A 288358-nucleotide genomic window follows, 5' to 3' on the forward strand; every position below is an offset into this window, starting at 1 on the left:
ATAAAGGGTGTTGGGAGGATCCTCCCAGGATGGGAGAAGCATGCTGAAAGTAGACTATAGTCCAAACATGATTGCCACTCATTGCCTCTTTTGCAAACAACAACATCCAAAAGGAGAGAGAGAACAAAAGGGAATGCCCTGCCACAGAGGCAGGGTGGGATGGGGGGAATGGGGGGTGGCAGGGATACTGGGATCCGTGGTGGTGGAAAATGGCACTGGTGGAGGGATGGGTATTTGATCATTGTATAATTGAAACCCAAGCACAAAAATTTTTAAGTCTACAACTGTATCTTATGGTGTTTCACTAATAAAAATGTTTTTAAAAAAGGGGAAAAAAACAAAGAAAAGAAAGTCAAGATGGTAGGAGTAGGAAATGGCCTCAGAGAAGGCCACGCCCACTTTGAGGCATCCACGCCCACTTTCTAGGAGACCACGCCCCCTACAGAGGTGGCCATGCCCCCAGCCAGTCCAGATGCTAGTTTTCAGACCTGTTGGAGAGGGGCGGCTACTGGTTGGGCTGGCGCTGGCTGTGGAAGTGGAGGCAGGTGCCCCAGGCCGGGTCCCTGCTGCGGCTCGTTTTCGGTGTCTCGATTTTGGGTGGGGGGGTTGCCAAGCGGGAGCAGACCGGTTGGGGAGGGGCGGCGACCAGTTGGGCTCTCTGATACTCTTTTTCTTACCTGCTTGCCAAGTTCCACTCCTCTTTCGGAAGGTAAACCTGCTTCTACATCGTTATTTCTTCACTTTTGCACTATGGATGGAATAGACTCCATTCAGAATATGACACAGTGTAAAGTTTATCTGCATGAGTTTAACAGATGATTAGGAAGATTTCAGGTAGTAAAATAGATCACTATTTCCATAGATTTTCATTATAGTGGAGCAGAGTAACAGGTTTGAGGCTAAAAAGAATTTTTTTGTCTTGGTTTGAAAAAAATCAGCATGTTGATATGTTTAATCAGCATGTTTAAGGTTTTGAAAAAATCAGCATGTTGATATGTTGACAAAAATGATTTAGTAGAGGGTCCAGAGAGATAGTTCAAAAGTTGTACTGTCTTACCTTTCATGCAGCCAACCCAAGTCTAATCCTTACTACTGCATGAAATCACCCAAGAACCACAAGAAATAGAGGAAGCAAGGTATAGTACATGAATATTAATGCTAGTACATCGTATTTTTCTGAAGAAAATTTTTAAAAAAATACTTAAGAATAAAGGAGTGTGAAGGTGGTAGCAGTTTGACAACGAAAACCTGAAAATAAAATAATAATCTAGAAAAGAGGTAGAATAAAAGTACTATTGCAATAAAGTACGATTATCTCAGATCATTAAGTAATCATTTAAATATACATATGATGATTGTGTGTATCACACAGAATTAACCGCTCAGATGGAAATGTAGAGAACAAAAAAAGCGTTGGACTTAAATTTATATCTACTAAGTATTGCTGTAGAGCAAGTAACAACAATACTGTTGCGTAAAACAATATTACTGTTGAGAGATTTGTGGTCCACTGGGTAGTCTTGTTGATCTGGGTCATACTGAGATGATAATGAGAAGGTTCACATGAGGCCTGCGTTCAGCTCTACTTCAGCTGGTGATTTGACTAGTTGTGGATGACCTTGCTCACATGTAAATTAATTCACTAAATATGGGCTAGAATGACTGAAGTGATTGGAATTCTGGCTCATTATCCAGCTGGATAGCCCAGCCTAATTAGATCAGTAGCAGGGTAAGTATCAAGTATTAAGACTTGCAAGAACTTGTAATACCTCAACGTTTCTCTTGATGCAGAATAAAATGTCACTTCCACTGCATGCTATCAAGCCAATTAACTCTAGATCAAGTTCAAGAAGTATAAATTTAGACTCTATTCCCTCATGGAGATGATTGTAAATAATATTACAATGGGCAATAAGGTTGTTTATTCATCATTAATTACTAAAGTTTAGACTCTAAGACCTCTAATCATTCTCTTTACCGGATAAAACTGTGTGGGTGGTCATGCGAGAGCGCCAGCTATCCTGAAGGAAACTTTGGAGGAAACCAGCTACTAGGTGGTTCGATTAGTCTTTTGCCCCTATAGCCAGGTCAGAAGACCGATTTGCAAAGCAAGACCGCTATGGACCTCCAAGACTTCACCTTGCCCATAGATTACCATCTTTTCACTTGGGGTGCCCCAGAGTGGGGAGGGCAAGAACCCTCCCCTTTCCAAGGGACCCAGCCCCAGCAGCCGACCTCCACTTCCCAACTACCGCCACACTCAAGGCTGCTTTCCGGACGCTTGGGTGGAGGCTCACGCAGGAGTGAAGTCCCAGGGAACCCAGGAAATGCGGAACTTTGTGACCTTGGACTCTGGACTCATACGACATTTCCTACCCATTTTCCATTATTACCACGCCATGTTTGATGGAGTTCATACAGCAGGCAACAAATCATAGAGAAATATATGTATATTATAGAGCCCAGCAAGCTACAGAGAGTATCCTACCTGTATGGCAGAGGCTGGCAAGCTCCCGTGGCGTATTCAAGATGCCAAAACCAGTAACTATAATAGGTCTCAGTCCCCTGACCCTGAAAAAGCCTCCAATCTTTGGGAAAGACAAGTAAGGAGAGGCTGATAAAATCTCAGGGCTGGGACGAATAGAGACGTTACTGGTGCCCACTCGAATAAATTGAGGAACAATGGGATGACAGTGACAGAATTACTAAAGTTGTGTTTTTTCATGCAAGTTAAAAGGTGAAAGTGGAATTAATGCATTAAGGGTACGTTAATAAAGCATTATTTATTTCCCAAAAATATTGGAAAGAAATTTTTTAAAACACCATAGTTATAGTGGGAAATCAAGAATGGAAGTATAAATAATTATATTGAAGGTACTGGTGGACTTAAAGGATTTTGAAGTTGAAAATTTGAGGACAAAAACTGGAAAAACAATAAAGACAGTAAGAAAGTGGGATACTTGTCACTGAAACAATTGAGAAGTGGAAATGGATGACTAAAGAAATGTGAGTTCTGCATAATGGAAGAGCAATTAAAGTAATTAGATGTTGGTATAGAATAATTTAAATTTAATAGTTCAAAGGACTAATGTGAGGACTTTGCATACTACAGTTACTGGTTTTATCCTTGGCTCCACATGGTCCCCTATTAGACTTATACTGCTGAGTGGCCCTTAGACTAAGCACTGCTTGGAAGCACCATCGCCCTTTCAAAAAAAAAAAAAAACTGAGAGTCAATGGAGCAAAATGGAAGAAAATGCAATTGCTCACCAAAATTTGATATCCTCTTCTATTAAATAGTATCAGAAAAATCTGAGGTCTTCTATAATCAAAAAATATGCCAGGAATGATATGAGATCTCCAGAAGTCAAATAGCAAAGCTAATATTGCTCAGGGAGGTTTAGTGTCAGAATTTTTGTTTGTTGGTTGATTGGTTGTACTACAGTGGATGCTTGTGTCCCTCAAGATTCATATGTTGAAGCCTTCTCTTCCAGAGTAGTGAAGTTAGTGTTGGGTCTCTAGGAGGTGATCAGGGTTATTAATCAGGTTAAGATAAGTACCCTGGAAGAAGAAAAAGGAAACAGAGCTCCATATCCCTGATACATGAAAACAGAGACAGAACTGGTGCCTGCAAGCTCAGAAAGCTTTCATCAGATTCCCACCAGGCTGACACCCTGTCCTTGTACCAAGATCTGGTCTGTGACGCTTACTATGGCAGCCTGAACCGGGGAAAGGAACAGGAAGGAGCAGCTCTATGAAAGATGTCCTTCATAGGATGCCGTCTGACTTACAAAAGGTCAAATATCAACCTTTTTGAAAAGGTTGATATTCTTCTCCCAGGAGAAATTATTTAAATATATTTGTGAACAGAGCTTTTCAAAGGTTAGTGGGCTTCAGAGAATCCTGGAATGTTTGTTAATCCACTAGGCAGTATTGCCAAGAACTTTTTTTTTAGTAGAAAGAAATATATAGTTTAGGGGTTAATTTTCCACACATATTTATGCATATGAATTATTTAACTAACAGCACTTACTTTTATTATTTACTATTATAATAATCACACTGGTATTAAAGAAAATATTTTTAACTTTATCTACATCTTAGCACACTACATGGTAATATTTACTAAACATTTTTTAATCTACTGCTAATAATCAATGGTATATTTTGCAGAAAAGCAAATTAAGTTAGGGTAAGCATTGATCAAGTGAAATAGAAAACAAATTGTTGGTCATGTCAGCTCCTCCCAACAACAAATTTATATTTTCAAAAAATTATTGTACTTCGTGTACCCTATATAAAGTTTTTAGTGAGATATTTTACGTTATCACATCAAATTTGGGAAGGGATTCTGATATGCATTTTACTCAGATCTCATCTCAATTTGAACTAACAAACATCAAATGCTCAATTGCAATAGTGGCTACTGGCTCCCTATTTTACACTGCAAGTTCATAGGATACTTAAGGGTATCTCTTGTCATTAGTGCTTCTGGTAGGCCCTGCAAAAGCATTAGATATTAAGTTGGTTAAGACTCTTGTCTTGCAAGCACCCAACCCAGGTTGGACCCCTTATACCATATATGTATAATTCCCTAAGCATCATCAAGGGTGTCCCCTGATCACAGAACCAGGACTAGCTCTTGAGCACAACTGGGTATGGCCCAAATGCCTGCCCTGAAGAAAAAAATAGTGTTTTTAATTATTGAGTCAGGCATGGGGGAAAAAAGATGAAAATTATAATAATTAGCACTCTGCCAAAAGAAGAAATGGATGAAAATAATAACAATAGAAAATATTTATAAACTGCTCAAAGGAAAAAATCCATAACCTAGAATTCTGTATTTATTCCATTCCATTTAAGGTACTTTCAGTTAAATAACATCTGCAGGAATTTGTTTCCAGAAGAATCACCCTATAAGAAATGCTAGCTCTATGGGGTCACAGCGATAGTACATTTGGGTAGGGAATTTTCCTTGCACGTGGCCAATCCAGGTTACATCTCTGCCATCCCATATGGTCCCCTGAGCACTGCCAGCAGTAATTCCTGAGCATCACTGGGCATAACCCAAAAGAAAAGAAACAAAATGATAGAAAAGAAGAAAAAACGATAGAAAAAAAGAAAAGTATAAAAAGGATAGGAAAAAAGAAAAGAAAAAAGAAATGCTAGTTCTTTAGACAAAATAACACACAGAGATGAGCATGTGGTTTAGAGCAATCGTACAGAGGTAGAGTGCTTGCCTACCATGCAGCTGATGGGGTTCTATCCCCAGCACCAATATGGACTCTAAACACTACCAGGAGTGATCCCTGAGTGCAAAGCCAGGAGTAAGCCCTAAGCACCATTAGATGTGGGCCAAAGCCCCCAAAAGAAAATAAAGAAGCATGTAATTACATAAGATTCAATAAATATATGTATTGCCCTATGTTATATAATAGTAAGTTTGTATATATGTATTGCATATGTACTACAGTATTACATATTTTTGAAAGTAATTTTAAAAGTGGTTTGGCGCATGCCTCAGGCAACTGCAAGCGAACGTCTGAACTCACAAAGCAGTACAGAGATGCGATAAAGGAAGACCTCAAAGAGAGCAGAGCAGCACTGCTGGCAGACGCGGCAGAAGGCGGGAAAAGCATTTGCAACCCCCGCTTGTCCTTAGCCAACTACAAGACCAAGATGACTGCCCACCGACGTCCTGATGAATCTATCACATCTTCCAGAAGGGCAATGGAGAAGATTATCCATGACTTTTACTCAGATCTCTTCAATAACCATATACACCTGCCCACATACCAAATTCCGCAGGATGGATATGCCGTTCCCAACATTCTCCCTTCCAAAATCCGACATGCCATTTTGTTGCTAAAGAGGCAAACAGCACCAGGCCCAGACAAGGTCAGACCCGAACACCTGAAGAACCTGACGTCATCAATACACTGGCTCAGCTCTTTACCTGTCTGAATGCAAGGTTCTGTCCCAATAGAAAACCAGCAGGACTGTACTACTGTACAAGAAGGTAGACATCCATGCCATTGGCAACTATCGCCTGATCTGCCTATTGTCTTGTCATCTACAAGCTGTTCACTCGAGTCATCCTGAGTAGAATTGGCAGAACACTAGATGAAGGACATCCATGCAAGCAAGCTGGGTTTCGAAAAGAATTCAGCACCATCGACCATATCCACATGATAACCAAGCTCATTGAGGTTTCCCGGGAGTTAAAGATGCCACTCTGTCTAACCTTCATTGATTTAAAGAAGGCCTTTGATTCTGTTGAGACGGAAGTAGTCATTGAAGATCTAGCCAATCAGGGCATTCATGCTCAATACATCGGGGTCCTCCGTGAGCTGTATTACAGATTCACTATCAGAATCTCACCATTCTGCAAAGAAGTGATCATCCATGTCAAGAGATGGGTTCAGCAGGGTGATACCATTTCACCGAAACTCTTCAGTACCACCCTCAAGAATGTCATGAGATGATCGGAATGGGAAGGAATGGGAGTGAAGATAGACGGTCGGCAACTACCCCACCTCCACTTTGCTGATGACATCGTTCTCATAACACCGAACATTAGCTGGTTGACTTTGACCATGAGTGTGGAAAGATCAGACTCCAGCTGAATCTCACGAAGACAATGTTTATGAGAAACTGTCTCATTCCTGACGCTCCATTCGCTCTCAATGGAACAACCATCTCCGAATGTTACGTGTACCTAGTTCGAGAAGTCAACATGACGAATGACCTGACACCTGAGTTGTGCAGGAGGAAGAGAGCGGCTTGGAACGCCTTCAAGAGCATCGAAGAAATAGCTAAGAGGACGAAGAACCTCCGGCTCTGGGCACATCTCTTTGATTCCACTGTTCTTCCTGCATTAACATACACCTCAGAGACCTAGGCCCTACGAAAACAGGATGAGAACGCTATTTGGGTCTCCCAAAGAGGAATCAAAAGAGCTATGCTTCGAGTATCACATTTCAATCAAGTGAGAGAAAGAATCCAGAGTTCTGACCTCTGTCCACGGTCAAGAAGTCAGGGACACTGTCTCATTTGCCAAGGCGTCGAAAATCAGATGGGCTGGACCATGGGTCCCGATGTGAAGTTCTTCAGCTGATCTTCTCGGTCCTATCTTGGCATTAAAATCACCCACGATGATCTTGTAGAAGGTGTGGTCTTCTTTATAGAACTTCTCCAGCTCCATGTAGAACTTCTCGATTTCTCTTTCATCATAATGAGATGTTGGTGCGTAGACAACGAAGATAGAAACTGCAGGCAGTGAGCCACATCTATTCAAATGTAAACATCTGATTCGGGTTGTTAGGCATTCAAATGAATCAATGCTCTTGGCCAAGTTTGTGTTGACAAGGACACCGACGCCTCTGACACCTCTTTTATCACATGTTCCGAGGAACAATTCTTCTCCAGTGTCGAAAACGGCATGGTGAGATTCGTGCCTTCTTGTCTCGGTCAGACCAATGATGTCGTACTTGATCATTCGCGCTTGTACCATCAGGTCCTTGACAGATGTATCTGATGCTAGCATACGTGCATTGAAAGTACAGACGATCATTTTTGTCTTCCTTCGTTGTGGCAGCCTAGTTCGGCCTTGAGATTTTGTCGGCCTCTCCTTTCTCATCCTTCTCAGTGCTGCCATTTCGGTGAAGCCTTCAGGGTCAGGTGAATGAGACCAGTTGTAGTTACTGGTTTTGGCATATCAAATACACAACAGATAGCTTGCCAGGCTCTTCTGTGCGGGCGGAATACTCTCGGTAGCTTGCCAGTCTTTCCGAGAGGGATAGAGGCTTTTGGGGCGACCTCTAATCACCCTTGTGGGTGTTACCATATTTGAACCCTATCAAATATGGTACAACAATTCCGGAAGATGGGTATTTGGTGTCTTATGATGTGTCGCGCGGCAGCTTTGAGGCCGCGCGGGTCCGGAAAGCGTCCTGGAGTGTGGCGACGGCTGGGTAGTGGAGGTAGGGCTGCCAGGGCTGTCGGGGGGCACCGCCGTCGCAGCGGGGGTGGCCTCGGGCCGGTGCGGGGGGGGGGGGGGGGCGCTGGGCGTGGTGGCCAGGGCCGGGCCGCAGCATCTTTGTGCGGGCAGTGGCGGCTGCGGCGGCGGCGGTGGCGCGGGAGGGAGGGGCCGTGCCATGAGCGACATCCGCCACTCGCTGCTGCAGCGCAATGTGCTGAGCGCGGCCAAGGAGGTGCTGTACCACCTGGACATCTTCTTCAGCAGCCAGCTGCAGAGCACACCGCTGCCGCTCATGGACAAGGGTCCTGTGGAGCTGCTCGAGGAGTTCGTGTTCCAGAGATTGAATTCGCTCCAGGAGCTCCAACTTCTTGAAATCATGGGCTGGACATGTAATGAGATTTGGAGATGATAGCTGGACTAGTGCCATTACCGACTGGATTCCACAGGACGTCAAAAGACCGCCTGGCCACCCACCTACAAGATGGTCAGACTTCTTCATCAAGACCCTAAATGATTGGTTTGAGGCTCTTCATGTTCCTAGAATGAACAGACGCCATTGGGCTACACTAGCACACAACAGGGACGAATGGAGATGTTACTGGTGCCTGCTCGAGCAAATCGATGATTAACAGAAAGTCAAGTGATCAAGTGACTTTAAAGCAAAGGGCTAGAGCAAGAGCACAATGGGTAGGGTGTTTGCCTTGCCCTTGGCTGACCCAGCTGACCTGAGTTCGATTTCTCCACCCCTCTCGGAGAGCCTAGCAAGCTACCCAGAGTATGTCGCCCACGCGGCAAAGCCCATGGCAAGCTACCCATGACGTATTTGATATGCCAAACATGGTAACAAGTCTCACAGAGTCCACTCGAGCAAATTGATGAACAATGGGAGGACAGTGACAGTGACAGTGATTTTAAAGCAAAAATGTTTGTACAGATGTGGAAGTAAATGGGTACTGAAAAATGAAAAAATAAAGAATAAAAAAACTGGAGCAATAGCACAGCGGTAGGGTGTTCGCCTTACAAGCGGCCAACATGGCCGACCCGAGTTCGATTCCTCCGCCCCTCTCGGAGAGCCCAGCAAGCTACCAAGAGTATTCGATATGCCAGACACAGTAACAACAAAGTCTCCAATGGAGACGTTACTGGGCCCACTCGAGGAAATCGACGATCAACGGGAGGGCCTTTACCTTTACCTTACCTTAAAAAAACTGGAGAATTTTTATTAGTTACAAAATAAACTATAATAAACTATTACCAGACACTAATACATGGATCTTTTTAAAAGTTAATTCACCAATAAACTATAAATACTAAATGCATAATACTAAAGACTACTTCCTCAATAACAATATTTCAAAATATATAAAGATAAAGTTATCAGAAATTAAATTATATACAATTAACATACAACAATATTTTAACAAAACTATAACAGTTAATAGTCAAAGTTTAAGAATCAGTATGGATATTGGATATAGGAGATTTGGAAATCACTTTCAAACAAGCTGGTTAAAATTACATTTATAGTATACTTCACTTAATATTTAATATTTACAACATTGAATAAAATTTCCTCAAAAGCAATTATTTTAATAAGATTTATTCAAAAATAAGATGAAGTATGCAAGTAGATAGGAGTCTCTGGTAATTTGCTCTTGAGAAGTGATAAAACCAAGATGGGATTTAAAGATGTTACACTGTTACTAGCCTACAGTAGCCAAAAATCATCATGGCACTAGACCCACTTTGTGGACACATGAACTGATGCCCAATAAGACAACAACTGACTCGAGGGCTTGCTCAGGAGAAATCTGGACACTCACAGAAGAGGAGATACTTCAGCAGAAACAAAAAAGCTGTACTAGGGACATGAAAGAAGCCACCCCAAGTTTAAAACTATTTCACTATAGCAATATTCTAATTAACTCTTATGGCTACAAAAATTCCAGACCAAGACAATTTGAAGAATGTTAATATATAACATCATCCTAAAAGCTGTTCAAGGTTCTTATTCCACTGGAAAAACCTAAATTCCCTCTTGCTACCTTTATAATCTCTGAATAAAATTATTTTTACTTTATTAATTGTCTTTTCTGTAATTCTTTTTTCTGAAGGATATCAATGTTTTTGGAAAATCCGGGTGGAATTTAAGACTAACTTTTCTTTTCTTCAAAGTGCCATTCCTCAGAGCTGTAGACCAATGGAACAGGGTTGAATATGCTGACATCTCCCCCCAAGCATATGATCATCTAATCTTCAATAAGGGGGCAGGAAAAGTGAAGTGGAGCAAGGAAAGCCTCTTTAATAAATTGTGCTGGCAAAACTGGACGGCTACATTCAAAAAACTGGGCTCAGATCTCTGCCTAACGCCATGTACAAAAGAAAGATCAAAACGGATTAAAGACCTCAACATCAGACCAGAAACCATAAGGTACATTGAAGACAAAGTTGGCAAAACCCTCCATGACATTAAACCTAATGGTATCTTCAAAGATGTCACGCCACGGGCCAAGCAAGTGAAAACAGAGATAGATAAATGGGACTATCTTAAACAAAGAAGTTTCTGCACGTCAAAAGAAACAGTGACCAAAATACAAAGACAGTCTACAGAATGGGAGAGGATATTCACTGAATACACATCCAACAAGGGGTTGATATCAAAGATATACAAAGTAGTGGTTGAACTCCACAAGAAGAAAACATCCAACCCCATAAAAAAAAATGGGGCGACGAAATGAACAGAAACTTTCTCAAACTTTCTCAAATCCGAATGGCTGAAAGGCACATGAGAAAATGCTCTACATCGTTTATCATCAGGGAGATGCAGATCAAAACAACAATGAGATATCATCTCACACCACAGAGACTGGCCCACATCCAAAAGAACAAAAGCAACTGGTGCTGGCATGGATGTGGCAAGAAAAGGACCCTCCTTCACTGCTGGTGGGAATGCCGACTGGTTCAGCCCTTCTGGAAAACAGTATGGACACAATTCTCAAAAAATTAGAAATCGAGCTCCCATTTGACCCAGCAATACCACTCTTGGGAATATATCCTAGAGAGGCAAAAAAAGTATAGCCGAAGTGACATCTGTACTTGTTTGTTCATTGCAGCACTCTTTATAATAGCCAGAATCTGGAAAAAACCTGAGTGCCCAAGAACAGATGACTGGTTAAAGAAACTTTGGTACATCTACACAATGGAGTACTATGTAGCTGTTAGAAAAGGTGAAGTCATGAAATTTACATACAAGTGGTACTACATGGAAAGTATCATGCTAAGCGAAATTAGTCAGAAAGAGCGGGATAGACACAGAAAGATTGCATTCATCTGGGAAACATAAAGTAACAAAATAGGAGGCTAACACCCAAGAGTGGCTGAGATTAGTACCAGGAGTTTTGCTCCATGGCTTGGAGGCTAGCCACACATTCTAGGGGAAAGAGGAGCTCAGATAGAGAAAGGAGCACCAAATAAAGGGTGTTTGGAGGATCCTCCCAGGATGGGAGAAGCATGCTGAAAGTAGACTATAGACCAAACATAATTGCCATTCAATGCCTCTTTTGCAAACCACAGGACCCAAAAGGAGAGAGAGCACAAAAGGGAATACCCTGCCACAGAGGCAGGGTGGGATGGGGGGGGGTGTTGGTGGGTGGGAGGGATACTAGGATTCGTGATGGTGGAAAATGGGCACTGGTGGAGGGATGGGTGTTTGATCATTGTATAATTGAAACCCAAGCACAAAAATTTGTAAATCTACAGCTGTACTTCATGGTGTTTCACTAATAAAAATTAAAAAACAAACAAACAAACAAAAAAACAAAGTGCTATTCCTCACTTCAGCCTGAGTTCCAGTTCCTTGGCTCACTGTAAAACGGGGTAACAAGTGTCATTTCTCACAGACAGCACAATTAGTGGGACACAGGTGTGGTTTGTCAACCACAATGACCACCATATAAAGGTGGCGAGACAATCCACAGTGTCTCAGTGTGGATTGAGCAGGTGTATAGAGCCCATTCTCATCAGTCCAAAATTCCTAGACACTTCCCTGGGTTATTGGGGTGGGTAGATTTGAAGAGGAAACCTCAGTTTGCCCATTTCCCATTTTAGCTGACTTAAATCTACTTTTTAGGCATTACTACAAACTCCCGGACTCTCTCCCTGGTACTAAGCAGTTTATACTTTCTAAGACCATAAATTCTACCCCAGCTCTTGTGCTCACAGGAAACCAAGAAATCATGGATAATATCCAGGGAGAGAGTCAGGAGATAACCTCAAAGGCTCTAAATACATATAAGGAGCTAGTCTTGACAACACTGGCTCTAAATTAAGAAAACATCTCTGGGAAACAAATAAGTAACACGAAGATCCAGTTTTCTTATTAAAACACACACACACACACACACACACACACACACACACAAAACAAGCCATACTTAACTAAGTCGTATACTAAACTACTCCCATGCTGGGAGTTTCTCTCTTCTGCTTACTTTCCAAGGAACTTTTCTTTTCCCTCACTCTGAGTATTTTTATTACTCAATATTTTTATTCATTAAAATAATGAAGAACCTGGGAACTGTGGACAAACACTAGAGACTCACCCTCACTACTGCTTCAAGAGGGAAGCATTAGACACCGGAGGCTGTCACTTCTCTTCTCCCTAGGTCACAGAAGTTACCAGCAACAACAAAAAAAGAAAAAGAAATCAGACTGGAGTGAGTGTTCATGTCCAGATCCATGTGCATTTTACTGAGTCCTGGGTTTACAATTCCTCAATAACCTTCGGAAAACCTCTTCCTTAGTTCTGCAGGATGGAGGAAAAGCATATTTCCACTGGAAGGCGCAAGACTTAGTGAGTCCTCAAGTTCACTGAATAACAGGTATGGGAATGTTGCTTCTAGCTTCTCAACTTCACTTAAATAGGGTTTCAAATAATAACACTGCAATGACATCTTACTAAATAAAAAACAAAATATGAAATCCACAAATGTCAAAATGAGCTTGCCACCACAGAGAGGATTCTTTCCTGCTCCAGAGCAGTAAACCCACAGACAATCCTCTTTAAACTGGAGAGTTAAAAGGCTTAATTTAAATATTCAACCCTGCAGGCAAAGAGGACCTGCTATTAGGAGGGCTGATAAGGGTTAGTTCTCCTTACTTTGCTCAAAGGTGGAGCCCAGCTTCTGCAACTGAAAGAGAAAGATTATCTGGAGGCCTGGGAGATAATGCCAATAGTATAGGGTTTGGTGCACATGGATGGCAAGTGCCAGACCGCAAGTCAGCTTCTGGCATCATCCATGATGTCCTCAACATTGCAGGCATTTTCTTGAGGGCCCCAACCACCACTTGGGAGACCTCTCAAAATTAAATGAGTCCTCAGTAAACTTGGTACAGTGGAAGTGGCCTTAGGAAGGAAGTTCCAGTTAACCTAATTAAATTCAATTGGTAATTGTAAATCTACTTGAGTTGTAGCCAGTCTAACAGAAAATAGAAATGGCTAGGGGAAAGTATAAAGAATACTTAAAAGATCTAGTAACCATAAAGTACAGAAAAGTCAAAAGGGACTGTGAACAGGAAGCACCAGCCTGGAGACTGGAGAGACAGACCACAGAATTTAGTAACAAATAGGCCATCAAGAGTAATGACATCAAGTGACCCTGGGTACATGGACACTGAGGGACAAAATCATCCAGGAACAAACCAGGCCTGCTTATGCAGTGCACTGAGGAACAAGACCAGCAAGGGACCAGTGCGAGGTTTGGGCACAGAACATTGAGGACTCAACACTGCCTTCTATTAAATAACTATAACTTCATGAGCACCTGGAATTTCCCATGCAAATTTTATATCCAGTACTCAGGACCCATTCAGGACCTACCCACCTCACTATATCAAGCTCACCATCATAGTTAAATAATAAATATCAAAATTTATGAAATAAAGCTGTAGATACTTTCAGAAAAAAATGTTTTGAGTAATTAGACTAAAATAAATATTCAAAAACCTATTTAGCACAAATTGCAAGTTTAGAAGTTTAATAAAAGGACTGAGCACAAAATTTGTAGGACTGCACGGAAGGATTCTATCACGGGGGCCCAAAGGTGGGCTCCAGTCTAACTCTTGGCAGATTTATCTGAGAAGATTCAAAGTGACAAAGCAAGTGAGCAGCAGGCCAAGAGAGCCCCAGAGCAGATGACTCTGCTTCATGGTCCACAGCCTTCAGAATACAAGGAGCATCAGACTGACTGTCAGGACTTGGTTTAATAGAGTGACTTTCCTCCTTTAACAAAAGGCAATTGCCTCCCAATCAAGAAATTAGCAGGTCTAGAGACCTGTGCTTTTGCAGAACCACCACAGCAAGAGACTGAAAGGACTGAATTTGCTGAAGAACTCTTTTACTTATTTATTTTTTAAAAATATATAGATAGGCTCGAGTGGACCCAGTAACATCTCCATTTGTTTGAGACTTGTTGTTACTGTATTTAGCATATCAAATCCGTCACTAACTTTATGGAGCTTGCCAGGCTCCATATTTACTTTATTTACCATATTTATGGAGCTTGCCAGGCTTTGCCATGGGCTGGAGCGATAGAACAGTGGTTAGGGCATTTGCCTTGCACATGGCCGTCCCAGGTTCGATTCCTCCACCCCTCTTGGAAAGCCTGGCAAGCTACCATGGCATGTTCAACATGTCAAACACAGTAACAACAAGTCTCACAAAAGAGACGTTACTGGGCCCGCTCAAGCAAATCGATGAACAACAGGAGGACAGTGCTACAGTGCTATAGATAGGCAGTTTCACTGCATAGTTTCTGAAATTTATGCAAGGAGATAACCCCATAACCCTTGTGTAAACTCTTGCTAGTCTGATAGCCAAATGGCAGAAAAATTAAATTAGTATTGAGTGCCTGAGGTATTCATTGGCAAATATTTTTTACTTGAACTCTATTTTGGAGATGGCAAGTTTTTACCTGCTTATAATCTCACCTTTGGAACTTCTTCAGAAGTTTCACAGTTAGAGTTGATTTGCCTGATTATCTCATAGAACCAGTCACTTAATCCTGAGAATAGGTTAATTCCAGTAAAGAGTGATGTCTAGAGCCAGAACAATAGCTCAATGGACTAAAGCATATGTTTTGTATGTAAGGGGTTCAGGTTTGATCCCTGGCTTTATATGGTCCCCTGACCACTGCCAGGAGTTACTGCCAAGCTCTCAGAGTTGGAAGTATCCCCTGAAAACTGCAGGGTATAGCTTCCAAACAAACAAAATAATAATATTTAAAAATTGTAAATAGTGATGTCTAAATCCTTGGTGTAAACTAAGTGACAGTTCTACAGTGGTGTTTTTTAAGGAAATATGAAGGGCTGGAGAGATAGTACAGCAGATAGGGCACTTACTTTGAACACAACCAACCCAGTTTCAATCCCTGGCATCTCTATGGTCTCCTGAGCAACATCAGAAGTAATTTCTGAGCACAGAGCCTGGAGTAACCCTTGAGCATTTCCATGTATAGCCCCCAAAATAAATAAAATAAAAGGAAAAGAAAATATTAAAATGGAAGTAACCCAAAAATCCAATCAGGATGTAACCCCCGAGCATTGGTGGGTGTGCCCCCACTTCCCCCAAAAAACTTCTTTATATGATAAATTATTCTGCTGGTTAGTGTTTTTAGTGTTCCATTCTTTGGTATTTGAAAAAGGTTGGTCTTAGTTTTTAATCACTGCAAATCAACTTGAAAAACTGTAAATGTTAGTTCAGAAAGTCATAGCCAGATATTAGAAAAATCCAGGATTCATTCCCATTTACAAGAAGAAGGGAAAAATTTAAAAAATTACGAAGAGTTCTGGTAATTAATTGCCACAAAAAAAAAGGCTTGTCACTGAAACACATTTTTCATTCCACCTACACAACTTTTTACTAAATAGTGGCAAATTACTATCTCTGATAAAATTGGCCAGTTAATTTGCAAGTGTGCCACACATAATTATTTAGATTTTTTCATCTGCTCTGCTAGAATTTTTCATTAAGGAGTTTTATATTGAGCTCAAGAACCTTTCAGAGTTTAGGAGCTCTGTCGGGTATTCTCCTTTTTCAGGGATCAATCAACATTTAATTAGTGTTGTCCAGGCAGGCAGTGGGTCCTCTTCTGTATGCAGTCCTTAAGCTGTAATGTGGGTAGATGTTAGGAGATCTTAACAGTATAGTAGGAATTAATTAACTTGCTAGAACAAAATGGGTTTTCCTAAGAAGAGTGTGCCACACCCTCCAAATATGGACTTCAAGTAATTCTGTTTTCACTTTCTTAACCCCGAAAAGTACTTCTATTTTGGGGGTGAACAAGAAAACGAATTTTTTTAAGCCATTTCCCCTTTTAGATCAGACTCTATCCTATAGGACAGTGCGTTTGACCAATTAGAGTAAATTACTTTGGGGCTCTTAAACTTTCCAACATCAAAGTTAGACAGAGGTGATGGTCTGCTTCAGGTCTATCTGGGCAGTCAGGGAAATTTATACTAGGTATTAAGAAATTAGATCCAAAAAACTGAAGGAATAAGACTAATGTAGAGCAATGGAGACTAAAGCTAGGCTTATGTAATAAAGATCCAGGATTTTTTAAAGCATTTTTTACAATTCATATAATTCTGTTAACACCTATATTTGGGTTTTAACTCCTCAATGTTTGAGGCTTTTAAAATATGGTAGCTTGTGCTGGAAAGATAGCACAGCACCTGTGTTGGTGCAAGCCTCAAATGAAGAGAGAGAGAGAGAGAGAGAGAGAGTTAGAGTTCAGGGTATGATAGTAAATTTATTAGAGACTCAGCGCTAAGGACCCCCAAGTTAAAAGAGAAAGTGATTTGGAGTCCATTTGCTGTTAGGATCTTTCTTTCATCCTCTAAAAGTGGGCTACAATCTCCGCACATCCTTATCAGTGAAACAGGGGATACAGAGCAAAAGAAAAATAATCAGTATATCTTTCCCACATGGTATGGTCTTCAGGCACCCAGAAGATAAAGTCAGTGTCAATATAGCCTGCCCATTTGATGTGGCCTTCACATATCGCCTTTTGTACACTCCCATCAGTCCGGCAGGCTCAGTGAGCCCCCATAAATCTGGTGGGCTGGTGGGTCCTTAACTCAGTTGATTTGGAGTCATAAAAGGAAAGCTCCTGACTTCTTTTCTTTAACCTATGGGTCAGTTTCAGTTTCCCAGTCCCCATTACATTTTCTTAGTTCTCATTACAGTTTCATAATCCTCATTACAATCTGGTTCTTATATGTCATTATACAGGTAAGGAGCTTGCCTTGCACCAACCAACCGAAGTTTGATCCATAACATTACATATGGTTCCCAGAGTCTCTCCAGGGGACATCCCTGAGCACATAGCCAAGAATAAGGCCTGAGAACTGGTGGGTGTGTGCCAAAAACACACACACACACAAAACCTGATGGATTTTTCGGTCCTGCCAAGAGCTATGTTTGTCATCTTTCAGTACACTGAAACCCTGCAATCAAGGCACAAGATTTTTTTGCTTTGGTCAGGAAAGTGGGTTGAAGGTGGGGGCAAACCCTGATGGTACTCAGGGCTTTCTCCTGGCTCTGAGCTCATGAATAACTCTTGCCAAAACTTGGAGAACTGTATATGGAGTGCCAAGATTGAATCGGGTCAACTGCGTGCAAAGTAAGCACTTTACTCATGATCTGTCACTCCCACTACTTATGGATTCAGATATTCTGGCTTTGAGGGTCACTCTTAGTTTCTAAAGCAGTATAGTCTCTGGGGCTGGAGTGACAGTACAGCGGGTAGGACGTTTGCCTTGCATGCGGCCGATCTGGGTTCTATTCCCAGCATCCCATATAGTCCCCCAAGCACCGCCAGGAGTAATTCCTGAGTACAAAAGCCAGGAGTAGCCCCTGTGCATCTCCAGGTGTGACCCAAAAACAGCAACAACAAAATAAAGCAGTATATTCTCTATTACTCCAGTCAAGGCTTAATAAATATAAACCATTTACATATTATCTGTTATAAATAAACAGGGTTTCTTCCTGGATTTGTGTGAACAAATACACTGCCATGAAATATGAGAATGCTTACTAAGGTTCTTTCTGGAGTTCTCAGGAAGAGAGAAACAAAAATTTCCATTTTATTCAGAATAAAATGCAATTTTACAGGTTACTACAGATCACAAAACTCTCCTGCAGTTTTAGGAGTCCAGTTTTTCCATAAACTATACAAGTTTTATCCTGAGTTCCTTGACAAAGCTGTGCTCTGAAGTATTTTTCAAGGGCTTCTTTTGTAAATTTCTCAGTATGAAAAGTATTAAAACAATTTTATAAACTGCAAAATATTTTACATGATGATAACTAAAGATTTGATTATATAATGACTGAAATGAAAGCTTCTTCAATTTTGTAGCATGCAATTTTATAGAGAAAAAAACAGAATTGATGAGAATTTCTTCAACATTCAGGAATCCCACAAAATTTTAGAATGCCTTTATAATTGTTTACGCTTATCTTAAGAAAGGTCTAGCATGTCTTCATATGAGGCAAAACCTCTATGAAACTTCAGCATATTATTGGAGCTAATCATATACATTTTTTTTCCACAAAGGAAGGGAAAAATTATTAGGGTATGTCTTAGAAGTTCTTCTAAGACTTCACAGATACTATTTTTATTTTAACCAGTTAATAGTTTGTTAGGTACCTCATGGTGTTTCATTAATAGAAATTTTTAAAAAATAGTTTGTTGGGTTGGAGCTATAGCATAGCGGGTAGGGCATTTGCCTTACACGAGGCTGACCCGAGTGTGATTCCTCCACCCCTCTTGGAGAGCCCGGCAAGAGCATCTCGCCTGCATGGCAAAGCCTGGCAAGCTACCAGTGACAAGTTGCAATGCAATAAGCAAAGGGTCTTTTTTGGCTAGCTTGGCTAGCTGGAGCTAGGGCCCCCACCAGGCTCACCAACACAGTGGCAGCCTTTGTGGAACGATTGGACCCCAGTCTCGAAAGCGAGGGGCTTTTATAACATAACATTATATAACAGGAACTTTCTGCGGACTACCCTCTTGCCGCAGTCTGAGGGGATTTCCACTACTTGTAATTAGCTGATTGGTTATAAGTTGGAGTTACATAGGGTTGCATAAAAGTTACATAAGGGTTATATAGTAGGGGCTTTCCTGCTTGAATCTGATTGATAACCCTTAGTTGACCTCACCATGGCTATTTCACTTCAGGGAAATCAGGATTCAATTCCAGGTATTTGTGCTCAATTCCAGGAATTCTGGAACTGAAACCTAGGCCTAGCTTCTTTGGCTTCTTTATGAGCCTGTCATAGCTCTGCCTTTGCTTGTCTATCTCTCAAAGACCTGGATATAGAACCAACACAGAATATGTTAACGTATTTTAATCACGAATCACGAATCACGACCATCCTGTTATTCGTCGATTGCCTCGAGCAGGCCCCAGTAACGTCTCCTTCATCCTAGCCCTGAGATTTTTAAGAAAGTGCTATATTCAAGGCTCTTTAGGAGAATGAGACCCATCATTGTTACTGGTATTTGGCATATTGGGTACGCCACGGGGAGTTTGCCAGACTCTGCCGTGTGGGCAGGTTACATTCGGTAGCCTGCCAGTTTGTCCAAAGTAGGAATGAGATAATAAGATGTCATAATAAGACATCTTAACGTATTTTAATATATAAAATTACTTATGTAAAATAATTTTCATATTAAAATTTTACAGAATATGTGAAAGTATTTACTTTTTACTGCAGCACTGTTGTAGCACTGTTTTTATGTAGCACTGTTGTAGCACTGTTGTCCCATTGTTCATCTATTTGTTTAAGCAGGCACCAGTAACTTCTCCATTGTGAGACTTGTTACCGTTTTTGGCATATCTAATACGCTACAGGTAGCTTGCCAGGCTCTGCCTTGTGGGCGGGATACTCTCAGTAGCTTGACAGGCTCTCTGAGAGGGACCAGAGGAATTGAACCCGAGTTGGCCGTGTGCAAGGCAAATGCCCTTCCCACTGTGCTATCACTCCTAGGCATATTTTTTTAAACAGTTTATAACTCATGTTTTATAATCTAATGTTTCTATATCTCATACACCCCTTGTTGTAGAACCTGGCACCCATGTATATCCCATGTTCCATAGTCAAGTGTCCTTATCTTCGGGATACCCCGTGTTCCTTATTTCCCTATGAATTAATTAGAGATAATTATTACTAATATTAAATATTATTATTACTAATATTAAATTTAATCATTCCATTCTAATAAAATAATAAGTCAAATATATTAAAATATAATAGATGTAAATAATTAGTAGTTAACAGAATTACTTTTTTTTTTTTTTGCTTTTTCTGGGTCACACCCGGCTATGCTCAGGGGTTACTCCTGGTTTTGCACTCAGGAATTACTCCTGGCGGTGCTCAGGGGACCATATGGGATGCTGGGAATCGAACCTGGGTCGACCACATGCAAGGCAAACACCCTACCCGCTGTGCTATCATTCCAGCCCCCAGAATTACTTTTATAAAAGACTAGAAGCTCACTTGATTATGCATGGTTTATCGATAATTAATTGTGTCAACTGTTTATTGACAGCTGATGTAATATTTAATTATTTTAAATAATATTGGACAATGACTCCCTAATCTCTGGTCCTATTTTGATTTCCCATTATCTTATATACTCTTTGTGTGAAAGTATGACCCCTATTCTTACTTTCATATACATGTTGGAATATATATCTATATCTTTATATATATATAATAGCTTTAAAAAGTAGCACCATTCATTAGAAGTTACTTTTGGTGAGAGGAATAGTAATAAGTTATAGTGAGAAAGAATTTTCTCTCTCTTTACTCTTTCTACTATTTCACAACACTCATGTATCATGCACAATTTACTTAGGCTAAAAAAAGTTCAAATAGAAACATGAAATAGAGCTATTAAGAAGCATAAATGACTGACTTCTTATCACACAGATCTCAATTCTTTAAGGAGTGGGGAATTTGGGCTACAGGAGGCAGTGCTCAGAGCTTACTACTGACTCTTTGCTCTTGACTCACTCCTGGCAGTGTTCAGAGAACTAACTAAGGTCCACAGCATGCAAGTCAATCACCTAACCCCTATGTATATTATCTTTGTAGTTCCCAAAGAGTATTGTTTTACTTACTTTTTTGTTAAGAAAATTGAGATCACTATTTAATATTCTCAATACAATACCTGACATAAGAAGGAAACTGAATAATGTTTGCTGTTTATTTACTTACTGACAAGTCTTATGTAAATGATGTGTGTGTGTGTGTGTCATCTTCTTTATCTATTCATTAGTTGATGGGCACTTAGGTTGTTTCCAGTTCTTGGTTTTTGTAAATACTGCTACAATAAACACAAAAATGCATATATATATTTTCAGATGAGTGGTTTTGTACTTCCTGGGTAAATACCAAGAGACTAGCTCAGTATTGCTTTAAAGTAGTTTATGAGGTAAATCCATGGTTCCCAGATGAAGGGACTCTAGAAACCAAGATTTGGAAAAAAGTTAAGAAAAATGTCTATAGGGCATCTAAGGAAGGGACTAAGATCCCCATGGAATTCTGGATTAAATGGGAGATTGTTAATTCTATTCTCCTATTTTGGAAAAGCACGGTTGAGGAGGAGGAGGATATTAGGGATGGTATGGCCTCAGCTTCTCCTGTACCTAAGTCTCAAAAAGGTTTTCATGGTAAAAATATTTCTGAGACTGGTGAATATAGCTCCACTTCTAGTGCATCAGATGAAAGTGATGCGGATTATGAGTCTGCTGGCACTTACTCGGATTATGAGTCCAAGAGTGACTCAATGAAACGGCCTCAAGACCACTCGGAAGTGCTCCCAATCGCCCAGTCCAGGCTGAGAAGAAGCAGCATCTATCTTATCGCAGGTTAAGAATGGATTCTCTCAGTCATTTCAAAAAGGCCTGTGCCTCATACAGGCCTACATCTTCGTACTGTAGGAAGTATCTTATAGAGGGGAGTTAAAAGGCTTACTGGATACCTCAAGATTTTCACGTGGTTGCTAAGATGTGCTTAAGCTGTTCTCAGTACATGCAGTGGAGGATGTGGTTCAGTGATGAGGTCAAGGCAAAGCTTCAAGGCCTAGGCCATGCTGGACAAAAATTTTCAGGAATTAAATTCACTTATGAGATGTTACTAGGTGAAGGGAAATGGAGCAACCCAAAAAGGCAAGTCACCTTCTCATGCTCTTTTTGCTCATGTCCATGATGCAGCCCTGCGTGTGTGGGAGAAGATTGATGCAGATGCAGAATTTAAGGGAAGTTTCATTAAGATTGCCCAGGGGCCTCCAGAACCTTATGTAGACTTCATAGGAAGGTTGATAGAAGCCACTGAAATGCAGGGTAAGGGTAAGGAAACTCAGAAGCAGTTGACTAAACAACTGGTCTTTGAAAATGCTAATGAGGATTGCCAGGCCATTCTGTGCCCTATCAAAGAGAAGGAAGATATAAATGGGGTATTTAAAAGCATGCAGGAATGTTGGTTATGTTAAACATAAGATGCAGATGAAGGCTTTTGACGCCTATACTGTACAGAGACAAGCTCAGAAAAGATGTTTTAATTGTGAAAAACCAGGCCACTTTCATAAGGACTGCAGGGCACATCCCAAATGTGCAACTGTGAGAGCACCTCCTGGGCCCTGTCCAAGGTATAAGAAGGGAAACCACTGGGTCAGAGACTGCGGAGACATACTTGCACCTCCTGGGTCCTGTCCCAGGTGTAAGAGGGGAAATCATTGGGCCAGAGGTTGTCACTTCAATTTTGATGCAGCTGTTGACCCCAATTTGAAAAACCTGCAAGGGTGCCAGCCCCAGGCCCCGCACTATCAGGGGATGTTCCCAGCTGCAGCCCCTCTCCCCAGTGTGGAGTTTCAGAGCTCCAATCAGTATAATCACTGCAGCTGGTGATGGCAAGAAGCGCAGCCTTGGATATTTCCTGCCCTGATACAGTTACTATACCCCCTGCCCAGTGTTGCTATAAAATAAATTCTGGTATAAAGGAACCAATTCCACAAGGCACTGTAGGTCTACTCTTAGGGAGAAGCAGTTTGACTTTTAAAGAGAACATTGCAACTTTAAGCCCACCACCTCTCCGTGTTTAGTGGATATATGGCATATTAAGTCAAAGACAAAAAAAGGAGGTATTTTCTCACTTGAATGTAGCAGGGAAACTCATCATTCTCGTCATTCATAGGAAAAGGCTATGCTTTTGTTTCAACATATGATAACCTCACTGAGAAACTTTGGGTCCCATTATTTCTCATCAGAAGTCAAATTCATCCACCTAATTTGGATCTCAGACTGTCTGAGTCTCATAACCCTTCAAATTCCAGACCCAAGTCATCGCCAAACTGATTTCAGTTGGAAGTCACAAGGGAAAGAAGAGGAGCCAGCGTCAGAGGACCTGCAGCAATGCCTCCTTTAACATATTTTGAGTTCACATTAAGGCATTCCTTATGATGTAGGCAGGTGGACACGAAAGGCCCCCTCCCAAGGCAATGGCAAAGGCCAGCCCTGCAGAAAATAGGAAAACAGGAACTAAGGCCTAATAAGACCCTCACCTGGCTCCAGCAACAGACCCAAGGAAGCTCCTACAGGAACAAAAGGCCAGGAAAGGAATTTCAAAGATCATCACCATTGCCAACTGCCCTGGTAACTTCCTTAGCAACGAACTTTGACCCAGGAGGCCCCACATGGGGGCAGGTTGGAGAAGCCCTATAAAGGCCACCTTGAACAAAGGAGGGGTGTGCATATGCTGCCTGACCCCATGTGCTGCTTGTGCCCACGTGCGGAGCACATTTGGTGCCCGAGCACATGTGTCACTCGAGCACATGTGTCGCCCGCATATCCCCTCTTGAGACGTGTACTTTCATGCTTTCATGTCTAATGCTAGGATGTGTGTAGGGGCTCTCTCCGCCCTTGGAAAAGCCTGTGTTCTGTCTTGAGTACGTTACTCTCTCACTCTCACCCCCTCCGCACCTTAAAATTCCTCAAAATAAAATCTATTTATTTCACTGCCTGTCTACTCCTGAAATTCCTTTCTGCAAGCAAGACAAGAACCCAGTAACCCTGGGTCCCGTGTGGCAGAGACTGTTTCTCATAAACTGGGGAGAAAGTGATCGTCTTTCTCCTCCCCACTTCACGTAAGTCACCCATGGGACACACTGACATCACTTATACCTCTCTTTTACAGGTTGTGGATTGGACAATTCCAGGCCATATTTTGAATTAACAATTCTTTACTCTTACACTTTCCTTGGTATTCACAGGTTCCTGAAAGAAAAAGGAATGACTTGACAGGAACATCTTTTCATTTCTCTCTAGGATATCCATTTGTATTGGAGCTTCCCTCTGTCTTTCTCTCCACCGACAGGCACGGAGACCAAACCCCAATAGTCAAAACCTCCGATCACTTGATCACTTGATCACCTGACATCCCGTTACTCATCGCTTTGCTTGAGCAAGTGCCAGTAATGTCTCCATTTGTCCCTGTCACATGCCAGTGTAGCCCAATGACATCTGCTCGATCTAGGAACACAAAGAGCCTCAAACAGATCGTTCAGGGTCTTGACGAAGAAATCTGACCATAGGTGGGCAGCCACATGATCTTTTGACGCCCCGTGGAAGTGGAATCCAGTCAGTAATGGCTCTAGTCCAGCGGTTGTCTCCAAATAGCATTACGTGTCCAGCCCATGTGATCTTTGAAGATTTGGCGAACGAGACAGCGTCCCTGATTCTTGATCATCAACAGAGGTCAGAACTCTGGATTCTTTCTCTCATTTGAGTAAATGTGATACTCTAAGCATAGCTCTTTCGATTCCTCTTTGGGAGACCCGAATAGTGTTCTCATTCTGTTTTCGTAGGACTCAGGTCTCTGAGGCATATGTTAACGCAGGAAGAACAGTGAAATCGAAGAGAAGTTCTTGGATCCGGAGGTTCTTGGTCCTCTTAGCTATTTCTTTGATGCTCTTGAAGGCGTTCCAAGCTGCTCTCTTCCTTCTGCGCAACTCAGGTGCCAGGTCATTCATCATGTTGACTTCTCGAACTAGGTACACATAACTTGCATTCAGATATGTTCATTCCGTTGAGAGCAAATGGAATATCAAGAATGAGACTGTTTCTCATAAACATTGTCTTTGTGAGATTCATCTGTAGCACGACCTTTCCACACTCACAGTCAAAGTCGGCCAGCATTTGTGCTGCTTGGTTAATGTTTGGTGTTATGAGAATGATTACATCAGCGAAGCGGAGGTGGTGTAGTTGCCAACCGTCTATCTTCACTCCCATTCCTTCCTATTCCAGTCGTTGCGTGACATTCTCGAGGGTGGCATTGAAGAGTTTCGGTGAAACATGCTGAACCCCTCTCTTGACATGAATGATCACTTCCTTGTAGAATGGTGAGATACTGGTAGTGAATCCGTAATACAGCTCACGGAGGATCCTGATGTATTGAGTTTGAACACCCTGTTAGGCTAGGGCTTCGATGACCACTTCCGTCTCAACAGAATCAAAGGCCTTCTTTAAATCAATGAAGGTTAGAGAGAGTGGCATCTTGAACTCTGAGAAACCTCAATAAGCTTGGTAATTGTGTGGATATGGCCGATGATGCTGAATTCTTTTCGGAACCCGGCTTGCTCGCATGGTTGTCCTTCATCTAGTGTTCTGCCAATCCTATTCAGGATGATTCAAGTGAACATCTTGTAGATGACAGACAACAGGCAGATCTGGTGAGAGTTGCCAATGTCGTGGATGTCTCCCTTCTTGTACAGTAGTACAGTCCTGCTGGTTTTCCACTGTGACGGAACCTTGCATTCAGACAGGTAGTGTGTGAAGAGCCGAGCCAGTGTATTGATGAGTACTGACGTCAGGTTCTTCAGGTGTTCGGGTCTGACCTTGTCTGGGCCTGGTGCTGTTTGCCTCTTTAGCGACAAAATGGCGTGTCGGATTTCGGAAAGACAAATGTTGGGAACGACATATCCATCCTGCGGAATTTGGTATGTGGGCAGGTGGACGTGGCTATTGAAGAGATCCGAGTAGAAGTCATCGATAATCTTCTCCATTGCCCTTCTGGAAGATGTGATAGATCCATCAGGATGTCGGAGAGCATTCATCTTGGTCTTGTAGTTGGCAAAGGACAGGCGGACGTTGCGAATGCTTTTCCAGGCTTCTGCCACATCTGCCAGCACTGCTACTCTTCTCTGTTTGAGGTCTTCCTTTATCGCTTCTCTGCACTGCTTTGCAAGCTCAGACGTTTGCTGCCAGTTGCCTGAGGCTTGTGCCAAGCCACATTGGCAAATGATCTTGAGAGTTTTCGAAGACAGGCGTCTTTTTGTGGTTATCTCTCTGCATTCCTCGCACAATCATGGAGGTGCTGAACCAGTCGATTGTGTTCCTCATCAATGTTGTTAACGACGGCATCTTCCCATGTTGTCGCAATAGTGCCAAAGAGCTCCCAGTTGGTGGTCGTTCTGGGAGTTCTCTTCTTAAACTTTGCATTCTTTTCTCCCCGCTCCGTGAAATAGAATTTTGCAGGAAAGAGACAGTGGTCCAATCCCATTTGGAATTTTGGGACAACAGCGACATTGGTCAGGCAAAACTGTTGACTGGATATGATGTAGTCAATTTTGTTGTGGAACCATCCACCGGGGGACTCCCATGTTCAGCGTTTAGATTCAGCCTTCTGGAACTGTGATTTACCATGGATGGTCTTAGTCAACATGATGAACTCAGGCAGTCTCTCACCCTGTTTGTTCCATTCTAGGCCATGGGTCCCATTGTCGAGTTCTTTGGCTGATCTTCTAGGTCCTATCTTGGCATTAAAATCACCAACAATGATCTTGTAGAAGGTGTAGTCTTTTTTTTAGAACTTCTGCAGCTCCATGTAGAACTTCTCAATTTCTCATTCATCATAATTGGGTGTTCGTGCGTAGACAAGAAAGATAGAAACTGCAGGCATTGAGACACATCTATTCAAGTGTAATTGTCCAGTTTGAGTTGTTAGGCATTCGAATGAATCAATGCTTATGGCCAAGTTCGTGTTGACAAGGACACTGACACCACTGACACCTCTTTTGTTGTATGTTCCAGGGAGCAGTTCTTCTATGTCTTTCTCTCTACCCACAGGCACGGAGCCCAAACCCCAATGGTCAAAGCCTGTGATAACGTTAAACAAGTGTTTTTCTCAAACATAAGCTAGGTGGCACATCTATGACTGATGATGAACCTGACCAGAGAATGGCTGCATTTCTCTGCTGAAGTACTCCTGCCAGAAGTTTTTATGCTCCTGTCCCAGTGCTCTCAGACTGATCCAGTGCTTCCAGAAATTTATTGTACTCCTAAGAGCTCATTGCTGCAACCACTACTGATGCTGTTACAGGAACAACTCTTCAGTTTTGATCCAGACACTTCGTTTCTTCAGAATGGGACTAAACGACTCTCATCATTGGTGACTCTTATCACCTCTGAACAGTGCAGGAAAATTGGACGCTTACTACAAGCACTGTTCTGGGTCCAGTGTTTGACTGAAATCTTACTACAATTAAGACTCTATTGTGATTTGGAATTGTTCCTCTGTTTCAAATTTTGTGTTTTTGTAAAAAGAAAAAGGGGGAGATGTAGGATAACTTTGCTTTGTCCTTTCTCCCTTGCCACAAGGAGCTTAGGTTTATCGGATCACACCCATCCCAGTACTCCCCAGTCACTCCCATTCTTTTGTTTATTTGTAACTACTTCTCTATGCTCTCTTCCCTAAACAGTTAATCAGCTTATTCCCCTAATCAGATTCTGTTAACTTGTAAAGTTAGATCTTTCTAGGACATTGAACTTGTATTATAAGTTAATATTGCCTTTTCCTCTCCTTATTTCTTTTGAATAGTTTACTTTAAGGCTATACTCCTTTTGTATAGAAACAAGAAGACAATATTATGGTTTTGTAATTTGGGATTTAATTGCCTTTGAATATTATTCATTCCTGGGCATCTGCTTTCTCAACTTAAGCCTCAGTTGCCCTCACTTCCTAGCGACCCCACAGGCAGGATCCCAACGAGGGACTGGATGGAACCAGGGCAAGTGGTAAGCTATGTGCTACCCTGGCATCGAGATGGGCCTGGCCAAAGTGCCACAATTCTTAACTATAAATTAAGAGTTTGATCATAGACAAATGCTGTCATGATCCAAAAGTAACAATGAGACTAGGACTCTGCTAGGGATAGGAAGGACTAATCTGGCCTGAGCACTGTAGTCTGAGTTCAGGATGACCCCAGGAGAGCTGCTCTACAATCCTCAATGGTATCTCTTACTGTGTCCATACAAAAATATCTAGTATTAAGATGTTGATAGTTATTGGACTGAGGAAAGGAAGAAAAACATCTTAGGAGGTATTTTGCCTGGGACAGTCAGGAAGGGCTTTAAAAAGAATACCTTTTAGTTGGGCCCTCAGGAAGGGCTTTCTTATGTTGATTTTGCTACCTGACTGGGTGCAGTGTCAGCTCAGAGTGCAGGGGAGTTGGGAGATACAAGATGCAGGGAGAGACAAGAGAGCTGGAGAGTGAGAGAGAGAGAGCAGGGTGGCAAGATGGACTGCGAAGAGACTAGCAAGGGGGACAGAGGGAGAAGAATGTAGAAGAATACAGGAGCAGGCACGTGGAGAGAGAAAGCCCAGGCTGTGAGATGGAGTGTGGAGAGATGAGCAGGAGAGACAGGAGGAGACGGGAATGAGGTGCTGTGTGAGACTAGGATGGGAGGCTCAGAGTGACTAGGGCAGGCGTGTGGGGAGAATGGAATAAACGGCATCTGATCCATCAACCGGCTTGGCCCTCGTTTTTTTTTTTTTTTTAATTTTTTTTTTGCTCGAGCGGGCCCAGTAACGTCTCCATTGGAGACTTTGTTGTTACTGTGTCTGGCATATCGAATACTCTCGGTAGCTTGCCGGGCTCTCCGAGAGGGGCGGAGGAATCGAACTCGGGTCGGCCATGTTGGCCGCGTGCAAGGCAGACGCCCTACCCGCTGTGGGCTGGAGCGATAGCACAGCGGTAGGGCGTTTGCCTTGCATGCAGCCAACATGGCCGATCCGAGTTCGATTCCTCCGCCCCTCTCGGAGAGCCTGGCAAGCTACCGAGAGTATCTCGCCTGCACGGCAGAGCTTGGCAAGCTCCCCGTGATGGATTCGATATGCCAAACACAGTAACAACAAAGTCTCCAATGGAGACGTTACTGGGCCCGCTCGAGCAAATCGATGAATAACGGGAGGACCGTGACCGTGACCGTGAATTTTTTTTTTATTAGTGAAACACCATGAGGTACAGTTGTAGATTTACAATTTTTTGTGCTTGGGTTTGATTATACAATGATCAGATACCCATCCCTCCATCAGTGCCCATTTTCCACCACCATGGATAATATCCCCCCCACCCCCATCCCCCCATCCCCCCCCTCCCTCTGTGGCAGGGCAATCCCCTGTGTTCTCTCTCTCCTTTTGGGTGTTGTGGTCTGCAAAAGAGGCATTGAGTGGCAAACATGTTCAGTCCATAGTCCACTTTCGACATGCATCTCCCCTCCTGGGAGGATCCTCCAAACACCCTTTATTTGGTGTTCCCTTCTCTATCTGAGCTGCCCTTTCCTCTAGAATGCCCGACTGGCCACTAAGCTATGGAGTAATCCTCCTGGTGCTGATCTCAGCTATTCTTGGGTATTAATCTCATATTTTGTTACTTTATATCCCCCAGATGAATGCAATCTTTCTATGTCTATCCCTCTCTTTCTGACTCATTTTGCTTAGCATGATACTTTCCATGTTGTACCACTTGTATGTAAATTTCATGACTTCATCTTTTCTAACAGCTACATAGTACTCCATTGTGTAGATGTACCAAAGTTTCTTTAACCAGTCATCTGTTCTTGGGCATTCAGGTTTCTTCCAGTTTCTGGCTATTGTAAAGAGTGCTGCAATGATCAAACAAGTGCAGATGTCACTTCGACTATACATTTTTGCCTCTCTGGGATATATTCCCAGGAGTGGTATTGCTGGGTCCTGGGGCAGCGGGCTAGCGGAAGAGCGGCTGAGGGCCTCCCCCACTAGCCACCCCTTGGAGTTTTTTACAGACAGTGATTTAGTTTATGCTTTTGCATATGAATATCCTGTTTTCCCAGCAATTAATATTGAAGAGACTTTTCTTGTTTCACTGTAGTTTCCTGGTTCTTTTTCATATGTTAATTGCCTATATATGTGTCATTTTATTTCTGGCTTCTCAATTCTGTTCCATTAATGTGTGTACCCAATTTTGTGCCAATATCATGCTTTTTTTAGCTTTAAATGTAGTTATTTGCCAGGCTGCATCAACAAAATACCACACACCGGGTATTTAAAAGAGAAATTTTCTTCTCCTGGTTCTGGAGACATAGTTATTTTAATTTAATAATATCTCTAAAGGCCCTATTTCTAAATAAAGTCATATTCTAGAGTGCTTCATCAAAATATGTATGTTGTGGAGATGTAACTCAGTCCATAATAAATGCCAAATCAGATTTAATTTTCAAATTCTGGGCTTTGTGAAAGAAAAATATTGGTTAAAAAGTTTTTCAGAAAAGTTGGCTCAAAGTAAACAGAAAGTATATTTCTGATAGAATTTCTACATTTAGCAATTAAAATATAGCATGTCAATAAAATTTTGAGTTTGCAAAAAAAACAAAGAATACTTTTTTTATACTTTTAGTATCAGTAAAATTCATGGACAATTTAATATATTAAAATTAATTTATGGGGCTAAAGCCATAGCACAGCGGGTAGGACATTTGCCTTGCACAAGGCCGACCCGGGTTCGATTTCCAGCATCCCATATGGTCCCCCAAGCACTGCCAGGAGTAATTCCTGAGTGCATGAGCCAGGAGTAACCCCTGTGCATCGCCAGACCCCCCCAAAAAATTAATTTGACATTGCTTATTTTATTTGGCAATGGTAATCTCCAAGAAAGTAAGACAAAAAATGAGATAAAAGACTATTTAGTGAGTCTTAGAGAAAGGTCAATACTCTGTTACGCTTTAAGGTTAAATCTCCCATCTTGTAAACAACAGAAGCCTCCATGTAATCTCCGGAACCCAAAGTAGATATGATAGGGTCTTAGTTTTCCACTTTGAATTCTTAGGGATGGCAGATATTCAGAGTCTTGTGACAATATGGGGCCACCACTAAAATAGGAATAGTGGGTCACATCTAGATAGAGGGTCTAAATCACCTGACCTTTTCTCACCTTAACATATATACACTCCTTTTGGGTGATTTTAAAGCCAAAATTTTCCAATGAAGTTTTTCTTATTAACCTCAAGGAAAGCTCAGAGTTTGGCTGAGTGTTTGGGGTCAAAACTAAGTCTTTTGTTTGCTTGCTTGCTTGTTTGTTTGGGTTCATGCAAGGCAAGTGCCCAACCAGTGTACTATCTTTCCAGGCCCCAGTGTAAGCATTTTTGTTGATATTTTTGTTTGAGAGCCACAGAAGCCACACATGGCGATATCAGCTCAGGGTTGCTCCTGGCTCTGCACTCAAAGAATCACTCCTAGTGAGCTTGGAGAACCATATGCAGAACTAGGATCAAACCTGGGTAGACTAGGAAAACCTCCTATCCACTGGATTATCTCTCCAGCCCCAAATCTCAGCATTTTTTATGATGATACTTTATAGTGGTTTCAGAGTTTATGGAGCAAAGCTTTTTGCTGACAATGTGACCTGTGTGACTAAACAGTAAAGATGGCCTATCTGAGAAAAGCACTTTTATGGACGCCATTAAGCAAGGATTGGAAGTTTCTACCCAGACCTGCTGACACATGTGCCCTTCTGCAAAGGCTAATTTAGAACACCCATACCCACAGAAGATGGTCAAGGCAAAGGGAAATATAATGAAGTGCCTCTTAATCAAGAAAAACTTGTAACAAGCAGAGTTTACTCTGAGTTTATCCACATCCTATTTCCAATTTAACAACAGGTCTAACACTCCCCATAGTCTACAGTAAGTCTTCACAATTTCATCAGTGGATTCTGAGAAACTATGACTTTAAATGAAAGGACATATGGTGCAACCATCTCCTCAAAATGTGGGTTTGATCAGGATTCATTTCCTCATCAACATTATTATGAAACAGTCTTGAATGAAATATTATTCAAGAACCTGCTAAACTGCTAAAGCTGATTATTAGCAGCTACAATTAAAATCTAACATTTGTCACTGTCACTGTCCTCCCGTTGTTCATTGATTTGCTCCAGTGGGCCCAGTAACGTCTCCATTGGAGACTGTTGTTACTGTGTTTGGCATATCGAATACATCACGGATATTTCTTGCTTGCCAGGCTCTGCCGTGCGGGCGAGATACTCTCGGTAGCTTGCCGGGCTCTCTGAGAGGAGCAGAGGAATCGAACTCGGGCCAGCCATGTTGGCTGTGCAAGGCAAATGCCCTACCGCTGTGCTACTGCCCCAGCCCAAAATCTAACATTTATCCGAATTAAATTTCAATCAACTACTACATTATTTGAGATATTTTTAATTGAAATTATACAATTTGCTTGTTCCTCTTTCTCAAAGATGAAATAATTGCACATTTTAAATCGTTGATTTTTCCTTCAGAAATACCACATAAATTCCCATTGACCATTACATCCTACTTCCTGCCATCAAAAAAATACATACACAAAAATAAAACAGCAAAATTTCGAAACAGGCTTTTCTTCTTGTGACAAGAACAGAAACAGAGAATTAATAATGATGTAGTACATTTTTAAAAGAAACGTAAAGATTTTAAGATTCTAAAGGGAACTAAATGAGAAAAAAAACTTAATGCAGAACTACTGCCACCTTTGGGCCACTGCCCAGTATTACAAATCAGTTTTGGATTTTATTCAACTAAATCGCCAGTATTAAGGTACTACATAGATGGAATTTTGGGCAGTTTATATTTCTGATTTCTCAGTTTTTAAAATTTCTAAATAATCTTTATGATTTACCATTAAACACGTTGTCAGAGCTATGTCAGAAGTCATGTAGATTATCTTAGAAAAGAGCATTTTGAGCATTCTAGTGTTTACCTTTAAGTATTTAGTAAACTTCATTTTATACTGGTGAAAGTACATTAGAAGTTGAAAACTGCTAAATAATCTTTATGATTTACCATCAAACACATTGTCAGAGCTATGTCAGAAGTCATATAGATTATTTTAGAAAAGAGCATTTTGAGCATTCTAGTGTTTACCTTTAAGTATTTAGTAAACTTCATTTTATACTGGTGAGAGAAAGAAAACGACCATTTCCCTTTCTCCCACAAATAAGAGTTTGATAAATAAAATCTTTTTTGTTTGTTTTTGTTTTTGTGCTCAGGGGCTACTCTCAATTCTGTGCTGAGGGCTTAGTTTCCAGGGTATTCGGGGGACCATGCAGTGGTAGGCACTGAACCTGAGCCTCTGACATTTATGAGTTCGTCTCATCACTATCACTATTTCACGCAAATAAAAATTTAAGTGAAAGTCATGTCTTGTTAACATTTCTAAATGATAATATTATCTTTAGAAAATATAGAGGTTAGTTTTAATGATGAAATTTAATTCTAGAAAGTTAATATTAAACATCATAAGTTCTCATTTTGGAGAACTTCTAAATTATTTTATAATTCTTAGTTACAAGAAAAAAATCACGGCCAGAACAATAGTACAGCTGGTTGGGCATCTGCATTGCACTCAGCCAGCCTGGATTTGATCCCTGGCACCCCAAATGGTCCATGAGTCCACCAGGAGTGATTCCTGAGCAGAGAGCCAGGAGTAAGCAATGAACGATCTCAATGAATGTGCTCAAAGAGTGAGTACCACTGAGTGTATCCCAGAACAGACAAACAAAAAAAGTACAAAAAAGAAGAAGAAAAAAAAATCACTACATAGGGAAACTCAAAATAATCATAAACTTAACAGCTTGGTATTAATCTCAGTCACAAGTATATAGAAGTACTGAAATTTAAAAATGAGCCAAATTTCATGTTACCTTGGGATATAATGATGATAAATATTATGTCTAACACTACATTGATTAGAGTTAAATTTTATTCATGACTATTAGTTTGCTTATATTGCTTTAGCAGAGTTAACACAGACTGAAAGTTCATATAACAGAAAAATTATTTCCTGACAATTCTGGAGGGTGGGAGTCCAAGTGCAAAGTGACAGTGAATTTGATTTCTGTGAAGCTTCTCTTCTTTGCTTGCAGATGGCATGTTCTCCCAATGTCCTCACATTGCCTTTCCTCTATGCACAAGCATCTCTAAGATCTTCTGAATGACAACTGTCATGTGGGTTAAGGATCCCACTCTTGTAACCTCATTTAACCATATTTTCTTCCTGAAATGCCTTATCCAAATAAATGCCTTATCCAAATAAAGTCGCATAGGACACTTGGAGGTTCAACAAATAAATTGGAGAGGGAAATAACTCAGTACAGAACACTGACATGTTTAATGTATTGCCCAAAGAAGTAGAAATCAGATGGTATCTGAGTAGTACATTAAACTTCTAGTTGATGCTAGAAGAACAATGGCATTTTTTCAGTACATATGGTTAAAAAATAACAACAACAACAAAACAAAAATTATGGCAGGGAATTAGCATATTTATTTTATTTTATTTATGTAGGTCCACGGTCCACGGTCCTCCCATTGTTCATCGATTTGCTTGAGGGGACCCAGTAACGTCTCCATTGTGAGACTTGTTAATGTGTTTGGCATATCGAATACGTCACGGGTAGCTTGCCAGGCTCTGCCATGCGGGCGAGATACTCTCGGTAGCTTGCCGGGCTCTCCAAGAGGGGCTATTTATTCAGCCACTGATTAGCTGATTGAATTGGGCATGAACTCCACTTTACTTTTTCATAGTTTTATTTATTTATTTATTTATTTATTTATTTTTCTTCTTATATTTATTTGGGGCCCCTTGGAGGGGAGCCGGTTGAGCTTTCCTCCCCGCCCTGACTAGGGACCCGGCAGCCGAAGACCTCCAGGAGCAGCCACCACCATGCCGAGACCACTCTCCGCACACCTGAAGGTACCAGCAGAGGAACAAAGGCAAGCGGGTCCCGGGGCTAAGATCTCCAAGCCTACTCAGATCGGGGCTGAGCATCCTCCACCCAGATCCTCCGAATTCCAGTAGGCAGGGGTCACACCCACCAACTGGCCCCCTGGCGCCGTGTAATCCCATCAACGGCCAAGACTCAGAGACTATAAAAACCAGTTCCCGGAACATTTTATTATGACATCTTATTATCTCATTTCTACTTTGGACAAACTGGCAGGCTACCGAATGTAACCTGCCCACACGGCAGAGTCTGGCAAACTCCCTGTGGCGTACCCAATATGCCAAATGCCAGTAACAATGATGGGTCTCATTCTCCTAAAGAGCCTTGAATATAGCATTTTCTTAAAAATCTCAGGGCTAGGATGAAGGAGATGTTACTGGGGCCTGCTGGAGGCAATCGACGAATAACAGAATGGTCGTGATTCGTGATATTTATTTATTGAGTCACTATGGGAGAAGTTACTAAGCTTTCAGGTTTAAGTCTCAGTCATACAATGATCAAACACCTCTCCCTTCACCAGAACTCATTTTTCCCCACCAAGAACCCCAATATACCCCCCACCCCTCCGAATGCCTTCGAGGCAGATAATTTCCACTTAACTCTTCTCTACATTGATCACATTCATCACTTCGACAAAAGAGCATCTTTATTTTAAAATAAACTTTAATGAATGTGTTTAAGGTCGAGCACGTAGAGAATGGAGGAAGAGTAAAGAACCATTCCTAGTTCTTAGAAGAGCAAAAGTGAGGGCTTGAGGCTACGTCCTAGAACAGTGAGCAGTCAGTAAAGAAGTATGATCTTCCAAGATAATGAAATTGGATGATTTCTAAATCCTTCCATAAAGTGTAATTGTTATAGGCTTTCTAGAAAAGGGGCACTTTGCGTGGACAGGAAGACTAAAAGAAATAGTTGCTATTCAACAATAGATGTAACTACTGTTGAGTGTATATCAGGAGAAATGACTAGAATTTCCTAGTCATTCCAACTCCACTGCTAGTGCTCAGGACCAGTTATAGATTAAGGTTTTGTTTTTCTCTTTAAGAAATGCCCCAGGTACCCATAATCACAACCACCAAGGCCCTGTCCACGGTTCAGCAACATTCAAAATATCTTAGAAGGGAAAGCTTACCAGAAATTAAATAAATAAAATTTGAAAAAATCCTTTTATACTCCTCCCTGGAGCTAGGAATGGGTTTGATCTTTCTTTTACATTACTTGGAAGTCCCTAAAGTGCCTAGCCTCAAAATGAAACAAAATTTCCTTTATGAAGACTTATGGCTTGCAATGTGCCTGCAGTCTATCTGGAAGTTTGACCTGGCAGGCATTCTACACAGTGGGCAAAGAAGAATGATCAGTTCAATGCCATGCTCTGCCAGAAGCTCATGAAAGGAAAGCAGGTACAAGGTATAAAAATTTGTCCTATTTTCTTGATTCACAGACATTAAAGATAGGGTTGCAGGGACCAGAGAGATAGTATAGTGGGCAGGACACTTGCCTTACATTAGGCCTACCCAGTTTTGATCCAAGGCATCCCACGTAATCCTCTGAGCTCTCCAGAAGTGATTCCTGAGTACAGAGGAAGGAGAAAACTCTGAGCACTGCCACTCATGGTCCACAAACCATATATATATACTTTTTATATATTTAAACAATGGTGTGTATGTACATACATACAACTGTATATAAAAATATGTTGTACAGTATTATATAGTCTTGGCCTCTTAACAATGAATGCTTAGTCTTCTTGAGAGTTCTTCCTGTTCTTAGTACGCACAGTTTGGGGAGCCTTTTGGAGTTATTATGGAGAAATAACTTCATTTATTAAATAAATTTATTTATTAAAATAAATCCAATAGGTATAATAAGTATCCAGTCAAATTCAGGTATTTATTGCACTAAATTATTCCCAATTGGTATGTTAGCCTCCTAAGGGTTAGTGTGTTAGTATTTTTAAGAGTTAAGTATAATTCTCAATTAATTATATTTTCATTATGTCACTATTAATTTTTTCCTATTGAACAAAGTGTTCCTTTAAACTTAGAAAAGAAGAAAAAATAATGGATATACGCATACATATATTCTCTTTTTAGTGAGATTTGTATTTCTTTTATATAATGTTAAAGATCTCAAAGTCCTATTCACTCATATACAGATGGCCTCAGAGAATTAAATATTCGCAGCATGAATTATGTATAACGAGTTCACATTTCTCATGTACATCTAAAACCATACTACTTATATCAGCACTTGAGACTTGAGAAAACTCAAGACATTTTCTTCCTCTACAGACCTTAAAAGCTTCTAATTCCGTAAGTTCTTCCTACTGTATGAAGTTCGTGGTGCCTTTCTGCAGTAAAATTGCTTACAATACAAAAATAAAAGTAGCAAAAGATTTAATATTATTTAAAGCCATTTGGCCCTACGGTTCGGCACTATGGCTAGGAAAATGTGTTTCATTTAAACACACTTCAGGGAATGAAAGTTTGGCGGATCTCTAAATTTACCACTTAGGGATCAAGAAAAAAAAATCTAACAATTTTAATCCAAACGCTGGTTAGAGACCACGTGGGCAAATATACATCTCACTAGACCAGGAGGAGGGATCCTCGTGGCTAAAATCCCCCCAAATCTTACAAAATTTCTCACGCAGGAGTAAGAAAGAGTAGGGTCCCACGGGAAAATCTGGTTTCTGGTGGCCCCTTGAAAACGAAGGGGTGGCCCGGTAGATTTCGCAGAAGGGCCAACGCGAGGGTGCCCGCAACCCCGGAGGCTCCGCTGCAGTTCCCGGGAGCCGGAGCCCGGCGCGGCGGGGCGGCGCGGCCAGGGGGCGGCGCTCGCGGGCGCGGGGCCTCGGGGGCGGCCTCAGCCCCGCCCCGCCCCGCCCCGCCCCGTCCCGCCCGTCTGGTCCGGTCCGTTCCCTCCCGCCGCCGCGTCCCGGCCGCGCTGCCCGCACACCCTCCGGCGCCGCTGCAGCCATGGCTCAGCCCTTCTCCCTGGCCGCCTGCGATGTGGTGGGCTTCGACCTGGACCACACGCTGTGTCGCTACAACCTGCCCGAGAGCGCCCCGGTGAGTGGCGCGCGGCGTGCCGCCTCGGCGCATGGCGGCGGGGCTCCCTGGGCTTCCTGCGGCCGCGCCCCGCCTGCGCGCACGGCTCGCGGAAGTGTGCAGCCCCCCACCCCCACCCCGCTCCCCACCCGGGCCTCGGGGAACCGGCCCAGTGAGGCCAGACAAGTTTGAGAGCAAAACAAAACAAAAACAAAAACAAAAACTCAGCAAAGCGGGGGCGAAGGAGGGATGAACCGTGCAAGATCGAGGTGGGGTTTCACCGTATCTAGGGCATAGAGGCAGGACCGGGTTGGGGGGAGGGGGGAACCGGGGGCGACCGTGTCCTTCTGCAGATCGTGGCCTTGGAACTTCGCTGGAAGTCGTTCCGAACCTCAGCCGCGCGCCTCTCGGCCCTCTCTGCTGGGATGTGCGTTGTGGGTGTTTTTTCCTTCGCTGCAGTTTTCCTTTAGCGCGTGCGTGCGAACACCCACCCGGGCGCGTTTTAACAATGCGGTCCCGGGGAGAAATTGGGTGGTGTTTCCGCAAGGAGCCGAAACGTTTAAAAAGATCCAGGGTTAGCCTTTTACTAAGTGGAGCTGGAGTGTATGCCTGCGGCGCACCTACTCAATGCCGATTGCACCTGGAATCAGCCCTGGATTGACAGCCGCGGCCCGCGAAGTTTGTGTCCTTGCCGCGCCAAATTTGAAAAGTGGGAGGCACGGAACAGTGATTCCACACCGGCCTTCCCTGCGCCCTCCCCCCCCCACCCCCCAGCAAGTCAGCTGTACTTTTCTCACCCGTGCCCTTGGTTTCACAGCCAGCCATAGGAATTTTAGTCTTTTAGTCAAAGGATTATAAGCAGAAAAAACTGCCTTGGAAACAGTGGCCAAAGCGAGGGGTCCACAGCCAAACTCTCAATGTCCCTCCTTGGCTGTCCATCTCTGTGGCTTTGGACACATCCCTCGCCTGTGCCTAGTCTCAAAACAGACCCTGGATTCTCTATGCATGAAAGAGTGTGTGTGTGTGTGTGTGTGTGTGTGTGTGTGTGTGTAGGGGGGAGGGTACTATTCCTGTGTCCCTGCTATTTAACCCTTTTGCTGTACTTGCTTCCTTGTCATTCAGAGTTCAGAAGACTTTTCTTCTTAATACTTTGGTCACCAGGGCCACACACCACAAGGCAAGTAAGTGCTCTACTTACTGCCCATCTACATCCCTGGTCCTCAAAGCCAGTTTTGTGTTTGTTTATGCCTCAGTTCAGAGCATGAGTATCCAGATGACCAGGATCCTTTACTGCAGCCTCAAATATATGTGATGTCTTAGAGTTTGAAAACAGTAAGCAAGTGCGGTTTGGATCCTCTTTGGTTCAGAAATCTTTTCCCAAGCACCAGAAGTGTGCTGAGCCCCTAAGAGAGTTGTGGATACTGAAATAATACTCAGATCTTCCAGTGACCTTGTAATGCATGCCCCAAGGTGCTGGAAAGTTAGTCCAGTGCCCTGAGGAGAGTGCAGGTGCTTAGCTATTCTCTGTCACAATAACTCCTCATCTTTCAGTTCTCTTCTTCCCAAGAATTTCCTTGGAAAGCTGTTCCCCGTGCCCTGAATTTTTTGTTTCTGCCCTTTACCCACTTCCAGTGTGCCTTAAAACCCTTAATTTTTTTTTATAGCATGGTATAAGAATGGTATTAGAATGGTATTAGAATTTTCTTTTATTGGAGAATTTCCTTCAGCCAAAAGCTATGATTGTTTAACATCTTATCTCCAACACTTGATGGTCCGGTCTGTGTGCTGAGCTGAATCCCTCAGTATGTGCCGGCTTCGGTAAATAATTGTGGTATGCCTAAATCAATAATAGGTGTTTTGATAACTGAATGCGGCACTCAGGGCCACCAGTCTAATAAGCATTTTCTTGTATAAATTGCTTTGATCGATCCAGCAACCTTAGGAGGTATGTGCTATTCTCACAATTGCAGTGCAGCAATATTGACACTCAGGTACAAAAATGATTGTTTGCCCAAGGTCACTGTATACGCAGTGCTATGTAGGTGGGTTTCACACCCCTTTCCCACATCTCCTCTACTATGCCCAGGGAGAGGCTGGGAGTGCAGGACACTTGAGCTAAGTTCCAGAGTAGGAATTCCATCTGGCAGCTGAGGAGACCGAGAGACCCGTTGGATGTACAAGAGCTGTAACCAAGGCTGGGACCTTGAGATGAGCAATAGCACAGGGCACTGCTGGGTGTTCAGCAGATGAAGAGCTGCAGGAGAAGCACTGGTGCCTGCATAGTGACTCCGAGTGTGTCTTCTATACTCAATGCACAAAACTGATACCTGAGTATACTTAATAGGTATGTTCAGTTTTGTGCACACATGAGTAAGGGTTCTCCGCTTCTGTGGGTTCAGGAAGGACATCTTCCAAGCAATGACCACGGCCCTCTTCTAGGGCTGCAGACGCAAAACTGGGCTTGCAGAAATCTCTGACACCAGGCAGTTAACTTCCCAATGCAAGTAGGCTGTGGCGCCTTGGCTGCTGGGAGAATGTGATTCTTCTGAAGTTCCTGGCATGCTCAGGTCCCACCAGAGCTTGCCCAAGGCAGACTGAGGCTCAGTCTTGCTGGATGGACACTGGTAAGAAACACCTGTGGGACATTTCTCTCAGTTTTTATAAGTCAGTTCATTTCCCAACACAAGAGGATTGTAGGGTTGCCCAGTTTTAGCAAGGAAAACTACAGAGCACCTAGTTATATTTAAACTTCAAATAACAAAAGTAGTTTTGATGTGTTATGTCCCAAACAGGGCTTGGGATTTACTTACACCCAAAAGGGTTGTTCTTTATCTGGAAGTAGAGTTTAGCTAGATATTATTTCTATTTTTTTCTGAAGTGGGAGGCAAACCTAATTTCTGCTTTCCCTGTGGACTACAGAGCACTTATTTGCAAACACTTTGGGGTGCATTTTGATCAGCTGTGTTAGACTGAGGAAGTCACTGGCAGCAAAGGCTGAGAGAAGAAGGAGGCTGAGCACGGAGGCCCTGTACTGAGACAACTTCTGAGGTGATTCAACATGATCTCAGGAAAAGCACTGGGAACTGAGGCCTTAGGACTAGAGCAGGAGTTTCAGAAGCATCGGCTTCCCTGCTCAGTCTCTGTGCCCTGTCGTCTTTGCTGTTTGCTCAATGACCCCATCCTCTCCTGTTATAGAAACCTCTCCTGTAGGTAAGGAACACTGCAGTGCTGGCTGTCTCTCTTGGCAGGCTCCTTTCTTTTCTGGAAGGGAAATTACCTCAGTGAAATCACTTTGCCAAGCGGGGCATGATCCTCACAGTTCTGGACTGTGTGAACTCTGCCTGGCCCAGAGGTAGTTTCATGGGATATAATAACCATTGATGTTTGAAACTGGGCTGGAGTGATAGCACAGCGGTAGGGCGTTTGCCTTGTACGCAGCCAACATGGCCGACCCGAGTTCGATTCCTCTGCCCCTCTCAGAGAGCCCGGCAAGCTACTGAGAGTATCTCGCCCGCACGGCAGAACCTGGCAAGCTACCCGTGATGTATTCGATATGCCAAACACAGTAACAACAAAGTCTCCAATGGAGACGTTACTGGGCCCGCTCGAGCAAATCGATGAACAACAGGAGGACAGTGACAGTGACAGTTTGAAACTGATCATTCAGGATTTCTTTATACCTCAAAAATGCTTTTCCTTTTTTGAAGTCACACAGTTGATGATGATAGCAAGTGGTGCTTAAATTGACTTTACTTCTACGCCAGGCTTGGCTCTAAATTCTTTTTTTTTTTTTTTTTGCTTTTTGGGTCACACCCGGCGATGCACATGGCTTACTCCTGGCTCTGCACTCAGGAATTACCCCTGAGGTTGCTTAGGGGACCATATGGGATGCTGGGAATCGAACCCGGGTTGGCTGCGTGCAAGGCAAACGCCCTACCTGCTGCGCTATTGCTCCAGCTCCTCAGCTCTAAATTCTTTAGATCTGTTTTTCCCAGTCTACTGGTTCCTTTGAGGCAAGACAATGTTGTGTATTTTTTATTGTCCATAGTTCCTGGTATCTGAATGACTTTATACATTTTTAATTCAATTTTGTTTTTTTTAAATGATGAAATATAGGTCAGTGGTTTTCAGTCAATACTGTGCTTTGTAGTTGCCTGATCTAAGCCCCATCCTGTCTTCTAGGCTTGAAATTTCCAGATGGTTCTGAAGCACCACCAGGTTTTAAAAATTGTTGATAATGTATAGTGTTATGTAATGTATATCCATAATTAATGACCTCACATCACATTGCAAGAAAGTATGTGAATAATGGTTTTATTTAGCTTTATGACTGGGAGCATCACTGAGTGACAAGGCCACTTTGCTTTCTTGCACAGTCACCTCCAGACACTCACACCCAAACCCACAATGACAGCCTTGTGCAGGCCGCTGGGTTTTTAGATCTAGGTTGCCTCTCCCTTCTCTTCACCCACTTCACTGCTGCACCTTTCAGTTTCCATGTAAACCTCACAGAAGACCTTGGGGATCTCCTCCGATGCATTTGCTATGTCTCTGCCTGTCATGGGTTAACATCTGTAAAGGGTTCGGTTGCGCATGGAATTCTCTTGGATATGCTCAGACCATTGTTCTGCTTCAAGGTTAAGTGCTACTGAGACCAGCCTCACAACACTCCCCTGCAGAACAATGGGTAGGAGCAATAATGGCCTTCATCTTTTGATTAACGGCATGTTTAGTATGTAGCTTTGTTTCAGGACTGGACTACAGTGCCTGAAGGAGTAGCTCAATGACTTAGAAGTCCTGCCATGCAAGCTTTGGGCCACAGCTTCAGTCCCTGGTACCACCCGCTGCACCAGGAGGGAGTGCAGCGGCCTGGCTGTGTAGTTTGGTCGTCCTGCTCTCCGACAACCAAGAGAAGTCCCTTGCTGCTTTGCAGCTCAGTGTGTGTGTGTGTGTGTGTGTGTGTGTGTGCATGTACAAGCTTGCCAACAAGGGTGTGACCTGAGACAAGCAGTGCTACTAAAGAAAAGATGTTCCCTAGCAGGACCAGGAAGTGTGGCTCCCGGTGAGCATGTGAATAAATAGCAAATACCACAACTGAAAAGGAGCGGTCCTTAAGGAAGCCCTGGCTGAGCACTGCAGCCCACATGGGGCACCACTGCCACGCATGTGTGTGACCCCAGATCTCTGCAATAGCTGCAGCAAGATGAGCAAAGGGCCAGGATCTGGGGATTAAAAAAATACTACTAATAAAAATGAAACAAATAAACAAAACTACCAAACAGCTGTGTCGGCTCTTCACAAAATAGATCTCTCCTTAAAGCATCAGGATTCTCTGGTCATTGAGGTATCAGATCAGTCATTTATCAGCAGATTCTTTATATTCTTTGTTCTTGGTTTTTCTTATGGCAGTAAAATAGGATATTTCTGTGTCTGGAACTATGGAAGCGCCATGATTTCTCCTTTAGATGAACTACCTGGTCCCCATGTTGATTTCCTTTTAAGGTTCTCTTGATGACTAACTTTTTTTTTCTTCTTCCCTTTATTTGCAGCTCATTTATAATAGCTTTGCTCAGTTCTTAGTCAAGGAGAAAGGATATGACAAGGAACTGCTCACTGTCACTCCAGAGGATTGGGATTTCTGGTAGGTTTAACTTCTTTCTGATTCTTAATTGTTGTTGATAATATATTAATACTTCCTCTTCTATAGAGGCAGCACAGAAATGTGAAGTTGAACGAAAGGACAAAATGCTTTTTTTTTTTTTAATGAATTAAAGTTCTGTATGGTTTAAGCTTTGACTTACTTGATTAAATTCTGAAATAAATCGAAGACATTTGCAACCAGTATGAATATTGTTGGGCTGTAGTGATAGCACAGTAGGTAGGGCGTTTGCCTTATACACAGCCAACATGGCTGGCCCGAGTTCGATCCCTCCACCCCTCTCGGAGAGCCTGGCAAGCTACCGAGAGTATCTCGCCCACATGGCAAAGCCTGGCAAGCTTCCCATGGCATATCCGATATGCCAAACACAGTAACAAGTCTCAAAATGGAAACGTTGCTGGGCCCGCTCGAGAAAATCGATGAACAACGGGAGGACAGTGACAGTGACAGTGATGAATATTGTTAGTGTGGTTTAAGTTTGTGCTTATTAAGAGTTACAAAGGTCATTAAGAACTGTTTCTAATGTTAACATCTTTTTTTTTTAAGTTTGCTTTATTGCCTTTTAAACAAAGAGCTGGAAGAGAAGAGGGGGGATGTGTTTAGATGTAGATGAACTCTTGGTTTCCTTCATTTGGATAGGCCGTTCTCCACCTGAGCTGCTTAGGGCTACTCTTCCTGAGTTAAGATTCTCAAGTGCCCAAGGCATCCTTTCTCTTTCTCCTCATACACACCAAAAACATAAAAACCCCAAAAACAAACACCAAAAACAAATAAAAATTCATTTAGTCACTTCTCTGGGGGGTTGGGAGGGTACACCTGATGATATTCAGGTGTTACTCCTGGCTCTGCACTTAGGAATTACTCCTGATAATTTTAGGGCACCAAATGGGTTGCCAGAAATCGAACCTGCGTCTACTGCATGTAAGGCAAGCGATCTACCCACTATACTGTTTCTCTGGTTCTTTAGTGAGCCACTTGAAAGTGTTCAGTTGACAATATTGATCCTAAAACATGTGAAAAGTATACGTAAATCTAGAGCAGTGATTTTTTTCCTCTCATAGATTTCTCCGTTTGGTTCATCCTTTTTGATTTAGTCATTTTGTAAAAAGAAGGAGCAGAAACATTTAAGCTATGAAAGTTCTCACTGGAATTTTTACTGTGGACCAAAGACTATAATGCTTCTAAAGTGCCCTCCAGTTTTTTGCTTAATTTTTTTGGTATTTGGTGACTGTTACATCGCCTTGCTTTTTTATTCATGATATTGAATCTATACCCACTTTTCTCCCCAAATCCCACAACTCTTACTACAAAGAGCCTAAACCTCGGTATTTGACTTTCTTTTAGTGATTTTTCAATAAATATGCCATACCCACAAGGCAATTTCTTATTCTCTCATCAAAATCAAGACACAGTCTAAAGAATGTAGGAGAAACAATGGTTAAGAACTTAGCTTGTAGAATATAAATACGTGTGTGTGTGTGTGTGTGTGTGTGTGTGTGTGTGTGTTTTATTTGATGGCAAGCGTTTGCTTATTTTAACAGAGACTTGTAGTGATTTTCATTTTCTTGTTCTCGGTGAGTTTGAAATTTCTTTTTTTAAACACTGGAGGATTTTACAAACCTAACAGGCTGTTCATTTGCCCACATAACAGTTTTCCTAATATTTTTGCTCTGTGAATATTTAATTTTAGAATTCCTAGATATTCTTATTCATTTGATCAGCATATGAATGGGGGGGTCTATTGTTAGCATTGTGACTTTTTCAAAATACGCATTATTTTCTGTTGCTTAGCTGCCTATGTGAACTGATCGGTATACAAACTTCTTTTCCAGTTGCAAGGGCTTGGCTTTGGACCTGGAAGATGGGAGCTTCATTAAACTTGCAGAAAATGGTACCGTGCTCAGGTAATAACACTTAGACATAAAGTTAAAACTTAGGCTTATACATATTTTAAATATTTTATTAGAGAACCACATTTATAAAGTTATTCATGGTTGGGTTTTAGGCATATAATGTTGTAACATCATCTCCCTTATCAGCTTGCCACCTTCATATTCACATTTTAAAATTTGGTTATTGTAGCATTCACTATTAGTAGTACACTTCCAGTGTCCTAAAAGTGTTTTCTTTGTACTTCTCATTTACCTCTCTCCCTGTGTCACAATAACCAATCTCTTGCCTGTCTCTAGTTTCTTGCCAAAGTGTCATAGTTAAAATCAGACAGCAGACAGTTACTTCAGATCGACTGTGTTTATTATGGATTTAATGCTCTTCCATGTGTTTTTATGACTAGCTACTTCTTTCCCCCCTGCCCCCTCCACTGAATAACATTCCATTGTTTGGGTGGACTAAAGTTTGTCTGTTAATCTACCAAAGATATTTTTGTTTTCTTCCAAGGTTATCCCTTATATATATTCTCTCTTTTGATAATTATTCTCCTTTTGCATGGGACAAACTCACTCTCCAGATCTCTTAAGGTGCCGCCAACTAGAACAGGATTGACCCTACTACTGATAATTACTCATTTGTATGTTTTTGGTAGGGAGCATAAAAAGTGCTGCTCAGGGATGTGGGGGCTACTGCTGGTGATACTTAGCTAACTGGGCCTGTGGTTCAGTGTTAAACCCAAGTACATGGTGTGGCTCAGGCACTGAGGTGCTGTGGACCAGTAGAGCCACGTGATGTGAATGATGCTTGGAGGCCTCTGCTGCCACGCCAATTTATGCTTAAGAAGCCTTGTGGTGCTGGGGATGGAATGCAGGTCATTTGTATCACAGTACTATCTCCTTGGCCCCTTTACTTACATGTTCTTTTTCCTCCTGAGAAACACAAGTAGATGTATGTCTTTATGTATAAATGCAGAATGCAGGTTTTTTTTTTCAATTTTTATACATTTTATTTTCATAAAGTAGTTCACAATGGGCTGGAACGATAGCACAGTGTGTAGGGCGTTTGCCTTGCATGCAGCCAACTTGGCCGACCCGAGTTGGATTCCTCCGTCCACCGAGAATATCTCCTCTGCACGCAATGCCTGGCAAGCTCCCCATGATATATTCAATATGCCAAACACAGTAACAACAAAGTCTCCAATGGAGACGTTACTGGGCCCGCTCGAGCAAATCGATGAACAACGGGAGGACAGTGACAGTGACAGTTCACAATGGTTCATTACAGATAATATTCAAACACCCATCCCACCAGCGAGCATCTTCCCACCAGAATAAGAGGGAAGTGTGTGAAGGTTGTTGTATTTCATTCTGGAGCCATTTAAGCCCATATATAAGAGAATGCAAGCAAGTATGTTAAACCCAAACAAATGTGTGCTACTTTAGGTACATCAGTGGGCCAGAGTATAAGAGGTGGTGCGACCACACTTGTGGCCATGCATTCTGGGAAATACTGCATTGCTCTCTTCTGGGAGTTTTATTTTATAATCTCTGGATCTTGGCCGTTGATTAGATTACATGGTGCCAGGGGCAGTTTGTGTGTGTGACTGCCAAGCTACTGGAAAACTGGGGAGCTGGGTGGAGGAGACCCAGTCCTGATCCGAGCAGGCTTGGAGATCTCAGCCACGGGTCCCGCATACCTGGGTTCCTCTGTTGGCTCCCTCATGGGTAAGGCTCGTCTGAGTGTGTGGAGAGTGGCTTTGAGCATGGCTGTGGCTGGGTTATGGAAGTTTTTGGCTGCCGGAGTTCTGCTTGGGTTGGGGAGGGAAACTCAACTGCTCCCCTCTGAGGTGCCCTGGTGAAGACAGCCTGGCACAGGGTCAGGAGGTTCTGCCTTCAGAATGCAGCTTTGATGATAACCTTTTAATATACTGTGACATTTTAATAATGGATTTAGTCATCTTCTGTCACGTGGAACATTCCACAGTATTGTTTTCTCTATTGTTATGTCTCTCAGGCCCCATTCCTATTGCTCTTCTCCACAGTCTGACCCCTCTTCCATCCAAGTTCTTTGCTAATTTGCATTATTTTTGGTATTTTTTATTATTTTCTGATGCCTGATTGTATCCACTGTGTGATTCCTTATTGATATTTCTCACTCGGGATTCTCCCATCTTTACATAGAGCATTTCAGCATGTTCATCTCTATATAAAAAGGAGCACAAGTGTGATTTGACTCTCACTTGCCCTCTTCTTTGATCTTTTCCTTTTTCATTCTGCTTTGCCACTGTGATATAACAAAAAAAAAGGAGGATGGTGAATTATAATTCCTTAATAAACTACATAATGTAAGTTGGTTGTCAGTGGGGTAAAATATATCTGTTTGAATTCATGTTCTTGTGTTTTTCAAGGACCTACACAGAAGGGGAATGACAGAATCATAGAATTTCCAGTTATATTTATTTCTTTTGCTCTTTGGGCTACACCTAGCAGTGCTTAGGGCTGACTCGCTGACTCCTGTCTTTGTGCTCAGAGATCACTCATTTATTTATTTTTGCTTTTTGGGTCACACCCAGCGATGTCAGGGATTATTCCTGGCTTTGCACTCAGGAATTGCTCCTATCGTGGCTCAGGGGACCACATGGATTGCTGGGAATTGCTCCTGTGGTGGCTCAGGGGACCATATGGGATGCTAGGAATTGAACCCGGGTCGACTGCGTGCAAGGCAAATTTCCTATCTGCTGTGCTATCGCTCCAACCTCCACAGGGATCACTCTTAGTCCGCTCGATGACTGTAAAAGTTGCTGGGGATGGTTGGCTATATGCAAGGCAAACACCCTCCCTGCTGTGTGATTGCTCCGGTCCCTTGGAATTCTAATTTTAAAGTTTTGAGCAATCTGCTTCTTTTCCCAATGACTTCATTGATTGACATTCCCACCCACAGGGTTCCCTTCTTTCTACAGCCTTTGCAACATTTGTTGTTTTCATCTTTTAGATAACAGCCATTTTCATAAGTATAAGGTGATGCTATTGTTTGAATTTGCATTTCCCTGGTAATAGGTGGTGCTGAGCTTGTTTTCATGTGCTTCTTGGCCATATATGTGCCTTCTTTGGAGAGGCATCAATTTCTTCTATTTTTGAATTTACTTTTTATTGTTAAATTTTGTGACTTCTCCATATGTTCTAGATATTAACCCCTTGTTGGGCAGATGGTATTCATGAATTTTCTCCTGTGAGTAAGATTTTTGGTTTTTTTTTTCTTTTTTTTTTTTACTGATAGTTTTATTTTACTGATAGTTTCTTTCACTGGCAGACTCTTTGAGTTGATGTAGCCCTGTTTTACTTTTTGCTTTTGTTTCCCTTGCCATAGGAGTGACTCTCCGACCATATCTCTATTACTGATGCCTGTGTTTTCTTGTATGTATTTTATGATTTGGGGTAATAGCAGCCTGTTAAGCCCAGAAAATAGCTTGTATTTTTTGTATTGCTATTCTGTGTTTTGCAACCTTTGTCTTGCTATTACTCATTGTGTATTTAACCATGTTGTCCTTAGGTGGGTACGTGGCTTCCCTGTCTTACGTCTCTTGCTGCCCCATTTCCTGGCTTCTAAATACCCCTCCACCCACAGGAATTTACCCCTCCTGTGGACCAGGAACATCTCTCTTTTCAACTCTACTGCTCTTTTTTCTCCCTCCTCTTTCTTTGGTAATGGCCAGATCACTTTTCCACCCAGTCCACATTATTTTATTCCAATTTTCCAGAGACCCTGGACCATAGGGCAGTCATCGTGGCATGTCTTGCTTCCATTGAGATATCTTCCAGGCCCTTTCTCGCCAGAAGAATAGCTGTGCCATTAGGATCATAGGTCCAAAGCAAGTACCACAATGTAGACCTTAGTGTGACCTGCTCCTAGTCAGTTATTCATAGTCAGTGAGCTGGAGGTAGAGCTAGAGCCACCTGAGGAACACCTCATAACATTCTAATTAAGGAATTCACCCATTGAAAACAAAAAAAATACAGAACATAAAACTTGGTTAGGTATAGCAGGACCACCAGTAGCACTGCCAGAGAAAGAGACATTCAGAGGAGTCACTGATGACTGAGTGTCCTTTCTCTTCAAACAGGGCAAGCAATGGCACAAAAATGATGACTGCAGAGTCCCTGGCAAAAGAATATGGCAAGAAGGAGTGGAAGCACTTCATGTCAGACACAGAGATGGCATGCCGCTCAGGTAAGTCTCGCACAGGGCAGTGGTGACTTCCTTAGTTTTGGTCCCTTTACCTGGAGCCTAAGGAAGATTCTTTTTCTCCTACAGGGCAGGGTGCACCAGGGAGCAGCTGCTATTTTCCCTTTCTATCTGATTTCTCCCGATACTTTGCTGTGTTTTATTGATTGTTTCGTTGATTGACTTTTTAACATGCATTTGCTCTTGAATCAAGAATATTAGATGTAAAACATTTCTTACTTCAAAAGTTTTCTTACTTACTAAAATCTTTGATTTTAGTATGTGAAGTCTTACATGCTCCTTTGTGGTTGTATGTGCTCATTCTTTAATTTTATTTCTCCGCCCCTTTTTTCTCCCAGGTTTCATGTCACGGTCCTCTTCTGTTTTTTAGAATTATCTGTCTTTTCTTGTTTTGGATTTTGGGCCACATCAAGCAGAGCTCAGGGCTTACCCCTGGTTCTGCAGTCAGAAATTACTCCTCCCAGTGTTCAGGGGACCATGTAGAATATCCAGTGTTGAACCTGGATTAGCTGCTTGCAAGGCAAGCACCTTACCTGCTGTACTATCGCTCTGACCTAGGATTGTCTTCCTTTCTGCCATTTCTAGAATCTTCTGTTTTGTCTCTTTAAATGCTCATACACATTTTTCCACTGTCTCTAATATGAAAAGATGTTTTTCAAAAATTATTTAAATATGGAGGGATGGGTGTTTGATCATTGTATAACTGAAACCCAAGCACAAAAATTTGTGAATCTGCAACTGTACCTAATGGTGTTTCACTAATAAAAATCTAAATAAAAAAAATAATACCTAAAAGTAAGAGAGAGTATCGGGAAAATTGTCTGCCACAGAGGCAGGGTGAGGACTGGGATTGGTGGGGGGGGGGGCAGGGGGGCAAATAATGGGGACATTGGTGGTGGAAAATTTGCACTGGTGGAGGGATGGGTCTTTGATCATTGTATGGCTGAATCTCAAACATAAAAACTTTGTAACTATCTCATGATGATTCAATAAAAAATTTAAAAAAATAAAAGTGGAAAATTAAAATAAAAAATTTATTTAAATATATATTAGAAGGTAGAGATGTAGCTCAGTGGTAGAACTCTTGCCTTGTATGCCTGAGACCCATGGTTCAGTCCCTGGTACCAAAAACAAAACAAGACAAATTGTGTACATATAGTAGGAGACTTGAACACTCCCTTTTTCTTCTTCTTTTTTTAATCATAATTATCAAGCTATAAGCTACCATAACAAGAAGATATTTTTATAGTGCCTCAATGGTGATGATGCCAGTAATTCATTAAAAACAGTTATATTGGGGCTGAAGAGCTAGTACAGCAGGTAGGGTGCTTTACTTGTATGCAACTGACACTGCTTCAATCCTTGGAATCCCATATGGCCTCTGAACACCCCAGGAGTAAAAATTTCTGAACTAGGAGTAACCCCTGAACACACTGCTGGGTGTGTCCCTAAAAATAAAGTAAGTAAAAGTAAAGGCCCTCCCGTTGATCATCGATTTGCTCGAGTGGGACCAGTAACGTCTCCACTGGAGACTTTGTTGTACTGTGTTTGGCATATCGAATATGTCATGGGGAGCTTGCTAGGCTCTGCCGTGCAGGCGAGATACTCTTGGTAGCTTGCCAGGATCTCTGAGAGGGGCGGAGGAATCGAACTTGGGTTGGCCATGTTGGCTGCGTGCAAGGCAAACACCCTACTGCTGTGCTATTGCTCCAGAGCCTAGAAATAAATTTTTTAAATGATGAGAATGTCACAGGGACTTCCCTAACGATGTTCACTAGTGACTCCCTCTATAGACTTCTTTCCAACCCTTACCTCTATCAGGGAAAGAACTAAGAAAGGATAGTCAAAGCCCTTTGGGCCTATTAATTATGAAGAAAAATAAGAAAGGAACTCACACTTCCTAAAACTCAAGTTTTACATTTGTCTGGGCTGGAGCGATAGCACAGCGGTAGTGCGTTTGCCTTACAAGCGGCCAACATGGCCAACCCGAGTTCGATTCCTCCGTCCCTCTCGGAGAGCCCGGCAAGCTACTGAGAGTATCTCGCCCACACGGCAGAGCCTGGCAAGCTACCCGTGATGTATTCAATATGCCAAACACAGTAACAACAAAGTCTCCAATAGAGACATTACTGGGCCCGCTTGAGCCCTAAAAATAATGGTTCTATAAATTTGGCCACAATTATCATAGTACACCAGTGTGAAAAATCCTTTGATTTTTTTTTTTTTTTTGGTCATTTCCACATAACACTGCAGAATCACAGAATTTTTGCATTTCAGGGCTCCCATTATTAAGACCACAAGTATCTTTGATTTTAACATGTGGAGTCTTACATGCTCAAAATCAATAGGACTTCGGGGACCAAAACATAGTATAACAGTTCGGGCACATGCCTGATCTGGGTTCAACTCCAGGGACTACACAATCCCTGGAGCATCACTGAGTGCAGCCCTGGAGTGCCCCCACCACCCCTCCAAGCAGTGCTGGACTAGCCCAGGTCTCCCTGACACCACAAGGCCAGAGCAGCACAGCATCCTCAAGCCTTTTCACTGAACCTCTGACCTGGTTGGCTGAGAATTAGCAGCACACCCCTGCCCCCAGCCCCTGGGACCCTGAGGCCTCCTGAGCACTGCTAGGAAGGCCCTCTACCCAGAATTAATAAAACCTTATGGGTTTTTCAACACTTCTTTTTCACTGCTCAATAGATCATCTAGGCAAAAACTCAACAAGGAAACAATGGCCTTGGAAAAATAAATGGAAGGCATAGGCCTATGTTTCATATATAGGGCTCTTCACCCTTCCGTTGTTGAGTAAATATCCTTCTTTGTGCACATGGAATATTCTCCAAATAGAACACATTCGACCACATCTCCTTAAAACAAGAAGATAGAAATCAAATCAGCAGTTCTTTCAGATCACAAGACTTTGAAAATGAAAACTAATCAGAAGCAGAAATGTGGTAAAAACTCAAAACCCTTGGATATTACACAGCTTAATACTGAACAGCTAGTGGTCAAAGAAGAAGTCTGAGAGGAAATCAAAAGATACTTAAAAACAAATGAGAATGAAGAAACATGAATTACTGTAGCATATGAGATTTGGCAAAAGCAATTTGAAGGGCCAGAGTGGTAGGGTATTTTCCTTGCACACAGCTGACCTGGGTTTGATCCCAGCATCCCATATGGTCCCTCAAGCACTGCCAGGAGTAATCTCTGAGCATCACTGGCTGTGACCCAAAAAGAAAAAAAAAAGCAGTTTGAAGAGTAAATTTTATAGCAGTGCAGTCATTAGAAAGCAAAAAAAGACCCACGTAAATTAAAACAGCACAGTTTAAGCAGCCAGAAAGAGACCAGCAAAAGGAACCCAAAGCAAGATAAAGGAAATAATAAAACTTAGAACAGAAATTAATAAAATGGAAACTAAAAAAATATTCAAAAGATCAGCAAAACAAGAGCCAATTCTTGGAAAGAATAAGCAAGATTGACAAACTATTAGCAAGACTCACAAGGAGAGAAAACTCAAGTAAACTAAATTAGAAATGAAAGGGGAGATATCACAATACATGATACTATAGAAATTCAAAGAATTATCAGAGATTACTTTGAAAATCTTTATGCCATGGAATTGGAGAACCTAGAAAAAAAAAAGGGTGATTTTCTGGACTTCTGTAGTCTCCCAAAGTTGAATCAAAATGTAATAGACCACCTAAACCAGTTACTTTCAAGGAAGTTGAAGTAGTAATCAAAAGTCTCCCCAAATATAAAAATCCAGACCCAAATAGGTTTACTAGTGATTTCTTCCAAACCTTTAAAGAAGACCTACCCCCAATCCCTTCTAGGCTACAAAAAGACTAGAAAAATCTCCTAGAAACAATAGACTTGTACAGTAAAGTGGCCACCTACAAAATTAATGTGCAGAAAGCCATGAATTTTTCATATACAAATAGTAGAGAAGTTTTTTAAAAATCTCATTCATACTTACAACTTAGAAAATCAGATCCTAGGAGTCAGCTTAACCAAAGAGGTGAAGTGCTTGTACAAAGATAAATCATTACTAAAAGAAATGAAATGATACAGAGACATGGAAACATGTCCTGTGTTCATGGGTTGAAGGGATTTAATATTGTCAAAATGACAGTGTTGACCAAAGTACTATACAGATTCAGTGCAGTCCCTATAAAAATGCCCGTTACAGTTTTTAAAGACTTACACATTGTTGAAATTTACGTGGAGTAATAAACCCTCTTCCTACTCCCTGCTACACAAATACTGAATATCCAAAGAAATCCTAGGCCAAAGAAGATTAAAGGCTTCTCTTTACCCAATTTTTAATTATACTTTAAGAGTAGTGAAAAATGTGTTGCTGAAGCAAAAACAGACTCTCAGACCAGTGGAATAGAATTGAATGTTCAGAGACAGATCCTCATGTATATGGACAGTTAATCTTTGACAATGGAGCAAAAATTATGGATTGAGCAAGAAAAGCCTCATCAACAAATGCTCTGCATCATTCATCATCAGGAAAATGCAAATCAAAACAATGAGATATCTAACAACTAGTGAGACTGGCACATGCGATGAATGGCATAACCAACCAGTTTTCCCATAGATGTGGGGAAAAAGGAGTCCTATTTCACTGCTGGTGAGAGTATCGACTAGCCCATTCTTTTTTTTTTAAATTTATTTATTTTGCTTTTATGAGCCACAGCCAGCAGTGCTCAGGGGTTCCTCCTGGCTCTGCAAATTACTCCTGTCAGTGCTCAGGGGACCATATGGGATGCCCGGGATTGAACTCGGATCCGACACATGCAAGGCAAACGTCCTACCTGCTGTACTATCTCTCCGGCCCCAGTCCATTTTTTTTGGAAAATAAAATAAACACATCTCAAAAAACTAAGAATTGAGCTTCCATATGAACCTAACCATTTCACTTATTGCATCAACCCGAAGGACCCAAAAATTATTTTCAGAAAAGACATCTACATTCCTTTGTTCGTTGCAGCACTGTTCACAATGGCCAGAATATGGAAACAACCAAGTGTTTCAAGACAGATGACTGAATAAAGAAATTTTGGTACATTACACAGTTCAGTACTAGTCAGCTATAGTAAAAACTGATATGCAGTTTGCTGCTGCATGGATGATTTAGAGAGCGTCATGTTGAGAGAAGTTAGGAGAGGACTAGAGATACTTACCTCATTCTAGCGTGGGGTATAAAGAAACAAATAATAAATACCCAAAGTTAACAGAAACTGAGAACTGGGCTTTAGAAGGAAGCTTATCACTGTAGAGAGGCTGGTGGGGAATAGGAAAATGGAAGAGAGGGATTCTGGTTCAGTGGTAGAAGCAAACTAGGGTGGAGGATGATGCTGGAATGTTTTATGAATGAAACCCTGTCATTAACAGTATTGTAAATCACAGTGCCTAAAACAAAATTTTAAAAAAATCACAGCAATTCGTTTCATATCTACATTTCCCTCCATACTACAGTTTTTCAGTACACCTCCTTGACTTTAGAAAATATAACCTGAAAGTACTTCAACTTATTTTGTTACTATTATATTTGTTGTTAACAATAATAGTTTGTTGTTAAGTTTGATGTCATTGAAGGGTGTTTCTTCTCCCCTCCCCCCTTTTTAATAGATGAAAATGTCAGGAAGAAAATGCTCTTGATAAAATAAGTGGACAGGAAAAACTGAGATCCTATTGAGGTTAGATAAAGAATGTTTTCAGACTTCTCAAGTCTAAATAGTGCAAGTGAAATGGGCAAATAGTCTTATACAGCTGACATAGAGAACTACTGTTGCCCCGCTTGGCAATTGTAAGTAAATACTTTTCCTCCCCCAGAAAAGCTTGACATAGTTCAATGTCTCACTCTTAACATCCCTAAAGTCTCTAGTTATTTAAGGTAAACTATTTCCAAACTGGGAAAAGATAATTCACTCAATTGTGTACTCACATCCTTGCCCACTAGAGGGCAGGCACTGTCTCCTGGAATCCATAGCTTTCCCTCTGTGCTTAATGTGCTCTTAAAATTTCTGAGAGGAGAAACCAATAGGAGAGAGAGAACAAAAGGGAAATATCCTGCCATGGAGGTGAGATGGGATGGGGGTGGGTGGTGGTGGGGGAATACTGGGATCATTGGGGGTGGAGAATGGGCACTGGTGGAAGGATGGGTACTCCATCATTGTATAACTGAAACCCACGCACAAAAACTTGTCATGTCCACAACTGTATCTCATAGTATTTCACTATTAAAAAAAAAATTCTGAGAGGAGTAAACCACCACTACTGTCTGGTGTGACCCCAAAACAGAATATGCCGGGGCAAACAGTACAGCTTGTACAGTGAGTAGGGCATTTGCCTTGCATGCAGCTGACTGGAGTTTGATCCCAGGTTCCCAAATGGTCCCTCAAGCCTCGCCAGGAGTGATTCTTGAGTGCAGAGCCTAGAGTAAGCGCAGATGTGGCTCCCAAATAAACAAAATCCCCTAAGGGCCATCAATAATCCAAGGCTTGGCAGAGATTCTCTAGGACCCTGTGCAAAGTTGGGATCCAGGGCATCCCAGAGGGTGTTGGGTGACCCCAGTGCCCACCCAAACAGAGCCCCAGCAGCCAAAAAGCTCCACACTCCACAATCACTGTCATGCTCCCGGCCAGACTCCCTTCTCAGGACGAGCCTCACTCAGGAACTAATCTGCTGAAAAACTCAGGTATGTGGGTGTTGTGACCTTCCCTCATTTCCCTATATTTCCAGAAGCCCCAGCAGTCAGGCACACACCCCATAGCTGCCACCCTGTTAAAACTTAACTCCATCTGTATCACCCCATTAGTAATTTCGGATTTCCTGGAGCAATATTCAAACATGATAAACCAGGAATAGCATACCAGGTTGGATGGGATATTATGTAAAAGGCAGCTTATCTCAGTTAACAAAATATAAACACAGAAGGCTGAACCTGTATCAACATTTTAGTAATCTCTTATACAAGGACTTATAGGCTCCATGATGAGGTATAACAATCTTCCCTCACATTCTTCTAAGGAAACTTCTTTTTTGATCATTCTGTTAGCAGATTATTGATAAAAAGCAATGTAAAATAGATTATTGAGGACCTGCTATGGGGGCACACTTAAGGGGTGATTGGGAAAATTGGAGACAATGGTGGAGGGAAGATGAAAATGATTGGTGTGATTGGTGTTGGAATATTAAATGTCTGTAACAAATCATCATGTAAGCCACAGTGTTCTTATAACATGTAAAGAGAAAATAAGAAAAAAAAGAAAAACAAAGTTCTGAGGATTGAGGGGGCTGGAGTACAGTGGATAGGGCATTTATTTACCTGGCACAGGGCCAAGTTGGGTTCAGTCCCAGGTATTCCATATTATCCCCTGAGTAGTGATCCCTGAGCACAGAGCCAGGAGTAACCTGAGCACTACTAGGTATATATAGATATGTATGGCCCAAAACCAAAATGAACAAAACAAAAAGTTTGGAGATGGGGAACTGGATAGATAGTATAGCAGCAGGCTAAGATTCAATCCCTGGCACTTCTTCTGGTTCCTCAACCCTTGCCAGACTTGATCCCTGTGAAGTAAGCCCTACACATTGCCAGGTATCGCCTCAAAACAAAACGAAAATTGAGAAGAAAAAAGTTCTTAGAATGATCTTGGAGTTACCTATTTTAGTTGTGTTGGTTATGGAAACATGTCCATTCTCTGTGTTCTTTGACCATATATATGACACATAAGAACGGTCTGTTTATGTAAAATAATGTGAGTTAATGTCTTTTTTAAATGTTTTATTAATGTAGAGAAATACTGAAGAGAAAAAATAGCCTGTGATTCCACAACCCAGGTACTTGAAAAAAATAATGTGAAGATAGTTAGAAAAGTTACACTGAATAGGAAAGGACATAAAATATGAAGTTATTATCTCCAATCCCTATCTTGAAGAATTTCCTTTACGCTTGCTTTTTACTCGTATTTTATTGTTGTAGTTAAACAACATATCTACAGTCATGTTAACATCCATGGACAGTTACCACCCACCCTTCCCATCACCAAAATTTTGAGGACCCTCCACCAATGCCGTGATGTTAAATGTTAAAAGACTTATTGACCCTGCCCAAGCTTATTTTTAAGTATAATAAAATGGAACCTGTGTTTTCTGTGCCTACTCTTTTTTAATTCATATTTCAGACTTTCTTACACTATCATTAAGATGTACCTTATCCTTTTTAAAATGCTGGTTTTTAAATGCCTGCATTGTGATTTTATGTGGTCTTTTTCAACTTTTTCACACATGCAGATAAGTACCTGCTGGGTTCACAGACCAATTGAGAAACACTGCGTACTTTGACAAAATAAATTGAGTGATGAACAGTTTTGTTATGTCTAGTGTTTGACCATTTTATTCAAGTCTGCAGTGACTTTTTTTAAATAGTTTTTTTTTTGCATCTTTGTAAACGTACACACTATCAATTACTCGAAGTACAATAAACTGCTTAAAGAATATGCAGGTTTAAAATTTTGATAAATATTAACACGACCTTTGTTTTCAGGAACTCCAGTTGACTTTTTTGGTGTGCAGTTTTCTCCTATAATATGTTTTCATCCTCAGCATTAAATGAGTTGTAAGGTACATTCCCTCCCAGTATGTTTAGGGAGAAATTGCAATGATGAAGATAGACTCTTAAAAACAACTGACTTAAACCATTTTCAAGGAATTGACCTCACATCAATATGGTATTTCTTACCAGTTGATTTCCAGGGAGCAAGTCCTTTTGTTATCCCCTTATGCCTTTGGCAAATCATGCAGAAGCAAATTTGGTATCATAAACATCACAAGGGGTTTGAAGCCAGATAGTGTTGGATCTTATTGAGTCTGCTACTTGCATGATAAAGTAATTGGCAAATTTTCAAGCCACACTTCTGTCGACTTTCTCCTTTTTAAATGAAGATAATTGTACTTGGGTTTACTTGATATTAATTACTTGGTAATACCAGTATATGATACATGGGTATGGGGAGGAAAGTGAGTACTTAGGTTAATATCATATTAACTTATGTTTATGTTAATTATTCTCTTTTCCTTCTTCATTCACATGGCTTTGTTATATTATCTCTGAGTATGGTATGTAAGTTGTTGGAGAATAGTTTTGTTGTGTGCCAAACTTTATAATCATAAATAACACTTGTTTTTTGTTTTTTAAATAACACTTGGTCTTGATTCAGAGGTTTGTTCTGTAGAACTGAAGTCACTCCATTCACAGTGAGCTGTTTGCTCTCTTAGGAGTTGGAGGATCAGAGTTTACATTCCTGGAACTTAGGTCTTGGCATATGCATTGATCCAGTCAAGTCAAGTTGAACAAGTCTTGTTTTGATACAGTGTTCATTTGGTGACTGTCAGACTCTTACATTATGGGTGGGGAGGCAGGAGTGACTCTAGCCTTTCTACTTAGAACCTTTAGTTGTTTATTTGATTCAACCAAAACTGATGATCAGTAGTTGAACTCCTGAACTGAATTGCACCTGAAAATAGACTCCACCTACTGATTTTGTTTGCTTCCTATTTGTATTGAGTTATTTAGCAAGAGTTTCGCTAAAGCAAAATGGGTACTCCTGATCTGATAGGAAGAAAGAGGATACTGCAGAGGGGGAGAGATGGCAGGGGTGGTGGGGTGGGGTGGGAAGAAGAACTGCATTCTACTGGGACTTTTGAGGTAAATACTTCAGAGTTAACTAATTCAGGTTACAGCAAATTGGGCCATTTTTTTTGTGCTTGATGGTGCTTGCACAGCTGTGATGAGAATCAAACAAGGTCCAAGAGGGTGTGACATTGTCAAAAGTATCTGCCCAGAAACAGCAGATTGCTTATGACACCTATACTAAGGCAGGCCCCAAGTTTAATTCTTCCCTAGAGCCAGTTAGAGAAATCAAATCCCTCACTTCTCTGAGATGAGATCCCAAAGTGTAACTCTCCTATATTCCTGAGCCTTTCAAAGATAAACATACTATGATCTCATATGCTATGTCACTGTCACTGTCCCTGTCCTCCGGTTGTTCATCGATTTGCTCGAGCGGACCCAGTAACGTCTCCATTGGAGACTTTGTTGTTACTATGCTTGGCATATCGAATACATCACGGATAGCTTGCCAGGCTCTGCCGTGCGGGCGAGATACTCTCGGTAGCTTGCCGGGCTCTCCTAGAGAGGCGGAGGAATCGAACTTGGGTTGGCCATGTTGGTTGCGTGCAAGGCAAACGCCCTACTGCTGTGCTATCACTCCAGCCCCATATGCTATGATTTTTTAAAATTCCTTTTATCACTCAGGTTGTCACATTGAGCTGAAATTTGTCTGACAGTTCATAAAATTGTGGAAAAATGTATTGTGGTCCTGTGGGTGGAAAACCATCACAGAAAGAGAAAGGCACAATTGCATTGAGCTCTTTCTGTTGGGTTGCTTTAAAATTCAGGGACATTGTTAACATAAATTGTGGCATTTTCATAATCCATTTTATATTTGAAGCATAATCTCTTACTTTACATTTTTCAAGTAATTTATTGTTCTTAAAAAACCAGGGTATCATGTTTTAACTTTTTAATAGTGGCGTTGTAGCTTAAATCTTTAAAAGATGATACTGCTTCAGCCAAGTTTCTGTGTAGAACTATAGCACTGTAGCACTGTTGTCCCATTGTTCATTGATTTGCTCGAGCGGGCACCAGTAATGCCTCAAAGTTTCTGTGTGTACCACATAATTAAAATGTTAACTTGCACTACCTTAATATTTTTTTCAGGAAAATATTATTTTTATGATAACTACTTTGATCTACCAGGAGCACTTCTATGTGCCAGAGTTGTGGACACTTTAACAGAGGTGAGTGAGGACACATCTTTTAGAAATTGTGATATGTATTTAGTCATAAATCAGAGGGCTTGATTATATATTTTTAGTTGAGTGTTGATTTTTATATGGTGCTTACTACTGGCTCTATGCCCAGGGATAGCTCCTATTGGTGCTCAGGGGACCATCTGGGGTGTGGGGCATCAAACCTGGATCCACCACATGCAAAGTAAGGGCCTTACCCTTGTTACTGTCTATTAGTTTTCTCTTCATAGTTTCAGAGACAGAAAGTTGGAATTTAATAAAATATTTTTACTGAAGAAGAAAATTGGAATTTGGTAAAATATTTTTAGAAAATAAATGGTCATGGTCATTTTATGCAGGACAATAAAACTACTATCTAGTAAGGGGTGCAAAAGCATAGAAGAAAATACTTAATCACTTAATCACTTAACTTCCCGGAAGTTAGTCGTCGATTTGCTCGAGCGGGCGCCAGTAACATCTCCATTTGTCCCTGTCGCGTGCTAGTGTAGCCCAATGGTATCTCTTCGCTCCGGGAACATGAAGGGCCTCAATCGTTCATGATCGTTCATGATCTTGACGAAGAAGTCTGACCATCTGGTAGGTGGGCGGCCACGCGGTCTCTTGACATCCCGTGGAATCCAGTCAGTAACAGCTCTAGTCCAACGGTCGTCTTTAAATCTCATTACGTGACCAGCCCATCTGATTTTCGACACCTTGGCAAAGGAGACAGCGTCCCTGATCCTTGATCGTCGACGGATGTCAGAACTCCGGATTCTTTCTCTCATTTGAGTGAAACGTGATATTCCAAGCATAGCTCTTTCTAGTCTTCTTTGGGAGACCTGAATAGCATTCTCATCTTGTTTGCTTAGGGCCCAGGTCTCTGAGGCATATGTTAATGCAGGAAGAACAGTGGAATCAAAGAGATGTGCCTGGAGCCGGAGGTTCTTCGTCCTCTTAGCTATTTCTTTGACGTTCTTGAAGGCGTTCCAAGCCGCTCTCTTCCTCCTGCGCAGCTCGGGTGCCAGGTCATTTGTCATGTTGACCTCTCGACCTAGGTACACATAGCTGTTGCATTCGGATATGGTCGTTCCATTGAGAGCGAATGGGGCGTCAGGAACAAGGCTGTTTCTCATAAACGTTGTCTTCGTAAGATTCAGCTGTAGTCCTACCTTTCCACACTCACGGTCAAAGTCGGCCAGCATTTGTGCCGCTTGGCTGATGTTTGGTGTTTTTTTTTAATAGAAGAAAATACACAATTTAGATTTGGAAAAAAATAGATTCATGGTTTTATTAGGAAAATAAAATAAAAAGTAAAGATAATTAGGATAGTTCTATGTATAATTAGAAATGAGATGGCTGCTTTAAGTTCATCATTTTGTGCTTAAATTTAATGCAGTCATACCTTTGTATACAGTGATTGAGATTGATTATCAATTGAGATTGATTTCTGATAATCAGTTTATACTTAGAACTATAAAAATGAACCAGTTCTATGTCAGAATCATTTTTGTATTTGTTGTATTTTTAAATCCTGATGATCATATTAATAAATAACATAAGTTATAGTTTATATTTAATCAGAACTACAATGGTGTGAAAAAATATTGAGCAGTAATGATTTTTTTGTGTCAGTTTTTATTAACATTAGAGTCATTTTCTTATTAATAATGCATTCAAGTAGATGTTTCCATCTTTAAATGTTTCCAAGGTACAATTACATTGAGCTCTTTCTGTTGGGTTGCTAACAATTTGGAAATTTGGAATTTTTTAAATCTCTCCTGTAGACTTATTGCTGCTTCATGATGGAAATGTAGGTGAATGTGTCCTGAATTTTAAATAGTCCTCTTTGGGGGCTTTTGAAACCCTTAAAAAAATTCACTCTTTTAACAATGTTGATGCTGTAGTGTATAACATGACATATTCTATTATCTTGGAAGCAACAACCTTGTAAATTTACTCTTGTGTTTAAAATAGTCTGTTATTTTTAGACATTGTGAAAATTTTATTTTCATTTGGGGTATCTGAATTACATTATATTTAGTTGTAATAGTTTTATCTTTGTAATAGTTATCTTCACAGAGATTTTCTAAAATCATGGTTGAAAGAATGAAAGTTTATTAGTCTTGGGTTTCTAAATCACAAGTCCTTATTTTATAATACGCTGATATGTAGCTTTTTCTCAGCTGTTTTCTATTTTGCTTAAAAAGAATATTAGTGGATTTGTTATATTTGAAATTTTTCTTTTAGCACAACAATGGTCAAAAAACATTTGATTTTTGGAAGGACATAGTTGCGGCTATACAACACAATTATAAAATGTCAGCATTTAAGGGTGAGTAATATGAAGACAGATTTTTAGTAAATGTTTATTAAATGCTTTGTATTTAATAAATTACTTAGAAGATATGTTTTTCTATTTCTTAATGAGGATTTAATCTGATCTTAAATTGTGCTATAATGTATAAAGAGCTTGAATTTGGAAGGTTCTTTTATTTTAGACTTTTCATTACCCTAATGGGTAGTGTTCCTATCAGGGTTATTTTCTACATGCCTGCCAATCAGATCATTCATTGTGTTTTCCAGAAATTTCCAACTTTGCCATTTCCTGTTTTAGGAATTAGACTTGGTGACACCTGTAATCATTAGTGTAGTAGTTACAGGCAGGTAGGAGAAGTGAAAATTCCATTCTTGGTGTTTAAATATAGGACTGACTGGTCCAGGATGGAGACATAACCTTCGCCCCAGGCTAGGATATGACAGTTCTGCCCATAGATTTGCTTGGGTTAAGCACAAATTATTTCTAAGAAGCAAAGATACCACTGTAGTATGTGTGCCCTAGGGACTTGAACCAGATTATTCTTGATTGTTAGTTGCTCAAGAGCAGTGTTTCTTCTTTTAGAAAAATACTGCCATTTGATTTACATTAAAAAAAAACTTGCCTTTTAATGTAATTTAAGTCATAAAAGTAATTCTAAATATTATGATTAAAAAACATATCAGAACAGCACTCAGTTACTGTAATATTTGCTCAAACTTTGTTTCTCTGCCACCTGCTTTTGTTGAAGAGAATCATTGTTTCCTGGTGTGTATCTCCCTCTTCTGTGTCCAGTCTCCAGGCCTGGCTCAGAGTCCCATGTGCTTCCGAGCGGAGTCTTTGCATAATCTACACTGAGTCCTCAGGTGTGTGAAAATTCCTCTCTGAGAGACCATCCCTGATAACTGTAAAATCTATGCACCACATTAATTGCTTTACTTTTTACTTACCTTTAAAATGAAAATCACTAGAAGAATAATTGAGTATAACAAGTAGCTGCTGTTGAATAAATTTAGCATGAAACTCTGTTTATTGATGGTATTACATTGTAAATAAGTAGATAAAACATTTCGTGCTTTAATAAGTGAGGCATTGCTTAAAAGTTTTAAACAGTATTATAAAAAAATACAGTACAGAGCATAAATAAATAATGTCCTTTCCTTTCTAGTCAGATATTAAAAACATTAGTGTTAGTCATAATTTCACTGTAATAGAAGGCACAATATTCCACTGTATTATTAACCCACAAATCCATATTACTTAAGTTAGCAAGGAATTAAGGAAAACCCGGTTACGTTTGTGTTGAATGAAAGGCAGGCATCTAGTTCCGAATCGTAAAGGGTATTTAGAAAGTTAAACCGCAGTCACAGGAAGTTGTGAAAAGATTCATGACTAAAGCACCTTATTTCAGATTAATATTAATTTAACAGATAAATTTTAATGTATCATTTTGATTCTTCTGAAAGCTGTAAAAAGTTGTTAGGTGCCTGTATTTTTGAGCAGACTTTGATGAAAGGTCAGGATCATATAGGCCTTGAGGTTAATGCGGTATCAGAAATATCTTTGGTTCTTCTGTGTCTTTCAAATTTGAATGTTCAAATATTTATGTTCTTTCATGATATATGATACCTCCTGAGTATTTCCTAGAATCTTGCCTCAGTTGTTAGAGTGAGGCTTATTTTAAATGGATAGTGCCAAGTTTCTGATAGCAAATTTAGCAATTTAAAACATCACATTCCAGTGTTTTTAAATATTATTTTATATTAGCTGGACTTTCATGGTGAAGCTCACATGTATTTATTTACTTATTTACTTTTGCCTTTTGAACCACACCGGGCCGTGCTCAGGGGCCCCTGCGGTAGCAGGGTTTAAACTCGGGCTTCCTGTCTGTATGCAGAGTCTCCTGTTAGCCTGTTGAGCCTCTCCTGGTGAAACCCGTAAAGACTGATGGTATTTACAAAAATTTTAAAGAATCTTTGGATTGCTTTGGGAAATTTAAGGGGGATTTCATGTATTTATCACTGATGCACACTTTTTGGTGGTGATGTGGGGAGCGAGGGATTTGTTGGCTTAAGCCTATAGTTTAGAAAACTTCAGTATTGAAGCATTTTCTTCAGCCTACGTTCATATGCATTTTGTGGGGTGGATGGGGTCAGGGGAAGCCTTTTCAAGCAGATTTCTATTAGCTCATTGAGACCACACTCACAGTGGCGCCACCAAGAATCCTAAGAAAGTGGAGTCTGCATACTTGGAAGAGTGGAGGCTGTTAGGGGCAATGTGGGGCATCTGGACCCACACCTGGTCCTTTTCCTTGAGCTCCAGGATGGTACTCCCTGAAGACTGATCCATATAGCCTTTGGTGGACTCAATATAGGAGTACATTACTGGTTGGTTGTTCTTATACAGAGCCACCCAAACTTGGATCCCTTTCACATGCATGTGGTAGGAGAAATAGTATATACCCGGTATCTTGCAGTTGAAAATCCCAGTTCTTGGGTCATAATGCTGCTGCTTGTTATACATAATTTTATCGAACGCAATGGGTGTACCTCTTAGTGGGTAAGTTTCGGCAAGAACAGCAGCGAAAGCTGACACTGGCATGCCTGCTGCGCCCTGGTTAGTGCTGCCAAAAGACATGCCAGAATAATAGGGCTCTTCTCTTGTCTTTGTAGAGCCAGGCTGGTCTCCCCTTGTAATACTATACACTCTAGCCTGGGCTGCAGGACCTGGGGGCCCCGGTGGCCCTGGGGGTCCTCGCTGTCCCGGATAGCCTCTGGGGCCTTGAGGCCCTGGTGGCCCAGTGGGTCCTTTGAGGCCCTTAGTTGTCATGCTAGCCGGCCCAGGAGGACCTGGAGCTCCTCTGTCCCCTTTAGTTCCGGGAACCCCTGGAATCCCTGGCGGCCCAATGGGGCCTGTGATGCCAGGTACCCCATGGGCACCTCTTGGACCAGCCTCACCTTTAGATCCAGGCACTCCCTTAGCTCCCGCTGGACCCGCGGGGCCGGGCATACCAGGAGGTCCTCTAACTCCAGGTTCACCTTTGGGGCCTGGTAACCCTGGGTTGCCCTTAGAACCACTGAAGCCTCGTTCTCCTGGTGACCCTGGTTTTCCTTGTAGCCCAGGGGACCCTTTTTCTCCCCTGGCCCCAGGGGGTCCCACAGGCCCTACAGGCCCTGGCTCACCTTTGGGACCTGGCATCCCTGGCTCTCCTGGGCTGCCTTTTGGTCCCTGGGGACCCATATTCCCAGAGCTTCCAGGTGGACCCGGGTCTCCAGGACGTCCTGCTGAACCCTGTTCGCCTTTGGTACCTGGCTCTCCTTGCAGGCCAGGAGGTCCTCTTTGTCCCTTCAGGCCTGGCAATCCCGTTTTCCCAAAGCCTGGAGGCCCTGGGGGGCCAGTCAGTCCTGGAGCCCCAGGGAGACCCTTCGTTCCTGGAATCCCAGGCCGGCCTGGGGCTCCAGTGGCTCCTGGCTTTCCCGCACCTTCTGGTCCCCGACTCCCAGGAGGGCCTGGAGGACCTGGTGGGCCAGCCGGCCCCTTTTCTCCGGGGGAGCCTTGACTACCTTTGATGCCTGGCTGCCCTGGGAACCCATTTTCCCCTCTTTTACCCACTCCAGGGGGACCGGGGGGCCCCATGGGACCCTGAGGGCCCGGAAGGCCCCTCTCCCCTGGGCGTCCAGGAACTCCATAGCCCCTGTCACCTTTCCGGCCGTTTGTACCAGGGGTTCCTGGCACTCCAGTTTCTCCTGGAAAGCCCCGAGGACCAGGGGCTCCCGTTGGGCCCGGTTGTCCAGGTTTCCCTGGAGTGGAAATTCCAGTGGGACCAGGGAGTCCTGGTGGGCCTGGTGGCCCCCGCGGGCCTGGTAAGCCGGCCGGGCCAGTGTCTCCTTTCGCCCCATTTGGCCCTCTGTCCCCTGGCTTTCCGGGGAGGCCTGGTGAACCTGGCTTCCCTGTGGCCGACTGTCCCGGTGGTCCCGGCATTCCTGGTTCTCCTTGAGGTCCGGGACTTCCATAACCTGGTTTTCCTGGTGGTCCAGTTGGACCTTGGTACCCTCGAGGTCCAGGGGGGCCTGGTGGGCCAGGAACACCTGGCTCTCTTCTTCCTGAAACACCTAAAAGACACGACCAGTACACCGAGAAGAGGTTAGTAATGTTCAGGATAATTGTTGCTTCTACCTGTTTCAGTTCAGTGTTACATCAGTTAGTTCTTATCGGCAGCCTATCAATGATAGACTGTCTTTTATGTTGTTCTAAAAACCACGAAGCCTATGGTGATCATATTTCCACTATAATCCTTGGGGGGAGGGGGGAGGAGTTGAAGAATTCATATAAAGTTTCCCAAACTTACTTGTCTTACTGCTTCTTAAAAAAAAAATCACTTACTATTCTCCGTGGAAATCTACCTTCAAGTCAACAAACAGAAAATGACTACCCTACCTCAAAACTAAACCTGCAAACTACACCTCCCCGGCTAATATCCTCTGTAGGAGTTGTATTGCGAAGTGGTATTTCCTCCTGGGAAACACTGATCTGGAATGAGAGTAACCGAGGTGAAAGCATACTTATTTTGGTAAAGTCATCTATCTTAGAAAGGGCAGGGATGATGTTTGATAGAAAAGGAAAAATAAGACAAGGGCAAGATAAGTGGGGAAAAGTTTTAAGAACTGCAACAGTTTTGTTTCACAAAAGCTAAAGTGATATAACAAGAGTTCAGTTGATTCTGATTTGCATCTGTCATGCTTCTACTCACTATAGTATGAAATAGGCAATTGGACCACAAGTGTGGGAAAAGTTCAGGGTGCATCCTTTAAGAGGTCAGTCACAGAAAGAATAAAACAAATATATTTGCAATAAGTACTTTAAATAAGAGATGTAGAAGAATGATTTTAATCTTTCAGTGGCAACAGTCTTGCCATCATTAGGCTATTCCATTAGGGAAATATTGATATATAAAGAATCATAAGTGTCCACGTAAAATATTTAGTGTCATAGAATTTGTTTTCTTCTTTGGGGGGGAGCTGTGGAATCAACACCCAGTGATGTTCAAAAACTATTCCTGGTTCTGTTCTCCATCATGACCCCTGGTGGCGTTTGAGGACCTTATGTAGTATCAGTTACTGACTTAGGGGTCAGCTGCATGCAAGACAAGTTACATAAACCTGTACTATCTCTTTGACCCTATCAAAAATAGTTATATATTTGGCATTTTGGGTCACACCAGGTGATGCTCAGGGGTTACGCATGGCTCCGCACTCAGTAATTACCCTGGTGGTTCTCAGGGAACCATATGGGATGCCAGGGATTGAACCTGGGTCAGCTTTGTACAAAGCAGAGAGATGTCCTACCCACTGAACTAACACTTTAGCTCCCCATCAAAATTTTTAATTGGTAGCAAATACTGTATTGATTTTCTATATTTAAAGAATTTATATTAAAATTATTATTATTTGCTTTTTGGATCACACCCGGCAATGCACATGGGTTACTCCTAGCTCTGCACTTAGGAATCACTCCTGGCAGTGCTCAGGGGACCATATGGGATGCTGGGAATCGAACCCAGGTCGGCTGCATGCAAGGCAAACGCCCTACCTGCTGTGCTATTGCTCCAGCCCCTAAAATTATTTTTGCTTAATGAAATTTCAGAAACAGAATGCTTGTTATAGCAGTTAGATTATTAAGCTGGAAGGTAGTTGAGAGTGATGGTAGATTTAATAGATGTCAGAGTAGATGAATAGTCAAAACCATGAAAATGACTTATGGCTCTCACTTTTAAGTTACAGTTTTTGACACAAAAATTATTAATTTGTTTACATTAAATCTTTAATGACTTAAAATCAAAATAAAGATTAAATTTAGTTAATAAGAAATTACTTAAAATTGCATTTGAAAACATTTTTGTGGGTTGAATGCTGACTACTAATTAGCTTTTGGTACATTGTTGTATTAAAAATATCTTTCAATGGCTTGTATGTAGCTGACCCATGTTCAATCCCTGACATCCCACCTGACATCCCATATGGTCCCCTGTGCACCGCCAGGAGTGATTCCTGAGTGCAGAGCCAGGAGTAACCAAACAAAACAAAACAAAAATTTATATTAAATAACTCAATAATTAGGCAGAAATAATTACTAATATTATTTTTGGGGGGAGTGCTGATTCTGATCTTTGGAAAACATTGGTGACAGGTGCAAAATATAAATACAGAATAGAATATGTAGCTTAAATAAGCTGAGATAGGAAAATGATTTCAGATCTGATTATTGTTATATTTTTTAACAGTAATATTTTATTTTTATCATCTTTTAATGGAGTTTACCCATAGATTTTAGAAAATGTTATTGGGAAAAAAACCTACACAACATCACTTTATGAAATATTTTTGTTGTAAATATATCTTCTTGGTTGACTTTAGTATTAGTACAGATGTGATACAGCTGCATGTATCACATATATAAATGAATTGATATATTACAGTGGATGAATAAAAGGCTTAATAATTTGAAAATAACTTTTTTTTAAAAAGCATGCTGTGTAAGATGGAAGTTGCTTCAAAATTTAATGAAAAATGTCATGTCCATACTGAAAAACATTGTCTTGGACTTGTTGCATATCTAACTATTAATATAGAAAAGAGAATGGTCTTAATTAAAGTCAATTTGAAATGACTTGTTAATTTGAATGGGCTGTGAATCCTATTTGAATGTAGAATTCTAGTGGCAGCTGTCTCTTTTACTTACAGTGTTATCCTAATGGATAAACTCTCAGTGCAAGAAAGTGTGTGCCAAGAATGTGACTTATGTTTGTAACCTTGAGTGACTGTTTCTGTGTCTTGATAGAGTGGCTCCATCCCCAGGGTAAAAGGATTACCCAATAGAGAAGTTATCCTGAATGTCCACAAACTGCAGTAGTGGTTGCATGTCAGCATGTGTTTTCCAATTACAAGCCCATCATCTGTGGAATCCTTTTCATCATCGTTTAGGATTTAGGGCCAACTGCTCTTTTTAAGCTGTGTTTTACTGATATGCTTAATACTGATAAATAATAGGTATTATTTAGGAACTCTCTGTATTTCAGTTATCAACTCAGTTTTACTTATATATGGTTCACTGTCCTCCTACTGTTCATCAATTTTCTTGAGCGGGCCCAGTAACTTTGTTGTTACTGTGTTTAGCATATTGAATACATCACGGGGGAGCTTGCCAGACTTTGCCATGCCGGCGAGATATACTCGGTAGCTTGCCGGGCTCTCAGAGAGGGGTAGAGGAATCGAACGCGGGTCGGCCATGTTGGCCACTTGCAAGGCAAACGCCCTACCCACTGTGCTATTTACCCCAGCCCTTTATATATGGTTATGGGTTTATATTTACATGCCAGTGGTGGATATTACTGTATTTGTTTTCCTCTTACAGAAGTAGAGGCTAAGGTGAATTTAGTAGTTAAGATATACTCCTTAAGATTTGTTATCAAGATATGTTCATTTATTCTACAAAATACAAAGATGACATAGCACTTTTTTTTCTGTTTTTTTTTTTTTTGGGGGGGGGTGCACACCCAAGCAGTACTTCGGTCTTACTCCAGGCTCTGTGCTCAGAGATCGCTCCTGGCTTTATGCTCAGAGATTACTCCTGTTGGTGCTCAGGGGACCATATGTGGTGCAGGGGATCCAACCTGGATAGACTATTTGCAAAGCAAGTACTCTCCTGCTTGCTATACTATCTTCCCGGCTCCAAGACAGACAAAATATTCTTAGTCTTATAAAAGCAGTGCATTCACAGCTTCCTTAAGCTCTTGCATAAACTAAGAAAATCTGAACTTGTGATCACAGAGTATAACCTAGTACTACTTTTTCATAGCATTTTAAATTATATTTGTAGTTTCAAGTAAATAGCAGGTTTCTTTATGTTTGTTCTTTCACAGCTTTTCTTCTTTTCATAATTCAGTTGTATTTGAGACATTCAAGAGTAGCCACTGTGTACCTGTGCATTTGTTTTTTTAGCATGTAGCCACCTTTTATTAAATATTTTGGAAGGATTTTTCTCAAAATGGGCTGGACTGACAGCAGGTAGGGCGTTTGCCTTGCATGCAGCCGACCCAGGTTTGATTCCTCCACCCCTCTCGGAGAGCCTGGCAAGCTACCGAGAGTATCCCACCTGCACAGCAGAGCCTGGCAAGCTCCCCGTAGGGTATTCAATATGCCAAAAACAGTAACAACAAGTCTCACAATGAAAATATTACTGGTGCCTGCTTGAGCAAAGGTAAAGGTAAAGGTAAAGGCCCTCCCGTTGATCATCGATTTGCTCGAGCGGGCCCAGTAACGTCTCTATTGGAGACTTTGTTGTTACTGTGCCTGGCATATCGAATACTCTCGGTAGCTTGCCGGGCTCTCCGAGAGGGGCGGAGGAATCGAACTTGGGTCGGCCATGTTGGCCGCTTGTAAGGCGAACGCCCTACCCGCTGTGCTATCGCTCCAGCCAGCTGCTTGAGCAAATCGATGAAAAATAGTAGGACAGTGCTACAGTGCTTTCTCAAAATGGTTGTCTCCAAAAGCGTAGTTTTTAGATCTTACAGAAATATCCTTAGCTTTATTTATAGGATAAAAATTTATAACTCCAGTGGGAAAAAATTTTGGAAAAGAAAGTTGAATCTTCTAGTGAGTGCAGTGTATTCATTTTGTACCAAATATTATTGAATGGAATTTGTGAATTTCAACCTGAATAGTTGCCCTTTTTGAAAGGTGTTAATGCTTTACTTGTTATCTCATTACTCTACGCAGTAGGAAGTTAAACTTATTTAAAACTGCACTACTAAATAGTTCTACAGTAGGAGTATGAGGAAGTGTAATAGAAGTTACAGTGATGGTAACAGTAAATCACTAGTCTTCAAGCACTTTACATATAGCAATTTGTTTAAGCTCTGTAGCAGTCCTTTGAGGTAACTGCTCCTTATTTTACAAAAGAAGAAAAGATGTAATTGTATGAAGGTGATTGTAGTAAGCTGGTAGTTAAGTCTGTGTATTTAGCAACTAAACCAGAGCAACTACAAAAATAAGAGAAATTCTATTTCATTTGCCTCTTAAGTTTATTTGTAGATCATTTGATTTTATTTTATAAGTAAGGCTCAATTTCATATGTATTTGTAGGGCAGCTGAATCATTTATAAAAATTTTTTACATTTTAGGGGCTGGAGTTATAGCACAGCAGGTAGGGCATTTGCCTTGCATGCCGCCAACCTGGATTCAATTGCCAGCAACCCATATGGTCCTCTGAGCACCACCAGGAGTAATTTCTGAGTGTAGAGCCAGGAGTAACTCCTGAGCATTGACGGGTATGACCCCAAAAGAAATATATATATATGTATATATATATATATATATATATATATTCAGATACATAAACCTGCTGTTGTACCATTTGCAGTTATTTTTAGTTAAAAATTTGATGCATTTGATTGAATTAATATGTTTAGATTATGGAGGTTATTTATACACAAACATAACTTGGGGGGAAATTTCTATGTTAAAGTTCTTAATATTCTTCTGGGGTACCTTCTCTCCTATGCTGATAGTTTAGAGGACATTAATATTCTTCCATTAAATCTTTTGATAAGTTATTTTGTTGTAAAAAATTGGAGTAATATAGAATTTTGAAAACAATCCAACGTCAGTGTTAAAAACATTTTGTTAAAAGAGATCATTGAGATTTTGGAAAGCAGTAACCAAGTAGTTAATAGACCAAAATGTGCATTATTTACCTTTACTCTTTATGGCATAGGGAATGAAGAACTGTGTTCCGGTGTTGGGCAGTGGGCCTTTTATGCCTGTAGGTGTTTGGTATTGCTGGCCATGAAATCTTCCGTGTACCAAGTTCAAGTACATTAGCAGCAAAAGGGCTGCTTGTGGCAACATGTTCTCCGTTGGATTCTGAAAAACAGAAAAGAACCATTTTATAGTTACTTGCCTTTTAAAATCTTATTCTATACATTTTGATGAATTCCACAAATTAATGTCGTAAGTTTTTAGTTATATGAATGTCTTGTTTTAGGAAATCACATTAAATATCAAATATTTATGAAGTGATTTTTTTTTAAGTGTTGGGGCTGGAAATACAGCAACTAGGGTGCTTGCCTTGACCCAACTTTGTTCCCAGGAATCCCATACTGTCCCCTGAGCACCACCAGGAGTGCTTCCTGAGTGCAGAGCTAAGAGTAACCTCTGAGCCCTGCTGGATGTATCCCCCAAACAAACAAATTTTTAAAAAGTATGATGGATGCCTTTGATGTGCATATTAAATGATGGGAAATATTTGACAGTATACATAGTCTCAGAATATGCACCATTAAGTTTAGAACATATTTTTAGAAACATGGTTTTATTAATCATCTTTCGTGTAGACTGATAAAGATTAAACTTTTTAGTGAAAAGCCTTTCTTTATATAGTAGCATTTGTTATATTAACTGTTGCCTTATATTTAAAATAATGGCTGAGTGACCATTCTGGTGCACCTTTTCACAAATTAAACAACAATACTTCTGAATGACACAGTATTGTAAATATTGGGGATTATTCATTGAATAATCATTAAACAGTTATTTCATAAATAACTGTTGTTAAAACTGCTTGAAAGAAATGGAGGCATTTTTGCTCCTTAAATCATTTACAATAAGCTAATTTTAATCACAAAAAGACACAATTTATTGAAGCTTGTTTCCTAATAAGTTAACATGGCAATCTGCCAATCATAGTCTTACCTCTAGCCAGGGAGTTCCTGGTGGTGCTTTCTTGGCAGCTTTCTGAGCCTTCCTTTGCCTAGGTGAATGATGCAGAAGGTGCCCTGTCCAAAGTTGTCCTGCAATATTTATACTGTTTGTCCTTGGCTACAGGAGGTTGTTCTGAGTTAAGCTCCACCCCTCAGAGGTGGAAAACACTAATTATAATGAAAAGTTCTATTGGGCAGTCAAAATCAGGTTGGGTTCTCATTTTCCTTTTTTTTTTCCAATTAAAAATTTAACTATTTGTCTTCAAAATATATTAATAATTTCAATATGAAACATTTTGTGATTTTATTTTAGAAATTTTTTTACAAATATTTATATTTGTACATGATGGTGGATTATGTATGTAATTTTGATGTAAAATATTTGGTAGTATATAAAAAAGGGAAGAAATCTTTTGGAAGGGATGTAGATTTAAACCGTCATCTGAATTCTTATTCCCACATACAGCCATCACAGTAACCACAAATGTTCATAAATTTTTATAATAACCTTCCTTATATTTAGGCTTGAGAAAATGATGAAAAATGTGAAAAATATGATATGCTGCTATGTATTTGAGGATTTTATTGTTAGTCTTTAGTTAATAAATTTAAAATATGGTAGTATATGATCATTTTAAATTTTTACGCATCAAATAGCTTAAATTTTTCACACAGGCAAGACATCTGTAGATCTAATAGTAGCATTAGCAATACAGTTATCTTGAAGGATGTAGAGTTTTTTTTTTAGTACTATATTCTGTATTCAATAAACAGCTTTTTTTTTTTTTTGCTTTTTGGGTCACACCCAGCGATGCTCAGGGGTTACTCCTGGCTCATACACTCAGGAATCACTCCTGGCGGTGCTTGGGGGGACCATATGGGATGTTGGGAATCGAACCTGTGTCGACCATGTTGGCTGCGTGCAAGGCAAACGCGCTACCCGCTGTGCTATTGCTCCAGCCCCAACAGCTTTCATTTTTATTACTTAATCTTGAATTTTGAAATTGCAAGAGATAGCAAAAGTCTTTAACTTGATAATATTTATTTATACATATTTATACACATATATATTAAGTATATATGCGTGTATATGTATATTTAAATAAGGTTATATATTTATTTCAGGAGAAAAAAATTAATTTGATTCCACCTTTTTATAAATATCGACTTACCTTGGAATTTCCTTCAGAAATCTTGAATCAATCCAGTTTATAAACACTTTTCTCCAGAGATTAAAGTAGGCATTATCATTGTCATTTTCAGTGGTTGATATTTTTCTAAATGCAATTAGGAGATTCTCGAAATCACCTTTTAGGTTTGTTCCTCAAGCCCAGGTTCTCCGTTGAACATACATCTCACTTGCCTCTCTGTCTCTTGGCTTGCTTTCTCTGACCCCTATTCTCTCTTGAACACGTATCTTTCTTACTTATCTCTTATCTATGTGGTCTTGCTCCTTCAGTCCCATGCTCTCCTGGAATATTTCTTCCTATGTCTCTGCTTGCTCTTTCAAGCCTGTGTTCTCTCTTAAACATATATTTCTTTCCTTCTCCCTCACTCACATCTTTTTAAGTAATTTTTGTTCATAAAAATCTATCTTGCTTCACACACACACACACACACACACACACAATTTTTAGGATCCAAAAGACAGGAGTTAGAGAGTCCACAGTTTATATCTTCTTTCACCACTTTGATCTAAATGAAAGTTATATATATGAATGGTCATGGTCACGGTCCTCCCGTTGTTCATCGATTTGCTCGAGCGGGCCCAGTAACGTCTCCATCATGAGACTTGTTACTGTGTTTGGCATATCGAATATGTCATGGTAGCTTGCCAGGCTCTGCCGTGCGGGCGAGATACTCTCGGAGGGGTGGAGGAATCGAACTCGGGTCGACCATGTTGGCCGCTTGTAAGGCAAACACCCTACTGCTGTGCTATCGCTCCAGCCCTATATATGTGAACAAAGTATTAAATTCTCTTAAATAGGCATAGATACATCTTTTTCTAACATCTGTGAAACAAAAGTAATAGGAATTCATAATTGAACAATAGTTGAAATAATTTCATGTTTAACCAGTGGATGAGATATGAATCTATTCTTTTTCTTTTTCCTTCTCACATCCACACATAATTTTATGTATTTTAAATAAAGTCTTACATAACAGTCTGTACAAATATAATTGTTCTCATTTCTCTGCCTCTCTTTCTCTTAACTCTCATTTTCAAATCTTTTGTTGGTTGTTATATTTTAAAATTGACATTATCACATATCTGTATAATACTCAAACACATGAAGTATGGTTTTTATATCTGTTTATATTAACAGTCATTATGAATATATTATTAATTATTTAGAAGTTATGAAGTAACAATTATAATATGGAATCTGCTACATTTGTAATACTATGAAAGATCAGTGGGAAATGCCTGTCTTTCATCTTGTGGTTCATTCGGATCAGATTTTGAAAAAGTAGGTAAAGTAAAATGGATGCTCTTGAATCTGGAATAATAGGTATTGTTTTGAAAGGAGTAATTAGAAATATTATGTATTCTAAATAAAAATATATTCCAGTATTTTCTGTGCATATATATAGTTCCACACTGCACATACCTATATGTTTGTTTATATTTGCTAAATCTCACTAATGTGAATGTCAGAAGATAATTCCTCAGCTTTTCATTTTGTGCTCCTGTGTAAGCGATTTGTTCATCTGTTGCTGTTCCATCTGTTTTCAGAGCTTTTCATCACAATCTTGCAGTCTGTTTTATCATCTATATGGTGAAAAGTTTCAACTGCGTCTTAAAGCTCCTACCTTTAAAACTATTCTTGTGCCTAAGGTATTCTATACTCCTTGGTTAGGCAGTGAACTTGGCTCCTCTTGTGCTTTCTAAAGACAAAATCCATACCAGATGGTTGTAAATAAAAATATGTGGGTATTAGTCATTTTGCTTTTCCCCAGTAACTTTGAAAACGTCGTAGTGTCTGAATAAGCCTTGGGCGTCCAGCCCTTTTTGCAAATACTGTATCTATTTCAGCACAGGGAATCTGACTACTGTTTGCTTTGTTAGTCACACAAGAAGCACTGTCTTCTCCAAAACAGATTGTAGAATAAGAGTATTTGCTAGCCACACCCACCCAATTGTGTATTTAAAGCTATTTTTATTCTCTAAGAGTTCATTTGTAGCTTTGAAAGAGACTACTCTGACTTTATGATGAAAACCCATTTCACCTAAAATGGAAAACCTTGCTCTTTAAACTTAAGTAACTTAATGATTTTTTAATATCAAACAGGTATGATGGGTTTTGTACATTCAGTATTTAGCTGGTGTTTAGGCTTAGCCTGTTCATTTTTACTTCATTCATTTACAAATATTCAATCAGGCACAGAGATAAAAACGTAACACCCTCCTTTCAAAGTGTTTGAGCAGTCATTATCAGCCTTCTTCCTCTCCTTTTTCCACAGTACTAAAGAATGTGGCACAGTTTATTCATCTCGTCATTCTTCTTTAAGATAGTTACAGTTCAGAAACTATTTTGAAAGCTCATTAAGTGATCATGTGAACTCCTAAGTGAAATGTCTTAGTCTGGGCTTGCTCTCTCCGACCTGTGTTCTCTCTTGAATACATATCTTGCTTGCTTGTCTCTATGTCTCTTATCTGTATGGACTTGTTCTTCAAGTCTGTATTCTCCTTTGTGTGTATATACACACACACACACACACACACACACACACACACACACATATATGTCTATGTCTTTTTGCTTGCCTGCTGGCTGGCTTGCTCTTTTAAGCCCACGTTCTCTCCCTTAAACACATATTTTTTCAATTTTTCTCCCCTCACATCTTTCTAATTAAATTTTGTTCGATAGAAATAATCTTGTCCTAAAAAAAAAGTCTTGCCTCAATGTTTGTTGTTTTTTTTTTTTTTTGCTTTTCGGGTCACACCCAGCTATGCACAGGAGTTACTCCTGGTTCATGCACTCAGGAATTACTCCTGGTGGTGCTCGGGGGACCCTATGGGATGCTGGGAATCGAACCTAGATCGGCTGCGTACAAGGCAAACACCCTACCCGCTGTGCTATTGCTCCAGCCCCAGCCTCAATGTTTTATTTCTAGATTGTTAACGTTAGCTATATAATTTTTTAGTTTATATAAAGGTTTTAACTTTTACTTTTTAAAGTTTACTGACACAAATAGAGAAATTATAATGAATTCTTCTGTAATTATTATCCAGATTCAACTAACCTAATTCACTGCTAATTTCTTTACCATTCATTACCAATATTTTATACCAATTTAATATATGTTAATTTTATGGATATTTAAGTATATTATATTTATTATTTCTAAATAACCTTAGCACTGTGGCACTGTCCTCCTGTTGTTCATCTATTTGCTCGAGCGGGCCCAGTAATGTCTCCATTATGAGAGTTGTTGTTACTGTGTTTGGCATATTGAATACATCATGGGGAGCTTGCCAGGCTTTGCCGTGCGGGCAAGATACTCTCAGTAGCTTGCCGGGCTCTCCAAGAGGGGCGGAGGAATCGAACTCGGATTGGCCGTGTCAGCCACGTGCAAGGCAAACGCCCTACCACTGTGTAGTCATGCCTAAATAACCTTATTAAATACAAAATTCTTCATGTTCAAAATCTTTGACTATCTTGTCTATATACATATGTATTTGTATGTGTAAATATATATGTATAATGGTAAATGGTAAAGGCCCTCCCGTTGTTCGTCAATTTGCTCGAGCGGGCCCAGTAACGTCTCCATTGGAGACTTTGTTGTTACTGTGTCTGGCATATCGAATACGTCACGGGGAGCTTGCCAGGCTCCGCTGTGCAGGCGAGATACTCTCGGTAGCTTGCCGGGCTCTCCGAGAGGGGCGGAGGAATCGAACTCGGGTCGGCCATGTTGGCTGCGTGCAAGGCAAACGCCCTACCGCTGTGCTATCGCTCCAGGATATATAGTTTATATATATGCAGATATTCTTTTTTGTTGTTGTTGTTTTTTGGGTCACACCCGGCAATGCACAGGGTTTACTCCTGGCTCTGCGCTCAGGAATTACCCATGGTGGTGCTCAGGGGGACCATATGGGATGCTGGGAATTGAACCTGGGTTGGCCGCATTGATTGATTGATTTATGTTTGTTCAAATTAAGTTCAGGACTTTTCCCAAATAGAAATGTTCATGTTTGTTAAGTCTGTGATACATGCCTTTTATTTCCCTTTTGCAGTTTATTTTAAAAAAAAAGTAGTTTCCCATATTATTTACTTTGTATTTTGTTATTGAAAATGCTTTCCTATTATTTATATTTCTTTTAAATTGATTGTTAAATCTAGTGACTTGATCTGATTCAGCTTTGAGATCCATCATATACACACACAAAGTTTCCTTGGCAAGAACACTATAAACCATTTTTAATTTTTTTTGAGAGAATGTAACTAGGAATTGTTCCCTTATAATGTTGGTATGTTTCAGCCAGGATGCCTTTCATTTCTGATTATCTCTTTGAAATGTCACTAAGTATTGATCATTACCCAGATAAACAGTTACTCCTTTGTTTATCAGTTAAATGGCTATTAGAAAATCTTATCTGATGTTAGGTTATCTCAAAGTATACTTATGTGTAGAAAAAGCAGAATCCTAGCCTTTACCTGTATTTAACATAATAAGCTTATTTCCTAGCACCTTCTAAAACTAGTTCAGCCCAGTGGGTGTTTAAATATTGTTATAAACTCGTGAGTTGAATGTTTTATATAATTGATGGCAGTTATTGCTAATTGCTCAGATTTTTGCTATGGGAGCAAAAACAGTGATAGCAAAGACATCTGATACCATCATAGTAGTTTTGATAACTTATTTTGAAAACTGTTTTGTATTTTCTTCGTACTATTTCCAGGTAGCCATGGTTTCTCTTGTGGGAAGTCCAGGAAAGAGACCAGTCCAGGGTTTGCATTCTTGGAGTCTACATTGCTCCTGGTTTGGTCATTGTTTCTATTTTTTGAAAGAACATATCCAGGAATTTTTTTCCGTATAATGTTAACAAAGAAGACACAATTTTGTGTACATCCAGTTACATTGAGGGCAAAAGAGTGTTTACTTAATAGTCTCCTAGTTGTACCTATAACTCTTTAGTCCAGTACTAAAAAATCCCAGTCTTGTGACAATAATGCATTTATTTACAAAACCCACACTTTCCAAAAATAACATATACCAACATTCACACCACCATAGTGAAAAGTTTTGTTTGCATACCCAGTACAGCTATATAGTCAAATTGTTGTACTTTAGAGTCACTTGAAATATCTCACTTGTATGTAGTAATTTTACCTATTCACCTGAGTGAATTCACTCAGGTGAATAGGTAAAATTTCATTTTGTGGAAGTAATTCACTTAGATTTATTTTTTAATTTAATTTTTAAATTTTAGAGTACTTTAAAAATTTTTTAAATTTCAAAATGTTTGCTTCCCGTGGTGTACTGATAAGTGATGGGGAAGGTGTGTTTATTGATACCTAAGATATAAATGCACCCACTGTGCAATACATCTGAACATTTACCAAGAGCCAGCATACACCAGTTGTAATACTTGATGCAAATTTCCTAAGTTAAATCTATAAGCAGAAAATATTTAGAGAAGTCTGGCTTCTGTTACTGACCTTGTCCCATTGTGAATTGTAAACATATTTATTATCATCTTCAAATTTCTAGTAGATTTGAAGTATATACTTGAAATCATAATGTATATACTTTACTGTTCTTCCTTTTATGTAATAGTTAATCTTGACGATTACTTAGTACTATCTAAAGATGGTCCACTACCCTTTTTATAGCTGCATAGCACTCTATTATGCTTACACTATAGTTTTTTAACTTTCTATTCACTGACCTTCTGTATTCCTCTTTTGATAATGCAAGTGCATATGTAGTTGACAACTATGTGTGTATATCTATTTTACCTGAATATCTTTGAGATTTTTATAAATGAAATTTGTAGGCCAAATGGAAAATGCATATGTAGTTTTGTTACAAACCATTAAATTTCACTTTTAAAAGGTATCCTTTTGCATTTCCATTAGCAAATTAGAGTGCTGTTTGCCTAGACTCCTCATCAGAATTTATGCTTTAGCTTTTATTGAACTTTTCGACTTTGCTCATTTTTAAAGGTAAAAATGAGAATTTGGTCTACAGGTAATTTCCACTCACTGTTACTAAACAATTGGTTGAGTATCTTTTCAAGTCATTTACACCTTATGCCTTGGCTATTTTTCCAATAATATGTTCCCTATATCTAGAAATATAAACCTCTTTTAAAATATGCGATTTATAATATTTCCCAGTTTGTCATTAGTCTTTTTTATTTGCAGGGTTTTTTGGTTTACATGTAAGACTTTCTTCTGAGATATTTAAATTTGGGTTCAAAATGTCATTCATTTATAGACTTAGAGCTGTAAGGGGCATTAAGGTCATTTAGATCAGTCATTTTGTTCTTTATGTGAGGAAACTAGTTTCTCTGTTATGAATGTCTCATTCCCTAGTGTTTAATTGAGTTAAATTTCTGAAGTGAAGAACTGTTAAGTGAGAGGGTCCATTGAAGGTAAACGCCAACAATTAAGCTAATGTGTTAGTCTCCTTACCCAAAGAGGATACTGATTTTCCTGTTCCTCTAATCCTTCATTCTTTTAGCAGTGGAAATGGGAAATACGCCCAGAAGTCTTGTTCGGGCACTTGGGGACCCACCTCCACCTAAATGTAGCTTTCGACTTGTTCCTCCTGAAAGGGTTTTAGAAGAACATTCATGGGGCAGTTATAGAGTTCAGAAGCTAAAAGTGATCTGTTTGTGCAAATAGTCCATGTGGTTTCGTGGTTAGATACCTGCTGAGGGCTTGAAAGGAGAAATTCATGCATAAAAACAGGTGTTTATGAAAACCCCTGAAACTTGAGGCCAGGTCAAGAAAAACTGAGAGTCATTTAATAAAGTCTGAAGGAAGGCTTTATATTCTATCTTCTATTACACATAAACTGCTACATTACTTAAAGAACTCTCAGTTTTGTGGCCCAAATGCTATTGACATCATCTTCTTTCCATATTAGTTGGCTAAGTTAAAAATATAGTACTTCTTGAACCCTTGACCCTAGAGTTTTAAGGATCCTGGACATCTAGCAGATTCTTGGCCACTCAGACATCTTCCTACTTTGTTTACAAATTCAATTTTAACATTTAAAATTGTAGAAATTAGATTGACAGTTAATAGAAGTTGGAGACATGAGATGGAAAGTTAGTTGGGAGGGGTATCATGAGGTGACACTTTCATTTTAATTTCTTGGCTCGTCTTATCATCATGGTTAGAACATCCCTGTAATCACTGTCTACTTGTATAGTAGATGTACCTAAAAGCATGTGTGATTCTCTTGGGGTACAGAATATTTACAGATAGGAATACAGATCAATGGGAAATCTACCTTTGAGACTGATGGTCATGCAGCTGTTTAATTTACTCATATTAACAATTAAAAATGAATTCCGTAATTTCCATTTAAGTAACTCTAGGCTTTAGTCTACTTAGTGTTTGGTCGGACTTAGCCCTCTGTTCCTTGACCAGCAAACCTCTACCCCTTATTATGTGTTGTAGCAGGTTAATCGGAAGCAGAATGCCATTTCTCATTCCTTCTTGCCCACTTGGCTTTCTTGTACATTGGTTTCCTTCGAAGATTGATGATTTGCTTTTCTCTCTCTCTCACTCTCTCTCTCTATATATAATATGCTATTTCAATGATTTTCTTCTATTGACCTTTTAAGTGCTAGATTGTACTAATTAGTTTTAGTCACTTATGAGTCAAGTAGCCTGCCACTTCTGATATCAGTAGATATGCAATATCCCTATCTAGGTCTTTTTTATTTGAAGTTGAAATAATGGATATATAAACTGGTAGAACAGTGGCATAGAATGCTCAGTACATACAATGATGGTGAAGACCATGCTGAAGTCAAAGAAATAACAAATTCTAAGCATAGTTTTAAAATTTTGCTAAACTTTTTGGGGCTGAAGCGATAATACAGTGGGTAGGGTGTTTGCCTTGCACATGGCCAACCTGGGTTCAATTCCCAGCATTCCATATGGTCCCCTGAGCACTGCCAGGAGTAATTCCTGAGTGCAAAGCCAGGAGTAACCATTGCTGGGTATGACTCAAAAAGAAAAAAGAAAAGAAAAAAAAACTTGCTAAATGTCTTTCTAGTTTCTCTTGTGTTCTAGTAGCTAGAAGAAGCTGCTTCCCAGCTACTCATAGTCTTAGCCCTGTAAGTGATGATCACTGTCATCATCACTGTCATCCTGTTGTTTGACTTGAGCGGACACCAGTAACGTCTCTATTTGTCCCAGTCCTGAGGTTTTAGCAGCCTCTCCTTACTCGTCTTTCCCACCGATTGGAGGCTCTTATAGGATCAGGCAAATGAGACCTGTTATCGTTACTGCTTTGGGCATATCGAATATGCCACAGGTAGCTTGCCAGGCTCTGCCCGGGCAGGCAGGACACTCTTCAGTAGCTTGCCAGGCTCTCCGAGAGGACTGTGTGTGTGTGTGTGTGTGTGTGTGTGTGTGTGTGTGTGTGTGTGTGTATTTCTATGATTTGTTGCCTAGTGTCTGAACGCCATCAAATATGGTATGGTAATTATGGAGAATAGGTAGGAACTGTCTGGAGCGTGGCGGCAGTTGGGTAGTTGGAGGTCGGCTGCCGGGGCTAGGTCCCTTGAGGTGGGGAAGGCTCTCACCCGCCCCACTGTGGTGCGCCCTGAATGAAAACAGCCTGGAGCAGAGTGCAAGTTAAGTAATGATATACCAAACATAAGCACTTCACGATCTTTGCTTAGATTTCATTAGAACCCAGAATTTTTAGGTTATGATATAAAATCCATCTTCCAGATCACGAACTGACATTTTCTCTCAACACACTTTATATTTATTTCTGAATGTAACTCAAGAACTCTTGGTTATTTTTCATTAAACTTCTACTCTGTCTGGGAGCAAGCAGAGCCTCATAAGTCATTACTAAGTGAAGTAGTTAAACGATGTATGCTGGAGCGCAGACTTCAGTATTTAATGGGTGTGGGCATTTTATTTACCACTTTGGGCACCCAGGAACAGGACTTTTGACACAGAGCTGGTTTGGATCTGTGTGATTTGCCTGAAATAGTTTAATTCTTGCAGAGATCTTGTTATCACCAACATCTTCCCAATAAAATTTTCATCAATGAGAGTAACTGTGGCTATCAAGTTTAGTGACTGTGTTCCTTAAGGTTAGAATTTCAGAGGGTTTTAACTTTCAAAAATGGTGTTTCTCAAAGCACTCATGATCTTGATTTCTAGTTAAGGGAAGAGAGAAAATAGGTGAGGAGAGAGAAAAAAGAAGAGGTGCTAGGCTCTTGGGAGTTGATAATATATTGGAAACCTAAGCTGTGCAGTTTTAGAACAGTGAATAACTTCCTAAAGAAATGATTTCTGTGTTTCACTTTCCAAGTTTCCTTACCCACCAATATCTTATTTGCTTGTTTACATATTGATTCATTCACCTTACCAATTATAGAAAACACATATACCCAAAATAGACCATCAACGGCATTTATTAATTTTTTTTCTGCTCAAACTATCTGTTGACATCTCCCCTGAATGCGAATATATACATTGAAAGGGAGGAAAATGTTATTTGGAAAAAGAATAGTTTAGAACATTTGAGTTTTTAAGATGAGAAATTAGAATATCACCTTTAGCTTTACTAAAAAGAAATTAATGTTAGGGCTGACAGACACTAATCATATAAGAACAAGAAACTGATATTTTAATTTTGTATACAGCCACTACCCTTTACATTTAAAAGATGTAAATTCATCTTTCACATTTCTACATGTATGCTCTAGATAGTAATTATAGATCTTTGGTTGTGGCTGTTACTTAGCAAAGTTGTTTTGGCAGAATTACCTTTTTCCCCATTTAAGTCTTCAGTAATATGTCATTCCATTACTTCAAGAGTGATTCAACATATGTACTAGAAGTATTTTGCACAGATTTTAACTGAATATTTATTCTGACTTCATGATCATTCTTTTGCGGGGGTGGAGGGGGGAATGCCTCACTCTTCCTTATTTTGTTGTTGTGAATGTTATTGCAGTGATTGAGGCTCTTCCTTCTACACACACACACATGCATTTGGCCATGGTACTTGCACATTTAGTTGAACTTGCTCTGAGGGGTATGTGTATTCAGCCCGTAGTGCTTGCATGCTTGGCTCCAGTGCTCACTAAGAGGGTTTGCATCCCTTTCATTGTGCAGTCACACTTACTCACCAAGGTTGGCATTCAGTAGTGTCCTGATCTAGTACTTTCTGGTTATAGTGCTGCAGAGGTGGGGGTGGGAAACAGGCAGGGGGCCAGTGTCTCTGCATTTCTCACATGCGCTTGCCAGGGATGCGTTTCCTGACCTGAGTCCTAAAACATCTTTTACTTATGGTAGTTGCTGGGGATTGCTCCACTTCGTTGTGGTGCTTACATAGATAGTCCTGACTGTGATGTAGCTGGAAATTACTTATAGCACTAGGGATTACTGACAGCAAAGCTAACCAGAAACCCAACAGGACTATCTCAGTCTTTCTCTGTGCATGTGGTGGCAGTGTGGATTAAATTCATAACCTTATACTTGCATGGCAGACATTTTCTGACACTGAGCCCTTCCTTTGGTGCCCTGAAAATACTTTTTTTTTTAAACCTGTCTTCAAATTGACATTGGCGTGTATATCATCCCTGGGCATGATTTAGCAAATTTTTGGTAGTCCTTTGGGACCGTGCAATGTCAGGGATCCATAGTAGGGCAAAGCACAAAGATAGCCTGTGAGATATCTCTCCAACCCAATAAGTACTTTTTATTTACTAAGCCAAGTATCATTTATAAAATGTTTTATGTACAGTGCAGATAAATCTGTATGGAAAATCAGGTGTCATTCAAAGTTGGGAAGCCTATCAGAAAATTTCCAACTGAACTGCAAAAATATTTTAAGCTCTTATTATTTTCGTTTTTGTTGTAGCCCCATGAATTAGGGACTGTTGTTTGCTCCATTTAGGCACAAAGAATTGAGCTACAAAGAGGTTAAACATCCTAACAGTGTGCAAATATTTCCCAAAGGTTTATGCAGGACCCAGTATAATTCTGAGTATAGCACTATTCTAATTTGGAATAACTCTGTTTGCTGTAGTTTGCCAAGTTTGGTAAAAATTTGATCCCAGTACATTTAGTTTCCAAATTACCTCGTCAAAGGAAGCGGTTTTCATTGTTTACTTTTGAAAGAGCCATGCTAATCTAATTCTAAGATGGGTAAGTTTGGAATTTGCTACTTAAAGACGTTAATTAAAAGCAACTATTGCTAATGTTATTAGTTTTGTTTTTATACCAAAGAAGTATCTAATAGCACATTATGATCTTTTATCATGGTTAAAAATTAGGGAGCCATTCTCAATGTGTTGAAAATTTCAAACTATTGTTGTTTACTATTTAAGTTATTCTTAACTTACCTAATTTATTACTGATTTATCTAATACTATTTGTTACTGATATTTTTTAATAACAATGGATTAATCATAATACACACTGTTGGTTATGATAGAAAGACAGCCCACTTTAGAATCCCAACTGTAAATCCTAAATGTAGAGTTCCATGTTTTCAAGCCCTTTTTATTGACATATCATTAGTTTGCTATTAATGGTAGAATTTCAGGAGTCTGGCTTACCACTTGCATATGTGATGAGATTTCCCATACCCACTAACAAAGTTCTGTGCCATCCCATCACAGACCCTTCTACTCATTCCTCCCAGTCCCCCTGTCCCGCCTCTCTGTTACATTTTCACTGAGTCTGGGACTTAGTTTAGACGGTAGAATTAAACTTCGGGCCTCACCTATTCAAGGCATGTGCTCCACCTCTTTGAATTATATCTCCAGTCGCAGGAAACGTTATTTTTAAGATGCCAAGTATAACATAAACACAGGTGGTCTTCATTCCACTGTTTGCAAATTGAAGCCCTGTGGAATTTCCTCTCAAATTTCCTGACAACTGTTGCTTATCTTTTAATAGTCAGTGTAATATCTAATATATAAGTGTAAATTTTGAATGTAAATTTCAAAAAAAACTATCACAGAGAATTCAAGCATTACTGAATCTTGGTGCTAGAAACTTTATAAGACATTTTAATGTTTAAACATGATTACCATGTTTTTTAAAGTAGTATTTTGCCTCCAAAGGTAGGTAAGTTCAGTATTGTATATGTAGAAATATGTTATATGGGTATGAAAAACTATATATTCCTACATCATTTTGACATAACTCTTGGGCTCAGAATTTTATTGTTTATTTTTCATATTTCATTGTAATTTCTGAGTAGCACTGATGGAGTGGCAGCAGATTCTGTACTTGGTTTTGGAAAGAACGTCATTCATTTTCATATACCGGTTGGCCTTGTTTCAAATTTCATTTTCATAAGAAAGTTTATAAAAGCTTTTTTATTTGTATGGAATTTTATACTTAACACAGTTTTAAAATGCTAGCATGTTGTCTTTTATAACAACTCTGTGCTTTGACTAAATACAGATAATTTGGATATTTTCCTTATTGCCTCTGGTACTATTTTTGGTTTGATTTCCTTGTACAGCTTGATTCTTTGGATTGGTGTATGCTTGTTTCTAATTGGCATTTAATTTTGCAACCAGTAGGATTTATAGAATAACCAGAGTGTTTTGATTGTATGCAACTAGTAATACTATAGCTCGATCATGATTACGATCATTCTGTTGTTCGTCGAATGCCTCGAGCAGGCACCAGTAATGTCTCCTTCGTCCTAGCCCTGAGATTTTAAAAAGTGTCATATTCAAGGCTTTTTCAGGGCTAGGAGAATGAGACCCATCATTGTTACTGGTATTTGGCCTAATGGGTACAGCACGGGGAGTTTGCTAGACTCTGCCGTGTGGGAGGTTACATTCGGTAGCCTGCCAGGTTGTCCAAAGTAAGAATGAGATAATAAGATGTCCGGGAGCTGGGTTTTATAGTCTCTGGGTCTTGGCCGTTGATGGGGTTACACGGTGCAGGGGGCCAGTTGGTGGGTGTGACCCCGGCCTACTCGAAGATGGAGAATCTGGGTGGAGGATGCTCAGCCCTGATCCGAGCTGCTGCTTTTGGATGATACAGTTATTGTGTTTTTTAAAATACTGTTTAAAATCTGACTCAGTAATACTAAGAAATAGTTGTATTTGAAACCATCTGTATTTGGACTTTTTTTTTCACCCTTTATAATGATACAGTAAATTCCTATGCATTTTAATCTTATATATACAGTATAACAACACTGCCTTCATTTGACTCATGGTTGAAAAAAAAAAGGACTGAAAAACTAAATTTGTCTCATTTTAAGGTCTGGTTTTTCAGTTTAAAAGTGCATATATAAGCTATGTTTACAAACTTTGGTTCGTGAAATATTTCTTCCATGCAAGGAAAGTAGGGAAAAGAAATTATATTTTAAGATACATTATAAATATCACTTCTTCCTTATCAAGAGCAGTTTGTATAAAAACTGTCTCTGGGAACCTCCCAAGTGGTGCTGAGAGTACCTGCGGACCACTCCCAGAGATACTCAGCCATCAAGGCTGACTGGCACTTCAGTGCTCGGGCTTGAACGTGTATTACTGTTTGGACCCCACAATAGTGGGTACCACAGGGACCATCCTAGCAGTGATCGGATATATTCAGGGCTATACCCAGAGATGCTCAGCAGGCCGAGCATTGGGCTGCCAAGCATTGAACTGGGGTCTTTTAGAGTATCTTCCTGGCTGCTAAATCACTTTTTAATAACTGTGTTATTATTGTCTTACTTAGCTCTGAATCTATTTTGTTTTTAGATCAAACTTGGATTTATTGGGCAATTTCTGTATATCTGGTACTTTGCTTTGCTCATTTGACCCATCAAACCTTTTAATAGATTTTAACAATAGATAATATCACTCTTTGTTTTAAAAAAACTATAAGAGCTTTGAGAATTCATGTGGGCTTAATAAATCAGTAGGAGGTAGAGTGGAGCATTTGAACACCAATTCTACTTTACTATCATTAGGGAAATGAAAATCAAAGCAACAATGAGATATCACTTTGTACCAGTGAGATTGGCACACAGACATCAAAAAGAACAAAAACAGTCAGTGTTTAGTGGGAAAATGTGGCAAAGGAATCCTTATCCACTGCTGGTGCAAATGTTAACTGGTTTAAACCTCTTGAAAAATAATATGGACATTTCTCATAAAACTGAGAATTGAGATTCCACGTGCCAAATCAATTCCACTCCTTGGCATCTACCCCAAGGGACTAGTAACTATTTAGAAAAGACATTGTGAAAAATGAAAAGACTTTTTTTCCCCACCAGTATCAATTGCAGTTTATTCCAGTCTCCTCTCCATTCTCCTCTGATTCCCTTTCTGTTTCTCTCTGGATCCCTCAGCCCACTCTTACAGCCTAGTTTATATAGAAATCATGTAGGGTGGGGATACAAAGGTAGGGTTGAACTTTAACAAATCAACAAAGAGAGGTAAGGGCACTCCTCCAGGAAATTACTCAAGGACAAAAGTCTCATCTAAAGAGATTACCCCAGATTACTAGATCTGTTCAAGGGCGGGATTCCATCCAGGATGTGGTGCTTTCTTCTTTCCCCAGCTAGAAATCCACTTAAATAGTTGTAGTAAATTTACTTCTAATATTTCTAGCAATGTCATTCTGTATGATCACAGTAAGAGATATATCAAGCTTAAAGTTTGTTTCTTTCTGAGGACATCTCACTATATATTCCAAACCACAGTCCTCAGGCCAGGTTAGTCTTCCTAACCCCAAGAGGATCCTTATCCAGTCACCTCTTTTGGGTCCTAACAGAGTTTGTTCATGACCATGTTTTTGACTTATAGCTGAGTATTGTGGTACTTTGGCCTGGCCCATTTCGATGCCAGGGTTGCTCACAGTTTACCCTGGGTCCATTCAGTCCCTCATCAGGACCCTGCTTTTGGGGTGCTAGGAACTAAGGGCAACTGAGGCTTAAGTTGAGGAAGCAGATGTCTAGGAGTAAATATTATTTCGGAATCAATTAACTCCCAAGTTACAAAAGTATAATATTAACTGTCATCCTGTGTTCATATAAAAGGGGCATTGCTTTAAAATAAATTATGCAAAAGATGGGGAAAAGAAATATTTAACTTACAAGTTCAGCATCCTTAGAAGGATTTGACCTTACAAGTTAACAGAATCTGATTGGGGAAAAGGTGATTAACTGGTTGGGGAGGGGAGCATAGGGAACTGTTTACAGATAAACACAGAGGAATGGAAGTGACTCAGGAGCACTGTGATAGGTGTAACTCGATAAACCTAAGCTCCCTGTGGCAAGGGAGAAAGGGCAAACCAGTGTTATTTTATATCTCTCCCTTTTCTGTTTACAAAACACAGAAATTTGAAATGGGAAGAGGAACAATTCCAATCACAAAAGTTGTATTTGTCTACTATTCACAGTAGCCAAAATTTGGGAACAACCCAAGTATTCAAGAACAGAAAAATGAATAAGGGAACTATGGGTATATATGCTCAATGAAAAGTTACTGTTATAAGAAAAGACAGAATCATACAACCTTCCACTCTGTGGATGGAACTAAAGGTTGTTGGTCAGCCAGAGAACAGATACAGAAAAATACCTCTTATGTGGGATATAAAGAAGCATAGGAAAATAATCAAATGGCTGATAGCAACAGAATCTGTGATTTGGTTTCAGAACTGAGGTTATCATGGGGGAGAGTGGGGTGAGGGCTGTGGGGAATTCTGAGACCTGGTGGAGGGAAACAGGCACTTTGTTGAGGGGTGTGGTATTGGAACATTGTATTCATAAAACACTATCATTGACAGTAATTTAAATCGTGGTGACTAAAATAAAATTTAAAAACCACAAATGCTGCATTGGTTTTTTCCACAAAGGCATGCAATTAGATATCTTTAAATACCTTTTTTTAATATAATTTCCCATGATTATCATTAAATCAATAAGTGTATATCAAGATATATCCCTTTAAAATTTGGCTGAATTGCAAATGAAGCAAGTCCATATTATTTGGCTGATGTACTTTCTCAGGTAGAAATTCTGCTTCTTGTACTTCTGACTACATCGTGCTGATACCCCTTTTCTGGAAAACAGCTTTGCTTTCCACAGGTTTCAAGAACAAGGAATACTTAACATTCGAAAAACTTTGATATATACATACATATGTATCACAGTATCACATGTTTTATTGTTCTGCATGAAAAAAATACCATCAGTGAATATAGACATATCTACTATCCAGCAAGAAACCTTTAATGCTATGTTTAAAGATCATGTGTACACTTCCCTGGCTTCATTCCCTCTGTGTTCCTTTCAGGTACCTGCTGACTTGTTTCTTTTTTTCCCCTTCATAGAAAGTTTACCCTCCCTCACTCCACCTTCCAAAACATACATATCCCTCAATTTTTTGTTGCTCTGTTATTTTCTATTACTTGTCTGTTCTATTGCTTGTTAATAGTCTTCCTAGGCTACCCCAGATGTCAACTTTCTCTGTTTACCAGCTCTACAATGTACTTTCTTGTTCTCAAGGTCTTTGTTTCATTTATATCACTTTCTTCACACCTGTGTCACTCAGTACACGAAAATCAAGAAAATGCCCCCCAAACATCTTGATTAACTATATTTTATTTATGCTTTATGGTTAAAAATTGGGTAGATAAGGACATTAAACATTGTGACTTAAAAGACTATGTATAGTTTGTTTTGTCAATTCCTGTACAGAGGATTTTGTTATTTTGAAAATATTTAAAATATCAAAAGGCCTGATACTTCACTCAGTAAGTTTGCTGTTGGCATATAATATTTGATGGTGCTTTTACAAATATAAACAATAGAGTCCTCCATTTCTCACCTTTTTATATGTTTTGTCACAATGAGTTATTTCTGTTAGATATATTTTCCTATGAAAAATGCCAGAAATCATAACCTTATTAGCTTAGTTATAAAGCCTGGGACTTTTTTATTGTTGTAGACTTAACATCTTACTATACTTCATATTTGTATGTTTGATACATATTTTAAGGTGAGTTACAGTTTTATTGATGCTTAGAAAATAGGTATGTTAGAATTACAGTACGAGACTGGAGAGATACTGCAAGAGATAAGGTGTTTGGCTTGGCTGACCCTGGTTTGATCCACAGCATTGCATATAGTCCATGAGAACCATCAGGAATAATCCCTAAGCAGAGAGATAGAAATAAGTCTGAGCACCACTTAATGTGCCTACCTCCCTATTGCAGTATATTAGTTCATATTTTAATTAAATCAAGAAAGATTATTGTTAAAAGTTGTTAAATTTTGTAGTAGTATTTGTTATATGTTTTCTTTAATGGATTTTAACCTATGAAATTTAAAGATATTTGTAACTATGTAAATGCAGATATGAATCAGATGTCTTAAACATTTTTATCAGGGTTTTATTAATCTTTTAATAAACTTGAGGTCATCAGATGTCTTAAACATTTTTATCAGGGTTTTATTAATAAATCTTTTAATAAACTTGAGGTCAGGATATAACTCAGTGGTGGAGTACATTTTTATCTGGGCACAACTTTGAGGAAAAAGATTAGGAGCTGGCTTATTATTTCTTATATGGAGCGATAGCACAGCGGGTAGGGCGTTCGCCTTACACGCGGCCAACATGGCCGACCCGAGTTCGATTCCTCCGCCCCTCTCGGAGAGCCCGGCAAGCTACCGAGAGTATTCGATATGCCAGACACAGTAACAACAAAGTCTCCAATGGAGACGTTACTGGGCCCGCTCGAGCAAATCGACGATCAACGGGAGGGCCTTTACCTTTACCTTTACCTTCATTGCCAAATTAATATGGTCATTGTACTTTATAATAAGGATACCCAGAACTCATAACTCATATATCATTGCTACTGGCTATTCCACATACAGATACAACTAATAAATATATTATTCAACTTGCTTTTTTATACTTTTCTATATTGTTTTATGTTTTCAATTTAGAACTCAAACTTTTAGACATTTAAGTTAATCTTGGATAAGCTAATTATTTGGTATGTTTGTAATATGATTATAGTGTGTATACCAGACTTTGGGGCAACTGTATTTTAGACTGTAATACAAATCTTTAAGATGTCTAAGTGTAAAGGCAGGAAATAACTGGACTGTGGGTGCAGTACCATTTGTCCCTGATGACTTTTAGCTAAATTATCTCTGAGACACAAATATGCATGACAGAAGAATGAGATCTCTGTTTGGAATGTACTTTAAAAGGTTACTTTTCATTTTTAATAAGGCATTAGACTGACAGCACTGACTGTTCTCTGCACAGTTTTGTTGAAGATTACTGGACTTATTTCAAACTGTGCCAATTGCCAGTTGGAGGATGAAGGAAAAGGATTCAACTAGGTATGATGTTGAAATGGTCTCAGAGTGAATAAATTAGTCAATCATAGGTTTGATTTTCAAACCAGGTTGGCACACGTAACATATTTCTTTAGTTTCAATGTACTATAAATTTTTCACTAAAGAATATTGGCATTAAAACTAATTAGAAAATCAGTAAGTTAGATGTACCAGGAAATTTAATGTATGTTTCAAAATCATTGGATGATTGGTTACTTATATGGTACTTGACTCATGGTTAGTCATTTGGGAAAAAAATGTTTTGCTCTATCTTATACCATAAACCAAGATAAATTCTACAGAGATTAAGATCTATCTGACCATCAAAAAATAAACAAGACCAGAGAGACAGTAATAATACCAAAAGAAACTGCTCAAATATTCATTAATAACTACTATCTACATTTTCTTATAGTTGTAATGAAATATTAAGTTATCATTAAAATTATGAGAGCTCCTTGTTAGAGACTGATATAAGGACCTTCAGAATGTATTTAATAAAAAAAATATATGAGAATGTGTGGCAATAAATAATTACATAAAATATACAGTAAACAAAATCTATCATATAAGATCTCTTACTCTTTGTAAGATAGACAAGAAACTACTAAAGATGGTTGACTTGATAAGGAAATCAAGTGAGTTAGGGAGGAGGGAGACTATTCATTATACACTGCTTTTTCCCTTTTGAATAGTGCAATTTGTATAAATAATGTACTCCAAAATACTTCTTATCTTTTAGAAAACCCATAGCAAAAGATGAACAAAGAGAAAAGAATGTAGCATTTGTTTTCATTGCAGTTTACTATATATGCCATCTAAAACTTTCCTCCTTTGAACATTTGAATAATGTCCTTTGAATAGCATTTGAATAGTGTTAGAAAACTGTAATCCTAAGGTTTAGCTAATATATGAGACCAGTTGTAGTTACTGTAGTTAATATATTATTTGCTAATCAACTGAATCTTGCTTTACCATAATTTTGGATATCATTTTTCATTGCTCTCTAAATATGAACATGTTAATTATTGGTATTGTGGTGAACAAAATTTATGTGCTAATTTTTTCAGCACAATTTTTGGCCACACCCAGCACTTCTTAGGACTTGCTCCTGCTCTGTGCCTCAGGTATTGCTCCTGGTAGAACTCAGGGAAGCATATGTGTTGCCAGGGATGGAACCTGGGTTGGCCACATACACCACAAGTGTCCTGCCCACTTTACAGTCACTTCAGTCCTCAGCACATCTTTATTTATTTATTTTGCAAGGAATGATCAAAGGTCAGGGCATTCTTAAAGGAAAATAAACATCTGAAATTTGAGAAATCTGCTTTTTTTCTCTTTGTGAAAATAAAGCTGATGAACCAAACTTTTTAAATACTCATATGTTTAAATGTGCAGACTTTTTAAAACTCACACTGTGATTAACTCATGGGTAGGCATTTCTGTAAGTGAATCAAAATGAAAGCATAACAGGGAAAATAAATATTTTCAACAAATATACATTACAGAAACTGACTTGTAAATTGTAATTTTCTATAAGAAGTCAGAGATTTATTTTTATTTGTTTTGTTTTGAACTGCAGAGGGCCAGGGGAGAGGAGTGCGGGGAGTTCCCAGGGTTGTTCCTGAGCTCGGGCCAGCAGGCAGATCAGTACTAGGGACTGATATGGGCTACCTGGGGCCTGCTGTTCCCCTGGGATTCCCAAACCACCCAATTGGTGCTGGCATGGAGGCCTCTAAGACCTCATGCTGTGATGCCCCTGGACCTCATGGTGCCAGGGATCAGTCCTAGGTCAGGGGCATGCCAGGCTTCCCCTCTAACCATTTGTATTCTCTTCTGGCCCCATCATTTGTTTTCAGTCACTAAAGTATTCTATGTATATGTAAATGATAGTTATCAACCATGCTTCTTAAATTTTCCTAAACATTTACATTATTAGCCTATTTCACATGTTTTGTAAATTTTCCTCTTGTTATGTAAAACAAGTACATAACCCATGGGTAAACTCAAGTGGAGAGTAAACCAACTAAGTTCTCAAAATATATTTTCCCTGGCAGGACATTTGGGGGTAATTACTCAGTAGGTGAATAATTTGAGGTGTAGATGATATTATTAGCAGATTGAACACAATTTAAATTACTCAGTCACTTCTAAAATGTTAAATTGAGAACTTTTTCATAGTTAATAACTTGTTTAGCTGTTTTTATCACTGCAGAATTTAAGGAGTATACTTTTTCCCACAGTGAATGAAAGACTATCAACTAGTGTCTTTCTTTACTAGACTCACTGCATTTTTAGGATTATAATCCTCTAAATTATTTCCTTGCCAGTAGTAACAGAACGCTGACTTACTCAATGACTTGTAGGATTAATAAATTGAATCTGAGATGGAGCTTTCTGTAGTGATTATTTTAATAGTGAAGTCTGTACTGTGGTTGCTTTTAACAAAGATAAGCCAAAAGATATCTGTCAGAAGCAGTCTCTAGACTTGAAATTAGAACAATAGTTGTTTTGCAAAAGAGTTTCAATGCCTAATACAGGCATTGAATTAGCAAGGAGAGAGTTGACGTAATGTTGGTATACCAGTCTTTTTAAAAATTTGGGGAAAAGCTTTGAATCTTGAATGAATCTCTGTATAAAATACATAGTGAAAAAATTCTTGGATTGGAGGACTTACAGATTCATGGAAGTCTTTTTGACCATGAGGAAGTTGAGAGGTAATTTAAGTTTTACAGAGTCCAGTATCCTCTCTCATGGTTAGGTGCAGTTGAATGTTTGGGGGCAGCCTTTTTTGAGAATTGCTTCCAAATTACTGTTGAAAGATAAAACAGTGTATGGGTTACAGAATGAAACTTAAAGCATAAGAGCAAAGAAAAGTATTTCTTAGACCTTATTACTTTGGTCTATTATAAGAGCAACAAGAGACTTGCTAGGGTTAAAAGGATTATTTTCTTAAGAATAAAGTAATTGGATATATATTTTTATGAGATTACTCTGGCTGGACGATAGCACAGCGAGTAGGGCGTTTGCCTTGCACTCGGCGGACCAGGCCGACCAGAGTTCAATTCCTCTGCCTTTGCCTTTTATTCCTTCGCCCCTCTCAGAGATCCCGGCAAGCAACCGAGAGTATCTCGAAGCACCTGGCAAGCTACTTGTTACATATTTGATAAGCCAAACACAGTAACAACAAGTGTCACAATGTTATTGGGCCTGCTCCAACAAATGGATGAACAATGGGAGGACAGTGACAGTGACTCTGGTTATTGTATACAGAACTTTGGGAGTCCATGCCAAGTGGGAGATAAGATTTTATGCAGTCTAAGGTGGCATAACTCTTTGGATATGATTATTTAAATACTTAATATTTAGAAATAAAGGCATTAATCTATAGTGTTTAAAATTTATATCTTATGTTGATTGCCATTGATACTGCCATACATTCTTGTCATTTAATAAAGTAAATATTGGGAAGTTGAAGAGTCTTGAAATACCTATGATAAATATCAAGTGTGACTGTGGGGATATCATTTAATATTAAGCGTAACAGTTCACTTTAACATTGCATAAATTGAGCTAGGTGCAATAGTTTGTAAGTTTCCTACGTAGAGACAACTTAGGATTTTGTGTGATATTTTGATAAGTAGGTTGAAAAACACTTGACTTAACATTTCAAAATGTTACTGTTTATCATTGAAATCTTAACATTTCTCTATTTTGTTCATAAATTTATTCAGCTATTAGAATTGGCTTCTGTTAATTGCAGCCCTTTTTTTTTTTCTTCTCATGTCCCTTTTTCTATTGTATGGTGCTTTCACCTCCTAGACTACTGACTTCCATTATATGTGTTAATCACTCTCTCTCCCCGCTAACCTACATCAAAACTTCTTAAACTTTTCATCTCTGGCCACCCCTTTCACCCAAGAAATACACTGGAAAGTGCTGCCAGAATACCTTAAGTTCATTACATGGTTAATTTTGAATTAAAGTTTGGTTTTTGCCAATTCATACTCCTTTTACTGTTGCCAAATTTTTCACAACTCTCACATTGAATTACTGAACCGAGTATGGGGTCACAACCCAAAGCTAAAAAAGTTGCAAGCTACATTGTTCAGACTTTCATCAGAGTTTATATATCTGCCAGTGTACCATATTAGCCATATATTTAATCTTATATTGTAGCACTGTAGCACTGTCCTCCATTGTTCATTGAATTGCTCCAGCGGGCACAGTAATGTCTCCATTGTGAGACTTGTTGTTACTGTGTTTGGCATATCAAACACGTCATGGGGAGCTTGCCAGGCTTTGCCGTGCAGTGCAGGCGAGATACTCTTGGTAGCTTGCTGGGCTCTCCGAGAGGAGTGAAGGAATCAAACCTGGGTCAGCCAGGTCAGCTGTGTGCAATGCAAACGCCCTACCGCTGTGCCAATTGAAAACTTCCCAATCTGATATTAGTCATATAATATTTATTATCAGCCATATAATACTTAGTCTTATTCAAATATTAAAAAAACATTTTTCACTATACATATTTTCTTGGCTAATTTTTTTTTTTAGGAAACAATTCATAGGAAGAAAAGTACAAAATGTCTTCAACTTAAATTGTTTTTTATATAGGCCTTCCAAATTATTAAACAAGTGAAAGGTACCTGTAGGTTAACATTTTGTTCCATTTACTTGAGTAATTCACTTATTCACTTGAAATATACTGAGTATTTACATCATGTTCCTTATTTAAATTTATTATTGACTTATTAAATTTTAATAATTTATGCTTGGTCTCTTGATATGCTCTTAAGATTTACGTCTATCAAGTAAACTAAATGTGAGTATTGAAAAATTTAGAATCAGGTATAAAGATATTATGTTAACAAACATTCTTTTTTATTCCTATTTTTTCATTTCTGTTGGGAATAAAGCCTGTCTTAGATTTTCTATAATAAATAACTGCATAGACAAGTACAATAAATAAAACTTCATTTTAGAGGTGAAGAAAAGAACAGTAACAACAAAGTAATTTGCCATAGCCTATGAATAATAACAGCTTTCTTGATTGTTGAGACATTCATAAACTGATAATTTTGGCCCTTCAAGTATTCTTTTGTTTCTAAAGTACTGAAACATTTATTTTGGCTACTGAAACTTTGTAAGGACATGTTATTTGGGGAGTGATTTGCTGAAAATGTCAGTTTATTTTGCTAAGCTACTTCTTTGAAATATACAGAATTACAGTGACCTAGTTGATTTTGTACACCATTCCTTATCCCTTTAGAAGCAGAAATGGAAATTTTGGAAGAGATGGAGTCTGTAAGGTCTTTATTTCATAGTCCACTATAAAAGAAAGCTCTGTCTTCATTTTTATTATACTTTCTGAAATATATAGGGTAAATTAGTTTTAAGGGTTAGGATTTGAAATGGAAATGTATGGTTGGGACATACAAGAGCTATGTATTTGAATCTTTTCCCTTTATTAATAATGATTTAAACAACTTTCAGGTTACACAGCAATTGACTAGTTAATTTGCTTTAGTACTTAACTTTCATCTTAGCCCCCTTATTCTTCACCAGTGACATAGATCCCTTTACTTATTTCATAAATACTAGAGGAAATATTAGATGACAACTTTTCCAACAGCTCTTTCTTCTCGTTTTTATTTCATGCACTGTCGTGATGACCCACCTCTCACTGTGTTAGAGAAAGACGTGCTTACTCTCCAGGGCAATCCAACTCCTGTGCACTGGACTCATCTCTGTCACCAACATGGATCTTTCATCCAACATTTACTTTCTGTTCCATCTTCATCATACACTTACTTAGGGAAGCCTATTTCTATTATACTGTATAAGAATTTTTTTAAAGGAGAGGAGCCATACTTCTTAAATAATTGATCTATGCTTTTATCCCTAATACATCCCTAATACAATTGACACTATTCTGTTGTTTTTGAAGAGTTTAGCAGGAAGCTCCTACTTGCTGAAAGCTTTGTGGTGTATTTCTAGACTCCCAAACTATTTTTTTTTAATTTTATTGAATCACCGTGAGATAGTTACAAGCTTTCATGTTTGGGTTAGAATCACACAATGACCAAACACCCATCCTTCCACCAGTGCACATTCCCTACCACTAGTATCCCCGGTATACTCCCCCTTTCCCACCCCTCCCCTCCCTCCATGGCAGACATTATTTCCCTTAACCTGTCTCTGCTTTTGGACATTATGGTTTGCAATTCGGACACTGCGAGGTTATCATGTTTGGTCCTTTATCTACTTTCTGCACACATCTCCCATACTGACCAATTCCTCCAGCCATCATTTTCTTAGTGATACTTTCTCTATTCTAGCTGCCTTGTCCTCTTTGCTCATGAGGCAGGCTTCCAGCTATCCATCCTGTGTACCTACTATCCTTAGGTGTCAGTCTCGTGTTATGTTGTTTTATACTCCACAAATGAGTGCAGTCCTTCTATGTATGACCCTCTCTTTCTGACTCATTTCACTTAGCTTGATACTCTCCATGTCTATCCATTTATAAGCAAAGTTCATGATTTCATCTCTCCTAAGAGCTGCATAGTATTCTATTCACATATTCTAAATGTATAAATGTATAAATCATTCTTACTGAATGTATAGATCATTCTTTCTCAAAAACCTCTCCTGAGGCTAGAGTGATGGTACAGTGGGATGGGTGTTTGCCTTAAACACAGCTGACCTGGGTTCAATCCAAGCATCCCATATGAGCCCCCAAGCATCTCAGGAGGAATTACTGAGCACAGAGCCAGGAGTAACCCCTGAGCATTGGAGTGTGTGTGTGTGTGTGTGTGTGTGTGTGTGTGTGCGCGCACGCGCGCGTGTATGTGTGTATGTGCGCGGGGTGCCCGGAATAGGGGAAACCTCTCGTTAATTTTCTCACTGTTTGGTGATTTTTTTCTCTATCAGCACTTGACTTTCTTTTTCCTATCCCTTTACCTTTTCTTCTACTTTGCTTATCCTGCCATTATTGTTGTCTGTTTATTGTTTATTTTGGGCTCATACCCAGTAATACACAGAACTCCTAGTTGTATGCTATGGAATCACTCTTGGCAGTGCTGGGAATTTAACTCAGGTCAGTCCCATATAAGGCAAATGCCTTAATCCCCATACTACTATCTCTCCAGTCCTAATGTGATTCTTACTGGTCTCATGTTTCATCCTTTTGGTACTGCTGGCTATCTGGCAATCATACTCATTGTTTCACTGTTGCTTTACATTATATCTACCTCATTTGGTCTCTACCGAAGAGCTCATGCCTCTTCTCACCTAAATCCTTATTTCCAACAACTGTTGACAGTTTTAGGGAGTTAGATGGGCTGGAGCGATAGCACAGTGGGTAGGGCGTTCACCTTACAAGCGGCCAACATGGCCGACCCGAGTTCGATTCCTCCGCCCCTCTCGGAGAGCCCGGCAAGCTACCGAGAGTATTCGATATGCCAGACACAGTAACAACAAAGTCTCCAATGGAGACGTTACTGGGCCCGCTCGAGCAGATATAAGGATGCCTTTATTGTTCCTTTTATTAAGGACGATATGGCTAGACTAAACTCAAAAGTCTCAAAGGGAGTACAAAAATTAGAGGTTTACAAATACAAGCAGAAAGTACAATCAGTTGCAACTTATATTCCATTTGATTGGGTTAATAGGAATGAAAAATGACTTTCAAGATGAAAGTTTATGGGTCATTAATTAAAAAGATGTGGAGTGTAAGAAATGACCAGGACTTTAAAAAATGATGATTGTATCTTTGCGCATAGAACTACAAGAGTCTTTACAGTTGGATTTTTTTTTTGTATGATCGTGATGTTTCAGAGAGAAGTTTGGTATGAACTTGGTAGAACTCTTCTTGGGGGAAAAGACACAACCATTAAGTACCACAGAGAGGAAAGAGAAAGAGCAGTGTCGTAGCTTGTCCCGAACATTGTATTTACATTTTCTACCCTTTCTCCAGCTATTTATCTACATCTCCAAAAGAGGAGGAATGTCATAGATTTTCCTGAACATTGTTCCACATTCCCCACCCTTTGTGCAGCTATTTCTCTACACCTCCAAACATATGTATGGTTTTAACCATGGCGGATCATTTCAGTTCTCTTTTGTCTTAATTCATATTGATCAGTCTGAATCCTCACTTCTCATCTGCTAAATTTCCTTTTTAGCTTCTAATGTTGATTTCAAATAACACCTGCAAGAAGCCATTGGCAGGTTTAACATTTCTGTCTGCTCCCATAGTGCACTTAATACTTAATGATTTCTTTGTGACTTACACATATAGCCCATTTCCACTAATCTGTTACTCTTATAGTCATAAGATTTATATTGGTAAGTTCAGAGCCAGATCTACTTATTTGTCAAGATAATAGGATTTTGGTAGAGTTTCGTAATTAGAAGACTCATTAAAGAACAATAAAAGTATCTTAAAAATTAATGTTTGGCCATGTTAATATTTAAACATGACTTTTTAAAGGTCAGCAAGCAAAGAAAATGATTCTGAGTTATTGACCAAACTGTTCGAATTCACCAGAGGATGGAAACAGTAAATTTAAACAACAGATAATCTTTCATACTACTAATCCTAATTTTGTAGCATAAAATATGGAAAAGTGATTGCTGTATACTTTCCCATACATAGCTGAACTACATTGCATCTGGAAAAAAACTAAAATCCCAATCACTTGAGTAGCCTAGCATACAACATTTAACATAAGATCTGCTAAATAAATATATTTTTACTTATGCAGTTATGCATATGTATTTAATCTTTGAAGAATCAAAGTATATGGTTGCATCAGTCTGAATTAAATCGCTTTTTGAGGTGCTGACACTTAGTACAAGGATTAAGGACCTTACCTTGCATGTACTGACCCCAGTTCAATCCCACAGCACCTGGTCCCTCAACCTTTGTCAGGTGCAGCCCTGGAGGCCTCGATGAACACCACTGGGACACCCTCCCTCCCAAAACAAATGTCACTTTTTGAAAAATGTGTAAAAACTATAGGACCAGAAAGAGTACAGCAGGTACTCTTGTACTTGCCTTGTTTTTGACATAACTATGTTCAGTCCCAGCACAGCATGTGGAACCCCCAGCCCCTCCAGGACTGTTCTCTATTACAGAGCCAGGAGCAAACCCTGAGTATCGCTGGATATGGTCGAAAATCAAACAAAATAATGTACAAAAATTATAACCTTGTATGAGTTAATATAATAATTTTAGATTTCTTCTATAATTTGATTTTAGTTTATAGTTAAACTTAGATTACATTTTGGTAATTCATGTCCAAAAAAAGGACAGTATATTTTCAACATTTTATTCTTTTTTGTGATATCCACAAACATTGGTCCTGTTTGTTTTATGAACTCCTTAGGGTGACTGTAGCTCTGTTTTTAGGATTATAGCCTTTCATGATATAGTATTTTCTCTTCTTTAAACACAGTTTTCTGTAATATCTGTTCAATCAGGTTTCAGAATGAATAAAAAGATAATATGCTACTTCTTCATTGAAATTTTAAATTGTAAGGCATCAGTTTTTCAATTCAGTATTACCTTAAGTAAAATGTGGTACTAAGTACTGCTGTGATTGGTTAGATTTAATGACTATGTTAAATTGAACTACATAAAATTGTCATTTTTGTTTCTCAGAAAAAATAATATTGGGCTGGTTAGAGGGCTGGTGACAGGCTGGCCAAGTTAATGCCTAGTGTGTGAAGCCTCTTAATTTTAATCCCAGGCACCACAAGAAAAGCTCCCATTTTTAAAAAAGCAAGTATCAGCAAATTCATGTTGTTTTATCTAATAACTTTCTTATTTTTGTAATTTTTATTAATACATCTTATACAAATGACTTGAATAATTCCTGTCTTTTGTATTCTATTAAGCCGTGATAAGCTAAACACCTGACCTTGAAAGAATGTCTCTTTACCATCTCTGTGAGATTTGTGGAAGATAACTGCATAGATATGTAGTGTGGTAACATGACTCTCAAGGGAACAGTGGTTTTATTACATGACAGAAAATTTTTTAAGCATAATTTTAGTAAAAATTGCATGCATTGTGCTTAGGAAATGCAGAGTATATCTTTAAAAACAGGATATGTACATTAGTCCAAAGGGACTATTTCTGAGCTTATTTTGTTTATGTGCTAGCTGAATTGATTCACCAAAAAGATGTCAAAATTTGGAGCTCAAGTGAACATTAACTTGTATGTATTCTTGCCCTTTGCAATAGTGTTAATATTACAATCTTCTGATTTTAGTTGAGCTTACATAGTGAGTTTCACATTTAAATAAAATTGTGTTAAGTCAAAAGAGTTGGGAAAAAATAATAAAATAAAATGTTGGGAAATGCGTTTAATATTTAATAATACATTTAATATTTGAATGAAACAGTAAATTATCTGCAGTGATGTCTTTTGGCTAATTGAAGACATGCTGCTTCTGAGGACTTGATCTCTTTTCCTGTGTCCCAATACCAACAATGTCCTGAGAGAAAGCATGATTAGGGCTTGTTTTCTTTTCTGAATTCACACAATTTCACCCAAGCAAGTCATACTCCTTGCTACAGGTGATCATGCTGGTGTTTTGGAATTTTTATGTCAATCTTATTTTAAGTCTTCCAGTAAAAGGTTGATTAAAAAAAAAAAACACAAAACTTTGTATTTGCTTTAAAAAAAATGCTAAAACAGTGAGCTAGTGTTATAGCAGTTTGAAAGTACACTCACTGTTCATGGAGCTTCTTGTGTAAGCTTACAAATTAACTTAATTATAAAAGGGAGAGGTTCTTCCTGAGAAATATTGTGTGTTTGATGTTGGAATCGAATAATTCCTAATTTGTTCTCTTTTATTTCATTCGTCAAATCAGAAACAAAGCAATATTTTACTAGATATGCCTCAGGATGAATAATTAGGAACTCCCTCTTTGCAGGGACATCTTAAAATGTTTCTTAATTTTGTTGTATTATCCAAGGGAAATATAATGTATAAGGGAAAGCAATGAAATATCTTTTAAATAAAGCATGATACCCTTTATGAGCTAAAAATGAAACCATCAGAGTTTTTTTCCATAAATGCACATTGTGGTTTTTTTTTTTATCTGTTTTACTACCTTACATGTTTGTTTTATCATCTGTATATGGAGATTTGAAATGTAACTGTTGGAATAGAACTTGGTTTTGACAGGAAGTTTGATACAGACTTTTTATGTGACCAATTGAATGCAGTATGGCAATAAAATATTTCTTCATTTGGATTAGTTAAGCTTGCAAATAGTACCTATAAACATTGATATGCCAATATGACTATATGTATGAAAACATGTAGTCATTGTGGTTATACATTATACTGTTTCCTAACTTCTCCAAAGTATCCAGGGATCTAGGATAATCTGTGAAAGATAAATCTTTTTAATGATGATGATAAGTTCATTTAACACTTTATAGTAGTAATTTTTATTTCATAATTCTTGTCACTCAGCAGAAATACCTTATATGAAAAGAAGTAGCAACTTTCTCTCTAGTATAACTAAAAGGTCATTATAAGTCGACATTTACACAAGACCTTATTTTGAGATTAAATAATAAGATACTAAAATCCAGTTTAATAAGTTTGAACATTTCCTTTAAATATAAGGCTAAAGTGAAAATTTTAATGATTTTTGGTCAAAATTATAAAGCTATTTATCTGTCAATATGCTACATATTAATAAAAGAACATAGAAATATGATTTCCACTAAAACATTGGCTACAAAAGCAAAAAAAAACCTTTTTTTTAAAGGAGACATGTATCTATCATTAAAAGAACAAATTATAGTATATACACAGAAAGAGAGAGCTGAGTTAAGGAAACTACAATGGTTTCTAGTACTTTTTTTTTTTCTCCAAGTGAGATACATAACATGTGTTTCATAGAAGAAATGGTACAGTCACTTGGACCAGTTTCATTCATACCTTTTACTTCCTGTGAAGTAAATATCATGATAACATGAAAGTAAATATCATGATAACAATACAATTTTCACATAAAAATGTTGTGTTATGTTAGGTTTGTGATTATGTTAGTCCAATAATGCCTGTTCATTATGAAAAAGTCTTTCTCCATCTTTTTGAGAGAGAAGCAAAGATTGGTATTACCCATGGTCTCTTCCTGTTTTAAACCTTCCTTTTCTGTAGTGTTTCCCCACTTTTCCAATTTCTTTCATTTTCTGACAAGATTAATGACTCTAATTTTACTCTTTTTTTTGGGCTGCTGTTGTTAGATTGGAGATCTCATTTAACTAGGTATTTTGTATTTTTTAATACTTTGGAATTGAAATTTATTATTTTGATAATGTATATATGATTTGGAATCAAAATGTAATTGGCCATTATTATATGGTCTCTGCTTCTCAGTCCTGTGTTTTAAGGATTACCACGCTCTGTTGTATAGAGTGAAAAGAATGGGTCAGAAAGGAACCACCAGGCTGAAGAAGGGTGAGGGGTGGATGAGAGTCAAGGATTTCTGTTGGCAGTGGTAATTTAAATTTGTGTTGAAAGACTATCAAGTAGTAAAGAAATCAGGAGAAATGACCCTGAAAAATTCCTAGCACACTTTCACAGTCTCTGCCCTTAAAATCCAGTGTATCTTGAATTATAATTGGCATTTGAAAATCAGATAAAAGTTATCTGTAGATATAAAGAAAAAATCAAATTAGAATAACTGAGCTTCGTGTCCTTGAGCCAATTTACCCCACCCAACCCTCACAACACAACTCTTGTCCTGATGCCTTTCTCTTGGGGTTCCAGGTTGTGCAGCTTTTACCCATGGTCCAAGAAGGAGCCCACCTTTCTTCATACAGTTGGTTCATTTCTGTTTTGTTTTGATCTCTTTTCTTTCTTTGTGTATTTATCATTCTACCAATTAAGACAAGGGATGGAGGAAATAAATCTTGGGCTTCATTAAACTTATTATTTGTATAGGGAGTAGGGAGAGCAAAATGAAGTGAACTTTTCCTTATACATGGCATTTGGCCATTTTTCGTGTGTGTGTGAGAGAGAGAGAGAGAGAGAGGAAGAGAGAGAGAGAGAGAGGGAGAGAGTATGTTTGATTCAAGAATGAGGATCTTTCCCCCTCCCCACGCCGTCTCTTGAATTAATTTTAGTACTTTATAGCTCTGAAAAATGTTCAACTCGGTGAGACCAGACTGATGGCTAATGAGTCTTTTAAGGGAAGACAACCAAGTAACTTACAGGCTTCCACACACATTCGGGCCTCCGAATATTGCATTCTTGGACGGTTGTGTAGTGGGAAATGAACTATAAGAACAGATTCAGAAAGCTGAAACTGTTGAAAAACCTCCTTCCAAAAATTACTATTGAAATCTTAAAACTATGGAGATTTTTAAATTTTAAAATATTAGCACAAATTATTGAAGAGATTTGAGTCCAAAGAGAAATAAGATTTTATGAAATCCCATTTTTTTAAAAGTTACTTTTTTTCAATAGATCAGAGGTAAAAAAGCATATAAAACCACAAGAGATGATTTCACCCAGTCTTAAATTTGGGCTCAGTTTTTAAACAAAACAATACACAGGTAAGGTGAATTACAATGTGGAAGTAGTAAAAATGAGTGGATTGATTAAGTACTTGTTCAGAGGCCTTTGAGAAAAATCATACTGATAATTAAGTCAGGCAACTGATCAGACTCATCATGAGACTGCTCCTGAAACCCCCGAGTTCCTTAATTTGTAAGCATCTTAACTACTAGCAGCATTACACAAAAACAAAATGCTTTACAAGTTTAACATGAGTGTTTAGGGAAAATTAATAGAAAACATGTATTTTAGTTCAGTCTTTTTTGTAATTTCCTATCTTTTCTTCCCATCTATTTAACACTCATTTTTTAAACAGAAAAGACATTTCAGGTTGTCGACTTGAGTTGACAAGAAGATAGTTCTTTTGACAGTTTCGTAGTTGTCAGCTAGAGTGCAACTTTCTAACACAACTTTCTCGTTTCAATAGCAATGAGTACAATTGCTCTGCTGCACCTTTTTATATATTAACTAACAATACTGATTGTTATTGTTAGGTGATGCTTAAATATTACAAGAGCGAATGCAGATCTGGGACTACTTTAAAGATGATTTCTTATGTAAAGCTACATGAAATTTCATACCCAGCTTTCCTCTTACTTCTGTGCATCTTCATCCTTCTTCTGCATTGTCCACTTTTAACTCTCTTCAGATACATCAAAGTAATATTGAATTTTTTAATACTTTCTTTTTTTTGTTTACCCTTGCTTAGCAAAGACAAAAAGTTACAACTGTAGCAGTCTTAGGATTCAAAAATTTATATATTCTATGAATACATTTTATCTCCTGAAAATTCACTTAAATGCTAAAACTTTTTAAAAATGTTTTTAGTTTTCATGCCCTATTTTTTATTTTATCAAATTACTGGTCATATAAAGTTATTTATTATTAGACATTTGCATTTCTCCTACCTGGTCTTTGCTTGAAGTTTCCCTAAGTGCTTGTTGCTGCCTGTTCTTTTGAAGTCATTACTTTGTCATCCTGGTGTGTTCTCCGGTTGTAAACAGAAGTTCATAGATGCGTCGGTAGTGATTCCAAGAAGGATAAAAGCAGTTCACGACTTCCAGAGGCCTTTTGGGGTCGTTTTGAACTTTATACTTTTTACACAAAGCTCTGCTGAATCATATTCTGGCTACCAATGATGATAGCCTGCCTTCTGGTTCCTTTCCAGAAGAGAATAAATTTCTGTTGTTTTCCATAATTCAGTGACTTTCTGAGATGTGGATGGGGACTGGGGGATTTTTATCTCTGGATCACGTATTTATGCAAGTTGGAACAGCACCTTGGCATAAGGACATATATATATATATATATGTATATATATATGTCAAAAAGCAAATCTTCAGTAGTCTTAATTGATAAACATATATGCGTTTTGTGAGGATGATTAGTTTGTCTCTGTTAAAAACCAGCAGTGTTAGAGAGTAATATATAAGACTGACTTCTTTCATCATTCTTTTTGGACTCAGTGATTTTTTTACCATAAAATTTAAAATATACCACTTTTTGTAGTGAACTGAGTTTTATTATCTTGATCCTTTTCTTAAAAGAATTAGCTGTTGAGTCTCCTCAAAAGTCAGGGATGCATAACTTTTCTTTACAAAGAGAATAGAGATTTCTTAGCAATTCATCTGTCCTCTACCCTTTGCTCATACTTTTTTCTCCTTAATTATCTAGATTTGACAGTTTGCACATGATTATTCACTTTTTTTAATGCCTATTCTTTTGTTCTTTATTTTTCCAAGTCAAAATGCTCTGTGAATTAATTACACAGTCCTAATTGTTTAAGACTCTTTTCCGCTATCACAATTGTGTGATCTGTAATGGTTTTCTTTACACATATAAATCAGCAGTTTAGTGAACCTATTTATCTATGTTCTGTAGCTGCAATCTGTTTTCTCCCCCCTACCTCACCCCTCGCTATTTTTTTTCCCCTTTTCGCTGTGCTAGGAATCAAACCCAGGATCTCACACACCCAAGTGTGTATATTTGCACTAGACACAATTCTGGCTAGCCTGTATTTTCCTTATATGTCTGGAGTATCAGAAACAACAATGTGAGGGTGGTAAATGGGGAAAAAAAATACGTTATACCCAGTCCATAGCATATTAGGAAAATAGTTCAGTTATCTAATCCATGGGAACTTTTGCATTTCACGCTTTTTGTTTTGTATTTGGTTGTTTCTTAAATATATATTAAAGGTTAAATGATTCCCTGAAGTAGTAGCACAGCGGGTAGGGCGTTCGCCTTACAAGCGGCCAACATGGCCGACCCGAGTTCGATTCCTCCGCCCCTCTCGGAGAGCCCGGCAAGCTACCGAGAGTATTCGATATGCCAGACACAGTAACAACAAAGTCTCCAATGGACACGTTACTGGGCCCGCTCGAGCAAATCGACGATCAACGGGAGGGCATTTACCTTTACCTTTACCTTTATGATGCGGAAATAGTCTTTTCCTGTTTTTGTGAATCTTGTTTGCAGCTCTTATTTTGGGAAGCCTTATTTAAAGCTGTATGTATGCTTCACATGTGAGAGCATTATAGAGATGGTTCAGAATTATTTATTTTCCTTAGGAAAATTAAGTTCCTCTCCATACTATTCAGAGTATTCAAACTGCTTTGGATCATCTGTTATGCACTTTTTGTCACCCATGATTTGCTATGGGAAACAAAATGCGTCAAATGCAAAAGAGATATGCTTTGTACTTTAAATAGAATAATAGTCAGGGGCAATAAAAATGAAACAATTTTCAAGGACAGTAAAATTTGGACATGAATTTTACTGAATTTCTTTGATGAAATTCAAGTCGTATAAATTAATGAGTGTTTTTTTGTTTTGGTTTTCTTAGCCCTTCTATATCTTCTATACATTTCTAAAATTACTTTTATAAGTACTATTTGCCCTCAGTAGCTAGGAAAGAAGAGCTTTCTTAAAATGACAATACCTGTACCATTGCTGTGCAGTTATATGGCATAGCCCCAAGTTGTAATAAATAAACATGATTTCTCTTTTGGTTCAAATGAAGTATAAAATTATTTCCCTGTGTTTTGGGATTTCTGAAAATGTTTTTATTTCAACTTTATTCCTGAAGGATATTTTCTCTAGAGTTAAAAGTTAGGTTAGTATTTATTTTCTACAGTAACATTTAGTTTGCTTTGTTTTATAATGAGTAAACAGTTGTTCTTTAAGAGGTAAGTTTTGTTCTGAATACTCTGAAAACAAAACTCTTGTTTTGCTTTTTAGCCTTTTGTTATAATGTACTTTCTGTTCTCCCTCAGTTTTCTTTTGATATAACTCACCTCATTTTTCTCTGTCTATTTTGCTTTTACACCAAAATCTTGTTTTTGTTTGGCTTGTTTTTGGGGTCTCACCCTGTGATGCTCAAGGATTACTCCCAGCTTTGCACTCAGAAATCACTCCTGGTGAGGCTCAGGGAACCATATTGGTTGGTGGGGATTGAGTCCTATTGTCTTTGTACAGTGCTAACATCTTACCACACTGCATGATATCTCCAGCCCCTAATCCAAGCTCTAAATTGTAGTTACTGTATTTTTCAGATCTGGAATTCCATTTATTTCCTTTTGTATTTTCCAGTTTCCTAGCAAAATCTTGATTTTTATTAGGCAGCCCCTTCATTTACTATCAGTGGTTTTTTTTTTTTAAACTAAGTCGATATTATCATGCCATAGTATTCCTTTGGATCTGATTCAGTTATCTTTTTCCCTCTTGTTATTTTTTAAATTGTTGTTTGTTTTCATCTTTTACTGTCTCTTTGTGTATCTGAACTTTCTTTGTGTATATCCACTATTATATTTTTCAGCAGTTTTAGAAACCATTGCGGGCAAGACTAACTTTCTATACAGAGAACTTACCTTTACTTCTGGCAAGCATCCAGGGTGCTGGCAATACTGGTTTGTTTTTAATTCCTTTTTTGTTCATTTTTTAAGATTGGAGGGATTTGAAATTGTGTTCCATGCCACTGAGGACTGTAGGAAGTCTGATTCACTCTCTCATGTCTCTAGTGTAGCCCTTTGGGTCATCATGTGAATGTGGAAAATTTATTAGCCTCCACTTTACCTTAGCAAGCACAGGACTCTATTTTTGTTCCCCACAATTCTGATGTATTTTCCTTAAGAACTCTTGGAACTGGCATTACCACTCACCTCAGGAAGCCACATTTCATTTCAAATTCCTAAAACTTCAGGATTTCTGTCTTTCTCATCTTTGACCCTTTGAATCTTCATTGACTATTTTTTTTCTTTACCATTTTTATTGAAATACCATCATTTACAATTTTGTTAATTATATTTTTTATGCACATGTTATTCCAATACCCCACCACCTGAGTGCCCACTTCCCCCCACCAATGTCCCAAGGACCCCTTCCGTCCATCCCCACATTCAAGGTGGATTCAGTATTTTGACAGAATCTCAAGTTTTGATGCCTTTGACCATTTGTTTTGATTGTGAATGTAATGGCATGCATATATATATAGCACTGTTCTCCCGTTGTTCATCGAATTGCTCGAAGGGGCCCAGTAATATCTCCATTGTGAGACTTGTTTTTACTGTTTTTGGCATATAGAATACGTCACGGGGAGCTTGCCAGGCTTTGCTGTGGGGGCGAGATACTCTGGTAGCTTGTTGGGTTCTCCGAGAGGGGTGGAAGAATTGAACTCTGGTCAGCCGGGTCGGCCGCATGCAAGGCAAATGCCGTACCCACTGTGCTATCACTCCAGCCCTCTATCACTCTCTCTATATATCTCTCTCTATATATATAGAGAGAGAGATGTAAAGCTAAATTTCTGAAATTTCACAAAATTTTAAGTCATTAAGTTGATGATTTTTTCAAAAGGGTTTCTTTTTATAGTTATAAATTTTTCATCATATGAATAATTCTGTGCAAAAGTGTTTAAGATTTACATGAAGTAGATCTTACAATTGTACAACTTAGAGTTCTGAGAGAAGTTTTAAAAGTTTGAAGAAAAATCTATCAAGATCTATGAACATATAAAAGTGTTTTATCCTACAGAGATACTGTTGGTTTCATTTTAGAAAATATGGATAAAGTCTATATATCTGCATCGAGAAGTAAAAGAAAAAAATCTACAGATGTAAAAAAAATCACTTGAATAGGTATGGAAAGAACAATCAAAATAAATGAAGTATTAATTTATTATTTAAAAGCTATAAAACTCTTAGCTAACTAAGGAATAAACCGAGCTTAATTTAGCAGAGGACAATGAACCATACGCACCATGAATGAGTGCCATAGTCAAAGGCAAAGTGTTGAGAAGTTTGTTTTTTTATTTTTGGGTTATATTCAGCTCTGCTCAGGGGTCACTCCTGGCAGTACTGGGGAGACCATAAGTGGTACCAGGGATACGATACAGCCCAGCTTGGCCCAGTCAGTGGCCAGTATGCAAGGCTAGCGCCTTACCCACTGTACTGTCTCTCACCACAGAAGTTTGTTTTGAAAGAAGCTCCTTTAATGGTTCTTAGAAAACTGGTTTCAAGGTTTTGAATTTCTTAAGCTTTTGCTTATCCATGAAAGTTTGTCTCGTTTGTTCAGCTTTGATAATCTAGCTGTAAAGGATATTCTTGGTGAATTGTTCATTTCATTTAGCTTTATAGCAGTATTGTACCTTTCTTTTTTGACCCATAGAATCTCATCTGATAGATCTGCTGTGAATTTTATGGGATTTCCTTTGTATGTAAGTTCCTTCTTTGATCTTGCTGCTTTCAGTATTCTTGTCTCTGTCTTTGGATTTTGTCATTCTGACTATATTCTGGCCTGGACTTTTTCTGTTTGGTTTTATTTTATTGGGAATTTTTGGGTCTCTTGGAAATCTAAGATTTCTTTGACTAGCAGTTCACCAAATTTTTCTTTGTTCCTGAGGGACTCCAGTGATTCTTTCATTATTCCTCTTGAATTCATCCCTTACTTATCTACTGTACTGTTGATTTCTTTTCAGATTTTTTTTCCCATCATTTATTATTTCCCAGAGATTTCAGCATCTCATCTTGGTACTCACTAATCTTTTCCTCAGCTGCTGTCATTCTGCTGCTCAGATCTTCCATTAAGTTAATTTCACCCACCATACTCTTCAAATCTGTCACTTTTGATTGCAGTTTTCTCATTTCCACTCTAATGCTTTCTATACTCTGCTGACTATACTGCTGTTTTTTTGATATCATTATTATCATTGATATCATTGATATCATTACTCTTCAGATAGCATTCTTCAAGTTATTTTCAAAGAGTTTACAGAGCTGGTTGGTATTAGTAGTACTTCTGTGCTATTTTCAGTCATTGAGTTTGGTGGACTTCTTTGTGGGGCTTGCCTATTGTATTTGCTTTTCTTGGAAGACAAAGCTTTGTGTTTGCCCCACTGGGAGCTCTGAGGGATTAGGATTCAGAAGTGACAGGAGTGTATGTGTGTATGCAGTGTGAGGTGTGATAACTAGATCTATCAGTTCGTGGTATAAACTACAGTGAATAGAATTATGAACACAGGATGTGGACATGGGCCTCAAGGGTGTACTAAGAGATTCAATGATGAGGATGTGGGCCTGCTGAGATGGTGGAGTTCTTTGACTTTTTGATGCATCGGTGCCTTTTTAAGCACATATTTTCACAACTTTTATTCAATTTTTACTATTTTCTGGGTTTAAATTATGTAGGAGAGATAGCACAGCAGTAAGAGCATTTACCTTACACACAGCCGACCTGGGTTTGATTCCTCCGTCCCTCTCAGAGAGCCTGGCAAGCTACCGAGAGTATCCCGCCTGCACGGCAGAGCCTGGCAAGCTCCCTGTGGCGTATTTGATATACCAAACACAGTAACAAGTTTCACAATGGAGACATTACTGCTGCCCGCTCGAGCAAATTGATGAACAATGGGGCGACAGTGTTACAGTGCTACAGTCCTCCACTATAAGGAGCAGGAGATCATTAGAAAATAAAAAATAATTTTTTTTTGAAAACATGTTGTAGCTTCCAATTTAAAAATGATTTAATTATTTATTTACAGCCATTGCTTGTTAAATTTCTATTGTGTAAGTCCAGTGCACAACGCAGTGACCCAGAATGTAATGGTGAATATTTGTGGATTATATATAAAAGACTGATAGAGAGAAAACAATCTACATCTCACCCAGTGTTTTTTAGCTACTGTTCTTCTACCAGCATCAGAAGTTTTCTGAAATGTATTGCTCTGCCATGGTAGTTATTAACTGCTTTTTCACTTCTGAGTAGTGACAGGTACTGATCTTCAGGTATGTAAAAAGGTTGAAAACCTGTGCTATAAATAAGCTTTGGGTGGGTGGGTGAGCTATACATATTTTGCAGTGATCAAAAATGTGCAGATGTGCAGCACTCTTTAGATTTGGGGACATTCACTGTGCTTTCTAGGTGCTAGCATGCTTATTTTCATTAGGAAAATTTTTTCTTTATGGATTAAACATGAATAAAAAGTTCTTGTAAGTTCTGCTAAATGTTAAGATACTATTTGCTTTTCTTGAAGAAACAGCTTAAGAAATTTTTAGAGTTTCTGGTTAGAACATAGATAATAAATTCCATGTAGGGAAGGAAACCCTGCATGAGCAAGAAATTGTACAACTTTACAATTCCTTAGGCAGAAGATGAGCCAATGAGAAGGGCAGATAAGATAAAGAAGAAAGAAAAACAGAATAGGGAAGAATAGTGTACTGGAGCGAAGTGAAAAAAAAGTAGTTACCTACTGAGCTGTCAGGTAAGATGAGGAGACCTAGTTGGCCTTGAATTAGTCACAGCGAGGTCATAGGTGGCTATCCACAGTAGATTCCTTTTTTCTTCCTGATGAGGACTAATTTAAAAGGAAAATAGGAAGTGAGAAAGTAAATGATCAGAATAGACAACTTTTTATAGGTATTTCTGTAAAATGGAGAGAGAAAGGGAATGGAATGGTAGCCTAAAGAGAATATGGAATTAAAGGAATTGATCATATGGCCCTCTCCATTATTTAATGTGGGATCTAGTACAGAAGAAATTTATGGTATTTTCAGTAAATGTTTGATTGCATACTTATTTTATATGCCTGAATACTGGAGTCTCAAAGGACTGGAGAGACGATTAAAGCACATGCTTTGCATGCAGCTGCCCCATTTAATCCCTGACATACCTGGTCTTCTGAGTATTGTTAGGTGCAGCTCTGCAGGACTCCAAGAACCACTGGGGTGACCCCACGTAATCTGACACTTGGAAGGCCCATGGAGCACCATGTTCTCAGACCCAAGCATTGGACTGCCAGACCAGTTGGCTCAGAACCAAAAGGGGCCCCCAGGCCTCCTGACCACCATTTAGGAGGCTAGAGACAGTGACCCTCCCACTAATTTTTTCCCTCAGGTGAGGAGCAGTTAGAAATGGACAACATTTAAGCATGTCTGGTATATTGTTCCTTAGTTGCTCAGCTTCGTTGGAAGGTCTTACCCTTGCCACCCATTCACAGCACCATGTATTCCAGTCTCATTATAGGACAGAATCAACTTACTGTTCCAATTCAAAGTCCACCACACTAAAGACTTTTCCTGACTCTTGTCGTCACCCACTTAATTCTATAGGTGGTTCCCTCCATTTCTCCTCTGTGGCTTCTATTATTGCCCTCCCAGTCAAGTATTATCTGGTTTTGCTGGCTCACATTTCTCTGATTTATAATATGTAAAATATATACACATATATGTAGTAAATTAGATGTAAGATAATCTGTATTATTCACAAAGATAGTGAACACCTTTTTATTTTAACTTTGGTATAGTACTTAACCCACAGTATATGTTCAGTAAGCATATTACTGAACATGTTAATTAATGTGTGAACTGTTAATACAGTTGTTGCAACTGTTAAGATTTTGCATGTTTTACTATTTTGATCACTGTTTTCTTTGTTATCACATTCTTAAATTAAAAAACACACACTCAACCCCCCATTATTTTGTGAAGAGATTGAGACCATGAATTATAAGTACACATTGCCCCAAGAGACCAGTTATAATCACATTATTAGAAATTTGTGATATGCATTCTAAATCTAGCCATACTGTTAATTGTTGGTATTAAATATTATTATTATAAATAATTTCAGACCTGTATTTATAAAATAACTTGTTTAGATCAAAATGTCATGTATGACAAAAAGAGGTAGGCTGTGGAGTGTGTGTGAGGGGGGTGGTTAAAGAAGGGTTATGTGGGATAATTGGTGGCTGTGGAGAGATGGGTGTTGAAACATTGTATAACTGAAACCCTACCATGAAAGCTTTGTAACTGTATCTCACAGTGATTCAGTTAAAAAAATAATAATAATAAAATTTTTAAAGTGTCACCTAACAAAAACTAAATTTTGAAAGAGATATGTGGGAAAAGGCCATGACATGCTTCAGGAAGACAGAAAAACAACTTGCTCAACATTTAATTTGGCATAATTTTCTCTCAGTAATTTACTGTATTTCTTCTGCTTTTATCTTCTGCTTATTCTCCTTTTGTGTTTAAAGATAGTTCCAGAATTGTTTTTCTGCTTTTATGTCAACTGGCAAGAAAGGTAGGGCTGTATGACCAATCAGGGTACAGTGACGTTGCCTGTATTTCTAAGTCTTGCGTTTTGTTGTTGACAGTGTTCCTTGAGAGTTATGTTTAAGTCTAGCTCCAATCAATATTCAAGGAAATTCACGACGAAGGATGAGATTTGTTTTTCTTAAATTCTAAAAAATAATTGGCACCTTGAATTACAATATTGTTAATGATAGGGTTTCATGCATACTCTGTTCCTAAAAAACACTCTCCACTGGAGTGTCCTACCAGCCTAGTGGCACCATCCAACCATCCTAGTAATCTCAGTTCTGCAGACTTGTTCTCAGTCTCTGTTCTACTTGACTGTATGCTATTCTCTTATTTTATTTCTTTATACCCCACGTGTAAGAGAGGTCACTCTATATCTGTCCCTTTCCTTCTTTCATTGAGCATGATACTAAAGGATGAGTTTTCTGAGTTTTTGCTCAGTATTGGGGATTTTATGGATGGGTAATCAGCCAAGATGAATATTGAATATGTAATAGGAGAAGTACTATTGTGGAAAGATTGTGAGGAAGACAGTGATCTCAGTTCTTATTCTAATACTATCACTGTCATCCAAATTGTATGAATTTAAACAAGTGTTAAACTTCAAGTTTTTCTGTCATTAAGATAATTGAACTAGTTGAGCATTTCCTAACCTTTTGTAAGTTTGTAAACTCTTTCCAAGTAGTAATTTTAGTACCCTTAAAGAATTTCTTTTTCAGATCTTTTGGTTATTTTTGTATGGTATATAATGTCATTTTTGAAGTTAAAAAGATGGTTTTATATTAGCATAATAAAAATATATTTGTAAAACAAAAATATTTGTTGAGAAATCCAAGTGTTTATCTCTTTATGTGTTAATGAATCAAAAATGGTAAAAACTTTTCATGTCTGGATATTTGAAATTCTTGAATTTTTGACCTTCAGGAAAATCTCTCTTTGTTCCTGTGTGTTTTTTAAATGATGAGATAACAAAGAATGCTTCAGGATTTTATTTGCAAGAACTTTCTTTTCAAAAATGTTTCAATGCATGTGTAGATAGTCTGTTAAGATAGTATCATCTTTATGTTATTTCTTTCAACATTTTTTGGAGAAATACCAGAAATATCTTGATTTGTTACATAAACACTGACATAATTATTTGAGAGGAAAGCTGTAGAATCATGTTTTGTTCTTCAGTAATTTGTTAAAAGTTCAAAATTTATAGCCCTATGATTCATTTTCCTTTTGAGTGGTTATTTTGAATCAATTAAACATAATAACAAATAACTTAAAAATTCTAAGTGTCAAAACCACAGCCTATCACAATGTCCATGATGAAGATAAGTGATAACGATTATGTAACTATGTTGAACACTGCATATTACCACTCATTTCAATGATCTCAAAATTTTGTTTTAAAAGGATACAAATTGAAATTTGTAAAAGTCTCATTTTCAAAAAGGAAGATGGTGTATGTGATTTTTCAACAATATGAAAAAATACACTGATGTAAAGGGAGAGATATTCTGTGCATCCGCTTTAGAACAGTGCGCTTCATTCAGGTGAAGTGTTCTGTCCCACCAACTGGAACAGGAGAGATTTTTGAGGGCACATGTGCTCTTCAGAAACAAATGAAGGTAAAAGAACTCCCTTGTTCTCTTTATAAATTGAGTTATTCTCCTTCTCCTATGGTCATGTTATTGAGTGTCCACCACGACATAAAGAAGTCAGAATATTTCCATGAGATATTTATTGTCTAAAAATTTAACTAGGTTTGTTAGTAAGGTGCATATATTTGTGTGTACAGTTCGATGGGTTCTAATATATGTATACAGTTGCTACCCCAGTCAGCCTATAAAATATTACCCAAAAGTTTATTCATTTCCTTTGGAGTGACTCTTCCTTGCCGCCACCTTCCCACCATCAGAGGCCAGTGATACTTTCTGCCACTATAAATGCTCTAGGCTAAAGCATTTCCTTGTGTTATTCAAGCATTTTTTATCTGACTACCTTTATGAGTTTCTGTATGTATTTGCTTTTCAGCAGTTTGACTCTGATGTGCTAGATAATGAATATTTTTCTTGGGGTTCTCCAAATTTTTCTACTTCTTTTGATATAATTACGTTTTAAACATATTTTTGGTCATAAAAAAAAGAAAATTTTTGGTTATGATATAAAATACTCAGATATTTCTCCTGAGGGGAGATTTGGTATTTTAGCCATACCCATCAGTGCTTGGGGTGTATCCGTAGTTTTGTACTCAATAGTCACTTTTAGTGGTGCTCAGGGGACCACATGCAGTGCCAAGGACAACCACATGCAAGGCAAGAACCTTTATCCCTATATTATCTCTCCCACACCTCCAGAGGTTTCTCCTGCTACATCTCTTTTTTTAGGATACCAGTTACATGAATTTTAGATCATTCAACAATTTCTTAAAGTTTATGGGTGCGGTTTCTTCCTCTTCACCCCTTCTCCCTCTGTATTTTGTTGTTCTCTGTGATTTGGTTTGTTGTGTAAGTTCTTTTGACCTTTAAGTTCATTGATACTTCCTTAGATGATGTATTAGAAATGATGAAACCTCTGAAAGGATTCTTTATCTCTGAAATAGTCTTTTTAACTTTTGGTATTTGCCTAAGATTCTCTCCTGAAAAATTCCCATCTGTTTGTTCCTGTGATACCCCTTTTTAAACTTAAATACGTGTGATATTTTAAGTCCCTACCTCCCTATCTACCTGATAGTTCCAACATCTGGATCATCTCTGCATTTGGTTCTGTTGGTTGTTATGTGACTTAACAATGCGTTACTCGGAGCATTTTTGTTTGATTCATGTATGAGGTTTATAATTTTTTTAAAAATTAAATTCTAGATGTGCGAGCATTATTAGATTGAAGGCAACAGTACTTACATCTTGAAACAAACTTGCTTCTACTAATGGGTTATGAGTATGTGAGTTTGAACCAGTCTAATCAGGAACTGATCTGGATTTGGATTCTGATATCTTCAGTGTACCTCATGCCTCCCATTCCTTGGTCACTATGATACCAGTACTGAGTACATAGCACTGCTGTGCTCTGCCATCAGCATTCAGCTGTCCCAGCAAACCACCAGAGAGGGTGAATCTTCACACTCTTGCTCTTCTCTTAGCAGACGATTGCATTGCCCAGCTAGGCTTATGTTGGCTATCAAGATGGGAGAGGGCTAGTTCTCAGCTGTTCTGGCTCAGCATCATCCTAGAGGTTTATCAGCATTCCCTATCTCTGCCCCCTTTTCGTAGCCAAATGCCTTTTCTTTTTCTTGCAGGTCCTTTTAGGCAAGAGTTTCCTGGCTGTCTCCCAGAAATAGACTTCCACTTACTATTGGTGCATCATCTAAAGCAAAAAAACTGTCCTTTTGTCCAATATAGTTTTTTCTCCTACTACAGTTTTCCCTCTCCTGTTCCCTGGAATACTTGCTGCCCTTCTTCTAGCCATTTCAGTCTTTTGCTTCATTAGTTTAAAGGGGCTGAGAAGCCTGAGGTACCGCTTCCCATCTCCTATAGATCCCCATCTCCTGTAGATTCCCATCTCCTCCCTCCCTCCCCCCCCCCCCCCACACACACAACTGCTGATTAGCTGCTTGGAGTCTAGTCACAAGTTTCATGTTTTCCAATAAGCTTAAGACTTTCATTAAGTGAGAGAGAAGTCCAAGGAAGTTAGTCAGGCTTTTTGCCTCATCTATCTCTCATCCCCCATCATCTACTATATACTTGTACCACCAAAGGAAGTTGGGGAGTCCTATGTCTACCTTCCTGCTCCCCAGTGTGGCATGATGTCATTTACAATTTAATCCAGTCTTCTGACCAGCTTTTGGTATAACAGAACCTTTTTCTTTATTGCTTTGCTGCAGGTGAACTCATTCACATGATATATATATATATATATATATATATATATATATATATATATATGAACTAGTTCCAACCTCTTCTGAATTTTAAAATTCCAGGGTAGGACAGTAACTTTAGAGTTTTATCATTGCATTTGGCTCCCCTTTGATTCATTTGTTTTTATTTTATTTACTTTTTTAAAATTTTATTTATTTATTTTACTTTTTGAGTCACTCCCAGCGATGCTCAGAGGTTACTTCTGGCTCTGCACTCAGAAATTATTCCTGGCAGTGCTTGGGAGACCATATGAGATGCCAAGGATCAAACCCAGGTCAGCCGCATGCAAGGCAAATGCCTTACCTGCTGTACTACCACTCCTGCCCCAGGATCTCCTTTGATTTAAATCCGAAAAGTGAGACCACAGATGCATCAAAAGCCTATTCCATTTCTTACCTGGCCAACTGTCCTTTACCGGGGACTTCTAACTGAACACCTAATTCCAAATATGATGGACTCTTTCTCATTTCTTTGTGACTACAGCTCTTCGTTCGTTTTGAAGAAAGCCATGTGTGTTCTTACGGTCTATTTGGAGATCTGTTGTCCTTTTAGCCAGATCAGAATTCTCTATCCTTCATCCAGACCAGAAGCAGAACTTAATTGTTGATTTTCTGGTGTACCATATGGGACCTAGTTTTTCTATTTAACTTAAAGACTTATTTTTAGAGTTTGACATTTTCTAGAAAATGTATATAATCTGACGTAAAATTGATTTTCTTATTGAAATTTGATAGGAACTCTATAATGAATAAACACTGCACATTGTAGTGTTTTGAGAGGAGCAAGACTTTTACAGATGCAAGTAGTAAGCCTAGGAAAAGAATGGAATACAACTCCCTCTTATTATGGTTATCAATTTTCCTATAGTTCTGTATTTATGTATTTTACTAATGATCAGTATCTCTCATATATCATAGGAAATTAATTTATTATGCTGTTCTTATTAAGGAATGTTCTGCTAGTGGTATTATTGTTCTGTCAGCTGCTTAACTAAGCCCATCCTTACAGTTTAAGAAGTTAGAATTACTACTCAAAATTCCCAGGGCAAAGAGTGGGGAAAATTAAAAACCAAAAACAAACAAATAAAAGAAACAATGTGCAAAATAAACATAAAATTTCAACAGATCCCTCCACAAAAAAAAAAAGAGAAACGACCTATTATTTGGGAGTCCTAATTTTAACTGTAAAGTCATATATGAGGTAGTTTTCTTTTCTTTTCTTTTCTTTTCTTTTCTTTTCTTTTCTTTTCAGGATAGAACCTCTAGTCATCATTGTTTTTCTTAAACTTTGAAAGTTAATAAAACAAGAACTTTATTTTTATACTTCCATGAATATTTTTAAGAAATACTTATTTTACAAAGATTATATAAGATTTATTTTAGATGTATACTTAGCATTGTTATAATGCAGCCATCAGATAAAAATGAATTAAAATTCTTCCACCATTAACAATGAGGTAAATTTTACATTTTGCGAACAGATTCATCAAGGTGAATTTCTTAAGCACTTAATAATGTCTTTACAAATCTTAGTATCATTTTTTGGATATATTTATGCAAACATATAATTACCAGTGGGAAAAAGTTATTTTTTTGGTGGAAGAAAATACCAAAGAAATCATGATCACAATAATTCCTGTAACCAAGTTAAGACTTTTGATATACTTTAGATAGAATACATGCTAAACTGTATATTTTGCCACCAAATTTACAGTTTATCTATACAGAAGTGAAATTGTTAAACATTGAAAGTAATTAAAATAGTTATACCTTTGTGCCTGTTTTGACTTTAAATCAGAACATTAAGAAAAATTGTCTTTGATTTCAATTATGTAGTTTACACTATTTTGATACCTGAGGACCATTTGAGTAGTTTTGGATTAACACTGACACTGAAAAATCTTCAGGTTGCTTAATTCATTTATTTTGCTAATGGAAGTACTAAAGATAGTTACAGTAGCAAATACATATTAGCTCTTCAACATAGTAAATTTTTGGGAAGAGGAATTTAAAGAAATTGAAATGGAAAATTAAAGTGAAATCATTGTTTAGAAGAGAATAAGCTATAAGCTTTTTGGATCATTCACCTATTACTTAGAGATCTCTGAAAACACTAATAATATGTAATGGCATCATATTCTGCCCTATTTATTAAATAAAATTACTTCAAAGTGAAACTTATTACTTAACCCATGGGTCAAAGACTGAATGTTCATTCTTCCAATATTCTATGTGTTTGCCTTTATTCTTTGTCTTCTTAACATTTGACTCAGGTATTTTCTGGTTATGATGTTTATTCTCTATATAGCTCTATCTTATATGTATGTGTTTGGTGTAAGTAATTCAGGTACTTTGTCCATTAAGAAAAAAAAACTGAACATATGAACAAATAAATGAATGTTAGGTGACTTGAGGTGGGCTTAGGAAGATTAATGGTTTTCTTTGGTACTTGTGGATAAAATAAAGTTCAGAAGTTTAAACTAGCCATTCAGACTGTTTTTCTCTACTTTTGAAAAGACTCTTGGTTGTCAAACGACAGTAAATATTTATAGTGGCTATGGTAAAATGTTCTGAGGATGAAGAAAATGATTTTTAATAGAACTGTATTCTTAATTGGAGATGTATACAAAAATCCATTCATTCACAGAAGGTAAGGCAAATGAAGTAGGCAGGCTTCAGTTACGTAGTTAAATGCTAAGTTCTGAATATCATCCCTTAAAGAAAACAGATGATTATTTCTTTTGTGTTCTTCCATTGTATGTATGCAGATAACTTCCAAGATTTTTTTCTTTTCTCTATTAAATTACTAAGGCATTCTGGCTAGTTGAAACAAGGTTTTTAAATTGAGTTCAAGGGAGAAATAAAATGTGTATTGTTTCAATAGGAGCTGGAGCGATAGCACAGCAGGTAGGGTGTTTGCCTTGCACGTAGCCGACCTGGGTTCGATTCCTCCTTCCCTCTCAGAGAGCCCGGCAAGCTATCAAGAATATTCCGCCTGCATGACAGAGCCTGGCAAGCTCCCCGTGGCATATTCGATGTGCCAAAAAAAAAAAATAATAACAACTAGTCTCACTTCGTGTTTCTGGAGTGAGCAGACGCCCTTGGGCTACACTAGCATGAGACAGGGACTAATGTAGACATTACTGGTGCCCGCTCGAGCAAATCGATGAACAACGGGATGACAGTGCTACAGTGCTATTGTTTCAATGGTTTTAAGGCAATAGCAAAGTATTTTCAAAACAGGATTTAATGAAAATTGCATAGTTTTAGGTAAATAGGGGCAAATTATTTCATTTCTTACTCAATCCTGGGATTGTTTTTTTCCAGCCTTACCATGGATATCGTAGTATGTCTCAAAAATAGTAGCGGATGTTAAGTGAGATGAAGGGTATAGAGTGACCAGTATATAGTGGCTTGTTTTCTTCTCTTCTGTCACCTTTCCTGCAAAGGAAACTCAAACCCAAACTGAATCCAAACACTGTTTTAAAATTTCTTTGCATCCTTTTTTTTATCCTTTTATGATTATGAGAAATATATTCTTAAAAAATTAGTTATTTGCACATGATACAAGGGAATAAATAATTTCTATGGTTCTAATTTTGAAAGAAAAGGTCAATTGTTTTCTCAATAGATGTAAAGAGAAGTATGGATGGTTATTAAGATGAAAAATTATAAAGGTAAAGGAGAAAGTAGATGGGATAAAGGAATTAGTGACATTGTATCTTGAGAAAACAAACTAAGAAAACCCTCCATCATATTTAATTGCTTTTTTATCTTTTTTCCTTCTTATTTTGAATTTTTTTTTTTTTTGCATTTCTAAATATGTCACAAGAAATGAAAATGACAGTCGTTTTGGGGGGCAAATGTAAACAACTACTGAGGAAAACCTCTACCCTTTACAACTCTACTGTATTGGGCCTTGTATAAAATCAGACAGCATAGGCGTTAGACCGTGAAACTGCCAAAAATGAATTCTTGACAGCTGAACTGTCTGAATTATGTGGTATGTATAGCACTGTCCACTGTCCTCCCATTGTTCATCGATTTGCTCGAGCGGGCCCAGTAATGCCTCCATTGTGAGACTTGTTCTTACTGTGTTTGGCATATCGAATACCACACAGGTAGCTTGCCAGGCTTTGCTGTGTGTGTGAGATACTCTCAGTAGTTTGCCGGGCTCTCTGAGAGGGGTGGAGGAATCGAACCTTGGCTGACCAAGTCGGCCGCGTGCAAGGCAAATGCCTTACCCACTGTGCTATCGCTCCAGCCTGGAAAGAATCTTTCTGCTGAGGAGCCGGTGATTGACCTGATGGATTTCTGTAATCTGAAAAGGTGTCAGAGACCAACTCTAAACTCAGTGGTTCATTTGGATAGCATCTATGTGGAGCTTCCACATGTTCCACATTAGTATTTACTCCCATTTATAAAGAAACTGAGGCTCAGTGACTTTCCAGAATTTCACAATAAGTTACTGTTAGAACTCAGGCTAGGATCTGAGTCTCTTCTCAAGTTAAATTAATACAAGAGAGATCATTTTTTAAAAATTCAATGTGAGGGGTTGAAGAAATAGTACAACCGGTAGGACACTTGCCTTGCATGTGGCCAACCCAGATTTGAGCCTCCGCATCTCATATTGACCCCTAAGTACTGCTAGGAGTAATTCCTGAATGCAGAGCCAGGAATATTCCCTGAATATTGCTGATTGTGGCCCAAAAAATAAAAACAAGCAAAAATGCAGTGGGAGACCAGAGAGTTAATACAGCAGGAAAGGCTCTTGTTTTGCACATGGCTAACCTGGATTTGATCCTTACAACATTTATTATCCCCTATGGACTGCTGGATGTGCCCCCACCTCCCAAAAAGCAACATGTGTTTCTACCTATTTATCTTTATTTAATTTCTCAAAATCAGAATCTTTAAAAAGAAAATAGTTCCTAACCTTCTTTCTATAGTTTAGCATGAATTCATATTCTATCTCTGATGCAGTCTTCTGCATTAATTTCTTCCAGAAACAACCAGGAATAGTATTTGAGGTATTCCAAAAATGTTAAGCTGGCAGGAGCAGTAGAGATCTCCGCCTTGCATGTGCCTCCAACAGCCACAATTCTGGTTCAGTTCAGTTCTTTGCATGTGGCCCACCTGGAGCATCACCAAAAGTCACCCCTGAAAAGAAGTGGCCCTGAATACCAAGAGGTGTAGCCCCTTCAAAATATATATATATAACTGTTAAACATAAATAAGCCATAAAGCCTGCCGAACTTCTCTAGGGAAGAAACAGGTGAGAGGAGGTTCAAAAGAAAGAAGGATAAGGTTTTCAAGTGCAGGTGACTTTTGACTAAGAGATGCTTAAGTATTTATTGATAGACTTAGAGGGTTTATTTTTTTAGTAGTTTAATGTCATATGTTTACAGTATTGTTAATGTCTATGATTTTAGTGTTCACAGCTACCTTAACCTCACCATCAAATTGTCCATGACTCTATACCAGTATCCCCTGTTACTTCCAGGCAACTTCATATTTCCCTCATCCTTCTCCTCTCTTTGTACTTCCTGTTCTGTAAGTCATAACCAAAGATTTGTCACCATTTAATACTGTCCATTCCTTTCCTTTTGTCTCTATATTGCACTGATGAGTGAGACCATCCAATTTGTCCATCTCCTTCCTTTCACTTAACATAATACCCTCCATTTTCTTTTGCAGTGGACACTGCATTTCATCTTTTCTCACAGCTTCATATCATGCCATTGTGTATATGTATTACAACTTCTTGATCCGTTCATCTGTTATTGGACATTTGGGTTGTTTCCCTGTCCTGGCTATCATATTAAGTGCTGGAATAAAAATAGGTGTGCATGATCTTTGGTTTAGTGTTTTTGTGTTTGAGGTAGCTGCCAAGAAGTGGAATGAGTGGTAGATGTACAATTGATCAAATAGACTTAATAAGATGAAATAGACTTCAGCAGTCACCAACTCAAAGAATTTTGTGTATTTGACTAAATACACACTAAAACAATATTTTTAATTCATTGAGCATGATTTAGTACGGTAGAAAATAGTCCATCTAAATTTCCTATTGGAGTTTTTAGAAGAAAATCTTCCTATAAAAGTAATCTACAAAATTTTCTAAACATTTTTGCGTGATAATGTAGGTTATTAAGATTCTAGAACCAATATCTAAATTTGAGATGTTTCTCCTGATACCTAACTACTAAAATTCTTTGTATTGATATGTACAGTGTTTGTATATATTTATATTCCATGAACTGGCTGCCAGGTTCTTGTTAAATAATACCCTTATCAGCAAGGGAACAAGAAACGTGATCACAGATTAATTCAAATCAGTTTTGCTCTGTTTGTGTGTGTGTGTGTGTGTGTGTGTGTGTGTGTGTGTGTGTGTGTTGAGGGAAATGAAAGAAAGTGGGAAATATAAAGATGAGATGGAACTGAAAATGTATGAGGGATGGTCTGGAGAGATAGTACACTTGGGTAAGACACTTGCCTTGCACACAGCTGATACAGGTTTGAGCCCTGGCACTGCATATGGTCCCTCGGTACTTCCAGGTGCCTGAGCACAGAGCCAACTGCACACTGCTGGACTGCTGGGTGTGACCCATAAATATAAGATAGATCAAAGATAGATGAGGGTTTGGACTTAGGAAAAATTTTTAAGCTTCCTTTTGCTCCTCAGATTAAAATTTATGAGCATTAATATTATAGTAAGAATTTGTCATGTAGACTTTCAGTTCACTTAATTACTGTGTGTAATATTTAAGAGATGGATATGATTTGGTACTTAAGTGCATAATAATTGTTCCTTACAAACTCGAATTCCCTATTACTTTAAATTATAAGTAATTTTATAGTTGTGAGATAGTACACTTAATGTATTTAAACATGCAGTATGTTCTCAATAAATATCAGCTAACATTGCTGATTAAAAGAGAGTGTTCTCAGGGCTGGAGCCATAGCACAGCGGATAGGGTGTTTGCCTTGCATGTGACTAACCCAAGTTCCATTCCCAGCATCCCATATGGTCCCCCGAATACTGCCAGGAGTGATTCCTGAGTGCATGAGCCAGGAGTAACCCCTGTGCATCGCTAGGTGTGACCTAAAAAGCAAAAAAGAGAGAGAGAGAAAAAGTGTTCTCTTTTTTATGTATAATCACATATTCTTATGAGATAATCCCCTCATCAAAACTGGCACTAGAATATAAGTAAATAAAAATAAAAACTTAAAATAGATAATTCTTCTTGTTCAAGTCAGATTCTTTTCCCTGTTAATTTTTAAAGGTTTCTTTTAAAAAAATAAATAGGCACTGAAATTTACACTGCTGTTAGTGATAGGGGGTCAGTGCGTATGTTCCAACCCCACATTCTCCTCTGTTGCATCCACTCCTCTCTGCCATTATTGTCCCATTTCCCCCTCCCTTGTCCACTTTACCCTCCCCTACTCCTACCTCCATGTTGGTAAGTTCAGTTCAGTAAACTGATTGATTCACCAGTTCTGTTGCCTTGGGGATTTGTTATTTTCTTACTATCTCTTTACATCCCACATATGAGAGAGCTCATCCTATTTTGTTTGAAAAGCTCAAGTACCTGGGCTGAACAAAAGACCTTATACAATGAAAACTATAAAACCAGGTAAAAGACCTTATGATTGAAAACCAAAAATCACAACTAAGCAGAATTCTCTTTAAAAAGACATAAGAATTGGAAACACATCCCCTGTTCATGGATTGGGAGGATTGGTTTGTCAAAATCGCAGTTCTACCAAGGTGTTATACAGATTCAGCACAGTCCCTATGAAAATACCCATTCCATTTTTTTTAAGATCTGTTAACCAAATGTTGTTGAATTTATGTGAAGTAATAAAATCCCGTGAATAGCAAAGGCAGTCTAAGGAGAAAAAAAAGATAAAATGCTTCTCTTTTTTCAACTTTATACTATAAAGTAATAGCAATCAAGATAATGTGGTACTGGAATAAAGCTGAGAACCCAGAGACAGATCCTAAGGTATTGGACAGCTAATTTCTACATAGGAGCAAAGTCTATGATGTGGATATTTTTAACACGATATTTAACAAATGTTGTGTAAAGAGGGTTTAGGGTTTGATGTTTGGCCGTATCTGCTGGGCTTACTCCTAGCTCTGTGTTCAGAGATCACTCCTTACAGAGCTGGGGGACCATATGTGGTGCTGGGGATCAAACCTTGACTGGCTGTGTCTCAGATAAGCACCCTACTCACTGTACTATATTACTCTGGCCAGCCCCTAAACAGCTTATATTTTTAAGCCCCACCCCATCTCTTTCCTTTTGATAGAAACTCAGAAATCAAGTAGATTCTTAAACCAAGAACATCTTTCTGTATTATAAAAGTAACTGTGAAGTACAATTTTTAAAAATTGAGTTTTCAGGATTTGCTTTATTCTGTGTTGAGTGTAAAATCATCAGCAAGGAGTATCCCAAGCACTCTGTCCCAGAATATCTTCATGATGTTAAGCAGAAACACGCTTCTTTGTATTCATACTCTATCGAGGTGACCCTTGTTGAGGTTCAGCTTCCTCTGGTTTCATGCAGCAACTTCTCCAGACTTCATCCTTCTGAGCTGTCACGGGTTGCCCTTGATCTTTTAGAATCATTGCCCGTAGCTGATGTGTAAGATGTAGCTGATTTAATCAGGGTCTGATTGGCATGGCTGCCTCTTTCTTTTTTTTTTCTCCCATTGGTTTTCAGGCCACTCCTTATGGTGCTTAGTGCTTACTGTTGACTCTATACGCAGAGACTGCCTCATTCTGATAGACTTGAGGGACCATTGGCTGTTTGGGATTGAATCAGGGTCAGACTTGTGCAAGGCAAGTGCCATACTACACACTGTACTACCTTTCTGGCCTTGCTGCTCTCTTTCTATAGGAATGCTGCATTCTTGAAACTGAATGTAATGACCTTAATACACTAATGTATTACTTGAGAAAAAAAGTCTTTGACCTTTTTTAAAAGTTTTAATTCATTATTTTAGTATCCCTTTACGTAATGGCCTTTGAGTTTGTTTGTGTTTTTCTCCTAGTTCTTCCACTTTTTCCATTGTTTATTTACAAAAATCCTGCCCCATAGCATCTGGTAATAAATAAGGAGTGAACATAGTATGTCTCTTTTCATTGGAGTGCTGTAATTTATAAATTTATAACAAAGCCTCTAAATCAAAATGGCTTGCTTCTAAACAAAAGGCAGAAGAATACCATGTGGTAGATTGCTCTAGAAGCAAAGAGCACTGACCTTTGAAAAACAAAAACTGGGTTTCAGACCTGGAACTTGGAATTAATATACTGTTTATCGTTAGTCTCCAGTTTAAAATTTCTGTATTTATGAGAGCATGAAACAGGATGTACAAATAGTTTTTTCAAATGAAAATATAAGATATTTGTAATAACTTACTCATGTACATGGACTACTACTTCTCTTTACTAAAGGTCAGAGAAGAAAATGGCTATTCTTGTTTAAGTACTTATAAATAAAAGAGAATTTTCAAAAGTTTATTGTACTTCCCAACCTGCTATAATAAACCTTGAGTTATCCATTTTTATGTATTAGACACAATCATATAATTATGGTATAAAAGATTGAGGATTTGGTAATTAAAAATTTAACTCATTTAGACACTCAGAAAAATAGTTTTACAGTGATGTCATGGTCCATCCCCAAAGCACCAAAATGTATCTGATTTTGATCAATTCAGAAAAACTAAGAAAAGGAAATCATTTGACTTGATTCTAGTAACTCGCTCTTCAGAATTTCATAAAATGGATTGCTGGATATGTAGTACAGTAAGGCACTTATTCATGGAACCCTGTTTGGTGCCCCAAACCCCACCGGGAGTGATCCCTGAACACAGAGCCAGAAATGAACCTGAGCACCACTAGGTGTGACCCCCAAAACAAAAAGGAATAGAGAGGAGGGGAGTATACTTTCTAATACATTACTTATTTCTGATAGAAATACAATTATGTTTGCATCAAAGTACAATGAACACAGTATTTGCCTTTAACTTTTATAAATGGCATGCAAGTACAATGGTGCTCAGAAGTTAGAAGATTAAAGGGAACTGGAAAGTTGGTGGGAAAGAGGAATCAACTTATGCCTGTTTTATGTTGTGAGGAATTTAAAATGGATAGAAAAATAAGTGCTTGAAGTTTATTCTTTAAAGTGATCAGTAAAAAACTAAGACTAAATATAACTATATAATAAGAAGACTTTAAAGCAAGTATCTTAAAATTGTGGCCTTTGAGAGCAGTACCAAAAGGGGGCCTTTCATGATCCCAGAGGCTCAGAAACAAATCTTGGAAACCAGTGGTTTTTGTCAGAAATGCGTCTGGACCCCGCAGTAGGTGACTGTCCCCGGGTCACCCCAGGAGGGAAAGGGTGTTGTCCCTCCACCTGCTCCCCCTAGGCGTCTTGGTGGCTGCCATCCTCCACAGGCCATTGGGCAGTCAGATTTGGGCCCTCAATGATGAGACAAATGGGACCTCACAGGATAGGGGTGGAGCCAGCCCTCTCCTCCCCGTCCCAATGAGACCGCGAGTCGCCGCCCATGACCGGTCTTTCTGACTTCTTTTCAAGCTGCTTAACAGCCATGATCCCAGAGACTCAGGAACAAATCTTGGAACCCAGCAGGTTTTGGCAGAAATCCCTCCAGATTTAAGTGTTAAAGTTTCAAAATCATGCGGCCACTACTGCAGCCGTGCAACGTCATATGTTATTCATAACCAGTAATAGAAAACAAATTGTCTACTGTTGCCTTTTCAGCAGATTTGAATGTGGGGTAAGATCCCAAATAATAATGGTGGATCTGGTGTCAAAATATTGAATGTAATCAAAGTAGAGAGAGAGTAATGTGGAAATCATCTGCCCCACAGGTAGGGGGAGGGTGTGGGATGGGGGTATACTGGGGTTTTGGGGGGTGGAGAATGGGCACTGGTGAAGGTACAGGTGTTTCATTGTATGACTGAGACTTAAACCCGAAAGCTTTGTAACTGCTCTCACAGTGATTCAGTAAAGAAAATTGTAAGAAATGAAAAAAAAAAGTAAGGTGGAGTTCATGCCCAATTCAATTAGCTAATCAGTGGCTGAATAAATAGCAGTCACTGTCACTATAACTGTCCTCCCGTTGTTTGAGTGGGCCCAGTAACGTCTCCACTGTGACAATTGTTACTGTTTGACATATGAACTTTGTCACGGGTAGTTTGCCAGGCTTTGCTGTGCAGGCGAGATACTCTCGGTATCTTGCCAGGCTCTCCGAGAGGGGCAGACGAATCGAACTCAGATTGGCCATGTTGACTACTTTACAAGGCAAATGCTCTACCCGCTGTGCTATTGCTCCAGCCCAAATAGCAGTACTCCTACATAAAAAGGGGGGAGGGGCTTTATGGAGCCAGAGTCTATTATTTTTCATTATAAAGCCACTTTATACCAAAATATATAGCATTTCAAACATATAATGTAGTTTTATTTTTTTTTATTTTGGTCACCATGGTTTACAAGACTGTTAATGGTAGGTTTCATGCGTACAGTGTTCCAATCCCATACCCTTCACCAGTGTCTTTTTCCCTCCACCATTATTTTATGATCCCCTGTGAACCATCCTCCCCACTGTCTCCATTTCAAGCTTAGTTCTATAAACCAGTTCTCAGGCTCTGTTGCTTTAGGCCTTTTGTTATTTTTTTACAATGTTTCTTTAAATCCACAAATGAGAAGGATAGATAATTCTGTGTCTGTCTCTCTCCTTCTGGCTCACTTAGCTCAGCATGATTTACTCCATCCAGCTTATCCATGTAGAAATTGCATGATTTCTTTTATACCCATAGCCAAGTAGTATTTATTGTGTATCTACACACCATGATTTCTTTATCTAGTCATCTGTTCTTGGATACTTGGGTTGTTTCAATTTTAGCTGTGTCCATACTGCTGCAATGAACATAGGAACACAACTGTTTTTTTTTTTTCTGGCTAGTTTTGGAGCCCTTGGCATAAATGCCCAGAACCTTCCTTGAAGAACACATACACATAAGCACTGTCTGTCTGCACTGTCGTTCCATTGTTCATCAGTTTGCTCAAGTGGACACCAGTAATGTCTGCATTGTGAGACTTGTTACTGCTTTTGACATATCGAATGTGCCACGGGGAGCTTGCCAGGCTCTGTCATGAGGGCAGGATACTCTGGTAGTGTGGCAGGCTCTCCGGGAGAGGCGGAGGAATATATATACGGGCTGGAGCAATAGCACAGCAGGTAGGGCGTTTGCCTTGCACGCGGCCAGCCAGGCCAACCCAAGTTCGATTCCTCCGCCCCTCTCGAGGAGCCCGGCAAGCTACCGAGAGTATCTCGCCTGCACGGTAAAACCTGGCAAGCTACCCGTGATGTATTTGATATGCCAAACATAGTAATAAGTCTCACAATGTTACTGGACCCGCTTGAGCAAATTGATGAACAACAGGACGACAGTGGTAGTGGATGTAGATGTGGGGGGAAAGGAACCCTTATCCACTGTTTGGTGGGAATGTAGAGTGGATCAAACCTTTTGGAAAGCAATGTGGAAACTCCTCAAAAACCAGAATTTATCTCTCATATATAATGTATTTGATACAAATATTTTTTCAATTACTGATAGCAGAAAAGTCATTGATGGGTACTGTGGTTTGTCACTCCTATCCTCCAAACATACTGTAATTCCCTTTTTTTATAGTAAGTTTTAGGCCACACTTGGCAATGCTCAATAGTTGCACACTGGGCTCTGCACTTATGAATCACTCCTGGCCATGCTTTGGGGACCATATGTGATGCCAGGGATCTAACTAGATTGTCTGCATTCAAGGCAAGTGCCCTTCCAGCTGTACTATCTCTCCAGCCCCTATCCTGTAATTCTTAAATCCTGAAGTCGTCTACTTCACTGTCATTCCAGCTCAGCATCCCTTTAAGACATTTGATGCCCCTCTTCTTTCTGGTAGAATGAAATGCTTTTGTTTTCCAGTCTAAAGGTCAGTTAGGCTAGAAATTTATATCATTGAAAATTCTTAATTTCCTTGTTCATTGAAATGCTGATAATAAATTTATATAAACTATGTGTGCAATACCAGTATTCTGTTAATAAATGAAACAGTTTATCCACTGCTTAGAAAATGGATACCAGGATTTTGTTTAGTTAATCTATAATCATATGTGGATTATAGAAAGTCAATGTAAGAGAATAGACAGTATTGAACAATGACAAAACCTTAGCATTGGTTAGTTAGTTTTTGGGCCACTCTCCCGGTGCTCAGGGCTTATGTCTGACTCTGTGCTCAAGGATCACTCCTAATAGGGCTAAGAGGTCATATGGAGTGCTGGGGATCAAATCCAGGTCAGCCGCATGTAAGGTAAACACCTTACCTGCTGTATTATTGCTTTGGCCCAATACCAAAATTTTTATACCAAATTTTCAATATAAAAGCCATGAAAAAGCAGCTGGAACTACAGTATAGAAATTAAGGTGCTTGCTTTGCATACAGAAAACCTCAGTTGCATCCCTGGCACCACATATGGTCCTCTGAACACTGCCAGTTGCAGCCCAATCCTCTCTCCTTAAAATCATGCAGAAGAGATTATCAGCTATCATGAACATTGGAAATACTATGAAAGCACAATCTTGTTTCCTGTACGTTTGTTTTTTTCTAATTTATTTAAAATTTTGCCCTTTTATTTGTTTCAATTACAGGCACCTTCAGTGTACTTAATGAGTTTGAGCATAAACAAATCATAAACAGTGACCAAAATACTCATATACTATAATGATAAAGGTACTGGACTTAAAGATTCAATACAAGCTCTACTACTTTCTCTTGCCTGACAGAATTCTAAGCAAGTGTTTGTTCTTTATTGTTGCTGCCATTGACAAGCAATTGCTGTGTTTCAGACACAATTGTATATTGAGTTCTTTGGCAAACAGGTACTGTTGTTATCAGGAGTTCAGTAAATCGGCTCATCCCAAATTACACTGCCCCATCAGTTCTCCGTACTTTCTTATAGAGGCCATTGGCCCCAATATACACCTCACTTTCTTCAGAAATGTTCCTCATTGACTTGTTGAGAATGAGCAGGCTGTTTCTAAAGCTTCCAGGAGAGATTCTGTAAACAAAAAGATCCATTCTTCTGTCAAACTGCTGGGTGGTCAGTAACTACATCAACAAACAGGGATCAGTCACTCACTTCCTCTCCAAATTGAGGTCACTGAGCAGTGAATAGCCATTTCTGGGTAATAGCCATCGACTTAGTACAGTTCACAATTCATTGGTCAGTTTCCCAAGCCACCTTACTGTTCTGCACAACATGTTCCTGAGTCAGAGGACGGCGGACAGCGGGGCCAGCAAATGATGGCATTCATGGAGATACGTGTTCCCTTTTGAGACAGGGTGCAAGTATCTATGCTCTGATTGTGCCTGGCTTGACACAGGCAATTCATTTTAAAGAAATGAGTTTTATGAAAACATTTCTAGTTGGCCAATCCATTAAGAACCGGGGGAGTTGTTGATTACAAGCCATATTCTTTAATCAGAAATTTCTCTAATCAGCCAACTCATGAGGTCATAGTATCAAAGTCTTCCCAGATTCCTCATCTCTCATATCCAACGAGTGAAAAAACATTTAACAATAATAGAAATAGCATAAAATTAAATAAAGTTATTCTACTGGTTACTTCTTTGACTCTTGTCTATGACGGGGTGGTCATTTGAGATATATATATTTTTTTTTCTGTGTTTTTTCAATAATCTTAGCATCTATTCAGATGCTCATATGGCATACTCTCACCAACAAAATTGTATTCAGATTTTCTGAAATGTCTGGGGTGATAAGAGAGAAATAATGAAAACTTGCCTCCAGTTGAGAATCATTGCTTTGATGTTACAAAGGACATCTTTTATCTTACAAAGGACAAAAGGTCCACATATTCATTCAAGATAAATAGGAAGGTCTGTCAGGAGCGATAGCACAGCGGGTAGGGCGTTCGCCTTACAAGTGGCTAATATGGCCGACCCGAGTTCGATTCCTCCGCCCCTCTCGGAGAGCCCGGCAAGCTACCAAGAGTATTCGATATGCCAGACACAGTAACAACAAAGTCTCCAATGGAGATGTTACTGGGCCCGCTCGAGCAAATAGGAAGGTCTGTTAGACATCCCTGTTAATTTTTTTTCTGTTGAAAGGACTATTTTGGAAAATTTTGAAAGGACTGGAAATGCCTGCTACTTTTTTCCTTCATTCTCCATGTTATGATTACAGTCTTTAATGCTTTCTTCATCCAGAAATTAGGTATTAGAGAAGCATCATTGTAACACTGAATATAGTCCCAATACTTCTGTTATTAGCCTTGATCTTGAGTGAATTCCCTAAATTTTTTTGAAACAGTCTACCATATGCAAATTAGGTTGTGGATATGAGAAGGTGTGTGTGTATGTGTGTGTGCGTGGAGAGAGACAGAGAGAGAGAGAATGAGAGAGAGAGAGAGAGAGAGAGAGAGAGAGAGAGAGAGAGAGAGAGAGAGAGAACAGAGAGTTTGTATGTTTGTGTCCTGCTTGAGTGCATGCAGTAGAAAAAAAATAATCCAGATATTAGATTCTAAAATCATTCTGCAGTAATGTCATGAAACAAACTCGTTGGAAAAATATCTTTGTTTGTGACTGGAACTGGCAGTATACGAGATGATCCTAGAGTATCCTGTAATGCCAAAAAGTAGAAAAGTGTTTACCCCAAAAAAGCAAAGCAAAAACAACATAATGATGGGGTATGTCAAAGGGATGCAGGAATAAAATATCAAATAATAAGGGTTCCCGGTGGTCAGCGCTAAAAGAATTTGAAAACAAAATAAGTAGAGTAATATTAGATTATAACAGAGACTCAAGAAATAAAATAAATATCAGAGTCATACTGATATAAATAAATGATTGAACAAATAAAATAGGCAGAAGTGGCTACTCTTACTACACAGAAGAATTTCAGGTAATTTGTTCGACATTTTGCTTTCAAGGGGGAAGCATGAGATTGCCATTCCCTAATTATCGCTGCACATTGTGACTTCCTTCCAGAAAGTATAGAAAGTTTGGAGAAAGTAATGTTATAGAGAGAAACTTGTCTGAGCCAGGAAATGAGTCAACAGTAGAAGTGATATGTCATGCTGATACTGTGTAACTTTTGACAATGAAGAGGTGAAAATGACATTTTACCTGTGTAAGATCTTCCTCCTAAAACCCGTAATCCCCATCTCATTATCTAAGGGGAGAAAAAGTCAAATCTCAATGAAAGACATTCTACAAAATTCTTAACCAGTACTCTGAGAAACTGCCAAGATCATCAAAAACAAGGAAAGTCTGAGAAACTGTCACAGCCCTAGAAGCCAGGACCACTAAATATAATTTGGCATCCTCCATGGGATTCTGGAGTAGAAAAAAAATACTAGGTAAAAACTAAGAAAATGTGAGGAAGGCATGGTCTGCAGTTAGTAGTGCTTTGCTAATTAATAGTGACAGTGTTTCATAACCTTGAAAGGCATTAATAGGGGACACTGAGTTTATAGAAGTTCTTGTTGCCATCTTTCACATTTTTCTACAAATCTAAAATTATTCTTATGTCAAAAGTACATTTTAAGACAAGGCTAAGTAAAAGTGCTATTATTAGTATATTTATCTAAAAGGATCTCATCAGACATTAGTATTTCATATGCTTAGTTGTAAGTCTCTGCATGAAATCTGTCCCCACCTGTATGCTCAGTAATATTTAATGACATTTCAACCTTACTTCATCTACCCTCTGCCACCTTGAACTGGTTTTAGGTTTCCAACTTAAGAGGATGAAGAGTACCAATAAATAGGACTTCACCTTGTTGATGTCATAAATCCTGTTGCCAATCATGTTTACTTTCTCTTATGGGGAAATCCATGTATGTTCCCCCACCAAGACAGAGGTACTGATGCGATTACAGCAAACATGTGCTTTGAAAGAACCAGGCCCAGAAGGTTTCCTATTTGATTTGTGTGCTGGAGGAAGGATAGGATTGTGGTGGGAGAGTGGGAGGTCATATGGAAGCTATGGGCTGAAGCACAAACCTACACTGCAGATAGCACTGGATGTGTACAGTATAGGGCTGGGCAGGTGGGACATCCTTCAAAAGGATAGAACTTTACTGAAACAATATATTAGAGGATAAAAAAAATTTAGTGTTAAGTAACCACAACAGTTTCTTTATGATAGCTTTTGTAGCTTGGGCCATGATACTTAAGTATGTAATTGGAGCTATTCCAGCATCTTTAAGTGCCATGTTGTTTATTCTTAAACATGCAGCACTGTATGAAGAAAAGTGTCTGAACATGGTTTATTATTGATACTGAATGCAGTATCACTCCAGTATATAGCACATGCATAATTCAAGCACCACACTTACCACCAGAGAGCCAACTTCCCTTCACCATAACCCCATGGACCTTTCTCTTCAGCCCTCCCACCCGTGTAAGCTCAGTTCTATATGGAAAGTCTTCCATTCTGATCACTTTGACGATTTGTTATTTTCTTACTTGTTCTGTCTTATCTTGCATATGGAAGAGCTCTCTCTCTCTCTCTCTCTCTCTCTCTCTCTCTCTCTCTCTCTCTCTCTTCTCTTTCCTCTCTCAACTCCTTTCGTCCCTTTCATTATGGAGGTGGTGACAACTAGATACCTACACACGTATGATGATCTTCTGTAATTCCACAAAATGTGTAAATCAATGATAATTTTCTAGTGAGAGTGAAAGGAACCAAGGAAAACTTAAAGGGAAAAATCTGTATAGGCCTATAGATATATGAAAACTGTGTTTTATTCTTAGAAAGGGAATGTTGACTCTATGTTAGAAAATATAGATACTGTTTAAGTATTACTAAGTAAAATATCTTAATAAAAATCTGTATCCTGTGAAAGAATCTGGTCAGATATAGAACATTCAATATAAGTGAAATATTAATTTATTGTTGCAGATATATAAAGTCCCTTAGCAAACTAAGAGTAAACAAACCTTTCTTAATCCAGTAGAGCAACCATAAGCACTTTAAGTGAATGCCATTAACTGCCATATTCTGACAAGTTTGTTTTGCTTTTAAAGAAGTTTCTTGAACACTTTTTACAAGACTGGTTTTAAGGTTATGAATACCCTAAGCTATTGTCTGTCTTTGAAGCCCTATATCATTTCTTCAAATCTGAATGATAACCTAGCTGTATAGAGTATTCTTGGTGAGGTTCATTTCACTTAGTTTTTGTACTACATCTCTCAGTTCCCTTCTGGTTCATAGGATCTCATTTGATATTTGCTGTGACTCTTACAGACTTTCCTTTGTATGTAAGTTCCTTTTTGATCTTGCTACTTTCAGTATTCTTTCTCTATCTTTGGATTTTGTCATTTTGAGCACAGTGTGTCTTGCAGTTTTGCTATTTGGGTATATTTTATCTGGGACCCTTTGAGCCTCTTGTATTTGGTTGTCTGTATTCCTGAACTCGGGGAAATTCTTATCTGTGATTTCTTTAACCACTGGTTCTTCATCAAATTCACCTCCAAGTTCAATATAAGAATCATTCGTCAATGGTTTTTAAAACCTTTGTTAGCAAGAGAATAAGTTCTAGAGGACTTTATTCCTCTAGAACTTATCCCAGTAAGTTCAAGTTCCTCCTGAACTTATCCCATAGTTATTTCTTTTCAGGCGTTTTTCCACCGTCTGTTGTTTTCTGGAGGTTTTCTTCATCTTATCTTGGAGTACTTCCATCTCTTCCTCAGCTGCTATTATATTGTTACCCAGAGCCTCTATTAAGTTTTTTTCTATCACCTACCATACACTTCATTTCTGCATTGTTTCTCGTTTCTTATTCTTTGCTGATTACCTGTTCCATTGTTCCTTTGAGCTCATTAAACAGCCTTATATCCTTACTGTCACTAAAATCATTTTCTAAGAATGTACTGAGCTTATTGATGCTGATTGAGCCTTCTGTGGTACTTTTTTCACTCATTGAACTTAGCTTTTTATGATCTTCCCCTTTGGGTTTGCTGTGCCCCTGATGTGTTGAGGGTGGATCTTTGTAGTTAACCCCTCTGGGATGCTCTGAGGAAGTAACCTGGGAATTGTTCTTTTCCTTCCCTGCCCATCTTCACATAGTGATAGGAAATGCAGCTTTGAGCAGTGCAAAATCTGATGAGCCGGTATCAGGACATGTGGAGCTGGACTTACTGAAATGACAGAGGTCAGACCTGGAAGATGCTAGAGCCTAGGCGAAAGGGAGGGGCATCCACTGCCCCTTCCTAATCTCATTTTAAATAGTCACATTATGATTAATGGGCACCATGTTGGACAGCATAGATCTATATGACATAGGAATCCTATGTTGCATTGTAGTTTCCTCTCATAAGCATTGTTTGTACACATTTGGCTATTCTTTTAGAGAAAAAAAGGAAGTTTTAGGAACCTTTTTTAATTATGCTTAGGATGTTTGGAATATGTAAATGCTGGTAGACAGAGTTTCTTTTAAAATTTTTACCCGCTCAAGCTTAAAACTAAGATCTTAAATTGCCTCTAAAAAATAAAATTTGCTGAGTCTCCCATATTCTTTCTTGGGGGGAAAATAAGGAGAGAATGAGCCCATATGTCCTTGATTCTACCATTAAGGGTTTGAGCTTTTAGAAAATTATTATTGGCAAAAGGTTTATTTCTTTTAATTCTAGAAACAAAGAAATATTTACTTTTACAGATACAGATCTGTTATTTGATGCCTGCAAAGTTCAGTTACACTAAATAAGGATCCAGTGATATTTACGGAATTCGACAAAAATTCGGTCACATGATGTTTGTATTAAACTAAGAACGAAGTTCTGAAATTATAGTCTGGGAAAGGGGAACTGTGGTTTATAAATTCATAGTGAGTTGCAGGTAAGCATTAAAAATAATGACAACTGTTTTATTTTTCTATTGTTGTTAACCTGAGCTATTGAATCCAGAAGCTCTAATCAGCTGTCAGAAAATGTGTCATAGTTCTTAATTACCTTAAAAATTCCTTTACACTGAGGAGGTCCTTCCCCTGGAGCCTCGCACCCCGCACACAGCCAGACAGAGCCCCTGGCCTCTCCGAGTTTTGTTTCTCAAAAGGAATTCCTTAAATATATTGAATAGATTTTAAAAAGAGCTGTCCAAAGATTTACATTTCACTGAAATACATCAGCTACTAAATATGTTTGTCTTTGTTCTATTTTTATGTTTAAAAGCATACATAAATCATTGTGTTTGCTAGTTACATTTACCTGACAAAAAGACATTAAAATATCTTAATAAAGGATTAGCACTGTTAGCACTGTCCTCCCATGGTTCATTGATTTGCTCGAGTAGGCACCAGTAACATCTCCATTGTGAGACTTGTTGTTACTGTTTTTGGCATATCAAATATGCATGGGAAGCTTGCCAGGCTCTGCCGTATGGGCTGGATACTCTCCATAGCTTGCTAGGCTCTCCAAAAGGGGCGGAAGAATCGAATCCAGGTTGGATGCATGCAAGGCAAACACCCTACACCCTGCCCGCTGTGCTATTGCTCTGCCCTAATAAAGGATATAACATAGTAAAGAGAAGTAGACAGAACTATGGTATAAAAGGGTTTTTTCTCACCAGCATTTCCAGAAAAACCTGCATTTTCTCTCCAGCATGCTTTTTTCCTCTCTAACCCAATTTTCCTATCAGTACACTGAGAAGATGGATGTTTGACCTGTGAACAATTATTTAATGAATCAGTGGACCATCCATCTCTGTGTTCTATCATAGAAGTGACAAAGGAACTGTATACCGCTTGATCAGTTGAACTCTTAGTGGTTTTCATTAAAAGAGTGTTTTTTGGTTTGGTTTGGTTTTAATATGCCTCAAAAGTAAGTGCCATTTTAAAAAGAAAGTCTTGCATTTTGGATGTAGTTTATAGGCCGGGCAATCCATGATAGGCCCACGGTTTTTCACATCTGATTTAAATATCTGATCTTAAGCCACAGTAGCTCACACAGAGGATTTACTGTGTGCCAAGCACAGTGCTGAATGTTTTCATATGTTGGTGTGCTTCATCCACTTAATAACCATAAGGTATTGGTTCCATTATCATCATTTCACAGTTGAGCCAGCAAACTGAGTGACTAAGACATTTATCCAAGTAATTTGTACAACTGCAACTTGAATTAGGACTGTCTGGTATGGATCCAGGTCACCTGGGTGTGTTTGCATATGTGTGTCTATCCCAGTGCAGAACCACTTTGTCCTTTGAAGATTTTTCTGTAGTAATGAAATGGATACTCTCCTTACTTATGTCAGTAGAAATAGATATTACTTAATGAAGTCGTCTGTAAGTCAGGAATTCCTTTCTCTGTTTACTCTTACTCTGCTTTGTAATTAATGACTTAATTTATTGGCACGAGACATTTAAACTATTATTTTTTAATGTTTCAAATGGAGTTCTTATCTGGAAGGAACCCTATTTTCTTTGTCATCATTTTCAAATAAATTGACCTGTCATTGATCTTCTATGAAGTTCTTTCCATTTGCATTTTTTTCATTGAGAACACATAGCTCACTTAGTGTTTATTGCTTACATTTGCCAAAGCTGTGAGCAAAATATATTTGTCTCACTTAAGTTGAATTTTTGTATGCTCTTATTGGATATTGAATAATTTTAGGCCTTCAGATTCTCTGGATAAATGCTGACATCTCCTTTCAGGGGGGGAAAAAAAGTCTGACAACTTGTGACATACCCTTTAAAAAATATTTTTTCCTGGTCAAAAGAAAGTTGGAATATGGACCAGAGAAACAATACAGTGTTGAAGCAGTTAGTTGTCTTGCATTCAGCCCACCAGGGTTGGATCTTTGGCACCACATATGGCCCACTGAGTGCTGCCAGGAGTGATCACTGAGTTCTTCTGGATGTGACCCCAAAACAAAGAGAATAGTAGTACTAGGTTATTTTGGTTTCTCTAGGAACCTATAGATTCTCTACCTAAATAACTAGAACTGCTTTCCACTTACAGCAGATTTATCATGCTTTATTCTGGAAAAAAATTACAGATGAGCACTAAGTATATACCAGTATTCAAATTTGCAGTACTGTGGGGCTGGAGTGATAGCACAGCGGGTAGGGTGTTTGCCTTGCATGCGGCTGACCCGGGTTTGATTCCCAGCATTCCATACGGTCCCCTGAGCACCACCAGTAGTAATTCCTAAGTGCAAAGCCAGGAGTAACCCCTGAGCATCACCGGGTGTGACCCAAAAAGCCAAAAAAAAAAAAAATTGCAATACTGCCTGCCCCTAAGATCATTAGCTTTGAGAGTCCTAATGCATTGCTTTAGAATGCTGGCTTGTCCCACCCGTGGTTTACACTTGAATATGGTTTAATTAACACAAATTGCAGTGCCAGTGTCAGTGTGTTAATTAAAGCTTACAATAAATAAGCAAGCCTGAGTTTTGGATTGAACAGGAATGAAGTTTACCATTAGCTACAAGGGAAAAAAGCTGATTTAATTAAAATACATAATACTCTATTTACGGTATAAAATGTCATGTTTTGTATGTTTAACCTGAAGAAAAGTTTTTGTTAACTGCCTTTGTAAAATATATTCTTTGTGTCCAGAACCTAGTCACCTTAGTAGTAATCACTGTGGTAAAAGGAGAAAGTTATTTTTATGGTAGTAATAGTAAAAGAAAATTAAATGATTTTAAATATTTAAAATTTTAAAATATTTAAAAATTCAAAATATTTAAATTTTAGCACTTTCTGCTGTAGCACTGTCCTCCTGTTGTTCATCCATTTGCTCGAGCAGGCACCAGTAATGTCTCCATTATGAGACTTGTTGTTACTGTTTTTGGCATATCGAATACGCCACAGGGAGCTTGCCAGGCTCTGCTGTGTGAGTGGGATACTTTCAGTAGCTTGCCAGGCTCTCCGAGAGAGACTGAGGAATCGAACCCGGGTCAGCCGCATGCAAGGCAAACGCCCTACCCATTGTACTATCACTTTAGCCCTAAATTTAAATTTTAAATATTTTAAATATGGAAGAGAAAAATCTATTATGTAACAAAAAATAATTGAACAAGAATTGGAATATCAGATCATAGTATTTGGTATGGAAACAAGGAAAAATCAATAAGAACTGGAATATCAGATCACAGTATTTAGTTGGAAACAAGAAAAAGTCAATAGGAATTAATTTGAGTCCCAAAAGCAGAGCAGAATTTAGAAAAGCAGAAAAGAAATCAGTTTTGAGGTAATGGCATCTAGTTGGTATGGTCTAGGCTGAAGAACAGTGAACACTTTGGGCAAAAGTGTTGGAGAAACAAATGAGTTTCAGTCTAGTCATTAAGAACAACTTTCACTTGTATTCAGACTTCCCTTCTACTCTCAGCCCCAATCTTCTTCAAAAGTTCACACGCTGTGCCATTTCTTCTGTTGTTCTTTCTGTTCACATGCTCTTCTTACCCTGCTGAAATCTATCTCACTGACCATGGCCCAATCCAAACTTTACCCTCTCCTGAATCTCCTCTCGTTTCTGGATTGAGAAATTATCTCTTTCTTCCCCACTGCCCTGGCACAAGCATCATCCCCAAAGCCCAGCTGCATTTCTCGTAAGTTGTTCATTTGAGGCCTTCTCGCAATTTAGAACCAAGTGCCCAAGAGAAAGAAATAGAAATTTTTTTCTCTCAAATCCTTTAATAATAAAGTTCTTAATACTATTTTTTAGATTGTTCATGTTTCCCCAAGTTTTTTTAAATACTTAATTTAAAAGCCTTATTGTTAGAAATCATGTGATTATCTTAATATGATTTATCATTTTAAAACAGCCAAAATATATAAACTTGTACTAGTTAGACACTGGAAACAGATGGAGTGAGGGAGATGAAAAGAGTTAAGTTAGAGGAGGAGAGACCGAGAAGCTCTGCCGGGATGGAATATTCTCTGGAAACCAGCCAGGTCCAGAATTACTCACCTTCAAATGCTTCTCGTCCTTGTTACCACTGTATCCTACCTGAGATCCTACAGCAGAGGCTGCAAACTGTATTAGGTACTAAGCCTATGCCTCGATTTTCCTTTCTCTGTGCCTCATATGAAGACCGGTTTGCCAAAACAGATGGATTTTATTTATTTACGTTTATGTAGAAACTGAATGTAATATAGTGTGGGTAATATACGTGAAATGCGTCCGTGGGATTCAGCTAGACTATATTCAACAGACATAAAGGAGGTTTGGAAAAAACAGTGGGAGTTCTGTCTCAGGTTAAGTAAATGAGCATTTATGGCCTTAGTGGGAGGCAGTTATCCTTTAAATTTGGACACATATAGGAAATGAGCCGATATGTCTAGGTTCTGACTCTCTCTTCCTGATGTTTCTGATCTTTGTGTGCTTTAAAGCAGACAAGTCAGTTCTTAACTTTCATCCCTAAGCTTGCCTCACTCCAAGCCACATCCTAATTTGTTCCAGCTTCTGGAGGAGGGGGATATTTCAGGATAATCAGTGGATGATGACTTCCATTGGCAGAAACAACCCTCCAAGGTGATTTTGTGTCTGGCAAATGCATTTCAAAACTATTTTAGATGAAATTTAATGTTCTTTGAAGTGAGCCCCTGAAACATGGGTTTTACCTGGAGGTGTCTAATTTGCTACTGCAAGAAACATTGTTTTTTGTGCAGCTAATTTTCTGAGATTGTATTTAAGCAGTAAGATCTTTACTCATCTTAAACTAAAAAGTCTTTAGCTTCTTCTGATAAAGCCATCATGTGCCTTTCTGGGACATTTTTATTTCCCCTGACATTAATGAGTGAAAGTAGTACCCTCCGTTGGCCTTCAGGTTTGTACCTATAGTACTTTGCTGTGATCCTTGCTGTTGCTCTGTTAGCAAGTACACCATATGAAGCTGAAAACATTTTACTTAGAAACTAAAGAGAAAATACATTAGAATCATAAAGGCAATGGCAAAAGTAGATTTAAGTTCGCTTAAACAAGATGACAGAGTGAAGAGACCCCTCTTTTGACCTAGTAAAAAGACCAAGGCCAGAGAATAACTGGGGGGTAAGCACATCATGCAAGGGGATCCATTGTGGTAAAAAGATAAGGGTATTTATACTGTCTTCAGAAATAAGAGTCTTATCACATGATTTTGTAATCTCTAATATTTTCTCATTCTGCTAAGAAACTAAGTACTTTTAAAAGTTTCCAGCTAATGTTTTTGTTAATTAGTCATGTTGACATTTCTAATAGTAAGTTGCAACTCTTGTGTATTGTGGCTCTCTTATAATTACGAAATACTATATTTATTCAGGAATAAGCAAACTTTTATGTATTTTGCAGTGCCAAGAATGTATCTAGTGCCTCAGACATGCAAAGCAAGTGGTCTGCTTTTGGGTTACATCATCACCCAATAAGCAAACTTTCCTTCTTCCTTTTTTGAATAAAATAGCCATGCTTGGAAGTGCTAGGGCGGGGCTGGTAAGGGCTTGTGGAGTGCAAACTAAGAGCCTTGCACATTATACGCTGTGGAGCATGGCGACGTGCCCTGGAGCAGATAAGACCCGACCTTGCAAGGAGGTCCTGACGTGAGGCTCCACTGTAAGGAGTATCTAGACGAAGTTGGCAAGAACAGGGTGTCAGCACCGGGTGTTGCCTCACTCAACCTCCTAGTCACACATGCCCAAGACACAAAAAACTGTTGATATACACTTAGCAAGTCATCCTAGCAACATTTAGCCTTGAATGGGATTGGCCTGGGCAGTGCAGAGATGACAAAGTGATAGACCAAGGATGCTAAACTTTATGTAATTGGACCTTCCTGTAAGCCTAGACTCTATAAAATATTTGTGTATTCGGCAATAAAGTGAACAGCCATCAGCTGCTCCCAGAGGGTGTTTCTCCGCGTGCCTGTCATCCTTCGCCCCACATTGGGCGCCAGATGTTGGGAAAAACACAACACAAGGCAGTTTCTCTACCTGAATGATAATCCCTTATAGCACCAAACTTCTTTTTTGTGTGGGGGGAGGAAGGGGTGATGGGTATGCCTAATAATGCACAGGAGTTACGCCAGGAATGACAATACTCAGGGAACCCTATGTGGTGCAAGGATGTAACTAGAGTTAAACTCCCCCCACCCCTTTATGAAGATTGCAGACTTTATCTAGATACTTTATGACCATTTCATTTTATTTTTTTTACCTATGCGTTTTATTTCTTTTTTTTATTAAATTATTATTTTTTAAATTTTGAATACCCATCCCTCCACCAGTGCCCATTTCCCACCACCACGGATCTCAGTATCCCTCTTTTCCCCCATACCGCCATCCCACCCTGCCTCTGTGGCAGAGCATTCCCCTCTGTTCTCTCTCTCCTTTTGAGTGTTGTGGTTTGCAAAAGAGTTAAGCCTGATTTTCAGGGAGAAACGTTGGATGATTTACTTTCCATTGATCACTTTGTATATATAAGGAGATGTTACGCGGCTGCGCAGTTTGGAAAAATTGTCCTGGTTCCCGCATGCCCAAGCAATGCTTGTAGAGACTCATGGTCACCAGGGTTCCATCTGGAGAAGGCGGGATACGACACCTACCCCATCTGGGACCTCCCGGTCAGATCGGCTCTATTTGGGACCTGGAGCATTCTCCAGGAGCTGTGGTGCCCTCCAGCGGTGTTCTTTGTTGCTGTGTCAATGACCATTCCATTTTAATTTGTGGACTGTGATTTGCCAACCTCTGTTGTATATGACAATCTATTAAGTCTTGTCTGCTGAAGTTTTCCTACCCACACACTTTTATAACTATCAGTCCACTGCTGCGTACCTTACATCAATAATATAAATGATTATAAAGACAGCTCCTTTTCTGAAATATCTCACATTCATAAAGAAACATGTATGGATGTTTTAAATTATTTATACCATGTTATGTGACAGATGTAATTGGTGGACCGGCAAGCTGGGAGAGGGCATAAGACCCAGACATTTCTAGGCAACAAATGGGGTGGTTGGTGCCTTGTAGGGAGATACTGGTTATTCCTTAGTGAAAGTTATCTTTTTTTCTATATGTGATATATTTATGTATATATTCTTTTATCATGTAAAACATTTTACTAATGCTGCTTCTGAATGTGTAACATTTCTCTCAGACAATACCAGCTAAGTTAGATCCAATTCTGTTTCCACATTTCTTGCAAACTATAATATTGAGCAAAAACTCTGGTCTCTACTAAGCCATATTTAACATAACAGGGTTGAAGTAGATGATTTCAAAGGTTCCCAATGTCTAAAATTCTAGATGTTGTAGCTATAAATAAAATTTTATCAACAAATAATTTTGCTCTGCAGATTTCTAATTAGATTTGTTTAAATTTCAAATTACTCAAATTACAATCAGCCCTAAAATCCCCAAATTTACACAAACTGTTGTCACCATATACAAGCATGTGTGCGTGTGTACAATTTTATGGTGATCTTTATAGAATCATTTCTGTTGCCTCTGGACAGGCAGAGTCTTGTGTAGTCCCATACCCTTCAAGCAAACTGGCTGTATTCAAGTCTTATTTCTCCCCCAGTACAGCTCAGTGACTTTCAGCAAGTTCGTTACCCTTCTTGTAGGTTCCTCCACTGCCAAATGGGAATAATAAAGGACCTTTTCCACAGGATTATTATAAAGAATTAAACAAATTAATAGTTATCAAGGTCTGAGAATAGTGTTTTGTGAAAATAAGCAGTAAAAGCATGTTGGTTGTTTTTATAAGTAAGTATTTTTTACTTATAAGTAAAAATTATTATTTAAAATAAAAATAATTTAAAGTAATTTTATTTTAAATTTTCCATTCATAAAAGTTATGTTAACATGATTAAAATATTTTAAAATGAATCTTAATATCTTAGGAAATTCTCAAATATGCTGAACAAAAAGCATAGGTAAAAACTAGTGGTATGCCAGTGTCCAAAATGGGAGAGGGGAGGGAGGGAGGGAGGGAGGGAAGGAGGGAGGAGAAGAAGAGCTCAGGCCATAGAGGAAGGCAGGGGGTGGGGGGTGGGGGGAGGGAACCTGGGGATACTGGTGCTGGGAAATGCACACTGGTGGAGGGATGGGTGTTAGAATACTGTATGACTAAAATCTAATCATAAACAGCTTTGTAAGGATCTATCTTACAGTGATTCAATAAAAAAGTGGGGAAAAAAAACTTGCGGTATGCTTAATCTCCCATATAATTATACACAAATGGAGTTTCTGTCCAGTCACAATGTCAGAAAAAGGAAACCAAATTCTTTTATAGTGATTCATTCTGGCATCCTAGGAGGAAACCTCTTGTGAACTCCAGTGTCAACAGGAGAGTTGGCCAGTTTGAGTATAATATAATATTCTATTGGGGTAGGAATGGTTAGGAGCACAGCCCTATTTGAAGTCATTGAAATGGAAAAATTCTGGGGGCAAGAGAAATGGTGCAGCAGGTAGGGCACTTGCCTTGCATGTGGCCAAGCCATTTCATTCCCCAGCATCACATAGGACCCTCAGATCACCGCCAGAAGTAATTCCTGAGTGCTGAGCCAAGAGTTACCCCATTGCTGGGCCTGACCCCCTAAATTAAAAGAAAGAATTCTAAAACTTTAATAACTTAAGAAAACATAGTCAGTCCAAGATCTGCGTGTTTAATGACTTGAGAAAGGAGTCCCTTTGGCTTATCTGTGCTTACATGAACTGTTTAATTTTTATCTAGAGGAATTCTGTCAACCTTCTTTTCCCAGGAATTCTCACTTATAGATGTGAAATGTACAACTATTATTTAAAAACTAAATTTAGAATACCATGTATAATAAGTATAAAAAATAAACTTTTTTAAAATTTTTATTAGTGAGACATCATGAGGTATAGTTGTAGACTTACAGAGTTTTGTGTTTGGGTTTCAATTATACAATGATCAAATACCCATTCAAGATCATCAATCAAATTGACATTGATAATCAGAAGCAGTTCATATGTGCAGGGTTATATGTTATGAAATAAAGGTATTTTAGAATTTAGAACTCCCTGTTTTCTATGGCACGGTGGGCAGGTTACACAGAAAATAAAAGCATGAGCCCTACATTGTTTTTTTTTTAATCTTATAAAAATAATTCTTTATCCTAGCTATACATTAAAAATTACTTGGGTTCATTTTTTGAAATAAATGTTATTGACACAGCTCAGATCAGTTAAATAAAAATCTTAGAGGTAGAGAGCAGGTATATGATTCAAATTACAGAGATGGAAGTCAGATATTATTAAATCAAAAATTTGGGGGAGGGAGGGTTGGGCCACAACTGCCTGTGTGGAGATCACTCCTGATAGTGCTCAGGGGACCATACGTAGTGTCAGGGATTGAACTGGGGTCAGCCATGTGCAAAACAAACACCCTACCGGCTGTACTGTTCCAAATTATAATTTCTAAAATATACATGTACTTTGTTTCTCAATCTTTTGTTGTCCTTCTCTAGACATAGGATTTAGCATGTATATGCACTTTAATCTTTCGAGATATTCAGGTTTCTTTTTTAAAAAATACTTTGAGTACAAATAAAGCAGATAAATAGGAAATCTGTTAATGATATCAAATATTTTATTCTTTGCCATCTATAAACAAGAAAAACAAAGGACATTTTGATAATTAATGTCATTCATCTCCCCAAAAAATCTTAGGAAGTTTCGATTTCTTCTAAAATACATCTTGCAGTGGAGACAAGGAACCTTAAAAGAGGCTGAGTGGAGGTGTTCTCATCCCATCTGGTCCCTTGGATGGCAGCTTTGAAAGCTTTAGCCCCAAGTCATGCAAACAGTAGTGGTAAAGTTAACAAGAAAAAAACATTTGCTTTAATAGAGATAGTGATGTGACACAAGTATCTTTTTTTTTTTAATTTTTATTAGTGACACACCATGAGGTACAGTTGTAGACTTACAAATTTTTGTGCTTGGGTTTCAATTATACAATGATCAAATACCCATCCCTCCACCATTGCCCATTTCCCACCACCACGGATCCCAGTATCCCTCCCACCCCCCCATCCCCCCCATCTTACCCTGCCTCTGTGGCAGGGCATACCCTTTTGTTCTCTCTCTCCTATTGGGTGTTGTGGTTTGCAAAAGAGGCAATGGGTGGCAATCATGTTTGGTCTATCTATCAAAACAAAAAGTGTTTAAGATATTCAAGCTGCACGTACTTTGTTTTACCACAAGAGGTCCCTAAATCCTGAATTCTGTTTGATTATACAGGCTGTTTATTTTTGTATCCAATTGCTGCTGTACTTTGCTGAGCGATAGCACAGCGGTAGGGCGTTTGCCTTGCACGCAGCCAACATGGCCGACCCGAGTTCGATTCCTCCGCCCCTCTCGGAGAGCCAGGCAAGCTACCGAAGCCTGGCAAGCGACCCGTGACGTATTTGATATGCCAAACACAGTAACAACAAAGTCTCCAATGGAGACGTTACTGGGCCCGCTCGAGCAAATCGATGATCAACAGGAGGGCCTTTACCTTTACCTTACCTTATTAATCAAACTTTTAACTGAGGCAGGCTAAACTTCTATTTTATAGAACATGCTTTTCTGTACTTTGTTATTAATTCCCTAAAATACCAGCACTTAAGGAAATGAGCTGGGGAAGCCAGGAAAATGAGTTAAAGTGGTAGTTAAGGCAAATTTCTTTAAAAGTTAAGTGAAAACACAGGCTTCTTTGTGGGTTAGGAAAAACAGGACTGTTTCATCTTTCATTTGTTTTAAAGTCCCTGCCCTATTCTATCTATTATTAGTAAATATAATTAAAAATTATGTTTTTTCAGTAGTCTAAAAATGAAAGGACACTTTAGATAGGATGACTAGTAGAATTAATAATACAGTTTTTGTTACCTGCTGCTAGATTATATATTTAAAAACTAAGTTATTACTTCCAGTACAAATAAATATAAATATTCCTGGTCTCCTCCTGCACCAATTCCTTTATCTGCGGAATATTGCGCCATTTCCAGCAGAAAGAACAACTTGCTACCTTCAGAGTTAATATAGAGGTGGGGGTTGGCGCGGGGAGATCATTTAATAGGCAAGTTCAGCATACCACACTGCACAAATTCTTCCTTTGGTTTAATATCTTCGTTTGTTTTAGTAATTAAGGTGAGTTTGTAATTCTGTCTCCTAACCCTTAGTGATTGGAGATTACTAGAGAACAAAAATCGTTTTTCCAGCTGCAGCCGGTGATCCTTTAACCTAAGAGCATCCCATGAATAGCATTGGATCAGACATTTACTAGTATTAGGCCTTGCCCTTTCTGGTTTGTTAATTACAGTCTAACTTGTGAGTAAAGCACAACCCTCATTATCTTAGCGAATAAATTTTCTGTAACTAAATTTGTACTTTTTTCAATTAGGCTTTTTTTTTTTTTGGTCACGCCTGGCTATGCACAGGGGTTACTCCTGGCTCATGCACTCAGGAATTACTCCTGGTGGTGCTTGGGGGACCATATGGGATGCTGGGAATTGAGCCCGGGTCGGCCACATGCAAGGCAAAGGCCCTGCCCTACCCGCTGTGCTGTAGCTCCAGCCCCTCAATTAGGCTTATTAAGCACTGTAGCACTGTCCTCCCGTTGTTCATCAGTTTGCTCGAGTGGGCCCAGTAACTGCCAAATACCAGTAACAATGACGGGTCTCATTCTCCTATCCCTGAAGGAGCCTTGAATATGGCACTTTAAAATCTCAGGGATAGGACGAAGGAGTCGTTATGGTGCCTGCTCGAGGCAATTGACGAACAACAAGATTATCGTGATCCTGATCGTGATTGGCCTCAGTAACATCTCCGTTGTGAGACTTGTTACTGTGTTTGGCATATCGAATATGTCACGGATAGCTTGCCAGGCTTTGCCGTGCAGGCGAGATACTCTCGGTAGCTTGCTGGGCTCTCCAAGAGGGGTGGAGAAATCGAACTCAGGTCATCCGGGTCAGCCACATGCAAGGCAAACGCTCTATCCGCTGTGCTATCGCTCCAGCCCAGGCTTATTAAGAAACTAATAAAATTAAATAAAATAGTACATTCCATTGCCACACCTACCAGCAGAGGGTCCCTCCCCCAAGGTCTCAAGGTCCCTCCCATGCTCTCGCCACAGGATTCTTGGTAATCTCAGTTCTGTAGGCCAGCTCACAGCTCCTGTTGGCTATTTGTTATTAACCTACTGTGTTTCTGTATTCTGCAAGTGAGAGAAATTATTCTGTAAAGTAGTTTTAAAATGCATGTGCTTTTAAAAAAATCAAAATGAACAGTAATTTTAGTAGTAATTTGTATTTTGATCACTAGATGGCACCAAATATACATAGCTAAGGAAAAAATGCCATTTAAAAAAATATTACTAGAGAAGTATAACCCTATAAATGTTTTCAGCATTTATGTACTATAAAGCTTTTTAGTCTGACCATAAAATTCCCATGGCTCTAAAAGCTGTTTCTGTATCTAGGTAAAATGATCTCATGTTTTGACTCTCAGCTAGAATAAATTCTGAAAGACGTGACTTCTGCATTACTCTGATGGTCACCTACACATCAATTTTTTATGCTTATTTGTTTAGTTTTTTTAATTTTCTCTTAATGGAGAGAAACTTCTCTGAAGGAGAAAACATTTTAACTTCCCTTTTCCCTTCCCTTTACATGATGCTGTTGTGATTACTGAGATCAGACTTTATACTTGACCTGCGCCCAAAAAGGGGTGGGTGGGGAGTGTTGCGGCATTTCTGGCCACAGTGCTTATACATTACAGTGTTTACACCATTAGTTGTAGTGCTTGTCAGGGATCACACATCTTTTATTGTGCTCACTGAGTGTGCACCAGAGATCACACAGTGCTGCAATGCAGAGGTTTCAGAGAGCCATGCTAGAAACTCACAGACAGCCCTGGAATCTAAAAGTAGGTGCTTTCAGTCACTGAGCCATGCCCTAGGCCGTGGTGTGTGTGTGTGTGTGTGTGTGTGTGTGTGTGTGTGTGTGTGTGTATGCATATGTATATATTAGGGGTCATTGTGTGTGTGTGTGTGTGTGTGTGTGTGTGTGTGTGCGCGTGCGCACACGTGCTTATGTATATAGTAGGGGTCATTGTATAGCCATGAAGATTTTAAGATTTTGAGAGATCCAAGATACTTAGACACAAATGTCCTGCTGGGCAAAATTAAAAAAATACAATTTTTTGTTTTGTTTATGGTCTAGTTTTCTTACATTGTAAAATTTTCTTTTGTTTAGTTAATTTAATTTAATGTATTATTTTTTAAATTTATTTATTTATTGAATCACTGTAGGAAAAGTTACAAAGCTTTCAGGTTTAAGTCTCGGTCATGCAATCATCAAACACATTTCCCTTCACCAGTACTTATTTTTCACCACCAAGAACCCCAATATACCCCCCTCCCAACCCTCCCAATGCCTGTAAGGTAGATGAATTCTAGTTAACACTATATCTACTTTGATTAGATTCATTGTTTTGACAAAAGGTGCACAAATATTATTTGAGTTTACATCCCAAAATCAGACCTGCTGAAAAGGCATTGTGAAATAATTTGTTTTCTACAGCTGGTTACAAGAACCAAATGATGATTTTGGATTTCTGATATTTTACTTATTAAGCCTGGAAGTATTTCTGCCGAGAGTCAGATAGTTATAAGATTGGTTTCTGTGGCTCTAGAGCCATGGCAGTGCACAAGAGCCGCTTGTGGGGGGCAACTCGTGACCTCGGTAGGGTGTGAAGGAGGAGCCGGGAATGCCCCCCTTCCCATGAGGTTTTAGTCGCCCCATCACGACCGGCTCATACCTGGCTTTCCCTGTTTAGTTAATTTTAGATCTGGTTATGGTAAATTCTCACAATGTTTTCTTTTCTGAGTAGAGATTATATAAGTTGCAAATAATAGATGTCCTTAATGTTGAAACTATATTTATGTTATCTTGTATCTTGGGCTCACACCCTTTGGGGCTGGGCAGCTACTTCTGACTCTGTGCTTGGGGGGGGTCCCAGATATCAAACCCAGGCCTGCTGCATGGAAGCATGCACTCAGACTATTAAGATGCCTCTTTACTACAACAAATATTTCTTAGATTTTAAAAATATTAATCCAGACTGGAGAGAGAGTACAGCAGATGAGGCACCTACCTTGCATGTGACCAGCCCAGATTCAATCCTAAGCCTGCCAAGAGTGATCCCTGCCCGTATAATCAGGTTTAGATCCTGGGCAAAGCCAGGTTGGGCAAAAACAAACAAATACTAATCACTTGACATTTCATGTGTAATCAGTTTTAAAATGCCTGTTATTATTTTTTAGTGTTAATTATGTTAAACATTTGTGAGTTTTTGTTAAATTATTAATAGATATTTATAGCTAACATTTCGAGTTAACACATTTTAAAGTACAAGGATTTTTGAGAAGTAGTAATGGATTTTATTGCTAGATTGTTCGAGTCTAGTTATTTTTATTTTAATTATGTCTGTAACTGAGATGAGCTTGTCTAGAACACACTGAGTCCAAAAGGAAAAACAAAGACAAATCTCATTATATTTTTATTTTTCAGAGAACTTTGGAATATATTTTCCAGAAATAAAAAGAGATCCAGGCAAGTATATACACAAATGTCCTGAATCTGTCAAGAAATGGCTCCGAAAACTAAAGAGTGCTGGGAAATTTCTCTTGCTGATCACCAGTTCTCACAGTGACTACTGTCGACTTCTCTGTGAATATATCCTTGGGTATGTGAAGTATCATTCCCTCTTCATAGTCTTTTAAAATACTGATAAGTGATGGCCAGATCGTTGTTTTAAGCAATCATGAGTACAGGTGGTTGTGTCTTATAACAGCAGCATCTATCCCACTGCATGTGCGTTTTAGTGAAGTGGTGTTCCTGGAGTATTCCTCAGGGTATACTGATCCTCTGAGCTTCAGATTTTCAGAAAGGTGGAGGATCATGTTTCCCTCAGGCATCTTCCTTGGATTTGGTTTCTTAGCTTTGATGATTACTGAGGAACACAAACTATAGATTATGCTCCCTAACATGCCCTGAGTACGACCTATCAATAACCATCTTAGTGTGGAGTCGCGTATTTCACCACTTAGCACAGGGATGAGACTGGACACTCTTGAAAATCAAGATAGTATAAACATGCAGACTTCAAATTAAGAAGGATATAAGTTCAAGCGCCCTGCAAGGAACTGCTATTTTCTGTTGGGTAGATTTATATATAAGCTTTAAGCCTGAATTATTTTAAAAGTTAGATTGATGGGTTCCAGAGTCAAAACACTGAGAGTCCAGCTGCCAGGCTTCTCTTTATGTGAGTACCAGACTTCAGGATAAAGGAGGATGAAGAGCCTGTCTCGGTGCACACACCTGCATTTAAGATGTTAGATCCAAAACCCAATCATGAAAGCTTTGTTAACTGTATCTCATGGTGATTTGATTTGAAAAAAGAGAAAGAAAGAAAAACACAGGAAACAACCAGTTCTGGAAGTGATGCAGAAAAAGAGGGACTTTTATGCACTGTGGTGTGAATGTTGTCTGGTTATGGAAAACAGAGTGGAGATTTCTCTAAAAAACGGCACTTGATCATTGTATAACTGAAACCCAAGCACAAAATTTGTAAGCCTATAACTGTACCTCATGGTTTTTCACTAATAAAAAAAGAAAAAAAAAACTAAGAATCATGCTTCCATAAGACTCAGGCACTGTACTTGAAATCTGTCCTTCAAATACAAAAACATTTATTTGAAATGATAAATGCTCCTATATGTTCATTGTTGTGCTTAATACAGTAGCCAGGATATAGTAACAATCCAAAGAAAGACAAATGGATAAAGGAGTTGTGGTATATGTACATAATGGAATATTATGTAGCCCTGTATATGCCCTTATTTTAGAAAACTCTGTGGTCATTAAAAAGAGTAAAGTGGAATAGGATAAAGGAAAGGAAAGGAAGAGGTGGACTAGATGTGATATAGGGTGAATGGACACTTGAAGGTGTAGTAACTATATGCATCTATCTCATAAAAGTTAACATTATTGTAGCCATCTTAAAATAAAGTAATTTTTTAAATTGAAACAGTAAGGTTCAAGAGATAGTATAGAGGAAAAAGCACAGCCAACCTGGGTTTGATCTCTGACACCGCATATCTTCCTTCACGTGCTATCAGGAGGGACCCTAAACAGTGAGTCCCTTAGCACCTTACTGGGTATGTTCAAAGCAAAACAAAAAGTGAGACAGCAATACCTCAAATATGGACCATCATCAGAGTAAAACTCTCTAAAGTGAACTGTTACAGCTGGAGATGTAGCACAGGGCTTATGGCACTTGCCTTGCACGTGGCCAGCTCTCACTCAACCCCTAGCACCACAGGGACCTTTTAGTACTGCTGGGATTCTCCCCCAAGCACACCAAGTATGTCTCTCAAAATCCCTTTCAAAAATAAAAAATAGTTTTTATATAAATAAAATTAAATGAGCTACTAGATCTCTGCTAAAGTTTCCTCATATTTCAGCTAAGCTTCTATGGAATAAATTTTAACCTCATAAATGACCTCTGGCTAACATTTTAGCCTCCTGATTTTTTTCTTTTTTTCTTTTTTTTAAAATTTTTATTAGACACCATGAGGTACAGTTGTAGACTTACAAATTTGGTGCTTGGGTTTCAATTATACAATGATCAAGTACCCATCCCTCCATCAATGCCCATTTCCCTTAACCACGGATCCCAGTATCCCTCCCACCCCCCATCCCTCCCAATCCTACCCTACCTCTGTGGCAGGGCATTCTCATTTGTTCTCTATCTCCTTTTGGGTGTTGTGGTTTGCTAAAGAGTCTTGGGAACATAAAGTAACAAAATAGGAGACTAACACCCAAGAATGGCCAAGATTAGTACCAGGAATTTTGCTCCATGACTTGGAGGCCAGCCACACATGCTAGGGGAAAAGGCAGCTCAGATAGAGAAGGGAGCACATGATTGCCACTCAAAGCCTCCTAATTTCTATGTTTGATTGTTCTTTAGGATTCCTAAAGGCTGTGCATAGTTTTTCTGGTTTCTGGAGCTATGTATATTTGGGATTCTTAAAATAAGGTTGAGTTCTCAAGAGTTTAGAAGGTACCTTATTTGCCTTGCTAACAGTGACCTTGCTTCAAAATAAACATTCAGGTTCTTAACTTCTTTTTCTTTAGTATAGATAACCAACCATTTCTTCCTCTTTTCTCCTTACTGTAATTTTAATTCATAAAATATGTTTGTGATAAATTGATGTATAAAAATAATATTGGGGAAATATTCTTTCCACAGTACATTAGTGAGTCCACAACAATGACTGTGTTGTTTTAATTATGGAGATGATTTTCGGCCACATCTGGTTGTGCTCTGGGGCTACTCCTGGTTGTGGGCTAAGTCTTCTCTCCTGCAAGTGCCCAAGGGACCATAGTCAGTGCCAGGAACTGAATCTCAGTCTCCATGCTATCTCTCTGGCTTCCAGAACCACAAGTTTTCCTTTGCCATCCCAAGTAATCCTTAATTTCCTGACTTAAATCCATTATTGTTATCTAAAAATTGCCGAGTTATATGCCCATACCAATTTTCTAAACAAACTATCTTCTTCCTTTTTGGAACACTCTTTGAAAGATATGACCTGACTTGATACAATGCTAGGTTTCTGTCAGACACATACAATACAAAAATGACTAATACTCTACAAGCTCATATATCCAAACAATTGTGAAAGCAAGAGCTCATAAATATTTCTGATTGCTAGAAAGTATTGATTTGGGGCTGGAGGGATAGCTCAGTGGACTACAGAGTGCATGTTTTGCATTGAGGAGACCTGAATTTTATCCCTGTCACCAAGGTGGGAGTGGCCCCTAACCACCCCAGCTGTGGCCCATAAACCAAAGGGAAAAGAAAGAAAATTCAGCTACTCTACCTACTACAAAAAAGGGAACTCCAGCTTTGCAGTATGAGTTAATGTGCTGTTTTTGCTTAGGTTTATATTTCAAGGATTGTCAGGAAGACTGGTGCTCTGACACCTTCTGTTTCCAGTATAAGACTCATGCTGAAATTTAGAGAAAGCATGTAAAATTAATTACGGGATAAGAAATGATACTGAGTCAATCAGGTAAAGGTGAAATTTTGTAAAAATCGTTTTTAATGCCTTAACATAAATTTCTGAAAAATTTTGTTGCTCTATAGGAATGATTTTCCAGATCTTTTTGACGTTGTGATTACAAATGCATTGAAACCTGGTTTCTTCTCCCATTCACCAAGTCAGAGACCTTTCAAGACACTTGGTAAGCTATATTTTACTTCTTTTATCTCCCATTTAAGAAAGCAATTCACTTAATTGCTCAATAAACACCTATTAACTAGCAATCACGTGCTAAGTACAATGTTAGATGCAATATCTTCTTTTCCCTCGTGGGGGAGTAAGAAGAGTACTTATATTTCTATTAAATTTTGCTTTGCTGCAGTGTATCATAGTTACTTGTTTGTCAGTCTCTCCTTAGCTTAAAAAATAAAGGACATGGACTTTACTTTCACTTAGGGGGCCTAAATAAGTGCCTCAGCAGGTATTTGAGGGATGAAATGACTGTATTGAGGGTGGATTTTTATGGAGAACAAAAAAAGTACCTGTAGAATACATGATTGTTGTTTTTTTTTAAGTCAGTCCTCAGAATAGGAAAGCCCTTTGAGAAAGGTGATTAGAATGACTGCCCATGTAGAAGAAGCTAATGCTGAGGTGAAAAGAGTGAATTAATTATTCAAATGAAAAAGAATGGGAATAGCGGAGTGAAGCATTCATAATAAGTGGTCAGCTCAAGTTTGTTGACTAAATGTTAAATTAGTAAGAGCAGTGCCTTATCAGACATAAGAGAGTTAATAAATTTGGGAGTGAAAGCAGTGAGTTTAGTTGTTGATTCTGTTTTATATTATTTCTAAAGGAGATGCCAAATAGCTTCAATGACAGATATTTAACAGTCATTTAGAAATTTGCTGAGATTATATAATTTGATGATTATATAAAATAAGCACAGGAAAGCCTGAAACTTGAAGCACTCTGAATGCTTGTAAATGTATATATGTGTGTTTAAGGATATTAACAACTAAAATTTATAGCCCTGGGTTAAAAAGAAAATAGTATGGGGTTGTGACAGTAGCCACATACTGGGACTGAGAGGTACATATGGTGCATGTGTGGGAATCTGAGTTCAATCCCCAAAATTGCAGCAGTGACCCTTCCACAACCACCCCACCTCCACCCTGCCCCCACCTCATCATCTCTGGGCACTGGTTAGCCCCAAGGAGTGCTTAGGTGTGATCCTTGTGGCTCCTGGCACCTCTGGGCCTGAGCACTAACAGTCTCTGGCCTAGAAGGCTGAGCATTTTTTGGAGTAGTCCTGGGACCCTTGTAGACACTGCTTGGAATGTCTCCAAAAAGAGAATGATGCTAAGTGAAATGAGTCAGAATGAGAGGGACAGACATAGAAGGACTGCACTTATTTGTGGAATATAAAATAACAAAATGGGAGACTAACACCCAAGGATATTAGAGATAAGGACCGGGAGGATCGCTCCATGGCCTGGAAACTGGCCTCACATGCTGGGGGAAAAGGCAGCTCAGATAGAGAAGGGGCCACCAAGTAAAGGTTGCTTGGAGGGCCCGCTCGGGATGGGAGATGTGTGTTGAAAGTAGACTATAGACCAAACATGATGGCCAATTAATACCTGCATTGCAAACCACAACACCCTAAAGGAGAGAGAGAGTAAAAGGGAAATTCCGTCTGCCACAGAGGCTCATGGGAGGGGAAATGGCGGAGGGATACTGGGAACATTGGTGGTGGAAAATGGGCACTGGTGGAGGGATGGGTACTCGATCATTGTATAACTGAAACATAAGCACAAAATTTTGTAAGTAACTGTACCTCACGGCGATTCATTTTAAAAAAAGAGAGTGATATGAAAAATGAGCAGACAGATTATGTAGAAAATACATGTAAATGTCCACTATAATAAATGCTTATAAATGCTTTTTAATATACCTTTGATTCGGGTGCTGGACAGTTTTTATAAATAACCTGAACCAATATGGACATGATATTTAACATGTATATGGGTCTTCTCACTTTCTCATAGCCATACCGGACCTCATTTGAAAATTTAATTAAAAATTCTGCAAACATAAATCACAATGCCCAAAAGAGAGAGGGAGGGAGGGGGGAGGGAGCACCTGTCATAGAGGCAGACTGTGTGGTCGCCGGGGGTTGGGGGGGGCGCTGATGAGAGGGAAACTGGGGACACTGGTGCTGGAAAAATACACTGTTGAAAGGATGGATTTTGGAACACTGACTAAAACATATGGACAGCTTTGTAAGGGTCTATCTCACAATGATTCAGTTTTAAAAAATAATAAAATTTGGCAAACACATTTGTTGCAGCAATTAATACAGTATGAAAACAACCCAAAAATGTTCAATGACATAAATGTAATCACAATGTATATATACAATGGATACAGTTACATATATACAGTGAAATCCTATGCAAGCCATAAGAAAAGATGAAATCTTTCCATTTGCTGTAATACAGATACAACTGAAAGGTACCATGTTAAGGGAAATTAAGTCAGAGAGAGGGCTACAGATCCCTGGTGAGCTCACTGTTTTATGGTTCATAGAGAAACAAAAAGGGGCAAGGGAATAGGCATTATTGAATGATGACAAGACCTTGATTTTGGATTACAAAAACTCAGATTACAAAGCAGTAGGGAGAGAAGAAGGGGGAGGCAGGGAATGAAGAGTTGGGCTGTAGGTGGCACAAGGACACAGGTGGAGAATCATGGGCACTTTGGTGGCAGTGAGGTGCAGTAACTTTCTACATCCATCCCATAGATGCAAATACTATTATAACCATATTACCTAAACTAATAAGTCCTCAGGTAAATCGCACATCCTAATTCTATTTATATTGAAGATTGCAGAATTCATTGCATATGAGAATTATCTAGAACAATGATTTTTCCCTGTGGAAATTTTTCTGTCAAGTAGGTGGAGGCCAAGGATGTACTGAAGAGCCTACAACACAGACAGCACTCCAACAACCATCAACGAAGACTAATTTGATACCCAATTCTCAGTAGTGCCCAGAGAAATCCTCGCCCGGCAGAATGGGAGAATTTGACAATGATTTTTACAGTGGCTTAATGCTATATAAATCATTGATATAAAGAAATTAAAGAGTCTGTTGTCGGGTATTTAAATAATTCTCTGTAATTACCACCAAAAATTTGCTGTTTCCCCTCTTTACAAAGTTATATTTAAGTACTAAAAAAAGTACTCAACAAAGGTTTGTTTTTATTTTTACCTGAAGAATTTTTATATTTTGTACCCAGAAAATTTATACTTTTTTAAAATATAACTGAAATAGTGCCAATTTATTCACAGTTCTATAATTCAGATTTCTGACCTTTATTCGGGGTATCTTAAGGCAGAAATGAAGATGTCAGTTGAGCTGAGCTTTCTTAGACAGTCCTGACAAAAACATTCACTTCCAGATTTATTGTCATTGTTCCCAGAGGTGTTTTTTTGGGGGGTGGCGTGGAGGGGGGAGTCCCTGTTTCCTTTTTTTCCTTTTTTAAATTTTAATGTAGGAGTACTGCTATTTATTCAGCCATTGATTAAGCTGATTGAATTGGGCATGAGCTCCACATTACTTTTTTTTTTTATCTTTTTAATTGAATATCCGTGAGATAGACCTTTACAAAGCTGTTCATAGCTGGGGTCCCTGTTTTCTTGATGGCCACAAGCAAAGTCATGCTCAACTCCTAGTGGCCTCTCACAGTTCTGCCAAGGTGACCTCCTTTCACATAGCAGCTGCCTCTTTCAGACTTCGGGAGATGTTACTGCAACTTTGAAACTCTGACTTCCACCAATCTGAGAAAAATGTCAGCTCTCCAAGAGCTTACCTGATCAGTTCAGGGCCATCCAAAAATACTTAACATAATTGGAGTATAATGTCTCATAATCACGGGTTTCACCCATACCCTAGAAGAGAGGAGAGGATTGTGTAAGGATGGAGGTCATTAGGAATTATGTTAGGATTCTGACTGCCGGTTTTATTCTATTTTTTTTTAATTTCATATGGTTAATAACGATGCCACGATACCTGTTTTATACTTGATCTTACTTAGACCTTCTCACAGATTTACAGAGGGGATAGAGTGGTTTCCAGTTGGCGCTCAAGGGGTTAGAGGCCAGTGCCAGTGCTTCTCAGCCAACCTAGCCTTGGTTCAGTCGAGGACTTGAGATGCGGGCTGCTTGACCCTGCAGTGCGGGGTCTTACTATGATGGTGCTTTGGTGTCTCCAGGGTAACACTCAACATTGCTCAGGAGCCTCAGTTTCACACAGTGATGCTTAGTGGGCCATGTGGTGCCAAGGATCAAACCAGGGTCCAGTGCCTACAAGGCATGCATCTTAATTCCTTTTCTCTCCCTTTAGCCTCCCTCACAAAGATTTTTATTGAAATTTAGTGCGGACATACTAGTAATATAAAACAAAAGCACACTAAATATATACCAAACATTTGACATAGTTGAGATCATAAATGCATTATGTCATATTAACAAGCTACCACATTTTTATGCAATGTTTATTTAATAGAATATTATCCAGAAGTACAGCATAAACGGTTTAAAAATTACAGTCATTTGGAAATACTTACTCTGAAGCATTGGGATCCTTATGGGAGGGAGGGAGGTACACTGCTGTTGGAATTATGTACATTGGAAGACACAATTAACAATATTGTAAATTATAGTACCCCAGTAAAACAGATGAAAGAAGTACTTATCCTACAATTACTTATCCTATGATTTCTTTGTAATATCAGATTGTACTTGAGGCTTGATATAAAGATGGTTATCAAAGTGGTTTTCGGATATATTCACCTAAAGCTTTGATGAAGTGTATTAATTGGATTTATAGTACAAATGTTAAAAATCTTAACTTTAAAAAATGCTTGTGTTAAATACTCCTTTTTAAAAAAATGTTTGTATTCTACAGAAAAATGAGTTCTCAAAAATCAGTTCTCAAAAAGCAAAGCAGTATACTACTTTCATTTCCTTTTGTTTCAGGGATGAAATTGGAACTTTCAAAACTGGAACTCAGAAATTGAATTCAAAAAATTGAATTCAAAAAATTGGAATTTAAAATTGAGTTCTCAAAAGCAGTTTACTGCTTTTCATTTCCTTTTGTAGTTTCAGAGATGAAATTGGAACTCAATTTCTGGTTGATGAAATTGGAACTCAGTCTACCACCTTTGTCAGTACTGGTTAGAATTTAGTGGCTCACAACTTCAGGATATATGGAATTGCATGCATCTCATATAAATACATAGAAAAATTGCCTCTTTTCACATGCAGAAGATTTCACTAAACCATCTCCAAATTTTTCCCATCTTTAATTTTCTGGGCCTTTGATTGAAAATATTTTTAGTGAACGATATAATGAAAGATATAACGAATTCTTCCCATTTTGTTTTAAGTTAACAGAAAATCGATTATGCCCATTTTAAGTGTAAAGATTGCCACTACAGTTATTGGTAAAGAGGATGAATTCTGTATAGGCTAAAGCTCAAATTAATTTTGATCTGGTACAGTGTTAATTTTGCTGCTGGTTCTGATTCCTCACCTACTCTCTCCCAATTTCCACTGCTAGTTTCCCCCCACCTTTCTCTTTAAATGTTGATGTTCTCCATCCTATTTTGAACTTCTTTTCTTCAGCTGTGTCCATTTAGTTCATTCCACTCTGATGGTCTTAACTATCACCCCAATGACCTTCAGTCCTATCTTAGTTAACTTGATTGTCTGAGGCCTGCTTGTGATTCGAAACTTTCTGAGAACCCCTTGAAATTTGAGGTGACTATAACAACTCATTAATGCTCCCCCTTCCCATCTTAGCTTGCCTCTCCTTCCCCTATTCCAGTGTTGCGTTCAAACATGGATCTGCCAAAGCTAAGGAAATCGGTCATCCCGCTTCTTTTTCTCAGCTTTCCAGCCATCTTCTCAGTTTCGTAGCCTAGCATATTCCTGCACCGAATTATCATCCTTTGTATCAAAACTGCATTGCTTCTGGGTAATTGCTTTACATAGCAATGATCTCCCAGCAATGATTGCTTTACATGAGTAATGCACATGCCATCAACATGTCAGCTAATGACTGTGCACCGTCTGCCAGTATAATCGCGTTTCACGTAAATCCCATCCCTGCCCCAAATGGTTAAAGTCTAAGGTGAGATAAAGGCCCAGCCGCGTGAGATGGGGAGCTGCGTGCTGCAGCGCTGGCGGACGTTGGCCCTTCCTCGTTGTCATGGAGACAAGAAAAACCGGGGGGCTGGGGAGAGGGGGGGTGGACGTAGGCGGCCGATCGGCTTGAGCCAGCCTGATCCCTAGCAACGCTCAAGGACTGCTGGGGCCCAGAGCTTGCTGTTGTCTGGGCATTTAATCTGTTGTCTGGCCGCCCCTCATCCCTTGCCCCCCAAAGCCCCGCCTCCCGCCAGAGCTGAGGCCTCAGGAGGGAAGAAACATTGGGGGAAGGGTTGTCTGCACCTAGCAGTGATTAGTGGAGGGAGGGATCGGTCTCTTGTTCACTGCCCTGTCCCCAGGGCGCCCATCCACCCACTCCCTCCCCCAATTTGGCAGTCATGACTCAACTGGCTGCCTTTGTTCTCTGCCTCTCAGCCACGACCAAGCACTGTATATCCTCCTCATCAACTGATAACTTCTTTTTCAGAACCTTTTTTCTGTATTTTCTTCTGTATACCAAGCAGCCCCACTCGGTATTCTGATTTGTTTTTCTCATTTCAGCCTATAAAAGGGACGGGGCCAAACATGTTAATTGCCTTTCATTCCTTCTTTGCCTTCCTTACTTCACCACGCACTGAGCTGCGCAGTTTAAAAAAAAAAAGTTTATTATCTTCCCCCTTTCATTCCCAGAACGCTGTATGTGGGGACCTGTTACACCTACCTCTGAAAAACCTCTTCGCCGTCCTCTCCCTTTAGCACTCTTCTGAAGCTACTCTTAACGCCTCTCTGTCCTCACTTCATACCTCTCCTTCCCTCCATCTTTCCTCCACAGCCCTCAAACTCCTTTCTTTGGCACATAGTCACATGTCACTTTTTTTTTTTTGGTACTTATTACTGTGTTTTAGTAGGGCATTTAATTAAAGGTTGTTATTCTGAAAAATGTACTCTTCCCTTCTCATCATTTAGGTGTGGAAATGAGGTAGTTGATAATATTTAAGCCAAAAGGGAAAACTGGGGGGGGGGGGGGGCAGCAGAATTCCCTTTTATATCTCCCAACACAGGAATAGTGTAGCAGATGTTTTACTTAAGCATGCTTTTCAAAATGGAGAAAATGTATGAAAAAGCAGAATGGGGTGGGGAGGGGTTATTTAGAATTCAAATTCAAAGGTGCATAAAAATAACAACTTTTCAGTCGAGTTTATGTAATAGGCATCTTAAAATTCAAGAGAATTGTACATATAAGATTGAAAATAGTTGTCTAGTGGATCTTTAACAAATCAAATTGCTATTAGAATGTAGGTTTCTAGAGGAGGAGAGTTGAGGCCATGGCAGGAGTTTAAGACATACCTAGACTGTCTATGAAATAGAAATAGTAAAATCTAGCTCGTATTGTTTGATTCCAGTATATGTGGATTTTCTCATGTTAGTAATTTACAACAACATATTGGCCCAGTAACGTCTCCATCGTGAGACTTGTTATTACTGTGTTTGGCATATTGAATACGTCACGGGAGCTTGCCAGGCTCTGCCGTGCGGGTGAGATACTCTCCATAGCTTGCCGGGCTCTCCGAGAGTGAAATACTCATGTATTTAAAATGAGACCAAGCACAACAGTCTGCCAGTAAAATTAAACTTTTTTTTTTATGTAGGAATACTGCTATTTATTCGGTCGCTGATTAGGCTGATTGAATTGTGCATGAACTCCGCAACATTAAACTTTTTAAATGCAAGTTGTTGTTTGGGGCTCGGTAGAGAGTACAGCAGGTAGGGCACTTGCTTTGCACACTGCCAATCCACTGGTCCCTCCCAAGCATTGCAAGAGTAATCCTTGACTCAGAACCAGGAGTAAGTCCAGAGCACAGACAGGTGTAGTGCCAAAACCACACACACACAAACAAAATGCAAGCTGTGAAACTGCAGAATATGCTAACATTTACCTAAGGGATTGAACCATGCATATTAGTTTGCTAGGATTGATGTAACCAAAATACCACAGATTGGTTAATCTTGGGCTTCTTAAACTTTTTCCACTTATGATCCCTTTTCACTCAAGGAATTTTTACACACTCCTTGGCATATAAAATTGGATATTAATCAAACTTTTACTGATTATAAATAATAAATTGTTTTAAAACTAATTTTTTATGACCTCCACATTCAGTTATATTCATCCCATATGGGACTGTGACCTCTTTCTTTCATAGATCTTCACATGATCTTTCTTCTGTGTCCCAGTCTCCTGATTTTGTGTCTTAAGGTCTTCTATGGACACTAGTTATATTGATTTGAGGCCTACATTCCTGGGTTCATTTTGCCTTAACCTCCTGTTAGCCACATTATGATGTACTTACTAAGGCTTCATATAAGAGTTTGAGAGAAATACTGTTGTTGCTGTACGAAGTATATTCATGTGTCAAAATTTACCAAATTGTATGCTGTAAGTATATGCAGCTCATTGCATATCAGTTATACCGCAGTACTTGTTTATCTTTTACATGCAAGGAAAGTATATCATTTATTTTGCTTTTATGTACATAAAAGACTGGTTACCTTTTGCAGAAGTGATGAACACAAAGCAGATGGATTTCAAAAATGAGTTTTTAAATATGTAAATTTATTACAAATTCAGAAAAACAAATACACATTAAAAACTGATAAGGTAGTCAAGCACTTTGATTATTGGAGCTATAGCTGTGGAGTGAATCAAATAGTCAGGCACACTCAAAACTCTCCTCACAAAACCTTCTGTTCTCTATGGCAAGATAAGAGTTGCAGAACTTTGTTCAAGGCTGTCAACCATAACCTTGGTTATCATTCCTGATTCTAAATTTTTAACTCCATTACTAACATTTTATCAGTTTATTTTCATGTCCAAATGCTCTTAAAATAAGAAAATGATGCACTTATAACTGTTAAACAGCTATATCCAGAAGCATATTTTATAAAGTTCAAAACTGTGCTCTCAAAAAAAAAAGACATTTTGTTGGTAAATTTTACATTTACCATTGCCAGATGGGAGGTATTTTTTGTTACAGACTAAGCAGATATTCACTGTAGGTACCTAACATTTACATATACTTTCTTTAAGAGAGTTTAGTAGGATTTAGCTTAGAGCAGTCCACGTCTAAGTTGGACAAACATAGACACACATGTTCCCTCTCCCCATCCCAGAGCAGGTAGTGGAGAAGAGCTATTATGGGAGCAAAAATGATGGCGTGTATACTCTCTTAGCTCCTGCAGATGCCCTTTGAGTCAGTGAACTCAAGCGAGCTCTATAAACGTAAGCTTGTTTCCGCATTAGTTAAAAACTGAGCAGTGAGTTTGATAGTGAAATTAAAATAACAAAACTAAAAGTCGCTGATATCATAGTAGAATGAGTATGTTTTTAGAGTATATTAAACTTACACAGAGCCTGAATTTAATAGACTATTGACTCTTTTTTAAAAATCTATCCTCATCCCAAAAGTGATAGGGCCAAATAGCTTCTATTACATTGTTCATTGATCAGCTTTGACATAATGTCAAACAAAAATTTCTTTAATCATCTGATAAATCCTTCATCAGCTTTGAAGATTTCCTGAACCATACTGTCACCAGTTAATATGTTTTAAATATTGCCTTCCTGTTTCCCAAGGAGTCGATTGTTGGTATCGACCACCAGGGTAATAAACGTGTTGTCATTTAAGAACCTTCATGTCATAATCAGCTAAGCAGAGGAGACTACACCTTTATTGCTGCAGGGGTGAATGGGAAGTCTCCATAAAAATCTGTTTTTCTATAACTAAAACCACTTTTACAGATAGAGAAGGGAGCACCAAATAAAGGATGTTTGGAGGATCCTCCCAGGAGGGGAGATGCATGTCGAAAGTAGTCTATGGACTGAACATGTTTGCCACTCAATGCATCTTTTGCAGACCACAACACCCAAATGGAGAGAGAGAACACGGGATTGCCCTGCCACAGAGGCAGGGGGGGATGGGGGGATGGGGGTGGGAGGGATATTATCCATGGTGGTGAAAAACGGGCACTGGTGGAGGGATGGGTATCTGATCATTGTATAATTGAAACCCAAGCACAAAAAAAATTGTAAATCTACAACTGTAAAAAAATAAATTAAAAAAAAAAGAAAAGAAAAAAAAACCACTTTTAAAAATTATTTAGGGCTATTTATGTGGCCCAAGTAACAGAGCATGTGCCTTGTATGCGAGGCCCTGGGTTTAATCCCTGGCACTGCATGTCCCTTCTGCTACCAGCATCTCCAGGTCTAGCCCTCAAATTAATTTTCAGTTATATTTCATATATTTGTATTTTAAATCCATGGAATTCATTTTCTGTTCATTTGGTTTTGTCTTTGGGCCACACCTGGCGGTACTCAGGGGTTAGTCCTGGCTCTGCGCTTAAGGATTACTCCTTGCAGGACTCTTGGGACCATATGTCATATCAAGAATTAAACCTGGATTGACTGTGTACTATCATCCAGCCCCAAATCCATGAACTTCTTGTAAAATGCAGGTGCTCTCTGAATGTTTGCTCATGTTACCACATGGTTCCTTCTTGGACATGTCCCACAGACATACCTGAATGACATCTTCCTAGTTGGGTGCTCACATATAATTAAAAAGTATATGATTATGAAACTGTACTTGCAGTGAATGACGAGGAACAGGAGGCACTGCCATCTCTGGATAAACCTGGCTGGTACTCTCAAGGGAATGCTGTACATCTTTACAAACTCCTGAAGAAAATGACTGGCAAACCTGAACCCAAGGTATTTTCTGGCTGATGCAGAGTCCTTGATACACATTTACACATATAAACTGTTGTAAACTAAAACTACCATTCAGAGTGTGTTCAGCTTTGCTATGTACGAGAAATCATCTGCCTCTCCTAGATCTACCAGTCTCTCCTCTCTTCTGATTCAAAAAGCCTGTCCTATGTAGATACAAACTGGATCTTAATCTGTGACAAGAGCAAAGGGATAACTCCAGATCAAGGAAATACACTAGATTACTATGTAGGATGCCAGAGGGGCAGTGCTCTGATAATAGTCCATCTTTTTTATTATGTTTTTTATTGAATCACCGTGAGATCCAGTTACAAAGTTGTTCATGATCAGTCATACAATGTTCCAACAACCATCCCTTCATCAGTGTACATTTCCCAACACCAGTGTCCCCACTTTCTCTCACCCCACCCCCCCAGCCTGCCTCTACAGTAGACACTTTATTTTCTTCCTCTCTCTCTCTCTCTCTCATGATAACTTAAAGGTTATCATGGATAATAGTCCATCTTAAAAATGTTTTTGTGTAGAACAAAAAGGCTTGCTGTTGACACCCTGATCATATTATTAATGTTGATATTAGTGAATTTTTAACTCTTCCGTCTACAAAATCATTTGCTAGGGGTCCAGTTAGCAGGAAAGATAGTGGTAACAACATACTACATCGGCTCCCACCTCACCACAGCCCACTAGGGCCTCCTGATCCTTGTTCAGATGCCCTTGGCCTCATTTTTCATCATCTGTAGATTGACAAGTGTAGTCTAGATTTCAAGGGACAGATTTAACTCTTGAGACAGATGTGCTTCTCATCCTCCCCCACACACAGAAAAATAAATTAAAGCACTTGTCTTTTTTCTGAGTACCTATGTAAGTTAAAACAAACTTGACAGGGATCTGGGGCAATAGTACAGTGGGTAGGGTGTTTGCCTTGCACGCAGCCGACCCAGGTTCAATTCCCAGCATCCCTTCTGGTCCCCTGAGCACCACCAGGAGTAATTCCTGAGTGCAAAGCCAGGAGTAACCCCTGTGCATCGCTGAGTGTGACCCAAAAAGCAAAAAAAAAAAAAAAACAAAACAAAAAAAAACTTGACCACCTGGAAATCAAAATCGGACATTTTTGCGATCACCTGTAGAGTGATTGAGGGATGTTTCAGACATTGATGCAAAACCTAGAGCTAAAGCTTAGTAGGAGGGGCAACCTGTTTTACATGTATGAGGCCCGAGATTGGATCCGTAGTGGCAAAAAAAAAAATGTGTTTATGCAATTTTTGTCTATCCGATACTATCAAAGAATTCTTTGCCTTCCGTGAAATGTGGACCATTCTCTTTCACAGTTCTCAAGCTTCCAACAAAATGTGCTATTTTACAGGTTGTGTACTTTGGTGACAGCATGCATTCAGATATTTTTCCTGCCCATCATTATAGTAACTGGGAGACAGTCCTCATCCTTGAAGAGCTCAGCGGGGACATGGACAGGAAGCCTGAGGAATCCGAGCCTTTAGAGAAAAAAGGGAAATATGAGGTAAGGATTCCTTTCAACTCCTTGACAGCAAAACCTGTTTGACATGTCTTGGAAAGTACTTATTTATACAAAGAATGATAAAATCTGTTGCTGCTTCCTGTGATGGTCCAGTTCATGACTTCATCGCTGCCATTGTTGAATATCTTGTTGATAATTCTTAAAAGATGTCAAGGAGCACCACTGTACATCCGTCTCACTCCCCTCCCTCTCTTGCATCCAGTGCTGTGGCACCATAATGTGTTTTGACTGATACTGAAATAACCAGATCTCGTGTCACTATAGCCATGTATGTGCGTCTCTCTTGCTTAAACATGTTAGCGCTGTGCTCTTTCCAAATTTAACTTAATGGGTAGCACCTGTACACCCAGCATGCTCCTCCCCCAGCTAGAGACTTGAAGAAAAGGAAAATACAGATTTAGAAAGAGAAATTATCTAAACAGCAGAAAAAGAAAATAAGGGGGGAAGCAGAAGAAAAAGATTTAAAAATAAGAGACATTTTTTAAGTCCATTTCAGTGGCTCAGTATGTAAAATACGAAAATACCTTTTATCCCGCGTCAAAAAGTAAATGTCAAATCAAAAAAGAATTAAAAGGAGTTATCAAGTCCCACAGATAGAGGGACCTATCTGTGGGACTTGATAACTACTCAATGAAAGGAGTCAGTCTGAGGAAACTGCATGCTGTATAATTCCAATATTTTTTTTCTGTGGAAATTCAAACTGTTATGAAAAAGACCAGTAGGTATCAGTGGTTCAGGCATGCAAAGGATGAATAAATGCAGCATAGATGTCTAGCATGGTAAAACTATTCTGTATGGCCATGTAATTGTGGATATATAACATTATGCATTTCTTAAAACCCATTCAACTGTACATCATAAACAGTGAACCCAGCACTCTGGGGTATAGCTCAGCAGTAGAGTTCTTGTCTTACTCATTCTAAAGACCCTTACTTCTATCCCCAGCACTCCTCTCCTCCAAAATAATAAGCCCAGACATAAGATTTGGATTTCTAGGATACTTAGGGTTTTTGTTTTTTGTTCTATTGAATCACTGTGAGATACAGTTACAAAGCTTTCTGTTTGAGTTTTAGTCAATGATCAAACACCCATCCCTCCACCTGTGCACATTCTCCACCACCATTTTCCCCAGTATATCCCACCTTTGCAACCCTCCTCCTGTATCCATGGCAGACAATTTCCCCCATATTTTCTCTCTCTACTTTTGGGCATTATTTTACAATACAGATCACTTGATCACTTGACATCCCGTTACTCATCAATTTGCTCAAGCAGGCACCAGTAACATCTCCATTTGTTCCTGTCGAGTGCTAGTGTAGCCCAATGGCATCTGCTCATTCTAGGAACACGAAAAGCCTCAAACCGATTATTCAGGGTCTTGACGAAGAAATCAGACCATCTCATAGGTGGGCGGCCACGTGATCTTTTGACGTCCTGTGGAATCCTGTCGGTAATGGCTCTAGTCCAGCGGTCTTCTCCAAATCGTATTACGTGTCCAGCCCATCTGATTTTCGATGCCTTGCCAAACGAGACAGCATCCCTGATTCTTGACCATTGATGGAGATCAGAACTCTGGATTCTTTCTCTCATTTGAGTGAAGCATGTTACTCCAAGCATAGCTTTTTTGATTCCTCTTTGGGAGACCCGAATAGCGTTCCCATCCTGTTTTCGTAGGGCCCAGGTCTCTGAGGCGTATGATAATGCAGGGAGAACAGTGGAACCGAAGAGATGTGCCCGGAGCCAGAGGTTCTTGTTCCTCTTAGCTATTTCTTTGATGCTCTTGAAGGCGTTCCAAGCCGCTCTCTTCCTCCTGCGCAACTCAGGTGCCAGGTCATTCGTCATGTTGGCTTCTCGACCTAGGTACACATCACTGTTGCATTCAGAAGTGTTCATTCTGTTGAGAGTGAATGGAACGTCAGGAATGAGACCATTTCTCATAAACATTATCTTTGTGAGATTCAGCTGTAGTGCAATCTTTCCACACTCACGGTCAAAGTCGACAATATTCAATATACCAAAACCGGTAAATACAATGCAGATACAGACAGGTTATCACGTTTGGTCCTTTATCTTTCAGCATACATCTCCCATTCCGAGCGGTACCTCCAATCATCATTGTCTTTGTGTTCCCTTCTCTATTCCAACTGCCTGCTCTCCCAGCTCATGAGACAGGCTTCCAACTATGGGTCAATATTCCTGGCCCTGTCTACTTAGGATACTTAAGTTTCAACAAGTATACTACAGTACTGAATGGAAGATATTAATGGGAAGCCAATGGAGAGAAGATGGAGATATGTACTGTTTGCTGAACGTATTTGTAAACCTAAAACTGTTCTGAAAATAAAATCTTGAAAGCCCAGGAGGACAGTACAAAGGATAAAGTGCTTGCCTTGCGTCGGGGTCCTGGCCAGTCGACCCAGGCACACTCCAGTACGAGCCCCCAGTCACCGGACTTACTCCTTATAGGAGAGGGAGTGGGAAGGAGAGAAGCCTCTGCCCTGGCCCTCCACGCACTGTGGACTCCAGCCGCCTCAGAGAACCACACAAAGGGGGAAAAGCTGGTGGTCAATCAGTAATCTTTATTAGCTCTCACACGGGATTTTGTACATATTTTATACATATTTCAGGGGACAGTCCACGTGTATCACATTTACCTTGTCAGGCTCAATATAGATGTTAATGATTTACATCTCCCACTCTCAGGGCTAACTCAGGCAGATGGTAACTATTACATCCCTCATCCTCAACTAGACGCCTACATGTGTGGAGTGCTGAAGTAAGGCCCTGGGCCCCTGTAAACAGGGACAGCTCTTTTAGGGGCAGGGGATTTGGTCAAAGTCGCAGGCCGCTACTGAGAGCCCAACAGCCTTGCACACAGCAAACTCCAGTTGATCCCCAGCACCATATTTGTAGTGATCCCTGAGCACAGAGCAAGGAGTAAGCCTGAACCTCAGACATCAATAAAATAAAATAAGATTTTGAGTCGATGAGATAACTCAGTTCAATCCTGTCTCCATAAAACATTTGGAAGTGTTTTAATGAGTCTTTAGTTCATAGTTTGATGTGCCTGCTCTGCCTAAGCATAATGCCTGTGGCATGCTTATAACAGTTCCTTACCTTAAATAGTACATGATCTGTCATTGTGGGGTTTTTGTTTTGTTTTATTGTAATCATTTGTTTATTTTTGCTTTTGGGATCAGACTCGACAGTGCTCAGGGCTTACCCCTGGCTCTGTGCTATGGAATCACTCCTGACAGGCTTAGGGGACCATATGGTATGCCAGTGATCAAACCCAGGTTGGCATGGAAAGCATGCACCTGATCCATGATACAACGTATCTCTCTGGCTCAGTCTATCTTTGCGAAAGCAAATAGTGCCATGATTGCAATATAGCATGAGAGCTAATATATGAGGGCTGAACTCAGGGTGGAAAAAGGTAAGGAGACCTAAGGCAACCTGAGTATGGAGAGTCAAGGAAACTGCTGTTGACATTCAGTTCAGATCCCAAGGGATGGGAAGGTGCTCCCCAAACCAACTAGTAAGGATATTATCAAAGACTTTAGATGCTTCATTATACTTTTATATACAGGATGTGGTTTTGTCTTAGGTTAACAATTAAAATAACCTTTTTTTTTTAAGTAGGGGAAAACTTACATAATGAAATTGGACATTTAGAATAAGATTAATCATAGCTTTCACATATAGGATGTGGTTTTGTTTTAGGTGAACAATTAAAACAACCTTTTTTTACTTTAAAGTAATAAGGAAAACTTACAAAATGAGATTGGAAACTTAGAATAAGACTAATCACAGCTTTCACATATTCTGCTTTTATTTCAGGAACTGAAGACAAAATCTCTAAATGCCTTATCTAAAAAATGGGGCTCTTTTTTCATTGACTCCCTTCCGGGACTGAGAAATACAGAAGACTCCTTGGTTTATACCTGGTCATGTAAGAGAATCAGTACTTACAGCACAATTGCAATTCCAAGTATTGAAGCAATAGCAGGTAAGGGAGTAAATATTCAGAGAGCTTTACCTTTTACTGGATTGGTATTTCCTTAAAAATTAGAATTCTTGCCTTTATGAGAAGAAATCTTTCTGTGATATATATTTTTCTTGGGAAACATCTGTTTCCCTCTTGTTGAATCCCCAGTCTCAGAAATTCCATCCTGAGATACCCTTGTTTGAACAGAACACACATTTCTAATCTCCGTTAACTTCATATCCAGACTTCTAAACAGACCATTGCTGCTACCTTGGAGAAAATAAAATCTTAGTTTTAAATGAAAACTGACACTCCTGTTTGCCTCATAAACATTTTTTTATTCATTTAACATTTTTCCATGGGTGTCTTGTTAGACTCGGTTCTCTCTGGCATTCAGATGCCTGAGTAGCTATGTTTTATAGATGTTGTAAACATTTGCACATACTAGCAATATACTTTACAGTGGTGATTGGTTTGTAAGCATTTTTATAATATAATGTTAAATATAATACTTTTGAACATTATAAACAACATCAGAGACCTAAACATTTACTTTAGGAAATGAATAGGAAAGACAGAAAAGACTGTTTCATTTTTATCCTGTATCATTTTGGTGTCTTATTAGAAATGTAGGACCTTAGGTATGTTATTTTTGAAATTCAGTTTTAGCAATTCATTTAAGAATGCCCTTTTAATAAATTGTACAAAATACAAGTTAGCCTGGAAAGTGAAGGGTGGGACCTAGAGACAGACAAAAAACATTCTTAGTTCTCACACCAATTACAGTGAAAATCCATCTTTTCTCATTATTGTAAGTGCAGCCTTAGAAAATTTTATTACTAAACTCTCAATAAGTTTTATCAGTGATTATCAGTTTGGGGTTAGGGTTGGTTGGTTTGTTTGCTTTGCTTTTACAAAGTCTTTGCAGTCTACAGAATAATCAAAATGTTGTTTGTTTGTTTGTTTTCCTAGAATTACCACTGGACTACAAATTCACAAGGTTCTCCTCAGACAGTTCAAAAACGGCTGGCTACTATCCAAATCCTCCATTAGTCTTATCAAATGATAGAATATTAAAAACAAAATAAATTATCTTTTAAAAATTATGTAAAGAAATATATTCAGCAAATGAACCATAAAAGTGCAAATTTTCAAAGAATACTATAAAATGCTTTATAGAACAGATTCTTAATGAAAATTGACCAAAAACTTTATATGCTTTTCTATAACTTTTCTTTCTATGTGGATCATCTTGATGCCAGCAACATTCATTATATTGTTACGTTCATACCGTATAACTGTAAATAGCTTGTATTGACATTTTCTCTACCAATAGTTCTGAGATCAGAATTTACCTGGAAATTGATATCCATACATTGATATCCACTCATCTTCTTACATTCTCAAATATGCATAAGGCAAGTCTTTTCCAAAGTGGATGATAGTGCTCTCATGGGGCACTGGAATGTTCTAGAGAGGCAGTAAAAGCCTTGTGATATAATTTGGGGGATGTCTTCTGTTTGTTTACTTTATAGGTAGATTTCTAAAGCACTGAATAATGTTGTTTTGTTTTGTTTTGTGTAAAGAAGATGCTAGGCCAAATAAATCAGGAATTTTTGAACCCTACACCAAAATGTGGTCCCAAACCACATAGCATCATCAAAAACTTCATAGAATATGACTTCATCCAACTTTAAAAATACAAAATCAGAAACCCTGTGAGGACCAGCAATCTGCCTAATGATAACTGTGATGCATACTAAAGTTTAAGAACCACTTACTGGACCATGTCTTCCAGAGATTTGTTTAATTGAATTAGAGATACAGATGTGTAGTATATCTTTACATACTTGAGGAGCCAGCATTGAAACCAACTGATCTGCACTAGTTCACCTGATTAAAAGGCAGATACAGAATCTAGTAAAATGAAATGACTTTTCTAAGCTATCAGATTTCATGCTATTTTATTTTTTTAAAGCAAGCAAGTAAATAGATATGATTTCTTTTAGGGCCATGTGGCCAATATAGACAGATGATACTAGAAGCAGAGTATCTCATCCTCATGTGTTATCTGTTAGAATCTTCTTCCCTCAGAATATTAAAAGCTCATTAATTCATATTCATACACTTTAATGCAAATATTCTCAGAGACAAAAATTGGTTATGGAGTAAGAGATACCTCAATTAATAGATTCTCACCCACCAAAGCGCAAACCAACTAGATGAGTCTTTTCACTTAGTACTAATTTCTCTAAGGAGAAATTTATTTTAAATGAACTTTTTTCTGACGGGGAGTAGGGAAAGTAACCCCTCCCCAAAACTATGTCAGGTAAAACTGCTTTTAGACATTTTATTTGTATTCAGTAATTCAGGGCTGTTACTGCTCTCTGCTATATGAAGCCATATTAATAGCTGTTAGCTGCAAGATGTTTGAAACCAGGTGATGTTTACTCTTAACACCGTAATTTCAATCTGTATGTCATAAACAGCATTAGAGAGAAAAGAAAAACTATTGTTTATTAGTTCATTATTTTCATTATCACTATTTTTCTTGGATTATAGTAGAGTAGTTAACATACTGATATATGGAATGAAAGGTAAAAATATTTTGCTAATATTTTCAAATGCTCAATTCTAAATATTATTATGGGTTGACTATCAGGGTAGGTGAACAGTTACTGTTCACCTGTTCAAATTTATTTCCTTAAAGTCAGTATCTTTGATATCTTCTATTAGGGTTAAAAAAGACATTTTTTAAAAAATTGATTTCTGAAATGTCATTGAAATATATTTGATAACAGACACAAAAGTCAAACTTAGGAAGATGCTATCATATACTTTTGAAGACAATTTTTTTTTAAATAAAGATATGTTCCTTTTTTAAAAAAGCAATAAATCTATGTGTTTATTTGTCAAATGGTTAAAAAGTTTATCTTAAATGCCAGATTTTGGATTGCTGTTATTAATATAAAAGGTTAAAAACAAAACCAGTAAGAAATGTTAGCTCTTTTGCCTCTAAGGAGTGAAAAAGTCACTGAGTTCCAGAGTTCCAAGTCCTCCTTTTGCCATTACTTACACTGAGCAGGTTACCACTGAATTATATTAATTATTTTCATCTTGTCAAAAAAGAAAATGAATTTAAATTCATTTAAAAGTTTGCTACTACTTTCTAGCAGAGTCATTGCTTCTAGTAAATGTTTTCTATGTAGAAAAAAATGCTAGATGTTTAACACTTCCAAAAAGGTGCCTCAGTAATGGGCTAAAGAGATGGCTCAGATGGGTTGGGATGTAAGTTTTTACGCACCCCAGGTTCAATCTCCACCTCTCCCAGTACCACCAGGAGCTCTCAGAGCATCGGCCTTCCCTAAAAATAAAAATCCTAGTATTTATATGGAAAACCAGTAGCACTGTAGCAGTGCCCTCCCGTTTCTCATCAATTTGCTCAAAGTGGGCACCAATAACGTCTCCATTGTGAGACTTGTTGCTGCTTTTGGCATATCGAATACATCACGGGTAACTTGCCAGGCTTTGTTGTGTGAGCGAGATATTCTCGGTAGCTTGCTGGGTTCTCCAAGAGAGGGGGAGGAATTGAACCCAGGTCCCCGGGTCGGCTGAGTGCAAAGCAAATGCCCTACCCGCTGTGCTATCACTCCAGCCCATGGGAAACCAGTCGTTTAAAAAAAAAAAATCCCAAAAATGGTACTATAGAAATTAAAAAGAGGACTTGGGAGATAGCTCAAAGCAATTTCTTGTTGAGATCCCAAGTCTGATGTCTGATACCTGTGAGCCCAATTAACATGACATCATCAAGTTGAACACTGGACCAATATTCCCTCACAGCTGCATTAAGGTACTTAGGACTGGCCCTAGGTCCACTGAGCATCAGCAAAATAAAAAAGACATTAGAGAGGAAAAACTATTAAGTTGTGAAGAAAGTAGGAAAATTTTTTAAATGTCAGAAAAGTTTATTTTAATATTAGCATATATCCAAACATAAGATACCTAAAAATAAATGCTAAGGATCTGAGGTTTTGTTTATGGGCCCTGTTCTCTCATCAGAGGAAAAACATGAATGACGCATTGGTCAAATGGATTTGTCAGAATTAGCATTTTGAAGATTAAGCACAAACTTCAGTTGCTCCATGAATTACCATCTAAAAATATAAAATACATATATAAATAACTAAAATCTACTCAATTTGTTAAACTCTAAATTGAAATCATTATTTCCCTAACATTCACATTCTACAATTCATTTACATATATCAAATATAATAAACACCAAAAAATGGAATATAAGTCAAACTATCTCTTTTGTTATAGTAACCCTCACTGCTGGAATCATGGATTTTCCCTCCTTTTTTATTACTGTTTTTTTTTAAATTTATTTATTGAATCACTGTGGGAAAGGTTACAAAGCTTTCAGGTTTATGTCTCAGTCATGCAAATATCAAACACATTTCCCTTTACCAATACTTATTTTTTACCATGAAGAACCCCAATAAAATCCCACCCACCACCCCTCCCCGTCCCTGTGAGGCAGATGAATTCTAGTTAACACTCTATCTGCTTTGATTAGATTCATTGTTTCAATAAAAGATTCACCACTATTATTTAGAGTTTACCGCCCCCCCCCCCCCCCCGCCAAATCAGACATGCTGAAAAAGCATTGTGAAGTGATTTGCTTTCTACAGCTGGGTTCAAGAATTAAATGTTGGTTTTGGATTTCTGCTATTTTACCTATTGACCCTGGAAGTATTTCTACTGAAAGTCAGATAGTTAAGAAATTGGTTTCTGTGTTCTGGAGTCGTGGCCGTGCTGGAGAGCCGCTCGCGGCGGGCAACCGGTGGCCTCGGTAGGGCGTGAAGGGAGGAGCGAAACGCCCCCCTTCCCATGAAGTTTTAGTCGCCCCCACACTCCCGGCTCATACCTGCTGTCCACAAGGCTCCCATGTGGCCGCCATCTTTCTTTCCAGAGAGGAGAGGGCGAATGGGGCAACACCCTTTCCCCTCCAGCAGATTTGATGGCCTGGATTAACGCATAGTCCGTTCACTTTTCTGCTCCAAGCTGCTGGGTTCTGCATTAAGTCCTTGTGCTTCTGGGGCCATGGCCGTGCTGGAGAGCCGCTCGTGGGGAGCAACTGGTGACCTCGGTAGGGCGTGAAGGACGGACCGGAACGCCCCCCTTCCCATGAGGTTTTAGTCGCCCCCACTCCCCCGGCTCATACCTGCTGTCCACAAGGCTCCCATGTGGCCACCATCTTTCTTTCCAGAGAGGTGAGGGCGAATGGGGCAACACCCTTTCCCCTCCGGCAGACTTGATGGCCTGGATCAACGCATAGTCCGTTCACTTTTCTGCTCCAAGCTGCTGGGTTCTGCATTAAGTCCTTGTGCTTCTGGGGCCGTGGCTGTGCTGGAGAGCCGCTCATGGGGGGTGACTGGTGACCTCGGTAGGGCGTGAAGGACGGACTGGAACGCCCCCCATCCCATGAGGTTTTAGTCGCCCCCACACCCCCGGCTCATACCTGCTGTCCACAAGGCTCCCATGTGGCCGCCATCTTTCTTTCCAGAGGGAGGAGGGCGGAAGGGAGCAACACCCTTTCCCCTCTGGGCAGAAATGATTGCCTGGATTAATGCATAGTCCTTTCACTTTTCTGCTCCAAGCTGCTGGGTTCTGCATTAAGCCCTTGTGCTTCTGGGGCTGTGGCTGTGCTGGAGAGCCGCTCGTGGGGGGCAACTGGTGACCTCGGTAGGGCGTGAAGGACGGACCGGAACGCCCCCCTTCCCATGAAGTTTTAGTCGCCCCCACACTCCCGGCTCATACCTGCTGTCCACAAGGCTCCCATGTGGCCGCCATCTTTCTTTCCAGAGAGGAGAGAGCGAATGGGGCAACACCCTTTCCCCTCCGGCAGACTTGATGGGCTGGATCAATGCATAGTCCGTTCACTTTTCTGCTCCAAGCTGCTGGGTTCTGCATTAAGTCCTTGTGCTTCTGGGGCCGTGGCTGTGCTGGAGAGCCGCTCGTGGGGGGTGACTGGTGACCTCGGTAGGGCGTGAAGGACGGACCGGAACGCCCCCCTTCCCATGAGGTTTTAGTCGCCCCCACACCCCCGGCTCATACCTGCTGTCCACTAGACTCCCATGTGGCCGCCATCTTTCTTTCCAGAGGGAGGAGGGCGGAAGGGAGCAACACCCTTTCCCCTCTGGGCAGAAATGATTGCCTGGATTAACGCGTAGTCCTTTCACTTTTCTGCTCCAAGCTGCTGGGTTCTGCATTAAGCCCTTGTGCTTCTGGGGCTATGGCCGTGCTGGAGAGCCGCTCGTGGGGGGCAACTGGTGACCGCGGTAGGGCGTGAAGGACGGACCGGAACGCCCCCCTTCCCATGAGGTTTTAGTCGCCCCCACACCCCCGGCTCATACCTGCTGTCCACTAGACTCCCATGTGGCCGCCATCTTTCTTTCCAGAGGGAGGAGGGCGGAAGGGAGCAACACCCTTTCCCCTCTGGGCAGAAATGATTGCCTGGATTAACGCGTAGTCCTTTCACTTTTCTGCTCCAAGCTGCTGGGTTCTGCATTAAGCCCTTGTGCTTCTGGGGCTGTGGCCGTGCTGGAGAGCCGCTCGTGGGGGGCAACTGGTGACCTCGGTAGGGCGTGAAGGACGGACTGGAACGCCCCCCTTCCCATGAGGTTTTAGTCGCCCCCACACCCCCGGCTCATACCTGCTGTCCACTAGACTCCCATGTGGCCGCCATCTTTCTTTCCAGAGGGAGGAGGGCGGAAGGGAGCAACACCCTTTCCCCTCTGGGCAGAAATGATTGCCTGGATTAACGCGTAGTCCTTTCACTTTTCTGCTCCAAGCTGCTGGGTTCTGCATTAAGCCCTTGTGCTTCTGGGGCTGTGGCCGTGCTGGAGAGCCGCTCGTGGGGGGCAACTGGTGACCTCGGTAGGGCGTGAAGGACGGACCGGAACGCCCCCCTTCCCATGAGGTTTTAGTCGCCCCCACACTCCCGGCTCATACCTGCTGTCCACAAGGCTCCCATGTGGCCGCCATCTTTCTTTCCAGAGAAGAGAGGGCGAATGGGGCAACACCCTTTCCCCTCAGGCAGACTTGATGGCCTGGATCAATGCATAGTCCGTTCACTTTTCTGCTCCAAGCTGCTGGGTTCTGCATTAAGTCCTTGTGCTTCTGGGGCCGTGGCTGTGCTGGAGAGCCGCTCGTGGGGGGTGACTGGTGACTTCGGTAGGGCGTGAAGGACGGACTGGAACGCCCCCCTTCCCATGAGGTTTTAGTCGCCCCCACTCCCCCGGCTCATACCTGCTGTCCACAAGGCTCCCATGTGGCCGCCATCTTTCTTTCCAGAGGGAGGAGGGCGGAAGGGAGCAACACCCTTTCCCCTCTGGGCAGAAATGATTGCCTGGATTAACGCATAGTCCTTTCACTTTTCTGCTCCAAGCTGCTGGGTTCTGCATTAAGCCCTTGTGCTTCTGGGGCTGTGGCCGTGCTGGAGAGCCGCTCGTGGGGGGCAACTGGTGACCTCGGTAGGGCGTGAAGGACGGACCGGAACGCCCCCCTTCCCATGAGGTTTTAGTCGCCCCCACTCCCCCGGCTCATACCTGCTGTCCACAAGGCTCCCATGCGGCCGCCATCTTTCTTTCCAGAGAAGAGAGGGCGAATGGGGCAACCCCCTTTCCCCTCCGGCAGACTTGATGGCCTGGATTAACGCATGGTCCTTTCACTTTTCTGCTCCAAGCTGCCGGGTTCGGCATTAAGTCCTTGTGCTTCTGGGACTGTGGCCGTGCTGGGGAGCCGCTCGTGGGGGGTGACTGGTGACCTCGGTAGGGCGTGAAGGACGGACTGGAACGCCCCCCTTCTCGTGAGGTTTTAGTCGCCCCCCACACCCCCGGCTCATACCTGCTCTCCACAAGGCTCCCATGCGGCCGCCATCCTTCTTTCCAGAGAAGAGAGGGCGAATGGGGCAACACCCTTTCCCCTCTGGGCAGAAATGATGGCCTGGGTTAACTCATCGTCCGTTCGCTTTTCTGCTCTAAGCTGCTGGGTTCTGCATTAAGTCCTTGTGTTTCTGGGGCTGTGGCCGTGCTCCAAACTTAACTCTGACTTTCAGGGAAAAAGATTGGGTGGTTTACTTCTCATTGATCACTTTGTATATAGAGAGATGTCGCGCGGCCGCATAAGCGGCTGCGCGGTTTTGAGAAAAAGTCCTCGTTCCCGCATACTCGAGCTGTGTTTGTAGAGGCTTCTGGTCACCGGGGTTCCATCTGGGGGAGGCGGGATGCGGCACCTACTCCATCTGGAACTTGCGGGTGATCTCGGCTCTTTTTGGAACCTGTTTTTTCTTTTTTTTTTTTTTCCCTCCGGGACCTATTACTGTTTTTGTGTGTGGTGCCAGGAATTGAATCCAGGGCCTCACCCAAGTAAAGCAAGTGTTCTGCTACTGAGCCACAGCCCTGACCTATGAATAATTTATTTTTCAAATTGATGTTGGTCAGGAAGATGGTGTAAAGTTCTGAAGCACATGCTTTGAATGCAGAAGTCCCTGGTTTGATGCCCAGTAATGTGTGGTCCCCTGAGCACCACCAGCTTTAACCCCCTCCCTCCCCCAAAAAAAGAAAAAAATGTGATATTGCAGTAACTGTCCCCTTTCCACTTCTGATATTCTTAAGCACTTGTTAAAAAGTTAAATTCCAGGTTCGTATGACTGGGATGTATCTGAGCTTGTATCAACCAGACTGGTCCTTTTGCTGCCCCTAGAAATCCTTAGGCACAATCATTACACATAGGGATTACCTCAGAGATAGCTTTGGGGAGATGGCATAGGGTCAGAAGTTTAATCACTGCCAAGTGTGACCCTAGAACACTGCAGGGAAGGACCAAAAGATATGTGTCTTCTGTTGGTATCTAAATCCTCTGCAGAAACACTGGTTTTAAAAAATAGCAAAGGAATGTATCCTATCATCCTCACCAAGCTACTTCATGTGCCCTATTTATTTGCACACTTTAGCAACCATAAGAAGTTTGTTTAATTATTAAAAGTTTTATAGGAGAGGGAGCTCAAAGGGCTATGGCATGTTTCTTGCAATGCTTAAAACACTTAGTTCAATCATATGCCACCAAATGTGATCCTGCAGACCACCAGCTCTTCCAGGATAGAGCTGAGCATTGCTTAAGAGAGTCCTAAACAATTTACAGGTGAGAAAAATGAAATTCACATTAATATACCTGCATACTTAGTTGTTCTATTATTAAGGAACACACACACACACATCAGTTTGATATACTATGTCCCAACCTTTTCTTCTAACCTTTCATTGTAAAAGTTGCTGAAAACAAAAATGGCATTACTAGCATTACAGCTTCTAATTTTTTTTTTGTTTTGTTTTGGAGGGGTGAGAGGGTAGGGTGAGAGAACACACCCAGCAATGTTAGGACTTACTCATGATTGTTTAGGGGACACTCCTGGTGGTGCTTGGAAGGATAATATGTAAATTGCCAGAAATTGAACCAGGGTCTGCTCTGTGCAAGGAAAGCACATTAACTGTACCAAATCTCTGATCCTAGTCCTCCGGTGGGGGTGTTGATGATTTGGTTTGGTTTGGGGGTCTCACAGGATTAAGCCAGCAGTAAATTCTGAGCACATACCGTGCTCAGGGATCACTCCTGGTGGGGCTGGGGGGCCATATGGTTTGTCTTTTTTTTTTAAAAAAACACCACACTCACATTGTTGTTGGAAAAGAATTTAGCACTTACCAGCATACAGTAATTCTTCCAAAAGTTTATCTAAAGCTCATTAAGAAAAGAGACCCTTGCGCTTGGAGGGAAAAAAAAAAGAGAGAGAGACCAAAGAAGGATATGGTTAGCCTAAAAATAGTTAGTAAACAAAGATGTTACATGGAGACATTTTTTCATGAAAGCATTCTGGTGCAAAAGATGGTTTAATTACCTCTTATCACCAAAAATTATAATGGGAACACTGTAGGGGAGCAAGGGGCAGGATAGGGTTGGGGTGGGGCACTCTGCTAGAGGTAGAGGGTGTGCTCATGGAACATTGTATGCATGAAACCCTGTCATTAACTCTATTGTTAATCATAGTGCCTAAAATTTAAATAAAACAATGAAATTCTGAAACTTGTAACAGTTTACTTGAATGAAATGTGAAGCTATTTTGCTGAAATAGGCTAACATAAAGATCAAATAGAGTGTGATTCAACTTAACTCAGCTACCTGGAGCAGCCAGATTCAGGAAAGTCAAACTAGTTACTAGGGACTGGGAAGAGGGGTAACAAGACTTACTGCCTAATGGGTAATTTCAGTATGGTATGAAAAACATCCTAGAAATGAATAGTCCTTGTAATTGTGCGAAGATGTGAATGCACTCATTAATAAATTGGTGTGTGTGTGGGGGGGGGGCATATGGGCCATATCTGGCTGTGCTCAGGACTTTCTTCTAATTCTGTGCTCAGGGATAACTCCTAGTACTGCTTTATGACTCTGCACCATAGGCAGAGCCAGGGATCAAACCCAGGTTGTTTGGTTGCATGCATGAGAATTGTACGCATTTTCAATTATGGTCAAAGAGGATTTGTAGTGCCATGTCCACTACACTTTCTTTCTGGCCCTAAGTGGTTCTTTTATGTGTATTTTTCTATTAAAAAAATGAAAAATAAATTTAACCCCTAATGATTGCATAAGGGAAAAATATGTTAATGAATATGCTTATAATTTGTTAAGCAGAAGTTTGAAGGGCTATTTACTGTCCCTTGTTTTGGAAGGCCACCTAGCTGGGAATGTGGGGAGAAAGGAAGTGGTAGTTGCTCCTTTGAGTCATCTTTTGGCCAAGACCAACCTTTGGGACAGGGGCGGGAGGGCACACCTTGCAGGGCTCAGTTCACTTCTGATTCTGTGCTCAGGGATCATTTTAAGTGGGCTAAGAGTACCATATGGGGTGCCAGGGATCCAATCCAGATTGGCTGTATACAAGACAAATGCATTACCCTTTGTACTATTGCTCTGCCCCACCCTCCATCCCCCCACCCCTGCTCTTTTCTTCTATTCTTTTTTCTTAAATCTTTCAGGACTGTGTTATGACCATAATCATATGGCAGCTTTCAATTACTCCCAATCATTTTTTCTTTTGGGGGGAAAAAGGCCTAGACAACACAGACAAAACTTTATTTATTTTTATTTTTTGATAAAACAAATACAGCAGTGACAAATTTAATTTTTTCTTCAAGCACATAAAAGACGAAAGTACTAACAATCCTTATTTAGTTTGACAGCAATTCTACAGGTACTTACACTGGTTAAGAACATAATATATCAAGTATATGACAATATATCAAGTACATGACTACTAGGTCAAGAAATATCAAGACAACAGTCACGTTCTTTTTGAGATTACTTTCACAAGACACAGTGACAACTTGCAAAATTCCAGACTCTTCAAAGATCAGACTGTTCAAGTTAGAACGGTAATTGAGTTATACATGAAGAGAGACCAGAACAAGCCGATATATTAATAATCACAGAAGGCTTCATATTACAAGGACACAAGTTTGATATTTTGCACACATTCTCAATTACAGGCAGAGAGGATTTGTCAACGTCAATTTTGCTAGCAAGCAAAACTGGAAAAAAGATTTTACTTAAACACAGTGAAATGAGCATATACCATTCATCTTCTATACATAAAAGATTACTCCTAGAATAATAGAGAAAACATCCTGACTTGCATTTCTATGTACAAAACAAAACAAAAACTGAATTCAAAGAGTTGAGAAAAATTGGAAGAAAGCACTGCTCCAAGAATCACCTTTAAATGTCAACCACTGTATCTCTGGGGAAAGCGGAGACCCCTCACAACTCAGACCCTGCTGAATTAGTCTTCCCTATCTGCCTTCCCAGCCTGGGTCTCAACAGCACATTTCAGGGATTTCTGTTTCCCCAGCATAGAATACCTTTTGCTGCTCCCTAACCCCAGAGGATGCTTAGGGCAACACCTTCATAAAAATAAAGGGAGATATTCTTTATTCCCACCACACAACTCAGCAAATAAGCCAGCCCTGGCAACATAGCTGTTTCACCTATTGGAACACGCCCTCCCACACATCCCCACTCCAGAGAGGGAGGAGGCTTAGCTAGGGAGGAGGCTTAGCTTCTCCGCAATGCAGACTGCAGTCTGCTCCCTCATTGGCTAGAACTGAAGCAGAGAAGGAAATTAAGAAGCTGAGAACCTGAGGCCTGGCAGCAGAATGGACTCCCCTAGGGTATCAAGGTAGTAATAAAGTAAAAAAAGAACAGGATTGCCCATAAAATGCTGCTGTGGAGTCAATTTCTTAGTGGTCCACCATTACCCCCCCAAAAAAAATCAACCTTTACAGACATAGATTTAAATATTTGAATTACATTTTGTTGCTTTAGGTCATAATTTTCTCTGGTCTGTCTTGATCATAATGTGAGGTCTTCAGACTCTCCTCCCAGTTTCTCAAAATAAAGCTCAAAACACAAGTTTTGGAAAACGGGACAGGGATAAGGGTGGTCAAAATGGCCTAAAAGAACATTGATTATAGCCTATAATTAAGCAACAATAAGCCATAGCGGTCTCCTTTCAAAAGGTTTAGAACTTTCTTCCTCATAACAAAGAGCAAAGCAAATTAAATTAAAAAGCCTGCTTTGCCAGTTTTGTTTTCTATTTGTGAAGAATAACTGCTTTAGACATGGGAAGAGAGATGGGAGTTCTTTTGGAGGAAGGAAAGGAAAAGGAGGCATGAAGGATAGGAAAGGAAGAGGTGGAAAAAGGAAGAGATGGAAAGAGACCATCAGATAAGACATGTTTAACAGGTCCCACAAATCAGAAATACTTCTTTCTCAGTGCCATCTTGGGAGCTTGGTCATATTTATACTAAGTAGGTAAAGAAGGTGTTAGGAAATGCCTAACAAAATTGCCTAACCTAAGAATGATTTCTTGGCTAGGATTCAGAAAAGTTAACTACTGGAAGGAACCCCCATCCCAGCCTTGTTTTGGGCACTGTCTCATATAACTGCCCAATAATTTTGCCTGACTGGGTTTATGTGTGACCCATGGACCTTTGAGAGCTTTAGTTCACAGATGATTCTAGGAAGGCAGACAATGGTTCCTGTGCAAAGCTCATCAGAGGCTGAAATAAGTTTGGGTGGGTCCTAACAGGTCTTGATACTCACCAGCATCTGGTCATGACGCACAGTGACCAAAGGCATAACAGCACACCTCTCATCTGTTACCTCATCCATGCCTAGTAGCCACCTACCAGCCACCTGATACTGCCAAAAAACAGAAGAATACATGGCATGGGTCCAGGAAGGCAGCTGGAATCCAGTTAATGGTAGCCTGAAATGTCCAGTCTGGGTTGATGGCTGGCATCATCTGTAGCAGCTTCATCTTACACAGGTGCACCTCAAAGACCAGCATAAAGTGTGAAACCCAGTGAGTTATTTGCAAAGATGTATCAAGCTTTGTTGCAGTAGATAACCACTGATAAAACTGATAGGATCAGTCACAGAAAGGATCCCAAGTCATGCATGCAAAGGAAGATGGTGTTTATCTACAGCATCATGTGTTGGCATAGAAGCAGTGGAAGGGCATGCGCCTGGAACATGTAATTGGATGTAGAATAGTATGAAGGCCCTGAAGGAAAAAAAGAGCATTGGCGTGTAAGTTGCAGTGCTGCAACTGACTGCTGAAGATTTAAAAGACTGTTGAAGAATCAAAGGACAAAATTCAGTATGAAGAGATAGCAGATGGAAGGCTGCATGCTGATGGCCAAGCATGGGTCCAAGAGGAGGTGGTATGGTAACTTGAGGAGGAAGCTTCAGCAGGAGGATTTAGCCAGACTGGAACCTGAAAGACCTGGGACTCTCCACTGGAGGTCGTACATCTCGCATTCCTCTGCGGAGCCCATCACCCATCAGGTAGTACTGCAGGGGATTGGACCAGAGTTCTCCTCTGATAATGTCAGCAATCGCGTCGAATTCAAGAAGGCTGTTATCTGAAAACCAGTTGAAGAAACTGGGGATTGTGTTTCCTTCCCGGTTCCGATGGACGTGAGCCTGGGGGTCTTGGCCCCGGTGCCAGCGGATTGGAGTGGAAAGAGACACCACTCGGCCTGACGCCCTGCGCTCGTATTCCTTAACAATCCCCTCATTTCGGAAGTAGGGGTTGTTCTGAAAGATGAACTTGAATTTGCAGCCTGATCTAGGGTGCTTGAGCTCTTCCACCTCCAAATTGATCATGTACCTCATTATATCTTCATCTTGGCCACTGATCATAGGGGACAGCTGCGGGTGGTTTCGAAAGGCAGTGACCCAGAAACCTGGGATATTCTGGATAATGAAGCTTCTGCGCTGCATGTGGAGCCTTCGCATACGGCCGAATTTGCGCTCCAGCTGAAGAAAGGCCCTGTCAGCCTGGGCATTCACTTGCGACAGCTCCAGATCGATGGCCTCAAGAGAGTCCATGCAGTTATTGATCTTCGGGGCCTTGGGCTTCCCCTCCTCCTTTCCTCCTGCTGCCTTATTTTCCTTCTGCATCCCCTTTTCTCCCGCCACCTCGGCTGCTCCTCCCTCCTTCTCCGCTGCCGCTAGAACGCCACACCTTTTCATCATTTCCTTGGCCTTCACCCCAGCCAGGAGCAGAGACCCCAGCCCCACTGCGCCACAAGCTTCTAGTGCTTTCTCCCCGACAAGGCCGCGGGCCTCTCTGCGCGGACGGCCTTTCTCCTGGCTATTGTCAGATGCCACGGCGGCGGCGGCGGCGGCGGCGGCAGGGGCCGCTTCCCGGCCCGGGGTGGGAGGCGGGGCCTCTTCCTGAGCTACTTTGGTGGCTGCACCGACGCGACTCCCCGCAACTCGGATGCGGAGCGCGAAGCCACAGTCTGCGGGTTCCCGGGGCGCGCCTCCCTCTGCGGCGGTCCCCAAGCTGCTCTCACCTGTGTCCGCCATCAATTGCTTCGCCGCGGTCTCCATCCCCGGGCACGGGCTCGGGTCTGGATGTACCGAGGCATCATCATCGGGCGGAGCGAGGCCGGGGGTTTCCACGACGGGCGGGTCTTTGCTCTCTTCCAGGCCGCTCATTTTGGAAGAAGTCAGACCTGCAGGAGGAGCGCGTCTCCGGTCCTCTGCAGAAACTGTGCTCCACCCCTCTGACCACCCCGCTTTTTCTCTCCGGAGAGGATGCTACCATGGCAACCGTGACGTCAGCCCAGCGCCTAGTAATCTCGCGCGAGAATTCCGTAATCTTTGTGATTACGCCGGTCAGTCAAGAATGTTCTTTTGTCTTCTTGTTACCTAGCCGGTAGATGCTGCAACTTGACAGTTTTGGCGTACGTAAATAGGTGCAATCAAATGTGTAAGATCTGTTAAACATGTTTATGCTCTAAGGCGCTTAATGAATTTCTAAGACACAAGAAATTGTCTCCAATGTTCACTTAAAATATTATGTATTCATATCTGTTAGATCATAGGGCTTAAGTGTAGTAATGCGGATAAGCAAGTGCAGGCCTTCATATATAAATTCTTAACAATTTGAGATGAGCGGAGCTTGATTTTTAAGAAAAGCTGTGTTGCAATATTACACAGCAAGGGCAGGGAAGAAAAATCACCTCATCCTTACAAGATATGATAAAGAATTATTTCAATATACCTGGTATATTTTAAAGTTTATATATTTGGAGAAAAGTACACGAAGAAACGGCGATTTTTTTTGCTTTTTATGTAAATATGTAAAAAGTGTTTTCTCTGCTCAGACATACACACACACACACACACACGCTTAGATGTATACACACACATACACGCACACTCACGCACGCACACGCACCTGCGCAAGCGCCTGCTAATGTAGCATTTCAACTTTTCTGGAAGAAATACATTATCAGAAGATTTTAATTCTAAAATTATGCATAACAAGTATATATTCCCGGGTTTGATATTAATCTAAAACTTCTTGCTTCACAATGACTGTGAACCTGTGGCCAGCAAATACTTGCCAAATTTTGCTCATTGAATAATTCACTTCTGAGCAGAAGCAATTAACTGCTGGCACCAAAGTGATTAATTAAAATATCTTGTGATCAATATTTAAGGTGTTAGTGTTAAAATACTTATAAGCACATTTAGCTATTACCAACTTAATTCTGTTAGCTCATATTCATTTGATAGTACTGTCATTACTATCTGCTATTTTATTGGGATGTGATTATACTGATACTAACCCTTAGAAAAATCCAAGAATGAAGAACTTAAAATTTGTATACTTATATTTAATTCAAATTCATACAAGAAAAATGATTCTAATTGCAGTTTTTATAAATACTACTAAAGAGCATCTTGGATTATGATCTTTTAAGAACTCAGAAGAGGAACCAGTGAGGATTTTAGAGAAAAGGGATTTAGAAAATGCAGCCGATATATTAAGATGTCTAATGAGTGTAGTAGTACAGTAATGACTGACATTACAGAGGAACAGCATGTCATATAGCTTCATGGCTGAGCTCACAGATTTTTTCAGAGAATTTCTTATCTGTTACATTAAAGGACAAACTGTTCTGACTGGCTGCTGCCAGCTATCTAACAAAATAATATACAAACAATTCACTTCTTCTGAACTAACAATTACTTGATCTCCTTTTCCTTTCTTTTAATAAATCTTCCCACCCACCCTCTTCATATGGAGCCAATCATAGTGCTTTATTTCCCCTATAACAATGTGCTATCATTTTGTGACTGAGTTACTCTTTGACACTATTCTTCCTCAACTCCCCCCCAAAAGAATCTTTACACTATTGAAAGATTTAATTCTCTAGAATTAAATTTTCCTGAGCTACATGCAAAGAAGCAGCAAATAGTAAATGAAGATTACCATATTATGCGGAACAAAATAAAAATTTTGCTATTCGCAAAAGAAAAATTGAAAATATATAAGACCACGACTATACTAGTCAACTTTTCTCATGGTGTACGTAAAATTTTTTGCAGATTTATAGCTCTATAAATTCCATCAAGAAATACCAACACAGATAATCTTTCAGAGTCAAAATAAGGAGGTTATTTAATGAGCTCAAAGAAACAGTAGAACGGATATCCAATAAAATACAGGAGGATATGAAAGAAACAGTGGAACATACTGCCAATAAAATACAAGAGGAAATGAGAGTAGAAATATTTGAAGTCCATGGCCAATTTTTGATAATTCCTATCAACAGAGATTTTACCTTAATAGAAACGTGTTCATTCTCTAAAACTCAAAGCCTTCCCCAAGCAAACTGCACTAAACATTTGGGGAAAAGAAAGGGGGAAGATCCCAAGGCCTCATACATTCAAAGCATGTGCCCTTCAACTGAGTTATAATCCAGCCACACTAGGTTTTTGAAATGTGTTAACTTTGTAAACAGGGACTCAAAAAGTACGGGTAAATTACCTACCCATGGTCAGACATGTATTAATTACCAATTTTCTCCTTCCATCTCCTTTACCAAAATCTTAGCATTCTTCTGTTTTGAAAATCATCTGCATTTCTACAGTGCTTCCAAGTTCTGCTATCCAATTTGCTGTCATATTTATCCTCTATAACACTTGATTTATTTTCATGCAGGTGAATTTCATCCTTATAGACAAGTATCATTGTACAGCAACTTCTTCTTGGCCCCTACCATAGCCTGATGACTATGTTATATAAGATTTTGATTACAGTTTAAAGTTTTATTAAAATGAATAGGTATGCTGGTTTTTCATGTTGAGTGAATAGATGTATATTGTAGCTGTAGCACTGTCCTCCCGTTGTTTGATGGTTATTTCTTTTGCCATGTAAATAAAGTTTATATGGCATCTAGGAAATAACTGCCAAGGCTGATGTCATGACACTTCTCCCCCCACCCCCCATGTTCTAGGAGTTGTTGGGTCTTTTAAATCTTCTCATAATTTTGAGTTACAAGTTTTTTGTGTAAGAATAGAGTTAATGTCATCCTTTTGCATCAAGATATCCAGTTTCCCCAATACTATTTGTTAAAGACAATTCTTTCTTCTTATATATTCTTGGTACCATATGAAAGGTGAGTTTACATGTGTGAATTTCTTTCTAGGCCCTCTTCTGTATTGATTTATAAGCCTATCTTTATGCCAGTAACATATTTTAGTCATTGTTGCTTGGCTATTTATTTTGATGTAAAAAAACAAAGTTCCTCCAGGTCTGTTATTGTATTGGTTTTTAACACACATGCATTGGTGTTCTGGAGTTACCCTCAGCTTGATGCTCAGGTGTTACTGCTGGTGGTACTGAGGACCATGTGGTACCAGAATCAAAATCAGATATGTAAAGCAACAGTGTCAGCCCATTGTAGTCTTTATGTCTCCTGTGTATGTAATGTGGTATCCTGAAATTTTAGAATTTTTTTCTATTTGGGGGAGTTTTTTTAATTGAATCACAAGATGCAGTTACAAAGTTATTCATGATTGTATTTGTTATATGTTATTTGGAGGTATTTTTGCATATACATTAGGATTTTGATCTATAGCTTTATTTTCATGTGTCTTTATTTGACTTTGGTATCTGAGTAATACTAACATCATAAAATGAGTTTGTGTTTACTCCTTATATTTCAGAAGATCTTGAGAAGTATTGGCATTAATTTTTCTTTGATAGATTTTACCAGAAAGTCCTCTAGTCCTGATTTTCCTTTTATGGAGATTTTTGATTAACCAATTTGATCTTTTAGCGTGGGGTGGGGGTGGGGGTAGCCACAGCTAGAGACGCTCAGGGTTTCAGGGGTTACTCCAGGCAGTGCACAGATGGACCAAATGAGACGCCAGGATTGAACCCGGGTGGGCTTGTACAAGGCAAACACCCACCCACTGTGCTATTACTCTGGCTCCCTGATTTGATCTTTTTGTTATTGGTCCGTTTATATTTTTGTTGTAAATGTAAGTTACATGTTTAAAGGAACTTTGCTCCTTCTACATTATCCAATTTGTCTCTCTTCTCATGGTACTATTTTATGATGCTTTGTTTTTTGTTTAATGGTGCCAGGGATGTATCGCATGTGAAATACGTACTTTCCCACTGAACTACATCTTCAGCCTAATCATTTTATTTCTGTGTCATCAGTTGTAAATTTTTTTCATTTTTGATCATTTGTGTTCTTTTTTTCATAATTGTTTAAGTTAGTTTAGCTAAGAAATCAATGTTAGCTTTTTAAAAAACGTGGCCAAATAACTTTCAATATCTGTACTGCAAACCATAATACCCAACAGTAAAGAGAGAGAGAGAGAGAGAAAGAGAGAGAGAGAGAGAGAGAGAGAGAGAGAGAGAGAGAGAGAGAAAGTAAAATAAAGTTCCTGCCACAAAGTCAGATGAGGTGGGCAGGTGGGTGGGGTGGCAGGGAAACTGGGGACTTTCAACTGTGTATCTCACTGTAATTAAAAAACATTTTAATTAAAATTTATGCCTTTCTTTGCACGCAACTTCATAGCTATGCATATTTTCCTTAGTTTCCTTTACTTAATACAGTGTTTTCTCTTCCTTTTATTACTTTACCTAATTAAATATTCTTTATTCTTCAAGATCTAACTTTAGTAAAAAAAATTTTAATATGGTCAGAGAGATAGCACCGGGTTAGTTTCATAAGATTTAGCTGTATTTTAGTAGATTTTAGTGCAGGAAGTATTAAAGCAAGTCAAACTCTTATGAAGTTATAAAGTATACTAAAATTAAAAAATAAAACCATAAAATATGAAGTAAAAAGTGAAGGAGAATTAAGTTGGACTTAGTTGGAATATGTATAATCTGAGAAAGACATGAAATATCAGAATATATATTTCTTTTTTACTCTGGTTTTCTAAATGATTGTAGATATATATTATTTCCATCTCTGTTGAACTGAAGTAAAATAAAATGCTTTACTACTATTTAATGATTTAAAAACTTAATCAAATATCTTAAGAAATCAGTTATGTAAAACATCATTTTAATTGAGAATTTATTAAAACTGGGTTGAGAGTAAATCCAGAGAAGTTTGATCTTTACATAAAATGGCTGACAGCGCCATCTACACTACCAAGTTTCTGGTACTTAGTACATGGTACTTAGTAATTCTTAGACCCATATCAGTACAACTTTCAACTGTATAGTGGTAGAAGTTAAAGCTTAGTGAAGAGGTTAGAAACTAAATGTCTCATAGTTTGACTCAAACTTTAGCAAATGTTAAAAGTATGTATTATTTATATTTACTAGTGTTATCAACTGTTCTTTACATCTCAACATTCAAATTCCAGAAGGATATTAAACATTTAAATTATTCTGGCCCATTCTGTTCATTAGAAGGGAAAGAATAAGTTCAAAGAGTAAATATAAGACATTTTTATTTGTTATAGTTATAATCTAATATAGTTTGGGAAAATCTTTATAGTTTGTCATAAAGATAGGTAGATATATATTTATGAATTATGGACTGCTACAATATGATAGGTCCTTAATTTGAAATATGAAACCCTAAATGAGACAGCTATTTGAATACTTATCAATTTGCTGATCATCTATTTCCCTACTGAATGGAAACAGTGATGATGAAACTGTAGGATTAGAAAGTAAAGCCATACATCATCTTTTTACTTGCTGAAATGGTGAGGAGATATGTACCTGCAGCAGAACTTGACTATCTAGTACAGGATTTAGGATGCTTGTCTTGCACACAGCCAGTTTGAGTTTAATCCCCAGCACACACACACACACACACACAGAGCACTGCCAGGAGTGACTTGGAGAGTCAATCTGGGTTCAATCCCCAGCACTGTATATGTCACACACACACCCAGCATTGCCAGGAGTGAGCTCTACGTAAGGATGTGGCTTAAATACATATATATCACACACAAAAAGTCTTGTTTTGTTTTATAATCAGTTTTAGGAGACTCTGCAAGAGATGAAGGAAAAAGAATTTTGATTAGGGCAGTGGTTCCTCAATATTAACATACATCAGAATCAACTAGAGAACTGACAACTACAGTTGCAAAGTTCAGCCTCTTGAGTTTATCATTTAGTAGGTATATTAAAAGTGGAGTTTTAGAATTCACATTTCTAATAATACTCCAGTGATGCTATTGTTACAGGAATGCTGGTTGTTACAGCAAGCACCTTTTCTGATCCACTTCTTTAGGGAAGTAGAGAGGAATGGACAGAAACTGAAGAAGGATCAAGGAACAGCTGGCCTAAAAGATCTCGAAAGTGCTCTAGGAGATTATTTTATTATTATAGAGTATGTTGTCAATGCTATATACCAGATGATAGTCCTGAATAGACATCCTTCAGTAAATGGAGAATGTCAGTTCCAATTGATTTGCAAGTTAAAATCTCTATTGGGGCAGAAGTCCAGAGGACTGAAATGCATGAGGTAGGCCTGGAGTTCAATCCCCTGCACCACATGGTTCGCCTCAAGCAGCACTGTGTGTACCCCTGATGGACTCCAGCACTGCTGGCCTGAACAGCACTACATCAGTGCTGATGCTGTTATACCTTCAGGTTCACAGAAGTAGGCAGAGTATCATTGGTAACAGATCCCGGGCCACTAAGTATGCCTCACCACAAAAAAAGTCTAGAGTTAAAAATTATGCCTGGAATTGAGACATAAGAAGAAAAAAAGAGGTAATTCCAAATTTTAAGTTATAAATGAAATTACAGAGTAATAAAAACTTAAAATGTTTTGCAAGTAGTCAGCAACTTTGAGAACAGGACAGGTTAGGAGATAAGATAGTGGCGAGAAAATACAGGGTATTGGGAGGATGGTCCCAGGATGGGAGATGCATGCTGAAAGTAGACTACAGACCGAACATGATTGCCACTCAATGCCTCTTTTGCAAACCACAGCACTCAAAAGGAAAGAGAGGACAAAAGGGAATGCCCTGCCACAGAGGCAGGGTGGGATAAGGGGGATGAGGTGTGGGAGGCATACTGGGATCAGTGGTGGTGGAAAATGGGCACTGGTGGAGGGATGGGTACTCAATCATTGTATAATTGAAATCTAAACACAAAAATTTGTAAGTTTACAACTGTACCTCATGGTGTTTCACTGGGGGCATGGAAGATATTGGTGGTGGAAAATGTACACTGGTAGAGGGATGGGTGTTCAATCATTGTATGACTGAAACTCAAACATGAAAGCTTTGTAACTGTATCTCGCAGTGATTCAATTAAAAAAAAAAAGTGGCGAGAGTTCGTGCCTACCATCACTCAACCCTAGTCAGGTCTGAGAAATATCAGACTAGACTAACAACTTGTCTGGATGAATAACGAATAGGAAGGAAATGGAAAGAAATTAATACTTATTGACTACTTTATCCCAAAATGTGTTTTCATTTTTTAAACACAGTGCATAGTATACACATTTCCAAGTATTTGCTATAGGTGTTATCAGGTTTATAATGCATTTTCCAATCATCAAGAATATTAACTTATAATAAAGGGAAGGAAACTGATGCTTTAGAGAAAGTTCTTTTGCACTAGATAGTAAATGGTTTTACATTGATTCAACCCCATTTAAATCTTCCCTACTTCTTCAGTTCACTAAAAAACCTATTTATAAAATTTAGTAGCTTAATATGTGCACTTTTAACTTTTTAACTTTTAATAGAACCATTTGTTACTAATTTTCTATCAAGGAAATTTCATTAATGACAAATTCTGAAAAAGTGAAGCTGAAATTTAACTCCCCCTCCCCCAAGTTATGAAAATTCTATAGATCTTAGGAAACTGAGGACAGAAGAAACGGATCAAAGCACTGCACTGCAAGTGAAGAACATATTCAGAGTTAAATGCTTCCAATACTAATGGATAAAGTCGCCTTTTCTAGGCCAAGTTTTCTAGCACACAGGGTTAAGTGAATTTGCTAAAGAAACCACAGAATGCTACTTTTTCTTCTCAGCCTTGAGGATAATAGATAACAGTTCCTCAAAAGCAAGAATATCCTACTAATCCATATCATCTTTAAAGAATAAGCTTCTTGGGTTGAAAATATAGGAAGAAAGGTATTTGCCTTGCATGCAGCTGAGCTGGGTTTGATCTCCAAGACCACATATGGTCCCCAAAGCACAGAGCCAGAAGTCAGTCCTAAGCCCACTGGATATGGTCTATAAACAAAAAACTGGAGTGAAATATGCTGTTTTAAAGATATTGACCTAATGTAATGCCACATTAATTTAGAATGTTGCTGGCCTGTGTAATAAACACAAAATGCTATTTAGTAATTATTCTGAATTGCATGTACATTGGCAAATTAAAACAAATGAACAGAAATTACCCAGAATATTGTCTTTCTAGAAAAATACCAAGCTATAGGACCCAAATGATTTTAGTAGCTAAACAGACAGTATAATGATCAGTATCAAATTGGTACCTAGAGCTTCTCTATTTGTATCAAGTTTGCATAGTACATTTTGAAAACTGACCTCTGCCTGCAGCTTCTTCATCGTGAATATTTGTTTGATAACCCTTAACGTCTCAAAAAATTTCATGGGAAAACATATTTTAATTTTTAGATGCTTTATCTGCTTTAATATATTCTACCCAACAGGTCAAAAGTCAGGCTATTCTATATAACTTAAAATTTACCAGAAGTCAAATTTTAAAAATGGAAAAATAAGGGAAATGCTAATATATTTCATTTAGTTTATCAAAGTATTATTTCAATATTCACTGCCACTGATAACTGAGATGCTGTACATTTAGCGATAGCACAGTGGGTAGAGCGTTCGCCTTACACGCGGCCAACATGGCCGACCCGAGTTCGATTCCTCCGCCCCTCTCGGAGAGCCCAGCAAGCTACCGAGAGTATTCGATATGCCAGACACAGTAACAACAAAGTCTCCAATGGAGACGTTACTGGGCCCGCTCGAGCAAATCGACGATCAATGGGAGGGCCTTTCTTCCATTCTAAGTCTCTGAAATCCAAAGCATAATTTTTACTTGCAGACTCAAATTGAACTAGCCACATTTAAATTTAAATAGCCTGTGTAATAAACACAAAATGCTATTTAATAATTATTATTCTGAGTTGGGACAATTGGGCTGGAGCGATAGCACAGCAGGTAGGGCGTTTGCCTTGCACACAGCCAACATGGCCGACCCGAGTTCGATTCTCCGCCCCTCTCCGAGAGCCCGGCAAGCTACCGAGAGTATCTCGCCTGCACGGCTGAGCCTGGCAAGCTCCCCGTGATATATTCAATATGCCAAACACAGTAACAACAAAGTCTCCAATGGAGACGTTACTGGGCCCGCTCGAGCATTCTGAATTGGATATACATTGGCAAATTAAAACAAATGAACAGAAAAGCCAGGTAGAGGCTACCACACTGGCCAATGCATATCTATCCTATTTCCAGCATAATAGTTGACTTTGAAATGTACAGAACTAAAACACGTAAAAATTGACCCAAAATTAAGTAATGCTTTTTCAAGCAGACATATAAAAAGCTATTGTTTTGATCTTTTCTAATGATTTAAGAGAATTTTTCTGGTAAAAATTTTGTAGTTTGGGGGGCCAGAAAGAGCATAGTAAGGTACTTGCTTTGCACATATCCGACCTTGGCTGGATCCCCAGCATCCCACGGATGACCAAGCTCCAAGCCCTCCAGGAGGTTGGTGTGCACCCCCCACCAAAAAAAAAAGAAAAAGAATTTTAACAATACCTTATAAACTGTTTTCCAGGAGCTGAAAATAAATAGTACAGTAGGTAGGGCACTTGCCTTGCACACAGCTGACACAAGTTCAATCCCTGGCACTCCATATGGTCCCCAAAGTCTGCCATGAGTGATTCCCAAGTGCAAGCCAGAAGTAATCTCTGAGCACCACTGGGTGTGGACCCAAAACTAAACCAAACCAAGGGGAAAAAAATCACATTTTCTTTCCCTCATCAAGTCTGGATACTAGTCTATTTTGTTCTATTTCTCCAGTGGAGATGCTCATTGTGTCATTCAATATCCAGTAACAAAACTTATACTAGAAACAGGGATGTAATAAATTCCCTTCTCCCATCTCTGCTTTTACAAAGCTTCCAAACTGAGAGAAAAAAATGTAAAAATACACTTGTATTTTCTTGTATTTTTGCTCTATCACTTTGAATGAAATATTTCTTTACCTATTAGTCTTTTCCCAACTATAACAATAAATGGAATAAACTATTTTTTCCCCTTCTTAGTTTAAAATATTTGTGTAACTCACTGTGAGTTGTGTGTTATATTCTACTCCCGATCTTATTTTACATTCCTAGTCAGTATAGAGAGGCCGTAAGACAAAAATGTTGTAAAAGGCTTTGAATATTTTGACATAGAAAATTAAACATCTGGAGCTGGAGCAATAGTACAGCAAGTTTTGCCTTGCATGCATCTGGCCCGGGTTCGATTCCCAGCATCCCATATGGTCCCCCAAGCACCGCTAGGAGTAACTCCTGAATGCAAAGCCAGGAATAACTTCTGCACATCACCAGGTGTGAACGAAAAAGAAAAAAAAAGAAAAGAAAATGAAACACCTGCAGTAACAAAAGTTTTTACAGCAGAGAAAAAGTACAGGTATAGAGTATCACTGATAGGAACTTTGAACATTTAGTTATTAAGTGTGACTACACAATCTGAATAGCTTAATAATAAAATGAAGACAGAAATAGAGATATTTGAGGAAGGGAAGAGGTGGTAGTTCTGCGTAAACTATATTAGGCAAAAAAAAAAGACTGCTGTCATTATTAACATCTTGCTATAAGCAAGACAACATTTCTTATTTTTAACTTTTTTGTTTTTTGTTTTTTGGGTCATACCTGGTGATGCACAGGGGTTACTCCTGACTCATGAACTCAAGAATTACTCTCAGTGATGCTCGGGGAACCATATGGGATGCTGGAAATCGAACCTGGGTCGGCCACATGCAAGGCAAAAGCCCTACCTACTATGCTATCTCTCCAGCTCCAAAAGACAACATTTCTTAAACAACCATTTCTACCTTGGATGGTCCAGTGGTGTGCCTTATTTTCTGTCCTTGGAATAAAGCCTACTATATCCATTTAAGCACCTCAATTCTATAATGTTATCTAATAAAAAAAAAAAAGGTCTGTGGAGAAGGCTTAACAGTGGGAGCTTTTGCTTTGCATTCAGGAGATGTAGGCTCTAAGCTCAATACTGCATGGTTCCCAGAGCATCACTAGGTGTAACTCAAAATACAAAAAATAAAGACACTGAGAAGATTAACATGCTTTTATTTTACCATCATGCACATAAGGAAAACTATGTTAATGGTACATTTTCAAATTTGACAGCAATTTCACAAGCACTTACGGTATAGGAGAAGAGATGTCAACTATCAAATTGTTACAAAAGAAAGTTATCAAGTCAAAAATTAAGCCACACCTTTTCTGTTACTTTTCCAAGAAGATAACAGTTTCAAAGTCTTCAGAATCTGGTAAGAACAAGTCATTCAAATTATATTAATAATACAGTTTTAACAGAAACAAAATCAAATTAAAAGCTGTCATGAATAATTGTCTCTATCACAAAATAAAACAAAAATTTTTAAATGCTCCCAACAGAAAGCACAATATAGCCTATAGAGCTCCTTTGCCGGTAAGCAAAGAGAGAGTGAAGATTTTACTAAATGCTAAAGAAACAAAACATAGTCTTCATTTTCTGTACAAACTAAGTCATATACAAATAATAAAGCACCCAAAGTTGTGTGCCATTTCTTTAAAGAACTCTTCTATAAACAACTCCCTTGGAGCTCCCTTCAATGGTCCCATGGAAATACTGGTAAGTATTTCTCCTCCCATCACCACCGACAAAACGTCTTCCTTGAAGTCTCATTTTAGGCCTAATTTTCACCTTTGCCTTTTTATTGTTTCTCCTGTTTGGAGAAACCACCACATTCTCTTTAGTTAACCTACCTGTTTTGAACAATCACTTTTCATTACATCTAGATCTTCCTTTAAACCCACAAAGTGTTTCTGAAGAAGTGAAAGGCATATTTAAGTGTTATAGCAACCTATTTTATAGGACAACCTATCACCAGGAAAAAATGAAAAGTTGTGGCTTTTTGTTTGTGAGACAAACAAAACTGGAGAACTGGAATTGCCCCTTTGGTACTTTAACCATGTTCAGAAAGAGAAGAGATACACGAAGGTATCTAGATTTTTTTTAATGTAATGTTGCTAGTTCGAACTAACAAAGTCTGGTATTTAGAATAGCCACTATCCTAACTTTGCCTTGAGGGCTGAGTCCATCATATCACTTCAATTACTTTAGTGACAGCACATCTAGAAGATGGAGAAGGAAGGTAAGAAATGAGGGGGTGGAAGGATGTTTGTGTGTGTGTGTGTGTGTGTGTGTGTGTGTGTGTGTGTGTGTGTGAGCTGAGAGAAAACCTGTGTCTACCGCCAGACCAGTTTTGGAGATTGTTTACCAGAAACCAAACAACAGGGCTGAAAACAGTCTGAAAGTTAACATAGTAACAGGAAGCAATAGGTGACCAGAGGTACAAAAAACGAACAATGGATTCTCATAAACCAAAGCGTACAGTGATGCTCTCCCTCGATACCATTAACGCTCACCAACTGTCCACGGGCTATATATCTGTATGGCAAAACGTGTACAGAATGCTCCTAGAAAAAGTTTCAGGTTGCAAGTTGTAAGCAAGAGACAAAAAGTCCTGGAAACAGGATCCAAACAGAGCAGATAAAAGCAGTGCAATCTACAGTATCATTTGCTTGGCGATGACAATGCAGCATGGGATAGCAAAGCAGAATAATACGAAGGCTATGCAGAAGAGGAAAATCGTCTCCATGGAAATTCTCAATTCGGAAGTTGAGAGAAATGAAGGTCACAGATACAGCAGAGAAGGATGGAGTGTGGGGAGGGGGAGTCATACCCATTTTTGATGTAAGCACAGGTCCAGCAAGAGGTGGTAGGGGATTTTGTGCAACTTCTCCGGGGTGGACGGTTAACCAGACTGGAACCCAAAGGGCCTAGGGATCTCCACTGGCTCCCGGATTGGGCGGCGTCTGGGCCTGCGGATTCCTTCACGAGACAGGTAGTATTGCAGTGGATTTGGCCACAGATCCTCCTTGATAATTTCGGCGATCTTGTCAGACTCGGGAAGACTGTGGTCTGAGAACCAAGTGAAGAAACTGCAGACCATGTCTTGGTCTCTGCGAATGAAGGACTGGGGTTCGTGGCCCCGGCGCCAGACGATGGGCGTGGAGAGAGAGACCACCCGGCCAGAGTTCCGGACCTCATACTCCTTCACAATCAGCTTGTTTCGGAAGTAGGGGTTGCGTCGGAAGAAGAACTTGAACTTGCAGCCCGTTCTCGGGTGTCTGAGTTCCTTCACCTCCAGGTTGGTGACGTACCTTAACATATCTGCATCCTGGCCCCTAATGACGGGGGCCAACTGCGGGTGGTTGCGGAAGGCCGTCATCCAGAAGCCCGGGATGTTCTGAATGATGTAGTTCCTCCGTTCCAGGTAGTGGCGACGCATCCTCCCGAACTTCTGCTCGAGATGCTGGAAGGCCCTGTCGGCCTGGGCGTTGACCGTGTCCAGTTCCAACTGGATGGCCTCCAGGGGGTTCATCCGCCGCTCCATCGGCAGGGGTCGGAAGCGGAGCGCCGGCGCGGGTCCATTCCTCCCCGCCGCGTCTCCTCCAGCCCCCGCCGGGTTCTCCCCGACCTCCATCTCCTCTCCCGCCACCTCCTCCTTCACGCCTCCCTGGGCCGCCTCCTCCCCCTCCTCCTCCACGGCCGAGCTCGAGAGCTTCTCGGCCGGCGCCATCGCCCCGAAGCCCGACCTCTCGGCTCCACGGCCGCCTCGGGCCCAGTCTCCGCCGAAGCCGCGCTGACCGACTCTCCTCAGGCGGCAGTAAGCTGCCACGGCCGCCGAGACGGCTTCGGGGCAGTCGGGGAGAGGCTCCACATTGGAGGCTACGTAACAGTGATCCCCGGCTACCAGGGCCTGAGGGGTCAGGCCCCAGGCCCCGGACTCCCGGCGTGCTCCCCCCTCCTCTGAAGGCTGGGGCTGTGGGAGCGCCGAGACCTCCGAGCTTTCCTCACCGGTCGTCGCCATCACCTGTGACGCCTCAGGTTCCTCGCGGAGCCTCGGGCTCTGGTGGGGATGCGCGTCGACTGCGGCAGGGTCGGGGGCGGGAGGGCTGGGGGCTGGGGGGAGAGGGGTCTTCTCCTCCCCATCCATGTCGCTCCTGCTGAGGGCCGTTAGAAGCAACGGTAAGGACAAACGACTGTTTTCCTCGGAGGTACGGCACTCCGGGAGAAGCAGCTGTCGGTGCCCGCCCCCCTCTGTAGTCTCGCGAGCACATCCGTGAGGATGACGTCAAGGCGGGAGGGCGTTCACGCGAGAACTCTCCTCTGCCTGTGATTGGTTCCGCTGTTGCCAGCGGCAGAATTTTGTGTTGCCGTGTTGGGGGTTAATCCATCGGGACCGTAATTTGATGCACAATTAAGTGTCGATCGGCTTCCGAGACTGAAGGGAGCCGCGACCCTCCTGCAGTAGCACCTGGGAACTGGCTTTAGCCTCTAGACTGGGGCAGTTGTAACGACCGGGTCCAGCATTAGCCTGCTATCCCGTCCAAAGTAAACTTGTTCTCTGGTTCCGAACTTTATCGTAGGCAGAAACATAAACTAGTTACCCCATAATTTTCTGGAGCAAAATGCTTTTCAGTTAAGATATATAGCAAATTGATTTCCCCTATCAAGTAGATGCGAACAGATGATAACCAATTCTAGTTTCTACTATTACCAGGAGTTTTAGCCTAAAGTAGTGCATAGCATTCTTGTCAAAGTCCATTTATAATCTGCATCAAAGAACTGCTACATGCAGATGACAAGGATTAAATTGGGATCATTCTTCCACCATGGAGACGAGAGAGCGAATGCCAGCTCCAAACATGAGTCTGTAGTGTGCAGAATTTATTTCTGCGAGGAGGTTGGAAAAGCTATTGAAGTATCTTCTTGGCAATCAGCACATTTAAGTTTATTTTGAGGACTATCCCTAAGACCGTTTCAGTTGTTGACTTGTGAAGAAGAAAAGTATAATTTGTTTACAAGGCTTCACAAAAATAGCAATATGGGACCATTCACCGGTGCTTAGGTGACCATATATGGTGCTGGAGATTTGAACCAGGGTCAGCCACATTGAAGGCAAATGCCTTACTTCCTGTTTTATGTGTTATTGGTTTGAAGCTTCAGGGAAGAAACCAGTATATAAGGAATGAAGAAGGGAGCGTCAAGAAACTGGAAAGGGGGGCTGGAGAGATAGCACAGCGGGTAGGGCGTTTGCCTTGCATGTGGCCCACCGGGGGTTCGATTCCCAGCATCCCATATATATGGTCCCCTGAGCACCGCCAGGAGTAACTCCTGAGTACAGAGCCAGGAGTAACCCCTGAGTACAGAGTCAGGAGTAACCCCTGAGTACAGAGCCAGGAGTAACCCCTGTGCATTGCTGGGTGTGACCCAAAAAGCAAAAAAAAAAAAAAAAAAAAAAAAAAGAAAAAGAAACTGGAAAGGTAAGAAATGTATTTTTCCTAGAACCTCCAAGGGGATATACCCTGACAACACTCAATTTTATTATTTCTAAATTCCAGGAGAGTAGAATAATCACTTTGTGTGATTCTGAACTTTTGATTTTATGGTACTTTGTAACAGAAACATTATAACCAAATGCCCCTTGAATTGAAGGCATGATTATGTGTATGTGTGCCTCAAGTTTTTACCACCAGCAGTCCCTTTAATTCTTTCCCATTACTTCATTTGAGGTCTTGCCCAACAGTTATGATTTATCACATCTTGAATGTCTTTTTGATTATCAAGACCATAAATACACTTGAGCCACATACAGAAATAGAGTAAACTCAAACCATAAGATATTTGAGAAGAATAAAATGCATGAGAAGAGAATCATGCATTTTTAACCATACTTACATAGTGGCTAGAATACTGTGCTTTGTAAGTATTGCTGTTAGAATATTATAAGCAGCATCCTGTTTATAATAAAGGGATAATAAACAATGCAGATTTTCCTTCCTGCAACTTGGTGAGAAGTGTGTAGTTGTCACTCTTACTCTCCTGCTAGTGTGTCACCACCAGGAAACCAAAGACCCTCTCAACTGTAGCCTGCAGGAATGAAATCCTAATCAAAATGAAGTTCTGCAGGTGTGGTCTATAAAAGCATAGGAGATCAATGGGAAAAGCAGTTTTGTTTTGCAAACAATTACAAATAATTTACATTTGTGTGGTCACATTGTATTAACATAGAAACTCTGAAAGCCTGATATACTGAAGTGAGTTTACATAGAAAAATGTTCAATTACCAAAACTTTGGTAATATACTTCATAATATACATTGAATGTTCAGTTCTCCTTTGGGCATGTTTCTTAATTTTTCTCTGTAGAAATTTAGAACCTGTGATACATGACTGGGTTGGAGCGATAGCACAGCAGTAGGGCGTTTACCTTGTGCACAGCCAGCCTGGCCGAGCCGGGTTCGATTTCTCGGCCCCTCTCAGAAAGCCCAGCAAGCTACCTAGAGTATCTCGCCTGTGCGGCAAAGCCTGGCAAGCTACCCATGATGTATTCAGTATGCCAAGACACAGTAATGACAAATCTCACGATGGAGACATTAGTGGGCCTGCTCGAGCAAATCGATGAACAACAGTAGGACTGTGCTACTGTGATACATGACTGAAATTGCTTGAAACTTAAATAACTTGCCCTAAGGGAGGAACTTTTATAACTCTAATGTGCCTTCTATTTTTCATCCAGAAGTCAGTGCTAGGCTTTAACCTGTCATAGAAGCCATGACTTTATTTGTCAAAGTAATGATTATGATGACTGTTCTGGTTATTTTACTTTGTTGACTTGTGAGGGAAACTTAATTACAGTGAGAGATGCAGGACTTCAATGAAATACCAGTGCAAAGGTATTTCAAATTGTAATTCATCAGTGCTCTAACTGGTTATGTTAAGAAAGATTTCAGTGATATAAGGTGCATGTAACTCTTATTTTTTTCTTTTGGGGTCACACCCGGCGATGCACAGGGGTTACTCCTGGCTCTACCCGCTGTGCTATTGCTCCAGCCCCCAGTGCATGTAACTCTTGCTAAGTTTGGTTTTCCAAAATTTTGTTGACACATTCTGCGGGCACGCGTTTTTTTTTTTTTTTGTCTTATTGCCATTGTATTTGGAGAGACTGTGGTATAGAACGTTTGATTGGTTACATATAGAAAATTTAAAAATATTAGCACTGTCTGTAGCACTGTCCACTGTAGACTGTCCTCCCGTTGTTCATCGATTTGCTCGAGCGGGCACCAATAACGTCTTCATTGTGAAACTTGTTGTTTCTGTGTTCGGCATATCGAATATGTCACAGGTAGTTTGCCAGGCTTTGCCATGCGGGCAAGATACTCTCGGTAGCTTGCCAGGCTAATTATAACATTTCTTGATACAGAGCTCTGATTGCCATCACTTGAATAAGGGAAGGGCCAACTAAAACAAGTATTTGGGAAAAAAGAAGATACATGCCTTCTATGTCATGTCTATTTCTATAGGAAGATAGTTTGCTTGGAAAAAAGCATCTAGTATCTCAATATGTACCAGATTCTGTGAGTTCAGGAAGCTGTTGGGGGCAGAGGGTGAACGAAGAAGCCATTGCTACTTGCCATAGAAAATTGTACATGTTATAGTAGGGATATTATATTACTTGTTAAAGTTTTTTCATTCTCTTTAGAATCTAAGATTCTAAAAAGGAGTTGTGTGTTTTTTTACTTGAGACAGAGTATTCTACTTTCTGCAACCTAGTTTTATACTAGTCCCACCACAATTTTTTCTTATTTTAGAGTGCTAGGCATTTTACAAGCATTAAACTATCAAATTTCAAAAAAGAGGAAACAATAATACTCACAGGTTAACTTAATCATAGTCATTTATAAAACATTCCCCCTCATCCCCTTCTTCTAGATTTCCATTGCTACAGCTTATCTTCTTCTTCAGAATTCTTACAACTTGTTGTTATGAGCTATACCAATAATTAGCACTGAGTTATATACTTTCTCTTATGACTGGTTAACTTCTATGTGAGAGTCTCTCATCCTAGTGTTCTGAGATCTACCCAGGGATAGGAACTTGATTTTCTTCTTTTCTGTTACTCAACTTAGCACCAGACTGTAATTTTGTTTGATACTCCATAATGTATATTGACTTGAATAGGTAAAGGTAAAGGCCCTCCCGTTGATCGTCGATTTGCTCGAGCGGGCCCAGTAACGTCTCCATTGGAGACTTTGTTGTTACTGTGTCTGGCATATCGAATACTCTCGGTAGCTTGCCGGGCTCTCCGAGAGGGGCGGAGGAATCGAACTCGGGTCGGCCATGTTGGCCGCTTGTAAGGCGAACGCCCTACCCGCTGTGCTATCGCTCCAGCCTTGAATAATTGACTATTGACTTGAATAAAATTAATATTTAGTAATATAAAAATGAATATCTTAATGCTAGAATTACATTTAATAGGAATATGTTTTGGCTATGATATTGCTTTTTTGTAGTTTGGTATTTAAGATGCACATTTGTACATTACAGAGCATATATGTGGTTATTGACTGTATAACTATTCACCCCAAATATTGTCTTTTTTGAAGATAGTCCTGTGGAAAATACTCTAAGATAGTTTTGTGGAAAATAATCACAATAATCATCAAGTTATTCTCTGTTATACTGAGGATCTTTGTTATTATTTCTCAGGTACTAAGGAATTGTTCTATAAATAAATATGCCCATAAGTTAAGATACATATATAAAATATTTTTATATTTCAAGCTCCCCGTGGTGTATTTGATATGACAAAAACAGTGACAAGTCTCACAGTGAAGACATTACTGCTGCCTGCTCAAGTAAATCGATGAACAATGGGAGGACAGTGCTACAGTGCTACAGTGCTAAATAACTTTCATATTTACTGTTTCTGATGTGCCAACACTATTGTGAAACACTTCCCATATAAAATTTACTTTTCATAAGAACCCCTTGAAGTAATGCAAATATAAATTTAAATTCTTTTATGAGAGAACAGAAGTAAAGAGAAAAGAGTAACTTGATACAAAAGTGAAGTATCTATGAGTTAAATCAAGGTCTTTTTGCTAGAGTTTATGCTTTGTGTTAAGTCACCGATAGAAGCATAAAGTTATCTTCACTTGAAATTAACATACAGATTTTTTTTGTCTCTTAGTGATAGCACAGTGGGTAGGACGTTTGCCTTGCACGCAGCTAACCCGGGTTTGATTCCTCTGCCCCTCTTGGAGAGCCCGGCAAGCTACGAAGAGTATTCCGCCCGCCTGGCAGAGCTTGGCAAGCTACCTCTGGCGTATTTGATATGCCAAAAAGCTGCAACAAATCTCACAATGTTACTGGTGCCCACTCAAGCAAATTGATGAACAACAGGAAGACAGTGCTACCGTGCTATTCCATACTCCACAGCATATTATTATTATTACTTAGGAAAGTGTCAGAGAATTTGTTTGCTATTTAGAGAAAATTCATCATTCCAAAATTCAATATTTTCTAAACCTACATACACCCAGTGTCACCTACAAAATAATATTTTATGAAAGTTTCCACATCTTTACAATGAAACTTATAATGTGTAGATGTCAATATTGTAACTTGTTATAAAATAGAAATAATTCATAATATAATGGTTTGAGACCTTAATATGCCTGCACTATAAACATGGACAAGATAAGTAGAAATTAGAATGTTGAGCTGTTGGCACAATATGGGTGGAGACTAATAAAGGTGGGTTTTTACCTGTGGTTCAGATTCCATAAGCAGTGTTACTCTTGGTGATGAATTTATGAAATGGTGATCAAATCTTGGTTAAGTTCTGGGAAAAAAAAAGCCAAATTTTCTCTCTTCCAATGGCTCAGCATTTCTTCCTTTGAAAGAAATACATTTTATAAGAAATATGTCAGGATATATCTTTAGAAACTATGTATCAGTCATGGCATGTCATATTTTCATTACCTATGTATATGTCATGATTATTGTTACTTTCAATTTTCCCAGAAAAGTTAATGATCATCTGAAAAAGAGATAAAATAACTGACTTATGTCTGAAAATATATTGAAATCTTTAAAAAGCTAAAAATAGGTCAAGATAAAATTTATGTAATTGATACAGTGACTTTTTAAAAAAAATTAGATGGGTGAATTCAGCACTATTTACAGAAATACACCATCATCAATATACTAGATAGCAGAGAAGATGATATTGTTTGAAAATACATAGTTATTGACAGTAGAAATCCGTTTCAAGATACTACTCCTTTTTTAATTTTACATTTTTTAAATTCATTTATTTTGGTTTGGGGGCCACAGCTGGCAATGTTCAGGATTTACTCCTGCCTCTGATCACTCCTGGTGTGGCTCCTGATACCATGTGCAGTGCTAGGTAGGGATCAAGTCAGGGTGCATGAAGGGAAAGCGCCTTAACTCTTGTACAATCTCTATTGCCCTGTTTCAGGAAACACTGAGTATGAAATTTCATAAAAATTTTCTTTTGCTTTTGTTTCCCCCATTAAATACGATTTATTTTAAATTCAGCCTAAGAGGGATTTTTGAACATGGATAAAATTTGAATGTTCTGTCAGTAACTCTGACAGAAAATTTCTATTAGTTTTTCTGAATTGTCATTCAGAAATATGACATTTTCATCACTTAGATTTTTTTTTTATTGAGAGACACAGTTACAAAGTTGTTGATGATCGGGTTTTGGTTATGCAGTGTTCCAACACCCATCCATTTCCCACCACTAATGACCTCTCCCTCCCGTTACCTGATCTTCCAGTCAGCCCCTAGCAGTCTCTCTTTCTCTCTCTCTCTCTCTCTCTCTCTCTCTCTCTCTCTCTCTCTCACACACACACACACACACACACACATACACACTTTGTCATGGTTTGCAACACAGATACTGAGAGGTTATTATGTTTATCCCTTTACCTACTTTCAGCATGCACTTCTTATCCAGAATGATGACTTTCAATGATCTTTGTCATAATGGTTCCCTTTCTACTCCAATTGCCTTCTCCCCCAGCACTTGAGGCAGTCTTCCAAACATGGACTAACCCTCCTTGCCCTTGTTTTTACTATCCTTGATCACCCAGATTTTCATATTCTCTATACCATCAGTTTTCCCAGTGTGATAAATATTTTCCCTTCTTAACCTTTCCAAGCTTCAGGTATTAACCTTATATTTCTGATTTTTTATTGTCAAAATTTCCCTGCATATTTCCTTGCTGATGTTATTTGCTATAGAATATATATACAAACAAAATGAAACTTCATTGTTTCATGACTTAATTGTTAATGGTTTTATTTTTTCTTGTTGATATGTATACCATTTTGCAACTTAAAATGATTTCAGTATCATTATCACTGAAATATAGATTCCTTCCTAACTATTGCATAAATATGAAACAGTGCAAACACTTTTGTTTTATATGTGAAATTCTAAATTCCAAATATACCTCCGCCCCTCTCGGAGAGCCCGGCAAGCTACCGAGAGTATTCGATATGCCAGACACAGTAACAACAAAGTCTCCAATGGAGACGTTACTGGGCCCGCTCGAGCAAATCGACGATCAACGGAAGGGCCTTTACCTTTACCTTTACCTTAGTAGGACAATAGTAAAGTTTGGGGCCATACTCTGATGCTTGAGAGAAATCAAACCTGGGCCTCGTGCCTGCAAAGCATGCTCTCCGTCCAGCAACTTGAGCTATCTTACTATCCCCGGTGGGAGCAGACTTCCAAGGTGGCTATCTAGCATCCCTTTACCCATCTAATAAAACCCAATAACAAATCTCTGTTCTTTGTAACATTCAAAACATTCTCTACAGTTTTCTGTATAGCTCCCACTGATTGCTCTTTTAAATTCTTGGTGAATATGGCATTACTATTTGTTGTCACTAGAGGGAGCAACTGATCTTTAAGAAACTGAAATGCCTCGTAGGAAGGAAGAATTTGAGAATGGTTTCTCACTATAAATGAAATTCTCCCCTAATTTAATTTGAATAATGATATTTTATTTCCACTAAGCTTTAATTGTTACCAAGTAGTTTTCTCAGATAGGCTTAGGTTGGTGACAATGATTTCCAATAATCAAGTTAGCCCAAAATATCACATGACCCTGCATTCTCCAACACTGTCCCAGCTATGTAGACAGAACAGTCACATCTCCCTGAGCTACAGTTTCCTTACAGGTAAAATAAAGACTATAACACATACCTTTCTAGAACTTTTATGACTAAGATTTATGTAAGATATTTAACACTGTAAGTTTCCAATTACTTTGCGTTATTTTATGCTAAAATTTACATTTGCTGCATATAATCAGATAACATTTTATTATTTTTATTTTTATATTTTTGCTTTTGGGGGTCACACCCAGTGATGCTCGGGGGTTACTCCTGACTCTGCATTCAAGAAGGGGAACCATCTGGGATGCCGGGGATCGAACGCGGGTCGGCTGCATGCAAGACAAATTCCATACCCTCTGTACTATCACCAGCCCCAGATAACATTTTATCAGAAGCAAGTGCTTAGGAGTCCAGAGAAGAAATATATCCATGTGGATTGGAATGGTCGGTGAAAGCATCATGGAGGAAATGAGTTGAGTTAAAGCCTGATATGGGTAAAAGTTGAATAGCTTGAGAAAGAGGTATGGCATAAGGAGATGGTAATCTATTTGTTCACTGCTCCAGCAGTTTCAAAGTTTCAACATGCATTCTATATATGCACTGGACAATATAGTGATCATTGTATATTCATACACTTGTATATACATATGTATAAAATATAACCACTAGCCACGGATGATTACATTTATCTACACAAACCAAATTTCACATTTTTAAGGGAGTGGGGATTGTTTGGTGCTCATAGGTAGTATGTGAGAGTCTCAGGACATGGTGCTTAAGAAGTAATATGTGAGGAAGTACAAGGACCAACCCAGTGGCACTCAAGGGATGTCAGAATCATACATGGAAATTCATGGGGGGCCTTGAGGGCATACCTAGCAATTCGCATGACCACATATAGCTGGGGAATCAAACTAGGTCAGTCACATACAAGGCAGTGTTTTAACCTTTATATTATCTTTCTACCCCAACACATTAGTTTCATCTGTCAGTAGCAACATATGTCAGTAACAACATCTGTCACTAGTAACATGTGACTTGTTACAATTATATTCAACATTATGCAGCATTTCATCATGGCAGAAAGTTCTATTGGACATACTATCTTCAGAAGGTGGGAGAAAGGAGACTTCGTAGAATTAGAATATCATGTTACTTAAATTGAAGACCAGTAGCTTTAAATGAGGGAAAATTACTTATTAAAGTTCATTATATAAGTTAGCATTTTTATTTTTTAATTTTTATTTTTTACAGTAATTTATTATATTCAATATTCCAACACCAGTCCCACCACCATAACACCTTTCCACCACTATTATTTCAAATTACCCCACCACGACCCAAGCCTGTCATAAAAGAAGACCCTAAGTAATTTATTTTGTATGGCTTGTATGAATAATGCAATAAAAATGATCCAAAGTAAATGTGTGAAAGGAAAATGTGTGAAAATGTGTGAAGATTGTTGTCTCCCATCATAGTGCCATTAAGCCCATGTATACGAGATTACTAACATGTTGTTACTTGTTGAGCCTTGTGTGTTAATATTTATTTTTGGATCAGGATCCATTGCCTTCTACCTTAACCCCATAAAATGTGGTGTGCTACTCTTGGTACATCTGTGGAGTAGATTATAAAATCTTGCTCTAGGGATTATAAAATTTTAAATAGGGTGATACATCTGGAGACTTTAGGATCCTGAAGTAACTCTGCAGCTTGTGGCTCTCTTGTGAGATTTATTTGTGAGTCTCTGGATCGTGGTCATTAATGAGTTCATATGGTGCCGGAAGTGGTTTGTGGGCATAGCCCAGATGAGGCTCAGCCTGGCACGGCATCTGGAGACATCTCTGCAGCTTGTGGCTCTCTTGCGAGATTTATTTGTGAATCCCAGTTAGCTTTTTAAGAGAAAAATAATGTTTACATTAAGAGTAAATATTCTCAGTAGATGTACTTATCTACTTACTCACATTTACTGGAAAGATAATTTTTTTCACTGTAAAACTTAGACTTAAGTACTTTGCCAAAGTCTGCCATTATCTTTCAAAAATTATGATGAAATAAATGAAACTAAATGAATCAAATTCAGGAACTGTTACTTGAAAAATTTGTCTATTCTAGTCATTTCAAGAATCAATGTATGCTTTGTAGAACAAACTCCTAGCTTAAATAAAATGAAAAGAAAATATATAAACCAAAACAATTACATAATTTTGAAAAGTCACCATGAATCATAGTGATTTGTTTGGTACAAAGAAAATATTTGCTAAGCATCACAGTCATTTACTACTTTCCACAAAAAAGCAATTCAGTTAGAAAATTAATATTATAATATGTAACTTTATAATTTGGTTGTCATAACACTTCTTCTGTTTTTACCTGATCTCTTTCTTTCACAGCTACTATTGTGATGATGGGGGGTCATACACATGTTTGGTTGTGGTACTCACCCTGATGTTTGTCAGGGGTCTCAGTTATTTACACAGAACATACACATCTTGCAGTACTCTCACATGTCTTGAGTTTAGTGGGCCAGAGATCACACAAATGTTACTTTTCTGGTGTCTTGAAATCCTGATAGTACCCAAGAAACTTGAGAATAGCTTCCGTTTTCCTAGGAGATAACTTCCCCGTCCACCTCCCCCCACTCCCAGATCTTGTATCTTCAGTACATAGCACTCACAGAATCCTTATTCAGAGATGACTACATTGATTGAATAATTCCATGCTGAAAGTTAACATTCATAGGAACCTTAGTATATTAATCTAAACAACACATGGCTTTCAAGAGACAGGTGCCCTCTGTGGAAGCATTTATTAAATATGAGACAAATTTGAGAAATAATACCTCATGGTACTGTTGACATTTCTAGTGTAACAGCATTTCCAGATGTTCACACTTGTGGTTAAGAGATTCCAGTTGCTGAGAACGGAGTTAATAATAAAGGGTATTATTCAATACATATTTCATTTGTTTTTACTATGCTCAGGAAAGAGTTTTGAAAATAAAGCACTATCATTAGAAAATACATGCAGTCCTATTAAGAGATAATTCTCCCTAACTCATCTTGAGGAAACCAATTCTTATTCTTTCACCAAGCATGTCTACTTCTAGCCTTTCATTATTGGAAACATTTCCCTGATTACAGAAACTGAGAGGGATCGTCTTAATTGCTTTTTATACAAGGAAAAAATTTTCTAGTTCAAACAAAGCAAAACTTCTGAATAAATACTGATCCTATAACTGTATTACAGTTATAAACATTTACTTAATTTTCTAGCCACTATTCTTTTCATGCCATTTGTAATTCAGTAGATTGAAAGCACAAATGAACTGCTCATCCCGTTCTTTCCAAACTCTATCCATTCAAACATATTTGTTTGGATTTTGTACACTAAAGATACAAAGATGAAAAGAGATTTGAAGATGTGCATTGTTTCTTAGAGATTTATGAGATAGAGAAGATAGAGAAGTAATGCATGCAATGAGATTATGCTGAAGGTCAATACATGCAATGAGAGAAATGTGAGCACAGGACTGTAGTTGCATAGAACCTGAAGCTTGTATTATTATAATTGACAGAATATCTGAGTAACAATTCACAGAAATTTTAAGGTTAATATAGAACTTAAAAGATAAGATTATAATGGGAAGAAAGAGAATATCAGGACAATGTAACTGCTTGATGAACACTGAGCTAGATCCAGGTACAAGCATGGACCCAGAGAACTTGAATAATGACTGAAAGATGAAGCAATTAGTGGTAGTAATGGTCAGATAAAATGAGATAAAAATGAAGTCTGATGCCTAGAGGCATTCTGTCCTTTTTTAAAAAATAAGTTTTGGGGCCGTATTCAGGTGAGCTCAGGGTTCATTTCTGACTCTGACTCTGATCACTCCTGGTGAGTATAACAGAAGACCATATGGGGTGCCAGAAAGCAAATCTGGATCTGCCTCAAACAAGGTAAGTGCCCTATCCACTGCACTATCTTTTCAGTTCTCCTCCTCCTGTCATGGGCCTTTTGTACTGCTATTTTGAATGCTGCCCATTTCAATAAAAATACTGGGTGACAAATTCAGGTATTTGTAGATCAGGAGACCAACAAAGCAGTAAGGTCCACAACTAGATTTGGAAGTCCTTGATGTTTCAGTAATGGTTGAAACTATAAGAGTAGATAGATTAGATCAGAAATAATTAGCAAAATAGAAAGCCAAGATTAGAACTATGAAACATCCACATAAAAGAGGTGAGGAAGGACAAGTAGGAAATAAAAATAGCCATTAGAGTTGTAGAAAGAAAAACGAGAGTTTTGTGCTAAAATTCTAAAGGAAATAGGATTTGGGGATCTAGGGCTTCAACAAATATTATCATGCTTAGTGAAATCAGGAGTATAAAGAAACATTCCTCAATTCACAGCTGTGTATGTATTGATATCTTTATTGAGAGCAATTTCAAAAGAGGGGACAAAAGGGTTAGTTGGAGATTGAATGAGAAATAAAGACAGTAGAAACAGCATTTGAGGCCAGTTCTTGGTTTAATTGGTAATGCAGAAAAGTAGAAAGATTAGTTAATAGATTCATAGAGATGTGTTGAAGAAAAGTTTTGTAAGAATTATGGTTAAGGAAGGTTCTAATGATTTCTATAAGGTAAGGTGAGGATGTCTCTTTCAGTTGAGACTACTATAACAAAATACTATAATTGGCTTATAAATAGCAGAAAAGTATTTTTCATAGTTCTAGAAGCCGGTGATGAGTGTGCTAGCATAGTTGAGTTTGGTGAGTCTTTTCCCCATTTTCAGACAATGTATGAGCATCTTCCTGTATCCTCCCATGTTGGAAAGAGACTGAGAAAGCTCTTATGGTTTCTTTTTAAAATAAGTGCATTACCCCATTCATGAGCACTTCACGGTCATGACCTAACTAATTTTCAAAAGCTCAGTCTCCTAATTTCATCAGGAATGTTGGTGGAATACATTCAGTCCATTACAACAGACTTCCCATCACAACATTTCTCAGTGACCAAACTTTAGGTTGAATCATGGGTTTGGTGGACTCACAAGATTCAGAACAGAGTCAGACTCAATTATTTAATTGGTAACATTGAGAAAGCAAACAACAAACCAATCTAAATGTCAGAAAGGTTGGGGAAAACTGTCCACAAGTTCAAAATTACGTGAGCTTTAAAAAAGAATAAAATGGACCAAAGTAGTGATATAAAAAAAAAAGTATACATGTTAAATTCGAAAGATTGAAAAGACCATTGAAGATCAATATATAGCCTATTTTTATTTCAACAAATTAATATAAAGTGCAGTATCTGTGTAGTGTGGGAAAATTTTTGGAAAGTATATGTCCCCAGTTACTAACAGTAATGGTCTCCTGGCAAAAGGGAATAGGAAAAGGAAAAATAAAAAAATTAGCTTCTTGCTTTATATAATTTTAAAGAGAGGTAGTGACATAGAATGATTCCACACATTAAGTCTCTTTTTCAAACAAATATTAAAGAAAACTCTCATACAATAATGAAATCATTTTACATGATCAAATGTAGAGTATAGTATTCATTATAAAGTAGAAATCGGGCTGGCTTCACAACTTTTAAAATTAATTGGTAAAGATTGAGGCTCAAAATGTGATATTGAATTTATATAAGTATGTATATATGTATGTATGTATATGGTGTGGAGGCTATGCTCAGCTGTGTTCAGGACTTACTCCTAACTTTCTGCTCACTCTTGGGATTATTCATAGCAGGGCTCAGGGACCACATGTAGCAATAGGGATCAAATCTGAATCAGCTGTATGCAAGGCAAATGCCTTACCTGCTATATATCTCTCAGCCCTTTATTGAGATGTCTTTTACTTAAACAGTATATGTAAAATATGTATCTGTATTGAACCTGGGATATGGCTCAGTAGAAAAGTTTTGATTTTAAAAAAATCATCATTATAGTTTTGGTAACAACAATGTTAATATATATATATATGATTTTGTTGTAACTATCTCACTTATCACCACCACCTCCAAATTTCCCAAGACCTACCCCCGCACCCCCTACCACCATCCTGCTCCAATTTCCTTTTTATCTATAATCTGTTTATTTATTCTCTACACTTCCTTCCTGGAACTTGGTAACTGCAGTTTTAGAACCTGAGGCCAAGGGTTTGTCATCATTAGATACTGTCTAGCCCCTTGTTTTGTTTCTCTATATGCCACAGATGAGTGGGATTATCTGATATTTTTATTTCCTCGGATTTATTTTGCTTAACATGATACTCTCCAATTCCATTTAAGTAGCAGCAAACCATAACATTTCATCTTTTCTTACAGCTACATAGTTTTTACTGTGTATATAAAGCCACAGTTTCAGTAAGTGGCTCTACTCTATATCACTGAGTGTGTTCCCAGCACTGCTGGTATGACCCTTGGCACATCAAGACAAAGTGCATGAGCCCCAGGCATCTTTACTGTGGAAACAACAAAGGAAAGAGGGAAGCATATATATATATATGTTTTGAACTTCGCGCCAGGTTGTTTTCACTTGAGGCGCCCCAGAGTGGGGCGGGTGAGAGCCCTCCCCACCCCTAGGGACTCAGCCCCAGCAGCCAACCTCCACTACCCAACAGTTGCCACGCTCCAGGCCCCTTTCTGGACACATAATAAGACACTTTCTACTCATTTTCCATAATTACACACCATACTTGATGGGGTTCAGACAGTAGGCAACAAATCCTAGAGAGAAATATATAAATATATGCCTCTCGAAAAGCCTGGCGATCTACTGAGAGAATCCCGCCTGCACAGGCAGAGCCGTGGCATATTTGATATGCTAAAAACAGTAACGACAACAGGTCTCATTTCCCTGACCCTGAAAGAGCCTCCAATCGTTGGGAAAAGACGAGTACTTTATTGGGTCTATCGATTCAATGCTAATCTCCTCTGAAAATGCCTTCACAGATGCCTTGGAAATATTTAATGTGAGCCTCTCAAGCTACCCGTGGTGTATTTGATATGCCAAAAACAGTAACAACAAGTCTCACAAATTGTTGTGAGATGTTAATGGTGCCCACTCGAGCAAATCGATAAGCAACAGGAGGACAGTGCTATCACAATCAAGCTGACAATAAATTAACCATCACAACATGCAGGCTAGTAATTAGTGTCAGTTTTTAAAGATATTTTCTATGGAAGGCATAGAAGGCAGGGTTCTTGAGTTGGAAAAACTCAAAGCTAGCTATAAAATTAAAAATTATTTATATAGAAGCTGGAGAAATAGTACAGGGGTTGAGGTTCTGCCTTGCATCACAGGGAGCATGCTGAGAAGTCCTTGGTATCACATAGATCCCTAACTATTGCCAAGGCTAACTCTTGAGCACAGAGCCAGGAACAGCTGCTGAGACCCTGAACCACAGAGCACCACTGAATAATCATGGTGCTATTTCCTCCACCCCTATAAAAAGATTTATTATTAGGATTTCATTATAGGCAACAATTTCTTTTAAAATAAAAATGCTTGTAAGATCAGAGAAAATGCTCAGATATGCCTGGCATATGGTGGACCCCCGTTCAGTTCACAGTGCTGCATACAGACCCTTGAGCATCATCAGGAGTGATCCCTGAACCAGGTATCCAGAGTAAACCCTGAGCCTCTCCAGGGGTGGCCCCTAAAACAAAATAAAATAAAATAGAAATGATTCGATATTAGCATGTAAGTTTAAGTAGCTTCAATGTTCTATAAGTCAACCTTCTTGAATTGAGTGTTGGTGTCTGAATACATTGATATACGTGCCCAAGAAAAATGTAAAAACCCTAATCAGGGGACTTGAAAGTACTGAGGATAAGGTTTCCTGACAAGCAATAGATGAAAAGAATATTTTAAAGAGGCAAGAAATGTCAGAGAAGCTATGTAAGCAGTTATCTCAGTCACCGTATCAGAGATAGTCAAGCAATTTAGAACTTCAGCCCAGAATCTTTATCTAGTCTTTGACACTATCTTGAGACCAGAGGTGTAAGAGGTAAAAAGATACGTGAGCATAATAAACCCCTCAACCTCCTTATATCCTATATGTATTACCAGTTAGCAATGCAGGACAAAAATAATATATGCAGAATATATCTTCTCAGAATTCTGAGGTATGTTGAAATGGAAAGAATATTCACCAACTACTTTTTTGGTACTTCCTAGACTACATATAAGCAGATTTTAAGATAGATCCAATAGAAAAGAATAGTAGCTACTTAATAAATGAGGAGTTTCTAGGGGTAAGATCAGAGAGATGAGGTAGACAGTGTAAGAATTTGAGTACTATATTGCACTCTCATAAGTAAGAAATGAGTGTTTGGTATGATGGGGGGAACAGATGCATGTTTTGGGAAAAATATCTGAACTTTTGTGGAGATTTGGTGGGGAGGAAGAATGAAGACAAGGAAGTCAATGAGGAAACTGTTTTAGTGACCAAGGGGAAAATCAATGTTGACTTAGACTAGGGTTGTCATCATAAGTCATAAGACTCATAAAATTAGGAAGGCAAATTATAACAGAGCAATTGGTGTTTTGTCCACATTCATTTGGAAATCACTGTTTTAATACATGCTGAAAACCTTCTATTGCTAGGCCCAAATGGCAGGGAGTTGGAGAAATAATATCCCAGTTTCTATGCCCTTCTCATGAAGAACAACCCTAATATATGTTCTACATTTTTCCTCAGTGTTTATGAAATCCACTCCCAGATGCTCTGTTACTTGTTTATCATCCTCCCAAGTATTGGTTGGATTTCTTCTTTCCTGCCACCAATATCTCAAGGAATAACCTCTTAAATCAATTACTCAAATCTCTGACCCAGAGCTAGCATCTTGGGGAATTTAATACACTAATTTAGCAAATTTTAAACAATTAATGGAGACTATAGTGAAGGTCTTTAATATATTTTTAGTATTATTTGGTTTCTTACACATACAGAGCCTGGCAAGCTCCCTGTGGTGTATTCGATATGCCAAAAACAGCAATAAGTCTCACAATGGAGACGTTACTGGTGCCCATTTGAGCAAATCGATGAACAACGGGAAGACAGTGCTACAGTGCTACAGTACTACAAAGCTGCATTTGATGACTAAACTGCATTGTAGAGATCAGAGAGAGTATGGTGGGTAGAATGCTTGCCTCAAACACTTGTGACCTGGGTTTAATCCTAGGGTTCAATCCTGAACACCCTCTGTAATTCCCTGATCCCCACCAGTAGTGAACCTCAGTGCATAGCCAGGTATAAGCCTTGAGCACCACTGGATACGGCCCCCAAAGTAAGCAATTCAAACAAGCAAACAAAAAATAGACCTACAGTTGTAACTCAACTGATCATCTCTACATTTTTTCTGAAACATTTCAAAGTTTTATTTATGAATCTTCTTAAAGAATCTGGGTTATTTCCAGCATATTCAGTTTTTCTCAAACCAGGGATAGAGTAACCTAGAGAATGAGATGGGTTTTCTCTGGCATCTTTTGCTGTCACACAAACCACCATTTAACACTACAACTGACCTCTCTTGAATTTAGCTATGTCTTAATAAGTTCTTACCAAACTATTGTTAAGGGTTAAAGTTTCAGACATGGTGATTAGCCATCGAGTTTATCTGAGACTGATGGGTATTCCTGACCTGGGAAATTCAGTGTTAAAACCAGAAAGTCTGAGGCAAACCTCAAATATCTAGCCTCAAATTTATAAACCATTTATGAAGATTGAAAGAGGTTATGTGTGTGTTGCAGGAGAATAGCAGTCCCAAAATATCTCCACCTGACAATTCTTATTTTCTGTGAATATATTATGTAGAATGTCAAGAAAGAAGAATAAAAATAGAATTAAGGTTGCCAACCAACTCACCTTAAGATTTTTCTTGAATTATCTGGCTGGGTTCAGTGCAATCACAATGAGTCTCTACAGGGAAATGCAAAGAGAGGTGGCCATAATATTAATAAAAGGTGAGAACTTGCATTATTGTATATGGAAGATGGGGGCATTAGACAGGGAACACAGGCAACCTCTGCAATTTGTAAAGTTTAAGTTTTGCCCTCAAGTCTCCAGAACTGAATGCAGTCTTGTTGATACTTTAAGTTTAACCCAGTAAAACCCCTGCTGGATTTCAGATCTCTAGAAGTGTTAAGTTCACTACTTAAGGGGCTGGAGAGATAGTACATCAAGTGTTTGCTTTGTGCAAGGCCAGCCCCAAGAATGATATCTGAACACAGAGCTAGATGTAAGCCTTGAGCACTGCCAGGTGTAGCCTAAAAGATACAAAAAACCAACCCCACCCCCAGCACCTCACAAAACATTTTTTCATTATTTTAAACTATTAAATTTGTCTTTGTTACAGCAGCCTTAGAAAGTGAGTCACGCCCATGAACTACCTCCAGCTCCAAGTAAGCTCATTCACCAGCCATAATCCAGAGACAAATAAATCTCAAAAGAGATCAACAAGTTCCAGAGATTCTTCTGGACCCTCTGCAAGACTGAGTCATTAAGGGCACCCAGGAGAGGGATGGGTGAGCCCAGAAGCTACCCAAACAGAACCCCAGCAGCCAAGAACTCCACACTCTACAATCACTACCATGTTCCTGGCTAGACTCCACTTCTCGGGTTGAGACTCTTGCAGAAACTAATCTGTTGAAAAACTCGGGTATGCAGTTTTTATAACTGAAACCTCTAGGCTTTCACAGAGTTTGGTATGGGATACCTCTCCCCATCTCACTGTATTTCTGGAAGCCCTGGAAGATAATAACATTCCCTAAAGCCACCACCCAGTTAAAAATTTAACTCCAGCTATATCATCCAGTTAAAAAAATTGGACATCCTGGAGCAATATCTCAAACTCTACAACACTGATAAACCAGGAATGGCACACCAGATTGGGTGAGATGTAATGAAAAAAGGGAACCAATCTCGATTAACAAAATATACACACAGAAGGTTTAAACTGTAACAACATCTTAGTAATCGCTTATACAAGGGTTTAATGACTCCATGATGAGATACAGTAATCTTCACTAACTTTCTTCTAAGGAAAAATTTTTTATCAATTTTTTAGCAAATTATAACAATGAATATAAAAATAAATTATTGAGGGCCTTCTATAAGGGCAGGCTTAAAGGGTGGCTGAGAAAATTGTAAATACTGGTGATGGGAAGGTGAAGTGGTGGTGGGATTAGTGTTGGAATATTTTATATCTGTAGCAAATAATCATGAGCAACTTTAAAATAAATAAATAAAATTTAAAAAATAAATTATGAAAAGAATCCATTGAAAGATAAAGTTATCTGAATTACAAAAAAGGGAAAATAAGCAGGAGGCCCTACTGATAATACAGAGGGTAGGGTACTTGCCTTTCACACAGTAGACCCAGTTTTGATCCCTGGCACCCCATATGGTCTCCCAACTTCTAACATGAGTAATCCCTGAGAGAAGAGGCAGGAGTAAGCCCTGAACATAGTTTGCTCCAAAACCAAAAACAGAACAAAAAATGAATCAGCACCATCCCTAAAAACGCTATACAAGTAAATTATTTTGACACGTTGCCTGACATAGAACAATAGGCAATACTGTTAGCTAACTCTGGTTCCAGTGTTGAAACTCACAGGAAATGTTACCTATTATGATTATTTGCTTATTTTATCTTTGAATTATTTATAAATTCACGTTGCATTTTCCTAGCTTGAGAGCAAGTTGAGCATGAAAACTTTTATTAGCTTTTCTATTATTAGGATATAGATTTGCATAAAATGATAATATTGGGTTGATAATATTAAATTTTTATCTGGAGAAAAAGGAGAAAAAGGAAAACAATTATTCTAATGTTAATTAAAAGTCTAGTTATGTTCACTTGTATGCCAGTGACAAAATTTGTTTTGCAAGGGGAGTTATAAATTAGTTTCCAGCTAATGTAGTTTTATGCCCACCTAAAATTCTAAGGGAAGAAAAATAATGATTGAATTTTAAGGAGCAGTTAGATGTATCTGCTTCTATAAGCTTTAAGAAATAATGAGCCAGTAAAAGATTTTCTATAATTATGGGTTCAGAGCACTTTTAGGGAACAAACTATCTCAAAGGCTTGATAAGCTGGAGAGGTAAGTAAACTAATTTGCTCTGAAAGGCTGCTTGAATTAAAGACATTATTCTTTGACTTTTGTTTTAATGAAATTTAAGTGTTTAAATCTTGCAAGTACTTTAACTAGAAGATATTTGACTTTCCTTGTCAAAAATTAAAGAAGTATAAGCCAAGTTAGGTCAGTGTTACAGATTAAAGTCTGCCCTCTAGAACTTTATTCTTTATGAATCCTTAAATGTAATGGCAAAACAGTAAGGAAGAAAATAAAAAGAAGTGTGTGCTATTTTTGTGGGAAAGAGATTGACAGAAAGGCAAAACATAAATTTTTGTGTGTAGTTACAAGTGTGTATTTACTCACATTCTGCATAGATTTTTCCTTTTGTCTTTTTCCTTTTTGGTGGGGGTGGGAAAGTTTAGTACTAGAATTCAAACCAGGGCCTCAGAACTGTTAGACAAGTACTCTCCTTTGAGCAGTAAGCCTAGTTACTGAATAGATTTTTGACATATGTAATTGGTTGGACTGGAGTGACAGCGGTAGGGCGTTTGCCTTGCGTGCAGCCAGCCCAGCCGAGCCGGGTTCGATTCTTCCACCCCTCTCGGAGAGCCCAGCAAGCTACCAAGAGTATCTCGCCGGCACGGCATGGCCTGGCAAGCTAGCTGTGACATATTCAATATGCAAAACACAGTAACAACAAGCCTCAAAAAATGGATTTGTTACTGGGCCCGCTCGAGCAAATCGATGAACAATGGGAGGACAGTGTTTGTTTGTATGTTGGACCAGCAACAATTTAAGAACAAATCAAATTCTTAACTGATTTAATATTTAAAGGATGATAAAATTTTACCTAGGGCCTTGTCTTAGGGTTATCAAATATTTTAGCTAATGCAGCAGCATGTATTTAAGTTGCTGGTTTATTCCCAAATGATGCAGAGAGGACCTATTTCTAAATATATATAGGAATTATATTAATTATGTTGTTAATATATTAACATACATTAATATATGTTATAGGGCTGGAGCGATAGCACAGCGGTAAGGCATTCGCCTTACACGCGGCCAACATGGCCGACCCGAGTTCGATTCCTCCGCCCCTCTCGGAGAGCCCGGCAAGCTGCCGAGAGTATTTGATATGCCAGACACAGTAACAATAAAATCTCCAATGGGGACGTTACTGGGCCCGCTCGAGCAAATCGACGATCAACGGGAGAGCCTTTTACCTTACTTGACACATCAATTTATCAAGGAATAGGAATCAATATAGGTATAGGTACAAGTATAAGTATAAGTAAAGGTATCCATGTAGATATGGTACAGCTGTCGGTGTAAGTTTGGCTGCACATCTAGAAACTTATTTGAGATGGAAATGTGGGAGGTTCCCCTCATTAAAACGGGCCAAAAAAGTCCTCCACAATTGAAGAAAACCCTTCCCAACTTTTTGTTCTTTTCATTTAAGAAGTCCAAGATAACCTCATTGAATATCTTCAATAGTTATTAAAGTTGAAAAGAATGTATTGTGAACTGAAGTTGAGAAATTAAAATTAATATAGTTTAAAAGAAATTTAGTCAGCACATTTTGCTATTTTCTGAGATTGTATTTTGATGATAGTTAGCTGTAGGCAAGGACTGTGGAAATATAACTGTGGAATTTAATAGACTGTTAGTCTGCTAATAACTTACATTTGTTTATACCTTTCTTTCACTTGGCAGTTGTTCATAAATCTTAGTTCAGGACAAAGAATAAATTTTTCCTGGGAAGATGCATGCCGTAGTAAAGAGTTAATAAAAAGAAAACACAGTTTCACACCAACTGAGAAAAGACTTGATTCTGTACTGAATTACTAAATGTATGTTTTCAGAGGCTGCTATAGTGCAAAAATCACAAATAGAGAAAAAATAGAGTCATGTTTGAAAACTAAGTTTCAAGTCCTACATTTTAGAGTACTGTTAAAATCCTTTTGGAGTACTGAAAAAGTTTTGTTTTTGGAGTTTTTGTGTATGTGTGTGTGTGTGTGTGTGTGTGTGTATGTGTGTGTGTGTGTTTGTTTTGTTTTGTTTTGTTTTTGTGGTCCTTAAAGTTGAACTGAAGTCATCACAGATGTTTGCATGTACTCTACTACTGGACCATATCCCCAACCCCCAGACAGTACCCATTTTCTCTGAAAATCAAACTTCTTACCAATGCAAAAATGAGAGAAAAGAATTCATACTTCAAATGAACAAGTTCCTTTAGTTTCTGATGATGTAATTTGAACTCTTATTGATACAATTTCACCTTAATAAAGAAATAGGAAATTTCAGAAATAAGGATAGTTTATAATATTTGACAGTATCTTTAAAATATGTATTTATCTTGTCTTTACCCTTCAGCTAAATTTCTACTTTGCATAATTGTTTTCCTGACTATTTTGCCTCTGCCTATCAAATCTAATGAAGGCGTATTTGGCCTAGTACTAACTTACTGAGACTAGTGTCAAAGAACCATTGTCCTTCCCTCATTTCTCCTACCCTTTGAATCTAAGTCCAAAATAAATGAATGGTAACAAGTTTTCTTCACTGTTTTTAGTATAGAGTTTCAGTTCAGGAAAAGTTCTGTTCAAGAATGAATTCCAGCAGTGTTCCTAATGCCAAGAGGCAGCATAAAAGTCTTGGTATATGGAAGTAAGCCAGAGCAAATTCTGCCCTACTTGAGTGGAGTCATTTATATATGATAACAAAACTTAATGCATACTTCATGGTTATATTTTCTTAAAAGTTTGCATGATGAGTATTAATGGACAAAAAAAGCTTAATGGTGAAATAAAGACATTGTAATATTTAGACAGATGCTATGCAAGTACAAAATATGGAAGAAGGTCTCAAGAGATGAAGCATTCTTTTGGTTTTAGAAGGTGGCAGGTCTACTGAAGTAGTAGGACTGAGAGATTTTTGAGTGAGTTTTTGTGTATAAGGAGAGAATTGGGGGAGAGGAAAGAAAGGGAAGAGAAAGGAGTGAGAGAAGAAAGGGAGGACAGGAGAAAAGAGAAAGAAAACAGAAACATTTTCCAGGCTGAGATTCTCTCTTAAGGTGAAAGGCAATCCTGAGGACTCACCTGTAGAGAGTCTGGTGAGTATTTTCCTTCCGGGAGAAAGCCAAAACTTCCTGGAAGCCATGACTATGAAGCAGGTGGCCCCCACGGGTGGCTTATGTGAGGCAGAGAGGAGAGAGACAGTCTCTTTCTCCCAATCCACCCCTGCCACTCCAGGACAAGCTGGGAAGACTAGAACTGATTTGCTCGAGTGGGCCCAGTAACGTCTCCATTGGAGACTTTCTTGTTACTGTGTCTGGCATATCGAATACTCTCGGTAGCTTGCCGGGCTCTCCGAGAGGGGCGGAGGAATTGAACTCGGGTCGGCCATGTTGGCCGCTTGTAACTGATAAAGTCTGCAATGAGCCCCTGCACAGCACAGACCTTGAGTTCCACCAGCCCCATAAGGTGGCCATCAAGTCACACCTGACATCTGCCTGATCTTCTTTGCATAAGAGTAAATCTCTGATCTCTTGGGGAGCTGTGGATTCAAGCTGGAATTTGGAATTGCTCTGCAGGAAAGGAAAGTCAGCCTTAGGCCTTACCCATGGTTTCCAGGTACTTTGCCCTATCTCACAGAAAAGAGTTTCAGGAGGAGTCATCCGGATGTCAGAACTCCGGATTCTTTCTCTCATTTGAGTGAAACGTGATATTCCAAGCATAGCTCTTTCAATTCCTCTTTGGGAGACCCAAATAGCGTTCTCATCCTGTTTGCGCAAGGCCCAGGTCTCTGAGGCATATGTTAATGCAGGAAGAACAGTGGAATCAAAGAGATGTGCCCGGGGCCAGAGGTTCTTCTTCCTCTTAGCTATTTCTTCAATGTTCTTGAAGGCGTTCCAAGCCGCTCTCTTCCTCCTGCGTGGCTCGGGTGCCAGGTCATTTGTCATGTTGACTTCTCGACCTAGGTACACATAGCTGTTGCATTGGGAGATGGTCATTCCGTTGAGAGCGAATGAGGAACGAGATTGTTTCTCATAAACATTGTCTTCGTAAGATTCAGCTGTAGACTGACCTTTCCACACTCATGGTTGAAGTCGGCCAGCATTTGTGTCGCTTAGCTAATGTTTGGTGTTATTAAAACAATGTCATCAGCAAAGCAGAGGTGGGGTAGTTGCTGAACATCCATCTTCAATCCCATTCCTTCCCATTCCAGTCGTCACATGATGTTCTCGGGGGTGGCACTGAAGAGTTTCGGTGAAATGGTATCACCCTGCCGCACCCCTCTCTTGACATCTATGATTACTTCTTTGTAGAATAGTGAGATCCTGGTAGTGAATCTGCAATACAGCTCACGGAGGATCTTGATGTATTGAACTTGAATGCCCTGATTGGCTAGGCCTTCAATGACCGCTTCCGTCTCAACAGAATCAAAGGCCTTCTTTAAATCAATGAACGTTAGACAGAGCAGCATCTTGAACTCCCGAGAAACCTCAATGAGCTTGGTTATCGTGTGGATATGGTCGATAGTGCTGAATCCTTTGTGGAACCTGGCTCGCTCGCATGGTTGTCCTTCATCTAGTGTTCTGCCAATCCTATTCAGGATAACTCGAGTAAACAACTTGTAGATGACAGACAATAAGCAGATCCAGCGATAGTTGCCAATGTCATGGATGTCTCCCTTCTTGAACAGTAGTACAGTCCTGCTGGTTTTCCATTGGGACGGAACCTTGCATTCAGACAGGTAGCGAGTGAAGAGCCGAGCCAGTGTATTGATGAGTACTGACGGCAGGTTCTTCAGGTGTTCAGGTCTGACCTTGTCTGGGCCGGGTGCTGTTCGTTTCTTTACTGACGAAATGGCGTGTCAGATTTCGGAAGGGAGAACATTGGGAATGACATATCCATCCTGTGGAATTTGGCATGTCGGCAAGTGGACATGGCTATCAAAGAGATTTGAGTAGAAGTCATGGATAATCTTCTCCATTGCTGCTCTGGAGGATGTGACGGATCCATCAGGACGTCGGAGGGCAGTCATCTTGGTCTTGTAGTTGGTGAAGGACAGGTGGGCGTTACGAATACTTTTCCCGGCTTCTGCCGCATCTACCAGCACTTCTGCTCTTCTCTCTTTGAGGTCTTCCTTGATCGCATCTCTACACTGCTTTGCGAGCTCGGACATTAGCTTGCAGTTGCCTGAGGCATGTGCCAAACCAGGTTGGCGAATAAGCTCAAGAATTTTCGAAGACAGGCGTTTTTTTTTGTGGCTATCTCTCTGCAATGAGGATACTTACAGAATATATTCAGTAAGCAAATGGCCTCCATTTTAGAATATCATAAGTATATTTCTATGACTTTGTCCTCCAAAGGACATGTATAATGAAAAGTTATTTCTAAATAATTTCTGAAGGGAATGGCTCAGCCTCCTCAGGGTCTGCTGTCCAAGAATGTCTTATCAGGTCTTGCTTCCTTTATACACAAGGTGAGTCCGGACAGCCTTAGGACTAGAGGTTTTATTACTTCCTAGGAATTTTATTGTCATGGAGCGCTTTCCTGTCTATCTGCCTGCCTACATCATGAGTATCACAAGGATACCAAGACTTTGTCTACATCTCATTACCTCCTGACACTATCATACTGGGGGTTATGGCTTCAACATAATAATTTGGGGAAAGACATAAAGGTATATGCAGAGTATCTTTACTTCATTTGTTGGCTATCATTCAACTTAGCTGTTTCCACATACTATTTATTTGACAAAGATTTTGTCCACATACTACATGATGGAAGAGTTGGGAGCAAGTTTTTCCCTGGTAAGCATTAAATTCAGAAATTTAAAATCTAGTTGTTTGCTTGCTTACTTTGTTTTGTACTATACCTGAAATCTTAAAAGAGATTTATAATTCTTTTAAATAATATGATGGTGTACATGATACATAATTTTTGCTCAATTTTGAAATGAGCTCTTAGAAAAATATTTGTTTATAGTTAAAATGACAAATAACAAGGGTTTAACTTGAAAACTAAATGTCAAAATATTATGGTTGCCTATGGGTGTCCTGAAAACATTTTAATAAGAAATACAAGAGTCTGTGTTTTATATGTAATTTTTGGTTTTTGATTTTTTTCCCCTTTATTTTATTTTATTTTTTTTAAAGTTGTAGATTTACAATTTTTTGTGCTTTGGTTTCAATTATACAATGATCAGATACCCATCCCTCCACCAGTGCCCATTTTCCACCACCATGGATAATATCCCTCCCACCCCCATCCCCCCATCCCCCCGTCTCTGTGGCAGGGCAATCCCCTGTGTTCTCTCTCTCCTTTTGAGTGTTGTGGTCTGCAAAAGAGGCATTGAGTGGCAAACATGTTCAGTCCATAGTCTACTTTCGACATGCATCTCCCCTCCTGGGAGGATCCTCCAAACATCCTTTATTTGGTGCTCCCTTCTCTATCTGAATAGCCCTTTCCTCTAGGATACCCGGCTGACCTCTAAGTTATGGAGTAATCCTCCTGGTGCTGATCTCAGCTATTCTTGGGTATTAATCTCATACTTTGTTACTTTATATCCCCCAGATGAATGCAATCTTTCTATGTCTATCCCTCTCTTTCTGACTCATTTCGCTTAGCATGATACTTTCCATATTGTACCACTTGTATGTAAATTTCATGACTTCATCTTTTCTTTTTTTTTTTTTCCCCCCTTTATTTTATTTTATTTTTTTTAAAGTTGTAGATTTACAATTTTTTGTGCTTTGGTTTCAATTATACAATGATCAGATACCCATCCCTCCACCAGTGCCCATTTTCCACCACCATGGATAATATCCCTCCCACCCCCATCCCCCCATCCCCCCGTCTCTGTGGCAGGGCAATCCCCTGTGTTCTCTCTCTCCTTTTGGGTGTTGTGGTCTGCAAAAGAGGCATTGAGTGGCAAACATGTTCAGTCCATAGTCTACTTTCGACATGCATCTCCCCTCCTGGGAGGATCCTCCAAACATCCTTTATTTGGTGCTCCCTTCTCTATCTGAATAGCCCTTTCCTCTAGGATACCCGGCTGGCCTCTAAGTTATGGAGTAATCCTCCTGGTGCTGATCTCAGCTATTCTTGGGTATTAATCTCATACTTTGTTACTTTATATCCCCCAGATGAATGCAATCTTTCTATGTCTATCCCTCTCTTTCTGACTCATTTCGCTTAGCATGATACTTTCCATATTGTACCACTTGTATGTAAATTTCATGACTTCATCTTTTCTAAGAGTTACATAGTACTCCATTGTGTAGATGTACCAAAGTTTCTTTAACCAGTCATCTGTTCTTGGGCATTCAGGTTTCTTCCAGTTTCTGGCTATTGTAAAGAGGGCTGCAATGAACAAACAAGTGCAGATGTCACTTCGACTATACATTTTTGCCTCTCTGGGATATATTCCCAGGAGTGGTATTGCTGGGTCAAATGGGAGCTCAATTTCTAATTTTTTGAGAATCGTCCATACTGTTTTCCAGAAGGGCTGAACCAGTTGACATTCCCACCAACAGTGAAGGAGTGTCCCTTTCTCGCCACATCCACGCCAGCATCGGTTGCTTTTGTTCTTTTGAATGTGGGCCAGTCTCTGAGGTGTGAGATGGTATCTCATTGTGGTTTTGATCTGCATCTCCCTGATGATTAATGATGTAGAGCATTTTCTCATGTGCTTTTTTGCCATTCGGATTTCTTCTTTGAGAAAGTTTCTGTTCATTTCATTGCCCCATTTTTGGATGGGGTTGGATGTTTTCTTCTTGTGGAGTTTAACCAGTATTTTGTATATCCTGGATATCAACCCCTTGTCAGATGTGTATTCGGTGAATATCCTTTCCCATTCTGTAGACTGTCTTTGTACTTTGGTCACTGTTTCTTTGGAGGTGCAGAAGCTTCTTAGTTTAAGATAGTCCCATTTATCTATCTCTGTTTTCACTTGCTCGGCCAGTGGCGTGGCATCTTTGAAGATACCATTAGCTTCAATGTCATGGAGGGTTTTGCCAACTTTATCTTCAATGTACCTTATGGTTTCTGGTCTGATGTTGAGGTCTTTAATCCATTTTGATCTTACTTTTGTACATGGTGTTAGGCAGAGTTCTGAGCCTATTTTTTTGCATGTAGCCGTCCAGTGATGCCAACACAATTTATTAAAGAGGCTTTCCTTACTCCACTTCACATTACTTGCACCTTTATCAAAGATTAGATGAGCATATGATTGAGGAGAGATGTCAGTGTATTCAACCCTGTTCCATTGGTCTGCAGTTCTGCCTTTGTTCCAGTACCATGCTGTTTTAATTATTACTGCTTTGTAGTACAGTTTGAAGTTCGGGAGGTTGATTCCTCCCATTTTCTTTTTCCCAAGAATTGCTTTAGCTATTCGTGGGGGCTTATTGTTCCATATAAATTTCAAGAGTGTTTGCTCCATTTCTTTGAAGAATGTCATGGGTATCCTTATAGGGATTGCATTGAATTTATACAATGCTTTCGGTAGTATTGCCATTTTGACAATGTTAAGTCTCCCGACCCATGAGCAGGGGATATCTTTCCATTTCCTCATGTCCTCTTTTATTTCCTGAAGTAGCGTTTTGTAGTTTTCTTTGTACAGGTCCTTTACTTCCTTAGTTAAGCTGATTCCTAGGTACTTGATTTTCTGGGACACAATTGTGAATGGGATTGTTTTTTTCATGTTGCTTTCTTCTCTCTCACTGTTTGCGTATAGGAAAGCCATGGACTTTTGGGTATTGATTTTATAACCTGCAACTTTACTATACGAGTCTATTGTTTCTAAGAGTTTTTTGGTGGAAGTTATTGGGTTCTCTAAGTAGAGTATCATATCATCTGCGAATAGTGAGAGCTTGATTTCTTCCTTTCCTACCTGAATGCCCTTAATATCTTTTTCCTGCCTAATCGCTATTGCAAGTACTTCCAGTACTATATTGAACAGCAGTGGAGAGAGTGGGCATCCCTGTCTCGTCCCTGATCTTAGAGGGAAGGCTCTCAGTTTTTCCCCATTGAGGATGATGCTTGCTGTAGGCTTGTGGTAGATGGCTTTAATTATGTTGAGGAAGGTCCCCTCTATACCCATTTTGGCTAGGGTTTTCATCATAAAGGGGTGCTGGATCTTATCAAATGCTTTCTCTGCATCTATTGATATGATCATATGCTTTTTATCTTTTCTTTTGTTGATATGGTGGATTATGTTGATTGATTTCCGAATGTTGAACCATCCTTGCATCCCTGGGATGAATCCTACTTGGTCATGGTGTATGATCTTTTTGATGAGTAGTTGGATTCTGGGCTGGAGCGATAGCACAGCGGGTAGGGCGTTTGCCTTACAAGCGGCTAACATGGCCAACCCGAGTTCGATTCCTCCGCCCCTCTCGGAGAGCCCGGCAAGCTACCGAGAGTATTCGATATGCCAGACACAGTAACAACAAAGTCTCCAATGGAGACGTTACTGGGCCCGCTCGAGCAAATCGACGATCAACGGGAGGGCCTTTACCTTTACCTTACCTTTAGTTGGATTCTATTTGCTAGTAGTTTGTTGAGGATCTTTGCATCTGTGTTCATCAGGGATATCGGCCTGTAATTCTCTTTCTTTGTGGTATCTCTGTCTGCTTTTGGTATCAGTGTGATATTTGCTTCGTAGAAACTGTTCGGAAGTGTTTTTGATATTTCAATTTCGTGGAAAAGCTTAAAGAGCATTGGGAGTAAGTCCTCTTTAAAGGTTTGGAAGAATTCACTAGTGAATCCATCCGGGCCAGGACTTTTGTGCTTGGGGAGACTTTTTATTACCATTTCAATTTCCTTGATGGTGATAGGTCTGTTCAGGTATTCCAGGTCTTCTTGGTTCAGCCTTGGGAGTCTGTAGGAGTCTAGGAATTTATCCATTTCCTCGAGGTTTTGATGTTCCGTGGCATAAAGCTTCTCAAAGTACTCCCTGAGGATCCTCTGAATTTCTGTGGTTTCTGTTGTAATGACCCCCTTTTCATTTCTGATTCGGTTTATTAGGGTTTTCTCTCTCCCTTTCTTTGTGAGTTTTGCTAGAGGCTTATCGATCTTGTTAATTTTCTCAAAGAACCAGCTCTTGGTTTCATTGATCTTTCGGATTGTTTTTTGGGTTTCCATCTCGTTAATCTCTGCTCTGAGTTTTATTATTTCCTTTCTCCTGTTCGGGTTGTGCTCCTTTTTTTGGTCCTTCTCCAAGCTCTTAAGCTGTGAGGTTAGGTTACTTATGTGTGCTCGCTCCTCCTTCCTGAGGAATGCTTGTAGAGCTATAAACTTTCCTCTTAACACAGCCTTTGCTGTGTCCCATAAGTTTTGGTAACTCGTGTTCTCATTTTCATTCGTTTCTAGGAATCTTTTGATTTCCTCTTTGATTTCCTGTCTAATCCACTCGTTGTTCAATAGTGCACTGTTTAATTTCCAGGTGTTTGATTTAGTTTTCTGTTTTTGTGTGTGATTTACTTCTAATTTCAGCGCATTATGGTCTGAGAAGATTGTTGATACAATCTCTACCTTCTTAATTTTATGGAGGCATGTTTTGTGGCTCAGCATGTGGTCTATCTTGGAGAATGTTCCATGGACGCTTGAGAAGAATGTGTATTCAGCTTTTTGTGGATGAAGTGTCCTGTATATATCTACTAAGTCCCTTTCTTCCATTGTTTCCCTCAAATGAAGTATGTCCTTGCTAAGCTTGAGTCTGGTTGATCTATCAAGAGGTGACAAAGCAGTGTTGAAGTCTCCCACTAGTATTGTGTTGCTATTGATGTCTTTTTCCAAATCTATGAGTAGTTGTTTTAAGTACTTTGCTGGTCTCTCATTAGGTGCATATACATTTATTATTGTAAGTTCTTCCTGTTGTACAGATCCTCTGATCAATAAGTAATGGCCTTCACTGTCTCTTATGACCTTCCTCACTCTGAAATCAATGTGGTCTGATATAAGGATGGCTACCCCAGCTTTTTTATGGGAGCTGTTTGCCTGTAGGATTGTTTTCCAGCCTTTGACTCTGAGTCTGTGTTTGCTTTGACTATTGAGATGCGTTTCTTGCAGGCAGCAGAATGTTGGGTTCAATTTTCTAATCCATCCTGCCACTCTATGTCTTTTAATTGGTGCGTTTAGCCCATTGACATTGAGAGAGATTATTGTTATGGGATTTTGTCCCATTGTTCTGTTAAAATTGGGTGTATTTGAGGGGCCTTTCTTGCCTTAAAGTAGCCCATTTAGTTGTTCTTGTAACCATGGTTTTGAGTCTATGAAGTTCCTGAGCTGTTGTTTATCTGTGAAACTGTGTGTTGTTCCTTCTATTATGAATGAGAGTCTTGCTGGGAAAAGTATTTTGGGGGAGGCATTTATTTCATTGAGTTTTTTTACTATGTCCCACCACTGTTTTCGGGCCATGAGGGTTTCATCAGAAAAATCAGCTGTGAATTTTAAGGATGCTCCTTTGTAAGAGATTTCTTTCTTCGATCTTGCTGCTTTCAGAATTTTGTCTCTGTCTAAGGTTTTGGTCATTTTGATCAGAATGTGTCTTGGGGTATTTTTATTCGGATTTCTTCTAGCTGGTACCCTTCGGGCCTCCTGAATGTGGTCACAAGTTTTCTTCAGCTCTGGAAATGTTGTAGCAATGATGTCTTTGACAGTTTCTTCTTCATCGAGGTTTTCTTCCTGTCCCTCTGGGACTCCAATAATTCTTATGTTACCCCTCTTGGCTTCATCACGATCTTCTCTTGCCATCTGTTCCCGAATTGTGAGTCTCTTTTCCATTTTCTGCTCTTTTCGGGAGAGTCTCTGAACTTCATCCTCGAGCTCACTGATTCTGTTCTCAGCCGCTGTTACTCTGCTGCTGAGGCCTTCCACTGAGCTTTTCAATTTGCCTACGAGATTTTTCAGGTCTGACATTTCTGATTGCATTTTCCTCATTTCTGCCTTCAGATCCTCTTGTCTTCTCTTGGCATTGCTTTCCATTGTTTCTTTTAATTCCCTAAGCATCCTAAGTAGCTCCCTTCTGAATTCCTTGTCAGAGAGGTTGTCTAACACTACAGTACTGTTGGTGTCATCTGGGCTAGACTCTTCAATATGAATGTTTGGTGGGCTTTTGCGTTGCTTTACCATTGTGAGAGGTGTGGTTTAGTCCTTCACGTTCAGTGTTACTATTCTGCTTGATATGCAGTGTGAGTTAAGATAGGCTTATGAGTTATTGGCAACTGTATTTCTAGTGGCTGAGCTAAAATAGAGAAGTTTCCATCTAAGAAGTTAGCTTATGGTTCCTATGGCATATGTAGTGGGAAAATATTTCGCGGCCGCGTTAGCGGCCGCGGCTCCGGAAAGAGTCCCTGGCACTGGGCGAGGAGTTGGGAATGTCTCCTGTTTGGAATTGGAGCCGTTCAGCTTTGTTGCCCAGAGCTGGGCCTCTGTGCCCGTCCCACGCGGATCAGGGGTTGAAAACCGGCTGTCTCGGGGCTGTTTCTAGCTGCGCGTGCCCAGAGAGGAACCCAGGCCCTTGGGGGCGGGCTGTACCTGTTGGAATTGGAGCCGTTCAGCTTTGTTGCCCAGAGCTGGGCCTCTGTGCCCGTCCCACGCGGATCAGGGGTTGAAAACCGGCTGTCTCGGGGCTGTTTCTAGCTGCGCGTGCCCAGAGAGGAACCCAGGCCCTTGGGGGCGGGCTGTACCTGTTGGAATTGGAGCCGTTCAGCTTTGTTGCCCAGAGCTGGGCCTCTGTGCCCGTCCCACGCGGATCAGGGGTTGAAAACCGGCTGTCTCGGGGCTGTTTCTAGCTGCGCGTGCCCAGAGAGGAACCCAGGCCCTTGGGGGCGGGCTGTACCTGTTGGAATTGGAGCCGTTCAGCTTTGTTGCCCAGAGCTGGGCCTCTGTGCCCGTCCCACGCGGATCAGGGGTTGAAAACCGGCTGTCTCGGGGCTGTTTCTTGGTTTTTGATTTTGACTATGCTTACTCCTGCCCTCTTCTCTCATGGATTGCTCCTAGCAGACTTGGAAGATCTTATGTAGTGCTGTTAATCCCAGGACTGTGGGTCCCCAAGTGGCAAGACGGACAGAGACACTAACTCAACAATGCAAAAGCAGTAGGAGTTTTATTCCAGTATACTGGGGTCAACTATCTCACCACAGAGTGGTTTCTTGATAGCAACCCCAACTTCAGGTAGCAAGCAGTTTATATAGGGCTTGTTTGCATAAGCAGTACATGCCTTATTGTTTCAAAAAACAAAAAACTTTACCTAGTTACCAAACAAAAGTGTTTTGGCAAATGTCTAGGGTAAAGTGGTCAGGCAATGGTTAAACAATAGTTTCCAGTACAGTTCATGGTTACATAAGCTACTCATTCTTCTAGGATTAACAAAAGACAATTTCTGGGGCATTTTGACTGGGGGCATAGTGATTGATTGAGCCCACTTGCTGCGCCCAGGAACTTTTCCAGGTGGGTTCAGGTTGGCTAGTTATACATTGTTTCATTGCTGGGAAACCCAGACTGTTTCAGTTTCAGGAACTGAATCTGAGGCCCAGCTGATTTTGCTGATTTCTGCCCTGTCATGGCATCAGTTTTGCCCTTACAGTGCTAGGAATCAAACCTGAGCCATCCACTTGCAAGGCAAGTGCCCTCCCCACTTTATTACCTCTTTGACCCCAATAGTCTGTGTTTTTGTCTTTATTTGCTAACTATGCTTTTGAAGTAATTGGTATAAACATTTGAACTTAAAGTTTATTTTCTACATGATAGTGATAGTAATGGGCTGGAGCCATAGCACAGCAGGTAGGGCGTTTGCCTTGCATGCAGCCAACCCGGGTACGATTTCTTCACTCCTCTCGGAGAGCCCAGCAAGCTACCAAGAGTATCTCGCCTGAATGTCAAAGCCTGGCAAGCTCCCCATGACGTATTCGATATGCTAAAAACTGTGACAACAAGTCTCACAATGGAGACGTTACTGTGCCTGCTTGAGCAAATTGATGAACAACAGAAGGACAGGACAGTGGACAGGACAGTGATAGTAATACCCATCATCCAGTAGTGTTTTTGAAAATGATAAAAATCTTCATAGATTTTTGTATATGATTAATAACTTTTAAATTAAGAAACTATTTATTTAACATAACGATTTCTTGTACTGAAATTTAAAAAATGTTAGCACACCAATTAGTAAGTGGAGTATATTTGTATTATATCATAATGCTTTTCTTTAAAAAATTTATTTTTTTTAGTGAATCACTGTGAGATACAGTTACAGACTTACAAACTTTTGTTTCTTACGTTTCAGTCATATAATAATCAAGTACCCATCCCTCCACCAGTGTCCATTCTCCACCAACAATGTTCCCAGTATCCCTCCCACCACCACCCAATTGCCCCCCACCCTGCCTCTTTGGAGGCATATCATAATGCTTTTTGAAGACTAAACTAAAATTAGAGTAACTTGTATTCAATATGCCAAACACAGTAACAACTAGTCTCACAATGGAGATGTTACTGGGCCTCTCGAGCGATGAACAAGGGGAGAACAGTGACAGTGATTGTATATGAAACCAAGAAACTATAAATACTCAGTTCATTCTCTCTACCAAAGCTTCATATGCATTACTCTCCTTTTTAAGAAGCTTTGAAATTATTTAGAAATAACTTTTCACTATATATGTCATTTGGAGGACACAGTCATAGAAATATACTTATGATATTCTAAAATGGAGGCCATTTGCCTACTGAATATATTCTGTAAGTATCCTCATTGCAGGCTGGAGCAATAGCACAGCAGGTAGGGCATTTGCCTTGCATGCATCCGACCTGGGTTCGCTTCCCAGCATTCCATATGGTCCCCTGAGCACCTCCAGGGGTAATTCCTGAGTGCAGAACCAGGAGTAACCCCTGTGCATCGCCGGGTGTGACACAAAAAGCAAAAAAATAAAAAATAAAAAAAAAGAAGATATCCTCATTGCCGTGTTATGTGACTTCAGATATTATTTATGTCTGAACACATATGCCTTTTCTTATCATAACTCAAATATTAAAATCTTCATGCATCTAAGGATCACTCTAAGTTTTGCCAACTATTAAGAAGTTTATTAAGTGCTCATTATGGCTATATTTTCCTGTAGAAACTACATATACAATCATATTAACCCTATAAAATTCTTAAAATAAGTATACATTTTGTAGATGAGGCAATAGGTAGCTTTTCTTGCTTGTTTGGTTCTTTTTAAAATTCCCAGTATCTAAATTAAAAAGAATTCTAGACTTAGCCTGTTTATTTTTCAACTTTATGTGTGCTCCCTCCTTTGGTTGTTTTATCTATTCAAATACTTTAAATACCCAGATGATCATCTGCAGAGTGGAAAGTCTTCCCTATCCCACTCTACTCCCACCCATCACTGTTGAGGTTATCCTCTTATTCAGCCATTCCTGAAAATACTGATCTTAGTAGTCTAACTACTCTTAGAGTTTCTAACTCTTAACTATATCCTTCTTGGTATTTGCTCCTATACCTATAATAATGTACTTGCTCCATTTTTCCTCATCATAGTCTTTAACTTCACTATTTGCCCATTTTTTCATGACAAAAACTAGGAGTCAATCTTCATTTCTCTTTTTCTTTTTCCTTTTGTTAATGTTACTTAGCACACCAAAAATTGTTTTGGTGCTGCCTTTAAAATCATCCCCAAACTGCTACATATAGATATATATGTATATGTATATATGTCATATGTATATATAATGTATATGTATATGTATGTATATCGATGATACAGATATAGATGTAGACATAGTTATGCCACCACCAACTCCTGCCTTCAGTATAAGAGATTAATACCCCTGATTCTAATCACTTCCTACTTTGTCTCTGCATACCCAGAGTTAGCTTTCTAAAACATGAAACAAAATATGTAATTCTTTTCAAAGGCCCTCCCGTGACTTTCTGTTATATTAGAATAAATCCAAATGTTCTCTATGGCCCCAGGGACTCTCTGTCCACCCTGCCTGTGCCTCCAGCTTCAGCTTCAGTTTCCTTCCAACTGGCTGGATGTGCCTCAGCCATTCTGCCTTCTTAGTATTCATCCAATATCCCACTCTTGCTCCTGCCTTGGGTCTTTCTGAGGTGATTTCTCTGTCTAGAATGTTCTTTCTGGACTTATATGTCAACGTTTTGTATCATTTACATTGCACCCGGATGCTAATTCAATGATGCACTGATAAAAATATAAAAAAGAATACCCATAGCCTTGCCATTAGCATTTCCCTTATCCTACATTTTTTTTACCCCCAGTGCTAGGAATCAAACCCAGATACTCACACATAAAGTGTGTGCTCTACTACAGAACATTCCCAGCCCTCTGTTTTCTTTTTTTTCAGTATTTGTCATGGCTATAAAAATGCATCATTTTTTAGTGTACACAATTTTTAAATTGCTTCTCTCTTTTTCAAGAGTATAAGCATTCTTAGGGCAGGGGCCTGGGACTCTAGTTCACTGCTGTATCCCTAGTGCCTAAAAGAGTCTGTATAATACAGTAGAAATAAAGTGAAAAATATATCAAAAAGTTTCTCAGTTGTGTTTTGTTCAGCTATGTGGACTGTTTTGATAACTTTCATGTTTGTAATATTTTTACTCATAATGAAAAGGATTGTCTGTTAAGGATTAGTAATGCATCGTGGAAATGTGTAGATAATAATGCATATAATAGAATACAGTGCACCTATATAGAAAAGTGAAGACCATAGTACACTGTGTTTAAGATACTGTGTTTTTAAAATGCTTTCTTTTAATAAAGTAAAAAGAGCAAGTTGCAGAATATATTCTCTAACCATCTACCTTTTTGTCCCTGCCCCTTTAAAGGAATCAAAGAATAGGAAGCAGACACTGAGAAGGTTTTAATAGAACTTCACTTGTTCTCCATAGTATGGTTCACTTTGGATTGAGGAACCAGATTATCAATATATCAATCCATGGAAAACATAACAAAGAGACTTGCTGTCTTAATTTGGGGGGGGATAAATACATTAATCTTTTTTTCTGTAGACATATGATATGAACCATACAGCAGTTACAGTTTATTATAGATTAAATTGTGTAAAAAACATACAAAAAGGTTGACATTTTAGCCTCTGATCTCCCCCCCCTTTTTTATGTAGGAGTACTACTATTTATTCAGCCACTGATAATCTAATTGAATTGTGCATGAACTCCACCTTAATTTTTTTCATTTTTTATAATTTTATTTATTGAATCACCGTGAGAGCAGTTACAAAGTTTTTGGGTCTAATTCTTGGTCATACAATGAAACACCCGTACCTTCACCAGTGCCCATTCTTCACCCCCAACAACCCCAATATACCCTCATCCCACACCCTCCCCCTTCCTGTGGGACAGATGATTTCCACATTACTCTCTCTCTACTTTGATCACATTCAATATTTTGACACCAGACCCACCATTATTATTTGAGATTTTACCCCAACACTCATATCTACTGAAAAGGCAACAGTAGACAATTTGTTTTCTATTGCTGGTTATGAATAACATATGATGTCGTGTGGCAGCAGTAGTGGCCAGGGAATTTTGAAATTCCAAAATTTTAACACTTAAATCTGGAGGGATTTCTGCCAAAACCTGCTGGGTTCCGAGATTTGTTCCTGGGTCTCTGGGATCATGGCCGTTAAGCAGCTTGATCAGGAGCCAGAAAGGCCGTTCGTGGGCGATGATTTGGGGTCTCGTTGGGGTGGGGAGGACAGGACCGGCTCCACCCCCATCCCATGAGGCCCAACATGTCTCGTCACTGCGGGACCAAGCCTGACCAATGGCCTCTGGAGGATGGTGGCCACCAAGCCACCAAGGGGGAGCAGGTGGAGGGACAGTACCCTTTCCCCCCTGGGGTGGCCCAGCGACAGTAACCTACTGTGGGGTCCTGACACCTTTCTGCCAAAATCCGCTGGGTTTCGAGATTTGTTTCTGAGTCTCTGGGATCATGGCCGTTAAGCAGCTTGATCAGGAGCCAGAGAGGCCATTCGTGGGCGATGACTTGGAGTCTCATTGGGGTGGGGAGGACAGGACTGGCTCCACCCCCGTCCCGTGAGGCCCAAAATATCTCGTCACTGTGGGCCCAAACCTGACTGTCCAGTGGCCTCTGGAGGATGACGGCCACCGAGCCGCCAGGGGCAAGCAAGCAGAGGGACAACACCCTTCCCCCCCCTGGGGTGGCCCAGTGACAGTAACCTACTGAGGGGTCCGGACACATTTCTGCCAAAAGCCGCTGGGTTTCGAGATTTGTTTCTGAGTCTCTGGGATCTTGGCCATTAAGCAGCTTGATCAGGAGCCAGAGAGGCCGTTTGTGGGTGATGACTTGGAGTCTCGTTAGGACAGGGAGGACAGGACCGGCTCCACCCCCATCCCGTGAGGCCCAAAATGTCTCGTCACTGCGGGCCCAAACCTGACTGTCCAATGGCCTCTGGAGGATGATGGCCATGGGACAGCCAGGGGGAACAGGCCAAGGCACAAAACCTATTCCCACCTGGGTTGGCCCAGTACAGGTAACCTATTGCAGGGACTGGACGCATTTCTGCCAAAAGATGCTAGGTTTCAAGATTTGTTTCTGAATCTCTGGGATCATGGCCACCAAGCAGCTTGATCAGGAGCCAGAGAAGCCGTTAGTGGGCGATCACTTGGGGTCTCGTTGGGACTGGGAGGACTGGACCGGCTCCACCCCTGTCCCGTGAGGCCCAACAAGTTTCATCACTGCGGGCCCAAGCCTGACTGTCCAGTTCCTCTGGAGGATGACAGCCACCAAGCCGCCAGGGGGAAGCAGGCGGAGGAACAACACCTCTTCCTCCCTGGAGTGGCCCAGCGACAATAACCTACTGTGGGGTACAGACGCATTTCTGCCAAAAGCCACTGGGTTTCGAGATTTGTTTGAGTCTCTGGGATCATGGCCGTTAAGCAGCTTGATCAGGAGCCAGAAAGGCCGTTCGTGGGCGATGACTTGGGGTCTCGTTGGGTGGGGAGGACAGGACCGGCTCCACCCCATCTTGTGAGGCCTTGTGTGTCTCGTCACTGCAGGCCCAAACCTGACTGTCCAGTGGCTTCTGGAGGATGGTGGCCACTGGGCAGCCAGGGGGAACAGGCCAAGGCATGAAACCTATTCCCACCTGGGTTGGCCCAGCACCGGTAACCTATTGCAGGGATCGGACGGATTTCTGCCAAAAGCTGCTGGGTTTCGAGATTTGTTTCTGAGTCTCTGGGATCATGGCCATTAAGCAGTTCAATCAGGAACCAGAGAGGCCATGCCTATAATTATATAGCTGAGCCTGAGGTGGTTTGTGGGTATGTTTCCCACATACCTAACTTTTGGCCGTTTACTTTCATGGCAAACTTTGCCCCAAGTTTTTGGGGTCTGGCCAAAGGCACAGAAGCAATTTTGGGGTATCTGGAAGTCTGAAGACGCCATCAAGCTGCTGATGCACTCGCCTCACAGGTACAGATTGACCTGCTGGCGGCACCATATCCCCTACCCTCTGATCCCCTTGAATATAACCTTATTTGGAGGTGGGATCATTGCAGATGTAATGAATTTAACCAATGTCATTGGAATAAAGTAGATTCCCTAAACTCATGCAACTCATGTCCTTAAAATATAGACAACAGGATTGGATCATACAGGTACTTGCCTTAGCACTGCTAGGTTTGATTCGATCCAACCATTCCCACCTCTACTAAAATAAAATAAAATAAAATAAAATAAAAAAGATATCCACATAAAGACAGAGACAGAAGTTGGAATCAGGTTTCCAAAGAATTATGTGTCTACTGGATGCTGAAAGAGAAAAGGTGATCCTCCTTGGAGGTTTTGGAGGAAGTATGGCCATGCCAACTTGGGAAAATTTGGGACACCTAGCCCCAGAATTATAAAACAATACATTTCTAATGTTTTTATTCCCTTAATATGGTACATTATATGCCCTAGAAACTAATGCAGATTACACTTTTATGACCCAATTTTCAAATAAAGTCAAACAGAAGTAAACCATCACTTTGCTTTGTAAATGGGTTAATGGGACACTTGTTTGTTTAATTTGATTAAAACTCTCCATTTGTGTTTTTTTGTTGTTTAATAATGATTGGTTTCATAACACACATAAATTCGATCATCTTTAAGTAATCTGCACACAAATCCTTTATATATTAATTACAAACAGAATTGGAGTAATTCAAGCCACAAATCTAGTGAATCACCAGTAGAATCAGACACAGACCCTTTGTTTTACTTTTCCATTCTACAAGTTCAAACTTCATTTTACTTTCTTTTCCTTTTCTCTTGAAAGACTAATGCCTGCATGTACTTAAGTGATTTTGCTATTGATTTCTTATTAAGTATAGATTTCAAGTCTTTTGGCTTTTAAACTCATGAATTGTCAGTCATGTAGTCATTTATTATGACTCCTATTTTAACTGTAGTAAGATATTTAAGATTCAATATCCAAACAATCTTGTTAACTCACATCATGAATGAGATAAAACTTATAGAGAAATGAATCATTTATAAACGTAAACCCTCCTAGGCACAGAGAAATTCTCTTGCTGTTTATATTGGTTCACACTACTTACCTGTTTTTTCAAGACTCAGCCACTGCTTTGAAAAATTTCTTTTCCCTGTTTTTCATTTTTCCCTGTAAATTTGATCTTAAACTTAAAACATATATACACTGTCTTTTTATTTTCTGGTCTTCATGCATGCCTTCACAATTGGCATAAAATAAAAATTTGTCTTTTGTGATAAGATTGAACTTTTCAGAGTAAATTATATGTTTAAAATAAGTTCTGCAATGGTTTGTAACCTGTTTAAATTCATTGTTCCTTTTTCCTTCATACAACTTAAATTTAGTGTCTTGTTTTTGTTGTTTTTAGCCTTGAAGTTTCTGAACAAAACACTTTTTATGGTCTCATTATATAGGTTCTAACTTGAATAGTTATTTTGTAATACAAAATTAATTATAATAAAGGCTTAGAAGGGTTGTTTGGATTGCTCATAGAACTCTGTTTCAGATAAATTATTCAAGTTACATGTTTTCTAAAGAAATACTACTTTTCTGATATAAGTTAAGTTCCATCTCACTTAGAAAATGCTTTGAAGCTAAAAAATACTTGGGGGATATTATCAAATTTGCTTTATTCACAGATAGTGCTATTTTATTTGAGAAATTCTTATTAATGATAAATTATATTATACCAAAATACACTTTGTTGTTTTATTTCATACTTGTTTATTTTTATGTTCTTTTTATAACAAGCCAGTGTTTACTTATGTAATAAATTGAGGCCTGGCACTCATATGATTATTGTAGAGATTTTACATTTATTGTATAAGGAATAAACCAGAGCTACTGATAAGGTAAACCCTTTATCTTATCCACGTCCTCAAGAATTCCAAATAAATTTCTTTTAGCAACATTTGTGTTTGGTGTATGTCATCAGCAAGAACTAAAGTTCAGTAAAGGAATGTGTCTCAAGAGGCATTGTCTGTCCCTATTATTTTGTTTTGTTTTATTTTATTTTTTGCAGAGCCACAAATGGAACTTAGGATCTTATACACTTGAGGCATGTGCTGTGCTGTGCTGTTGAGTCAAATCCTTCATCCCCTGTTGTTTTAATATCTGTTTATCCAGCCCCAGACCATAATTCTTCTAAGAGTTTACTGAGAGGTTAAGGTGGGGCACACTGCTGATTTACCTTTTTTCTTAGAATTACCAAGACACAATCCTCCGCCTCTCTTGTTATCAAAGGATACTTCCTCTTTGGTAAAATGAGGTAATCACACTGGGCCAAGCTCTGTTTCATGCTCCTTCCATATAAAATATGTTTGCTCACATATAAAATATGTTTGCAGCAACTCTATGAAGTTAGAAGACTTCATAAGACTTCACCACACAAATAGTTTCTCAGGGGCCAGAGGCTGGAGCCATAGTAGTGGGTAGGGCATTTGCCTCACATGCACTGACCCAGGTTTCATCCCCAGCAACCATATGGTATCCCAAGCACTGCTCAGAGTAATTCCTAAGTGCAGAACTAGAAGTAACCCCTGAGTATCATTGGGTGTGACCCCAAAAGCCAAAAATAAAAGAAAAGAAAAACCCCAAAATAGTTTCTCAGTCCCTCTACTGAGAACTCCTCCCCTGTTAGCTTACCACTAAAAATAAATGCCATTTTATCAGTTAGTCTTGTTCTAAAATATGGGAGGTATATCCATTTATTTTGTTCTGAAATATGCCTCAGTAGCCTGGCACTCAACACGATTTTATTGGATGTTGACTAATGTGGTTCAAAGAGATTAGCTAATTTATTGATGTTCATTAAGCGACTAAAGGGTCAAAGTTAGAACTTGATCCCAGACTATTTATCTTCAGAATCTGTATTCTAAAGCTTTCTGCAGTACTACATAAAATTAGGTCATTGATAGTTTCCACAGCCTTGGCTTGTAATTCTGGTTTTACATTGGCATAATATCTAGTGTTTTTTTTTTTGTAAATACCTATGCCTTTTGTTTTCCCCAAGTCTCTATATGTTGATGTAATGGAATCATTACATTCTGCCCTATAACTCCCAAGGGAACTTAATTTGCCTCTAAATTAGGAACCACAGCTTAACATTCATCTCAATAAATCCCTTTATTTTATAATCTTTGAAATTTATACCAAAAGGTGTTCACTGAGGTTGAAATTAGAAAAGGCAAATTAAAGACCTCAAGAACAAGCATTGCTTCTAAGTTAGGTCCATCGTCTAGTTAATGGTTAGGTTCATGTTTGAGTTTATGAATCTTCATTTTTCTGAGGTAGAGAGCGGCTTGGAAAGTCTTCAAGAGCGTCGAAGAAATAGCTAAGAGGACGAAGAACCTCCGGGTCTGGGCACATCTCTTTGATTCCACTGTTCTTTTTGCTTTAACATACACCTCAGAGACCTGGGCCCTACAAAAACAGGATGAGAATGCTATTAGGTTCTCCCAAAGAGGAATTGAAAGAGCTGTGCCTGGAATATCACACTTAACGCAAATGAGAGATAGAATCCGGAATTCCGACCTCTGTTGTCGATCAAGAATCAGGGACGCTGTCTCATTTGCCAAGGCATCGAAAATCAGATGGGCTGGACACATGAGATTTGGAGATGACCGCTGGACTAGAGCCGTTACCAACTGGATTCCACAGGACGTCAAAAGATTGTATGGCCACCCACCTACAAGATGGTCAGACTTCTTCGTCAAGACCCTGAACGATCGGTTTGAGACTCTTCGTGTTTCTAGAATGAGCAGACGCCATTGGACTATGCTAGCACACAACAGTGACAAATGGAGACATTACTGGTGCCCGATCTAGCAAATTGATGAGTAAGGGGATGTCAAGTGATGAAGTGATATTTTTCTGTGTAGCTTTTAACTAGTCTTAAATAGTTAAGTAAAAATAAGCTGTGACTCATAATAGAACTATTGCTATAGGCTGACAATGTAATAGTATCTGTATGATTTAAATCAGTAGTTTAGCCATTTAGTGGTTTCACCATCTGCCTAAATGTCCTCCTTTAGTGAGCATACACACTATATTATCTAAAGAATTTAATTGTATGTAAGCAAAAAACGAAATTGTATCTCTGGTAGTTGTTTGAATTGGCTATGAGTCTCATGAATCCATCAGTTTAAAAGGCAGGAAATGGTGTTTGACTTGGATTATGTAGCTTTGGAATCTCCATAAGATTTTTCTGAGAATTAAAAAATGTTACAGTGATGCACTACATACACACATACACACACACACACACACACACACACAGAGTACAAGGTACCTGCTTTGGGCTAATTATTCTCTGTGCCTGTCCCCTTCTCTGCCTCCCCCCCCCCCCCCCCCACACACACTCACACTCTTTTGTAGTTCAATTATCATGATTAGTTCAAGGAAAGAGAAGGCTGATAATTTGACTAAATTTTCACTTGCATACATATTCACTATCTTTTCCCACCCCATAATTATCAATAGATGGAATATTAAAGGGATTAAGTCTATTTTTCTGAGAATGCACAGTCCATGTTTACGTGCCTGGCCTGAAATGTGAATAATGAAGGCTAAAGCATTTGGGTGTGCTCTCCTGTCTGTTTTTATCTATCCTATTAAATATTTGCAGTGAGACACTACTAGGAACCCTGGCTACTTTGCATGAAAGTTGGCGATAAAAAGGGCAAATGCGCCACTCTTTCATGGGTTATGAGTTTTCACAAGTTAACTGGTTTACATAGAGTAGCAAACAACCCTTCTATGGCCTATGTGTTACCAGTCAACTGAGAAGCTTGAACCAGCAATTTACCTCCCTAGAATCAAATTCATTGTTAACGGAGGTGTTCTGCAGACATTAAATCTCCAAGCTCATATATCACTGGAAAGAGGTAGAGCATGGGAGAGCCTGGCAAGCTCCCCGTGACATATTCAATATGCCAAACACAGTAACAACAAAGTCTCCAATGGAGACGTTACTGGGCCCGCTCGAGCAAATCGATGAACAATGGGAGGACAGTGACAGTGACATGAAAAGTAAGGCCAGGAGTTTGCCTTGCATGTGGCTGATGCAGGTTCTGTCACCAGCATCCCATGTGCCACCGGCCCCCTGCACCACCAGTAATAATTCTTGAGTGCAAAGCAGGAGTACCCCTGAGCATCAACTGGTGTGACTCCAAAACAAAAACAAACCAAAAAAGGCAAGATGTTCTACAAATCCTGAAACCCAAAAGAATGAAAATTGCTAGTTGCTAGAAGTTTTCAAAGTCCTAATTAACTCTTCATACAGATATTTTGTCAAGACAAAAGTTAATTTAGGCTTATTTTTGAAAATTTCCACTATCAGTGGTAATAAATATTCTTATATAAAATTATTATGATACATTATCTCCAAATTCCCATAAGCTTTTCAGTTGAAAGGACAGGCTTAATTGTGGAATTATGGAGGAGAGAGGAGTGGAGATGGACAGAGACATCCCTGAAGGGGACACAGTACTGGTCAGAGTCACTGTCACTGTCCTCCCGTTGTTCATTGATTTGCTCGAGGGCACAGTAACGTCTCCATTGGAGACTTTGTTGTTACTGTGTTTGGCATGTCGAATACGTCACGGGTGGCTTGCCAGGCTCTGCCGTGCGGGCGAGATACTCTCAGTAGCTTGCCGGGCTCTCCGAGAGGGGCGGAGGAATCGAACTCGCGTCGGCCATGTTGGCTGCGTGCAAGGCAAACACCCTACCGCTGTGCTATCGCTCCAGCCCAGGAATTATGCAATAAGAATTTTTTTCAACTTGATTTGTTAGTGAAATAGTATAAAATAATTTGTATCTTATCTTGCCCTGATCCCTAAATTACTTGTGCCTGTCATCATTTTTCATAACACATAATGACCAGTATTGCCACTGGGGTACAATTAGGTAACTTCCTACAAAGTTACATTGTTTATTAAGAACTTTGGTTAATTAAACTGTACAATTTTGTTTGCCTTCTACATAAACAACACTACTCTCTGTTTTATAATTTCCCTTCTCAAATACATAACTCATTTCATGTTTGTGGTCTAACAGCACACATGCAGATATTTTTCTTGAGACAGCCTTACCCAGGAGTTGGTTAAAAGAAAGATCAGAAACCTGAGGAGTAAGTGCCTATAGAGAAGGAAGGGAATTTAGGGTTCCCTTCAGCTTTTTCTTTGAAAGAAAACCCTTTATGATTGAAAAATCTTAGAGGCTTCCTGTGCCAAAACTGATGAAATCTTTTGGCAATTCCTACAGTCTTCATTTTAGTTCACCTCTTTAGATCTTGCTTGATAATGTTTAAATGACGCCAATATTGATGGTCCTTTTTCATCTGTGTCTGTTCATTGCCCTGTACTTTTATCTAGTGCGATGTCAACATGAGTGTCTTTTGAATGATGTTGTTATTGTCAAATCCTCATTACAGTTGTATATTTTATATCTGCATTGTCTCTAGATTCTTCATCTGTTAACAGTAAAGATATTGAACATTTCTAGAACAACTTACTAAATTGGAGAGCATAAAGTAGAATGAAGACTTTGTGGGTGTAAAGTAAAACTTAATAAAACCTAAATGAGGGAAATAGTATATAAGGTTAAATAAAACAAAAATAAAATTATGAGACAAAATTTAGTTTTTTAATCGTGAGAATATGACTTTCCTTAATTCATTCTAATAGCAGAGTCTATATAGAAGGGGAAATCCAAATCAAAATATAATCCCAAGGAGACTCTGAAAAATGATTGTCAGCTATATTTTTCATGATATTTCATATTTGCTAACTTTGAGCCACAAGGTGGAAGTTGGTGAATCATTTGTATAAATTTGCAAATATGCAAGGCTTCTACATAGTCCTTTAACCTACAGGGTATATGAGTGGATTTCCCCTAAGGAGACTTTAAGGGATTTTTATAGTGAAGATAGCAAAAGAAAGAGTGGGGAAAAAAAGTGAGGAGAGGTATCTCCAGTTGGCGATGTTCTATCCTTCTCCTCAGCAGATCCTGTTTACTCAGTTACTTGGTTACATAAGTATCACAGAAAAGTAAGCTATTCGACCCTTAGGTGTAAAAAGAGATGAGCAAAATATTTTCTAGTAGAAAAAATTTAATTGTATGTTTCATGGAATTCCTTCTCTCTTCCACAACAAGGTAAGAAAATAAGTAAGAAGAGGAAGGTTAGGTTAGGGGTTAGGGTTAAAATAATCTTTGAACAAAGTGAACTGAGGAGATCATAATGGACCCCTAACCGTTTCTTAGGTTGTTGGGTTTTCAGAAAAAGTGATTGGAGCATAGATGGGTTATTTTTTGCTCAGAGTCTCTAGAAAATAATCTGCTGGAATTATAGTTAATGCTAATGTTTAGGAAATAAAAATAATTTTAATTACAGGTTATCTGGGGTGGAACGATAGCACAGCAGGTAGGGCGTTGCCTTGCACATGGCAGACCTGGGTTCGATTCTTCTGTCCCTCTTGGAGAGCCCAGCAAGCTACCAAGAGTATCCCGCCCACACAGCAGAGCCTAGCAAGCTCAGGTGGTGCATTCGATATGCCAAAAATAGCAACAAGTCTCACAATGGAGACTTACTGGTTCCCACTAGAGCAAATCGATGAACAACGGGAGGACAATGCTACAGTGGACAGTGCTATAGGTTATCTGGTGTTCAACAGCCTCCTCATGATAAAAGATTTTAAATACTGATTTAAAATTTCAATTTGTTACTGATAGGCCCATTGTTGGATGCTTTCTATTTCACTCGCCATTTGACTATAAAAATATTAAATATATTTATCTGTATAATTGTGAGAGCAGTTACAATCATTATGTGTGTTTATTTCAGAGATTATGTTCTTAGCAAATAAACTATGAGTTACAACTGCTAAATATCACACTACAGGCGTATTTTCTGCTTGGTGCAGGTTCAGGTCTGTTTCTCTCTACAAGGTCCTTCTACCACAGCTACTGGAGCAACACATCAAAACCAGAAATTTGACAAGTCATCAGAGCTCATACTCTTTCCTACTTCCCCTTGGAGAGGTCAAGGACACAAACATCCTCAATTGGTGGATGGAACAAGAGGAAGGAACATTAGTTCATCAAGAAAGCAAACAGGAAGCACCAAATGGACACTTTGCTATTTATTTTGTGACTATTAAGAGAGAAACAGTTTAGATCTTCCAATTGAATTTGCCAATGAAGCATAGAAAACTTATGAAACCCAGTCATTCTGGTAAGTTTAAACTCTGATTGTAATACAATTTAAATCTGTTTTTCCAATCATTTTATTATGATTTATGCAATACTACATTCTTAGGATGTTGGAATTTTACCATATTTTAAGATTTTTTCTTTTTTTCTCTTTTTTGAATGTGAACCAGAAACTTAACATTTGCTGCAGTCTACTGAGAATCACATTGTGTTCACTTATTAAATTTCTCAGATATGTCCTTTCTAGACCCAAGGGGATATCATAGATTGAGCAGCACGTATTTTCATTTAATCTCCAGTAGGTTGTGATAAGGTTCTGAAGTGTCTGGTAAGGCCAGGAAACACCTCAAATTAGAGTTTTTTGTTTGTTTCAACAAAATTTGAAACATAGTATATCAGTTCATTAGTCACGGCATTACATCAGAGGAAGTTTTATTATTCTGCTGCTAGCAATGGCAAATAAGTAAGAATGAGGCAAATTGTAATGAAATAATAAGAAATGTGATTTTTATTTTTAATGAATAATTATAAATATAGATCAATAAGCCATTTCATTATTCTTACTTGAAATATCTAAATTATATTAAATTATTTGACCTGACAGTTGAAAACCGGGTCAGCTGCATGCAAGGCAAACCCCTTACCCTTTCAATTTCCTTCATTATTCTTCTACCCAGCCAATAACATACTGGGAGAGGTGGAAGTGGACTACCCTTTGTAGAGACAATAAGGGAGAACTTTGTATGCAGAAAAATGTTAAAGGAATAAAATAATAACTGTGCTTTTTTATTACCCTATGCACTGACGTGCCAAGTAATGCCAATGATACTACTGTCTCTTAAAAAATTCTTTTGTTGGTCAAAGTTCTGTATAGCTACTATAGCACTGTAGCACTGTCCTCCCATTGTTCATAGATTTGCTAGAGCAGGCACAAAGTAATGTCTCCATTGTGAGACTCGTGGTTACTGTTTTTACCGTATAGAATATGTCACAGGTAGCTTGCCAGACTTTGCTGTAGGGGCAGGATACTCTCGGTAGCTTGCTGGGCTCGCCAAGAGGGGCAGAGGAATCGAACCCGGGTCAGCCAGGTCAGCTGCATGCAAGGCAAATGTCCTACCCGCTGTGCTATCACTCCAGCCCTACTGCATTTACTGAAATTTAATAATGAGTATATAGATTTAAAGAGATCATTTAAAAACTTTTGTATTCTTTGATAAATACTGTCACCTACTTGGGAGTAAGTCTATCTCTACTGCACAAAGATTCAGCTTCATTTGTTTATTTCAAGAATAAGCAGCCAAGTTCTGTTTTTTCATTCTCATTATCACTGAGCTGTAACTGTTTATTTTGAATCAGTGTTTAAATGCATAATTATATAGTTAGTGAATAGGGGTTAGATATATGAACCTAGTCTGAGACAAGTTCAAATAATTCACATTAGTTACAAGCTCTGGAGGTACTTACCAAGTATAATAGGAATTTATAGTGTATTTTTCTGGTGATAGTTTTTAGTGAAATATTGCTCCGTAGAACAAAGACATGAACATTTTTGTAATTTCTGGAGTTTATTATAAAATGGGACTTTCATTAAAATGATAAACATATCCTATCTTAAGACTTTTCAAACTATTTGTGTTTATATTTCTCATGTGACAGAGGCACTCAAAATTTAAATAGAATGGCTTTCAATCAAAAATAAGTGAAGATAGATATACAATTTTTTTTTTGCTTTTTGGGGTCACACCCAGTGATGCATAGGAGTTACCTCTGGCTCTGCATTCAGGAATTACCCTGGCAGTGCTCAGGGGACCATGTGGGATGCTGGGAATCGAACCCGGGTTGGCTACATGCAAGGCAAACGCCCTACCCGCTGTGCTATTTCTCTAGCCCTAATAGACAAATCTAACTCTACTGCTTATTTTGCTTGTAGATATTGGAAGATCAATTTGACAAAGCCATTGTAAAATCTGCACTAGAGACCTCAAAGCAGAAAGCAGAATGTTCATGTTCCAGGGCAGACCGATATGCAAGTGTTGGCATATTTCTCCTTTTAAAAATACCAGATTATAAATTTTAACATTATAAAACTATACATTATTTTTTCTTTGTTTCTTACTAGCATTATTGTATACACAAAAACTAATAAATAAAAATGCATGCCTTTATTAAACTTAATAATTATTGTTTTATTAAATAATTATTACTGAAAATACTTTTATGATATAAAGTATTAAAATCAATCCCTGTCAGATATCGAATACAATAACATTTCTCTTTATTTTATTTTTTAAATTTATTTTAAATATTTAGCTGAATTACTGTGAGATACACAATTACAAAGCTGTTCACCATCCCTTCATCAGAGTATATTCCTGCCACCGGTATCCCCAGTTTCTTCCCATCCCCCAACCTCCTAGTCAGCCACTATAGCAGACACTTTTCTTCTTTTTCTTTTTTCCTTTTAGGCACTGTGGTTTGCAATACGGTTGCTGAAAGGATATTATGCATATCACTATACCTCCTTTCACCACTCAGTTCTTTTTTTTTTTTATTAGTGAAACACCATGAGGTACAGTTGTAGATTTACAATTTTTTGTGCTTGGGTTTTGATTATACAATGATCAGATACCCATCCCTCCACCAGTGCCCATTTTCCACCACCATGGATAATTTCCCCCCCACTCCCATCCCCCCATCCCCCCCTGCCTCTGTGGCAGGGCAATCCCCTGTGTTCTCTCTCTCTTTTTGGGTGTTGTGGTCTGCAAAAGAGGCATTGAGTGGCAAACATGTTCAGTCCACAGTCTACTTTCGACATGCATCTCCCCTCCTGGGAGGATCCTCCAAACACCCTTTATTTGGTGCTCCCTTCTCTATCTGAACTGCCCTTTCCTCTAGGATACCCAGTTGGCCTCTAAGTTATGGAGTAATGCTCCTGGTGCTGATCTCAGCTATTCTTGGGTATTAATCTCATATTTTGTTACTTTATATTCCCCAGATGAATGCAATCTTTCTATGTCTATCCCTCTCTTTCTGACTCATTTCGCTTAGCATGATACTTTCCATATTGTACCACTTGTATGTAAATTTCATAACTTCATCTTTTCTAACAGCTACATAGTACTCCATTGCACCACTCAGTTCTTGTCCAGAGTGAACTATCTCTTCTATCATTGTCATAATTGTCCCTTCTCTGTCCTGACTACACTCCCTGACCCAGTCCTTGTGGAAGCTTCCTACTATGGGCCTGTCTTCTTGACCCTGTTTCTTTTGTTTTGGGGTATTATTTTCATACATTTTTTTTATTATTCTAAATGAGTGCATTCTCTGTTTGTCCCTCTCCCTCTCACCTATTAACTCAGCATGATATTCTTTGTGTCCATCTATATGTGAGCAAATTTCATGACTTCATTTTTTTCTAATGACTGCATAGTATTCCATTGTGTAAGTATACAGTATTCTTTTTTGTTTTTGTTGTCAAATTTTTTATTTTTTAATGAATCACCAGGTGCAGTTACAGACTTACAAAATTTTGCGCTTGCGTTTCAGTCATACAATGATGGAGTGAGTACCCATCCTTCCACCAGTGCCTGTTCTCCACCACCAATGTCCGCAGTATCCCTCCCTTCCCCTTCCAATCCCCTCACCTCCAGCCCCGCCTCTGTTGCAGGTGCATTCCCTTTACTCTCTCTCCTTTAGGGTGTTGTGGTCTGCAATGCAAGTATTGAATGGTCATCATGTTCGGTCTATAATCTACTTTTGAAGTGCATCTCCCCTCCCGAGCGGACCCTCTAAACACCCTTTACTTGGTGGTTCCTTCTCTATCTGAGCTGCCTTTTCCCCCAGCATGTGAGGCTGACTTGCAAGCCGTGGAGCAAATCTCCGGTACTTTTTTCCGTATTCTTTATCTACTTATCTGTTCTTGGACATTTGATTTGTTTCCAGATTCTGGCGATTGTGAATAGTGCTGCAATGATCATAGGAGTGCAGATATCTTTTCTATATTATGCTTTGTTGCCTTTGAGGTATATTTTCAGGAGTGGAGAATTTTTCTTTATTTTAATTTAAAACAAGTAAAATGTTTTCAATCTTTCAGTAGAATGACTTTTTAAAATTTATACCCTCAACAGTTCATTTTAATAAGAAAAGCTCTCCTAAAAACCTAGAAATAAAATCACTGTTAAATTCATCAAAACAGCAAAGAGGTATTATCTCACATCTGTGCAAATGGCAGATATTCAAAACTCTGGAAACAGCCAGTGTTAATGAGGTTGTGATGAGAAAGGACAACCTCATCCACAGTTGGTGAGAATGTCGTCTGGTTCAGCCCTTATGAAAAAAAATATGGAGATCTTTCCAAAAATTAGGAATAGAATTACCATATTGACCTAGTGATACCATTTTTTTGGCACTTATGTTCAAATCACAAAAACATTAATTTGAGAAGATATATTCACACCTATAGTCATTGCCACATTTAGTACATAAAATAACCAAGATATGTGGGGCCAGAGCGATAGCACAGCGGGTAGGGCATTTGCCTTCCACACAGCCAACCCAGGTTAGATCCCCGGCATCCCATATGATCCCCTGAGCACTGCCAAGAGTAATTCCTGAGTGCAAAGCCAGGAGTAACCCCTGAGCATTGCTGGGTGTGACCCAAAAAGGAAAAAAAATAACCAAGATATGGAAACAACCCCAAATGTCCAGCTACATACAAATCATACACTTAAATCGGTAGGCATCAACCTAAAATGGGTCTCATCTGCCAATGAGGATATATGTCTCTCTGACACTACATCTCTAGTCTTTTATGCAAAAAATATTAACATATAGGACCAGAGAGAAGGTAGGGCACTTACATTGCAAGCAGCAAAACTGGGTTAAGTATTTTGAACAATTTATAATCCCCTGAGAACTGCCAAGAGTGATCACTGAGCCCAGAGCCAGGAGTAATCCCTAAGAACCACTGGGTGTATCACCCACAACCAAATAAAAAAAAATAATGCCTATATCATACATATACAGTGACATGTCTCTTAATGAAAGGGATGCTTTCTGAAAAATGTTGTTTGTGAGTGTTATAGAGTATACATATGTCATAATTGTACAATTCCAGAGATGTAACCTACTATATGCCTTATTATGTGGGACAGCCAATTTATGTGCAGTGAGTGTCTTATAAGTGTTATAAGGCTGTATGTTAATATTTGTATTGTAGTGAAAATAGTTTATGATTTACTGATATTACTCACACTGAGATCCCCCATCTTCCAGTAGGTAGGCATTACACCCACCAGCTGCTGCCGGTGCCAGGTGGTCCCATCAACGGCCAAGACCCAGAGACTATAAAACCCAGCTCCTGGAAGTGCGCAGCCGTGACATCTTATTATCTCATTTTTACTTTGGAGAACCCGGCAGGCTACCGAAAGTATCCTGCCTGCACAGCAAACTTTAGGTAGTTGTATTCTGGCAAACTTCCTGTGTCGTACTCAATATGCCAAATACCAGTAACAATGATAGGTCTCATTCTCCTAGCCCTGAAAGAGCATTGAATATAGCTCTTTTAAAACCTCGGGGCTAGGAAGAAGGAGTCTTTACTGGTGCCTGCTCAAGGCAATCGACGAACAACAGGATGATCGTGATTGTGACTCACATTGTCATTTTCAATTTTTTTGCCCAATGATCCTATAAATTGTAGGCCCTGTAATAACCCTTATTTTACAGATAAGGAAACTGAGGCATAGCAATAAATATATACTCAACATTATACAGCTGAGAAGTGATAGAGATGGCACATAAAAGCTAAATAATCTAACACCATAAATTTTGTTTATCATCATCATAACTGTAGTACCTCCTAACCATGAGGAAAACATACGGAATTAAGTTGCTTTGGACCCAAAAGAAAAATAGTATAGCAGGTAGGGCACTTGTATTGCACATGTCTGACCTGGATTCAATCCCTGGCGTTCCAGATCTTCCAGATCCCTACGACTGCCAGAAGAGATACCTGGACAGAGGGATAAGAGTTATTGCTGAGCACCACCAAGAGTGGCCCCCAAACCAAAGTAAAGAAAAAAGAACAAAAAGAAAAGAAAGTTGCTTTGGATTCTCCATTCTGGAGTTGTCTATGTCATTCTTTAGGCCACAAATTTCTTTTTCTTTTTATTTCTTTTTCTTTTGTTGGGCTGTAGCGATAGCACAGTGGGTAGGGCATTTGCCATGCACAAGGCCAACCTGGGTTCAATTCCTCCACCCTTCTCAGATAGCCCAGCAAGCTAACAAGAGTATCCTGCCCACGTGGCAGAGCCTGGCAAGCTCCCGGTGGTGTATTACATATGCCAGAAACAGTAACAACAAGTCTCACAATGGAGATGTTACTGGTGCCTGCTCGAGTAAATTGGTGAACAACAGGAGGACAGTGCTACAGTGCAGTGCAGTACTTTCTTTTGTTACATTCTTATCTCCTGTATCTTCCTTCAATAAAACAATTTCACTTCACTAATAAAGAAGCAAAAGTTTCTTTGTGCAGAAATTACTTTGTATAATTTTGATAATAGCATCTCTTATTCCTTTTTAAAAATGTTATAAATGCTCTAATGGCAAAATTAACCTGGATAATTTGAAAACATTGTTATTACTGATGATTAAGTCTTGATGTCAAAAAAGGTTTGAATATTTAGAGACATTATATTTTATGAAGTCTGATATTTCAGATATATGATAATAAAACAATTTTACATACTTTTAAATGACTAATAGTGAGTGAAAATGTCCTGTGTGGTATAGTTTATTTTTGGAATGGCCCTGAGGACATTGACAGTTAAATCTGCTGTGATTTAATAAGAAATTTAACTCCTGCATTCAATTACCCCTTGGCAGGTTGGGAGGATGTTATGAAATTTTGTGTAACTATGAAGATTATACCTTCAGCAACTGCAGTGGAAATTTTGCAATTAACTTCATTCTTTTAAATAAGAGAAATGACAATAACCTCAGAGAAATACTTCATCAGTTCTTTCCTGGAACAAGAAACTTGTTCTTCTCTACATCTCTGGTGTCCTGATTATCTTTCTCTTTTGGGCTTTATAATCTTTAACTAATATGCATCCTTTTATAGCAAAACATTGAAAATTTGGAGCCTATGATTTTAAAACTCATTGTTTGAAAATTTTTGAAGATTGAACCAATGATTACTCTTGGCATGAGTTCAGAGAGCATGGACGGCTTAGCTGAACAATTTGATCCACACCCTTTGAGCATCTGCAGAGTTTTTGTTACCTAATTTGATAAATTCATGTTTCTTATTACATTCACAAAGCTTTAGAGTGACAGAAGCGTCTTCCACTTTCCTACAGAGCACCCTACAGGCAGTAGCGTGTTTATAGAAAAACAATGCTGTTTTATATCAATAGATTTTCTCCAGCGTCCTATAGTCAATGGTCTCTGGACCTCTGAGAACTTCTGAGAACAGACATCCTTGCCTAGGTCCACCTGAGACGAAAAGTTTCTCTATGGTTTCAAAGAATAAAACTGAATATTTCAGAAAATTTTGTCCTAATTTTCACTCTGTTTGTCTCATGCATTCTTTTCTAGAAGCTTTGTTCATCTGTGTCCATTTACTAGTAAGTGATGTGCTCCTGTTTGGGAGATAAATTAGTTTGTCTTCTTGTCTGTAGCTGGCAGAAAATGTTTGGGATGGGCTATCCCTGTCCATCTGCTTTCCATATTCCATGACCATGTGTCCTGAACTTTTCATCTCCTTTAGCTGATGTGGCTGCTTTATGCTTCCAAAAACTTACATAATGCTAAAATCTTAGAACATTTACAAGTTGTAAGGGAATATGTACCCACCCACAAGCAATAATATTTTTCCTACTTTCTTCTTTTTAAACCACGTGGCTTAGGCTTATTTCAGTTGCATTTTAAGAAACCTCTTGAAAATTTTTTCACAACTAGAATTTGGGATTGACAAAGAGAAATTGTAAACACAGTTTGGAGAAGATTGATCTTATAATCAACTTGTGTTTTACTTTCTTGAGCCAAGGGAAGCTAACATTTTTATTTTTGTTGTTTCAACAAGGAGTAAAACCTATCAGAGTATCTTTAGAAGCACTAACCTGACTAAGGCATTTTGGATGAAAACAAAAAAAAAATAGAACATTGTTATAAAAGGCATTTATTGCTGTTGGATCAGTTTAGGTGAGAAAGTTATGAAATCATGAACTAAGCAGTAGTATTGGAAATGAATACAAAGGAGATTTTCAAAAGAACTGGAAGAAATTAGAGATCGGGTAAAGGAGAAGGAAACGTTACAGCTAACCAAGATCTTAGGCTTGATATTGCCCACAACTATTCTACAAGCAGACAACAGAATTAGAATCCCTATTTTGCAGTTAGGAAACTATAAGATGGCTAAAAAGAGGTATTTAACCATGCAATGAAACTACAGAGGCTGTATTATAAGATTTTAAATTTCTTTATTAGAAGTCTATAGGGCTGGAGCAATAGCAAAGCGGGTAGGGTCTTTGCCTTGCACATGGCTGACCCAAGTTTGCATATCCTTCTTCCCTCTCGAGAGCCGGCAAGCTACCGAGATTATCCCGTCTGCAAGCTCCCTGTGGCGTATTTGATATGCTAAAAACTGTAACAACAAGTCTCACAATGGAGACGTTACTGGTGCCCGCTAGAGCAAATTAATAAAAAATGGGAGGACAGTGCTACAGAGCTTATTAAAATTATTGTATGTTCATATTAATATTTTAGTCAAATTTGGTGTAATTTGGGTCATTAGTTTTTCAAATATTCTTGCTGCTCATTCCTGTTCTGTCCTGTGGACCTCTCATTCCTTATGTCTTCATCCACTTGATGTCCCACGGATCTCCCACATTTTGCTCCCCAAGCACCACTGGGAGCAACTGAGCACCAAGCTTGGAGAAGTACCTGAGTACCAATGTGTGTGTCCCCTCAAAAATAAAATATATTGAGACAAGAAAGATAGTGGAGTCAGTAAGCCACTTGCTTTGCATGTAGTTGACTTGGGTTCTATCGTGGACATCACATCTGGTGGGGTGTTGGGGTCTTTGAGGGAAAGAGATGGACATACTAGCAACGAGAAACCACCGTTAATAGTTGTGTAGCACTGTAGCACCGTCCACCCTTTGTTCATTGATTTGCTCAAGTGGGCACCAGTAACGTCTCCATTGTGAGACTTGTTGCTGTTTTTGGCATATCAAATACGTCCTGGGTAGATTGCCAAGCTTTGCTGTGCAGATGGAATACATTCGGTAGTTTGCTGGGCTCTTCGAGAGGAATGGAGAAATGGAACTCAGGTTGGCTGCATGCAAGGCAGATGCCCTACCCTCTGTGCTATCGCTCCAGCCCAATAGTATTTTTAAAACAAACAAAATTTCAAAATAAGATAAGCATTTGTGCTCTTTAAAAACAAACAATAATCGAAACCCAAGCACAGAAATTTGTAAGTCTACAACTGTACCTCATGGTGTTTCACTAATAAAAATTAATAAAAAAACAAAAAACCTTCTCTCTGCAAACACATATCTCCAGTTTGCCAAAAAATGATGGCTAACTTTGGCTGTCACTAGTCTTCATATCCACACAGTTGGTTAGTAATAAATCTGAGACTAGTAGAACTGTTGTCTGTCATTGCTCATTTACAAAAGGCAAGATATCCTTAGAATTACTGCTGGAAATGGTATCTTTTACTTCTCTGATCAATTATGTGCTTCTTGGCTATGGCGACATATGTTTGGGTATGTTTTTACCCTAGTCTGTCCTTACTGATGAAGGAATGGGTTTCCCTCAGGTCAGAATGCTATTGAGACTCATTTTTATTTAGCACCTAGCAGTTTATTCAAGCTTTCAGATTATTATGTGCCTTTGTTGATTTTCAGTGGTGAAATTATTGTTTTTGTCAGTTTTATCCAGTTTTTTGTGATAAAGAATTTGTTAGTCATAGCCAGAAATTCCACACCTATTTGTCATCTTAGAAGCATGGACTAAATAATAATTCTGTTTTTAAAAACTTATGCCACTTAATTTATTTATTCATTTGGGATTTCGAGCCAGACCTGGTGGAGCTCACGACTTACTCCTGACTCTGTGCTCAGGGATCATTCCCAGCAGTACTCAGGAGACCTTAGATGGTACTGGGGATTAAACCTGGGTCAGTCATATGCAAGCCAAGCACCTTGCTCTGTACTATCTCTTCAACCCCCTATAACCCTCCACCCCCACACACGGGTTATCTAATATATTTTCCTTTTTAAATGATTTTGGGATATGATCTTGTAAATTTAAGAAACAAAATAGCACCTAAAAGTTTCCATTAACTGTTTTCTTTACATATTTTGTACATTTTTCCATTCCTAAGTGATTTGTGGATTATAGAGAATATGCTAATAAGATTGAGTAATTAGGCCATTTAATATTCTTTGATAAAATCTGCTCAGAGGATGTGTCAAAGAACAGTGTAAAAGTGAATGTGGTATTCATCTTCATTATTTCAGGACCTATTCACTGCTCCACAGAGTGGAAATTTTCTACTCTAATTTCTGTAGCAATAAAAAGAAGAGTTATTACATCAGATTTTATCTTTTGGAGTAAAGATAAAGTCTCTCCTTTTTTATATTTTAAAAGTTTGCTTCATAGAATTCTTGATAAGAAGATATGAAAATCATACTTAGATTATGCAGTCTTGAACTTCTATCATATTTTTCTCAAGAAAAAGCATTAAGCATCACACTTAATAAATTAATCATATAAAAACCCTCCAATACAATTACCTATTTATTTTTAAAGTTTTTGGGTCACACCCAGCAATGCTCAGGGGTCCCTCCTAGCTCTGCACTCAGGAATCACTTGGAGGTGCTCAGGGAACCATATGGGATTCTGGAAATCAAACTCGGGTTGGCCATGTGCAAAGCAAACATCCTACCCTTGTACTATCTCTCCGGCCCCATAATTACTAATTCTTGGAAGGTGCAAAGATCCCAGCTGAGTGTTGTTTTATACTCAATTTGTGGTCATAATTAAGAGAGTTCCTTAAAATCTAAATATATGGATCTCTAAAATCAGAAGTCCTCATTACTATTACGGTATTCTCAAAAAAGTTCATTTTGCACATGTACTGTAAGATATTATCTACCTCCAAATAGGAAAAAATCTAGAGCAGTATTTGAATGTTTTCCATGATTTAGACATGATGAAGATAGACTATTTTGTTGTGTAAAGATTTTCCTGGCTATTTTCCTCTAGGGGAAAATGTCTTTAAAATCCCTCTGTTTCATGAAACATTCCACTCTTTTCTGCATTATATTATTTTACACAGCACTTGCAATATTAGAAAATAATATTTGCTCTGTTGTTAAAAGCTACTCAAATTTTAAAATATTACTACTACTAAAACTTGTCTGTATTGTATAATATAACATTTGTTGTCATTAAGAATTTGGTTCCTTGTCTACCTTTCTGTTTTCTTCCAAACGATGAACACCATTAATAATTTTCATATAATAAAGATGTGACAGTTTTCCTATCGTAGAATCCTCTGTCTTATGAATCTGAGTTTTCAGAGCCCTTATTTTAACAGAGTACTCAGTCATCTGATATCAGTTTGGCCATCCTATACCTAGATCTTTGGCAAGAACAGAGTAATCCTTGCTGGTATCTATGAGAGAGAGAGAACAAAGGTTTGTATTTTTAGTATGATAAAATAGAAAAAAAGAAATCTGAGATTTTTATCTGCATACCTTAAAACATTATTTTTAATTTAAGAAGCACATTAATAAATTGTTCACCTCATTACGTTTACATTCCTAGGAATCATTTTTACAACCTAATTGTACTATTAGTGACTAAAATGTCACAACTGTGTTTTTAAAGTGTGCATATGTATATACATATACATGTGAACTTGTATCTACTTTTCAACAAATGCTAATATTGTTTCATCATCCTGTCCCTTCAATTGCTATTTATTTGAATTTTTTCCCTCTGGTCTCCCTTCATTTTATTGTTACTGTTGCAATGATCAGTTTTTGCACATACTTCTGGCTGTGATGCTTACACATTTTTAACTGTGGTGCTTTTCAGGTTCGCATCAGATTGAGGCACTCATACACTCAGCTGCAGTTCTCTCAAGGTTTGCAGTTCTTTAGTTGAGTTGCTTACACACACACTTGCCTGGAGTTGCACTTTTAATTGAGGCACACAAGTTAGATTTATGCTGCTCACTCTTTTGGTCACATTTCCTGACCTTGGAGTTCACACATCTATTTTTTTTAAGTTGTATTGCTTACTGGGGGCTAGTCTCCTTTCTGTTATGCTCACATATATCTAAGTGCTGTGCAGTTGGGCATTTCTTGCGGTGCCAGATACTGCAGACAGTAGAGCTTCCATGGTCTCTAGGTACATGTGGAACACTGGGTCTGAACTAGTAACCATGTCCTTTCAAGGCAGGCATGCTAAACCACTGAGTTCCTACTCTAGGCCTTACAACTATGTTCTATTACATAATACTTTAGTGGAATTTGTTATTTATTAATAAGTCCATCATTTTGCCTAATTATAAAAATAACTGCATATATGCTGAAACTTTAATGTTCCACAGAAAGAAAAAGAATAAGGGCTATAAATATCTTCAATTATTTTTCATAAATCAAAAATACTTAGGCATATAATTTTAGAGACTTCTTTATCAACTTACACATTTCTGCCAAAATGAATTGTCTTTGCTGATTAAAATAGTCTTGTCTGTCGTCCAACAATTATAGTTTTATTCTTAGAGCATTTAGAAATTTGAATTTGTAATAAGAAAACATACTGGCTAACTATGAATGACAATAAAGGTCAAAAATGGGTCTTTTTGGTTTGTTTTTTTGTTTTATGGATCATTTCTTCAAAGCAAGTGCTCCAGTCACTTAATCACTCTTGTTGGTCAATTAAGGTCTTGATGGTATTCACCCCAACTCTGGTAAGAACGTGGAAAGTCGTCACTCACACTTTATGGTACACTTTCATAGTGACTGCAGTGCTCATATCAACAGTACCAACAGTACAACTTTTAAAGTTTTCAAAAATTTAAGTTCCATCAGTAAACTTTTACTAATTATGTCTAACTTAGTTTTCTTTTTTTTTCTTTTTTATGTAGGAGTACTGCTACTTATTCAGTCACTGATTAGCTGATTGAATTGTGCATGAACTCCACCTTAATTTTTTTTTATTTTTTCATAATTTTATTTATTGAATCACCGTGAGAGCAGTTACAAAGCTTTCCGGTCTAAGTCTCAATCATACAATGAAACACCCATACCTTCACCAGTGCCCATTCTCCACCCCTAACAACTCCAGTATACCCCTGTCCCACACCCTCTCCCTACCTGTGGGGCAGATGATTTCCACATTACTTTCTCTCTACTTTGATCACATTCAATATTTTGACACCAGACCCACCATTATTATTTGAGATTTTACCCCAACACTCAGACCTGCTGAAAAGGCAACAGTGGACAATTTGTTTTCTATTGCTGGTTATAAATAACATATGATGTCATGTGGCTGCAGTAGTGGCTGCGCAATTTTAAAATTCTGAAATTTTAACTCTTAAATCTGGAGGAATTTCTGCCAAAACCTGCTGGGTTCCGAGATTTGCTCCTGGGTCTCTGGGATCATGGCCGTTAAGCAGCTTGATCAGGAACCAGAGAGGCCATTTGTAGGCGATGACTTGGAGTCTCGTTGGGGTGGGGAGAACAGGACCGGTTCCACCCGCATCCAGTGAGGCCCAAAATGTCTCATCACTGCGGGCCCAAACCTGACTGTCCAATGGACTCTGGAGGATGATGGCCACTGAGCCACCAGGGCCAAGCAGGCAGAGGGACAAAACCCTTTCCCCCCTGGGATGGCCTGGCGTCAGTAACCTATTGCGTGGTCTGGACACATTTCTGCCAAAAGCCGCTGGGTTTCGAGATTTGTTTCTGAGTCTCTGGGATCATGGCTGTTAAGCAGCTTGATCAGGAGCCAGAGAGGCCATTTGTGGGTGATGACTTGGGGTCCTATTGGGACAGGGAGGACAGGACCGGCTCCACCCCCATCCCGTGATGCCCAACAAGTTTCATCACAGTGGGCCCAAGCCTGACTGTCCAATGGCCTCTGGAGGATGGTGGCCACTGAGCCACCAAGGGGGAGCAGGCAGAGAGACAGTACCCTTTTCCCCCTGGGATGGCCCGATGACAGTAATGTACTGTGGGGTTCGGACGCATTTCTGCCAAAAGCCTCTGGGTTTTGAGATTTGTTTCTGAGTCTCTGGGATCATGGCCGTTAAGCAGCTTGATCAGAAGCCAGAGAGGCCATTCGTGGGCGATGATTTGGGGTCTCGTTGGGGTGGGGAGGACAGAATCGGATCCACCCCCACCCCTGAGGCCCAATGTGTCTCATCACTGCAGGCCCAAACCTGACTGTCCAGTGGCCTCTGGAGAGTCAAGCCACCAAGCCACCAGGGGGAACAGGCCGAGGCATGAAACCTATTCCCACCTGGATTGGCCCAGCACCAGTAACCTACTTCAGGGACTAGACACATTTCTGCCAAAAGCTGCTGGGTTTCAAGATTTGTTTCTGAGTCTCTGGGATCATGGCCATTAAGCAATTCAATCAGGAACCAGATGAGGCCATGCCTCCAATTATATAGCTGAGCTGGAGGTGGTGTGTGGGTATGTTTCCCACATACCTAATTTTTGGCCATTTACTTTCTTGGTAAATTTTGCACTAAGTTTTTGGGGTCTGGCCAAAGGCACAGCAGCAATTTTGGGATTTCTGGAAGTCTGAAGGCACCATCAGGCTGCTGATGCACTCGCCTCACAGGTACAGATTGACCTGCTGGTGGCACCATACCCCCTAACTTAGTTTCCATTGGACTCTAGCTCAGCCTCTGCCCATCAGTTGGGAAAGTTAATTAAAATATTCAAACCTCAATTCTGTCCTAAATATACAAAGTGAAAAGATAAAACTATATACCTAGTTATAACATTTTTATGATTTTTTTGTTTTTGTTTTTGGGTCACATCCGGCAGTGCACAGTGGTTACTCCTGGCTCATGCGCTCAGGAATTATTCCTGTTGGTGCTCTGGGGACCATATTGGATGCTGGGAATCAAACCTGGGTTGGCCTCGTGCAAGGCAAATGCCCTACCCATTGTGCTATTGCTCTAGCCCCACATTTTTAAGATTTTAAGTATTATACATTCTTAGAATCTGTTCATAGTTGTTCCTTATTAAATGTGAAAGTTTTAGCAGACCATCTGTTATCAACTCATTCCTTGACATAACCAAATCTTTCAGATGTTGACTTATTCTATGACTGTGTTTAAGAATAAGGAAACTAAACTTGCTAATCAGAATAATTCCTTCCCTTGATCACAGGGGTCTTCCAAACACAAAGCTACCTTCTACCATCACTAGAAAAACTCTTTCAGTATGGAGTCAAATTGTCTTTAGCCATTGATCCCAATTTCCATTTTCTGTATAAAGGCAACTGTGCTTGGAATGGTAGTTCTAAATGATCAAAGAACTTAAATTCCAGAGTTAATACAGGGTGGGGCAAAAGTTAGCAACTTTTAGGCTTGGTAAAAAACAGAGAATTGAGAAATAAAAAGCAGAAACTTTGGGATGCTATGAGGAACATATTTAAAACCGCCACAGCCTCAGATGTTTGTGCTAAAGAAGTAGGAAGGCCAAGCAGAAAACATTAGTCAGGTCTGGGACGCCACTCATTCCAATAATAAGCCTGGCAGAGAAATCACTACTCATTTTGCAACATTAGCCTTAAGACAAGTCTAGGAGCCTTGGGTGGGCAAAAAATTGACTCACCCAAACTGGATAGGCCCATCAACCTGATGTACACATAAGTGCCACTAGAGAACCTTCCTTTCTTTCACCCTCCATTACCCCTTTTTTCTTTCCTTTCCCTCCCCCCATCCCTCCAACACCCCCACCCTCTTTGTCTTTTTCTTTTTTTCCAGAACGATTTATGGGAATATGGAATGTGTTTGCCAGACATATCCATCAGGGATGGTCAAGAATAGGACAAAGTCATGAGTCTTGTGGTCATCCTAAGTGCTTGTGCTTGCGCTTGTCCACTAGGACATTCATTTATGTTAGCAAAGCACTAAAAGTGAGAACTTTACTAACTTATAGTTCAAATGTGCTTATGAGTAAATACCTTTCTATATGTGTGCACAAGAAGTGTATATGCGTTTGGGTCTGTGTGTATTAACTCTGATGGATATTTTTCCAGATGAACTGATGATGACCTCTGTGGTTAGGAAAAAGAACTTTATGTTCTAATATTTTTTCCCTGGAGAAATAAAAAGACTATTAAGAGTGGTGGTAGGATAGAATCTTGTGTGTGTTTGTGTGTGTGTGTGTGTGTGTGTGTGTGTGTGTGTTAGGTAATATTGAGTGGAAATTTCAGGGATATTTTCCTTTGTAGTAGTCCAAATAAAACTACTATGTCATGCATAGTTACTAGGAATAAACAAGTTTTTTAGGAGGAAACTTCTCAAGTTCCAGAAAATCTTATAACTATTCATCAGTGAGATCTTCAGATAGATTTTGCTTCAATAATGTTATCTTCCAGTGTTCGGTGTGACTGGCATTGTATTTAATACTACATTTTTTATGGTTTATCCTCATAATCTCAAATATAGGGTTTGACACCCTTCATATTTAAACACTGATATTTGGGGAAGCAGTGTAAGTTTTCTGAGCTTACAGAGAAAGTAAATTGTACAGCTCTTACCACTAGACATTTGCTATTGTGACATGAGACTTTTAATATATTTTTTCTCCTTGGATGAGAACTTACCTATAAAAATATGAGATTTTTAGAAAAAAATAAATAATCATGAGATACACAGTTGCAAAGTTGTTTATGATTGGGTTTCAGTCAGACAATGTTCCAAAACCTATCCCTTACCAGTGTATATTTCCCACCACCAGTGTCCCCAGCTTCTCTCCTGCCCCCCACAAATGTTTTTGAATTTTTTGCCTATGTATGATAATCTGGTTATAATTTTTTATTTTTTTAAAAGGGGAATAAGTCACACTTTTATTCAGAAGCCAAAATGACAAGTGGCTACCTGCCTTTGGAAAAGACATTAAAGAATACCAAGGTAAATAACTCTCCATCTCATAGAGACAGCAGCTGAAGACAGATTCTATTGTCATGGAGCGCTACCCCCAAAGTCCTGTTAACTAAATCTTCGAATAGTATGATTTTAAGTAATCATGTGTGGGCTGGAGCGATAGCACAGCGGTTGGGCGTTTGCCTTGCACGCAGCCAACATGGCCGACCTGAGTTCGATTCCTCCGCCCCTCTCGGAGAGCCTGGCAAGCTACCGAGAGTATCTCGCCTGCACGGCAGGGCCTGGCAAGCTCCCCGTGATGTATTCAATATGCCAGACACAGTAACAATAAAGTCTCCAATGGAGACGTTACTGGGCCCACTCGAGCAAATCGACGATCAACGGGAGGGCCTTTACTTTACTTTACTTTACTTTATGGAATCTGTGATGGGATAGATGAAGAAGGACGAAAAGGAAAACCTGGAACTCCACACAGACTGAAAATCTGGATGCAAATCAAAGCAGCCCAAATCCTCTTACTGTTTCTCTAAAAAAAATTTTAAAAATTATGGATATAACTGTGTTTTTCTAAATGTCTCATTAGTAATTCTCAGTCTTGTAACTCTGGTTCCATAATAACCTATGATATAGCTACTTCCATCTGATGGTCCAACAATCTTCATTGATATAAGAATGAAATCAATTAGGCTCCCAATTCCACAAAACCCTACAGTGCAAAACTTTAATAAGCCCATGGCAGGATATCCAAGGTAAAACCGATCTGCTCCCAACCATCCAAGAAAAAGAGACAGTGCAAATGCAACTTTGTATGAATAGCCATTAACATTTCGGCAAGATATGGGCTTGAGAAAACCAATTTCATTTCCAGTAAAATGTGTTTCATTACCACCAAAATCCTAACAAGTTATGGTGGGTGCTGGAAAACATGGAACGTGAGCTGTGTAGTTTGTACAGTTAACTAACTGGTTCTTGGGTCACATCATTTATTTTGGGGTCTACAAATATATTGTCCCACTCTGAGATCCTCATATTTAATCGTCTCCTCGCTGGACGCGGCTGCCCAAGGGTCCTCGGGGATCGACACGAGCCACAAACGCCCAGGAGCCGGGTGGTCACCGCCTCGAGAGCATCCGGCCAGGGGGCCCAGGCGGCCACCATGCTGGGGAGCAGGGAGACCCCCTGGTTATTATTCTTTTAAACTAAAAAAAAAATCTAAGAATGAATCCCAACACACTCATATGCCATTTACTGAGATCTTTTCAGAAAATGTTCCGGAGTAGATATTAGCCTTCTTCCAACACTAAACATCTCTTTCTCAAATCTGTTTCAAATAGCTTACAATAAAAACATATCTGAATCAATATTTAGATATACTATTTCTTAAAATATAGTCATCCTCCTAAAGAGAATGATAATAGTATTTAGTGCAGTCTGCTCAGGTATGGTGTCCTTAATATGTGAAGTAAGGATTGGGAATTTATTAACTAAATGTTGAATTTAGCCAAATGAAATTAATGATAAAGATATTTTAAGTTTCTAAGAAGTTAGGGAAATTGTAGGTAATATTTATTGAAACCTTTTTGTGTGCTGCATGTTCTGTGGTTGCATCTTAGAAACATTGTTCTCTGTGTTGGTGAGATGTGATGAAAAAGGACTGCTGCTGGGAATGTTGTCTAGTCTAATCACTATGGAAAACAGTATGGAGATTTCTCTGAAAAGAATAGAGCTGCCATACAACCTAGCAATTCCACTTGTTGGTATCTATGCCCAAGACACAAAAACACTCATTCACAAGGACAAATCCAAACCCTTATTTATTGCAGTACTTAGCACAATAGACTATGGAATCAACTCAGGGATTCAACAATACATGAGTGAATAATAAAGGAGTGGTATATATATACTCACAATAGAATACCATGCAACTGCAAGGAAGGATGAAGTTACACAATTTGCTGCAACTTAGATGGAACTGGAGTTTTTTGTGTTAAGTGAAGCCAAGAAAGGAAAAAGACGAATGCTGATAATCTCACTTATCTGTCATACATAGAGTAACAGGACAAGTGAATGTAAGGTACAAATGAGAGGAAACCTAGATTATCCTTCTGTTATTGTTCTAGGTTATAGAAAAGAGGACAGGGAAAAATGCAATTAATGAAGGGAAGTAAGAGGTGGGTGGGAGGCAATAGGGGCGGAGGCTCAGGCACACTCCTGGTGTAGAGGTGTGGTATTTGTACTTATCTAAACCACAGAAATAAAAATACTATAAGCATACGATACAAACTGTAACGAACTAAAAAATGTGCCTGTCAAGGAGGCAGACTGAGCCGTAGGAGAGAACCTGGAAACAGTGGAAGGAAGTGAACATTGGTGAAGGGATGGGTGTTGGACATGGTATTACTGAAACTCAGCTCTGAGCGACTTTGTTAATCAGTGTCTCTATAAAAATATTTTTAAAAGTGATTCCAAGTCAAGCTCTTTTCATTATATGAAATGAAGTTGTCCCCTTTTATTATTGTAAATGTTGTTGTTTTATTTTATTTGTATTTCATATTACTTACATATTATGTATTTATATGTGGGCTAGAGCGATAGCACAGTGGGATAGGGCATTTGCCTTGCACGCAGCTGACCCGAGTTCAATTCCTTCATCCCTGTCAGAGAGCTCAGCAAACTACCAAGAGTATTCCACGCACATGGCAGAGCCTGACAAGCTCCCCATGGTGTATTCAATATGCCAAAAACAGTAACAACAAGTCTCACAATGAAGACGTTACTGGTGCCCACTTGAGCAAATTGATGAACAATGGGAGGACAGTACTACAGTGCTATGTTTATGTGTAACATATTTATATATAATATATAATTTTACATTTTTAATTTTATATTATTTTATTTTCATATTCAATATGCCAAAAACAGTAACAAGTCTCACATTGGAGATGTTACTGTTTCCCCCTCAAGCAAATCGATGAACAATGGGAGGACAATGCAGACCTTGCATTATTTTATTTTATTTTTGGTGAGGGACCTCCAAAGTGATGGTCATTGGACTAGAGGTCATCCCAGGGGACTCTTAGCCAACTGGGCATATGATTCAATGCTAGGAACTGCTAATATGGTGCTTATTAGACCTTGCAGTGCTAGGGAATACCAGAACCACCTTGATGATGTTTATGCCACCTCACCAGGGTCATACCTTCTGATGCTCAGTTGATTCAATAACAGGGACTGAATTACAGATCAGTGCCTATACTAGCTCTTAAGCCAAGGGGTGAATTATTTTAAGGTGGAGTGGATAGAGATTTTATACCGTAGAGAACTAAGAAGTTTATGAAATTTCAATATAATGCAGTTCAATAAAACCTTTATTTAGAATTCTGTTAGGATGTCAGGAAGCTCAACTCAGGGAAGAATGATATATTTTCTGATGTCATTTCTTCTTTAAATATTGTGGGGCTGAAGAGATAATACAGTGTGTAGGAAACTTCCCTTGCACACAGGCAACCTAGGTTCAATCCCCAGTATCCCATATGCTAGCTCTGAGCACTGCCAGGCATGCCCCCCGCCATAAATAATAAATAAATAAATAAATGAAAAAATAATGTTGGTAATATTTGCCAATGAAACTCTCTGATTTGGAAATTTTTTCTACTGGGATATTTTTGCTTTCTAATTTAAGCATCACTGTCACTGCCCTCCCATTGTTCATCAATTTGCTCGAACAGGCCCAGTAACGTCTCCATTTTGAGACTTGTTACTGTGTTTGGCATATTGAATACATCACCAGTAGCTTGCCAGACTTTGCCGTGTGGTGAGACATGCTCGGTAGTTTGCCAGGCTCTCTGAGAGGGGTGGAGGAATCGAACCTGGCTTTTCACAAGGCAAATGTCCTACCGCTCTGCTATCGCTCCAGTGATAATTTAAATAATAATTTAAATGTATTACTAATTATTATTTGTTTATTGTTTTCTATTTTTTCATGATTTCAATTTGGATAAGTCATATATTTATAGATATTTATTGATTCTAGGCTAATTCAATTTGTTGTTGTATGACTGTTTATGGTAGTCACTTAAGATATTTTGTATTTCTTGGAATCAGTTTTAACATGTCCTTTTTCATTTCTGATTTTACTCCTTTGAGTCTTCCCTCTTTCTTTTTAAGTCTAAATTGTTTGATCAGTTTCTTAATCCAATTATTATTTAATCCAGATGTTCAATTTCATCTTTAAATTAATAATTTTATTGATATTTTCTATTATATTATGATAACTTATTTATTTCCTCTCTGTTCTTCATTGCCTTCCCTCTACTAACTTTGAGTTTGATCTGTTATTTTTATTCTAGTTACTTTAAGTTAAATGTTAGCTTACTTATTTTAAATATTTATTGTTTTTTCTTTTATTTTTTTATTTTATAAAGTAGTTCACAATATTTGATTACATTTAATATTCAAACACTAATCCCACCACCATTGCACCTTCCCACCACCATATTTTGGGTGTTTCCATCCTGAACCCCAATCCCTGGCCCAAAGCAGAAATAAAATAATATGCTATTTCTATCTAAAGTTGTTTGCCTCTTACTTAGAATCCCATCAAATGTGGTGTGGTACTCTTGGTGTATGGGTAGAGTGTGTCCTATGAAGCATTCGTGGGCAAGCCATCCAGGAAAAGGTTCACTCACGGGTGAGGCTCGGCTGAGCGTGTGGAGAGTGGCCGTGAGCATGGTGGCAGTTGAATTCTGGAGGTTTTTGGCTGCCACGGCTGGGTCCCTTGGGATGGGGAGGGGTCCGGCGGCATGGTAATGGCAAGCATCATGTTATGCTCCCTTCTGGGAGAGAAGGACATGTGATCTGGATGGTGGTCAATGACAAGATTATCTGGCGTCAGCCAAGGGTGTCTTATGGGCATGGCTGCTGAGTCGCTGGAGACAGGAGGATAAGGCAGAGAATTTCCTTTCCAGTCCTGTTCAACCCAGAGATCTCAGTCACAAAGTCCCACATACCTGGCTTTTCCTCATGGGTGAGGCTTGGCCGGAGCATGTGGAGAGCAGCTGTGAGCATGGTGGCGGTTGAGTTCTGTAGGTTTTCAGCCGCTGGGGCTGGGTCCCTTGGGTAAATATTTATTCTTAATCTATATTAGTACTGCTTTTATGGAATTCAACAAGTTTGTTATGCTATGTTTTCATTGTTGTTCCAAAATGTTTACAATTTTTCTTTCAGATTTCTTCTTTACCCTTTAGTTTCCCTAGAGTTGTTTAATTTCTACATATTTTTGCATTCTCCTGTTTCACTTCTGTCATTGATTTCTAGTTTCATACTATAGCCAGCTGGCAGATGGTTCAATGTTTTTACAAAATTCAACAAGTTTGTTATGCTATGTTTTCATTGTTGTTGTTGTTCCAAGATGTTTAGTCAAAACACATATTGAGATAGCAATCTTAACTTTTCTAAGACTTGTTTAAAGCTCTGTAACATGATCTGCAAAAGAATATAATTTTGGTGTGTGTGTGGGGGGCAGGGGTTGGAGGTAGACCTGATTGTGCTCAGGATGTACTCCTGACTCACCATTCAGAGAGATTGTGTCTGCAGTCAGAGAGATTGTGTCTGGTGGTGCACTCTGAGGAACATATATGGTTCTGGGGAAGTCAAACCCATGTCAGCTACGTGCAAGCAAGCACCCTACCCTCTATACTATCTTTCTGACCCCTGGAGAATATCCTTTGCACCTCAGAAGATTGTGTATTCTGATGCAATTAGACATTCTAGGTACATTTTGTCTAATATATGGTTCAAGTCCAACATTTCTTACTGATTTTATCTGGGTGATCTATCTATTATCTCAAGTGTACTAATAAAGTACCCTTCTATTATTTTGTTATTTATTTTTCCCTTCAAATATTTTAGTATTTGGCTTAATATATTTAGATGCTCTGACACTGGACACATACATATGTGATTGTTTGATCACTTTGTTAAACATATCCCTTTAATTTTGAGTAAAAGCACACATGAGAAAATGGAAACATATCTCCTATTCATGGATTGAAAGGATCACATACTGTCAAAATGACTGTCTTGCCCAAAGAATTACATGGATTCATACATACAAGAATTATATGGATTATCCATAATATTTAGTTTAAAAAACATTTGAGGGATTATAGCAATAGTACAATGGGTAGGGTGCTTGCCTTGCACATGGCCCACCTGGGTTTGATCCATGGTACCCCATATGGTCCTATGAGTCTTCCAGGAGAGATTCCTGAGTACAGAGGCAGGAGTAAGTCCTGAGCACTTCTGGATGGGTCCCAAACCCTTCCCCCCAATAAAAAAAGAACTAAAGAATTATCAGAAATAACCATTATTAAGATTTTTTGGTAGACCAAAGAATGACCTCTAAGTTTGCATACAATATTCTTCTTTCACAACTTCCTCAAAACTTTACCCTCCTGTTTTTGGTGTGTGTATATGTATGTGGTAACACTAAGTCTTCAAGACATCTAGATAATCTATTAAAGGACAGTATATAGATGGGTTGGACATGGCTCATGTTCAACCTCATTGAGACTATTCAAGACGAGAAGAGGTAGTATGTGACCCCCCTCAAAGGTTTCACCTTGGGTAGACACTGGATCTTAATAGTATTAAAAAATGGAAGTGCTCACAGAATTTGGGTACCTGTCTCTTTAGTACCATACCTCAAACACATATTTGGAAGCCAGTAACAAGTATAACTTCTCTATATTTCTAAGCTGCAGGAACTCTAAGCTGTCAATGAAAAGTTTAACCCCAAACCCTTATAATCATACATATTTAACAACATAATTTCTAAAAGAAAATATATGAGGAACATTGCTTCTGTATACAATTCTGACACTTTAGTCACCCACTCAAGATGACTAAAGTGTAAGACCTGGCAAAGACCTAAGACTTGCTAATTTAATAAGTGTTGGTACAGAGTAATTAAGCAGTCATTTGTGAGCTTAATATCTAAGCAACAAAAATTACCTACAAAAATACAAGCCAAAACTAATTTCTGTTTTATGATTCATACTTCACTGGAATTCTACCCATCAGGAATAAGAAGAACTTGGACATATCCTGCAGTCAGTTCCCAGTAAGGCTGGTAAATAAGACTTTATTATTACTGGTTTAAAAAGTCAAATTCAGAGTTGTTGGAGGGGACCCCAAGCTCACTGCTCAGGAATAACTCCAAGTGGTGTTCTGGGCACAACATGGTGCCCAGATTAAAATTAAGCAAAGTGTGTACCCGAGACTGCTGAGCCATCTCCCTAGCCTCAAATAAAGCTGAAGCAAGAAGATATAGAGTACCTGAATAGACCTATTCACATCAAGGAAATTGAAACTGTAATCAAAAGTCTCCCCAAAAACAAAAGCCCAGTTCCAGATGGATTTACTAGCGAATTTTTCCAAACATTTAAAGAGGACCTGCTGCCAGTTCTTCTCAAGCTTTTCCAGGAAATTGAAAAAACGGAAACTCTCCCAAACAGTTTCTATGAAGCCCATATCTCTCTAATACCAAAAGGAAACAAAGACACCACAAGAAAAGAAAACTACAGGCCGATATCCCTGATGAACACGGATGCGAAGATTCTCAACAAAATACTAGCCAATAGAATTCAACAACTCATCAAAAAGATCATACATCATGACCAAGTAGGATTCATCCCAGGGATGCAAGGACGGTTCATCATTCGGAAATCAATCAACATAATCCATCATATCAACAAAAGAAAAGATAAAAATCATATGATCATATCAATAGATGCAGAGAAAGCATTTGACAAGATCCAGCACCCATTCATGATGAAAACCCTTGCCAAAATGGGGATGGAGGGGACTTTCCTCAATATAGTTAAAGCCATCTACCACAAGCCTACAGCAAACATCATCCTCAATGGGGAAAAACTGAGAGCCTTCCCCCTAAGGTCAGGGACGAGACAAGGATGCCCACTCTCTCCACTGCTGTTCAATATAGTACTGGAAGTACTTGCAATAGCGATTAGGCAAGAAAAAGATATTAAGGGCATCCAGATAGGGAAAGAAGAAATTAAGCTCTCACTATTCGCAGATGACATGATACTATACTTAGAGAACCCTAAGACCTCTACCAAGAAACTCCTAGAAACAATAGGCTTGTATAGTAAATTGGCAGGCTATAAAATCAATACCCCAAAATCCATGGCTTTCCTATATGCAAATAGTGAAAGAGAAGAAAGTGACATGAAGAAAACAATTCCATTCACAATTGTGCCCCAGAAAATTAAGTACCTAGGAATCGCCTTAACTAAGGAAGTAAAGGATCTGTACAAAGAAAACTACAAAATGCTACTTCGGGAAATAAAAGAGGACACGATGAAACGGAAAAATATCCCCTGTTCATGGATGGGGAGAATCAACATTGTCAAAATGGCAATACTTCCCAAGGCACTGTACAAATTCAATGCAATCCCTATAAGGATACCCACGACATTCTTCAAAGAAATGGAGCAAACATTCCTGAAATTTATATGGAACAATAAGCCCCCACGAATAGCTAAAGCAATTCTTGGGAAAAAGAAAATGGGAGGAATCAACCTACCTAACTTCAAGCTCTACTACAAAGCAGTAATAATCAAAACAGCATGGTACTGGAACAAAAGCAGAGCTGCAGACCAATGGAATAGAGTTGAATATACTGACATCTCCTCCCAAACATATAATCATCTAATCTTCGATAAGGGGGGCAAGAAAAGTGAAATGGAGCAGGGAAAGCCTCTTTAATAAATTGTGCTGGCAAAACTGGATGGCTACATGCAAAAAAGTGGGCTCATATCTCTGCCTAACGCCATGCACAAAAGTAAGATCGAAATGGATTTATGGCCTCAACATCAGACCGGAATCCATAATGTTTATTGAAGACAAAGTTGGCAAAACTCTCCACGATATTGAGACGTCACGCCACTGGCCGAGCAAGTGAAAACAGAGACAGACAAATGGGACTATCTTAAACTAAGAAGCTTCTGCACCTCAAAAGAAACAGTGACCAAAATACAAAGACAGCCTACAGAATGGGAAAGAATATTCACCAAATACACATCCGACAAGGGGTTGATATCAAGGATATACAAGGTACTGGTTAAACTACACAAGAAGAAATCACCCAACCCCATCAAAAAATGGGGCGAGGAAATGAACAGAAACTTTCGCAAAGAAGAAATCCGAAGGGCAAAAAGGCACATGAGAAAATGCTCTACATCACTAATCATCAGAGAGATGCAGATCAAAACAACAATGAGATATCATTTCACACCACAGAGACTGGCCCACATCCACAAGAACAAAAGCAACAGGTGCTGGCGCGGATGTGGCGAGAAAGGGACCCTCCTTCACTGCTGGTGGGAATGCAGGCTGGTCCAACCCTTTTGGAAAACAGTATGGACGATTCTCAAAAAATTAGAATTTGATCTCCCATTTGACCCAGCAATACCATTCCTGGGAATATATCCCAGAAAGGCAAAGAAATATAGTCGAAGTGACATCTGCAATTGTTTGTTCATTGCAGCACTCTTTACAATAGCCAGAATCTGGAAAAAACCTGAGTGCCCGAGAACAGATGACTGGTTAAAGAAACTTTGGTACATTTACACAATGGAGTACTATGTAGCTGTTAGAAAAGATGAGGTTATGACATTTACATACAAGTGGTACTACATGGAAAGTATCATGTTAAGCGAAATGAGTCAGAAAGAGCGGGATAGACACAGAAAGATTGCATTCATCTGGGGAACATAAAGCAACAAAACGGGAGACTAACACCCAGGAATGGCTCAGATTAGTACCAGGAATTTTGCTCCATGACTTGAAGGCCAGCCACATGTGCTAGGTGAAAAGGAAGCTCAGATAGAGAAGAGAGCACCAAATAAAGGGTGTTGTGAAGACCCTCCCAGGGTGGGAGAGACATGCTAAAAGTAGTCTATAGACCAAACATGATTGCCACTCAATGCCTCTCTGGCAAAACACAGTACCCAAAAGAAGAGAGAGAGAACAAGGGGGAATGCCCTGCCACAGCGACAGGGTGGGATGGGGGGTGGGGGATGGGGGGGTTGGAGGGTTGCTAGGACCCGTGATGGGGGAGGATGGGCACTGGTGGAGGGATGGGTACTTGATCATTGTATAACTGAAACCCAAGCACAAAAATTTATAAGTCTATAAATGTACCTCATGGTGTTTCACTAATAAAAAAATGATCAAATAAAAAAAATTTTAAAAAAAGAATTAAAAACAAACATTTTTGACAACATTACTTGCAAATAATAAATATATAAATCAAAATGTTGAAGCCGAGACAGTATGTTGGGTGAGGCACTTGTGCAGCTAATATGGTGGGAGAGACACTTGTTTTACCCCTGATTGGCCAAAGTTTAATCCTTAGCACCCTATATGGTCCCCCTAAGCACCACCAGGAGTGATTCCTGACACAGATCCAGGAGTAATCTGGATTACCAAACTTTGCAGGGTAATGCCCCACAACAACAATTAAAAAATACAACATGGTATTTTAGCTTTTAATTAAATTAATTTTTAATTTTATAAAATTGTTCATGATAATTTATTACATTCAATGTTTAGATACTAATCCCACCAATATTACACTTTCCCGCCACCATTATTTCCAGTTTTCTTAATCACCACCCAGCCTGTCTCAATAGCAGGCCCTAAATAATTTATTTTGAATTGCTTATTATGAATCATTTGCTAAAATGATCAAAAAGATTTCCTTAGAAGAAAGTGTGTAAAGATTGTTGTATCTCACCCTGGAGCTATTAATTCCTTGTATAAGAGGTTACTAACATGTTGTTACAGGTTAAGCCTTGTGTGTTAATAATTTCTTGATTGAGATTGGTTGCCTTCTACTTTATATTCCATCCAATGTGATGTGCTACTCCTAGTCTATCAGTGGTATAGAGTTTGAGATTTTCAGCCACGCCCTCTGGGAATTCTAAAATTTTGAATGGGATGATACAGCTGCAGTTAAATTTTTAACTGGATGGTGACTTTGGGCTCCAGAAACATCTTTGCAGCTTGTTGCTCTGTTTCGAGATTTATTTATGAGTCTCTGGATCATGGCTGGTTATTGATCTTAGATGATGCCAGAAGCAATTTATGCATATAATTTCCAGGCTCCCAGAAGAACAGGGAGATTGGGGGAGGTAGCTCATCCCCTACTCCATGAGAGCCTGAAGATTTCAGTCAAAATAACCCGCATGCCTGAGTTTTTCAACAAATTCATTCCTGGATGAGGCTTGTCCCGAGCCTATGGAGTTCAGCTGAGAGTGTGGCAGTGTTTGGGCTATGGAGGTTTATGGCTCCTGGGGTCTTGTTTGGGTGGGTGGTGGTTTCACCTGCCCCACTCCAGGCTGATCTAGATGAGACTCAGCCTGGCTTAGGATCTGGAGGCATCTTTGCAGCTTATTGCTCTTTATTGAGATTTATTTATGAGTCTCTGAGTCATGGTTAATGAGGATTTTAGCAATTTCTACACAAAAATATTACCTACTTCATAGAAATAAAAGCAAATTAACAATAACTATTATTATCATAATTTTGTACATTTTAGTAGTTCCAAGTCATTGAATATATCTTTCTTCCTATTTACAGTCTTGTGTTAGCTGTATTTGTTTTCTTTTTTATTTTTTTTTTTTGCCTTTTGGGTCACACCGGAGATGCACAAGGGTTACTCCTGGCTCTGCACTCAGGAATTACTCCTGACGGTGCTCAGGGGACCATATGGGATGCTGGAAATTGAACCTGGGGCGGCTGAGTGCAAGGCAAATGGCCTACCCACTGTGCTCCAACCCCTTAGCTGTATTTGTTTCTTATACACAGAAAAAATAGTTTTTTAATTATGAAATTCAGGAGCTTATTGGTTATGTTTAAATCTCAGAGAATGACATCTGGTAAATAAGAAATACACAAAAATTTGTTCTGTTATTCCATACTCTGCATAGAAACTGAAAAAGCAGATATTTCATTGCAACAGAGTATATATATATGGTAGGTGATGTGTTTAAGTAGAAATAGCTAAGAAATTTTGCAACATTGCTACAAGTGCTAATTCTATAATACTTCCTCTCCACATCCAGCATTTGTTAATCTCAGTCCTTCTGTGGTTAGTATAGTTCTTCTTTTCACAAAATAATATCTATTGCCTATGAATCTTAAATTTTTTAGATCTTTTAAAAATGTATCTTAATTTTAAAAATTAAATCACCATGAGATATATAGTTACAAAGTTGTTCATGGTTGGGTTTCAGTCATACAATATATGGACACCTGTTCCTCACCATTGTACACTTCCTACCACCAATGTCCCTAGTCTTCTTCTTTTCAATTTCCCCCCCCACCGGCAGTTCTACAGCAGGAACTTCTTTCTCTCTCTCTCTCTCTCTCTCTTTCTCTCTCTCTCTCTCTCTCTCTCTCCCCCCCTCTCTTTCTCTCTCTCACTCTCTCGCTCTCTCGCTCTCTCGCTCTCGCTCTCACTCTCTCTCATTTTGGGAATTATGATTTGCAACACAAGTACTAAAGGGTTATCATGTATATCTCTTTACTGATTTCCAGCACTCAATTCTTGTCCAAAGTGTACAGAGTGATCATATCCAAGTATCATTATCGTAGTGGTTTCTTTTCTGTCCTAACTGACCTTCTTCCACATTTGTGGCATGATTCCAACCGTGGACTAGTCCTCTTGGCCTGCATTTCTACTGTCCTTAGGTAATAGTCTCATAATATGTTTTTTTAAATTTTTGGGGGTCACTCCTGGTGATGCTCAGGGGTTACTCCTGGCTCTGCATGCCTGATGCCATGTCAGGAGTCACTCTTGGCGGTGTCGGGGTAATATATGGAAAACCTGGGATTGAATATGGGTTGGCCACATGCAAAGCAAATACCCTATCTATTGTACTATCTCTCTGGCCCCATAGTATGTTTTATATATCCCACAAGTAAGATCAATTATTCTGTCTTTCTCTCTCCTTCTGACTCATTTCAACTCAGCATGACACTTTCAATGTCCATCCATTTATAAGCAAATTTCATGACTTCATTTTGACTATGAATCTTTTAAGTTATATTTCTAGCCTATATATCCTTAATAACATCCACTAAAATTCACACGACAGCATTATTTTTAAACAGTTCCTTACAAAACCATGATTTACATGTATACTTGCTTCCAGAGAAAATAATATCTGCATAGGAAAGAAAGTTACATCTTGACATGTACTTTAATTTTTCATTTGAAATTTTCCCTGGTAGTATTGAAAGTCAAGGAAATATTTGGATGCTAAGTTTTGAAGGGCTTGTAAACAAAAGTGAGCCCATTATTACTCTTTCAGTAAAGTCTAGATTTGTGTGGACATACCAATTTGATCATAGCTCAACCAGTTGCTTCATGATGTTTGGTTGGATATTTAGTGCTTGAAAGCAACAGCACTGTTCCAGATACCATGTGTTGCCAGATCAAACTTGGGGCCGGCCTTGGATGTGCTAAGCATCTCTTCTGTCATGATTCACACCTCCAGCTTCTAAATTTTATATAGCTCTTCCTGGCTTTATGATTAGGTGTGACTCCTGGCAACATTTGTGGTGCTATGATTTTATCCAGCGTAGACTGCATGCAAGGCAATCACCGAATCCCTGTATTATCCCACCTGAAATACTTTAAATTTAATTTTTCTGAAACTATTACTGTAAACCTTGAGAGATACAGCATCTACAGCTTTTATCCTAGGATCATTTATATTATGATATAAAAGATAATTTGAAGTCATAGTGCAAAATAAAAGTCTTAATATTGGGGCAGAGAGATACAGTACAGGGGTTATGATGCTTGCCTTACATCCTACTGGCCCAAAGTTCAAATCCCATGCACTACATATGATAGGTTCACTAAGCAGCACCAGAGGTAAATCCTGAGCACAGAGCCAAGAATAGCGCCCTAAATACTGCTGGAGGTTACCAGAAAACCCAGAAAGAAAAAAATCATACTAAGAAATATTTACAGTTTCTCTATTTGGCTGAATATTTGATTTTTTAGAATTAAAATCTAGACTCTAAATGGCAAGATTGTTATAAATTACTTTATAAGCATATGACTACTATTCAAATCCTTGTTTAGTTTTATACAGTGAAAAGATATTGTCAAATAAGTTCTTTAGTTATGTAAATAATAAAAAATATATGTTTATATCATGTATTAACCTAACAGTAATTCCTCCCAAATAAAATTCTGTGTAACATATCCTATGGAGTAATGAGAACAGTAATAAATGAACGTTATATGTAAATCTACTAAATAGAAAAACACTGTATCTTGATCATGTCTATTGAATATGCCATTATATTAAAATAATATTATTTAAGACTGAAAAATCCTTGGGAACCTTCTACAGTGGTTCTCTGGTTTGATGAACTGAAAACTGTACATTTAAAACTGTAGTTGGAAACCTGTAACAATTAAGTTGAAAATTTTGTGATTTGGCCCAAAGGCTTAAACATTCCCTGAGTCAAATGTGCAACCTAGTATCCCAATTAACTGATATAATCTTAGTCTAGAACAGTAATCATTTAGATCATTTAGTCTAGACAAGTGATCTCCAAACTTGACTGTGCATAGAATCACCCATAGAGTTTGTTTAATTATAATTTCTGATTCTTATTGATTTAATATAATATTTCAATAGATTTGAAATATATTAAAATCCCAAGAGTTACAGCTTACATTATGCAAGTTACAGCTTACATTATGCATCATCCTTCATGTCATATGTTAAAGCCCTAAACCCCCAAAGTGTCTATTATCTGAAGATCAAGCTTTTAGGAGTAAATTAATGTTTCATGAGGTTTTAAGGTTAGGGCCACAAACTGATAGGACAAGTAGTTGTATAAGAAGAGGTGAAGACACAGAAAGATGACAGGAAGAGGTTTCTCACAAGAAATCTAGCTCTGGAACTTAATACCGTTTATAATTAAAGAAAATAAATTTGTGTTAAGAACCCCCAGTGCTTTGTTATGGTAGGTTGAACTGAGAAATATTGAAAAATGCTGACGGGGTGGTCTATGGACTGTTTTGATTACCACCAGCCAGAAATTCTAAATTTGAATACCACATGTCTCCCCAAAATTCTAAATTTATCTAAAGGTAGCATTGACTATCATTATTTCAGCATTTTCTGAGTGCTTCTAATGTGTAATCAGAAACACTGATGTAGGTCAATTTCTTCAGTTTATGGCTAAGGACATTGAGATACAGACATTGCTTTGCCCGAGTTATTGTGTATGCTATTGCTAAATTATCTAAATTTATAGGGTAAAAAAGAAATAGTGCATTCTGAGGTTATACTGTTGGTGTTTAAATCCTGTGGATTCACTATGAATGGCTTCTCCAACATAGTACATCCTAAGATTGCTATCTTTTAATTTTTGTCTACCTTATTACCAGTGCTATTTGTTGTAACGTACTCAATGACTGATCATACATATCTACATATATGTTTGTAGCTACATATTTGTATATATGTGCCTGATTTTCAGATTGCTATATTCATTTGACCATTCTAAAAAGAAACTCATAAATTTTATATGCCTTTATATTATACTATACATTGCAAACATAGTATCTGGTGCAATAGCAGGAAACTCAGAAAATTGATTCAGTCAATAGAAAGATGAGGGCTGAAGTGATAGCATAGTGGGCAGGGCATTTGCCTTGCATGCAGCCAACCCAGGTTCGATTTCCAACATCGCATATGGTCCCCTGAGCACTGCCAGGAGTATTTCCTGAGTGCAGAGTCAGGAGTAGTCGTTGAGCATTGCTGGGTACGACCCAAAAAGCAAAAATAAATAAATAAATAAATAATGAAATTGAAGATATTTAAATGCCTTAAAAATCCCAAGTATAATGAAGATACATAACTTAAGATAGATAAAAATTTATCAATGATTTCATTCAGCTTCACAAGGACTGAAGCAAGTAAGGCATAATGGCAAGTATGCATTGATGATCTTACCCTGCCTAAATCTCAGTGTAAATCTATACCGTAAGTGGCATACATTATGTCAGTCTCGTACTATAAGATGTAAGGCACTATTCCATGTACATTTTGAGAAGGCATATATTTCTTTCAAAAAAAGCATGATTGCCACTCAATTTCTCTTTTTAAAACCACAGCGCCCAAAAGGAGAGAGAGAACAAAAGGGAATGCCCTGCCACAGAGGCAGGGTGGGATGGGGGCAATGGGGGGTGGGAGGGATACTGGGATTAGTGATGGTGGAGAGTGGGTACTAGTGGAGGGAGGGGTACTCGATCATTGTATAACTGAAACCCAAGCACAAAAATTTGTAAGTATACAACTGTACTTTATGGTGTTTCACTAATAAAAATTTTAAAAAAAATCAATGATCAAGTACCCATCCCTCCACCAGTGCCCATTTTCCACCACCACGGGTCCCAGCATCCCTCCCACCCTCCATCCCCCCATCCCACTCTGCCTCTGTGGCAGGGCATTCCCTTTTATTTTCTCTCTCCTTTTGGGTGTTGTGGTTTGTAAAAGAGCACAAAAATTTGTAAGTCTACAACTGTACCTCATGGTGTTTTACTAATAAAAATTAAAAAATAAAAAAAATTTTAAAAAAGAAAGTAAAAAAATCAAGATAATTTCTCTACACATATTGACATTTTTGTTAATATAAAGAATGGGATGGCTGCATCTTTACATTAATAAAAAATATTGCCAAAGTAAATTTAAAAATATGAGATGTGAAGCATGAAAACCCCAAAAAGGGAAGTTAACTGCATTTCCTTTGCAGTGTGAAGATTGGGGGAGCTTCAAAAATTTAAATTATAGTTTAGATAACATGGATACAATAGTGTTAAAGTTTATGGTAGGATATACAAAGTTACTGCACCCCACCAAATGTCCAACCCCCAAAATGTAAAAGATTTTCCTCTCTTTTCCTGTGTCACCCTTAGTCTGTCTCTGCATACAAACACACCCTGCCCCACCCTCACTGCTTGGTAATCTAAATTTTGTAATATATGGCCTATGATTCTGCCTAGAGAAAAGAAAATGTGACTCAGAACTAAGAGGACTTTGATTTCTTTGCCCTCTTCTACAAGTAATTAAAGGAGGATCTGGTAACAATCACCATGCATAATAATCTTCATTTCTTTGTAAAATGTAAGGATTGGCATTTAGTTATTGCAAGTGTTCTTCCTTTCTGGCATAGATCATTGCTTCAAAGGATTGTTGTCTGTCTGTAGTTGAGGTTTTAAATTTTGTTATTTTAGCATTAAACAAAAATGCCAGTGTTTCCCATTTGATCCTGAAGTACAAAATGGTCATTCCCAAATGCTGCATTTTAAAAACTCATAAAAATTAAAACACAGAAGAAATAGTTTGTATTCTTTTTATTATGATAGAAAAAATATGTAGGAAATTTTGTCATTCGATTATATACTTGGAATTAACATCAATAATTAACATATGTTAATAATTCCCGATGTATAAGATACACAGGGGTATAAGGATGTGACTCAGTGGTAGAGTGTTGGCCTTTGCAGGCACGAGTCTGCTAATTTGGTGCTTAGATTTACTCCACTTGCCAAGTGCGCTGCTGTTTGTAGTCCTGACACCAAAAAAGTGTGAGCTCCAAAACCAAATGTATGTGATCCCTGGTCACGGTAATGACAACAAGAGGAAGGGGATAGAAAAGTAAATAAAAGAGGGTTGTTTTCTTTTTTTTTCTAACAAAATAAGATTCAGTTCAAACATTTTCTACCTTAAATGAATGACACCATAAATATAAAATAGTCAAGAATTCCTTTGCTTGACAAAGACAATCTCATTTGTGAGAGAAAAAGAAATGTGAAGTAAAACATTGGTAAGATAGTGGTACCCAAACTTCTCATAGTTTGGAACCATGATATATATATATATATATATATATATATATTGCATTTTGATTGGTAAATATTACAACCTGGGCATCAGAAGTTCTAAAATTTCCTTAGACTGTGCTAATGTGTAATAAAACTTTGGAATTACCATTAATGATCAGTGGTTCTAACTTTGTCTGCATACTGAAACCAACCTACATGAGCCTTCTGGGCTTTCTAAAAGGAATTATTTACAATGCTCAAATCCCAGTTTAAGAAATTAAATGCTCAAACTTAAATCATTCTGCAACAAAAGAGAGCAGGGTTCTAATTTTGTTGATGAGAAAGCACTGTAGCACTGTCCTCCCGTTGTTCATCGATTTGCTTGAGCGGGCCCAGTAATGTCTCCATTGTGAGACTTGTTACAGTGTTTGGCATAGCGAATGTGTCACGGGTAGCTTGCCAGGCTTTGCCGTGGGAGTGAGATACTCTCGGTAGTTTGCCAGGTTCTCCGAGAGGGGGGCGGAGGAATCGAACCTGGGCAGACCAGGTCGGCTGCCTGCAAAGCAAATGCCCTACCCACTGTGCTATGGGTAATTTAAACTAAAGCAGGAGGTGATGTAGAAATTATTGAATAGTCAATAGAGAATACATGGAGAATAACATTCACCTGAAGCCAGAATTTACATATGAAAAGTTAGGATAGGCTGAGTTGTTTTATAGAAAAAACCTGGATTTGCTATAAGTGGACTTAATTATATGAGACCTGGATCATTTATATCATGGGAAATTTATTTTAACTTTCTGTTTCCTCATGAGTTAAATGAACTCAGTAATGCTAATATAAGTGCCTATGACAATAAAATATGACACATATACAAGATCTGGCATACTTCATTAAGTATTTCATAAAAATTTCCTAATAGAAAGACTAGGATTTATGGAATTAAAGAAGAATTTTATAT

The 288358-nt window shown here is 39.2% G+C and overlaps 4 protein-coding genes and 1 pseudogene across 4 annotated transcripts; 1 reads left to right on the top strand and 4 right to left on the bottom strand.

Annotated features, from left to right (window-relative positions):
* Positions 1-38064: 38064 nt before the first annotated feature.
* NT5DC1 (5'-nucleotidase domain containing 1) lies at positions 38065-176549 on the top strand. Its single transcript, XM_056125196.1, has 12 exons — positions 38065-38201; positions 43730-43821; positions 45672-45743; positions 49850-49956; positions 60767-60846; positions 63085-63169; positions 155133-155307; positions 158773-158870; positions 169529-169647; positions 171029-171181; positions 175040-175208; positions 176160-176549. The coding sequence occupies exons 1-12, from the start codon at positions 38109-38111 to the stop codon at positions 176273-176275; spliced, it is 1359 nt and encodes a 452-aa protein (XP_055981171.1). The 5' UTR covers positions 38065-38108; the 3' UTR covers positions 176276-176549.
* COL10A1 (collagen type X alpha 1 chain) lies at positions 65354-73068 on the bottom strand. The gene is made up of 2 exons (XM_056125195.1): positions 72903-73068; positions 65354-67263 (listed from the first exon to the last, which is right to left on the bottom strand). The coding sequence occupies exons 1-2, from the start codon at positions 73054-73056 to the stop codon at positions 65354-65356; spliced, it is 2064 nt and encodes a 687-aa protein (XP_055981170.1). The 5' UTR covers positions 73057-73068.
* An 11575-nt stretch (positions 176550-188124) lies between the features above and the next one.
* TSPYL4 (TSPY like 4) lies at positions 188125-190411 on the bottom strand. Its single transcript, XM_056124997.1, has one exon. The coding sequence runs from the start codon at positions 190308-190310 to the stop codon at positions 189063-189065; it is 1248 nt and encodes a 415-aa protein (XP_055980972.1). The 5' UTR covers positions 190311-190411; the 3' UTR covers positions 188125-189062.
* An 11035-nt stretch (positions 190412-201446) lies between these two features.
* TSPYL1 (TSPY like 1) lies at positions 201447-204496 on the bottom strand. The gene has a single exon (XM_056125019.1). It carries the CDS (start codon positions 204439-204441, stop codon positions 203197-203199), a length of 1245 nt encoding a protein of 414 aa, XP_055980994.1. The 5' UTR covers positions 204442-204496; the 3' UTR covers positions 201447-203196.
* A 65463-nt stretch (positions 204497-269959) lies between these two features.
* On the bottom strand, positions 269960-270607 carry LOC130033554 (TM2 domain-containing protein 1-like; annotated as a pseudogene).
* Between the last annotated feature and the right edge of the window lie 17751 nt (positions 270608-288358).

Source organism: Sorex fumeus, unplaced genomic scaffold (genome assembly GCF_029834395.1).
Source record: "Sorex fumeus unplaced genomic scaffold, SorFum_2.1 ptg000054l, whole genome shotgun sequence".
NCBI classification, from domain to species: domain Eukaryota; kingdom Metazoa; phylum Chordata; class Mammalia; order Eulipotyphla; family Soricidae; genus Sorex; species Sorex fumeus.

What these genes read in the sequence shown, in the direction of transcription:
- NT5DC1 (XM_056125196.1), top strand. Translation starts at nt 38,109, where the DNA reads ATGGCTCAGCCCTTCTCCCTGGCCGCCTGCGATGTGGTGGGCTTCGAC. An exon ending in CCAGAGGATTGGGATTTCTG is followed by an intron (nt 43,822 to 45,671) that starts GTAGGTTTAACT and finishes CTTCTTTTCCAG; the next exon opens with TTGCAAGGGCTTGGCTTTGG. An exon ending in AGAAAAAAGGGAAATATGAG is followed by an intron (nt 171,182 to 175,039) that starts GTAAGGATTCCT and finishes CTTTTATTTCAG; the next exon opens with GAACTGAAGACAAAATCTCT.
- COL10A1 (XM_056125195.1), bottom strand. Translation starts at nt 73,056, where the DNA reads ATGTTGCCACAAGCAGCCCTTTTGCTGCTAATGTACTTGAACTTGGTA. An exon ending in CTATGCCATAAAGAGTAAAG is followed by an intron (nt 67,264 to 72,902) that starts GTAAATAATGCA and finishes CGTGTCTTTTAG; the next exon opens with GTGTTTCAGGAAGAAGAGAG.
- TSPYL4 (XM_056124997.1), bottom strand. Translation starts at nt 190,310, where the DNA reads ATGAGCGGCCTGGAAGAGAGCAAAGACCCGCCCGTCGTGGAAACCCCC.
- TSPYL1 (XM_056125019.1), bottom strand. Translation starts at nt 204,441, where the DNA reads ATGGATGGGGAGGAGAAGACCCCTCTCCCCCCAGCCCCCAGCCCTCCC.